The 213,921-nt window shown below is 39.9% G+C and overlaps 1 protein-coding gene and 1 long non-coding RNA gene across 5 annotated transcripts; one reads left to right on the forward strand and one right to left on the reverse strand.

The window, feature by feature from the left end:
- Positions 1–56,536: 56,536 nt before the first annotated feature.
- LOC148132588 (uncharacterized) lies at positions 56,537–97,537 on the reverse strand. Its single transcript, XR_015748258.1, has 3 exons — positions 97,418–97,537; positions 66,142–66,217; positions 56,537–56,557 (listed from the first exon to the last, which is right to left on the reverse strand). It is a non-coding gene; the product is annotated as an uncharacterized LOC148132588 (long non-coding RNA).
- On the forward strand, positions 83,338–196,171 carry LIFR (LIF receptor subunit alpha). Of its 4 annotated transcripts, none has more exons than XM_087958497.1 (20): positions 83,338–83,479; positions 132,575–132,723; positions 141,983–142,106; positions 144,858–145,018; positions 147,321–147,484; positions 156,122–156,296; positions 158,768–159,055; positions 160,637–160,766; positions 160,960–161,120; positions 162,171–162,316; positions 164,029–164,194; positions 165,083–165,153; positions 166,133–166,346; positions 174,419–174,595; positions 175,667–175,768; positions 176,937–177,104; positions 188,683–188,826; positions 189,214–189,307; positions 190,087–190,162; positions 192,861–196,171. In XM_087958497.1, exons 2-20 carry the CDS (start codon positions 132,639–132,641, stop codon positions 193,491–193,493), a joined length of 3,279 nt encoding a protein of 1,092 aa, XP_087814623.1. In that variant the 5' UTR covers positions 83,338–83,479; positions 132,575–132,638; the 3' UTR covers positions 193,494–196,171. The 4 variants fall into 4 exon arrangements, with proteins under 4 accessions (XP_087814623.1, XP_087814621.1, XP_026522203.1 ...); XM_087958495.1 differs by lacking the exon at positions 83,338–83,479 and adding an exon at positions 91,261–91,410; XM_026666418.2 differs by lacking the exon at positions 83,338–83,479 and adding an exon at positions 91,404–91,952.
- Positions 196,172–213,921: the final 17,750 nt, after the last annotated feature.

Here is a 213,921-nt window from a genome sequence, read left to right on the forward strand (position 1 = left end):
CACCAAGCTGTACCCACAGAATTGGTAATCAGTTTTTTTTAACCCCACCACTGTAGTAAGTGCAGTGGGTAGATGCTTGTGGCAAATCTGTGGTGTTTCCACTCCTTTGATGCCAGAAAAGAGATTCTTTAGAAGTACCCTTACAATATGAACATGTTAAGAAGACCCAAACAGTAATCTTCATCTCCTCTGCACTGCAGAGAACCTTCCCTACTCGAACCTAACAAATGCGTAAACATTTGTTAATAATACAGGTAGTGCTTGACTTACAACAGTTCTTTTAGTGACCATTCAAAGTTCATTCAAACAGCACGGAAAAATGTGACTTATGACTGCTTTTCACAGTTATGACCTTTGCAGCAAAACTCAGGTGCTTGGCAATTGGTTCATACTTATGACCATCGCCCAAGGTTATGCGACCACCTCTTGCGACCTTCTTTCAAGCAAATTCAATGGGGAAGCCAGATTCACTTAACAACTGTGGAACGAAAAATCGTAAAATGGGTCAAAACTCACTTAACAAATGTCTCCAGAAACTTTGGGCTCAATTGTGGTCATAAGCTGAGGACTCCTGGTATATTTTTTTTCTGTGAATTCCATGATGCTGCTGTCATCATCATCTCAAGCCTGTGAGTGACATTTCAGTGAACTTATGGCTGGCATATTGACATGGCACTGAGAAACGGCCCCTAAACAAAATCCCTCTGAAACCAGAGTCTAAAGCAGGGGGGGTCAAATTCACGTTGTCACAGCGGCATCATGTGACATATTGGGACTTTTTTCACCCTTTGGTAAACCGTGTGGCCAACACGTGACGCATCCGGCCCGCAAGTCGGGAGTTTGACAACCCTGGTCTAAAGGAATCTGCCTTCAAGGAAGGGACTTCAGATGCCCAGGGCAAAAGCTTACCCCATTTAGGCCCAATGGAGTTAGAAAAGTAATAAACTGCATTCACGTACTATTTCAGTTGCCCTTTGGAGAAAGGTTTGAAATTGTCCTCTAAACCAGGGGTCCCCAACTACCGGGCCGTGGACCGGTACCGGTCCGTGGAACATTTCCTACCGGGCTGCCGGTTTGCTGGGCGCTGCCATCTTGTTTGACGAGAAAGTGCTTCCGGGTGAGCTTTTCCGGTTGGAAAGCGGCGTTTGGGTCCTGAAGGAATCCTCACGCCTTAGTTTCATCGAAGGGGGGGGGGGCTTCGAACGAAACTAAGGTACGAGGATTCTTTCAGCACCCAAGGCAAGGCGAGCCGAGTGACCGTCCCGAAGCCGTCCCGAAGCGAAGCCCATCGACAAAGGAGGAGTTGAAGGTGGCAGGGAGAAGTGGGGGACGGCTGGCTGGCCGGTCGCTAGGCTCGCCTTGCCTTGTTATGCGTGCTGATGCCGGTACCGGGCCGTGGATCATTTTGTGATGCCGGTACCGGGCCGCGGCACAAAAAAGGTTGGGGGCCACTGCTCTAAACCAGTGGCCCCAGACATGGCATTCATCCAGTTCTGACAGGTTCTGGAGAACCGGTAGCGGAAATTTTTAGTAGTTCAGAGAACTAGTAAATACCACCTCTAGTTGGCCCCGCCCCCACCTATTCTCTGCCTCCCAAGTCCCAGCTGATAGGCTGGGTTTTCTTTTGTTGCCCTGTACAGGAGAACAGTGCTGGAAAGCAGGTTAGTGGGGTGGGGAGGGAATGGGATTTTGCAGTATCCTTTTCCTGGAGTGGGGTGGAAATGGAGATTTTACAGTAACCTTCCCCTGCCATGCCCGCCACACCACGCCACACCCACCAAGCTAAGGCCACAGAACTGGTAGCAAAAAAAATTGAATGCCACCCCAATTTTTGAATCTCAGGAACTGCTTCCATGGAAAGAGGTTTTTCTACTGACCGGAGAGGGCATGTTTTCGTGTGCTGCCTATATGGAGCTTTGCTTGTTTGCACTGCCCAGTTTCTGGCATGCTGCAGATTGGCGCCGATCCATGGATCAGGGTTGGGAACCCCTGCTCTAAACCTAGGGGTACCAATCTCATTAGCAGCAGCAATAATTTAAACTAAAACTTATAGATATACCACCAGGCATTCCAAAAATCTTCCTAGGCCTGTCATGGGCTACAGCTGCTGTTTTAGGCATGGAGAAACAAGAATAGACTTCCTAAGTAGTCAGGGTCATGGAGTGCAACCACACCAACCTTTGCCAAGATAATCCTTTAATTGGGATAGCTTTTACCACAGCTCTTCCTCCTCCAGACCATCATGGCACCACATAGCTCCAGTTATAGTTACAGATGGCATTGGCCCAGATATAGCAAGATCCCATTACAATATTCCTATGTGAAACTTTCTCTGAAGTATGTGGTTCCCATGGGCTGAATCCAAAATGTTTCATATCTTGGCTTTTAGAGAACTGGCCATTTCAATGTCACTCCCACGTTAAGAATGGGTGATGGATTTTTATGAAACAGCCACGCCAACTTCCTTATAAAATTAAAGCATAGGTCTATGAAAGTGTGCTATAGAGCAGTGTTTCTCAACCTTAGGACTTTAAGACAAGTGGACTTCAACTCCCAGAATTCCCCACTGGCTGGGGAATTCTGGGAGTTGAAATCCAGTTGTTTTAAAGTCCCTAAGGTTGAGAAACACTGCTATAGAATAAAGACATTTTTTTTCAAAGGTCCTTTTCCCCAGAATGCCAAATCTCATCCTGAGTTATCAAACATTTTCCCAATCAGCATGATTTTTGAAAACCCTTTATTACAACATCTGAATCTGTAAATATTTATACCTCACAACATTTCAGGCTCCCACAAACACTGCATTGCATATTTTAGTAATGAATGTAACTCCCCAGTCTCGAAGGATCTGTTCTGAGATAACATTTTGGCACCAGTAGGAATAGATTTTGGCAAAGGAATGAGAGAAATTCCTTCCCAGAATAGCAAAGAAAGCATCTTACTCATCAATTATCGAGAACAAATTGATCATGATAATCCAGACGTGGAAAAAGTCAACATTTGATTGTTGTTTATAATGATTTACAGTTTTGTCTGAAGGCCAAGTGCTTTCCAGGGATTTGTATTTTGTTATCCTGTTTTCTCTTTCTTACTTCCTTCTGCCCAAACCTATTTCACCTGGAGACATCAAGCAAAACATTCTTTTCCTCTCCTTTGTCACTGCCATCTTGGGCCCTGGCGAGCTGCTGCCACAACCTGCTTCCAAAGCGATAGCAGTGTAGCTCAATCAAAAACACATATTAAACATGCATGACACCACAGGTACTATCTCTGGCAGTCCTAGTTGAAAGAATTACAAGGAAGGTTATCATGTTGTCAGAACATGTCAAGAATATTGCAAAAGCCAGTTTGCCCTAACTAGTGCCATCCAGATGTATTAGATTTCAGCTCCCACAATTCCTAACTTTCATAGTTAGAATCTGTTTGATGTCAGAACATGTAGAGAAAATTATAAAAGAGTTTTCCATATCTGGTGCCATCTAGATGTATTAGATTTCAGCTCCCATACTTCTCTTTTTTTAAAAATAAATAAATTTTATTAAACATTTTTCAACAATTTAAAAACATATTTACATACCAACCCTACCCATACTTCTCAGATAGGAATCTGCTAGCTGTAGTCAGAACTTGTAGAACATGTTGCAAAAAAACTAGTTTTGCCAATCTGATGCCATCCAGATTTATTAGATCTCAGCTCCCATAATTCCCAACCTTCAGAGTTGGAAGATTCTCCTAGCATTCTGAGCCATATGTGGGCAAGGAAAACAGCAAAAGTGGTGATGATGATTGTGATGATAATGAAAAGAACCTTTATAAAGAAGTGTGATATTCATGAACTATATTTTCTGCACTCTAAGTTAGCATACTATCATTGAAGTCAATAATTGGCCTTTGAGAGATTACAAAATGTCATATTTGACCTTTGTCAACAAATCAAAACAAGAACTGAGCATATTTAATTGTATTAATTTCTAGAGTATTTCTTCTGTCAACTTGAGTTCAAGACATGAATATGTCTTGATAGATATATCAGGGGTTGCATATGGTTGGATAAAGAATAAACTGGGACAGTGACTCAAACGTGGATAAGTCCAAACAGGAATAATTCTTGTTCTTAAAATCCATTAATTTTTTTGAAAATGGATTGCATCATCACCTTCCTCCTTAACTAGCCTTAAAGAAACTAATTATTATCAATGGGTTTGACTGAATTAAATGAAATGGTTGTGGGAACCAAAAACCTTGAGGGTCTGCATGTGGTCCTTGGGTTGCAAATTGTGTGCTCATATTACACGGGAGTCATCTATGTTCAACTCACTGGGTTCACATCAAAATAAAAATTTAGAAACGTGCTGTGAAGCACAGAGATTTTTTATTTGTCTTAGAAAAAAATTATCATGCAAAATGTGAATTTGTATGTCAGATAAACATTACCCTAATTATTATTTGGATAGCAAATAGAGAAATCTAGTCAATCAAAATCAAAAGTATCTTTTAGATAATGTATTCAATTTACGATTGAAGTAGTATGAAGTATTATAACCAAAAAAGAACATAGAATAAACACAAATGAACATAGGATTCCAATGAAATGTATTAATAATGTAGTGAGAAGGGGAAGGGGAAGGGGAAGGGGAAGGAGAAGGAGAAGGAGGAAAAGAATTATTGTTAACTCCTTCATCCAGCTACCCTAAGCAGAAAGTTTTGTGATACAAGATGTTGTATTTTGGAATTAGCAGGTTCAAAACAAACTCCATATGGTTTAGTAATTTTAAGATAACTATAGGCTGAGCCATTCTTCCATTTTAGAACTTTGAGAGGAAAATAGAAGCTGTCATAAAAAGTAGCATTTGAAGAAAGCAATTGAAATTTCCTGAAATTAATATGGCGGGGGGGGGGAACTATTCTACAGATATTTTCAGACTTCTGATAAATTCTGGAAGAGTAGAAAGGACAGTAGATATGACAGAACAGACTTGTTCCTGATGAGATTCATTCTTTCATATAACCAGTCTGCTCCACAAAGACAATCATAATTTGAAAAGCTGATTTATCAGCACAGACCTTGACCATAAGCAGTAGCTACCAACCAAGATTAGTATAATTTATTCCTAGTGTGACAAAAATGTTAGGTGGAATTCTTAATGTATTTTGGATTGGATAAAGAAATACAAAGCATTTATTTATTTCAATATAGAACCTGCTCCCCAAGTTCAAAGCTGACTTTAAGTCGCTTTCAATTAATGTAATAAGCAATAAAAGCATAGTACAAAACAAAAACAAGATGGATCCAGTCAATTAATACAAAACCATAGGCCCAACAAGGCCCTTTATTCATCTCAAACTAAGGGATAACAGAACAATCAAGTCTTCATAGCCTATTATAGTGATGGCGAACCTGTTCGGCACCGAGTGCTGAAAAGGTAGCACAGAAACACGCGCATGCACACTCGTCAGGGCCGCACTCCGGAAAAGCCAAACTTCCAGGTTCTAGTGTGCATGCGTGCACGATGATCAGCTGGCCAGCACCCATGCACAGGCCAGTTTTCAGCACTGCTGCAAGCATGAAGGACAGCTGATCGTCATGCACACATGTGCGCCAGAAACCCAGAAGACAAACAGTGCATGCCACTTTGGGCCATAGGCTCACCATCATGGGCCTATTAGAACACCATCACAATGGGAGACAGTCAGATTTCAGGTGGATCCAGAGGGCAGACATTGTGACTAAGAAAGTATGCTCTTAATAGAAGGCACTGTTAATTGAAGAAACCCAAAGCATGCCCAACTCTTCTAGAGGGTACCCACTGGTCAGAAACTGTGATGACCCGGGGTGTGGCACAAAGGCAACACAGTCAGATAATCAGTAGGAGTCCCTTTATTAGCTCCAACTTTGCCCCCAATGTCCTGGTTACCTTCTGGCTGAGAAAAACTCTCCCAGGAACAGCCTTTGGTTGCAGAGAATTAAGCCCAAAACGTGGTCAACAAAAACTGTAACTATAAGTCCAGTCAAGGCAAGACAAGGTTATTAGTCCAACAGGGCAAGAGATGGAATTCCAGACATGAAGGCACAGCAGTAATTCAACCTAGTTGGGAGGATGCCAGGAACGCAGATAACCAAAGTCAACACAAGATAAACTCATGTTTGTTCTCCAGCAACCGTCACTGTCAGCTTGCATCTCTTTTAAACTCTCTTCCCAGGTATGCCTAAGGAAGGGCATCAGGGCCCTTTCCTCCCCTGTAAGCCACACAACCCATGTTGCTCTCTTCTCCGTCCCTCCCTACGTGCCCTAGGATGAAGAGGGGATGGGCCTGGGTCTTCCTCTGAACTCCCTCTTCCTTGTTCTACCTCTTCCCTGCTCTGCCCAGCCGGACTTTGCCCTTCCCCAGTTTCCTCCACAGTCAATGGAGCCACACTCCCGCTCCCTGTCCGCTGTTCATCTTCCTCCTCAGATTCAGACTCCAACAGGGGCATGACAGAAACCATGTGAAATAGAGCAGGCCCCCACCCCCCCCCCCCCCCCGGCCCCCCCCCAGGGGAAACCCCCCCCCCGGCCGGTGGGTGGCCCCCCCCCCCCTGGTAAAATTATCGGTGAAAAGTTTCCCCGCCAACCCCCCCCCCACCCTTAAAAAAAAAAAAGCCAACCCCAAAAGCCCCCCCCCCAAAAAAACCCCCCCCCAAAAACCCCCCCCCCCCCAAAACCCCCCCCCCCCCCCCCCCAACACCCAAAAAACACACCCCAACCAAAAACCACCCCCCCCCCCCAACCCCACCCCACCCAACACCCCCCCCCCCCCCCCAAAAGTGAAATAGAGGATTCCCCCAAATAACTTAGCCCTATGCTACGTATGGTTTTATAGGTAATAACTATCACCTTAAATCACACACTCATAACTGATATGCAGTGCAACTCACAAAGCAGAGGCATCACCCCACTGATGTATTCTGGATCAGTGGAAGTTTCCAAGTGGTTTTCAAAGATAGCTTTAAATAGAGTGCATTGGAATAGTTGAGCTGTGAGGTTTCTAGGACATGAGTGATGGTCTAAAGCAAGGGTGGGATCCTACCGGCATAACAACTGGTTCGGTGAGTGGGTGGATCTGGGAGTTCAGAGAACCCCCAAATCCCACTCCTGGCTAGTCCCACCCACTCCACCCCACCCTTCCCAGGAGTCCTCACGTGGCCCGTTGTGGATGCAGGTAACTGCAGGGAGGCTCGGGGAGGGTGAAAAACAAGCCTCCCGGAAGTTCAGGAAGGCCGGAAATGGGCCCGTTTCCAGCTTCCAGAGAGCCTCTGAAGCCTGGGGAGGCCGTTTTTGCCCTCCCAGAGGCTCGAGGAAAGCCTCTGGAGCCCAGGGAGGGCAAAAAGCCCGCCCCCCCATGGTGCAGAAGGCTGACTAGGCCAAGACCACCATGGCCATGCCTATCCAGCCACTGGGCAGAGAACTTGTTGCTAAAGTTTTTGAAACCTATCCCTGAATAAACCTCAAACTGGCCGGGCTTGTTGTTGATCCTGTGTGTGTTTATCATGTGAATGCAGGAAACTAGTGTGGGTGAGCATATTGTCCAAATGCAGTTTTTGAAATTTCAGATCCATATTTGTAATTTCTCAACAGTGACTTGGTGACCCAGTCTGGTCTGGAAGTTAAAATGTTAGATTAGTTCTGTGAAGAATCAGATTTAAACCCCTATTAATGCATGAAACAAGTTCATGGTTTGATGCGCTTCTCAAGGCTGTATTGGGCAAGATTATTTCATAAATAAGTCATACAAGAAAAATACTCCAGGATGAATTGAGATGATAACCCTAACTTTACACTCTGAATTCTTTTACTAACCACAAATAAGCAGATAGATGTCTCCATAAGGAACACTCCTGCTTTAGCAAATGTTTTCTAATCATTTATCTATTATTATTCTTTTATTGCTTAAAAAACACAACCTTACTGCCCAACTTGGCTGCTTGAAAACTGACATTAAGCAAGTCATTTCCCAGCAGTAATAATTTCATTTACTGTAAATTAATTTATGTGCAATACTGTAGAGACCTACTAATGCATTCATATCATAAAAGGCCACTTTATCTCGAAAGCTGAAGGACCACAATCAATACATTTTTCTATTTTTTTAAGGTAAAGGCTATTGAATAAGAGAATGATGCTTTGAAACAAAAAAGCAAGAAAAGAAATTCCAATGAGAAGATATTCAGTTAGGATTAGGGTTAGGTCTTTATGAATTAGAAGAAAAAAATGGATGTCATCAGTGGATTTGGAGTGCATTGAAATGGTTAATATGCAACTGACATTTCGAGCCTGCCTTGTCTACATTTTGGAGTTTGATACTTAATTCCAAAAAGCATTCCCACATGAAGCCATTACAACATACTGTATTTTTTTACAAATCTACCAAAAGCAGTGATTCTAAGAGATAATGCAGTGTACGAGCAAAAAAAAAAAACAACCACACACAATGCGAATATTGAATATTGTGTGAGAAATTACAACAAATAAAGCAGTATATTGACTTTAGAATAATCATACCAAATCATAATAAACACGTCATCAGTTACTTGGTCTTCTTTGTGATAATTAATTGCAGTTTCTCTCTGAGATTACTGCTACGATGAAAAAAGGAAAATCACTTTGCTTTCTAAGGGGACCTTTCAAACAATTCTAATCAATGTTATAGCTGACAATTATAAGTCCTGACCTTCAGATTTCCATGCACAGCAATGGTGAGATCATTGTACCTCTGCCTCTTGATCTATAGATGAGAATTGCATCATTTATGAGGAACCACACAAACAGAAGGGTGAGCCAAAATAGACCCAATGATGGAAACGATGCTGTCTAGAATATTTATAAAAGAGGATATGGACCAAAATAAACACAATGGTGGAAACCATGCTGTCCGGACTATCTTTAAGAGTGGATCCCAATTCCTTACAGCTATTGCTTTTCTGTGTTGCATATACCGTGATCTAATACAAACCCCAGCATTATTTCTAGAGGTGTAGTTTTTGTGTAGAGTGTATCCTTCCATTGGTCATGCAAATCACATTCTGCAAGGTAACCCATGCCTTCTTCAGCACATGGCCCACTCTTGGATTGAAGGGCCTGTCTTAGCTATTTGCATCAGACTCTTTCTCTACATTGTCCTATTAATTTCCATGTTTTGCTATTTATCTATACTGCAAATCATTAGCTGAAGACAGCAGTGAAGAAGAATGTTGTATTCTTTTCCCATTTATCATTTTCCTGCTGTTCCTTTGACCCATCTAAATACCTTTCATTGCATCAGAGGATTCAGATACATAGAAGAAGCTAATTGCAACCGAAGGAAAAACCCAGGACAGGGTATAGAAAATAATTGTGAAAGGGGAAAACAGAGGGCAAAGGACAGTTAAATGGTCGTTCTTCAGTCCATCATTTCTCCCCTTCCAAATCTTGTTTTAAGCAGAGATCTATCAATAAATGCAAATTGGCTGAGTAATGCACTGGACTAATTAGCTCAGTATGTTTTCCGGAGATTAGATATTCATAAACAATCCAACTCTTCTCCTAATACAAGGAGTTTTTATAAAATCCTGGGAAAAATCCCCATATGTGCCTATTTTTAAAGGGACTTTTCTTTCTCGAAAACATTGCATTTAGCTCGTGATGTTCTGCAGCTTTGACCCTCATTTTCCAGTAACATTTCTGCTCTTTCCAGATGTGGTGTTTTGGAATAAGCCAACTCATTTACTACTACAGAAGGTCATTGCTTGTGTGACCTGGCACTTTCAAGAAGGAAAAGCAAATTAATGAGTTCCTTCACATTGCTGATTAACATGAAAATCATTTTAATTTCCTCCTCTACTAGAAGTCATGATTTTTACAGTTTACAATAGCTGATTGCTGCTCATTATTTTTATCAAAGAGGAAAGAAAAAACTTAAATCTGATATATGTCTACAGTACTCAAAATCCTATTAAATTCAATAGGTTATGCATAGACTTCAATCTGAGATGTAGAGAATGAGTGAGAGACAAAATCTTGGATGACCCCCAATCAGGACAAAATGGAACTGGAAGTTTCAATTCCAAAATAGCAATCCAGGCAAGTATGACAAGACCAAGAAAGAAAACAAAACATGTGGCAGATAAACAGGAAGAATTGAAGGACGTTTCCCAGTGGTGGCATTCAAAGTTTTTGGCTACCAATTCTCTGGGTGTGGCTTGGTGGGTGTGGTGTTGTTTGGTGGGTATGGTATGGCTTGGTGGGCATGGCAGGGGAAGGATACTGTAAAATCCCCATTCCCATCCCACCCACCTAACCTGCTTTCCAGCTCCATTCTCCTGTGTAGGGCAACAAGAGAAGACCCAGCTGACCAGCTGGGACTCGGGAGGCAGAGAATAGATGGGAGAGGGGCCAGTCAGAGGTGGTATTTGCCGGTTCTCCAAACTACTCAACATTTCTGCTACCGGTTCTCCAGAACCTGTCAGAACTGGCTGAATACTACCTCCGAGGTTCCCTAGCCAAGAAGTAAAGCAGCAAGACTCAGAGAGGAGAAAAGTGAAATGGTCAAATCAAGAGACACTTCTACTCTTAGACAAAGTGGCTGTGTAAGGTAATCCTTGACTTATCACGGGTCACTTTTGGGGTGCCCAGCAACTGGCCTGCCTCTATAGCCATTTGCAGTATCTTACAGTCATATGACTATGATTTTGGTTTTTTGCTGAAAACCAATGTTTACTTTTGGTTTCTGGACAAAAAGCCCATTGCAAACAATTGCAAATAATGGCTTCATGTGGGAATGGTGTTATATGCAAAAAAGTTCATAAATTGGGCATAGTCATATAGTGACCAGCTTAATGATTGACATGACTTACAACCACAATTCTGGGCTCAAATATGGTTAAGTTGAGGATTACCTGCATTCTATTTAACACAACCCTCTATTTTGGTGTTTCTTAATCAACGATATATATAGGCTGGTAATACATGAATGGTTCCTCAAATCCATGCAGAGAAGATACAGAAGACAGTGTGCCCAGTGCAGTTTTCAGTTGGGTACACTGAGCAGGTTGATCGTGTTGCAGTAAATAATGACAATAATAAGCTATTAAATTTATATGCTGCCCGACTCCCAGTAACTCTGAACAGGATAAACAGAACCAGTGTTTCCCTATTGAAGAAAATGACTCAACTCAATATCTCTTCCTGGAGAGTTCTGGAGAGAGGTGAGAATTGGTGGGCAAAGACTGCTCTCCACCAGATAGAAAAAAAAATGATGCTTGCCAAGAACATCACTCCATGGTTTGGTCATTTTAGGATCAGGGTACAGAGAGTTTTAGCTGAGATAAATGCAAACTGTACTACGGAGTCCTTGGTCTTCTATTGCAGACCTTCTCTTGGCAAAGGCAACTATGATCTTATAGACAACGATCTCTCATCCCTTGACTGGCAATCTCTATTCACTGGATGCAATACTGTTGAAGACCATTACGACATATTTTTACTTGAAGTCAAAAGAGTCATCAAATTATATGTACCAACAACAACTCCCAAAACAAAACAAAAAACCAACAGATTACCCATAACAATAAGGAAACTTCAATCCAAAAAGAGATCACTCTGGCAGAAAAACAAATCTGGTCATGTTGCCAATTTCAAAAGCCGATACAAAAATTTATGCCACCAGATAAAGACTGAATGCGCCAATTATCACATTAAACAAGAGGAAAACCTTCTATGCACCAATTCCACCAACACTTTCTACAATTTTGTAAACAACAAACTAAAAGACTCAAGGTCCATCCCACCCCTGATAGGACCTAATGGTAAAGACTGCAACGACGACACCATTAAAGCCAACATCTTTAACACATTCTTCGGCTCAGTATTTGTAAACAGCAATGGATCATGCCCAGTATTTCCTAGCTGAACCACAGACAACTACAATGATCTAATAGATATCGATTTTATAGAAGACAATGTTGAAAAAGCACTACGCAATCTAAAACCATCTCTATCTATTGGACCGGATGGAATATGTGCCTACTTCTTAAAAAAGCTATCCACTGCCATAGCCGAACCTCTAAGCATAATCTTTGAAAAATCTTTCAGGACCAGCTCCTTGCCAAAACTATGGTCACAAGCCACGGTCATCCCCATCTTCAAAAAGGGACACCCCAGCCTAGTTGAAAATTACAGACCAATCTCCTTATGCTGCGTCACCTGTAAAGTCATGGAATCAATTATTAACCAATCCATTATCCTCCACTGAGAGACAAACAACCTACTCTCCAATAAACAATTTGGTTTCAGGAAAAAACTATCCTGCAATCTGCAACTCTTACACTGCAAAAACATATGGACTACACAACTCGATCAGGGCAAAGCAATAGACGCAATCTACATAGACTTCTGTAAAGCCTTCAATTCAGTGGTACACGACAAACTACTCTTAAAACTAAAATCTTATGGTATCTCTGGACAACTGCATAACTGGATAGAAGCATTCCTGTCAAACAGACAACAAATGGTCAAAATTGGGAGTGTCCTATCAAATTCTGTACCTGTCAATAGTGGTGTCCCCCAAGGCAGTGTTCTAGGACCAACTCTTTTCATACTCTACATAAATGACCTCTGTGATCATATTAAGAGCAACTGCATTCTTTTCGCTGATGATGTAAAGCTGTTCAATACCACAGAAAATACTGCTACCCTTCAAAAAGATCTTGACTATGTATCAGAATGGCCAAACAAATGGCAACTTCAAATCTCAACAAATAAATGCTCTGTCTTACATATTGGCAAAAAAAATCAGAAAATAAAATACAACCTGAATAGTCAAGACCTTGTTGATGATCCAAGCTCTGTAAAGGACCTTGGAATACTCATCTCTGGTTATCTAAGTGCTAGAGCCCACTGTAACTACATAGCCAAAAAGGCATTAAGAGTTGTTAACCTAATCCTACGTAGCTTTTTCTCTGGTAATATCACACTACTAACTAGAGCATACAAAACATTTGCTAGACCAATACTCGAATACAGCTCACCAGTCTGGAACCCACATTACATATCTGATATTAGCACAGTTGAGAAAGTGCAGAAATATTTCACAAGAAGAATTCTCCACTCCTCTACTCACTGCAGAATACCTTATGCCACCAGACTTGAAATTCTAGACCTAGAAAACCTTGAATTACACCGTCTTCGGTCTGATCTAAGTATGGTATATAAAATCATACACTGCAATGTCCTATCTGTCAATGAATACTTCAGCTTCAACCATAACAACAAAAGAGCACACAATAGATACAAACTCAAGGTTAACCGCACCAAACTTGATTGCAGGAAATACGACTTCAGCAACAGAGTGGTCAATGTCTGGAATATTCTACCTGACTCTGTGGTTTCTTCCCCAAACCCCAAAAACTTTAACCTTAGACTGTCTACTATTGACCTCACCCCTTTCCCAAGAGGTCTGTAGGGGGCGTGCATAAGCACACCAACGTGCCTACCGTCCCTGTCCCATTATTTCTTTTATTTTTCTTATATGTATCCATTTCATGTATTCATAACTATGTTTATACTTATACCTATTATCTTGTAAGCGATTGACAAATCAAATAAATAAAAATAAATAAAATAAAAATAAATAAAATAGAGTCTGTCTTTTATTTTGGACACGCATGAAATGCTTCTCCTCCTTTGGAAACACATGAAATTTTTCTCTTGAACTAGACACATATGAAGTCCTTGGACACACATTAAGTTCTTCACCTCCATTGGACACATGTGAAGGGTTTTCTTCTAGTGGACATACTGTATTGTACAATATTATTCTAATACAGAAGAAAATTGTTTTGAGACAAACACTTCATCATGTTGTGTTATTCCAAATTAAAGTAAGAATTGATTTTCCTTCACTGCAGATTTCATTTGCATTGCATTACTCCAGTGTAAAGAGAAACTTGATTTTCTTTTGCTTCTGACAAATTTCCAGTTAGTTTGTTTTACTCTAGTGAAAGAATTCATTTCATTTTCTTTTGCTACAAATAGTATAAGGAACTGTGTTGTTCCAATGTGAGGAGCTATTTGATTATCTTTTGACCAATATGCTATTCACTGAAATGCAGCCACAGGCTTCTCACAAATAACACAGATTTACTATCATTTCCTTCCTGGTGATGAAATTACCTTATCTTCCTATTTTACAAATAGAGCAGTAAAATGATTATCAGCAGTTTTGCTCCATTTTTATAACTGAAAACCTTAAGGTAATCAGTAAATATAAAAAAGAAAGGATGTAAAATAATTAATTTCCTTCTTGGATACAAAATAGGTCTTTGGTTTCTACTTTGGTAGACTGATCCAGGGAACTAAAGATGCTGAAATTAAAAACCATAGCTCTATTTCTCTGCTGTAGATAATTGAACATATTATTTACAAAAAATTGTTGAGCACAAAATTTAGCCTAGGAGATTTGGCTAAATTTTACTTCATCTTCCCCATTCAAATAATTGCTCATTGTGGGATGTTGGGCCAAGTACTAATCCTCAGGCCAGAAGTATTTAAGCAATTATTCCATGTCATGTCATTTAATAACTTTGGTTAATAGTTTCTGAAGAACAATCACCTTGCAGATGATTTAAATAATCATCTAATTGGAAAATTGTATGGTGGATATAATATAATGGAAAAGAGGGAGATTCCAGAAGATGAGGAGCATGGTGATTTCCAAATAATTTAAAAGCCTTCAAATGTTTCCTTTGGAACTAACTGATACCTTTCCAAGTTTTATTTTCCTTTCATTGTTCTGTGACATGATTTGTATTTGAGCATTCTGAGGAAGAGCGTAAATCCCAAAGTACATAAGAAGTTATCAGTGTTTTGAAAAGATTCTTGCCCATCTACATTAAAAAACACAAGCAGAATGTATGTAAATTTAATATAAACAGGTTCTGACCACCAGTCAGAAGGACTATCATTTTAAAGCTATTTAACCAATCAATCTATTAAAAACTTCTAATTAACTAAAATGATATTCCCATATAATCAATACATAATAAATACAGCTATGTTGATGATTTTACATTTTGATAGTTTGAGTTTACGATTTATAGATTTATTCATTTGTAGGGATGTTTTTTTTAGAGGAAAAAAGAAATAAACAATCTCTTGTTATATTTTCAGAAAAGCTCTGCTGTTTATAAATTACCTGTGAAATAAATGGTAACTGCAGAAACAAGGATCTTCCACCAGAGCCCTAACTTTGATTTATAGTCAAGTGGAGCCAGGATGGCTGTACAATCAGCTGAGAAAATGAACCTGTAGACTTCAGTCTGGGTCACCACAGACATTTATTCCAATCTGAATTATCAAGAATTGTCTGTTCATTCCACAGTATCTGTTGGCCACCATACTCATACCAAGTGACCGGCCCCACTGAGGAGGGGCCTCAATACCTTTTAAGCATTCATTCTTCTCGTGCGGGATGGGAACAAAATGTTGAGGGAAGCAAAACAGACAATGAGATTCCATTTTTGGAGTGGAGCAAAACACGCAATCAAGGCTATCTGAAATACCTTTTCGTTTTACCTCTTATTTATTTCAGTCTGAGATTCTTTTAAAAGAACAATAATGTTTGGATGAAAACATGTATTATTGTCTTTATATCTCCTATTATGCATATCTGAAAGCCAATTTTTCTAATACTGTAGGTTTGTACATGATTTATATGAGCATGTGAAAATACCACCTTCCTTCCTACCTCCTTCCCTTCCTTCTTTCTTTCCTTCCCTTCTCGCTTGATCCCTTCTTCCCTTTTGGCTTTTACTCCTTCTGTCTTTTTCTACCCTTCATTCCTACCTTCCCTTGTCAAGCATGTCTCCCTTGAGAAACATAAGAAGTACAAATTTATGGGATTAATTTCCTAACCCGTTTTAAAAGTTGATTGCAGCCTTACTCATTTTAGATTACCTTGATGTATATTTCTTCTCTGCAGTGATTTAATTACAGAAAGACAATTTATCAACATGCCCTTCACTGAGACACTGAGTAGATATTTCACCCTCATTTCAAAGTGATGTAAACTACTTTGAAGAGATGTAAACATGATTCAGGACATTTTATCTACAAACATTGCAGATCCAGTGCTGTATCCCTGCTTCTTTCATCTACAATAAAGTTGAGAGATGAAAGGAGGAGGCAAATTCAAGAAAGATTCAGCTCAGTTACTTGTACAACTGTCTTCCTGGGATAGTTCAGAATACTTATATGATGCAAAGAATCTTTGTGTACTATCTTGTCAATACAAGTAGTCCACAACTTACAGCCACAATTGAGTCCCAAACTTATGTTCTTAAGTAAATGTGTACCAAAAGTACACATATAGACAGGGTGAAACCATAGCAGTAACTGTGAGAGGGATCTTGGAATCTTAATGGACAACCAGCTAAATATGAGCCAGCAATGTGTAGCAGCAGCCAAAAAAAAGCTAATGCAATCCTAAATTGCATTAACAGAGGAATGTAATCAAGATCAAGTGAAGTACTAATACCACTCTATAAAGCCTTAGTAAGACCACACCTAGAGTACTGCATCCAGTTTTGGTCACCACACTATAAAACAGATGTTGAGACTCTAGAAAAAGTCAGAGAAGAGCAACCAGGATGATTAGGGGACTGGAGACTCAAACTTATGAAAAACGGTTACAGGAACTGGGCATGGCTAGTCTAGTGAAGAGAAGGACCAGAGGAGACATGATAGCGGTCTTCTAATATTTGAGGGGCTGCCACAGAGAGGAAGAAAAGGCACCTGAAGGCCAGACAAAGGAATAATGGATGGATACTGAACAAGGAGAGATTTAACCTGGAAATAAGGAGAAAGCTTCTGGCAGTGAGAACAATCAACCAGCTTGCTCTCGGAAGTTGTGGGAGTGCCATCACTTGAGACTTTCAAGAAGAGATTGGACTCCCATCTGTCAAAAATGGTGTAGGGTCTCCTGCTTGAGTGGGGGGTTGGACTAGATGACCTACCAGGTACCTTCCGACTCAGACTGTCTGTTATCTGTTATCTGAGAAATTTGTTAAGTGAGTTTTGCCCCATTTTACAAAATGGAGTTTTACCCATTTCTTGCCACAGTTGTTAAGTGAACCACTGCAGTTATAAAGTTAGTAACATGGTTATTAAGTGAATCTGGCTTCCCAATTGACTTGTCAGAAGTTTGGAAAATAGGGGTGGCAATGACCTCGGGACACGGTAACCAGTTGTCAAGCATCCCAATGTAAATCACGTGACCATGGGATGCTGTGACGGTCCTAAGTATGAAAAATGGTTCTAAGTCCCATTTTTCAGTATGTAGTAACTTCGAACAGTCACTAAACAAGCTGTTGTAAGTCAAGGACTACTTGTACTTGGGGAACTCAGTGCAAGAGGGAGGGAGAAGGATTCTTACCATACTACCAATTTACCAGTTCTTGTTCTGCTTGCTCATCTGGGAGACTGACTCTCCTTCTACAGTAAACATAGCACATGAGGTTTACTAGGCATGAGGTTCACTGTTTATGACTCTGCCATGTTCAGTCAGTCTAGCCTTTGCTTTCTTTATGGTGTCAATACTGGTAATTAAAGTCTCAGTCTGAGTGCTGTCATAACATGTAAAACTAACTGATTAATGGGCCTTGATAAGAGACAAGTAATCTCTGTCCAAGTATTTTTTTTTTTAAGACAGTGAGATGAGAAAACAGGAGTATAAATCTTTATAATCCTGTTCCACTGCTTCCCACATGTTTTACTGCTAGTCTCACCACATTTCAATGTTATGTTGAGCATAACAACACAAATGACCTTGGTTTTACTCTTAGTCAATGAAGTTCAGGAAGACGAAATTACAGGAAAAGAAAGATGTGTGCAAATGGATTCTGCAAATTGATTGTGTAATGGTCTTGTTTCTGTCTAGGAAGTTCAAATGGGAACAAAGATAGGAGTGGAATGGACCATGACGTTGCTAGAATGGTGGGCTAATCCATCAGTCAAAACTTGAGCACAAATATTTTTTGCAGATGCATTTGAAGGGATCCTAACCAGTGGTGGGATTCAAAAAATTTTTACTACCAGTTCTGTGGGCGTGGCTTGGTGGGCCTGGCAGGGGAAGGTTACTGCAAAATCCCATTCCCTCCCCACACCACTAACCTCCATTCCAGCTCCTTTCTCCTGTGCAGGGCAACAAAAGAAGACCCAGCCGATCAGCTGGGACTCAATGAGAGGCAGAGAGTAGATGGGTGTGTCAGCCAGTCAGAGGTCAGAACCTGCTGAATACCAGCTCTGATCCTAACTAGTCCAGCAGTTCTGGAATAGCAGTAGTATAATAATAATTTTAAAAAATCTCATCATGAACATTTCTTGTAAAGATCTTCACTATTTGTAACATTAAATAAAAAGATACCAATATAATTATAGAAATGCTTTACTGTTATATAAAAACATATATAGTTAAAAAGAAAATTAATCTTATGTTAAACTACCTTAAGAAGAAGTAAAAATGAAAAGAAGAAAGGAAAAAAGAAATATGACAAGGGGAAAAAAACCTATAGGCATTTAAACAAAACTAAAAAAAAACATTCATTCATTCTATAAATCTATCTATCCATTCATTTACCAAATATATCCATCCATTTACCAAATATAATGAATTAAACCTAGACCATATGAAATAATAATTGCCTGGTCTTGGCCGATTCAAAAGCTGGGACTTGACAGATTTACTCAAACCAATATTTAGAGTCTGGAACACAGGCATTCTTCTTTAAGCACATGTCCTGCTTTTGTGCAATGCTCAGAGATGCCTCGAACCATGAGGTAAGCAGCACATAAATTTAAAAATAAATAAACTCAATATATCCAAGGGTCTTCAAAAATTAAAAGATGGTGCCCAAATGAATGGGGAAGGGGCTGAAAGGTGATGAGGCTTCAAAGACATCTCCTCGGAGGCAAGGATGAGATGCACACACCATCATGAAGACACATCCTTTAGGAAGAGTAAGTGAGGCACTTCCTGTCATAAAGGGATGTAAGAATTCTAACAGTCCTCTTTATGATTGCACATGATAGCTTCCTACCATTTTGTAATGGAAAACAGACACAGAAAGAAAGTGCAGCATAAATCCTAGGATCGGTATATCACAGAGAAAATTTTACCAAGTTTATCAGTAAAACTTGGAGAAAAACTAAATAAATACTTCCTATTCAGAGCTTTCAATTATGGTAGCTTTTTTCCTTGGCTCTATCATCATCATCTTCATTTAACCATCCCATAATCCCTTGCGGGGTGGAGTACCTCTACCACTCCTTTTCTCCTTGGCTCTATGATATGATTTTATTGGTATGTGAAGTGGTCTGAAAGCAACTTTTACTACAAATCAAGCATGTTAAAATCTTTAAATCCTATTGTTTTGTTTTGTTTTTTTAAAAAAAGGCTTGAAGTGAAACAGCATCACTAGATAATTGTACAGCTGGCTTTTCCTAGCAATTTCTATTTCAGAGAAGACCATTTTAACCTCACCTCTCTGAATCATGTATCTGCATATTTGTGGCATAAAAGACTTAAAGTCACATTTCTCTTGGAGACTCATCTAAACAAGCAAAACCAGATGACTTTTTAACATCTGTGAGTAGTAACAAAATCTATGCAAGACATGACACTTCCCTCCTGATACAAATGAGCCATTAACCCTCCATGAGGTGGAGTGAAAATGTTGATGGCTGTTAAAGGGAATGGAAAACATCTATTTACATTAGATAGATTTATATCTCTTCTTTTGTCTAGGAGCTCAAAAGAGTTAACCCAGAGAGCTTTATTTTATTTTCATAACCACCACCCTGGACAGTGGGGGAGGGGAATTGCTTCAAAGTCATTCTGTGAATTTTTATGGGCAATAAAAGACGTGACACTGTTTCTCTCCAAACCAGTCATTGATTGATATAAAAATTAACAGCTCAGTTCACTATGACGAATGGACAATTGGTGCTAAGATCGAGACCACCAATGATGGGGAAGAAGACCAGAAAGCAAAGGGAGCTGCATCATTCACATGGTTGAGTTTGCAAGCTTCGTTTTTTTCTCTGTAATATACTGATTCTAGGATTTAGACACTTTCTTTCTGTGTCTGTTTTCCATTCAAAATGGTAAGAACCTATTATGTGCAATCATAAAGAGAACTCAGAATTGCAAAAAGGAAAGTCAGCGATGGCAAGCAGGCCTGGTTTCATGTCCCTGTCAGAATCCGAGGAGGAAGATGAACAGTTGACAGGGAGTGGAAGTGTGGCTCTGTTGGCTGTGGAGGAGGCTGGGGAAGGGCAAAGTCTGGCTGGGCAAAGCAGGGAAGAAATAGAACAAGGGAGAGGGAGTTCAGAGGAAGACTCATGCTAACTCCCTCTTCATCCTAGGGCATGCAGAGCGGAATGGAGAAGAGAGCAACATGGGTTGCATGGCTTACAGGGGAGGAAAGAGCCCTGATTCCCTTCATTAGACACACCTGGGAATGAAAGTTTAAAAGAACTGAATGCGGACTGCGGCAGCTGCTGGGGGCAAACATGACTTTATCCTGTGTTGTCTTTGCTTATCTGTGTTCCTGGCATCTTCCTAACCATGTGAGTTTTGCCGTGCCTTCACGTCTGGAATTCTTGCTCCTGCCCTGCCAAATTAATTAGCTCAGTTTGACTTGATTGGATTTATAGTTACAGTTTGTGTTGACCATGTTTTGGATTTAATTCTCTGCAGTCAAAGGCTGTTCCTGGGAGAGTTTTTCTCCAGCCAGAAGGTAACCTGGACATTGGGGGCAAAGTTGGAGCTAATAAAGGGACTCTTGTTGATTATCTGACTGTGTTACCTTTGTGCAATGGCCCAGGTCATCGCACCTGGGGTATGCAGCCTACTTCTGTTTTATAGCATGCTAACTGGGGGTGATGGTTCTGGGAACTGAAATCATCCCATCTTAAAATTGCTGAGCTTTAGAGCATTTCCAAGTTTGGCGGCAGAAGATTTTAGTGAGCTGCCTCCTCCACTTCCAATACTCCTGTTATCACTCTGCAGCCCCTCTACTATTCCTGTTTCCTGACCTAAAAAAGGCCCAGGGGAGAAGTTCCCTCTTGATGACTTCCTGTGGAATTTAATTGGAACTCAGAAAATCAAGGCGATTGCTGGTTGCTGCTGAAGAAATGGTTCTGGAGTGAAAAACAGGATGTCCATGTTTATCCTTTTGCCTCTTACAAGGGAAATGCAGAAATCATGCACCTCACCCTGGAGAATTTCAACAAAGTGTGTTTTTTCTTAGGAAAAAAAAGTAGCAATTTATTTTCAATTAGGTGGTATGGAAACAAGGGCATACATATTAATAAGGTCAGAGAATCATTGTTTCGGTCCCTTTGTCCCAACCAGACTCTTCTGAGATGGCGAGCTACTATTCCTTATGCTTTTCAATGTGAGCTCTATGTATTCTTCAATATGGGAATAACGGTATTGCTTGGAAGGCTGATTGATCTACATATATGGGAATTTCTTTGATGTCTTTCAATGCTACCAACACTTCTTTCCGCTTGACCAAAAAGATACCTAGTTAGAATTTCTTAGTCATCTTTATATTTTATTTTTTGTTTAATAAATTTATATAGCCATCCGATTCACATATAGTGAAAATTATGTCAATCAGCTCAGTGGTGGGATTTTTACTACTGGTTCTGTGGGCGTTGCTTATTTGGTGGGCATGGTTTGGTGGTCATGTGACTGTGGGTGTGACTTGGTGGTCATATGACTGAGTGGGTGTGGCCAACTTAATATCACTCACATTGAGGGCTGCCTCACCTGGCCCCTCCCTTCCCAACCATTCCTTGTCACACCCAGCCTCAACTTAACTATAGTTCTGTAAAAATGTTGTTCACCTTTTTTTGACTTTATTATCTACATACTATAGATGTACTTTCATGGACCACTGAAAGGAGGAAATGGCTCACATGCTTTGCCCAAGAGTGCGATAGGCAACAGGCTTTTAAGGGGATGCCAGAAAGAAAGGGGGGGGCAATGTATTTTCCAAAGCACCAGAAGGCAAACAAGAAGCAATGGATAGAAACTGAACAGAGAGAGAAGCAACCGAAAACTAAGGAGAAACTTTCTGACAGTGAGAACAATTCATCAGTGAACCTGCTTGTCCCCAGAAGTTCTGGGTGATCAATCACTGGAAATTTTTAAAAGACTGGACAGCCATTTCTCTGAAATGGTATAGGGTTCCCACTAAAGTCCCTTCTAAGTGTTATTCTGACACCTTTCCCAGGACCTCTACTCAGAGTTTGGCATCCTCAGATTTCCTGCCTGAGCAGGGGCTTGGACTAGAGGACCTCCAAAGTCCCTTTCAACTCTGTTAAACACACATGTATTTATGCTCTGGACTATAGACATTGAATGCATGTAAACCCTGAAAAATATGTGGTAGCCTTGGGCAAAAGAAAGGCAGTAGAATCACTCTAGATGTAGGGACAGTGTAAAATATTAACACATGATAAATAATGGAACAATTGAAAATAATAGCACAGAGTTTTCTCTCTCTCTTCCTTCCTATTTCTTTTTCTTTCTTTGTTTTTCTTTGTCTCTTTCTGTCTTTCTCTCCCTTCCTTTCTTTCTCTCTCTCTCACACACACACACCACACACACACTCTCTCTCTCCCTATTTCTTTTTCTTTCTTTCTTTCTCTTTCTTCCTCTTTCTTTCTCTTTCTTCCTCTTTCTTTCTCTTTCTTCCTCTTTCTTTCTCTCCCTTCCTCTTTCTTTCTTGTTTTCTTGTTTTCTTGTTTTCTTGTTTTCTTTCTTTCTTTCTTTCTTTCTTTCTTTCTTTCTTTCTTTCTTTCTTTCTTTCTTTCTTTCTTTCTTTCTTTCTTTCTTTCTTTCTTTCTTTCTTTCTTTCTTTCTCTCTCTCTCTGTCTCTCTCACTCTCTCTCACACACACCCCTGTCAGCCTTCATTCCCTCTCACTCCAGGCACCTTATTCACAAGGGGGAGTGAATCCAGCATTGGAGAAGTCCTGCAGGTTAACGGACTTGCATTTGCAGCTCCTGCAAACTTCCCCATGGCTGGATTTCCCCCCACCTCCCCCATCGTTCTTTCCCTCTCGCTCCAGGCACTTTATCACAAGGGGAAGCGATACTTCTAGTGTCCATGAAGAATCCAGCCTTGGAACAGTTTTGCAGGTTAACAGACCGCTGCTCTGCCCACAGGCATGTGTTTTCAAGTGGCTGCTTGAAAATGCATGGCTAGGGCGGGGGAGTAGTCCTCCTTTAAACTGGGGCAAGTGAGTGAGCGGAAACCAGGTGACCGGGTTGCGGGTGTGGCCAGCTAGATGTTGTAGACCCACGCCAAATTCTTGCTACCGGTTCGCCTGAGTAGGTGCGAACCGGCTGAATACCACCTCTGAATCAGCCACAATGGTAGTATAAGAAAGTTGGCAACTTTCAATTTAAGGCAGAATAAATAGCAACTTGGCTTAAAGTGATGCAGAGTCACACCGAATTTCAATAAATGATAGCTTTTATTTCTGTTCCAATGTATTTTTGTTTTAATTTCATTGGCTGGCTGCAGAATGCCTTGTTCTAGAATGGCACTTCTCAACCTTGGCAACTTTAAAATATCTGGAATTCAACAGACAGAATTCCCCAGCAAGTTTGGGAGTTGAAGTTCGCATAACTTCAAGTTATTAAGGCTGAAAAACATTGTTCTAGATCAGGGGTGGAGAATGCTGGCTCAGGAATTCTGGGAGTTGAGTCACAAGTCATAAAGGGGGCCATCATTCCCCACCTCTGTTCTAAAGCACGAGAGTGAGTCAAATGGGCCTATACAAGAGCACAATTGCTCTTCAAAAGGTAAACTCAGGAAAATATTATATGGTACAGGTAGTCCTCAATTTACAACAATTTGTTTAGTGATATAAGTTACAACAGGACTGAAAAAAGTGACTCATGACCATTTTTTACACTTATGACCATTGCAGCATTTCTGTGATCACGTGATCGAAATTTGGACAGTTGGCAACTGACTCATATCTTGAGGTCATTGTGATCACTTGTTGTGATCTTCTGACAAACAAAGTCAAGGGGAAGCCAGATTCACTTAACAACTATGCTACTAACTTAGCAACTGCAGTGATTCACTTAACAACTGAGGCAAGAAAGATTGTGAAACAGGGCAAAACTCACTTAACCGCTGTCTTACTGAGCAACAGAAATTTGGGGGCTCAATTGTATCCATAAATCAAGGCCTACCTGTAAATGGTATAGGCCAGGGGTTGCCAACCTTTTGGACCTCAGGGACCATCAAATTCATAATTTTAAATCCCATGGACCAGAGACCCTGGGAAAAAACCCCAAAAAGTCTGCAGGAAATTTCCCCACCCCGTTTTCCTACTGATTGATTATTCTTTATTTGGGAGTGCAGGATACCATCTCCAGCTCCGTTCTCAGGGCGAGAGACAGAGAGAGCGAGACTTTTGGCTTCATGCAAGGAAAGCAGCAGAAGTAGCAGAAGTCTTTCTTTCTCTGCCCCAAACTCCACCAGAAATGAGTCTTTGTGAGACTTGTTGCACTGGCACAGCCTCTTGGAGCAGGATGCCTTGCAGGGTCCCAAAGACTCATTTCTGGAGGAGTTTGGGGGAGAGAAAGAAAGACTTTTGCTGCTTTCCTTGCGTGCAGCCAAAAGTAGAAGAAGAAAGAAGTGGAAAGAAGCAGTCCAGTGGCCATGCCAGGCATGTGGGGCGAGTAGGGAAAATTCCCCTCCCTCTGCCCTTTCCCCCCTCCTCTCACTACTTCGTGTTGTTCGCAATGTACGCGACACAAGCCTTGTATTCCTGTGGGCCATGTGGGCGGTGCAGCCTTGTGTTCCTGCACAGCCTGGATTAATTGCTTTGGGGGGTGTTTTGGGGTGACATTTTTCTGTGGACCACCAAAATTTTCTCACGGGCCACTAGTGGTCCCCGGCCCACTGGTTGGTGGCCACTGATATAGGCAGCAACAAAAGAAAAACTTAAGTTGAGTAAGTGCTTCCATACAAAGGAGGCCATATTAAAATAATAATAATCACAACTGAAATGGAAATCCAAAAGCTGAAGGTGTGTATGTGTTTGCATCTGTATGTGTTTGTGTCTATCGGTGTGTATTTTTGTACCTGTGGTGAAATTTGCAGCTAAAGTGGTAAGTGGAGTTAAGAGACTGGATAGGCTGAAATCTCTGCAGAGCAAGAAGCAATGGAGACGTCACCTGACCCCTCGCCCTCCACCCTGAACCCCAAATCCCTGGAATGCTTATCTGATTGTTTTTAAGAGAGTTCATTTCGTCGGGAGAGATTCTTGTCAATAGGCAAGTAGCAATAAATAAACTTTTTATATCAACTCTCAGAGTCATTCTGGTTCCTTGTATCGAACAGTATCCTGTGCAAACAAAGTGACCAACATTAATGAGTTCCAAATTTAGTGACTGGGCAACAGACTATTGGTATCATGACTACAAAATGCAAACTGTTGTGACAAGTTCACATCTATCCTAGTTATGCAATATTTGCAGAGTGCACAGAACTTTATTACCACATGCCTTTCAAACACCAGCTTTTTCCCGCCTTCCTCAAAATGCCGTGAAGTTATTATTCAACTACAAAGGACTTTGCTTCAATACTCAGATCCAGGCATGCACACCCATGTTTTCTCAAACCTCATTTATGCAAATATAGCATTTAATTGGGTATGTGTGTCTGTCAACAACAGACTAGTTGTTTTCTCTGCTCACAGGACGGTTGAACAATGCTTTGCTTTGAATCGGTGAAAGACAAGTGGCTTTTTAAAAACACCAGAATCTTAAAATGGAGAGAAAAGATTAGTGGTGAAAGAAACGCCATTGTAAAGATCCTGGTGGTTTGTTTGGGATCGGTCGGCTTTAGTTCTCTGCTACCTTCCTTTGTTTCTAATGAGAGGGAATCTATTATGCCTATTGCCTTAGTTTCTGGATCTGTTTGGGGAAATGAGGAATTGTGAAGAACTTCAGTCAGCCTCAGCAGTTCACAAACCATGCCAGGAACAACAAACATCACTTCAGTTGTAGTGGCAGAAAGGTTTATCACTCTCTATGGAGCATTTCATTGACTAGAATTCCTTTCTTGTTTTCTAACCCCCCGCCATACAAGATATTCTCAAAAAATCTCAAGATATTCTCTATGGCACATAGCCAGGTTATCTGTAGGACTGCTTCTCCTTAAGAACATCTACCTGTCAGAACAAATAGTCTCTTGCCTTAGGTATTGCCATCCAATGAGAGGTGGTATTCAGCAGGTTCTGACCAGTTCTGGAGAAATGGTAGCGGAAATTTTGAGTAGTTCAGAGGATCGGAAAATACCACCTCTGACTGGCCCTGCCCCCATCTATTCTCTGCCTCCCAGCTGATCGGCTGGGTCTTCTTTTGTTTCCCTACACAGGAGAATGGAGCTAGAAAGCAGGTTAGTGGAGTGGGGAGGGAATGGGGATTTTGAAGTATCCTTCCCCTGGAGTCGGGAGGGAATGGGGATTTTGCAGTATTCTTCCCCTGCCATGCCCACCAAGCCACACCACACCGACCAAGCCACGCCCACAGAACTGATAGTAAAAATTTTGAATCCCACCACTGCATCCGATGGGATCTACTGGAGGAATTGTGCCTTTTCCATGGGAGTTCCTGCCTTCTGGTACACTCTTTCCCTTGAAGTTTGGCAGGTCTCTATCCTCCTAGTCTTTCAAAAAGCACTTAAGACCTCACTTTTCCCCTCAAGTGCTGGGATAAGATGAGGTGGACAAGAAGATTTAATGATGGACTGCATGCTTAATTTTAGTGCCAGGTTTTTGACATTTATGGTAGACAGACAGACAGTTTTATTATTATTATTGACATTGCTTTGATTCAGGGGTGTCAAACTCACGATGACACATTCTCGTCATGTGATGTAGTGCAACTTTCCCCCCCTTTGCTAAAACGGGGGGTGGACATGGCCAGTACACGATTCATCTGGCCCTTCGGCCATGAGTTTGATACCCCTGCCATAAACCATTGTATCTCCTTCAAAGTAGGCAGTGCTTTTTTCCCCATCACATCAGTGGCGGTTCTGCCTGGTTCTGGAGACCCAGTAGGAGCAATGAGCAGCAGAGACCGTTCTGCTCTACTGGCTCAGCGGATGGGCCCACCCGCCCACCTGGGCTCCCATACTCACTTTTATCCGCTGAATTTGAAGCGCAGCTGCTTTTCGTGGCACAGAATAGCACCGCGCAGCAGCTGTTGACGCGACTGGGATCGTGCCCACCAAGCCACGCCCACTGAACTGGTGGCAACAATATTTGAATCCCACCACTGCATCACATGTACATGATTGGTGCCATGTACTGTACTTGAAATTGTTTTTTTCTTGGAGCCTGGCAATTGCTACTGCTTGTGCCTCTCAGTTTATAGGCCATGTGCAGTAATCCTCAGTCAAGGAGGACCCTGATTGGGTCTAACTTTTCAAGATGTTTAACTCTTTATATAGAGGAATTAGTAGATACATAGTTCTAAAGCATGCCGGGCTGCCATGTATAGCTACTGGAAAAATATAAACTACCATTAGATGGCAGGAAAGAGACACAGAAACCTAAAACTGTTGCTGTCAAACGCCTGGAGATCTGGATTTTGCCCCTCAAAACTCATAATCCTAAACCCATCCATTCCAAATATGTGGAGAATAAGAAAAAGCAACACCAGAACCTTGGTTGTTTTGGGGTTGTTTTTTTGTAGACACAAAGGGATTAGTTCTCATGGTTATTTCAGGGGTTTGCCTAAAACTACAAAATATTTATCTTAATTTTTGCTGGTTTTTAAACCAACTGCTCCCAATGCAATTCGCAATGATGCACAAATCAAAGCAATACAGAACTGCAGATCAAATCCTAATGAAAGGATAGGATAATAAGATGCTTTTTTAAAAAAAGTTGCAGAGGTTTAAAAAAAATAGCCAAGAGATGCAAGCTTGTTTCATTTAGAGGTAAACACTTGCTGTTCTGTTAGCAATCCAGGATTTGAAAGTTCATTTCATAGTGCCATGAAAAGGGGACAAATGAAAATTAAGGTTACTCCTTACCCTAATTAATTACTCATAGTTGATAATAAAAAAAACTTATGTTGGATAATTTGCACAATGAACCGTTCCACACAAGTGAGGTTTCTAATATTGCTTCTCAATAGCCATCTGGAATGTTTGTCTTCTGGTGACCCTTTATTCATTAAATTCAGGATTTTCTCTCTCCCTTTACTCATAATCAGAAGAATAACAGGCAATCAGAATTCAGCTAACTACTGATCAAAGACCAAAAATATTAACATGATTGAGACATTAAAATAACACATTAAAACAGCTGCTGTGAAAGAAAGTCAGAGCACTGGGTGCCAAATAGGATCATCATGAAAACATTCCAATGTTTCACTGAGTTAGAAGATTTCTTGTTTACTGAATTCCAGGAACAGTTTAATGCAGAGGAAAAAATACAGTAAATAAATGTTGGTAATGAAATCTCATGAACTCAAGCATATTTATTCCAAGGACTAGTCTAATGATCCATCATGCTTTGCAGAGACAGGATTTTTCTCCCTCCTCTTTTTTCTTCTTCAATAGGTTCTGAAGGTTAAAGGAGATGGACGGAAGCTTTTTAAGTTACAATGTACAGTATTAAGGTTTAAAAGAAAAGGCTCATAGCTGGAATGCAAGAGTTTGCCATTTGTTTTTTTTATTTTTAAAATCATACCCAATGCAACAATGCTCCTTGAGGTAAAACTTTAGCCCTGAACTGATACTGGGAAGAAATAAGAAAAGGCAAAAATTGAAATGCAAAGTTAATAAAGATAAACACTTCCTTTAATCAAGCTCATATTCTGAAGATACAGTATGGACCATTGTTGTATTTGAGGGGGGAAACCCCACTGATCTAAATATTCCAAGTATAAGAGAAATTGACTCTCCTAATGTTTTTATATATTGCATGTTCTTTGTATATTTTTAATTGTTTAGTTAATATTTCTGCCTAACATTAAGCTCAATTGTAAATGTCCTTTGAGAGAGATTATCTTAAATCATATTGTCTTCCTTAGGAATGGGAGCTAGGCCAACTCTTCAAGATGGACGCCTTTTTGCCGCTAAGAGGCCTTCCATTGTTTCAATGGCCATCATTAGGCATTCTTCAGGATAGGACTGAATTAACTGGATTTCACTGGAATTTTCTTCACAGTTTTGTTTCCCATGATTTCCTTTTATTCCATTCCCCTCAGAAAGATTTAGCTGATTATTGCAAGGAAATGATTCCAGAGTCTAAATTCAGAATAACCCTGATTGAAACCACATGAGCTGCATTTGATTATAAGATGGGTGTACAGATTTGGTCATGGGAGAGCTTTGGATGACTATTCATGTACGGTAAAAACAAAAACCTGTTTGGTGCTGATTGGAAATAAATGCCCTTTCTCAGGCCATTGTCCCAACAACTTCCCTATTCTCCTTCAATCTGCTGCTATCCACATGTGCCTGGATTTCAACCCCCACAAATTTCTAACTATCATGGCTTCTAAGCAGCAATGTTAGCTTGCCACTATCTTAAACAGTGTCTGTCCTTACCTAACAGCATTCTACAAATAAAGCCTTAGGGGGAAATCCCTGAAGAAATGAATGGGCACAGAATCATCCTCATTCACACATTCTAGTGGACATTAGACAACCCATAACCCATTGGGCCATCATTTCAGATATAATACCTTGTCTAAAATGAGAAACAGAATGAGCATGGATGGGCAAAAAGCAATGGGATTGGAAGGATTTCTGACTTCCTGCCAGCTTCTTTAAGTTCACCTATTTGATCACCTTGTTGATTCAAAAATTGCTGTCCTATGATGCACCATTTTGCACAACTGAAAGCTACAAAGAGACAAAAGGGACTGTTATAGATTGTATATGCACACTTGCTGTTATTGGGAAGGAGAAACATCTGAGAAGACAGAAGTCGTCTGGTGGGTGGTGCAATGGAAGGTATCAATAGGTAATTATTTCAAGACAAACATTAGAAATCTACTGCTGTAGTTGTTCTTTCTTCCATCTTAAAGAAAGGAAAAGGAAAGGACATTCTACCAACAGGAAACATACTCTCCAGGTTAATTATATTAATCAGCTGCATGTTGAATGATGGAAAATTACATGTTGGACTTACATAAAATGATGTAGGGGCAGTTGGTCTCTGAACAGCACAATGATCGTTTCACTTATTTATCTCTACAATTATATATAACTGAGCTCAACTCTCCTGAACTGTCCAATTCGCTTGAGAAGTCGGTAATTGATCTTGAGATGAGATCTTGTGGGTTTGTTACATGAGAACATGAAAGTTTGCATGTACTTCCTTGAAATCTCCTGGGACTTCATATAAGAGTTGAAAAAGCCCATAAGGTTTAGGAAGCTCATAAAATTTGGCTATTTCTAATTTCTAAACTTGATATTGCTGCTTTTTCAGTCTCACCTTACTTAATTGGCAGTACCTGAGAGGAATCTGTAGATTGTCAGCCACTTTAAGAACAGACCAATTTCTTGGATAAGGTTAGGTAATATAAAACCAATTTGCTCCATGATTCTATTGTTTGGATGCTTAACCGAAAAGCAAACATTCCTCCTCCTTCTTCCCACCCGCCTGCTCTGCTTCTTGAGGGTAAGCTAGGACAGATTTTTTTTCCCCCAGGAGTGTTATTTGGAAATCAGTTCAGAATACGAAGGTCAAAGGTTGGAATCCAAGTCTGAATTTTATTACCAGGAATTATATTCTATAAAACAGAATGAAGGAAGGCAGATCTTCCTTCCTCCTGGAAGCTCCTCTATCCTCAAGGAGTAGCTTTTGAGGGGAGAGAAAGAAAACAAAACAAAAATGGGTTTTCAAAAAAGTTTTGTTTGGAACTTTTTATTTTTTAGTGCTAGTTCTTCTTTATCTTTTATTTCCATCTTGTGCTTTGTTAAATTCATTTTGTTTTGTATATCCTTTTTTTGCGAGTACCTTTGAAGTTCCTTCTCCAACTTTTTATATTCTTCTTCTAGTATCTTTTGTGCCTGTCTTTTCTTTCTGTTTCTCTTTCCCGTATATGTTGTTGTTAGTCCTCTTATATAAGCTTTTGCTGTATCCCATACTTTTGTAATGAAGTTTCCTCTTTTCTATTTTTCTCAAAGAAGAATTTCAATTCTTTTTCCATATATTTAATATACTCCTTTTCTTTCAGTATTTGGTTGTTCATCGTCCATCTTGACCTCTTCTTTTGTCCCTTCCATGTTACTTTAATTGGATTGTGATCTACCCAAGTGTTTGTTTGAATACTTATTTCTTGTATGTTAGTAATTAACTCTGTTATAATTGTTAGCACAAGACATATGTACCCAGTCGATGCACGGTTGAAATGAAAGATGGAATTATTGTAAATTTTAAAAAATCATTAAAAAAGGCATTATGAATGTAATTGGCATCAAGAAATATTCCATTCAGATTTGCACACCCTAGGAAAGAGAGTGTTGGTTTATTCTCCATAGCACCTGAGGATAGGACAAAAAGCAATGTGTGGAAGCTCATCGGAAGGAAACCCAACCTGGAAATAAAGAGGAATTTCTTGCGGGTAACAACTAATCAGCAGTGGAACAGCACGCTTCTTAGAGTTGTGAGTGTTCCATTGCTGGAGGTTTTCAAGAAAAGATTGCACAACATTTTGTCCAAATTGGTATGACGACTCTTGCCTTGGGCAGGTTGGTTGGACTAGAAGATCTCCAGAGTCCCTTCTAACCCTATCATTCTAGGAACCTAGATTATGACTTGCATATGGGTCTTGATGAAAAAACAGACAAATCCCGGTTCTTTCCAAAATAGAATGGAATTCTTTATTGGCCAAGTGTGATTGGACACACAAGGAATTTGTCTTGGTGCAAATGCTCTCTGTATATATAAAAGAAAAAATACGTTCATCAAGAATAATAAGATACAACACTTAATGATAGTCATAGGGTACAATAAGCAATCAAATCATACTAGGAAACAGTCAATATATAGCTCATAAATTGATTATAAGCAGCTCACTTTCCAGCAATTATGAGAATTTTAGTTCCATTGATATTTTTAGACACAGCTATTGCAAACCTACAATAATAAGCAACTGATTTTGCCGCAAACATTTGGTTTAAACAGCCATGTAACAGTGCAGGAAATGTCCTTGGAACATTATAAGTACTTTACTGGCCTTGAGAAAAGCATGAGAGAAACACACTGTGGTGCCATGTTGTCTGCAGGCATTAAAATTTTTACTCTGTGTGTAATGGGATCTTCTCTCCTATTGGGTCATAGCTAGAACTTTCTCTTTTTTTATTTTGGACAGCGGATTTGATTGTACAGTCAGAGCTGTCACTGTGATGGTTTTGACCGCCTCTCTGGAGGGCTCAGTGTGGCAGAGCTGCCTGTCTGTTGGGAACAGATACAACATAATTAATCAGGAAAGGACAATACCCCCCATACTACACAAAGCACAATCAGTGTCTTAGAGAGGTCTATGCATGTGTTTGCAATATAATCCCCTTTATTTCTTCCTTTCCCCTTTTATTTCCTTCCTGTCTCTAAATCAGTGTTTCTTAACCTCAGCAACTTTCTGATCTATGAACTTCAACTCCCAGAATTCCCCAGTTGTGGGGAGGAGAAGTGAAGAAGGGAGGTGTGGGCCAGTGGTGGGATTCAATTTTTTTTACTACCGGTTCTGTGGGCGTGGCTTGGTGGGCGTGGCAGGGGAAGGATACTGTAAAATCACCAGTCAGAGGTGATATTTGCCAATTCTCTGAACTACTCAAAATTTTCGCTACCGGTTCTCCAGAACTGATCAGAACCTACTGAATACCACCTCTGGTGTGGGCATGATAGAACTGTTAGTGATGTCTACACTGTGTAAAGCCATGGAAGAGATTATTTGTTAGTATTTGGAAAGGAATGTAACAATTAACAAATACCAGTATGGGTTTGTTACAAACAGGAATGCCAGACTACCCTTATACACTTTTTCAGTGTCAGTGGTGGGATTCAAATTTTTTTACTATCGGATCTGTGGGCATGGCTTGGTGGGTGTGGCAGGGGAAGGTTACTGCAAAATTTCCATTCCCTCCCCACTCCAGGGAAAGGATACTGTGAAATCTCCATTCCCTCCCCACTCCTCTGGGATGGTTACTGCAAAATCCCATTCTCTCCCCACCCCACTAACCTGCTTTCCAGCTCCATTCTCCTGTGCAGAGCAACAAAAGAAGACCCAGCTGATCAGCTGGGACTGGGGAGGCAGAGAATAGATGTGAGGGACCCCAGTCAGAGGTGGTAGTTGCCAATTCTCTGAATTACTTCAAATTACTCAAAATTTCTGCTACCAGTTCTCCAGAACTGGTTAGAACCTGCTGAATACCACTCTGCTGGTTTGTTAAATCATAATAGTGTACCTTACTTTCAGCAGAGCATTCAACATATTATCTCCATGAGTAGATTCATTAAATATGAAGTAGATGGTACAACCATTAAATGCATTCTCAATGACCTTCCAGTACTCATAAATGGCTTCACATGGGTTAGGAGATCAGGGTTTTGTCACAGAATTCTGTCTTGGTGCTGAGCTGCTTAACAGGAATGGTTATTAGTTTCAAAAAGGAAGATCTGTGTCTAGGGAGAAAAAAAATGAAAGTACAAGGGGGTGATATAACTTGGGAATGTATGTTTGCTGGTCATTGACTTAATAAATTAAATATTGATTGATTGATTAGTACATATGAAAAAGAATCAGACTGCTTTTATAGACTAGAAGTTTTGAACATAAGCCAACATTGTGATCTTGCTGCTAAAAAGGCTATTTTGTAATACACTAATACAGTAAGTCCAGATGTTAATTATGCTGTTCTACTCTGCCTTGTGTCAGGCCCACTCAGAATACTGTGTCCAGGATATAAACCAACTGAACTAAGTTTTGAGGAAGACTACCAAGATGGTAAAAAGATTGGAAACCAAGTCCACAGTTGAAAGAACTGGGTAGGCTTAGCTGGCAGCAGATAAGACTGAAGGATGATATGATAGCATAGTTATGTTCTGTGTTCCCCCTGATGTAAGAACCAAGGAACCAAAAGTTCAAGGAAGTAGGTTTGGATTTGATAGCATCTTTTCTGATGGTAGAAAGAAATGTTGCCTAGTTATGTGGCCTGTTCTTTTTCATTGCTCGTCTTCAAGCAGAGGCTGGATAGTCATCTAAAGTGCTTTGGCAAGGGACTGATCTGGGCAATGAGATCAAATGTACCTTTGTATTAAAAGATTCTACATCACAGTATATTATATGAACATAAACATACAGTACCATTTCTGGGCTACAAAAATGTTAAAATGGTATCCAGGATGATGTAGTTGAAACTCCCTCTCTTTTTAGGTGTATGTAAGTGATGCACATAAAATGCATGGAGCTTCAAGTGGCCACCATCTTGACTTTTTGATCATACCAGAGGTGGTATTCAGCAGGTTCTGACCAGTTCTGGAGAACTAGTACCAGAAATTTTGAGTAGTTTGGAGAACCGACAAATACCACCCCTGACTGCCCCCCCCCCAATCTATTTTCTGCCTCCCGAGTCCCAGCTGATCGGCTGGGTCTTCTTTGGTTGCCCTGCACAGGAGAACAGAGCTGGAAAGCAGGTTAGTGGGGTGGAGAGGGAATGGAGATTTTATAGTATCCTTCCCCTGTCACGCCCACCAAGTCACTCCCACCAAGCCACACCTTGCTCACCAAGCCACACCCATAGAACTGGTAGTAAAAAAAAATTGAATCCCACCACTGGATCATACCCTGCTGCCACTGCAGGGAAGGCAATGATTAAGGCTGCAATTGGGAAGTTCAAGTGGTCTCAAAGAAAGAAAGTGGGACAGAATGTATTCTTTTTCTGACTGAAACATAAGGAAGGCTGTTACAGAGGGAGGGGGAAAGACACAAGGCCCAATTCCAGCAAAATAAATAAGTTTATTTTGCACAGGCATGTCCCTGCAACACCCAAAATATATCTTTCTTAGGAAAAGAAAACAACACCTGATTTGCTTTTACTTTTGTTTTCTTCTCAGTTGCAGTACAAACTTGCATCTGTAATTATTTTTGTGACTGTGGGCTTTTGGAATTTAAAAAAAGACAAGGAGTCTTATTAACTGAAGTGATTCTATTGGGGAATTTTACCTGCTTGAGGCTAACTTGCACTTGAACCAATTACATGACCAATCCAAGACAGGCTTAGCTTTTCAAAGTTTGCAGGGCTGCTGTAAACATTCTGGTTTTGTTTTTTTTAACAAATAAAAAAAATAACTGATGTATTTTAAAAAGGAGATGCAACGCTATTGCTTATCATCCAGAATCTGTTCATTTATTTGCAGAAGTAATCAGACTTTTTAAGCTACTTACAGCAACTGTCAAGACAAGACTATGAATTTATCACTCCGCCGACAATTTAAAGAACTAATGGAAGAACGTCCTTTATGCAAGGAAATTGTCTTAAGATTTAACTGTAGGATTATGCTACGTTGCCAGCATGTTTTCTCTTCTGTGGTTTTACCACAATTTTTTTTGCAAATATTCCTTTGCATGGAAGAGTTTTCCTTCAGAATACAGCTGGAAGAAACCTTGGAGGTCTTCTGCTTCAACCCCCTGCTCAAGTAGGTGCTTTGGGAAATGACCCCTCTTCTTTGTGGCAGTCCCTCAAATATTGGAACACTGCAGAGGTGGGTATTCAGCAGGTTCTGACCAATTCTGGAGAACCGGTAGTGGAAAATTTGAGTAGTTCAGAGAACTGGCAAATACCACCTCTGGCCCACCCCCATCTATTCTCTGCCTCCCAAGTCTCAGCTGATTGGCTGGATCTTCTTTTGTTGCCCTGCACAGGAGAACAGAGCTGGAAAGCAGGTTAGTGGAGTGGGGAGGGAATGGGATTTTGCAGTAACCTTCCCCTGCCATGCCCACCAAGCCATGCTCACAGAACCGATAGTAAAAAAAATTTAATCCAACCACTGGAACACTGCTATCATGTCACCCCTAGTCCTAGTCCTTCTCTAGACAGGCTGTCCCCAATTCCTGCAGCTGTTCTTCATAAGTTTTAGTTTCCAGGTCCTTAGTCATCTTAGCTGCTCTTTTCTAGCACAGTCCTACAAATTTGTATTTAGAAATCTCTTTGAACCCATAAGTGTTTAATGCTCATAAAATGCTTGTGAGATTGGTTATCACAGCACCGGATTGCTCTTTGATGCACTTTGGGAAATGAGCACCCCTGCATTATAAACCTATAGACAGCTTCCCACAAGAGCGTGTCTGAAAGCTTTTGTAAATGCTGAGATGCCACAGGAAGGGAACACTCAGATCCCTCTTGCTTTCATTAGCAGCTAGAATGATACGACACGATAAGCAAGGGAACTTTCAGTATTGCAGATGAAACCAGATGAAAGCGAACAGAGAGAATGGGTGCACACGCCTAGTGCACTGTAATTGGACCTGCAAGTACACAGCCTCAGGCACAAATAAATGCATGAATCCCCGTGGGAATTGCTTCAGCATCTGGCAAAAGGAGCAGTTGGCAATTGCAGAGGGATACCGTGGGTAGAAGGATTGGCTGGTTTCCAAGCTTTCAGTTCTTTTCTTCTGCTTCTTTAAATAGCTTCCCTGGGTCAGACTTCTGGACTGCATCTCTATTTGAATTGCCTATCTAGGTATCTTCCCCAGGTACCTAAACTTTGTTTACCAGAATAGGGCCTATAGTTAAATAAATAATGGTTTTCATTCAATCAACCACGAGACTGAGATCAGAGGTGCCCAATCTAAGCCCCGGGATGGTGTAATGATGGAAATATCCAATAACTGTTACAAAGACAAAAGAGACGGAAACATTTCTTTTCTTTTTTTTGAAGTCCTGACAATGAGATGATATGCGTAAAGAAATTCAGGCAGGTATCTCCCTTATTTACTGCAGTATAAGAAGGAGGAGGAGGTACAGCATAATCAGATAAACATAATTCTGTTGTTATAACTCATCTCAATACAAGAAAATATTGTTGAATTGATTTTTTGGTCTGGTGGTGCTGAGCCTGACAGATTCATGTTCTTCTCTTTGCAACAACATGGAAGTGGTTTGTAATTATCATCTTCTTCTTCTTTTTTTTAATAAAGTTTTATTTGGGTTTTCACACGTACAAAATTCAAGTAAAACATCTTTTTTTGAAAATAGCATGGTCCCGGGTTGAACTTCTTTATGCAGAAACAAAACTCAATTTCATGCTCCTTTTTGTGTTCTATTCCATATCTTATACTATTCTACATTTTTATATAGTTTTTTCCCTCTTTTAATTTTCTCAATTTTATTTTGATTATCTCATCTCAATTCAAATCATTATATTTATACTTTTGTCTGTTCTGTTTCAATTTCATATTATCTTTTCTCATTAAACAAATTTTCTTCTGGAGTTACTAATTGGAGTATGACACCTTTATATCTTTTAATTACATCCATTCAACTCTTATTTAAACTTCAATATATACCTTAAGGTTATGACCTTCAATATAATACATAACACATAACTTCCAATCGAATTCTGCTTGGTACATTCTTATAATACACGCTATATTCTTTTAAAAAAAAGATTATAAATATATGTAATTATAAACCCTCATTCCATTCCAATTCCAATTAAATGATATTTAATTGAAAAAGTGAAGATGTTAGATTTTAATGATTATTAATTCAGTTCTATCATAATCATTAAAATCTTAACATCTTTAACACTTCTTTTCAATTAAATATCATACTTTCTTAAAAACACAAATAATCTCCATAATTAATTTTTCCTTTATTTTTCTTCACATATGTTTTGTAAATCATTAAATATTCATTTTGTTACATTTGTTTATTAACAAGCATTCCACTGAATTACAATAACTATTTTATCAAACATTTTAATCATACATTGTTTCATATTTTCTAAAATTATTTCTGTTTCTAATATAACAATACTATCTTATGTACCTTTGCAGAATCCCCTTTTCCATTAAATTTTCACCCATTATCTCTAAATAGGCCCTGTTTCTCTATATTTTGTTTCTGTCCTTTATAACTTCTTTTCCTTTCTTTCTTCCCTCTCATCTTCTCCCTCCCCTTTTTAACCCCTTGTCTCTCTACTTCTAATTCTCTCTTCTGCATTTCCCTCTTCTGTTGCTTTCTGATTTTATACTTATTTTTCACTCTATTTTTTTTTTTTTTGGAGTTATTTTTCCCAATCTTGAATTTTCCCATTCTCTTTCCCCCTTTTCCTTTTTTCCCCCCACCTAAGATTACTTGTTCATTAAAGATGGCTTCTTCTTTGATGCAATCTTCTTGTTCTGCAGGCATTTCTTATTGTTTCTCATAGTTCCAAATCTCCATTTCTAAAAACTGAAATACGAAGCCAAAAGAACCTCTCCCTTCTTGTGCATCTTCTTTGTACTTTTTAAGTTCCATTTTCAGTTCTTCTAAAAGTGGAGCCATTTTAAACAGTTTTAAACAACCACGCAATTGATTTTAGTCATTCAAATACAATAACCCAAAATCCAGAAATCATCAAGTAATCCAAATAGTCCCAAGTTATTTCTTCTTATTTATTTTTCCACTTTCTCTTCCTGGGGTTTTTGTTGTGATATTTCAGTTAAAATGTATCTTTTGGAAGTCTTGTTGAGATTTTGCTGTAAGTTCTTTTTAATTCCAGGCAGTCTCCTCCCTTCCAGATCCTGCCCTTTTATTCTTTTTCTCTCCTTTCCTGTCTTCAAAAGCTTTTGATTATCCAGAAATCTTTATTATCCCTTTGACTTTTTATTTTCAGCATTAAATGCCTATTAATGTCAAAGTGGATTTTTTTTCCAATTTCTTGCTTAAGTCTCTTAGCTGTCAGTATAGGAAAAGGAGAAAAAAAAAACAAATCTTTTCCCTTTTCTCTCTCCTTCGCAGCTTAAAAATCTTCTTAGGGAAAAATGTTATTGTTTTTTTATTAATAGTTTCAATTCCAGGGTACCTTATTTGTTGCTTTTGCTGTTTGACCCGATTAACCAAAACTTTCTCTTCTTATCTTCCTCCTGCACATTCTTTTCTGGTCGAGTTCTTCTTTGTGGTGGCCATTTCTGACCACCGCTACAACCGCCTTCGGGAAAGGGAAAGGGAGTAATGGCCAGTTGGAGAAGAGAGATGCGGCTCTCCTCAACCCTGCAGGCAGTCTCCCCCTTCTTCACCAGCTCTACGGGGTGGCTTAGCCCCGAAACCAGCCGGCCCGGGGCGCTCCAGCGGCGAACACGGATCGAAGCCTCGTAGAGATGAGGTTTTGGTCTGTCGCCGAAGAAGCTCAAATCGGAAGTCCGTCATTTTCATCTTCTAAGATGTGTTTTTAGCTTCTCAATCTACCCTCAGTGTTAGTTTGGTTTCCTGGTTGCCTCCCAGCCAAATACAACAGATTTGGACAGATTTCTCAAGATCCATAAAGTTGACTAGGTGCTGCCACAGCACAGTTATGATTAACCACCCACTATGTTAAGAATGGGAGCGCGATGGCTCCTCGGTTAAAGATGCTACGCTTGTCAGCCTGGAAAGTTAACAACATGGGTTCGAGACCTGAGTGCTGCACCATGGGGTAAAATCCCATTACTTGCTCCAGCTCCTGTTCTTGTGGCCATTTTGAAAGCATGCAAATGAGAGTAAATAAAAAGATATCACTTCACTGGAAGGTAACAGCGTTCTGTGTGCCTTGGTGTCTAGTCGTGCTGGCCACATGAGCATAGAAATGTCTTCAGATAACATTGGCTCCCTTATCTAAGAAACAAAGATGAGCCCCATCCTCTAAATTCAGACACAGCTGGCTAGGGGAAGCCTTTATCGGTGGTGCAGTGGTTAGAGTGCAGTACTGCAGGCTACTTCTGCTGACTGTTACCTGCCTGCAATTTGACAGTTCAAATCCCAGCAGGCTCAAGGTTGACTCGGCCTTCTATCCTTCTGAGGTCAGTAAAATGAGGACCCAGGTTGTTGGGGGCCATATGCTGATTCTGTAAACCGCTTAGAGAGGGCTGTAAGGTATTGTGAAGTGGTATATAAGTCTAAGTGCTATTGCTATTGCTATCTGTATATTAAGAAATTCTTCAAGTAAAGCTTCACTCTGATGATTATGTGGACCCAATCATTTAGGTTCCTTGGCTACAGTACAGTTTGGTTACTATTTTCTGCTTTGTTGTTGTTGTTTTTTTTAAAAAAACTTCCCATTCTAGCTTAAACTCAGGATGTATCTGACTTAGATCAGCTAAGTTCTCCAGTTTGCTACGATTGACCAGTGACTCATCAAATTATCTTTCTCCTCTCTTGTTCTCCAAGGACAATGTCAGCCAGTGTTTCTCCACCTTGGCAGCCTGAAGACACGTGGATTTCAGATCCTAGAATTCCTCAGTCAGTAGGCGGCATTCAGAGAAAAAGAAAATGTAAGTTACCTAAGAGAGAAACAGAAATCTGCAACTCTTACACTGCAAAAACATATGGACGACACAACTCGACCAGGGCAAAGCAATAGACGCAATCTACATAGACTTCTGTAAAGCCTTTGATTCAGTGGTACACGACAAACTACTCCTAAAAATAAAATCCTATGGTATCTCTGGACAACTGAATAACTGGATAGAAGCATTCCTGTCAAACAGATAACAAATGGTCAAAATCGGGAGCGTCCTATCAAATCCAGTACCTGTCAATAGTGGTGTCCCCCAGGGCAGTGTTCTAGGACCAACTCTCTTCATACTCTACATAAACGACCTCTGTGATCATATTAAGAGCAATTGCGTTCTCTTCGCTGATGATGTAAAGCTGTTCAATACCACAGACAATACTGCTACCCTACAAAAGATCTTGACTATGTATCTGAATGGTCAAACAAATGGCAACTTCAAATCTCAACAAATAAATGCTCTGTCTTACATATTGGCAAAAAAATCAGAAAATAAAATACAAGCTGAATAGTCAAGATCTTGTTGATGACCCAAGCTCTGTAAAGGACCTTGGAATACTCACCTCTAATGATCTAAGTCAGGGGTGGGCAACTACGGCCCGCGGGCCACATCCGGCCCGTTGGTCTGTCCAATCCGCCCGCCCCTGAAAAAAATCGCTGCCATTGGTCTGTCCAATCCGCCCGCCCCTGAAAAAAATCGCTGGGCGTGGCGTATTGCCCTGTGCCACGTGGCCCCAAAGCTGCAAAACAGTGCGGAGCGATCTAGGGGTAGGAAAGAAAAGAAATTTGCAAAGGCCTCGGCTGGGAGTTCAAATCACCTTTGAGTGCGACCTCTCCGAAGGTGAGTCCCGCCGATCCCCTTTTTTTTTCCGGGGCTTCCAGGCTTAAACTTTGCAAAGGCAAAGCTTGCAGGCTGGAGCGTCTTCCTGCCGAGGAGCGTCTTCCACCCGGCGGCGGGCGGGCTGCTTGGAGCCACCTAAAGCTAGGCCGCTGCTGGTGGAGCCTTGCCCTGCCTTGGTGCTCCGTTTCCCGGCTCGGCGGTCCTGCTTGGGCGGCAATTTAAAAGCCTGCTCCCAGCACCCGAGCAACTTCCCAGCAACTTTCCGCTTCATTTTAACTCGCGGGCGCTCGCACCTGGCCCCGAGCCGCGCGGCGGAGGGGAAGCCCGGCGGGCGGGCGGGTAGGCGGGCTGCTTGGAGGAGGCGACCGCGCGCGCTCCGGGCTTCCCCTTCGCCGTGCGGCTCAGGGCGAGCGCCCGCGAGTTAAAACGAAGCCAAAGTTGCTGGGAAGTTGCTCGGTTTTCCGGGCTTCAGGGCTTTGCAAAGGCAAAGTTTGCAGGCTGGAGCATCTTCCCGCCGAGGAGCGGGAAGGGTTCCGCCCGGCGGGTGGGGCGGGCTGCTTAAACTTTGCTCGGGCGGCACTTTAAAAGCCTGCTCCCAGCACCCGAGCAACTTCCCAGCAACTTTCGGCTTCCTTTTAACTCGCGGGCGCCGCGCCTGGCCCCGAGCTGTGCGGCAGAGGGAAGCCCGGCGGGCGGGCGGGCTGCTGGAGGAGGCGACCCGGCGGTGCTCCGGCAGCAGCAACAGGCAGTTCCGCCCGGGCTCCGCTCAGGTGTCCGGCTGGGGCTGTCAGGAGCTACCGCGGCGCAGCTCCGCGCGGCTCCAGTCCTGCGTTGCCTTGGGAAGGAAAAGGCAAAACCAGGAGCCGCTGAGCCTGAGCCTCGGTGCCGCTGCTCCCGTTGCAAAGCACCGCCACGGCTCTTCCTTTTTGCCTTTCCCTTCCCGAGGCAACGTGGGACTGGAGCCGCGCGGAGCGCGCCGGGCGGTAGCAACTATTGACTCAGGGGGCCTCCGAGGGGAGGGAAAGGGGGAGAAGAGGGGGAAGGGTGGGGGCGATTCCCAAAAATCTTTTGCTGACCCGCCCGTCTGTCAAATTTTAAAAGTCAATGCGCCCCCGAGCCAAAAAGTTTGCCCACCCTGATCTAAGTGCTAGAGCCCACTGCAACTACATAGCCAAAAGGCATTAAGAGTTGTTAACCTAATCCTACGTAGTTTTTCACTGGTAATATCACACTACTAACCAGAGCATACAAAACATTTGCTAGACCAATACTCGAATACAGTTCATCAGTCTGGAACCCTCATTACGTATCTGATATTAGCACAATTGAGAAAGTCCAGAAATATTTCACAAGAAGAGTTCTCCACTCTTCTACTAGTTGTAGAATACCTTATGCCACCAGACTTGAAATTCTAGAACTAGAAAACCTTGAATTACGCCTGCCTTCGGTCTGACTTAAGCATGGTATATAAAATCATACATTGCAATGCCCTACCTGTCAATGAATACTTCAGCTTCAACCATAACAACACAAGAGCACACAATAGATACAAATTCAAAGTAAACCGCACCAAACTTGATTGCAGGAAATACGATTTCAGCAATAGAGTGGTCAATGTCTGGAATACTCTACCCGACTCTGTAGTCTCTTCCCAAACCCCAAAAACTTTAACCTTAGACTGTCTACTATTGACCTCACCCCTTTCCTAAGAGGTCTGTAGGGGCGTGCATAAGCGCACCAACGTGCCTACCGTCCCTGTCCTATTGTTTCTCTTATTCTTTTATTTTTTTTCTTATATGTACCCATTTCATGTATTCACAACCATGTATATACTTATACTTATTATCTTGTAAACAATTGGCAAATCAAATAAATAAAATAAATAAATAAATAAATAAATAAATAAATAAATAAATAAATCTTTTCACACTCACATCTGTCCTGTTGCCTGCCAATGGGAAGTCTTCCAAAATTGAATTCCTGCTTCAGTCCCCACACAGCTGTAAAGTTCATTGCCCTGAGCATAGTTTCATGTAATATATCAGTAATAAAAAGCACATTCTACAATTTGAATACTCATGTAAATGATATTTATATGACATAAACCAATCTAAATATTCTTTAGTTTGCATGGCTTATTCTATATTGACACTTTTTAAATTATTATTATTTTACTGGACATGTTATTCAGGGAGAGGACCACAGATTTCCTATCCTGAGCTCTGGAAATATCACAGGTATTTGCACGTTGATAGCACTTCATTAACTTTATGCGTTATTGATGAGTATTTTCAAGCACAAGCCTTTAACTGTATTGGCTGGGAATGGCTGAATTAAAACAACAACAATGAAATTACATTCCTGCTTCTATAGAACTGCAATTTCCTCTTGGCTTGAGGCCCACAAAGATATAACTGCACTTTGTGTGCTTATAGTGCTAGGATCAGGAAGGCCTTTGATTTACTTGCCATTTAGGTTTGATTATTTTGCTCTGGCTTCTTGGATGCCTTTTCTTCCTTTTTGTTTGTTGATGTATTTCTGATGTGGGTTGTGGGCAGGGGTGGGAATCAATTTTTTTAACAACCAGTTCTGTGGGTGTGGCTTAGTTGGTGGGCATGGCTTGGTGGTCATGTGACTGGCTGGGCGTGGCCAACTCAACATCACTCACATCGAGGCATGCATCTCCCCGCCTGGCCTCTCATGACTGTGTGGATGCTGCAACAGTCGTAAGTGTGAAACACGGTCCTAAGTCACTTTTTTTCAGTGCCATTGTAACTTTGAATGGTCACTCCACACAAGAAAAGTACCAGCAAAGGAAGGGAAAAAACCTCCAGAGAAGTTCCAGAGACAGGAAGTCTAGTCCTGCCAAGAATGTAATAAGGGTTAATGCAGTTTCTGTAAGCAACATCAGAATGTTTCCTTCCTGCCTTCCTTACAGGATTAGGCCAGTAATTTCTTCTAACAACTGGTTCTCCAAACTGCTTAGAATGTTAACAACCGGTTCTAGTGAATAGGTGCGAACCTGTAGAATCCCACCCCTGGTTGTGGGCCTTTGAGTCAATCTTGGAGACTACATGAATCACTCCTTGCAATTTTCTCTGCAACGGATTCAGAAGTGGTTTGCCATTGCCTTCTTCTTCCTGGGGCTGAGACGGAGGGACTGGCCCAGGATCACCCACCTAGCTTTGTGCTTAAGGCAGGACTAGAACTCCGGTTTCCTGGCTCCTAAGCCAGCCTTCATTGTAGTCCTTGACTTATAACCACAACTGATCCCAACGTTTCTGTTGCTAAGCAAGACAGATGCTAAGTGAATTTTGGCCCATTCTGTGACCTTTCTTGTCACGGTTGTTAAGTGAATCTGGCTTCCCCATGTTTTTGATTTTCAGAAGGTCATAAAAAGTGATCACATTACCACAGGACATTGCAAATAAAATAAATCAAATGACAAGCATCAGTGGACAAGGAGAGATTCAACCTGGAAATGAGGAGAAATTTTCTAACAGTGAGAGCAATCAACCAGCTTGCCTTCAGAAGTTGTGGGAGCTTCATCACTGGAAGCTTTCAAGAAGAGACTGGACTGCCATCTGTCAAAAATGGTCTGCTGCTTGGGTGGAGGGTTGGACTAGATGACCTATAAGATCCCTTCCAACTCTGTTAATTAGATCTGTCTGAATTTTGATCATTTGACTATGGGGATTCTGCAACAGTCATAAATGTGAAAACTGGTCATAAGTCACTTTTTTCAGTGTTGTTGTAACTTCGAATGGTCATAAATGAACTGTTGGAACTCAAGGACTATCTGCTGTAGACCAAACTACTGGTTCTCCATTTACAACTTGCTGTTTGCTTTACCTTGCTTGAAAAGGACTTTTGCAGTTTGTACATAATGAACTGTTCTTTAGAACAGAGTCGCCAACCTTTTGGACCTCAGGGACCACCAAACTCATAATTTTAGATCCCAGGGACCACTAACCGGTTCTGTGGGTGTGGCCTAATTTGTGGGTGTGGCTTGGTGGTTATGTGACTGGCTGGGCATGGCTTGTATGTAAATATTATAAATATTTATATAAATATTGATTTTTTTAATAAAAAAAATAGCAACTTTTACCCAAAATCAGGCAAAGCTGGCAGATTGAGTTGCTCACAGAATCACATATTCATTCAGAGATCTATCTTTCTGCCATTGGCTAGCTCAGTTTGTCACATAAAACTAGCTTGCCAGCAAACTCATAAAATTTGCTAGCAAGCAAACTCACAAAATTAACTCACAACACACCATGCATGTAAATATTGAATTTTTTATTTAAAAAAAGAGCAACTTTTACCCAAAATCAGGCAAAGCAGGCAGATTGAGTTGCTCACAGAATCATTCAGTGATCTATCTATCTGCCATCAGCTAGCTCAGTCTCTCAAATTTGCTTGCCGTGAGTCTGCACTGAATTTGCTTGCAAGCAAACCTTCAGTCCTAAGGGAGGTTCGGCTGTGCTGAGCCGAAGATCTAAAGACAAGCTAGAAAGCAAGAAATCCAACCATTTCCTGCTTCCTAGCTTATCTAAATCTCCCAGCACAGCAGAACAGCTGATGGTCAGAAAAAGGAAAAAATAGCAATTTAGCAGGCAAGTTTACTGGGTAAGGAGTGAGTGGGCGGATAGGGTTCCCATGGGCCATGTGGGCGGCGCAACCTTGTGTTTCTGCACAGTCTGGATTAATTGCTTTGTAGGGGGGGTGCTCTGGGGGTAGATTTCTCTGCGGCCCACCAAAATTTTCTCACAGCCCACCAGTGGACCACGGCTCACCGGTTGGTGACTGCTGCTTTAGAAAGCTGAAGCAACGTCATTTTAATATGTCCTCTCTTAACCACAGGAAGTTTAATGACTGTTCAAAGTTACAATGAATTCCCCAAAAGATACTTTGGGCAGCAGCAGCATCCCCCTCCACACACAAGAAGACCCCATTAAGGGGACTTGGCAACTGGCTGACTTTTATGGTCAGTTGCACTGTTGCATGGTCACATAATGTCATCTACAACAGTGGTTACCAACTGGTGGGCTGGAGACCACTGGTGGGCCACAAGAACATTTTGGTGGTCCGCAGAGAAATGTCCTCCCCCAAGCACTCCCCCCAAAGCAATTAATCCAGGCTGCATAGGAACACAAGGCTGCGCCAGCCACATGGCCCGCTCACCCGCTGGCCCCCTTCAGCTGAGCACAAACCTTATCTTGAGTAGAGCCACAGGAACTGGAATATAAGACCAATGGCGAGGGAGGGAAATCTGCCCTGGGGTGGGCTTGCTGACGTTGGTGGAAAAGTCGGTTCCATATTCCAGAGCTGCAGTAGTCACAGGACTGGCCCTTTGGTCATCCCAGAGCAGCTCCTCCAGTCCATGGCAGGCCGGTGCACCCGGGTGGAGGAGCAGCTGCTCCAGGATGACCAAAGTGCCAGTCCTGTGACTACTGCAGCTCTAGAATATGAGACCGACTTTCTCACCAACGTCAGCAAGCCACCGTCAGTCAAAATTCATATTAGTGGTCCGCGGGATTTAAAATTATGAGTTTGGTGGTCCCTGTGGTCCAAAAGGTTGGTGACCCCTGATCTACAATGTTGTTTGCTGTAAATTGGCCTTTTCAACAGATTTCTGCATGGTGGGATTCTACCAGTTCAGACCAGTTCGGGCAAACTGGATGTTAAAGTTACATCAGGTTCACTGAACCTGTATTTCAACCAACCGGGTCCACGCAGAGGCTCTGAGAGGGGGAAAAATGGCCCTTCTGGAAGTCCAGAAATGGACCTGTTTCCAGCTTCCAGAGGGCCTCCAGAACTCAGTGGAGGCCTCCGGACCCTTGGGAGGCAAAAAATGACCCTCCCGAAAGTACCAGAAGTCCAGAAATGTGCCTGTTTCCAGCTTCTGGTGGGCCTCCAGAACCTGGGGGAGGCTGTTTTTGCCCTCCCAGAGGTCCGGTGGAAGCCTTCGGACCCTTGGGAGTGCGAAAACGGCCTCTCCTAGGCTCTGGAGGCCCACTGGAAGCCAGAAGCAGGAAGTTTCAGTAGGCCACACCCACCATGGCCATGCCCACCCAGCAACCGGGCAGTGAACCAGTTGCTGGAATTTTTGAATCCCACCCCTGGATTTCTGGCAAACAATGCCCATAGGAATGCATTGGCCTACTTAATAGCAATAGCACTTAGATTAATATACAGCTTCCCAGTGCTTTGCAGCCCTCTCTAAGCTGTTTACAGAGTCTGCATATTGCCCCCAACAATCTGGGTCCTCATTTTACTGACCTCGGAAGGATAGAACTGTCAGGGTAATGATTTAAGAGCTGACCAGCTGCTATGATGATGTAATGCTAGGGATGAGTCAGCAAGGTTTTTGGGCTGATATCACCTTAAGAGCCTGTAATAAGAAGAGGCCCTGCTGGGGAATATCTCTCTCCCCGTATGTGCTTCTGTGCTGTAATTGCTGATTGCTGTTTGTTTGAGGTCTGACTAAAGCACATGTATGTATATGTTCTTTGTAGATAAAAACCACTATTTCAATACAAGCTTCTGTTTACTGTATTTGCTCCTGGGTTGTCTCACATAGTCACACTGTGCACACTCTAACAGGAAGGCTGAGTCAACCTTCAGCCCGATGATACAGATTCAAACTGCCGAACTGCTGGCAGACAGCAGTCAGCAGAAGTAGCCTGCAGTACTGCATTCTAATCACTGCTCATAACCATGGCATTTGCTTCATTTAATTACTGCAGTGTTCATTTAATGATCACTGTTAGGAATAACATAGCTTACCTAACGTAGTTTGGGTAAAATAATATATATAAACTATGATAGTGAGTTTATGTGTGTGTCACTTTAACTGCAAAGCATGTAATTTTGGGTGCGGTTGTAAAATCGCCATAAGAGGGAGCAAGAGAACCTGATTGATTGCTGGCTTACTGGATTGCTTGCTGACGATGATGGATTGATGATGTGTTAACTGCTTGTTTTCTGCTGTTGCTGAAGGAAGAAAAGAGGTTTGACTTCTTCATATCTCTACTGCGAAGAGATATATTACTGGACTGATATTTGTAAGTTTAATGACCTCTTATTCGACACTGGACTTTGCAACTGATTAATCCCGGACGGACTGAACTAGTGTATGATATATGGACTGTTTTGACTATGCTACAAATCTATTACTGGAATAAACTATTTAACTAGCACAGTGTATCTGTTTTACTGAGTGTAAGCTACAAAACGTTTGTCTCACATATTTGCCTGCCTGCCTGACTGCCGTGCAGGTTCTGCTAGGTTGTATATCCCTAACAATCACTGCAAAAAAGATTATCAAATCAAATCAGCCACATGGGTGCCTAGGCTTATGACCATTATGACAATGGAAATTCCAGGCTCCATTATAGTTGAAAGTTAAGGACTAAGTAAATAAAATGTAAGATAGTAAAACAGCATAAAAAGTGTTTTTTTTTTTAAAAAATTATTTGGTCCTGACTCTGAACTTCCAAGGGGATGCAGTAGATCAGAGGTGGTATTCAGCAGGTTGTGACCGGAAAATTTGAGTAGTTCAGAGAACCGGCAAATACCACCTCTGACTGGAGATTGTACAGTATCCTTCCCCTGCCACGCACACCAAGCCACGCCCACAGAACGGGTAGTAAAAAAAACTTGAATCTCACCACTGCAGTAGATGGTTAATCAATCTGACCAGAGTCAGAGGAAATGGGTGACTCGGTGAGGCTGCTTTGATTTAACACATTCCAGATCTTTCCTTCTTGTTTCTGAATTTGCATAAAATGCAAATGATCTGAGGCGTTTCAAACCTACATTTAACTGTTTCAGATTGTCAGCGATACATTTGTGCCAGAATGAAACATAATCCTCACCTCTGTACCTTCTGCTGTAATTTTTACCACCTGAAATGAACAGTTAATCGCATTATAGATAATCCTGTTTACTTTAGTTGCATAATGTTCTTGTTATGACCCCTTTTCTCCATGCTGTTTATTTCTTGAATACAGTATTTTTTATGAGAGGTCAGTGACCCAGACTAATTCAAACCTACATGAATATGATCTTCTGTAGATCAGCACTGTTTTGATTCTGTCATTTCTCACAGCATCATAATTCTGTCTGTTTTTCCCCCCTCAGCTTTGGTGTTTTGGCTTCTCCGTGTTCTTTATCTTGTTGTAATTCCTCCTATTCTCTCTTTCATTTCGGTTTGCTTACTGTAGTGCCAGCTGTTAAAAAAAAAAAAGAACAACAGCAAAACCTCAAATTACCTTTTGAGAAGACAGAAATATGGCCTCTAAAATGGTAAAAACATGCCTGTCCAAATATCCCTTCTTATTTTGAATGGTCCAATGTGAAGGGGAAAGGCAAGATTTATTTATTTATTTGTTAAGGAAAAAAAAGTAGACTTTTCTTTCTGATGAGTTCCAACTTATCCCCAACCCAAAACACATTATCAGCTTTGTGGAATAGCATAGCTGCCAGATCTGTTATATTACTACCCCCAACATCCTTGGCCAGTGGGAATAAGGCAATCATTCAGGGGGAATAGTTTTCAGCAAATCTAAGCCAAAGATTCCTTGGGTTGTTCTAAATCAGTGTTTCTCAGCCTTGTCATCTTTAAATGTGTGAACCTCACCTCCCCAAATCCCCCAGCCGGCATACTGGCTAGGGAATCCTGGGAGCTGAAGTCCACACATGCTGGCTAAAGTATTCTGGGAGCAGAAGTCCTCACATCTGAATATTGACAAGGTTGAGAAATGCTCTCCTGGATGAACTTTCTATCTGAGGGGGTGTCTGCTTCATAAGACAATCTGAGACAATTCAGGTACACCAAAGAAACGTAGAATATAGACTAACAGGGATTGGAAGGGACCTTGGAGGTCTTCTAGCCCAGGGGGTCCCCAACCTGTGATCTGTGGCCCACTAGTGAGCTGTGAGGGGTGTGCAACTGGGCTGAGGAAACGGCTGGTGAGTGCACACATGCATGCACATCGTCACCTGTGCGAGCAGCAGGCGTGTGTGTATGCTCCATATGTGTGAGCAGCAGGCACGCATGCACACCACTTGTGGAAATGGAGCTGCGTGTGCGCACATGCGCATTTGCCAGCTGCTTGCATGAACCATCACTTCCCCCCCATCCCCCATGCTGGTCTGCAAAGCCACAAATGTTGGGGAACTCTGTTCTAGTCCCCTGTTCAAGCAGGAGACCAATCTCATTGGCCGATGAATATCACCTTTGCCTCTGGGCCAAAAAGAGTGTAAATACCACAGATTGTTATATATTTCATGCAGCTTTAGGAACAATCCAAATATGACCTTTTTTCTCCTGATAATTTATTTTATTTATTTTTATTTATTTATTTTATTTTGTCAAGCGATTATTAGATAATAGGTATAAGTATAAATATGGTTATGAATACATGAAGTGGATACATATAAGAAAAATAAAAAGAAACAATAGGACAGGGACAGTAGGCACGTTGGTGCGCTTATGCACGTCCCCTATAGACCTCTTAGGAAAGGGGTGAGGTCAATAATAGACAGTCTAACGTTAAAGTTTTTGGGGTTTGGGGAAGAAACCACAGAGTCAGGTAGAGTATTCCAGACATTGACCACTCTGTTGCTGAAATCGTATTTCCTGCAATCAAGTTTGGTGCGGTTTATTTTTAATGAAAAACATCAACATGATAAAGAATGGTCCATTCTCAAGTCCAAGATGTCAAATGATACAGATTCCTCTACATCAGGGGTCCCCAACCTTGGATCATTTTGTACCGGGCCGCAAAGAATGAAAGTAGGGCCTACTTTGCTTGGGTGCCACCATCTTGTTTCGACGGCGCTTGAGAAAGTGCTTCCAGGTGAGCTTGTCGGTCGTCGGTTGGAAAGCGGCGTTTGGGTGCTGAAGGAATCCTCGCACCTTAGTTTCATCGAAGAGGGGGGGGCGGCTTCGAACGAAGAGCTGTCCCGATGGCGGTGGAGTCTCATGTTACTCAGGAGGAGATTAAGAAAGAGCCCAAAAAGCCCATCGACCGCGAGAAGGTACAAAGGAGGAGTTGAAGGTGGCGGGGAGAAGCGGGAAACGGCTGGCTGGCCGGTCGCTCGGCTCGCCTTGCCTTGGTCGTGCGTGCTGATGCCGGTACCGGTCCGTGGATCATTTTGTACCGGGCCACAAAGAATGAATAATCGTGAAACTGGTCCCTGGTACAAAAAAGGTTGGGGACCACTGCTCTACATTAAATTATAACCGTTAATTTAATTCATTTAAAGTTATGTAAGCTGCTGGGTTGTGTTTACTTATTTATTATAGCATTTTTCTGCCTCTCCTTCTACTCTATCATTTTAAACATCTCTTTGATGTGGCCTCACCCCATTTGAAGTGGGGCCTCCAATGTTAAACTTTGAGCAGGCCTCCCAGGCAACTCCCTTCCATAAAAACGGGTTGTGTTTGCCTTCCCCTTAGGTTTCCCTTTTCACGGAGTAATGCAACAGCAAGACAGAAATATGATTCACACCAGTGGTGGGATTCACAATTTTTTTTGCTACTGGTTCTGTGGGCGTTGCTTAGTAGGCATGGTGTGCTGTGGCTTGGTGGGCGTGGCTTGGTGGGCATGGCAGGGGAAGGTTACTGCAAAATCCCCATTCCCTCCCACCCCACTAACCTGCTTTCCAGCTCCATTCTCCTGGGTAGGGTAACAAAAGAAGACCCAGCCGATCAGCTGGGACTCGGGAGGCAGAGCATAGATGGGGATGGGGCCAGTCAAAGGTGGTATTTGCCGGTTCTCCAAACTACTCAAAATTTCCACTAGCGGTTCTCCAAAACTGGTCAGAACCTGCTGAATACCATCTCTGAGTCACACACCTTGGATACATTTTTTCCTGCATCTTCTTTTTATTACAAGGTGCAGAGAACCTTCTTAAAAATCTGAGCTTCAGTCAATAAACACGAAAATCCTATTTCATGCAGGAATGCCACAAATGGTTGCCTTTTTTTTTTTCCAATTTTCTTTAGAGGTTAATCTGGTTTATTTTGGAGATTGATAACTCCAACCCATCCTTTAAAGGTCTATCCTCTTTCCTTGCTGATTTTCCTTTATAAAGTTATAGCCCAGGGATGCCCAACTCAATGCTGTCTGGGGAATTCTGGCAGTTGAAGTCCACAAGTCTTAAAATTGCCAAGGTTTGTGTGCATGTATTGCTTTTCTATTCTTGGGAAACAGACACATACATTTTATCTTGGTCTGATTTTTTTTTACATCTCAAAAAACTGGCATTTTATCAGGGTATGTAGACTTTTTATATTCATTGTACGATAGACTGATAAATATATAAATAGCTCTAGATAGTAACTAAACTTTATGCTTTATCTGCAGAAGTTTATGCTGTTGGCTTACTTTAAATGTAAAGAGCAAAGGTTAACTCGGCTACCAGCCAAACAGCCACTCCACTCTTAAAATAGTAGGTTTGTGTGCCTCATTTTTAGCTCTGTAAAATGTTCAAGGATATTTCCCTGGTGTTTTCTGTAATTCAGAGATGGGCCTCGTTGGTACAGTTTCCAGCTTGGAAGCAGGCAGCCCTGAAGGCTGTTTGCTCTCTGGGTTAACTTTTCTTTGCCTAAATACATAATTGTTTGAAGAGAGAACTGCTCTTTTTGGTCTTTTTTTATTGATTGCCCAAATCAATGTCCATCAGCGCTATTTGTGGGAATGGGAGCAACATGGGATGAAGAGTTAAATATATAGGTAGTCTTCTACTTAAGGGACCAGAGCTTCTATGGATAAACAAGGCAATTGTTAAGTGAGCCGTGGCCAATTTTATGACCTTTATGCCATGGTTAAGTGAATCAGTGAAGTTGTTAAGTAAATCATGCAATAATTTGGCTCCCACCACTGACTTTCCTAGTTGCTTGCAAATTGTGACCATGTTCCCCTGAGATGCTAATTGTAGCTGTGATAAATATATGCCAGTTGTCTAATTTTGTCCATGTGACCATGGAGATTCTGCAATGTTTGTACCGTAAGTGTGAGGGCTAGTTGTAAGTAACTTCTTACAGAGCCAATGGTTGCTAAATGAATGATTATAAAGCAAGGACTCCCTATATTGGCTTCGGTTTTCTGATCAAGATGCCTCCACCAAAGAAGAACTTCCCTTTGCTTCCTTCTCATAAAATCATAGTTTTGGGGCTGAAATAGTTACAGGGTGGGGAGAAGGCAAGACTATTTTCTTCTGTGAGATTTCCTGCCCTAGTTTGGCGTCTGAACTACTACTCTCTGCCAATAAAAGGTGGGGGGGTTGTGTGGTAGGACAGCAAGTTAATCACACACTTCAGTGTGGTTGATCTTCTTGAACCATTTGGCAAAACAGAAATGGAACAAAGTGGGAAATTTGTCCTTGCTGCAGAGTGCACAGTGTTGCCAACTGATCTACAGTTGCGTTGCCCAATTCTCAGATTCCTGATTCATCTGGAGGGCATCTGGATTCCTGATTCATCTGGAGGTTAGTGGAGGTATATCTACAAGGAAACCCACTGGAGCCATTGGGCATGTCAAATACATTAGAAAAATCATTCACCCTGGTAAGCTTGGAGCCAACCTTCTCCAGAATTTAATGACTCAGACATCAGCAAAGGTATGTGGTGGGTAGAAATTGCACATCCCAGCTTAGATAATTTTCGTGCTTAGATTCTTACAATATAACTAGGCAACTGGCAGCACCTGGCCAACTTCACCTAGGTTTTGAAACTAAACAGGGTTTGCCCTGGTTTACTCTTGGATGGGAACCAATGGCACTAACCAACGACCAGAGTGCTCATATATTTAAAGAAGGAGGCAATGTTTAACCACTTCCATTGCATCACCCCAAAAATTGCATGGCATATTTACATAGATACCATCGTAGATTCGCATGGAAGAAGACAGATAACAAGACAGCGTGTCACAACATTACAGTACAAACTCCATTTCAAGTGTGGGCACGTTTGAAAGGTACAATGACCTCATAATACATTTCATTATTTTGATGCCTTCATGGTTCAGTTCAGTTCAAATGAGTATAAAGTTTTATTGAAGGCTCGAGCTCTCTGCAAGAATCTGAGCTACTAATGGTCAAGAGAAATTAGGTGAGTTAAGAAAGAATTCAAGCTGGATTGGACTTAGATCTCTTGCAGGCATGCAGTGATTCGTAGAGCTCTATTTTCACTGCCCAAGTGGGACAGAGTAGGCACCACAGGCCAGTCCTTCGCTGTTTCCAGGGCGGCTCTTTGGGCCAGATCTAAGCACCCCTTGGGCCCCTGGGCCTTGAGTTGGATACCCTGGTGTAGGGTCTCCTGCTTGTGCAGAGGGGTTGAACTAGGAGACCTACAAGATCCTTTCCAACTCTGTTAATCTGTTAATCTCTTACTTTTATGCCCGTGTGCATTGGATACAATACATTTCAAGCCAATCTCAGTTGCTAAATAGCATGTCTAATTTTAAGTTGGCCAGTTAATATGAAAAAATATCAATGCACACACATTTTAATAAACCATGGTTTGCTTTAACAAATCAAACACATTCACAGAGGCTCATAAAATCAAGCTGGTAGACTTGACTGCATAATCAAAGCCTCATCCTTTTTTTTAAAGAGGTAGTCCTCGATGATTCATTTAATGACCATTCAAATATGCAACAAAAAAAGTGACTTATGGCCTGTTTTTACACTTATGACTGTTGCAGCATCCCCACAGTCACCTGATCAAACTTTGGGTGCTTGGCACTGGCATGTATTTACAATAGTTGCAGCATCCCAAGGTCCTGGAATTGTCTTTACAACCTTCTTAGGGAGTTTATGACAAGCAAAGTCAAGGGAGGACAACCAGGGGTGGGATTCAAATTTTTTAACAACCGGTTCTGTGGGTGTGGCTTAGGTGGTGGGTGTTGGTTGGTGGTCATGTGACTGGCTGAACGTGGCTTGGTGGTCATGTTATTGGCTGGGCATGGCCAACTTAATGTCACTCACATCAAGGCACAAATCTTCTTGCCTGGCCTCATGACTGTGGGGATGCTGCAACAGTTGTAAGTGTGAAAAATGGTCATAAATCACTTTTTTCAGTGCCATTGTAACTTCGAATGGTCACACCACACAAGCAAAGTACCAGCAAAGGAGCAGAAAAAAAACTCCAGAGAAGTTCTAGAGACAGGAAGTCTAGTACTGCCAAGAAAGTAATAAGGGTTAACGGAGAGGTAGTTTCTGTAAGCAACACTAGAATGTTTCCTTCCTGTCTTCCTTACAGGATTAGGCCAGTAATTTCTTCTAACAATTGGTTCTCTGAACTGCTTAGAATGTGAACAAGCGGTTCTAGCGAAAAGGTGAGAACTGGTAGAATCCCACCCCTGAGGACAACTCTAGTGATTTGCTTAACAGCCATGGCCAAAAAGGTCATAAAATGAAGCACAACTCACTTAACATCTGTCTTGCTTAGCAACAGAAATGTTGGGTTCTCTTGTGGTTGTACATTAAGGAGTACATGTATGTGACAAAAATAGGGTCTCCTACTTGGGCAGGGGGTTGGACTAGATGACCTACAACAGTGGTGGCTAACCTCTTTGGGTTCCTGCGCCAAAAATTGTGTATGCTTTTGCACGCTCGCACTCATGTGCCAACACCCAGAAGACAATGCGCGCCCTCCCATGCTGCTAAGTATGCACGCGTAATCCCCCACCCCACCCCCACTTCCCCCTTATCTGCACTGTGCCTCACAGATGATTTTTGGCCATTTTGAGGCCTTTTTCGGCCTTCCAAAGGCTTGTGGAAGGATTCTGTAGGCTTTGCAGGCCGAAAACTAGCCTTGTTTCGTCACTTCCAGTATTTTCAGAAAAACAGGAAGTGATGAAACGGAGCTAGTTTTCGGCCTGCAAAGCCTTCAGAAGCCTTCCACAAGCCTTTGGGAGGCCGAAAAAGGCCTCAAACCGGCCAAAAATCAGCTGTGAGGCACACACATGTCCAGTGAAGTAAGTTTGCCTGCAGCTCGTGTGCTGGCACAAATGGTTCTTCGTGCCACCTGTGGCACGCGTGCCATAAGTTTGCCATCCCAGACCTACAAGGTCCCTTCCAACTCTGTTAATCTGTTAATAAAGGAGACAGACATTTGTACAGTGGTAGCTACAATTTTGAGTTTTTTGACGTGCATACATCCCTGCCATCATTAAATAAGGGCAATGAGCTGTAAAGGTTAATAGCCAATTCTCAGTAGATGAATCTGCACGGGATACTAATAAAGTCAAAGTCAAAGAAAGCGCTTAGCGTCATGTGTGAATCTAACCAAGAATAATGTTGATGCTGAATTCCAGAAGCTGAACGTAAATGATACTCATGCAGTTGTGTACATGTGGCCTTCCCATAAAGACAGAACAAACCATCTATTCTTTTGTCTCATTCCTATCCTGTAATTTAGCAAAGTAAACTTGAACTGGCAACGTTAAACTGTATTTCTGGTCTTTAAACACACCCACACCCACCCACACATATGCACTTGGGAGTGAGTCACTAGTCCTGAGCACAAGATACAAAGATGACCACAAGGTTGATGCAGCATCGACCCAGCATTTTTAACACTGCTACTCAAGCCCTTTCATTTGCTATTCCTTCTGCCAAGGAAAGTTTTCACAAGAGCTCCTCGGATGAGCATTAACAACTTTGGGGCTGATGCAGTATTCAAATTTTTTTTTTTTTTACTAGTGGTTCTGTTGGCGTGGCTTGGTGGGCGTGGTGTGGCTTGGTGGGCGTAGCAGGAGAAGGATACTGTAAAATCCCCATTTCAAGGGAAGAATATACTGCAAAATCTCTATTCCCTCCCCAACCCACTAACCTGCTTTCTAGCTCCTTTCTCCTGTGCAGGGCAACAAAAGAAGACCCAGCCGATCAGCTGGGACTTGGGAGGCAGAGAATAGATGGGGGCAGGGCCAACCAGAGGTAATATGTTCACGGCACTTAGTAAACCGGTGTTGGAGGTTATCACATGAGGGAAGGCCGCCATAATGGTTCACTCCAGCAAGGGTCAAAGAAGAAGCAATACCATTTCCTTCTACTATCCTTGACAAAGTGAAGGTTTCTCTCCTCTCATTGGTCAAACAAAGGAAATCCCTTTACATCAAAACTTCACTTATAATTACTGAAGTGTTCAAAGTAGCCCTTTCTAAACTGTCTCCTTCAAACTTTTTGGCTAGTGGTGGTAGTCTAGCTTAACCTCCCACAACACCATCAAAGCCCAATCATAAGGTTCGATGATGAACATACTCTGAAAGGCTATAGTCTAACCACAGCATCTCCAACCTGAATCCACACTTTTGTTAGAGTGTTTGCAGCATGACTACTATTGTGAGACAACCCAGGAGCACAACACAGCATACATAGACTTTGTCTTTTAACAGTGGTTTATATACAAGACTGCTATATAGATACATACATGTGTTAGGCAAACACTTGGCAAGCAATTAATCTTCATTACTCTGCACGGAGAACTACAATGGAGATAGAACACGAGGAGAGAGAGATATGCCCTCTCAATAGTAGTAGACAGTCTAAGGTTAAAGTTTTTGGGGTTTGGGGAAAAAAACCACAGAGTCAGGTAAAGCATTCCAGACATTGACCACTCTGTTGCTGAAGTCCTATTTCCTGCAATCTAGTTTGGTGCAATTAACCTTGAGTTTGTATCTATTGTTTGCTCTTGTGTTGTTATGGTTGAAGCTGAAGCATTCATTGACAGGTAGGACATTGCAATGTATGATTTTATATACTATACTTAGATCGGACCAAAGGCTAGAATTTCGAGTCTGGTGGCATAAGGTATTCTGCAACGAGTAGAGGAGTGGAGAACTCTTCTTGTGAAATATTTCTAAACTTTCTTAACTGTGTTAATATCAGACACGTAATGTGGGTTCCAGACTGATGACCTGTATTCGAGTATTGGTCTAGCAAATGATTTGTATGCTCTAATTATTAGTGTTATATTACCAGAGAAAAAGCAACGTAAGATTAGGTTAATAACTCTTAACACCTTTTTGGCTATGTAGTTACAGTGGGCTCTAGCACGTAGGTCATTTGAGATGAGGACTCCAAGATCCTTGACAGAGTTTGGATCATCAACAAAATCTTGACGATTCAGCCTTATTTTATTTTCTGATTTTTTTTTCCAATATGAAGGACAGAGCATTTATTTGTTGAGATTTGAAGTTGCCATTTGTTTGACCATTCTGATACATAGTCAAGGTCTTTTTGAAGGGTAGCAGTATTGTCTGTGGTGTTGAATAGCTTTACATCATCAGCGAAGAAAATGCAGTTGCTCTTGATATGATCACAGAGGTCATTTATGTAGAGTATGAAAAGAGTTGGTCCTAGAACACTGCCTTGGGGGACACCATTATTGACAGGTACAGAATTTGATAGGACACTCCCAATTTTGACCATTTGTTGTCTGTTTGACAGGAATGCTTCTATCCAGTTATGCAGGTGTCCAGAGATACCGTAAGATTTTAGTTTTAGGAGTAGTTTGTTGTGTACCACTGAATCAAAGGCTTTACAGAAGTCTATGTAGATTGCATCTATTGCTTTGCCATGATCGAGTTGTGTAGTCCATATGTTTTTGCAGTGTTAGAGTTGCAGATTACAGGATAGTTTTTTTCCTGAAACCAAATTGTTTATTAGAGAGTAGGTTGTTTGTTTCTAAGTGGAGGATGATGGATTGGTTAATAATTGATTCCATGACTTTACAGGTGATGCAGCATAAAGAGATTGGTCTGTAATTTTCAACTAGGCTGGGGTCTCCCTTTTTGAAGATGGGGATGACCGTGGCTTGTGACCATAGTTTTGGCAAGGAGCTGGTCCTGAAAGATTTTTCAAAGGTTATGCTTAGAGGTTCGGCTATGGATAGCTTTTTTAAGAAGTAGGCACATATTCCGTCCGGTCCAATAGATAGAGATGGTTTAATATTGTGTAGTGCTTTTTCAACATTGTCTTCTGTAAAATCGATATGTATTAGGTCATTGTAGTTGTCTGTGGTTCGACTAGGAACTATTGGGCATGATCCATTGCTGTTTACAAATACTGAGCCAAAGAATGTGTTAAAGAGGTTGGCTTTAATAGGGTTGTCGTTGCAGTCTTTACCATTAGGTCCTTTTAGGGGTGGGATGTATCTTGAGTCTTTTAGTTTGTTGTTTACAAAATTGTAGAAAGTGCAGGTGGAATTGTCGCGAAGAAGGTTTTCTTCTTGTTTAATGTGATAATTGGTGCATTCAGTTTTTATTTGGTGGCATAAATTTTTGTATCGGCTTTTGAAGTTGGCAACGTGACCAGATTTGTTTTTCCGCCAAAGTGATTTCTTTTTGGATTGAAGCTTCCTTATTGTTTGGGGTAATTTGTTTTTTTCTGGTTTTGGGAGTTGTTAATGGTACATATAGTTTGATGACTCTTTTGACTTCAAGTAAAAATATGTTGTAATGGTCTTCTACAGTATTACATCCAGAGAATAGAAATTGCCAATCAAGGGATGAGAGATTGTTGTTTATAAAATCATAGTTGCCTTTTTTGAAGTTATAATTGGGGATTCCATCGTTGTGATTATTTTTGTGTGGACGTATGTTGAGACAAAAGTCAATCATGTTGTGGTCACTGTTGGAAAAGGGTTCTTTAATTTGTATTCCATAAATTGAATTGAAACTATTGCAGAAGATGAGATCGAGGCAGATGTTAAGTCTAATGTTGTTGGTTACTCGTTGTTCTAGTCCCAGATTTGTTACTGCATTGTAGAAGGTTGCATGTGTGGGTTCAGTTGTACATTTGTTAGGGGTCCAGTTAATATGAGGTAGATTGAAGTCACCAAGAAAGATAAAAGAATGTGGACAGGATGCTGCCCATGTTAGTAGTGTATTTAGCTTGTTTGCATGTTCGATGTCATAATCAGGGGCTCTGTAACATAGTAAGAACTGAAATGTGATATTTAAGGATAGTGCACAGACGATGGTCTCAGGAATAGCAAGCTCCTGGGTAACTTGGATGTTTTTTAGATGTAAGGACTTTTTATAGAAGATAGCAACACCACCTCCTCTACGAATTTCATGATCTAATTGGTAAACATGATAGTCTCTTACTGTGGTAATGAAGTCAGGGAGAGATGTGTTGAGCCATGTTTCACAGACAAATATGATGTCAAATTTAGCCATATTTAGTAAGAGGAGAAATTCAGGTATTTTATTCACAAGGCTTCTTGCATTGAGTAGCTTGCATATAAGGCCAGCTGTAGTTGGAATTGAGGTAGTTAGGGGCGTGCGTGCCTAGTTTTGGGTGATGGTGGATTGGTTGAAGTACGGTTGTGGTTGAAGGTTAAAGCTGAGTTGCGGGTTGTGTGACTTACTTTTAATACAGTCAGCATGGTAGTCAATGTACAGGTCCTTCTCTCCATTGTCTAGGTGTTTTTTAAGTTCTGTGCAGAGTACACGGGAGCTGGACGTTGCTGTATGGTTAGGTCAGAGTGAGAACGGAGGTTCTTATGGTTGGTGTTGCTTTTGGCAAGTGAATTTATAATATAAATGAATTTACATTTGCTTGATTCATTTTTGCAAATGACCCTGCAGAAGCGTGGAGCCACAGAGCCGTCTCTGTTTTTGAGCTCTTGGCCAATGCGGGAAATGTCAAGTATTTCATGAGGGGAGATGGTTGATGCTTGATAATCACTGATGATGTTTCGGACAGTTGTGATGTCATCATTGTCATTGATGTCCTCTAGACCAAATAAGATGGTGTTTGGACGTTTCCGTTCGCACTCAACAGCTTCTCTGATGAGGATTGGGATATCATTATTTGTCTGATTTATGTTTTTTTGTGGATTGGGTTGTGGATTGGGTTGTGGTTGTTGGGTAGAGATGTGGTTTGTAGCTATTGGATGTTCAGGTTTTTGCATTGTGTCTTTTTTTTCAAGGTTGGATAATCTTTCTTTTAAAGCATCCAAGGATGCTACTATGGTGTCAAGGGATGTTATTCGTGTTTCTATGGTATCAACTCTTTCAAACAGATCCAGTTGGGTACTATTACTATTAATCTCATCACTCCTTATCACCCATCCCCTCCCACTTGTGACTGTATGACTGTAACTTTGTCACTTGTATCCTTACGATTTTTTTTTTAAAGACAAATTTTATTAGTTTTACAAAGCAATACACAAACAAACAAGGCATAATAACATAAAAGATCTTTTCTGAAAAAACCAATAGAACATACAAAATAGTTCCAAATTGTAATATATATATTTACGTTATCTGTTCAACTTCGTATCTTATCCCAAGTTCTCCTTTTCATTCTATTATCCAAATTATATTTCTTACTAATTAAAATTTTATTGCTTTTCAAAAACAATACACAAACAAACAAACATAGAACATAAAAACATAAAACATCTTTTCTGAAAGTTGCTTGATCCCGGGTTAAAACTCTTCGCACAGACACAAATTCAAAAATCATATTCACTTTATATACCATTCCATATCTTATTACCATTTTCAATTTTCTATATAGCTTCTTCCCTCTTTTATCTTTCTTAATTTAATTTTATTTATCTCATCTCAGTTCGATTCATAATACTTATCATTCTTTGTCTGTTCTATTTCCAGCTATCCATTCATCTTTTCTCTTTAAACAAATTTCTCCTGTACACTTATTGGAGTGACGCCTTTAACTCTTTCCCCTAGCTTAATAATACTTAATATAACACTTAACTTATATTGGGATTCTGTTTAGTACATTCTAAAATTACACAATGAGTTTTATGAGAAAGGAAAAAACACAACAATAACAAAGAAAAAGCATATAAAACCACTATCAATGCCATTAAGAAACTAATCATACATATTAATACTCCTTTATATCTTAAGCATTTTATTCTAAATACACATATAAAAGCACAATCTTATGTACCTTACAACAGTGATCCCCAACCTTTTTATGCCGCGCCCGGTACCGCATCAGCTGGGCGCGCGCCCGGTACCGGCATGCTGGCGCCGCCATCTTTTTGATGAAAAGTGCTTCCGTGACCTCACCGGAAGCACTTTTTCATCAAAAAGATGCTACGCTTCGTGTTTTCCGGTAGAAATGGCTTTCACCCGGAAAAGTTCACCGAAGCACTTTTCATCAAAAAGATGGCGGCGCCAGCAACCAGCGGACGTAGGACTTGTTCCGACGGGACCGGTCTGCGCCCGGTGGTTGGGGACCCTGCCTTACAGAATCCCTTTTTCAATTAAATTTACCCATTGTCTCTAAATAAGTTTTGTTTCTTTAAATCTTGCTTCCCACCATTAAGGCTTCTCATCCCTCCTTTCTCTCTTGCTTATTCTTCTCCTTGCCCTTTTACCCCTTTGTCTCTCCTCCTCCCTTTTCTTCTTCTGCTTTCCCCCTTTCTGTTGTTTTCTAACCTTGTATCCACCTTTCACCTCATTTTTCTCTTTTTTGGTTGTTTTTTCAAGCCTTAAAATCCCCTTTTTCTTTTCCTCTTTCTCCTCCTCCCCAAATAGAACCATTTGTTCATCAAAGATGGCTTCTTCTTTGTCCCAATCGTCCTGCTGCGCAGTCAATTTTTCATAAGTGCATACCGCCATTTCTAGAAATTGAAAAAGAGTGCCCAAAGTATCTTTTCCATCTTGTTCTTCTTTTTTATATTTTTTATATTCAATTTTTAGTTCATCCACAAGCAAAGCCATCGTGAAGAGAAAAGTTTTTTCCAAGTGTTTTTAATCAAGAATAATTCCCAAAAGTTCCAAAGTCACCAAAGAATCCAAATAAACTATTTCTTTTTTTATTTCTCTATTTCTTTTTTTCTTTCTTCCATTTCTCTTTCTGGGGTTGCTGTTTGATCAAAGAGTTCCAATTAAGATATATCTTTTAGAAGCTGTATTAATATTCAAAGCTCTTTAAAATTCTAGGCAATCTCCTCCTTTTTCAAATTCTGCTCCAATTTTTTTTCCTCTCCCTTCCCACTTACAGCAACAATTTTCCTTTGAATGTTCAGAAATCCATACCTCCAATGCGGGTTTTCCGATTTCTTTTAAGATTCTATCGCTGTCACGTTCGGAAGGAGAGTGAAAAGAAGAAGAAAAAAGCTTTTCCTTTAATTTACATTCGCCGCTTGACACATTCTGGAAACGATGTTTCTTTAGCAAGTTTCAAATTCCAGGATACTTTCACTGTTACTTGTCCCGGTCAGCAAAGATCACTTTCAATTCTTCACAGCTCCTCCTGCACTTTCTTTTTCCGGCTGAGCTCTTCTATGTGGCGGCCATTGCTGACCGCCGCTCAGCTGCCTTTGGAAAAGGGGGTTTCGCTGGCTAGGGAAGAGAGGTGCGATATCTCTCGACCCTGCCAGACCCCCCTGTCTTCGCCACCTTCTACGGAGGTGGCTTAGCCCCGAAGCCAAATGGCTCGGGGCACTCGGGCAGTGAACACAGGCAGAAACCGCGCACAGTTGTGGATTCCTGCCTGCTCCGAAGCGCTGCAGACCGGAAATCGTATCCTTACGATTTTTATTGACTGTTTCCCAGTATGATTTTATTGTTTATTGTACCCTATGACTATTATTAAGTGTGGTACCTGATGATTCTTGACTCTTGATGAATGTATCTTTTCTTTTTATGTACCCTGAGAGCATTTGCACCAAGACCTAGTGTGCAAATTTCTTGTGTGTCCAATCACACTTGGCCAATAAAGAATTCTATTCTATTCTATTCTATTCTAAAATAAATCCTGATTTATTTATTATTTTTCAACCTGATGAGCAAGAATTTGCGTAGAGAAATCTTTCAAAAAAGAACTTCAGAGACATTCCCAGGTATGTGCACCAGTTTGGTGTAGAGCTTAAGATACTGGCCTAAAAAGCAGGAGACATTGAGTTCTAGTCCTGCCTTAGGCATGAAAGCCATCTGGGTGATAAGGGAAGTCACCCCTCCTAGAAGAATGAAATATTTTGGGAAATATTAAAAAACGCAGAATATCACGGGTAACTCTACTTCAGTGTTTCTCAACCATGGCAACTTTAAGATCTGTGATCTTCTAATCCCTGGATTATCCAGCAAGGTGGCTGGGGAATTCTAGGAATTGACATCCGTATCTCTTAAAGTTGCTAAGGTTGAGCAACATTGCTCTGGATGTTGGTTTCCAATTACTAGACTTAGGTAGAATAACTTTATTGTTACCTTAAATGTTCACTAGTCAGCATACATTAAAATGAAATTTCATTGCATACAGCTCTCAAAGGATCGCCACCTCTGATATACACTACATAAACATGACCAAAAAAAGATATGCAGATACCCATATACCCACATATACTGTATGACACAGAGAAACAACACAATCTAGTTTGGATGTATACATGTATATGGTGAGAAAAATGAATCTTGCAAGTTTACCAGACGGATGGCATACTATAATTCACTGTCAATGTAATCAAGTCAAAGAAGATGGACACTAGAATCTAAGAACTGGAGATTGCTCCATGATGAAATTACTGAATTTTTGTTTCCCCGAAAATATGGCCTTCCCTAAAAGTAAGTCCTAGCTTGATTTTTACATATAAGCCCTACCCCCCGAAAAATAAGCCCTAATTAAGATCCCACCCACTGCAGAGTGCACAGGTAAAACCTAAGCTAGGGTGGGGATGTGGGTTGGAGCTGCCCTATTATTGACCTGTGGACAGTTGTAGCCAGGCCTTCACACACCCCGACACCTGCCTTGCCGGCCCATTTCATCTGCAGTCGGGAAGGCTTTCCTGAAGGCCTCTGTAGCTGAAAACAAAGCTCCAGATCGACCAGAGCTCTGTTATCAGCTGCAGAGGCCTTCAGAAAAGCCTTGCCGGCTGTGGAAGAAAACGTTCTTGAAGGCCTCCGACAGCGAAAAGGAGGATGTGGGTGACGCATGTAAGTGAGGTTAGTCAGTGGATGACATCCCCTGAAAATAAGACCTGGTGCCTTTCTTTGGTGGCAAATATATATATATATATATATATGAGAGAGTCTTATTTTTGGGAAAACATGGTAATTTAAACACCAAACAAACATCCAAAATGCAACAACAACACCCAACACTAGAAAAATGTTTTTTAAAGAATGCCACACCAAGATTTTTTTTAAAAGGCCAAGACATTTTTGTGGGAATTCCAGAATTGGCACCAAGTCAGTCTGTCTAGGAAACAACACCCAAATGGATATCTCAAAATCAACTACATGCTCCTTATCAATTATTACCTCGCCTGTTACAGCAGCTTGAAGCATACAGTGATTCTGATATAGTTGTGGACTAAGTAATTCACAATGCAATCTTATGCCTGTCTGCCAAGAAATAAAATTTATTGAATTCAATACAATATAAGCTTCAGACAAGTATCTGCAGGATGCACATAAATCAAAACTGAGGGGTTCTTAGTAGTCTCTGAGCTTGGTGGTTTTCTGGCAGATATTTGATTACCCAAATTAGAGAACATCATCAGCACTGATAATGTTTCCTAGTTTGAGCAATGAAATGTCTGCCAGAAAACCACCAAGCTCAGAGACTACCAAGAACCCTTCATTTCACCTCCAGGCTACAAATATTTTCCTTTATTGGTAAATCAAAATTGCAATATTTAACTCCTCCTAATTTTCCAACAATGTAATTTTGTTATGTTTTGGCTTACCTTGATATGTGTGTATCCACCCAGTCCCTGTGATTTGCCCACCATAGTCAGCCAATTATAGCAAATATAAACCGCCCTGTAATGTCAAAAAAGGGAATTCTACCTTCTGTTTTATTCATCCAGATAAATGATTGTTCCCCTTATTAGGCTGTCATATATGTCCTGATTCCTAGAGAGAAAAATTTCAGCTGTTTCACAAAGATAGAAATGTGCACAACAAAACAAAAACCACTGGCTGATTATTATGTTTAGAAATACATTTAAAAATAGTTTCCATAATTTCCATTGCGAACTGTATTTCAGTACTGCACTCTTCCAGAGGTGAGAGATTGATTAGTTTCTTTCTTGAGAAATTAGAACCTCAGTTCAGCAAGAATTACATCACAAATTGACCTTCATTTAGCAAAAGTTAAGTCCCCCCATGAATCTGTTTGAGCTTCCAAGTTACGTAGTATCAGGTTTCGCTGACACAAGGAAACTGGCAAGGGTAGGTTGAAAAAGTGGGATTGGGATTGAAGCTCTACTTATGTACACTACTATGTCCATGAAAAGGGTGGGACTTTGACTGACTTTTTTGCCAGAGGTGGTATTCAGCCGGTTCACACCTACTCGGGCGAACCGGTAGCAAGAATTTGGTGTGGGTGGCTGAACTGGTAGCAACATCGAGCTGGCCATGCCCCCAACCTGGTCGCCCAGTTTCCGCTCACTTGCTTGCCCTGCCCACCCGATGCTCGCTCGCTCTAGTTTAAAGGAGGACTACTCCCCTGCCTTAGCCATGCATTTTCAAGCAGCCACTTGAAAACACATGCCTGTGAGCAGAGCAGCGGTCTGTTAACCTGCAAAACTGTTCCAAGGCTGGATTCTTCATGGACACTAGAAGCATCGCTTCACCTTGTGAGTAAAGTGCCTGGAGTGAGAGGGAAAGAACGCTGGGGGAGAGGGGGGAAAATCCAGCCATGGGGAAGTTTGCAGGAGCTGCAAATGCAAGTCTGTTAACCTGCAGAACTTCTCCAATGCTGGATTCACTTCCCCTTGTGAGTAAAGTGTCTGGAGTGAGAGGGATTGAAGGCTGACAGGTATGTGTGTGTGTGAGAGAGAGAGGGGGGAGAGGGAGGGGGGGAGGGAGGAGAGGGAGAGAGAGAGAGAGAGAGAGAGAGAGAGAGAGAGAGAGAAGAAGAAAGAAAGAAAGAAAGAAAGAAAGAAAGAAAGAAAGAAAGAAAGAAAGAAAGAAAGAAAGAAAGAAAGAAAGAAAGAAAGAAAGAAAGAAAGAGGAAGGGAGAGAAAGAAAGAGGAAGAAAGAGAAAGAAAGAGAAAGAGGAAGGGAGAGAAAGAAAGAGGAAGAAAGAGAAAGAAAGAAAGAAAGAAAGAAAGAAAGAAAGAAAGAAAGAAAGAAAGAAAGAAAGAAAGAAAGAAAGAAAGAAAGAGTGTGTGGTGTGTGTGAGAGAGAGAGAGAAAGAAAGGGGGAGAATGACAGAAAGAGACAAAGAAAGAGAAAGAAAGAAAAAGAAATAGGAAGGAAGGGGGAGAGAGAGAGAGAGAGAACTCTGTGCTATTATTTTTAATTGTTCCATTATTTATCATGTGTTAATATTTTACACTGTCCCTACACCTAGAGTGATTCTACTGCCTTTCTTTTGCCCAGGGCTACCACATATTTTTCAGGGTTTACATGCATTCAATGTCTATAGTCCAGAGCATAAACACATGTGTGTTTAACAGAGTTGAAAGGGACTTTGGAGGTCTTCTAGTCCAAGCCCCTGCTCAGGCAGGAAAACTGAGGATGCCAAACTCTGAGTAGAGGTCCTGGGAAAGGTGTCAGAATAACACTTAGAAGGGACTTTAGAGGGAACCCTATACCATTTCAGAGAAATAGATGTCCAGTCTTTTAAAAATTTCCAGTGATTGATCACCCAGAACTTCTGGGGACAAGCAGGTTCACTGATTAATTGTTCTTACTGTCAGAAAGTTTCTCCTTAGTTTTCGGTTGCTTCTCTCTTTGTTCAGTTTCCATCCATTGCTTCTTGTTTGACTCCTGGTGCTTTGGAAAATACATTGCCCCTCCCTTTCTTTCTGGCATCCCCTTAAAAGCCTGTTGCCTATCGCACTCTTGGGCAAAGCATGTGAGCCATTTTCTCCTTTCAGTGGTCCATAAAAGTACATCTATAGTATGTAGATAATAAAGTCAAAAAAAGATGAACAACATTTTTACAGAACTATAGATAAGTTGAGGCTGGGTGTAACAAGGAATGGCTGGGAAGGGAAGGGCCAGGTGAAGCAGCCTTCAAATGAGTTACATTAAGTTGGCCACACCCACTCAGTAACATGACCACCAAGCCACGCCCACCAAATAAGCCATGCCCACAGAACCGGAAGTAAAAAAATTGAATCCCACCACTGTTTTTTGCTCTCTCTTTGGATATTCCTAAAGTAACAACATCCTGGAAGAAAGCAATGGCAACTATTTCAAGGTCAACCTTAATTTGGGGGTCATCTTTTGCTTTTACCCAAAGGAAGAGTCATACTAAAATAAAAACACCAAATATTTCAGTTTCGTATGCTTAGTGTTCAAGACAGCACAGAGTAAAACAGTGTTTTTCAAACTTGGCAACTTTAAGATATGGATTTCAACTCCCAGAACTGAAGTCAGGTTGGCCTGGTATTTCTGGAAGGAATTAGTTTGGAGGATTCTAGTAGAGTAGATGAGATGAAGCACTCAACATTCCCAATTCAATCATGGGGCTGTCTGGTTATGGCTTAGTGTGTGGAATGAAACCAGCCACTGCAATTTGTCAGTCCAGATTTATAGTATAGCACAGTGTTTCTTAACCAACCTTGGCAATTTGAAGATCAATGGACTCATGCTGGCTGTGGAATTCTGGGAGTTGAAGTCCACATATCTCTAAGCTGATATGGTTAGATACAGGGGGTGGGCAACTATGGCTCTTTTGCAACTTATGGACTTTAATTCCCAGAAGTTGAAGTCCACAAATCATAAAGGGGCCAGAGTTGCCCACCTCTGGTATAGCATAATGTAAGAACCCAGTCAGGTTTGGTATATTCAGTAAATAGTCAAACAAAACTTGGCTTAGTGTGATGTGCATGGTAGTTCATAGAATTGTTCAGTGGTGGGATTCAAACATTTTTTACTACCGGTTCTCTGGGCGTGGCTTGGTGGGCGTGGCAGGGGAAGGATACGGCAAAATCTCCATTCCTCCCCCACCCCCACTAACCTGCTTTCCAGCTCCGTTCTCCTGTGCAGGGCAACAAAAGAAGACCCAGCCAATCAGCTGGGACTCGGGAGGCAGAGAATAGATGGAGGCGGGGCCAGTCAGAGGTGGGATTTGCCGGCTCTCTGAACTACTCAAAATATCCGCTGCCAGTTCTCCAGAACCGGCTGAATACCACCTCTGGAATTGTTATGCAGCACATAGGAGTGTTGAAATCAGTATGTCTAGGTTTTAGAATAATTGAGAAATGCAACATTTTTATTGTCTTTATCTCTACCATGGGGGAAACAAGAATGAGAAAGTTGCTCCATAATAACCTCTGGTATCAACGTAAGCAGTGTTTGGATTTTTTTTTAATGTCCAAAATATAGAGGAGAGGAGGATTGAAAATGACAGTCATGTCTAAAAATCATATGCAGAAGATATCTTCTGTAGGGAATCAGCCACTCTTCGTCATCCTGCTTTTGCACATATTTCAATATATTTTAATTTCCTAAACCTGGGACCCAATAAAGCCATAATACTATCATGTGCACAGGTAATCCTCTACTATTACAGTTGAGCCAGGAAGTACAGTCATAAGTCAATACTGACCATTAAGTGGATCATCATGAAACCGACCCAATTTAAGGACATTGTTGTGGCCATTGTAAAATGAATATGGCTGTTGTAAAGCAAACATAATAGTTATTAAGCAAACTGTCCACAACAGGCTTTTTTTTTTGCAGGAAACTGGAAATAAACATCATAATTTGAGGTCACACGAACACTAAATGAATTGTAAATGAGGTCTGATTGCCAGATGCCAAAATGTGATGACATAACCATGAGGGAGGGGCCTGTCAGAACTTTGAAACTGGATCATAAGTACCTTTTTGGGGGTCCATCATAACTTTGAACAGTCACCAAGCACCTGGTCATTAAGCGAGGACTACCTGATCATGGTAGCACTGTAAAATTAATGTAAAACAATATGAAGTCATGATGAACGTGATGTCACTTGTCTCTGGCCTGTACCCAGATCTACCTATCCGTCAGTTACAGCTGTTATTCTACCCTGAGATAAGAGGGAATATTCTTCTGGTTTATGAATCTCTCAAAAACCTGTTCCACAGGGACTCTTGCAGGGAACCCATGGGTGCAACTTAAAGAAGCATTGGGGCATGATACAGCCCTGAGTTAATTGGCTATTGGAGCTGCGGTGGTGCAGTGGTTAGAGTGCAGTATTGCAGGCTAACTCTACTCACTGCCAGGAGTTTGAACCTGACCGGCTCAAGGTTCAGTCAGCTTTCCATCCTTCCAAGGTAAGCAAAATGAGGATCCAGATTGCTGGGGGCAATATGCTAACATTGTAAACCACTCAGAGAATGCAATAAAGTGGAATATAAATTGAAGTGCTATTGCTATTGGTATTAGAAGGGGATTTTAGCAAGCTAAACCTGCCTTTTCCTAATTAGACAGAGGGAGATAGTGATTTTTTTTTTAAAAAAAAATGTTTAGATTAGATTAACAGATGTGGAAGGGACCTTGTAGATCATCTAGTCCAACCCCCACCCCCACCCAAGCAGGAGGCCCTACACCATTTCTGCATGCAACCGGTCCAGCCACACACCGAATCTGATTAGAATGAAAGCACAAGTATAGCCCCATAAAGCTCTGAAAAGATTCTCAAGAAGAAAGGAAAATATTTTCCCTGCCTTTTGCTGCTTTTTTTTAAAAAAGGGTATTAGTGACTGTGGGTGTATGTGTGAGTAAGTAAGTAAGAGAGAGAGAGAATGAGCAAACAAGTGAGTGAGTGAGAACAAATTTAATTTACTGCAAAACATTCTTTCTGGAATATGCCTTTCCCTCTGGGTCATTTCTTCATTAATCCCAAATCAACAAAACATTGCTTATGGTAACATTTATTTTTTTACTGGGATTTTTGAACCCATTTCATTGTTGAGGAGTTTGGGGGTTTTTTTGCAATTATTCTGTGGTCCATTTAATCTTCCAACACTTTCATCACTGTCATTTTGTTTACAGTTGCACTAGTGCTAGACAACTCTTCCAAACGTTATTGAAAATGTTTCCTTTATATCATCAAATACATGTCAAAGAAATATCACCAGTCAGTTATCCATTGGGGCACATCAAACAGTTTGGGGATGTAACATGGCAACAAAAGTTGTGATTTGGATAGAAATCTTTATTCTTTTTATTAATCTGTTAATTATTCCTCATTGCCACTCAGAAACTACCCACAAATATCATTTCCACACGCTGTTCCGCATAATTTCTGGTGTTTTATTTATTTATTTTATTTATATCTTGCCTTTATTCTTTTTTTTATAAATAACTCATGGTGTCAAACATACCTAATACTCCTTCTTCCTCCTATTTTACCCATAACAACAACTCTAGAGATGAACTCTAGGCTGAGGGAGAGTGACTGGCCCAAGATCATCCTTAGGCTTTCATGCCAAAGGTGGGACTAGAACTCGCAGACTCCTGGTTTCTAGCATGCCTTAATCACTAGGCCAAACTAGCTTTTCCTGCCTGGTGTATTATGACTGTCACATCACGTGGCATCACCTCAAAAACTAGCATTGGATGTAGTTAGGAGTTGAATGGGAGACCATGAAGAAATTTCTGGGCAATAGGCTATACAGGAAAATCAAAAACACAGCCCAGAAGAAAGCAATAATAAACTTATTTTTGAATTATTCCCCCCAAAAATAGAGTATTTGTTCATTTGGTCACAAGGAGTTGGACACGAGTTGATGGATATTTTATTTTACTTTATATCAGGGTTCAACCTGTTGTTTTTTTCATGCTGAACACCTCTGAACCGTAGTAATAAAAATCTCAGTTAAGGGGATTATTGCCAAGTGACAGTCATCATAGGGAACTATTGCTACCTCAAACTCTTGCTGGTGCCTTATTGATCCATGACATTATTAGCCACAAAAAGAAAAGTAGCTCATTTTGATGATACAGAACATGATAGACCGAGTTAATGTATCGTTCAGTGGGAGACTGTTTCAGAAAGTAAGGAGACAAAATGTTCAAGTTTAGGCTTAACTGGGAACTTTTCTAACTAAAGTCAATTAACTATCAACAGACAAAAACGTATTTAAGGAAGATGTTGTCCCATCTTATCTGCAGATTGTCCTACAGTGATGTTAAATAAGACCAAAAGACAGGTTATCAGGTAGATATTTTGCACTCATGCAAGTTAAAAATTACCTGAAAAAATGCTTGGAGGCCTGTAATTATTAATACACTTTTCCAAGCACAAAAATATCTTATCTGTTGTAATCAAGTGTTCTTTAATTCTGAAAGGCATTAGGTTACATATTGGTAGGGAGGAAGACAGAGAAAAAAATAGCAGCTTGCCAAGGGTTTTTTTTTTAAAAAAAAAATGTGCAAAAATGGGACACATTCAAAGGGGCCCAACACATATTAAAACTATGGCAGAATTTTTAATCATATTATGATAGCTGCCATCTTGGTCTCCACCACTATCTCATATTCACCTTTGGTTCCGCAAATATTTAGGCTGAAGAGGAACGAACACATAAACTTTAAAGAGGGAGTCAGCAAATTTCCTTTTTGTGGGATGGTGGGAGATAAAGTTTTTCAAATAAACTGAACTGGGAATAATTTGCTAAGGCCCATATTCCAAGAATTATCTTGATACTAACATTGTTGGTGATAGTGAAATTAATACTTGTCCCAAGGAGCATCTACCTCCTCACCACTGTATCACTGCAGTTATAGAAAAGAGAAAGAATTTACATATGCAAATTATAATCAATATGTAACTATATCTGCTGCTCCAAACAAAAACAAAACAACCCAGACGCTTCTGGCCCTTAAAAATGTTTATGGCACAAGGTTTTGTGAACTATGCCCCACAAAAAATAAATCAGTACTCAGGCCAGCGAATGAATGTAAAATATCTCACAATTTCATTTGCAGAAGGCTTACAGAGAGGGCAAAGTTGGCACAGACTTTTGCCCTTTCATTTTCCAGTGCTGTCGCTGAATGTTCCTGCTTTTGTTCTGCTTATCTTTCAGTATATAAAAAGAAATCCACAATGTGTCTTTTTTAATAAAAAAAAAACAGGATGAAAGGTAAGTACAGGGCCAATTCACACTTTCTTTTTTTTGCCTATCGCCATTGCAGGCCATTCACTGCTTCCTGTGTATAGGAATGGAGGGCGTTGCCTTCTTCCAACCATAAATGCACTCACTCCTTGACTATGTGTTTCCAGCTTGGATTCAAAACTGCGGTTTTCTAGCTTGAGACATGGGAAGCCCTCCAGAGTACTCTAGAACAGTGGTCCCCAACCTTTTTTGTACCAGGGACCAGTTTCACGATTATTCATTCTTTGCGGCCTGGTTCAAAATGATCCACGGACTGGTACCGGCATCAGCACGCACGACCAAGGCAAGGCGAGCCAAGCGACCGGTCAGCCAGCCATCCCCCGCTTCTCCCCGCCACCTTCAACTCCTCCTTTGTACCTTCTCACGGTCGATGGGCTTTTCGGGCTCTTTCTTAATCTCCTCCTGAGTAACGCGAGACTCCACCGCCCTCAGGACGGCTCTTCGTTCAAAGCCGCCCCCCCCCCTTCGACAAAACTAAGGCGTGAGGATTCCTTCAGCACCCAAACGCCACTTTCCAACCGACGACTGACAAGCTCACCTGGAAGCACTTTCTCAAGCGCTGTCGAAACAAGATGGCGGCGCCCAAGCAAAGTAGGCCCTACTTTCATTCTTTGCGGCCCGGTACAAAATGATCCACGGCCCGGTACCGGTCTGCAGCCCGGTGGTTGGGGACCCCTGCTCTAGAATCTTCCGTTCTAGCCATGGCTTCTAAGGCCTAGTTCCATCTGGCTATATCGGCAGGTCCTTTCCCCACTGGGCTGGGAATTGTTCTGGGGACCCTTTTGCTCTAAGCTCCTGGTTGCTATCTTCTCTGCTGGTTGAAACTTGCTGTTTTTTTTTTAAATAATCATGAGGTTTTTCCAATGATAGACAGTTACATCAATAAATCATCTTCACGAGAGCCAGTTTGGAGTAGCGATAATGGTTTTGAGAATCAGCAGAATCTGATTCTGATTCTGCTTATAAAGAAAAAAAAAATGGGTCCACAAAGATCCCAGTCAATTACATTTGCCTACTCTGCATGGACAGGAAGGGCAAGAAGGAAGGGGATGATTTTTGCAATGGCAAATCAGAATAGACCTGGAAGATTCCTTGGAGGTCTTCTAATCCAACCCTATACCATTTCAGACAGGTGACTATCCAGTCTTTTCTTAAAAGCCTCCAGCAATGAAGCACCTACAACTTCTGAAGGCAAAGCTGTTCCACTGGTTGATTGTCCTCACTGTTAGGAAGTGTTTCTCCTTAATTCCAGGTTGCTTCTCTCCTTGATTAGTTTCTTGTCTTGCCTTCTGGTGCTTTGGAAAATAAATTGACAACCCCCCCTCCTTCTTTGTGGCAACTCTCAAATACTGGAATACTGTTATCACATCACCCCTAGTCCTTCTTTTCCCTAGACTTGCCATACCCAGTTCCTGCAAATGTTCTTCATATGTTTTTGTCTCCAGGTCTTTAACCATCCTAGTTGCTTTTCTCTGCACTTTTTCTCAACATATTTTTTTTAATGTGGTGACCAAACTGGATGCAGTAGTCCAGGTGTGGCCTTATTAAATTCTAGTCCAGATTGAACACCCTTTGCCAACCCATTGCACTCTGGACTAGAACTTCTGAGCTTGTCTTAAGAAACAGATGGGAGCAGCATGGCACACACACACACACACACACACACACACACACACACACACACACACACACACCACAGAGACAAATATACTCCACCAAGTGCCTAGGAATATTCCAAGAATGCTCTGCTCTCCGCTCCCAACTTTTTCTGGGCCAAAAGCCCCCATCCAGAATTTGGGAGCTATGAAAAAGATCAACCCCAACCCTCAATAGGCAGCTGGTGGGACCAGGATGAAAACATAATTTTATGCTATTAAATTTATATTAGAATTAACTATATTAGCAAGGTTGCTGTGCAATTGTACATTTCATAAGGCAAACATGGAGCTGGAGAGAGAGAAATAAAGCACATCCAACAAGATTATTTTCAGCATTTTTACATTTCAGTTGAAGAAATAATTACTTTCTTAAATTCTGATCATCTGACATTTCCATTAAAAGGCCTACTGAAATGAATGTGTATCCCAATGAAGGATACTGCTACTCTGGTAAATGATAATAAATGTAAACCCATGCACTAATATCAGGGCTAATGACTGCCTTAAAAGAAAGTTAATTACTAAATGCATTGTCTCTGCTTACCATAGAAGCTTTTGCTCTGGATCCAATTATCTGGATTAATTGTTTCTGCAAGACAGGATGGGAAAGGCTCAGTTGTAAACTAATCAGAATTCATAAAAGGGCATAATCCTATTTTTTCCCCCTAAAGCAAATCCTTAAATCTTACCCCCATGGATTTTTTTTTGACTAAATAGCCAGTCTGAAAACCTTCCTTCACTTTATCCAATTCCAATTAATTACTAATTAGTAGCTTTCCCAATTCTGTAAAACCCATGCAAGCTTTCATCACCTCCAAACTGCTAGAATCTGCAGCCACTTGATTTACTCCAATAATTGCACATTATACAATTCCATAGGCCAGAATCAGCATCCTGTCCTCCCCAGCCTCCTTTTCTATGTCCTTTCTAGAAACTACAGAGTTTGCATGGCTAAATTCAGCACCAAATCACCAAAGCAAGATCGGCCACCAATTTTATCTAAACATAAATTTTAAAAAGATTCACAAGCTTCTTGAGTAAATCTTTGCACATCCAAAACAGAAAATGAACACACACAAATATCCAGTTGCTATGATGCCATCGTATTACTGTCTACCAACTGCAGTTCCAGAATTTTTTTTAAAAATGTCCTTATCCATTCATTGCAATCTACTTTTCCAAATGAGCTTTCCTGCCAGCCACGAATGGTGTACACCAGATGTTTGTCCTCCTTTAAGAAATATATGAATGTGAGAAAGAAACTTCATTGCAAGTCTGTTGATTTGGAGAATCCCTATGATGCAATGAATAGGCTTGAATTATGGAACATTTTACATAAATATGGAAATGGACATTGATTGCCAAATTCAGTAAGAAAGCTACATTGGGCAAGTATTTGTTATCATGTTTTCATTGTTTGTATTATATTTTGGTTTTTATATTTTCCCAGATTAAAAAAATAAATAAACTGAAAACAGTGAAAAGTGTTTCTTTTTAAAATCATTGGGATAATTATTTTTTTGTATGGGATCTGTGTGCTTTCTGATTCAGTAAAGTGATTTAATTTTATCTGTCTGTTCGCAACAACAGTGCTGCTTGGAGACAAGTACTTATTGTCTACAGCAAAAAATATCTCTAGAAAAATAATTAGATTTCAAAGTAATTCTGCCATCACTGCTTTTTTCAATCACTGGGCTGAATGGATCATATGAACCACTCAGCAGCATTCAGAAGGATTATAAACCGTTTCATCTCCCCTTAATTTTATAGTATCTATATCACCTTGATAGTAACTATATCAACTTTTGGGATAATGAAAGTCACAAGTTCAGGATTCATTCATGTTTCTGGATGGCTTTATAAATCCATCCTCTGAGATAAAAAGAAACAGAACGAAGCTTCACAATGGACTCACTTGTATATCTGTTTGACCACGGTGCAATTATAAATATGTTAAAAATAAAAGTCCTATTTTAAATCAGGGAAGCCATATCTTGGAGTAAGGCGTACAGTTTTTGCAGAATAAAAGCTGAGGATAACATGGGGGAGGTAATCCAGAGATAAAAGAAGATAAAGTCCCAGAGGCAAAAGGAAAAAAAAAAAAGCTTTTATGAACTGTTTGCAGTCCTAACTATGTCAGTCTAATCAAGATCTTTGCCAGAGATTGTAGATTTTTAAAAGTATTAAATCATCAATGTGCTACAAGAGGTCTCTGAAACAATGGCTCCACTGCTCCTTTAGATTTCTTGTCCCTGCTTTTCTGGCTTTGTTTTTATAGGATGCTTTTGATGTTCTTGGTGCCAAACACGCAAGTTGTTTCTCTACTTGAGTACTCTGAAGGAAAGGGTGGGTTAGAAAAATAACAAACACAACTTGCTCTTCCGTTAAACTTCTGTCCCACTAGAATAATATGGCACTTCCTTCTCTTCAGTAGACACCATAATGGGGTTTTTTTTTTTTTTTTTTGTGGGCATTAAAATGTCTAATTCTTTTAAATAAAAGGAAGTAACTGAAAAGCTGCATTTGCTCCTCTGAGATCAAGGCCCCGATTCACTCAGTTTTCTTGAGAACTACAGCCTGTCCCTTCCATCCAGCTTGCTCCAAACCTAACTTACGGAGGCGGGATAGAAACAGTTACTTATGGAGTTGCTTGCACGTCAACCGCAGTCCTAATGAACGTTCACTTGGGGACAAGTGAGGAAGAAAAGTAGTCCTAAGTGGGGCTGGCAAACTGACAGAAAACACTGGAGACAATAAAGGACAGAACAGATACGCTGGGTGAGGCAGAGCTATAAAGAAAGGTGAAGGTTTGATAATAAATCATTCAGTGCCTTTTTCTTCAACCACTTGGCCAAGGAAAATGTTATGCTGATTGCAACAAATGTGCAATGCAAGTTTTTTCTGTTCCTGAAATAGACTTAACCATTTTTCTCACTAGACAAAAGACTTTGGTCCTATAGATACAAATCAGTGCTTAATATCATTTACTAAAAATAAATTGTGTACTGTGTTCCATGTGTAGTCTCACTTATCCTCCAGGTTTCCAGGTCCTCCTCCAAGAAGTCTTGAACCTGGCAGAAGCTTCTCAGGCATTTAATAGCAACAGCAATAGCACTTAAACTTATATACTGCTTTACAATGCTTTACAGGCATCTCTAAGCTGTTTACAGAGTCAGCCGATTTCCCTCAACAATCTGGGTCCTCATTTTACCCACCCCATAAGCATGGAAGGCCGAGTCAACCTTGAGCCTGGTGAGAATTGAACTGCCAAATTGCAGGCAGCCAGCAATCATCAGAAGTAGCCTACAGTACTACACTCTAACCACTGTGCCACAATGGCTCAACTTTACAGATTACAGATAAACAGAGTTGGAAGAGACTTTGTAGATCATCTAGTCCAACCCTCTCATCCAAGCGGGAGACCCTACACCATTTCTGACAAATGGCAGTCCAATCTCTTCTCTTTTTTTAACAAATTTTATTCAATTTTTCACATTAAAAACAAAAATCTCTTTTTAGTGGACAACATATTTCCGGGTCATCACCTTTACATACAAATATGACAGCAATTATACATTCATATATGCATACTTAATTCTATTATTACCTTTTCCATTCTAAATTTTCAGTAAGGAGAGAAACAAACACATTAATTCTAGCCTCTTTCATTAATCTCAGTTGAAACATCTTTTTGTTTCATTTCAATTATTTCAAATATAATCCTTTAATATTTATTTTAAAAATAAAGATAAGCAATATGTGTTTGCATAATAATAATAATAATAATAACAACAACAATAATAATAAAGATTACCAATGTCTCTCCTTGCTTTTAATAGTCTATATTAACTTATTAATTTAGTTGGTTCTTTAGTCTGTCATATTTCCTTTCCATTACACATTCTTTTTATAAATTCTAGATTAATACAAATTTTAACACTAAAGAAAAAAAACCAAGTATAGGTTTCCCCCCTTTTACTGCTTTGAGTGTGACACCTCAATGATTAAAATATACCTTTATTCCCTCATCTTGATTCCCAATAAACCATTATTTTTAAGAAGTTACAATAATAATCATTACATCTTTTCACTTGGATTCCACAGCATATTTTCCCCCCTTAATTTTTAATAAAAATTATCAGTATCTATATTACCCTATTTTCTAAATATTTTTAATTGCAGAAATATTCTTATTACCCCTTGTCACCCTGCAGAATCCCCTTTTTAATTCATCAACCATTATCTCTGAAAAAACAATTTCTTTTCAACGTTTTACTATTTCCATATTTCTTTATTTCATGTACCTGTTTCTTCCTGCTTCTCCTCCCTCTCTTTTCCCCATATCTTTTCTCATTCCAGTTTATATCCCTCTCTTTCTTAATATCTTCCTTTCCCCTTTTCTACTGGGTCTTTCTGCCTTTCCCGACTTCACAGGTATTCCCTCTTTTGATTGCCTTCTTAAATCTTAACTTTTTAACCTTCCTTCTTTCCCCACTTCTTTGTAGTGTTCTTTGTGTTAATTGTCTATTTAAGATGTCTTCCCCCTTGAGTCGACTCCTCCTCCTCTGAAGCTCTTTCTTCTTGTTCTTCAATTGCCATTGCCATTTTTTTCTAACACAAAGCAAAGTGAGCTGCTTCTTTCCTGTAGTAATTCTCTCATATTTTTAAGTTCCATTTTTAATTCCTGAAGAGATATCATCATTACACACTCTTGTATTTTATGATCGTTAAAGTCCACAAAAAAACCCACTTTTACTTTCCTTCTTTCTTCTTTAAATTTTCTAAAGTTCTCAATTATTCCAGCCCCGGGTCTATACCAAAAACATCAATCAATCCCACAGTCAGTCTTTCCTTGCTTTTTTCTTTATTCTGGTTCCGCTTTCACTTTCTAAGATTCTTACTTTGTTTCAATATTTCTTTAGTGTTATATCCACACAAGTTCATTCAGAAACAGGATGCTTTCCCTTTTGTTTGAGCTCAAGTTTTTGTCAAAAGGTGGCACTCTCCATTATACAAAGTCTTCACCTTTTCCCCCTATATTTTTGTTTAGGGTTCTTTGAACCTCAATATTCCAGCACAGTCCAGTCTCCAATTTGTAAACTTTATTATTATTATTTTTTGACAATCTTAAGTCCAGCTTTATTTTATGCCTGTTTATTGCCAAAACATTTTAGTCCAATTTCGTTAAATCTTTAGTTCCGGCTTCTTCCTTTCCCGGTTCGAAGCCCCGCTTAACTGTCAAAAATATTTTCTTATTTTTTTTCCTGTCCCTTTGTAATTTGGCTGCTCACTTTTCTTTTCTTAAAAATTCCATGTTACCTTAATCCCAGGGTACTTTTGTTTAGTTGTATTGCCCAGTTGTCCCGGTTCAGATGTTATCTACCTCTTTCTTCCCTCCTGCACAAATCTTAATCCAGCTGAGTCCTCCTCTCGGGGTGGCCATTTTAAACCACCGCTGCATTTGTCTTCGGGGGGGAAAGACCAAGCCCAGGAGGGGAGATGCGGCTCCCCTCAACTTGGCTTGCGGCTTCCCCTTACTCCGCCGCCCCTCCAAGGCAGCTTCAGCCCCTAATCGTAATGATCGGGGCTCTCCAACGAAAGAGCACAGACCATATTCGCAGAGAGTCGCGATCTGTGGTCTGTCAGCGAGGAGGCTCCGCCTTCTTCCCGGCAGTCCAATCTCTTCTTGAAAGCCTCCAGTGATGAAGGTCCCACAACTTTCAAAGGCCAGCTGTTCCATTGGTTGATTGTTCTCACTGGTTTATTTCTAGGATCTACTGGTTTATTTCCAGGATTACAGCAACAGTGAATAAGAAGTGTAGCAGTATCATAGATCCATACTATTAGTAAGGACCCAAAGTTCATCTCTAACTTCAATGTCCAGAGTCACTGGTTTGAGATAAGCAGCTATAGAAAATAAATAATTAAAGGAGATCCAATAATAGAGCATCATCTACAGTGCAATTAATAGGAATAATGTATAGGGCACAATATGGATACTCCTTGACTTATTACCATAACTGAGGCCAGAATTACAGACTTAAGTCATTGTGACCATAGCTGGAGACATCATGTGAATGGACCTAAAAAAATTTTTGGACATTTTTGCCATGATTGTTAAGCAAACACCACTTCTGGCAAATGAACATTGCAGTTGTTATACAAGTTCATTTTCCCCAATCAACATTTGGGAGTGGGGGAAGGAAGGGGGGACAGAAACTGCAAGTAAACCCCAGAAACCAGCAAAAAAAAGTTGCAAATTGCAGTCACATGATTGCAGGACACTGCAAATGGTCATAAAGATGAGCTGATTGCCAAGTGCCCAAACCCCCCACAGGGGTTTGCTGCCATCATAACTTCAAAAATGGGTCAGACTAGGGGTGGCCTTTAAAATTTTTAGCAAAGGGTTCTCTGCTGGGTGGGTGTGGCCATGGTGGGTGTGGCCTAGTTGGCCTCCTGCACCACATCAGAAGGGGCATTTTTGCCCTCCCCAGGCTCCTGAGGCTTTCCTTGAGCCTCTGGGAGGGCGAAAACAGCCTCCTGGGGCTCCGGAGGCTCTCTGGAAGCTGGAAACAGGCCCATTTCCATCCTTCCCAAACTTCTGGGAGGCCTGTTTGTCACCCACTCCAAGCCTCCACACGCGCCCTGCACTTACCTGCATCCAAAACGGGCTGCGTGGGGACTCCTGGGAGGGGGTGGGCGGGGTGGGCAGGGCCAGCCAGGAGTGGAATTTGGGGGTTTTCCTAACTGCATAGAATCTTAGCTAGGGGCTCTCCCAAATCCCTGTGAACCTCTAGCAGCCCAGCCAGGTCAGTCATAGCTTCTGGGGAGGTCCATCATAACCTTGTTGTTATGGGCACGTATTTGTGAGAATGGAAGAATAGCCTAGAATGGAAATACACTCAAAATGGTACAAAGGCAAAGCAATGTAAGAAATTCTAATCCAATAACAGGTAGCCCTCAATTAACAACTGGTTCCTTAGCGACTGTTCAAAGTTACAACAGATCTCCCCCCCCCACACAAAAAATACTTACAACCTGGATTCAAAGTTCTGACAGCAATCTCCCTCCCACGTTACATGGTTGCATTTTGGATGCTCAACAACTGGCCTGCATTTATGGTTGTTTGCAGTCATGAGACCACAATTGATAACATTATTTGTGGAAATTAGCACTTTTGGTTTTCAGCAAAAAAAAAAAAAAAATCCCTTGCAGACAATGAGTTCATTTAACGATCATATTGTTTGCTTTACAACTTCCATGTTTCCTTTAAGACCATCACCAAAAAAAAAAAAAAAGGAAAATTGGGTGGGTCCCCTAGGTCAGAGGTCTCCAACCTTGGCAACTTTAAGACTTGTGGACTTCAACTCCCAGAATTCTCCAGCCAGCTCTGCTGGCTAGAGAATTCTGGGAGTTGAAGTCCACAAGTCTTAAAGTTGCCAAGGTTGGAGACCTCTGCCCTAGGTGCCTTGGCTTACAACTATCATAACATATGATGGAAATTCCAGGCTCTAATACAGTCATAAGCTGAGGGCTACCTGTAATTAACCCCTGACATTAATTGAGCTCTCTGCCTTCTTCTCCAACTAAGGAGACCATCAGCCCCAATTGATTTTCAGAAGAAGCAGGTTAGTGAAGCAGACATTTTCTCCTCCAGCCGAAATGATTGGGATGGATACATCAGTGTAGATAGCAGAGGGAATGGCCTTGAAGGACAGGAGGAAGGGTTGCTACCTGAGCCCAAATCAAGAAAGCAGTAAACATCTCAGACAAATGCCTCCCTAGTTCACATGAAGATAAAAGGAGGGAGGAGGGGAAGGTATTAATATATTGCAAAATGTATTAATATAGCTTTACAATAATGGCATTGGTTTCCTAATCTAGTATATCTTGAAGGGGGTCACAATAAGAGATCTGTGCTTGCCTCTCAGATCTACCCTATTTCTAATTCAAATTCTTTGAATACAGACATCTAATTCCAAAGGAAGTGTGTTTATTTACTTAATTATTGTCCAGAGAGGAAATTCTGGGGGTGGAACAGGGACTTTAAATTCTCTTGAAAAACTGGTGATCCTATCTCTGCCTTTGGCAGCCCACGGTGACAGCTGATGAACAAATTGTTCTATGTCGTTTAAAAAGGTTCACATTAATGTTAGAATTCTCTTGAGTAGCTGCAGTCTCAAGGAGCTGCAGCACAACAACACTTCTTGTTTCCAACACACTTCTGCACCCCTTGGGCAAAGCTGTTTCCTTGTGAATGAAACATAACACATGCACCATCCAGGATCAGATTTGCTGAACTGTAAGTCTCTTTTCAAATGGTAGTTTAAACAGCAATTTTTTTAAAAAAAAGGATGTATTAAAAATTAAAGAATTTATCATATTGCCAATACCAGCTAATACTTTCCTTTTCTAGACTTGAATAAGTACCTTGAGTAAGTACCTGTGAGCATCCAGATGCCCAAGTTAATATATATATATTATATATGTAACATTACTCCAAGAAGCACAAAGCCAAAGACACAAGCCTGAAGATGATGAATGAGACTTCATCGAAACGTCGCCTAGATACTTCCAATTTTACGCGGGAGAAAACCCGAATAACCAAAGATCCACATACAAATACCCGCGAAAACTTAAGAATATATGTATGTATGTATGTTAAGTTTTCGCGGGTACGTACATGTATGGTATTCAGCTTTGTTCGGGTATTTTCCCACGTCATTATAGTTGTGCTTTTAAAGTTGTAGCAACGTTTTGGCAGAATCTCATCTGCCATCATCAGGCTTCTGTATTGTGTTCGTCTGTGAGTCAGACTTTTAATATATATATAATATATATATATATATATATATATATATATATATATATATATATATATATATATATATATATATATATATATATATATATATTTCAAAATATGTTTTGCTTGCAGAAAAGTTCTGATAAGAACTTTAATTTTAGAAATATATTGATATCAGATTTCCTTAATCTTATTTTGAATAACCAGGAAGGTTTTTTTTTTTACATTTGAGAACATTTGAGTTTTCATTTTAAAAGGAAGGTGTTAATGAATAATTAAAAGGGGAAAGAAAGGAGATTTATTATCTTCTTCTGTAAATATTATATTTGTTCCATTTAAATTCTACTTTCCCTCTAGAGGTTCAAGAAAGCATCATAGCAATTCTGTCATCACAATAACACACAACCACAAGGTAAGTTAGTTTAAGAGATAGTGAATGATCCAAAGTGAGCCCACAGAGCTTCAGGGCTGGGTAGAGTTTCAAACTACAGAACACTTGGTTGACCTTATTTGTGCTTATAAAATAGGACTAGTCCTGTTACTACTTTGTTGGTTCACTCCACAGAATAGCAAATTAACCATTTCCACACTGGTAGGGAAAACACTACAGGTAATCCTTGACTTACAACAGTTCATTTAGTGACCATTCAAAGTTACAACGGGAATGAAAAATGTGACTTATAACCGTTTTTCACAGTTACAACCTTTGTAGCATCCCCATGGTCATGTGATTTACATTCAGATGATTGACAACTGACTCACATTTATGGTGGTTGCAATGTTTCAAGGCCATGTGATAATCTTTTGCAATCTTCTGTCAAACAAAGCCAATGAAGAAATCAGATTCACTGAACAATCAGGTTATTAACTTATCAACGGTGGTGATTCACTTAGCAACTGTGGCAAGAAAGATCATAAAATGGGGCAAAATTCACTTAACAACATAAATGTTGGGCTCAATTGTGGTCATAGATTGAGGACTACTTACATATGTAATTGTCTAGGCAGTCACCAGAATTTCAACTTTTGAACTTTTCTTATCTCCTGGGTCCTCCTTTAACACTTTAACACGTCCTCTCCATCACTTGATTCAAAATAAGTCAGTGCAGCACCTCAGTTGGCCCAGGTCTATCACTAGAAAGCTCTGAATGAAAGCATGTTCAGGAGCATCAGAGTATCAGATTTCATAAGCCAATCACAATAAGTTTCATGAATTTTATTAATCGGTATTATTTTTCTCAGAGAAAAGGTTACGGTACTAATGAATGTTCAAAGGTCATGTGTCAGACAAGTAAGGAAGCACTTAGGGGAAAAAATGGCCACCAAACTGAACATATAATTTATACAATAAATTGTCAGGGGGCCCTGACTTTTGGTATACCCTGTGTACATAGAATTACTCTAAAATATTTCTTTTTCCTTCTTTTTGGGTTTTTAAAAATTGATATTTTATTTTAAATCATAATAAGGAGAAGATTTAGATTTGGGGACGAGTCCAGAGACAAAATTAGGTGGAGAAGCTCAGGAAGGACTGTTCTATAATCTGTATGGCAGATATCTTTGGATCTTCCATTGCATTGTTTTTCCCTGTGAAATCCCTATAAAAACTAAGTTTCCTTCAGAATCTAAGGATTGGGAGAAAATGTCCAGGAGTGCCACTTAGCAGACTGAGCAGGAGGATAAATGTGGTAGAAATCTTGTTATATATTCTGAAAAAAAGCGAAGTGTGTTACTTCAAGGTGAAAGGGGCATTGATTAGACCCCCTTTTTTAACACTATGGACTCCTGACTCCAAAACTGCCAAATTGCACTCTTAGTGGCAAGGACTGAGTGGGTTTGTAGCTCCAATTTGTTTCCATAGGACTTGAGGGCAGAAAAACTTTCTAGAGCAGGGGTCTCCAACCTTGGCCAGTTTAAGCCGGGCGGACTTCAACTCCCAGAATCCTGGGAATTCTTGGAGACCCCTGTTCTAGAGCAGGGGTAATTTTAAGACTAGTGGACTTCAATTCCCAGAATTCCTCATCCAGCTTTGCTGGGAATTGAAGTCCACCAGTCTTAAAGTTGCCAAGGTTGGAGACCCCTGTTCTAGAGCTTAAAGTCCTTTGTGTCTTTAAAATGCTTACAGGAAACACGGGAGCAAGGCTAGGGCAGGGATTGTTACTGAAGAATAGGTTTCCTATATTATCTCAAGGAAAGCAGCTTTCAAATAAAGACTACGGAAGTGGGGTACAATTATGGAGCGGAAAGGTTCCACACCAGGAAGGCATCCGCTCCTTCCACACTACCTCCCCCATTGCTCATCAATCATCCAGGCTCATTCTTTGATTAAAGCCAAGGCAAAATATCTCCAGGAAAATCTTGAAATGCAAAACATTCTTTCTTTCTTTCTTTCTTTCTTTCTTTCTTTCTTTCTTTCTTTCTTTCTTTCTTTCTTTCTTTCTTTCTTTCTTATTTCTTTCTTTCTTTCTTTCTCTTTCTTTCTTTTTCTTTCTTCTTTCTTTCTTTCTTTCTTTCTTTTTTTCTTTTTTCTTTTCTTTCTTTCTTTCTTTCTTTCTTTCTTTCTTTCTTTCTTTCTTTCTTTCTTTCTTTCTTTCTTTCTTTCTTTCTTCTGTGTGGTTCACTGAAATTTTTTTCCTCTCATTTACTACAGTAGTGTTTCTTAACTTTCAGAACTTTAAAATGGGTGGACTTCAACTCCCAGAATTCCCCAGGCAGCATGCCGACGGGGGAATTCTGGGAGTTGAAGTCCACCCATTTTAAAGTTTCCAAGATTGAGAAATCCTGAATTATAGCAGTTGCTCTTCTCCTTTTCTAAGTCAGGATGATTTCCTTTCAGCTACAATGTAGAAAAAGAAGTCCATCGGATAGTCTCATTTTTACATCACAATTTACTACCTGTCATGGATGGAGGGCAGATTTCCTTTTTCTTTGAGCTGCTTAATGAAAGAGACCATTTCTTGGTGTCACTCCTGAGTAACCAAATGCATATTCATTTCATGGTTATTTTAACGCCAACTCCAATTGACTCTGGGTCAGAGGTGGTATTCAGCAGGTTCTGACCAGTTCTGGAGAACCGGTAGCGGAAATTTTGAGTAGTTCAGAGAACCGGCAAATACCACCTCTGACTAGCCCTGCCCCCATCTATTTTCTGCCTCCCAAGTCCCAGCTGATCAGCTGGGTCTTCTTTTGTTGCCCTGCACAGGAGAATGGAGTTGGAAAGCAGATTAGTGGGGTGGGGTGGGAATGGAGATTTTGCAGTAACCTTCCCCAGGAGTGGGGAGGGAATGGGGATTTTACTCAGCCATGCCCACCAAGCCACGCCACACCACGCCACGCCATGCCCACCAAGCCACAACCACAAAACTGGTAGTAATTTTTTTTGAATCCCACCACTTGTCCATAACTTGCTGTCACTGCAGGGAAGGCAATTATTAAGGCTGCAATTGGGAAGTTCAAGTGGTCTCAAAGAAAGAAAGTGGGACAGAATGTATTCTTTCTCTGACTGAAACATAGGGAAGGCTGTTACGGGGTGGGGTGGAGGGGTGGGGAGACACAAGGCCCAATTCCAGCAAAATAAATAAGTTTGGAGTTTGCAGAGGCTTGTCCCTACAGCACCCAAAATATATCTTTCTTAGGAAAAGAAAACAACACCTGATTTGCTTTTACTTTTGTTTTCTTCTCAGTTACAGTACAAACTTGCATCCGTAATTATTTTTGTGACTGTTGGTTTTTGGAATTTAAAAAGACAAGGAGTCTTATTAACTGAAGTGATTCTATTGGGGAATTTTACCTGTTTGAGGCTAATTTGCAGATGGACCAATTACATGATCAATCCAAGACAGGCTTAACTTTTCCAAGTTTGCTATAAACATTTATTTTATTTATTTGTTTGGTTATTTGTTTGGGGAGGGAATGGGATTTTGCAGTATCCTTTCTCTGCCATGCCCACCAAGCCATGCCCACCAAGCCACACCACACCCACTAAGCCACGCCCACAGAACCAGTAGAAAAAATATTTGAATCCCACCAGTGGTGTCATTCCTGAGTAACCAGATGCATATTCATTTTATGGTTATTTTAATGCCAACTCCAATTGACTCTGGATGGTTCGCAAAATAAAGAACATTAAAAAACCAAGTAAATAAAAAGAAAAATTAATTGCAAAATAATTACAAGGTAGCGATCAAACTCAGTTTCAAATATCATGGGTGTAGATAGATCACTGACTGGGGATATTGAGAGCATACACAACTTTCTAAAAATCTGTCATGTGTGGGGTGGGAGATCTGTTGCTTTAGTCCAATGTAGTCCTCTGTACTATTTATTAGAGACACATGAGTGATAAAGAGATAAAACTGCCTTTCCAATGTAAGGTTGGAAGGCTGTAAGGTTCCCCCTTGGGAATTATGTTTAAAAGATTAACAAATCATCAATCTGCTCCCACAATGTTTAAAAGATTAACAAATCATCAATCTGCTCCCACAATGTATATATCACATCAAAGTACCACCTTGACAATCATCCCAAAGGTGGTTTTTGAAGAGGCAACTGGACTTTCTGGTTTTTCTTTGAAGACATTTCACTTCTCATCCAAAAAGCTTCTTCAGCTCTTCTTCTCATCCAAGGAGCTGAAGAAGCTTCTTGGATGAGAAGCAAAACGTCTTCAAAGAAAAACCAGAAAGTCCAGTTGCTTCTTGAAAAAGCACCTGGATGACTGAGAATCTCCGTAGACATCTTGACAAACAATTTCCCATTAACAAGCACAGTCAGTGTACGCAGTTTCCAATATTGCCTTAAACCATAGTTTGTTTTAGTCATGATTTTCCAAGTTGATGACCCCACTCATCCTGTGACATGTATGGAAGTCTGAATGTTTAAAAGTGTTTTGCGAACCTGGAGAAACTCTCCTAAACTTATTTCACTGTAAGATTAAAAGTTGTTCATCCAGTCATGACTGGGAGTTCTCCTATATAATTAAGTCTCCAAGAAGTGCAAAAGAGCCCTAGTCATCATTTCAAACTTGGGCAGAAGCTCAGCCAGGATCTTCCAAGAAGGAGACATTTCTGCAGGTTTTAACTGTGTTGTGAATAAAATTGCAAATAGTAAAGGCATCAGTCATGTCTTGTAATATGAGAAAATAAAAGAATAGAATAAGATAGGGAGATGGTTCTGTTTATGCTTCCTTACTTGGGAGCAGCCTACTGAACTCAGACCATAAGAGTGTAATTAGATCTCAGAAATTAATTTCTAAAAAATAATATTTATTTAAATTAAATTTAAATTCATGAGAATTTCAATAAATTTGTGACGTTATAAGGAAGTGAAAGTTCTGTTTGTGTTAAGGCCTTTGTCCATATTCATTTTGTTCCTTATTTTTACATTATAAACACCTTGTCTGGTAATCTGTCCATGTTGCATACATAGATTATGATCCGGTTCAGTGAACACACAACTACAGCTATAATGTGATTTCTTGGGTTTTGGAAGGAATGTTTAATGAATCTAGCCAACTGTCAGTTATATTATAGCATATTGAGTGAGCCCAGTCAATCATGATTTATTCAGTAAACCAGTGTTAATTAAACAATCATTTAGCATGTTGCATGAATGGTATTAGATTCTGGTGACATTGTCTGGGTAGAATTCAGTTGAAAATAAATGCTTTGTATGACTAGCCTGCATCTTAGAACAATTAGCTCAAAACCGAGATCCATGAAATTTAAATCATGGGAGATTGCTCCAGGAAACTGAACAGGCTTGACACTTTAATGATGACTTGATGCTTAAAACTAGTGAGTCATATAGCTGGCCTTGAAACAGCCTCCTGAGAAAGAGCAACGATAATAATCAGAATTACCTTGATCTGTTCTCTCATGGTTCTCTTTCAAAGCGATGTAAGAAAAATTTGCATTTGTGTTATCTCTGGAAGCACAAAGGATCTCTAATGAAATTCTCATGGATGGAGCAAGGTGCTTTTGCTTTAGTGCAAGGAGGAGGGGCAAGAAATATTTTTCATCCTCCTGCTTTTTCATCCTCCTGCTGTCTTTATGGAACTTCTGGAGCCATCAGCTTGACTTCCAAAGCTGTCATTAAATCTCAAAGAAGACATCATTATGAGGGCCTCCTGCCCTGTGAGCCTTTTTCAGATTGGGAAGAATGAATTGCCAGGCAGACATCAGAAGAGAGATACCACAGAAAGGTCCATGAAAAAAACAACAGTCAAGCTGATGTTCAGAACAGTGCAACCAAGGCTCTCCCTCTTTTTTTTTTTTTTTACATGTGCCCATGGTTGACACACATCTCAAAAAGACAAGTTCATTGTTGGCCCCCCTGCCACCTTGATTCCTTCTCTTTGAAGAGATAGTAGCAGAATCCTTGGTAAGACCACACTTGGAATACACTGCATCCAGTTTTGGTCGCCATGATGTAAAAAAGACATTGAGTACAGAGAAGAGCAACAAAGATGATTAGGGGGACTGGAGGTTCAAACATATGAAGAACGGTTGCTGGAACTGGGTTTAATCTAGTTTAATGAAAAGAAGGACTAGGGGTGATATGATAGCAGTGTTCCAATATCTGAGGGGCTGCCACAAAGAAGTGAGAGTCAAGATATTCTCCAAAGCAGGGGTCCCCAACCACCGGTCCGGGACCGGCACCGGTCCGTGGAACAAGTCCTACCGGGGCAAGTTTGCGGGCCGCTATCTTGTTTTGATGAAACAGTGCTTCCGTGAGCTTTTCCGGTAGAAAGCTCACCGGAAGCACTTTTTCATCAAACAAGATGGCGCGCGCCCAGCTGATGCCGGTACCGGGCCGCGCCATAAAAAAGGTTGGGGATACCGGGCCGCGGCATAAAAAGGTTGGGGATCACTGCTCCAAAGGACCTGAGAGCAGGACAAGAAGCAACGGGTGGAAATGAATCAAGGAGAGAAGCAACCTAGAACTGAGGAGAAATGTCCTAATTAAAACAATTAATCAGTGTAACAACTTGCCTCCAGAAGTTGTGGGTGCTCTAACACTGGAAGTTTTCAAGACGAGACTGGACAGCCATTATGTCTGAAATGGATTTCCTGCCTGAGCAGGAGGTTGGACTAGAAGACCTCCAAGGTCCCTTCCAACTCTGTTATTCTGTCACATCCCCTCTTAAAAAAAAAACCGAATCAAAATTCTCAAGCGCCCCTCCCCCATAAGGCAAGGAGACAAGGGGGTCTCCTCTCTTTTTGGAGGATACAAAAAGCGCTGGGGAATCTCAAGAACAGCCTTGAGGTCCGCGTTGGAGAGAGGTGGAGCTTCCCCACTTGGAGATCTTGGCAGCTCCCTGAAAGCCCCCGCTGCGCTTTCAGCCACGTCCAAGATCAGCCCGAGAAAGGAGGTCGGGAGCGATGCCCCGGCGGGGACCGAAGCCGTCTCGGGAAGCCACTTCGGAGCAGGTAAGGTGCTCCTGCTGAGGGGTAAAATGCTGCGGGGTAGCCCGATTTGGAAATCCAGCAGGCCAAAAAGCGCCGGGCACGGGCTGCCTCCGGACGCCCGCAAGCTTTTTCCACTGTTGCCTGTCGGCTCGCGGCTCCTCCTCCCCGGGGCTGTAGTCAGAAGTCAATCCCTTTCCATAGGCTGCTGCAGCCGCCGCCGCCGCCGCTCCTCTCCTTGACTGCGCCTTTGCTCGCCACAGCTGCCAGGCCTCTCGGAGCTCGGGGTGGCCCCGCCGGAGTGGCTCATTTCTCGGAGCCCGCCCGCGGGCACGGTCGGTGGAGTCCCCAGGCTAGTTTGGCTTTTTAGGAACAAGGATTCCCGATCCTTGCACACTTCTCTTCCCCACTTCCACCCCACCCCACCCCCCGAGCTTCTTCCCAGGCTTCCTGTTGGGGCTACGTAATCCCGCCACCCGCAGCAAAGCACAGGCCGGCCGGCCTGGCATTTGCGTTGCGTTATGGACATGCACGGCGGGAGGATCAAGCAGAAGCGGCGTTATAAGGTGAAGGGGGGGAGAGATCTGGGGTTCAGAAGGGGAAGGGCTGGGGGTCTCGAGAGGGTTGAAAGGGAACCGAGATTTGGGGGGTGGGGTGGAAAAGCCTGGGATCGCCTGGCTGTTGGCTTGTTTGTTTGTACTACACTCCTTTTGCAGTAGATTCCACCGGTTCCTCCCCGGAGTAAAAGCCTCAATTAAGACTATTGGACCTGATGGAGGAGCGCTTCGCTCCAAATCGCCTTCGGTCCACTCCACCCCGTTGGAAACATCCCTGGGATCCAGGGGAAGCTTGGTGGGGATTCCATTGATTCGGACGGATCCCCATTTGGAAGAAAGTGGGCAATCCGGACGGTGTCCTTCTCCCCCAATCCCCCCTCCTTTTCTTGACGGGACCCCGGAGGTCAAACTTTTTCTTCGTTCCTAGGGAGGTTTCTCTGGCCACCTTGGACCCTCGGAGCGCCCTCACCCCCCTGTCCATCTGCGCCTGTTTTCTTAGAAGAGAAAGTGACTCCCACGCGATCCCCAAATATTGTCCCAGCTGAGGCGCGATCCCTCGCTTTTCCTAAACGTCGCACCGCCTGGGATATCTCTAAGACTGGAGAAGGGCTTATAGTACGCAGCGCCCTTCAGACTCCTTTAAAAAAAAACACACACACACACACACAAACAGCATTTCAGCTGATTTTTTTGTGGTGTGGTGGATTCCTTTAAGCGCGCTCGGGTCCCCCTTGGAGGGGAAAGTGAGAGCCGAGCCGGGGAAAAAAGTGGGGAAGAAGCGGAGCGGAGGGTGGCGGATCTGGTTGGTTTCGAGACCGAGTTTGCATGCTTTCGAGGTAACCCGGTCAAGGAGCAGAGGAATCGTTTCTCGCTAGGCTGCGTGGTTTTATGTCGGTGGAAGGATTTATTTTTTAATTTTTTTAGGATCTGGGGCATATGGGAACGCTGCGTCTTTTTTTTTGGGCGGGGGGGGGTGAGGTCGCGGGGCGAGCGTGGGACTGCGGGACACTACAGAAAGTGGGAGGAAGGGAAGAGTGACTCAGATGGTTCGTTTGTCCTTTCCCTTGGGCTCCCCCACCCCACACACCATTTTGATATTGGCAGGACTTGTGGTGAAAGTTATTTGTCTGCGTTCACTGACTGTAGCAAAAGCTGGGGCACTGGATTCCGAAATAGTTTTAAAAGTTCTCTCTCCCCCTCTCTCTCTGAAACATATATTTAGTTATTTTTAAAGGGTGCTGAAAATTCTGGCGGATCACAGCATCAAACCAAATCCTTACTTTGCACACACCTTCCTGGTGTACAAACATAAATAAAGATTTATAGGACAAGGCTGTAACAATCTGAAGGGCTAGAGTCGTGCTTTACTCCCGATTTATTGAGTAAATTGCAACTAGCTAAGTTCGTGCATTTGAGATTGTAAAGTGTGGCTTACAGAAGAAAACAGCTAAATTCATATAAGAAACTAAGCCGAAGGCACAATAGGCTACCATTATTATTACATAGTAGAGGGCAGAGAATTTAAATTGATTGCACTCACAGTACACTCCTTGTTCCTGGATAAAAAAATAAATAAATCCAGGCTTAATGAAAATAGCCAGTGTTTGAAATTGGCTTAAAGATAAACTAATGATTAACTTTAGAATGGCCCTCTGATCAATAATTCATTAAGCTGCAATGAGTGTAGAAGGTTCTCTTTGACATATATAAACAACTAGCCTGGATGCCTTCTCATTTTCTTGAATGTATTTATTATGATGTTATATTTATATATATAAATAACCAGAGCTGCAAAGAAACTCCATCTTGGCCTTGGACAATCAACACATTTAACAGAAACTCTAATTAGAATGATAATGTGAAACAGCTAGCAGTAATTTTTAAAAGCTTGCACTGAAGTTACACCATTCGGTGTCTGTTTGGAAGCAGGTGGAAAAAAAAAGGGAGCAGGTTACAACTGCCCAGAGAAGAAATCTCTTTCAAAGTCTTCCTTGTTCCTAAAGAACAGAGGACCTCTCAGAGCCTGAACTGAAAGAGGAACTTGGAAAGCGAACCATAGTTGCAGGAACATTTATATCTAACAGGTAATTCCCACAAAACTTTGATTTGAGACCTGCTAAAACGGGAGCAGTCCATCCCCTGTCCTGTAACACATATGGATATATTCATTGGTATTTGTTACTGGTAGGTTGTTTGCTCCACTTGGCTCTTAGGGTGCTTTAATTATTATTTTTAATTAAAGATGAAAAGCTGTCATTCAAGCACTGACTCTTAATTTCTAGCAATGCCCCTGGGCCCTGTTGGGATGTTTAGAAAATAGATTTGGTGGGGGGAGGGAAATATACTAAAATAAGAACCAGTAGCATTTATTGGAAGCTCCTTAAAATAGCTGCAGCTTTTTTTGAGGGGGGGCATATGTAGGTTTGTGGCATAATCCTGGGAAAACCTAGATTAAGGGAAAGGTGTTCCTGACAACATATATCCCCATATGCATTGTAAAACATTTTTTTTTAAAATTTTGAATCAGTCTTTTTACTTGATCCTAATTGAGCTTTGTAACTTGGGGCACTAAGGAACACTCTAGAAGGCTAAATATTGAATATTTTGTGGCTGGCCATGCCTAACCATTTTGTAAGAATGTCTGCAATATTCAGAAATTTCTTGTGGATTGAACATTTGGCTTTGCATTAGGAAAATGTGGATTGGGAGCACTGTGACCTTTTAAACCATAGTGTATGCTGCATGAAATCTTGAATATATTTTTTCTGAATTATCAAAAACATTTCCTTTTTAAAAAAAATCAAATTTTCTTCTCAGAAAATAAGCAATTGCTTAGAATTGATTGGACGATACTGTATTCTACTCTCCCAAATTAATGTTTGAAGTTAAATGCCTCATAGCCACGCTATATAGGTGGAAAGGGTCCTTCTATAATCATCTGAAGACATTTTTATTAAAATCATGTTGAAAATTTTATATGACTTTCTTGTTTGCTTGCTAGAGAGATTTAGGATTCTGATTCTTTAACAAGCTTGTTTAAGTCAGATTTCCATATGCAGAGCAGTGGATTATGTCACATAAGATTACTGGTAAATCTTATCTGAATCCTATTCAATATAATTCTTTTCAATATCTTGAAATATATTAAGATAATAGTTACATTTTTTCTTGTTCATTTTTTCTGAAATAACAGGGAAATTAAAAATATGGCATCCTGGGAAGATTTCCATCCCCAAAATACTATTGATTTTCACCTCTTTTTTTTTTTAGAATAATGCTTTATATAACTTCATCTGCATTGATATACTTTTAGTTGTCTTCTCACTTCTGTCTCCAAATACAAGATTGAAAATATCTGCAAACACCATCGTAATTCTCAGCAAAGACTAACGCAGTAGAGATGTTATAGAACTCGTAGGAATTATCTTAAATGTAGGTTGTCTCAATGTTAAACTTGACTCTTAATAACATCATGGGATGTCCATATGGTCTTCTTGACAGCAGTAGGTGGAAAGGGTTAACACTTTCCTTTTTAAAGCACATTGGTATCAATATCTAATAATTGTAAAATATAGCAGAAAGGTGGAATAAATTCAGATCTAAAATGTTATGAGGCACTGGTGAGGGATGGACAAAGCAGAAAATTAACAGGCATCTAGAAATAAAAATTAAAGCTGGAAAAATCTATTCCGCATGCTGCACCCTTTCCTTTAATCGTGCCTGGTGTCCTCATTACCCTAAAGTTCCAATAGCATTGGCTGATGTTTCTTATTGATTTTTCAAGAGAAAAATCTCTGTTTGGATCCTTTCTTTAAACATGCTGGGACTTTTAAATATACATTTCCTCAGCTTTGTTTTGATTTTAATTTTACAGGAAATTCTGTGTTCTCTCGCACGTTTAATGGTTGCTTGCAGACTTGTTAAGATATCCATATGTTCCTTAGCAGTTCCACCATATGTAGCAAACTATTTTGGACCAAGCCACTCATCTATTTAGTTCAGTATTTTTCACATTAACTGGTAGAATCTGACGCAGATGATTAAACCTGAGAGCTTTTGTAAAGCATGTGCCACTGCTTAGTCATCCTCTAGGTATAAATCTTAAGAACACTTATTTGGTGAATTACACAGCATCTATAACACTACTTTTCTATGCCTGGTAATTTATAAAAGCATACAGTATAGACCAAAAAGGCATTAAGAGTTGTTAACCTAATCCTCTGTAGCTTTTTCTCTGGTAATATCACACTACTAACCAGAGCATACAAAACATTTGCTAGACCAATACTTGAATACAGCTCATCAGTCTGGAACCCACATTACATATCTGATATTAGCACAGTTGAGAAAGTCCAGAAATATTTCACAAGAAGAATTCTCCACTCCTCTACTCGTTGTAGAATACCTTATGCCACCAGACTTGAAATTCTAGACCTAGAAAACCTTGAATTACACCGTCTTCGGTCTGATCTAAGTATGGTATATAAAATCATACATTGCAATGTCCTACCTGTCAATGAATACTTCAGCTTCAACCATAACAACACAAGAGCACACAATAGATACAAACTCAAGGTTAACCGCACCAAACTTGATTGCAGGAAATACGACTTCAGCAACAGAGTGGTCAATGTCTGGAATACTCTACCTGACTCTGTAGTTTCTTCCCCAAACCCCAAAAACTTTAACCTTAGACTTTCTACTATTGACCTCACCCCTTTCCTAAGAGGTCTGTAGGGGGCGTGCATAAGTGCACCAACGTGCCTACCGTCCCTGTCCTATTGTTTCTTTTATTTTTCTTATATGTACCCATTTCATGTATTCATAACTATGTATATACTTATACCTATTATCTTGTAAGCAATTGACAAATCAAATTAAAAAAGGCAGTTATTTTAAAGAATAGCTCTTGATTTTGTTTTTAAATCATTTTCCCATTTAATCTATTGATTTCTATAATGTATATCATGCTGGCATTTTTAATATTCTCTTGCACTCTGTAGAATTGGAATGACATTGAAAATTAAACAGAAACAGGATGTAGAATATTATCAAACATGGAATTTATTTGACCAATGGTTGGAAAAAAGTGGTGGAGATTAAGAATGTAATTTGTATTGTTAAGCAAATTAAATTCCCAGACAACACGATGTTTATTAAGCACTAAGAAATGTATTTAATAGAAAATTAATTACAAGAAGAAGAATTGGAATGTTAGTAAGTCCTGCAGCTTTTACTCATTCCTCTCATGGCCTCTACACTATTGTTAAGCTTCTACTAACAATTCTTTTTGTACAAAACTACTCTGTGTCATTTGCAGAGCAATACACAGCAAAACATTTTTTATGAATTCCATATTCTCTTTCCTTCCAGCAACCTTTCCGTGAACCTTGTAACTCTCTTACTAATCTGTACAGTGCAAATAATACTTTTAGTACTAAGGAGGTAAAGTGTATTGAACTTACAATTTGTACCGACTGCAGAATGGCCTGGTGTTGGGGTGTGTGTGTGTCATTTGTTTTTCCCCTCTAATAAGCCTAACCCTAGTGATTTGCTCCAACTGGATTTTAAATTTCCTGTTTCATCTATCCTGGTGTTCTTTGGATGTGTTGGATTTCATCTGGGAATAAATGGCCAATACATCTGGAGCGTACTAGCTTCGTTTGAGAAATGCTGAATTTGGTTCTCTGCCCGGTGAAACTTAATCCACGGTGAAATGGGCAGCCTTGACAGCCCTGTGATTCAGATACCCTTTTCAGTTAATATTAACATTTGTTCTTTCCAGTGAAGAGCAGTGAAGACAAAACAATGTAATTGGAACAGAAACTGTAACAATGACTTTGTCAAAGGATTCAGTTCAGCAGGCCAAGGCGTATGCTGTCTTGGCCCTAATATGGGAATCCTTTTCAAAGAGGTTCAGAAGTTCCATAAGAGTGTGGAGGTGGGAAAGAAGGGGTTCAAATGTGATAAGTCAAGTACTACCTGTACTTTGTCTTGCAAGATTCTGTTAATGTAATCTTATTACAGTAGGGATCTTGAAGTTTTTCTAGCCAAGCAGGGCACTCTGTACCATTGCCTTATTTCTATGTTATGTATCATGAGTTGTTTCCATGGTCCTTATCTATCCCAGTGTGACTATGCGGCTTCACAAAGTACTCTTGTACTCTCTGTTCTGTTTACAGGCTACCATCTCTTTCCCGTCCCCCCTCCACAACATATAAATATGGTTAGAGCTTCTTGTCTGGACTCTGTTTGAAGGGCTAACACATCCCTTGAAAACTGGTCCCCCATAAAAGTCGCAAAATAATTGCCCGTTTGCATTTTATTTGGAGTTCAAACATTGCAAAAAAAAAAAAAAGCTATATATTTTTTACAGAGAAGCCCTCTGATATTATTAAAGGTTATTTTGTATGTATGCCTTTAAATCAGTATTGACTTCTGGTTGACTACCTGGATTAAGTCTTTGCAGTTTCCTTGCCAAGATTTCAGAAGAGATTTGCCATTGCATCCTTCCTAAAATTGGAGGGGAAAAAGGGATTGGCCTAAGGTTTCTTTGTGCCCAAGGTAGGATTAGAACTCATGGCCTCCCTTTTAATAGCCTGGTGCCTTAACCGCTGTACACCACAGTAACTCTCAAAGGTGAAATACCTGTCTAAAAAAAGTCTTCACTATGTACCTAACCTACTGGAGCACTTGATTTTTGTAGTGGCTTAATGTGATTACTCTTAACCTAATGTGTTTACATTACACTGATGTGTTTCCCTCTTTATTTTTTTTTAACACACATATACACCATAAATTAAACATGGATTTAAGTTGCACAAGGGGTCAGTATAACTATGAATGGCTAAGGTTTTGTTTCAGAAGCACTCTGTGGAACCCATCCAGTGGACCAAGTTTTGAGTTGATTGCTTTGGGAAATGGCTTAAGGACCAAAGTCTTTAGCAGCATTGTTGATCTTGCTTGGGATTGTGGGACAGAAGCAACTTATTAGTGCAAGATGGAAGAATTGAGAACAGATGTGTTGACAATAAGCATGGACACACATGCTTAAGTTATGTTTAAAAACTGGTATAGTAGAATTCCATATTTCAGCTCTTGATAATAGCAGGTGGTGAATTTTCTTTTCTTAATGCTGGAAGTAGTGAAAAAGACCAATATACTGGATCAAAAATGAATCTGGTTTAAATAACTTGCTAATCCATCCTTTTCTTAACCCATCATTTTGAAATAAACTGCAAGGGATTGGGCCAAGCTAGCCCAAGCAAAATTAGTGTTCATGGGAACCAAACTGCTGGGGTTAGAAAACCATGGTTTTGAGCAAACAACCACAAAATAAATGTTTTCTACATCTTTCTGCTACTGTCTAGTGGTTTTCTGTATTTGTTTTTCAGACCAGATCTGGTAGCCTTACTTTTGGTGCAATCACATCCTACAAATTGCAGTATAAATCAACATTTCTCAACCTTAGCTTTTAAGATGTGGCTGCATGTTAGCTGGAGAATTTTGGGAGTTGAAGTCTACTTTTCCTACAGTCGCTAAGGTTGAGAAATTCTGATGTAAAGTACATTCAGGAGGAATATTTTTCCAAAGTAAATGATATTAGAATTGCAGCTTGTTCAAAAGAAGTCACTTATCTAATTCTCTATTTTTTCAAAATTCTTTAATTCTCAAAGTTTGCCTCTTATTGGGGTTACTATTACTGGAAAGTACAATTTATTTTACTAGAATCACTCTGCTAATTCTCCTTAGCCTGGAGCTACAGCCCCATTATATAACATATTTTTCCTCTAGCAGACAGAAAGTTGGCTGCTGTTGATAGTTGGATTAAAAATAACTTGAGGGGCGGGGGAGAAGAGAAAACACTGATACCCAAATTAAGATATAGTAGCCCGTTTTAAGAAAAAGAAAGCATTGAAAACTGTGGAACAAGCATACATGTTTTCTAACCACACATGATTTATTTTAAACATTTTACCACAAAAAGCCAGCTATATTGTATCTTTTTGTTTATGTGAATTGCAGTAGTGAAGGACAACCTCTGGGGACTGTGGGTAAAACTTTAGTTGTAGGATAGGGGGAACAGGATAATGAGTACTTTTGTCTTGAGTAGCCTGGGAATTTTTCCTTTCAAAGCCAGTGCTGTGATATTTTGGGAGTATTTGGTAGAGGAGTGGCATAATAATGCAGTGGTGTGAATACTGAATGCAATGCTTCCCCCTGGAAGGGTGTTTTATCCTCCTCTGTTGCCAAGTTTTCAATAATGACAAAAGTCAGTGGGAAGCAGCAAGTAGGTGATTATTCATCTCATTTAAAAATAGCTCAACTTATTAAAAGGGACCTCTATTTTAATAAAAGTACCACTTCCTCCCATCACTTCCTTGTTAAGCACCGAATAATAGATTTGCAATAACGTACGCATGTTATTGTATATTAATGTACTGAATGTATATAAAACGAAGATATCTATCTACAAATGGATCCAGATTTGGAGTCCTTTTATATGCTTATTTGATAGTGAGTTATTCTGAGCTGAATGGCACGTACCACCTGGCAAGTCTAATTTCCAAAATCTAACATAGCCTCTGCAGCCATAGATTTTAGCAGGATGGAACTAGAGCAGTCTTGGCCCCAAGGCAAACATTTAGAAGAGGTCACCAAGTCCAACATTAGTCATCATTTAAAGAGCTAGGTGTGAGAGAACAGACCTGTTCCGTTGTCTGGAGCTTGGACACATGTGCTACTCTGAGGGATGAGTGGCATCTGCAGGGGGACTCAGGGTTGTTGGGGTCTTTTTGGTGGGGGAGCCATGTTGGCAAGTTGCTACCAGATCCAGTGGCAGATTAAGGCTCGCTGGTGCCCTAAGCACTGACAAATCTTGGTGGCCCCCTCCTTTGTACATACTGTACAAACGAAGCCATATTCTCAATTTCCCCCCCTTTGGGCTGGGTGCCCGAAGCACGTGCTTAGTCTGCTTAATGGTAAATATATCACTGACCAGATCTTGGTTGCAGGAATCTGAACCACCGTTAGATGTAGCAGAGTTAGAATTTTCTGTACGTCTTTGTTGGCATCAGAGTGCACTGCTGATTAGAAAAGGTAGACTATGGAAAGTAGGAAATGAAATTTTGTTGTAATTTTAGAGAGGGTAAGATATCAATGTACTTAAACCCGCTGTTAGGATCTGAAGCATTTTTCCTTTATTATTTTTCTTGACTTCCTTTTTGTTTTAAAATGTGAAGTGTTTTATTTTTTCAAAAGTTTCTTTAATATCCTTTTTTTAAAAAAAGATGCACATTGCTTATATTCTCACTCACAGCCCAGGTCTACTAAATCTAAACAAAGATTTAGGTTCCTCTCTGAGTCCCACAAACAAGCTTATTTTAATGACTGAAGCCCCAGCTGGGTTTCTCTTTGTCTGCAAACCCCAGGGTAGCCACCACTCCTTGGTTACATTTCTGACACTGGATTTGGAATATATGCATGCACACATCTAATACGCACACACACTGAGGCATTTTATTTTGTGTTTTTTATATTCATTGGTTGGTTTTATGTTATGATCCCTTGGCTATTGATCATTTATAATAAGACTAAATCTTATACATTTTGAAGTTTCTTTCTCACCCCCTAAAATAAGAGACTAGGTTTACTGAAAGTTTAGATTAGGTAATTGAGTTTTGAAAAGTTTGTTCCCTTACACCACCACAAGTGGCAATGTACACTTTTCATTGGGCTTGTCTGTTTTTTTGTTAGCTTTTTAAAATAACTCTAAACCAGGATATATGTGGAAGATTTGACTGTGAACAACTCTACCTTACAAAAGATACACAGAAGTACTGTAGAGAGATGCAGAATTAAGGAAATAACACTACATAATTATTATTTTGCATTTTCAATGCTACTTAACTTTTTGCCTTTCTGCCATCGTGTTAGTAAATCTGTTTAAAAACAGTGTGATGAAATGGTTACAACACCCCTTTTGAAAGATGTTGGCCTAGTTAGAGAATAGCAAAATACAGTATAAGAACAAGAAGGAATCTATAGCAATTCCCGTATGTATATCATCAAACAGTAATGTGTGGGTATAGCTGTTAAATCACCTTAAGAGACGGCAAGGTTGAAACTAGACCAACAATGGAGAAAAATTGTTCTCTTTAAAGAGCAATTCATTTGGCTATAGCAATTCATTTAGCTTGTAGCAGAATGAGTCATATCTTATTGCTTCCACAGTTATGACTTTTGGATCTGCTGGGTACACAATGACTGTCCTGAAAGTTATCATTTGGGAACACCTATCTGCACATATTCTCCCATTTGAGCATAGGACATCTCAAAGAAGTAGTGCAAGATCAGAGGGTGTGGAGAAATCTGGCTGATAGAATCACCAAGAGTCAGACATGACTGAATGGATGATTAACAATAGATTTAGTCTTATATATCGCATCATAGCGCTTTACAGCCCTCTCTAAGCAGTTTACAGAGTCAGCATATTGCCCCCAACAATCTGGGTCCTCATTTTACCAACCTCAGAAGGACGGAAGGCTGAGTCAACCTTGAGCCAATGAGATTCGAACTGTCAAACTGCTGGCAGCCGGCAGTCAGCAGAAGTAGCCTGCAGTATTGCATTCTAACCACTGCACCACCTTGGCTCTGATGATGATGATATGATGATAACATTATCATTATCATTTGCATTCTTCCCGGTGTGGCATCTTCCAGATGCTTGACTGCATCTTCTATTATTTCTAATCAATATCACTAATTCACCATATTGGTTATTGTCCAGCACAGGGTTCTCCAACCTTGGCCACTTTAAGCCTGGACGACTTCAAGTCCCAGAATTCCCAAGCCAGCTGGCTGGGGAATTCTGGAAGTTGAAGTCTTCCAGGCTTAAAGTGGCCAAGGTTGGAGACCCCTGGTCCAGCACATCCAGAATGGGAATGTGGAGAATAGAAATATCAGACTAAAAAGAAAAGTTTCAAATAAATGATGGATTGTACTAGGATTGTCAGAACAATGCTTTCATGATAGAACAATTGTTGGGAAATCTCAAATGATTGTAGACATTTGAATTAAAATGTCAATCCAGTGGAAGAAAATACCTGTACCTCAGGGTTTTACTGTGAAGTCCTTGGTGTTCTCTGAGCTTAGTTGTTTGCTTGTGGATATTTCAATACCCAGCTAGGTACCGGTAATATCAGCGCTAGAGAGTGTGGAGTTTACTGGGGCAAGGGGGTTCTACCATAGCTTGCTCTGACAGTGTTGGTGGGGATGTGGTTTTCTCTATGGTAGTTTCTTGATTAGAGTATTGTTTTCTGTTTGATTTGTTTGTCTAGTGTTAATCCCTGCTGATCAGGTTGTTGGATATTGCAGATGTGTTCTGTTCTTTTGTATGTTTCTTAGCTTGTTTTATTGTCTCATTTGAATGGTGTGTACATGTGTTTATTTCTATATGTCTATTGATGGCTTATTTGTCTTGAGTTTCAAGCTTCCAGGAATTTCCTAGTGGATAAACAGAGAGACAAACACACACACACACACACACACACATAGCTGAAGATCAAAGAGCACTCCCACGCTGTGAACCTGCTCTTTCAGAGCAAAGCAGTACAATTGTCCAAAAGAAACGGCATTTACAGTCAAGACAGACAAAGCATTCCAAAATGGAGTACAGTATTTGGATAAAAACAGAAATTCCTGTTGCAGATCCTGTTGGGTTAATTTGGGAATGCCCTCAATAGATTTGTTGAAGCAGAACACTATCTCTTACATAAATGGAAGCTGGGGGAAAACAACTAAGGATAATGATATCAGGCTTGTACTGGTATTGTTTTGAATGAAACTCTTCTGAAAGGATTGATAAGTTTTTTGGGGAATAAGGTGAAGGTTGACTATAAAGTGTTACTGATATGAAGGGTATGTATAGAACTTAGTCTTCTTTCAAGAAGATAAATCATTTATCCAGTTGAAATATCAGTAGTGAGGGAGGCCATTGCCTCACAGATTGGTTTATTGAATTTCAGATAGACATCTGGAATGACTTCTCTTTGTCCTCTCCTATCAGCACACCCCAGGCAAAGTTTTCTAAACTTTTATTGACTTTTTAAAGCTAAAATGGTGTTCCTCATCCTTATGTCTTCTCAATTTGTTGATTGTCCCATGTTGGCTGAAGATAATGGCAAGTTTAGTTAAATAACTTGTTTTTAGGAGAATTCTAGGTCACCGAATTGAGAGGTGTGTTTGAAAATATTTCTTTATCTGGTGTTTCTGATTAAAGCAAAGGGGAGAAAGGTATTTCTTGACTGTAATTGCTAGTATAGTTTTGAGCTTTTTCTTAAGTACATTTCTGATTTTTTTTTAAAAAAGGTATGTTTGTATGCATTATGCAGCTGGACTGTAGAAAGAAACAAATATCTGAACTGATCAGAAATTTGGCAGTCTTCCGCCAGCTTCTCTCAAACTGGAATTCTTTGCATAGTTCACATGCTGGATAAAATTATATACAGTCAGATTCCCAAAACAACTTCCATAGCTCCTTCAAGCATTTTATTCAACAATTTATTTAAATCATAATTATGGTTGAATAATTAGAATAACAGAATTGGAAGGGACCTTGGAGGTCTTCTAGTCCAACCCCCTGCCTAGGCAGGAAACCCTATACCACTTCAGACAAATGGTTATCCAACATCTTTTTTAAAACTTCCAGTGTTGGAGCATTCACAACTTCTGGAGACAAGTTGTTCTACTGATTAATTGTTCTATCAGGAAATTTCTCCTTAGTTCTAGGTTGCTTTTCTCCTTGATTAGTTTCCACCCATTGCTTCTTGTCCTGCCCTCAGGTGCTTTGGAGAATAGTTTGACTCCCTCTTCTTTGTGGCAGCTCCTGAGATATTGGAACACTGCTACCATGTCACCTGTAGTCCTTCTTTTCATCAAACTAGACATACCCAATTCCTGCAACCACTCTTCATATGTTTTTGTAGCAGAAAATTTGGCTTTTAGGTGTACATGTGATTGTATCAAGGTGATACGGATAACAAAATCCTTAAAAACAACGCTGGATTTCTGACTCTTAGAAGATTAGCACATTAAGGGGAAGTTGATGACAGCAGGTTTGAAATGTCGGTCTGCTCTTTGCAGGTGTTTCTTGATAGGTGAGCTTCAAGCAAACATTTGTTGACTGAATCAGAAGTAAACAATAAGATTGATGTTCTGCAAAGCATGTGCTTTGGCCCTTAAAGCTATTCTCTTGGGGATAAGATGAACATGTTTTCTTCCTAGTGGTATTGAAATATATCCTTTGACCACAGGGACAAATAAATTTTTCTCCAACTTCCAAAGTTGCTGATTATTGTCAAAAATCATTGGAATAGGATCCCACTGTTATCAAACAACGAGCACCTGAGAATTATAATGCAAATCCGAAAATAAGATTAGAATGGATCAAGGACATCAGAAAAAAAATCCATGCCACACTGGCAAATCAGATACAGCTGTATCCAATTTACACTGATGCCTTCAACTGCTATAAGACTGGCTATTCATGCCCTGTCCCAGCTCTGTGTATGATTTAAGATAATCTGACAGGATAAAACTACAAACCAAAACATTGTACTGTACAATGTTGATATATTTTAGGGAACTATTTTTTTTGCTGTTAAGTGATTCCAGAGGTTATATTTTTGTAAGCTGACTGGAGAAACTTGGGAGCAAACTATACATAAATAGCAATAGCACTTAGATTTATATACCACTTCACAGTGCTTTACAGCCCTCTCTATGCGGTTTACAGAGTCAGCATATTGCCCCCAACAATCTGGGTCCTCATTTTACCAACCTCAGAAGGATGGAAGGCTGAGTCAACCTTGAGCCTGGTGAGATTTGAACTGCCAAATTGCAGGCAGTTGGCAGTCAACAGAAATAGCCTGCAGTACTGCACTCTAACCACTGTGCCACCGTGGCTCATTATAAATGAAATAATTGAAACTGAAACTCGGGAGAATTCATGATGCTGATTCTTGTTCAATAACTATATGCACTTCACTTCCAAAGTATGGCAAGCTGCACATTCCTAAGTCGTGGTACCTCTCCACTTCTCTTCCTATTCCAGCAGGAACTGAAGATCACTTGGCGAGATGGACAGCACTGTCTCTATCATAGCTATTCATTTTTTATGCCTTTTCATGCCATCCTGCATAGGAATTCTGGAAGTCAAAGTCCAAAACATCTGGATAGATAATAGTCTAGGTTCTAAGAAGGGAGAAAGAAGGGGGCAAGGAGAAGTTGAAAGAGAAGCAGAGGCATGGGAATTGTCCTATGGTCCTAGTGAAGAATGGAATGGAACGGAACGGAACAGAATGGAATTCTTTATTGGCCAAGTGTGATTGGACACACAAGGAATTTGTCTTGGTGCAAATGCTCTCAGTGTACATAAAAGAAAAGATACATTCATCAAGAGTTAAGAATCATGAGGTACAACACTTAATAATAGACTTAGTAAATAGTTTGACAGTGTTGAGGGAATTATTTGTATAGCAGAGTGATGGCGTTTGGGGAAAAACTGTCCTTGTGTCTAGTTGTTCTGGTGTGCAGTGCTCTATAGCGTCATTTTGAGGGAAGGAGTTGAAACAGTTTATGTCCAGGATGTGAGGGGTAAATATTTTCACAGCCCTTTTTTTGACTCCTGCAGTATACAGGTCCTCGATTGAAGGCAGGTTAGTAGTAATTTTTTTCCTGCAGTCCTAAATACTCTCTGAAGTCTGTGTCTGTCCTGTTGGGTTGCAGATCCAAACCAGACAGTTATAGAAATGTAGATGACAGACTCAATAATTCCTCTGTAGAACTGTATCAGTAGCTCCTTGGGCAGCTTGAATTTTCTGAGTTGACCAGAAAGAACATTCTTTGTTGTGCTTTTTTGATGATGTTTTTGATGTTAGGTGTCCATTTGAGGTCTTGTGGGGCTTCAAACTTGACAGCTTTAAGACTTGTGGACTTCAACTCCCAGAATTCCTCCTCCAGTCATGTTAGCTCAGGAATTCTGGGAGTTGAAGTCCACAAGTCTTAAATTTGCCAAGTTTGAAGACCTTTGTGATAGAACCTAGAAATTTAAAGGTCTCTACTGTTGATACTGTGTTGTTGATACTGTGTATGGATGAACCTTCATCTTTCTGCAAACACTACTTTCATGGCAAACACTACTTTTATGGATTACTGATTTACAACAAAGAATCATAGTTGACATCTGTGTTAAACTGGCAAGCCAGTACATTCACCCTATTATCTCAGTAGAGGCTTCATTTACTTCTACTCTGCTTTTGTAGGTGTGCCATATCCACCCAGACAACTCTTAACTTATGCTGCCCTTTAGTATGCATTTGAATTTTTGTGGCCCAGATATAGCAACCATCATTGAGAGGACAGTTCCTATATTGTACTAAGTTGTGGTTTGTTTTAATTATAGTTTGAAGTACAATATAGTCCTTTATTGTTGTAGAGTTAGGTGACCTCTAAATAGTTAATTAAATTAAATTAAACCCGAGAAGCTTGATGTTCACAATGAAGTAAAAACAAACTCCAAACCTTGCATTACAGATTAAGGTAAATTGTAAATGAATATAATCCCTTTCTCATTTCTCCAGATTTTTTCCTTTGTTCTGTCAATTGTAACATAACTCCATATTATCTACGCCAGTCAGTCACTAAATCATAGAGATAACATCTTTAGCGGTAATATGTGCAAATGGAGCATTTAACAAGAATAAAACAGTGTAGAATATTAGCTCCATGGTTTAAATTGTCTCTTGCTCTGGCAGTGAATCAGAATACTACTGATATTCCAGATTTTTAAAGACTTTCTTGTTTTTAAATAGACAGAACATACATGCAATAATGTTTTGTGAATGGGAGATTATGGCCATGAAATACCCAGTTAGTTGAAAGCAGCTTTTAAGTTGAAACCATGGGAGTCATTTACGGGAACTAAATTGATTTCCTAGTCTTTTACAGATTCCTGAAAGCACAAATCTATACATTCCCCTTAAATTATGCTTAAAATCAGCAACGTCTCCTAAACTTTGACAGTGATGTTTACTGACTCTTGTCTTGAAGGCCTGGATCAATTGCCCTAAACAATAATTTCCATGTAACTTTATTGGGTATGTCAGTAATGCAGTGGTTTCAAAATATAGTGTTGTCCTTCCCAGGAATTGGAGAGAATTTACAGGATAGGAGGGGAAGAAGAAATAAAGTTCAGGATAGGAGGGGAAGAAGAAATAAAGTTCCAGGAAATGAGAACTTCTTTTGTCTCAATGGAGAAATGATATAGCATTAACTTAATTGCTTGGCTGTCCATTGGCCTGTACAAAGGCAGAGAATGTTCTCGGACTTCTGACCGCAGTATGTCTTTTTTCCACCTGCCTCCTTTTATTCACTTTACCCCTGACCTTTGGCACATGTTCCTTCTTTCTTTTGCCCTGGCACCTCTCTGTGCATCAACTTTGCACAGGCTAAACCATGATCAATTGTTGCGATTTGCTTTAGCGTGTTGTGATTATTATACATGTACCCTATTGATTTAGTGAACACACATCATAAAGCAAGTTTGAATGATGGGATGTTCTGCACAAGTATAGAGTTGAAGTTTGGTTGCCGGTAATGAGAAAAGTGACATATGATAGGAGTTGAAGGGCTGAAGTTAAGGCCCAAGCCTTGGCGGTGCCACTATTCTAGTGGCCTAGAATGGGGCAAGATAGAGAAGTGCTGGTGATATGCCAGCCAAGTCAAGTTAGTCATTTTCCAAATTTTTGACATGCCAATCCCAGATGTTTCATCATCACTGGTATAGACCAGAGGTGGTATTCAGCAGGTTCTGACCAGTTCTGGAGAACTGGTAGTGGAAAGTGTGAGTAGTTCAGAGAACCGTCAAATACCAACTCTGACTGGTCCTACCTCCATCTATTCTCTGCCTCCCGAGTTCCAGCTGATCAGCGGGCTCTTCTTTTGTTGCCTTGCACAGGAGAATGGAGCTGGAAAGCAGGTTAGTGGGCTGGGGAGGGAATAGGATTTTGCAGTATCCTTCCCCTGCCACGCCCACCAAGCCATGCCATGCCCACCAAGCCACGCCCACAGAACTGGTAGTAAAAAAAATTGAATCCCACCACTGGTATAGACCATATGGACTATAGAAGTATACCAGTAGGTAGTATGCTTTAAGTTTAGCTTGAATGCAAAGTGGCCAGTTGAGAAAGAGCTATGTCGAGGTAGTTTGATTATATGACCCAGGATCAAATTGCAGTATGAATATATGAAGGAAGAGTGAGGACAGGTCCTGAGGAAAGGCAAAACTGAGAAAATTGTGTTTGGATGGAATTAGACAGATTCTCAAAAAAAGAGAAAAATCAGGAGATGAAATAACAAATACATGAACTGATAGTTGGACATTATGAAAACATGGATGGTTCACAAATATAAATATATGCATATGTATATGTATGAATGTTGCTGTTGTAAACTAATCTTACCTATGATTCCTTTTTCTTATCCCGTGCCCTTAATTATTCTGTCTAATTATTTCCTACTCCATTTCTGCGCTTTGCATAACTGGTTACAATAAATGAGAACAGTGTAATGGATATTTAACATACATACGCTAATTTACCTGGTAGTTCTTTTGGTAGATTAGAAGCTAAGCATGTGTGTGTGTGTGTGTGTGTGTGTGTGTTCAGGATTGCAGATGAATTGCAGTGGGAATGGCTTTTGGATTCCTATGCTGATATTTCAGTCAAGGTTCATAGAATTCAAGGAGATTCACTTTTAGCAAGTGCATGGGTACAATTGCACTCTGAAATAACACACTTGGCAAATGGATAATTTGCCAGAGTATTCAATGCACTCCTCATAAGCTGCTTGCAAATGGTACTTCAGTCTGATATGTTTTTTTCTGGTGGTAAATGTATTTCGGAAGCGTGGCTCCATTTTGGTCTTTGAGATATATTAGCATTTATTCTTCTACTACACCATGTTCTTATAACAGGTGCATTTATTATTCAGGAGTCAGGGCAGAAAAAAATGTGTTGACTGTTAAGTGCTGCTCAAGGACAATATTCACAACAGAAAACACGCCCTAAGAATTGCATTAGCCATTAAGAACATAGTATTGCTTTCTTTTGCCATTTTAAACAAAATCTGGAGGGCTTGACTTTAAATGCCAACTGCGAATCTCTTTTTTAAATAGTGAATCTTTAGAAACTTTGTTTTAGAGCTATGGCATACAATTCTAGCTATGTTTCCTTGGAATAAGCCTGAATTTAGTAGGAATCTCTGAACAGCTTTCATTTGTTGCTGGATCTAAGTACAGGAAAACCATACCTGTGAAGGTATTAGGTTTACCAGTATTACTATTCTGAGGTTCCTTGTTTGGGCAAAATTTCATTCTTTTTGCTGATGTGATACCTTGGTCCCTGCCTCTTAATTCTGTTTTTTTTCTAAAAAGAGGATTTTCTTTTCTTTTGACCCACTAGTTACATTGCCTGCATATGAAGGATGGACAATGGACTAGAAATATGTCCATAAAAAAGCAACTACGAGCCACCTCTTCATAGCGCAGGATTGGGGAACAGGCAAAAACAGATGACAATTGTTAGAGAGCTAACTTTCAGGTATTCTACAACATGCTCTTGTAGAGTCTTTTCCTCCTTGTAGTTGGTGGTGTTTGGAATTGTAATCTAACACACATCTGAAGAGAGGATGTCAGGGAAGGTTAATTTTGAAATGATCTACTAATGATTCTGGTTCAGTTCATAGCTGGTATTTAATATGTTGATAGGAAAGAACCACTTCACAGTTTGCCAAGTGTAGTCTATAAACCAGAGATTTGTATTGATTTCTTTGAACAAATCTGTGTTAACCATGGTATAAAATAACATAACATGAACCAAGCCATCACAAAAATGTATTCAGATTAAATTTGAATTTCTTCTAAGTGCCTATGGCAAAATTAGCAAGTTTTATATAATGAAATGCAGAAATCTGTTTCAATTTTCATTTGCATTTTTTATGAGGAAGGGCCAAATTAGTTAACAGATAACAGATAATCAGAGTTGGAAGGGACCTTGTAGGCCATCTAGTCCAACCCCCTGCCCAAGCGGAAGACCCTATACCATTTCTGACAAATGGCAGTCCAATCTCTTCTTGAAAGCCTTAAGTGATGGTGCTCCCACAACTTCCGAGGACAGGCTGTTCCCTTGGTTGATTGTTCTCACTGTCAGAAAGTTTCTCCTTATTTCCAGGTTAAATCTCTCCTTGTCAGTTTCCATCCATTATTCCTTGTTTGGCCTACAGGCACTTTAGAAAAGTTAGAGATGAAACATTAGAAGGATAAGAGGTATTGATATGGTATTTTCCCCCTTTTGCATTTCTGAGAGGATTTTGTGGGACTTTTAAAACTGGGCTATCCTGTTTTAGGATCTCCGCTACGTATTTTAAGTCTTTCCCATTTTAAAATAACCGGAAACCACATTTCAACAGAGTGGTTCTGAAAGCTGTAATAGCCCTAGCTTAGAACTTAAGACAAAGTGCAAACTCTGCCAGTTTGTGGGTTTATTCCAGCAGCCATAGTTGGGTTTTTATATATGTTGCTTTTCACAGGGATGAATAACAGATCAGTTACCCTAATCCTTTAAAGTAGCCAGAGAGCTATTTTTATTGCAATATGAACAAACCCACAACTATTTCAGTCTTCTCGGTTGTGAGATTTCCTTTTCTTGCTCTAAAATTTCACAAAAGAAATATTTGTTTAGCTGAATTTTAGTTTTTCTTTACTTAGAAATGACTTGGTTTCTGTGAGTGGATATGCCTATCCATATCTGGATTTTAAAAAACGAACCTAAATATTCTTAGATCTTTGTTTGATGTGACTGTTTGAAGAGGCTGTTTGAAGAGGCTGTTTGAAGAGGCTGAATCCAACAAACCATAACTTATCCTGAGATATGAACCTTGTCACCAAACATGTTCATAAGTAATTTGCCTGCTGCTCTCAAGTTTTTTTTTTAATGGAAAATCCCTCATCTTTCTTTTCCTCAGGAATAACAATGCCATGATACATTCTAAAGAAACAGTGAGGAACACCACAACATAGAAGTGGATGGGGAAAACAGGCAAAAGCAGATATGGCAGCACCATTTATGACAGATTGCTTGATTTAGAAACAAAAAGTGTAATATACAGTAATAATTAGAGTTTTGGATTAGGATTGTGAAAATTCAAGTTGCTATCCACTCAGAGTATTCTTTACCAGAGTTCCTCTTTCTCAGTTCAAGAAGACTAAAGTCTAAGGAAGACTTCTTCAACTCCTGGAAGAAAGTGGGATATTAATCTAATAAATAAATATAGCAAATTTTTCTGAAATCTTCCTTCTAATAACTTTTCAAGTTTCTTTACATCTTATTCAGACTTAACTCTTTAACCTTCGCTAAATTTGTATCTTTTTCTTTGTGTAGCAAAAAACCTGGCCTACATCTTCATTGCCACCGCCATTTTGTCCTGGCAATGAGTCTGTGAAATGGTCAAAACTGAGAATGCTAATTCTACCTCTATTGTACGGTACTTAAAAAAAAATCACTGCAAGAAATAAGCCATGAGATTTCAGAGTGGTTGCAACTATATTGTTGGGGAGGGCATTTTTTTTTAAAAAAGGAAAATGCTAATGTAAATTGAACAGTGTCATCTTGGACATAAATTCTAATGGGATTGTCACCCTATGCGCTTGTAACTGGTGTAACCAAAGGACTTTTGCTGCCTTTATCTGTACATTGTTTTGGCAAATAAATCTTCCAATGTCCAGTGATTTTACATTTTTAGTGCATAAAATGTTCATACTCATGCCTCCCTGTTATTCATTACACTCTGGGCTGCTTTCCAGCCATTGGCAATGTTCTGAAAACACAGACAAGTTTAAAAATCCTAATTGCAAATCAGTAATGTAAGGCCAAATTACAAGCTGGGTTTTATCTCAAGCTCATCTAGAATATCCATTTTGGATTTTCCAAAAATTGTTATTCCTTAAAAAAAAAGTAAAAAAAAGTAAAGCATATTTTATATAAATTGTAGAATGGTCTGCATATCTTATATGCATTTAAATTGTATTGGGATTCCATCTTCCAGACAACATCATCTGGGAGTATTAAGAAAAGAGGAGTAAATTAATTATAATTGTATTCCATCCCTTGAGGGTTTGCCTTCAGTAATATCTAAGATTGTTACTTTAGCACCAATTAGAATTTAGAGGATAAATTTAGGCCATAATTTTGTGCGGCTTATTTTTCAAAGTGGGCCACCCTTCTATTTTTTATTTTTAATGTCGTATTTTCATGGCTGTTTTGCTTAATATCTGAAAGTTGATTATAAAGAAAATTAACTTTCACTCTTACTAATTACTTGGCGGGGCTGCAATTGAAAACTCTTCCTGGCAGTAGAAACTATAAGCACTGGAAGTGTCCCAATCTTGCAAAATTTATAGAGCTGGACTCAAGCAGCTTTTCAAAATTAATTTCTTTGAAATATTCCTAAAGTAATGTCTCATTCCTCAGATTGTTGGGAATTTTTTCTAGTCCTTCCTTAGAATTATGACAGTCTCCAGGTACGATAGTTTCATTTGGGTAAGAGTGAAAAGACATGTTTAGTTCTGTGAGTAATAAGTTGGAAATGGCATTAATTATCATTCTGATTTGTTGCTATTTTCTAAAGGAAAGCATTTATGGCAAAAAAAAATATGTGTGTATGTGTACATGAGTCAGTATTGACTCTTGATGATTGCATGGACAAATCCTGCACTTTTCTTGGCAACATTTTGGAATTGGTTGCCATTGCCTCCTTCCTATGGCCCAGAGAGAATGACTAATCCAAAGTCACTCAGTTGGTTTTATGCCTAAGGCAGAACTAGAATTCACCGTCTCCCATTTTTAGTTTGGTACCTTAACCACTACCTCAAACTGACTCTCTCAAGAAAGTGATTACTAGAGCTAGTACTTTAGTTACTGGAGCATATCAGAACCTTTCAAAAGCAGGATTGAATCAGCTCCAAAAAGAACTAGGGGACACTTGCTTGCCAGGAATGTGATAGCTTTGATTGCCTGAATCAATGATCTTGGAATTCATCTTGAAACTCATGTAATGTGCCCAGAAAATTAAGAAAGTTTGGAAGAAGAAATAAAGAAACTCTAAAGAAACTCTGTATTTATATGCAGGAATTTAGTACAGTCTTACCCTTGACTCTTCTGCTTGGACTAGAAGTCATCAAGTAACTGTCAACTGAGATCTAATGCATCTGGAAGTTATGAGATAAGGGAAATTTCACTGCTTTCTGGAATATATAAGTGTCCTTGTACAGTACAGCAGCTAAAAAGCACTAGTCTGGGGAAGGTGAAGAAATTCAATGGCTGAATCAAAATACTGTATTATTAATAATTGTAAAGTTAATTAAGTATCAGCCTGTTCAGAAAGGCTCACTAATATTTCCAACCAGGCTATACATTTTTCCCCCAGAATTTTTTTCTTTTCTCAGCAGAGATTTAGTAAATGTTTTGTCCAGGGGTGGGATTCTACCAGTTCGCACCTATTCGCTAGAACCGGATGTTAACATTCTGAGCAGTTCGGAGAACTGGTTGTTAGAAGAAATTACTGGCCTAATCCTGTAAGGAAGGCAGGAAAGAAACATTCTGGTGTTGCTTACAGAAACTGCTTCTCTGTTAACCCTTATTACATTCTTGGCAGGACTAGACTTCCTGTCTCTGCAACTTCTCTGGAGTTTTTTTTCCCTCTCCTTTGCTGGTACTTTGCTTGTGTGGGGTGACCATTCAAAGTTACAATGGCACTGAAAAAAGTGACTTATGACCATTTTTCACACTTAACGACTGTTGCAGCATCCCCACAGTCATGAGAAGCCAGGCGAGGAGATGCGTGCCTCTATGTGAGTGATATTGAGTTGGCCACACCCAGCCAATAACATGACCACCAAGCCATGTCCACCCAGTCCCATGACCACCAACCAACACCCACCACCTAAGCCACGCCCACAGAACCGGTTGTTAAAAATTTTGAATCCCACCCCTGGTTTTGTCCCCAAGTTTTGGTTCAAGAAAAGATCTTCAGGGTGTTAGGAGTTGTGATGGGAATACAGTATAGGGTGACACAGGACATGTCTTAAGCTATTGACAAAGCTATGCTTTGTCCTATTGCCAAATCCTTCTGTTTGTTTCATCTTTGTGACCCACTTGTATTATTAGATAGAGAAACAGAGTCTAGAATTGCCCCACAATTATGAATGTCTTACCGAAATAAGCCAAGCACAAGGACTGTGAACCATCTGCTATCTCGTTTCTGTCTCTTCCCCAATCTTAGTAGCTGTTGTTTGCATATCTGTCCCTCTGCCCCCAGGGATTGTAGATTGATTTCCTATCATTGCTATGATTAGTTCTTATCAATTCTTTGTCGGATACAAATCCTATGACGCGGATTAGTTATCTCAGTATATAGGAAGTCAGATGGAAGATAAAGAAGACTGGTCAAACAAGAAATTCCTGAGTAAAATATTAAATCGGAGTTAACTTTAAAAATAAAAGGTAAAATTATTGCTATTATTTTGTTTTGTTTGGGTGCAAATTTTGTTTGTTCAACCTCTAGGGAACCATTTTAGTTAAGTTTACCTCTTAAAGCTTTAAATGTATCAACTGGGTGAATTTTCTTTTATTAAAAAAAAATAGAATCACAGAATGCATGCCTGAAAGAGTTTATAGTTTCTCTAATCCAGAGGTGGGGAAGTATGGCTTGGGAATTCTGGGATTTGAAGTCCACCAATCATAAAAGAACCATATTTTCCCATCCCTGTCAGTCCCTCGTTCACTGCAGGAATCCATTAAACATTCTCAAATGGTGGGTATCCTGCCCATTAAAAAAAAAACCAAAGAGAGAAAAATGATTCCTTGATGTCTCATATTATGGCAAATTTTTGCATTGGCAGAGCAGTATTCTAAGTGTCTGCTTTTATATTTGACTTATAAAATGTCAACAATGAAGTCAGCATTCCTCAACAGCTTTTTTGCATTAAATAACCGTGATAGAGTTTGTCTGGGTTGCTTTAACACAATGTAGAAAGCAAGCCAATTTGGTTTATAAGTTGTGATTTATGGCTGGTATTAATGTGTGAAACCAAACATTTATTTTTAGCGATCTAAACTTAAGAATTTTTAAGAGTGGTTAACAGAAATGTTTCAGTGTGTGGTTGCTTTTAGCATTTGATTTTGGTTTGGTCTAACTGATAACCACTTAAATAAGAGCCAGCAGTATGCTGCAGCTGCCAAAAAAGCCAATGCAATCCAAGGCTGCATTAACAAAGGGATACCCAAAGGGCAGGGGTGGAATTCCACCGGTATAACAACTGGTTCAGTGCTGGGAAGTGTGCTTAATTAGAGAATGTTTGCATTGTAAATGGAAGAGTCAAAATACAGGTAGTCCTCAATTTACAACCACAACTGAGCCCAAAATTTATGTTGCTGAGTGAGATATGTGTTAAAGGGAGTTTTGCACCATTTTAAGACTTTTCTTGCCACATTTGTTAAATGAATCACTGCAGTTGTTAAGTTAGTAACACAGTTGTTAATTGAATCTGGCTTCCTCATTGACTTTGCTTGTCAGAAGATCACATGACTCTGGGACACTGCAACCGCCATAAATATGATTCAGTTGTCAAGCATCCTATTATAAATCACATGACCATGGGGATGCTGCAATGGTCATAAATGTGAAAAATGGTCATAAGTCACTATTTTCAGTGCTGTTAGTAACTTCGAATGGTCACTAAGCAAACAGTTGTAAGTTGAGGAGTACCGGTATATTTAGGGAAACTTCGATGGTAAATGTTAAAATGTTAAAAAAACTGGAATGACAATTATGGTTATGTGCATGTGTCTTATTTAGTTTCCTAGTATGATTTGATTGCTTATTTAGTATCCCATGACTATCACTAAGTGTTGTATCTTATGTTTCTTGATGAATGTATTTTTTATGTACACTGAGAGCTTATACACCAAAGACAAATTCCTTGTGTGTCCAATGACACTTGGCCAATGAAGAATTCTGTTCTATTCTATGTATAAGGAATATGGCTCCACCCTGGCATTGCCTACTTTTGAAGGGTTAACCTAAAGCAGTGATTTTCAACATTGGTAACTTTAAGATGGGTAGCTTTCAAAGCCCAGAATCCCCAAGCAGCAGAATTCCAGAAATTGAGGTGCACCCATCTTAAAATTGCCAAAGTTTAGAAACACACTGGCCAGGGGTGGGATTCTACCAGTTCACACCTATTCTCTAGAACCGGATGTTAACATTCTAAGCAGTTCGGAGAACTGGTTGTTAGAAGAAATTACTGGCCTAATCCTGTAAGGAAGGCAGGAAGGAAACATTCTGGTGTTGCTTACAGAAACTGTATTTCCATTAACTGTTATTACGTTCTTGGCAGGACTAGACTTCCTGTCTCTGGAACTTCTCTGGAGTTTTTTTTCCTCCTTTGCTGGTACTTTGCTTGTATGGAGTGACCATTCAAAGTTACAATGGCACTGAAAAAAGTTACTTATGACCATTTTTCACACTTACGACTGTTGCAGCATCTCCACAGTCATGAGAGGCCAGGCGAGGAGATGTGTGCCTCGATATAAATGATATTGAGTTGGCTACGCCCAGCCAAAAACATGACCAACAAGCCACACCCACCACCTAAGCCACGCCCACAGAACCGGTTGTTAAAAAATTTGAATCCCACCCCTGACACTGGCCTAAAGTAAATTCCATTTGGAATATTTCCTCACATTTTTAAGACATTGCAATGCAGTTTTAACTTTTTCTCCTTGCATTTTTTGTTCAAAATGTAAGCTTAAATTGGTCAAACGAATAAACAGACAGTTTTAGAAAACGGTATAGATTAAGCTTGTAGTAAAGAATGGAAGCCGAAGGCTGTGAACACAGGATTGGCAGGGTTTGCGCATAAGAAAACAAGCCCATTTTCTATTTATGAATCTTTAGCGTTACTGTCAGTCAAATTGGCAATTTGCTTTGCTTTCCCAGAAATATGTAGTACTTCTGGCGTGAACTTGTAATTAAGGGGAAAATTTGGAAGCTTTTTATGCTGGCAATAATAACAGGATGTGTAATATGAGACAGGCATCTGCTTGAGCACTGCTTTCCTTTTGCTTCTGAAAGAGAGTAATTATTTTATTTATTTATTTTTATTTGTCAATTGCTTGCAAGATAATAGGTATAAGTAAAAACATAGTTACGAATACATGGATACATATAAGAAAAATAAGAAAAATAAAAGAAATAATAGGACAGGGACGGTAGGCACGTTGGTGCGCTTATGCACGCCCCCTACAGGCCTCTTAGGAAAGGGGTGAGGTCAATAGTAGACAGTCTAAGGTTAAAGTTTTTGGGGTTTGGGGAAAAAAACCACAGAGTCAGGTAGAGTATTCCAGACATTGACCACTCTGTTGCTGAAGTCATATTTCCTGCAATCAAGTTTGGTGCAGTTAACTTTGAGTTTGTATCTATTGTGTGCTCTAGTGTTGTTATGGTTGAAGCTGAAATATTCATTGACAGGTAAGACATTGCAATCTATGATTTTATATACTATACTTCGGACCGAAGGCGGCGTAGTTCTAGGTTTTCTAGGTCTAGAATTTTGAGTCTGGTGGCATAAGGTATTCTGCAATGAGTAGAGGAGTGGAAAACTCTTCTTGTGAAATATTTCTGGACTTTCTCAACTATGTTAATATCAGATACGTAATGTTGTGAATCAATAAAAGTTACTAGCATAAATGCAAATCAGGGTTTGGGAACCTGCATACCTGATTGGCCCTTATACAACAACTAGGGATTGGTCCATAGGTAGTCCCTGATTGGCCACTATTTGGACACTTCTCATTGGTTATAAGTTTAAACTTATTGCACATGTCATTGGTTAACAAGGTAGCAGATAACCCTATAAAAGGGTTGCTGTTGCCCATAGCCTTGCTCTGTTCTATTCTATTTACAATTATTAAAGAGTTGAAGTCACTGGTCAGATGTCTGGTCTCCATTATTTCCCAAACTTAACACGTAATGTGGGTTCCAGTACCGTTTATGTATATAATTTACACTATATAAGGATGATCAATGTCCCAAAGAATCCTTCAAGAGAGTATTTAGCTGTTTTTAATGTAAATACGAAACACTACATTTATCTTTCCTTAACAGGAATTTAGAGCTGATCCTAACATTGCTGTGAAAAATAATGCTTATTAACTTCAGGATCAGACTTTTGTTTTTAATTCCAAAATAAAATAAATTTGGTTTACTGAGTTAGGTTTGTCTTGTTCCATACAAGTAGCCAACATTTTTAAACCCACATAGTATTCAGGATACTAGCTGTCAAGTTGAAAAAATCAGCTTCAATTTCATTCTGTTGAGATTTAATTGTGAAAAATCTTTTTATAATGTCACCTAATACTTTCTAATAAGATAGAAAAGATATCCTATTCTAATGGACCAGTCTTAGTTGTACCCATGCAGCGTTCACTGTAACAAGAAGGACAAACGGCAGTCATTTTTAGCACATTTTGGCCATGCTAGGAGATCATCCAAAATCCTGTTTTACATCAGTCTGTCCTATGCAAGCTGGGATCTGTAATATAGAGTAGCCAACAGTGGTGTGTTTCAAAAATTGTTACTACTGGTTCGGTCGGCGTGGTTTGGTGGGCACACTTTGCGCGTGCACACCCACCTTGTGTGCACATGCGTGCCAAACGCATACTTTGCACAGGTGCAGAGGCATTTTGACTCACCTCCTGCAATCCTGCACTCTCCCTGTCACTTCACTTCACTTCAATTGCTGTGCCGCGCAAAGTAGCTGCGCTTCAAAAGCAGGACATAAAGGTTAGTATGGGAGCCCGGGCCGGTGGGTGGATCCAAAACAGAGTGCCAGAGAGAGTGTTAGATGAGCAGTCTTTGCTGCTCATCGCTGCTACTGGCTCGGCAGAACTGGGCCGAACCAGTAGAATACCACCACTGGTAGCCAACCTTTTAGGCGCTAGGGATCTGTTCTGCGGAGACATTTTCCCACGAACTGGGGAGGTGTGATTTTGCCCGCTGCCTGGGTCCTGCACTTTGTGCGGATGAGGCTTTACTTGCTTCTGCAACCTGGTTCCTGCCTGGACATGGACTGCCACCAGTCTGCAGCCCAGCACATTGCACCACCAGCCTTGCAAACCAGCACATTGTAGCTTGCATCTTAATACCTAAAAATTACATACACAATATTGACATGTACTTAGGAGGCAGTAATGTTTTAATGAAGAATAAAAGGCACTGTAGGAAGCAGCATATAGCACTACTGTAGTAAAGGTAAAAGTTCCCCTTGCACATACGTGCTAGTCATTTCCAGCTCTAGGGGGCAGTGCTCATCTCCGTTACAAAGCCAAAGAACCAGCGCTGTCCAAAGACGTCTGCGTGGTCATGTGGCCGGCATGACTAAATGCCGAAGGCGCACCAAACGCTGTTACCTTCCCACCAAAGTGGTCCCTATTTTTCTACTTGCATTTTTTACGTGCTTTCAAACTGCTAGGTTGGCAGAAGCTGGGACAAGTAATGGGAGCTCACTCCATTACGCGGCGCTAGGGATTTGAACCGCTGAACTGCCAATCTTTCTGATTGACAAGCTCAGCATCTTAGGCACTGAGCCACTGCGTCCCCCTAGTATGTGTGTATTAGAAGCACAAATGGGTAGAAATATTTGGGGAGCTTTTGGGATATAATTATCCACTGGGTGCATTTTCATGAAGACTGATCCCTCTAATTTAGGTGTCGGCAGTGAATTTTCCCATGGGGGGGGTGTCACACGAGAAACTGGGACTGTTGTGGAGGGTCGAACCAATAGTGTTTGGAAGGGTTAGGGTTTATGCACATATATAAATTGGGAAAAAATAGTCACTTTTAAAATAAAAGCAATTGACGCAGGGCAGCCAAAGGATCAGACGTGGTCGGATGGGAGGACATAAAATGCCCAGGTCTGCTATAACTAATATACACACATAACACATTAAATTTTTGCCAATGGCAGGGCCAGTGCTAGACATTTTGGCACCCTAGGTAAATTCATAGTTTTTCTCATCTTCTGATTTTGTTAGAAATTTTTAAAAAGGGCCCCCTCTTATTTCTTTGAGTTTTTGAGCTTTATGCTTAGGATTTTCAGCCGGGGACAATTTTCCCCCTTTCCTCTGTCATTGTCATCCCATTAAAATGCTAAATGAATATTTATGAATATTTAATGCTTGACGGTTGCTGCGTTTTTTGTTTTTGTTTTTGCTTTTACTGCGACTTTTCTAGCATACGTAATCATTAAATATTAAAAAGAATTTCCATGAACTGATCTGTGAATCTATATCTTCCAGCCTTTGAGTTCAAGGAACAGTGTTGGTGACTACTGACATTCCAGAATGGATGGTACTATTAGTAGTTAATACGCTGAACTAGAGAATTCAAGGATCTGACTTGACATAAGGTAGCTTCTGGTGTTCCCATCGTTTTCTACTTAAAGAAAAAAAATCTTTTCATATTCTATTAGTTCCCAATCAGATCTTGGGACCGACAATTTTTATTGGACATTTATCCAGAGGGAATAACTTGGAGCCAGGTTATTTGAAGGGCCATCTTGTCCCAATTAGATTATTTATTTGTTTATTTCCTGCCTTTAATACTTTTATAAATAACTCAACTCATACCTAATATTTCTTCCTCAGTGACTAGCTTTCACGGCTATGGCAGGGCTAGAACTCACAGTCTTATGCTTTCTAGCCTAATGCCTTAACCACTAGGCCAAGATGGCTGTTAGATTAAATTAGAGCGAGAAGGTAAAGTACAGTATGTTATGGATCTCCTCTATTAAAGAGGTCCATCTCATGGGATCAGGAAGAAGAACTCCCTGACTGTGCAACATCATCTCCACAGAGATAAGACTGGCCCCCCACCTTTCAAAAGTCCATGAAGACCTGGTTTTACCATTTGGACTGAGGATCCCAGGGTGATATGGAATGGGGTGGGATTCTACTTGGTTGGACTGGTTCTATAGAACTGGTTGTTACAATTCTGTGCAGTTCGGCGAACCGGCAAATTGTGCCACTGGCTGGCCCCTCCCTGCCCTGTCCACCCACTCCTTATTTGGCATGTGTGCCATCAAACTTGCCTGCAATTGCTATTTTTCCTTCCCACCTCCGACCATCAGCTGTTCTGTGCCGGGAAATTTAGATTAGCTAGAAAGCAGGAAATCATTGGATTTCTTGCTTTCTAGCTAATCTAAAAGCAGAGCTGAACCTTCCTTAGGACTGAAGCTTCTATTTTTCATTGCGGACTTGGGCAGCAGTTTGCAGAAAGATAGATCTCTGAGTGAATCTGTGATTCTGTGAGCAACTCAATCTGCCTGTCTGCTTTGCCTGATTTTGGGTAAAAGTTGCTCTTTTTTAAAAATAAAAAATTCAATATTTACATAAAAAATTATAATATCTACATGCAAGCCACGCCCAGCCAGTCACATGACCACCAAGCCATGCCCAGTCAGCAAGCCACACCTACCCAGTCATATGACCATCAAGCCACACCCACAAATTAGACCACATCCACAGAACAGGTTGTTAAGAAATTTGAATCCCACCCCATCATATGGCTTGTTTGATTGTTGCTACCAGGGGGATGAGGGTATTACTTCTGTAAGCTGTCCAGAGCAACTAGGAATAAATTGGTGGCATATAAATTTTCTTAATCAATCATTGCTTCACCTCCGTTTGGCTGAGGTATGTAAAAGACAGCTGCCCACCACATTCTTAACCATCGGCCATGCAAACCTGAACTGCTAGATATTGGAATTCAGTAACATCTAGAGCAGGGGTGTCAAACTCAAGACCCATGGACTGGATCCAGCCCACGGGGTGCTTAGATCTGGCCCACAGGGCTGACCTGGAAACAGCAAAGCACTGGCCCATGGTGCCTATGCCAGCAAAAATGGAGCTCAGGAAGGCCGTGTTTTCGCTGATAGAAGGTTGCAGGAAGCTGTCACAGAAAAAAATGGAGCATGAGAACATGTTTCCGCCAGCAGAGTGCTCAGGCTACCGCAAGCGCCCTGGACACAAGTGATGACACTCTGGCCACGCCCACCCTGACCAAGATCAAACACAATTGTAATGCGGCCCTCAGTGAAATCAAGTTTGACACCCCTGATCTAGAGAGTCACAAGTTAATAGAACTATTTTAGTCTAGTTCAGATTTTTACCAGTTTCAACTGGAATGATTTGAAGTTGGCCAGCTTTAACTGAACTAGTTAGAGATGTGAAATCCTGTTTCTCATGATTCACAAAATGTGATGCTTCCAAAGTTTTCTTACAACATTTGTTGCATGTGGAAGCTGTCATTTGTAAAAATGAGAGATGATGGTTGTCTTTGATTGTGGCAACAACAAACATTTTTTGATTAAACAAGGAGGCAGGGCTATTTATGTAGAGCTGACTTTGAGTCTAGTAAGTTCATTCCATTTTTGTAAACTTACATGCCAACATGGTCTTATATAAATATGATTATGTACAACCCTTTAATTATCTGCCTGGAGAATGCCCTGTGTTTGTAGAGATGAGGATACTTTGTTAAAAATGGATTTTTTTTTTCTAAGTTGGCCTCATTCACCTTTGGTTAATCAAAACTAAACAAAAGTTCTTGTGAGCACAAAACTGGCTGAGAAAGTTTACAAATTTGGAAGCCTCCAGTGTTCTCCTTTAACAACACATGTAACCTTTGGAAAGTCCACAACTGTCAGCTTGGATTGAGAATTAGGCAAGCATTCTTTGATTCCAACCAAATGCTCATTTCCAGTGCGGGGGAATTTGTGGCTCTCCAGATGTTGATAAGGTACAAATTGCAGTATCTCTAGCCCAGGGGTGTCAAACTTGTGTCATCATGGCGATGTCACGTGACGTATTGGGACTTTCCCCCCCTTCGCTAAACTGGGCGGGGGCAGCACATGACACATCCAGCCATGAGTTTGACACCCCTGCTCTAGCCTATGGCAGTGTTTCTCAGGGAATTATGGGAGTTGACGTCCACATATCTTCAAGCTTCCAAGGTTAAGAAATGCTGGTCTATTTGAGGGATGCTTGGAGTTATAGTTCAGAAGCATCTGGAAGGTAGTAGATTCTTCTGTCTTACCACTAACTGGCCAGGCCACTTAAATGCCCAGGAGGATCTCAGTCAGTCAGTCAGTCAGTCAGTCAATCAATCAGAATAGAGCTAGAAGGTCTTCTAATCCAACCCCTGCTCAAGTAGATATGGAGTCAGGTAGGAGTTAGGTGGTTGGAAGAGCATTTTAAGTTTCTGAGTAGAAGGATTAATTTTATTTTCACTCAGAAAATAAACTGAGGTACATGTTCTGGTCTTGAAGGAAGTGACTCAGCAGTAAACTTATTTGGCTTATTTCTGAGCCAAAGCCAATATGAGCCATGGGAACGGATTGTCCACATCTTGTGGAACACAACATCAGTCTCTTTATATCCTGTAGAACTTTGATTATTATTGCTTGTTATTTCTTATCCTCCCTCCCCCCCTCCTACACACACCATTCTGCATGTTAATTTCTTTGTTAACATGCAGAATTAAAAGGAAATTGCTATGATTTCCCCCTTCATATCTGCTGTCATGACTGAGTCAGCACTGGGATGAGGTGGGGTTACAATGCTACATGCTTAAAATAAAATTTATGTAATTCATCATCTTAGCTGTTTTTCCTTTTCAGGTTTAACTCATTAAAGGCTATTGGCTGTGATTACAGGTTGCCATATGCAATAAGAATACAGATTCTGTTCAAATAAAATAGGAAAAGGCTCTTCCCCCCTACTTTTCCCCTGAAATCTGGATAGAATTTTAAAATGCTAGAAAGCATTACTGCCCGCTTCACCGCCTGTCTGGTGAAATATTTCTCTAAAAATGCAGTGGGGCAAGGTGCCTAAATATTGTTATTCTTTATTATTCCAGAAAGATCACCAATAATTTGTATGCTGAGAATCAACATGGGAAAATTAAAAGAAGCTTGTCTTTGAGTGGGCAAGCCATAATTTTCAGAACTAAAAATCTATTAAGAGTGTAAAAATGAAAGTCTCAACCTTATAAGAAGTAGAAAATGCTGCTAGCCTGATTGCTCAGAAATTAAGACTGAGTAGACAATGTCAAATGGGAATTTTTTCATGCAATGCTTGTTATTTCCTGTTTTCCTTGGTTCTTTTTCTAAAAAATGTGAACAGATAGAGGAGTGTAAGGTCAGAAGACAATGCTGTTTTATTATCATGTTGGTGGTTTCTTCCACCTTTAACTTTCTTCCCTGAAATTTTTTAAATCTTGAAAATATTGAGAAACTAGGTTTCTAAAAGCTTTGCATCCTACAGTTCCATTTTAACAAAAACATTAAAAGAATGTTAAGTAAATTCAATTAATAAACAAATTGAAACTTAAATTGTAACTAAAGTCAAACCCAACTAAAACTAAGTTATTGCTTTCAATTCAGTAAATATATTACTTGATGCATTGATGAGCAAATCAGGATATACGTAATTCATTTTCTTGAAATAGCAAAGTGAACTTAGAATGATATAAAATGAATATTCCACACATTTCAATTCTCTGCAGTCTTTTCTTTTTCCTCCATGGTTCTGTACTTCTCCAAAATTACCTTCTATGAGTTTCCGCAGTGTAACTATGAAGATAGTTCATTTTTTCTTTTGCCATTTTCTCTTAACATCTCAAAATTAAAATGTACACATTTCCTCTTAACCTTTCTTGTTGTCCTTGCAGTGATCTTATGAGATAGGTAGAGGGTTGAGGTGGGGCTCAGTAGCACTTCATGTTCAAAGAGAAAAGATGCTTTGGAATGTGATTTAAGGACCTGTTTTGTTGACAGTCTGTCAACCTGAAGCTGACCAGGTGGAAGCCATATTGGAGCTTCAGTGTTGCCATACTGGAGATGAGGGAAAGGAGGGGGGGATTAGAGATAGCTGTGGCCAAAACAAAATATTTTCTCTTGGGAACCAAGGACATTCTCACACCTGGTCAGAGGAATGAGGATGTGATGTCACCAAGCAACCAGACGGCACCTTGATTGGACCATGTGACTGATTGTTTGAGGTGGATGAAAAACATATACTTTTAATTAGGTAAAGACTGCTGGAACCTGGAGTCAGTTTTCACCAGAACTGTGCCAATATGATATGCCCAAATGAAACTATTCCTTGAGGGATCTACCTGCCTTGGAGTTTTGTTCGCTATGGGTATATTACTTGGAACTCTGACACAGTCACTTGTTGGTGCTGTTGAATTGATGGCAAAGTGTCATCAACTAAGTACTCAAATCAATACAGCCAAATAACATTTTCAAATTGACGAAAGCCTATGGCCCTGCTTTGGTCATTTATGTCTCCAACATGCCCTTCAGCTGATGAGCAAATCCATCCAAACTTATCTCGAATTGCAAATAAAATGAAAACTGGTGCCTAACCTGGCTTCAGAGAATAGATGCCTCCTACCTGTCCCCATGGACCTTTTACTGCTTTGGTATCACTGCTATTATCCAGATTGTTTCTACTGCAAAATTGGTAAAAGCAGTGTGTTTGCTTCACTCCATGCAGAGGTTTCAATCTCAGACTGACTTTTTCCCTTCACCCCCCATTATTCAATAATCTTTTGAGTGCTCTGGATTTGATTCCAAAAGGGCTCTTTGGACAGCTGCATGTTTCTCCTAGTATTGTACTCCCACTACGCACCTGGCCATGACTTTTGGGATCAGGGCTATGTTTGATTTTTCCAGGTATATCAAAGTACCTTTTGGGGACTGACTCTTAAGTATTTTACCACCTGCCTTAGAAACATATAAATATGGATAAGTATTTAGTTGTTGCTAATGCTGATGTTTAACATGTCCCCATTACCCTGCAGTCTGGTGGAGAACAGGTATGATACCCCAACTTCCAGGTCAAAAGTCTATGACAGGAACAAATAACTCTCTTGTTCCTTCTCTTGTGAATATAAATGTCCTTCTAGAGAAGGAAGAAATACATTTTCTTCTTTTCTCTTGAATGTTTTATTGCATAGTTGGTCTTCTTTGAGTAGGGATTATAAATATCTATTACATATAAGTCTTCCTATTACATAGATTTTAAAAATGGTAATGTTATTTATTTAGACCAGGGGTCCCCAAACTTGGCCACTTTAGGACTTCAACTCCCAGAATTCTCCAGCCAGCATAGCTAAACTAAATCAATTTGGGGACTAAATCAATTTGGGGGAGTTGTATTTTTCCCATTTTCCCCCAATGTTTTCAAATTATTAGTCAAATTTCTAAATTTAATTTTGGTAAATACTGAATATTATAAATATTTCTTCAAAAAAAAAAGAGTCACAAGGAATTTAATTTGGCCAGCTTGTTCCTAATGGAGCAGTGAGCTTGTTTCAACATGCTGAGATCAAACCTAAATATTAGAAATATTCCCAGTCTAGTTTCTCTTTCTGCTATTCAAGTAAGCCACAAAATATGTGGCTTGAAGGATCATGTAGTGTAGTTAAATGCTCTTAGTCATGGAGAAGAGAAGTAATGGACTTGAACTTGTATGTTTTTTCTCCTCGGGTGGCTAAAGACATTACATAATTTATAAAACACCCACATGATTTATGTTGCCTCTTTGTCTTCTGACAACATGTATACATTTCAACTTTAAAAAGCTGAGCCTGTAGCCAAAAACATAGTCTGTTAGAAATGCTGGGAAACCCCAGGTGCCTAAAAAAAATTCATGATGCTCAGTGGTGTCTGGGGATGAATGTCCAAAAAAAAAGAAAGAAAGAAAGAAAGAAAGAAAGAAAAAAGAAAAGAAAAAATCAAGTTTGATCATGTATAAGCCAAGTGTCCTAAGAAAAGTACTTCTTGTAAAGCTTAAACTTGTTGAGCTTAAAACTATTCCACAAGATCTTACTGTACAGGAAGTCCTCGAGTTATGACCACAATTGAGCCCAAAATTTCTGTTGCTAAGTGAGATAATGGTTAAGTGAATTTTGCTCCATTTTACGACTTTCCTTGCCACAGTTGTTAAGTGAATCTTCACCGTTGGTAGGTTAGTCACATGGTTGTTAAGTAGAATCTGGCTTCCCTGTTGATTTTGCTTGTTGGAAGGTCACAAAAGGGGAATCACATGACCCTGGAACACTGCAGCCATCATAAATATGAGTCAGTTGCCAAAGTTCTGAATTTTGATCCCGTGACCATGGGGATGCTGCAATGATCGTGTGAAAAATGGTCATAAGTTAAATTTTTCAGTGCTGTTGTAACTTCGAATGGTTACTAAATGAATTGTTGTATGTTGAGGACTACCTATACTATCTTTTTCTCCTCCACGAGGTCCTGTTGTCTATTTTGCAACATCTCCATCCTTTGTAATTCTTATTTTGCTAAAATTTGTCCTCCAAATTTTTCCAGGGAAGGAGAGATCTATTTTTCTATTTATGTTCAACTTGCTTCAGATCTTTCCCCCCTGCTATTTTGAGCTTGCCTATTCTTTGCAGTTTCAATGATGCCTTTGTACAGATTTAATCCTCTCATCCATCCCCTCCCATTTGTGACTGTATGACTGTAACCTTGTCGCTTGTATCCTAACGATTTTTATTGACTGTTTGTATGATTTGATTGCTTATTGTACCCTATGACTATTATTAAGTGTTGTACCTTCTTGACTCTTGACGAATGTATCTTTTCTTTTATGTATACTGAGAGCATTTGCACCAAGACAAATTCCTTGTGTGTCCAACCACACTTGGCCAATAAAGAATTCTATTCTATTCTATTCTATTCTATTCTATTCTATTCTATTCTATTCTATTCTATTCTATTCTATTCTATTCTTATTCCTATTCCTATTCCTATTCCTATTCCTATTCTATTCTATTCTATTCTATTCTATTCTATTCTATTCTATTCTATTCTATTCTATTCTATTCTATTCTACTCTACTCTACTCTACTCTACTCTACTCTACTCTACTCTACTTTACTCTCTTCTATGTACACTGAGAGCATTTGCACCAGGACAAATTCCTTGTGTGTCCAACCACACTTGGCCAATAAAGAATTTCTATCCTGTTCTGTTCTATTCTATTCTATTCTATTCTATTCCTATTCTATTCTATTCTATATCTATTCCTATTCCTATTCTATTCCTATTCCTATTCCTATTAATATTCCTATTCCTATTCTATTCTATTCTATTCTATTCTATTCTATTCTATTCTATTCTATTCTATTCTATGTACACTGAGAGCATTTGCACCAGGACAAATTCCTTGTGTGTCCAACCACACTTGGCCAATAAAGAATTTCTATTCTATTCTATTCTATTCTATTCTATTCTATTCTATTCTATTCTATTCTATTCTATTCTATTCTATTCTATTCTATGTACACTGAGAGCATTTGCACCAGGACAAATTCCTTGTGTGTCCAACCACACTTGGCCAATAAAGAATTTCTATTCTATTCTATTCCTATTCTATTCTATTCTATTCTATTCTATTCTATTCTATTCTATTCTATTCTATTCCATTCCATTCCATTCCATTCCATTCCATTCCATTCCATTCCATTCCACTCCACTCCACTCCACTCCACTCTATTTAACTTGCATGTTTTTGCATCATTATTTAGCCTTCCTGGCCTACCCACTCCTTCAACTGAAAAAGCTGCAGGAGAGGAAGATGATTAAGATTTAATTTAGACTCGAGAAGTCAGGGAATCTATGATGAGTGGAAAGATGGGTATTTGCCCATTGTTCTTGGCTACCTTGTAATAAGATAAGTGCCAGGGTGTTGCATCCCAACCATGGAAACAATTTTTCTTCTTAAATAGACACTTTTCCATTAATTGAAAGAGGAGTCCCTTTTGATTTAAGGCAGAAGCAGCACCTAATCTATTTTGGGTCAGTGACACAGTCCAACTTCCCCATCTGCCAGGGATATCATCTGGCTTAATTTTTGCTTGGTTCTGAGGGTTAAAGTGGTTAAGGGTAAAGATGGGAGTGTTTTGCTTTCAAATAGTTTTCTGCTTCCATTTCATCCTTAAAAATTCTCAAACCCTCAACTTGAGCAAAATATACCCCTTTGAAAGTTGGTTAGTTTGCTGCCAGGTTTTTGTGTTGCTTTCTTGGGATATTTTGGGTGTGGTAGAGGAGATGCCGTGGAGACAACAGACCACTGCCGTATGTCAACATTAAGAGAAGACTAAAATGCAGTTCAGTTTCACCAACAAAATTGTGGGTTTGACGCTGCCAAAATGCTAGCTCACTTTTCCAACAATTTACAGCAATTACAGTTAGGATTCTGCTAATATCTTGCATTTATCCCACTCAGTGTCTGTTGTAGAAGAAATGGAAATGTGCAAAATTGATGTTCACTTGGAATTACTAAGTGATACAAGCCAAATATGCAAAGAGGTCTAATTAAATCTGACTAAAAGTCTTCAATACAGATAAGTGCCTGTTCTGTACTCCTCTGTATATGTAGCGGGTCAAATTTTTCAACTTTCAAACATTTAAGGTAAAGGTAAAGGTTCCACTCGCACATACATGCTAGTCATTTGTGCCTCTAGGGGGCAATGCTCATCTCTGTTACAAAGCCAAAAAGCCATCACTGTCCGAAGACGTCTCCGTGGTCATGTGGCTGGCATGACTAAACGCTGAAGCGTGCATGGAACACTGTTACCTTCCCACAAAAGTGGTACCTATTTTTCTACTTGCATTTTTTACATGCTTTCGAACTGCTAGGTTGGCAGAAGCTGGGATAAGTAATGAGATCTCACTCCATTACATGGCGCTAGGGATCAAACGTTTAGGGGTGCTCAAAAGTTGTGACATGCCTTGGGATTGTAAAGATATTTGGGTTACTTTACTATAATTTAGATGTGCTTGGTAAATAACTACATACATATCATTTGACTTACAAGAAGGTGGTTCACACCATTTCAGTGAAAAAAAAAATCCATTATCATGAAAATGGAGGAAGAATAGCAATTATAAGGCACAACATCAAATGATTGTGCCAAATTTACAACTACAGTTCTGATAGTTCTTGCTGTTAGGTGAATCCTGCATGGTTGCAGCCTCCCTCTGTCACATAATCACTATTTGCAACCTCCTGTTTGCTTCCCATTGACTCTGAATGTGGGAAGTCAGCAGTGAAGGTTGCAAATGGTGATCCGCATTGTTGTAATTACAAGCTAGTCACTGAGCACTCCAATAGTGATCATGTGACCATGGGGACTCCATAAGAGTTGGAACTACATGGACCCATCATAACTATTACCCAGTCAACATTATCATGTATTACTATTATTATTCTCATCTTTCCTATTAGCTATCTCCCTTTCTACTTATGACTATACCTTTGTTGCTTGTATATTTACGATTTATATTGTTTTATTTAGTTTTCTAGTATGATTTATATTGATTGCTTATTTAGTATCCTATGACTATCACTAAGTGTTGTATCTTATGATGAATGTATTTTTATGATGACTATGATCATGATTTATCAGTTATAGCACTTTATGTATACTGACAGTTTACACACCAAAGACAAATTCCTTGTGTGTCCAATCTCACTTGGCCAATAAAGAATTCTATTCTGTTCTGTTCTGTTCTGCTCTGCTCTATTCTATTCTATTCTATTCTATTCTATTCTATTCTATTCTATTCTATTCCATTCCATTCCATTCCATTCCATTCCATTCCATTCCATTCCATTCTATTCTATTCTATTCCATTCCATTCCATTCTGTGGCGCAGTGGTTAGAGTGCAGTATTGCAAGCTACTTCTGCAGCCAGCTGCCTACCATTTGGCAGTTCAAATCCCACAATGCTCAAGGTTGACTCATCCTTCCATCCTTCCGAGGTGGGTAAAATGAGGACCCAAATTGGTGAGGGCAATATGCTGACTCTGTAAACTGCTTAGAGAGGGCTGTAAACCACTATAAGCACTGTAAAGTGGTATATAAGTCTAAGTGCTATTGCTATTACTATTGCTATTCCATTCCACTCACTCTACTCTACTCTACTCTACCCTACCCTACCCTACTCCACTCTTTGAAGGGTCATTAAACAAGTAGACATCATTGAACAAGTAGACATTACAGACAAAGACTGTCAGTAATCAGGCTTCTCTCCTTCCCTCTCACTTTGCCATTACTAGCTGTTGATATTTTTCACCTGAATTAGGCACAGTCTCACACTGTATCATTTTAATTATAATTTTTCATGCATCTGCTCTACAAAATAAATATTTGAAATGATACATTTCTTTTGTGCCGACAGTACGATCCAGGTTTTTCCAAAGTTGTTTCATTCTACAACTAAGGTTAATGAAATCGAGCAATGCAGTGTACAACATCTAACACTTTCTATTCTCCATAATGCCCAGATATTCAATTAAACATATCTTATTTGGAAGATAAGCAATAATGATATTAAAATATTTCTTTTTTGTTATTAGAACTTGCCTGCATGAAAGACAGACCTCTTGAAGTGACCTGTTTTCCGTAGTGAATTGCAAAAGAATGTGGATTAACCAAATTCCTTGCTACCTACTGATGGTAGCACATTTATGTATTCTGAACCGGTTTGTCTACAGCCAAAAAGAAGGTTGGTGTGATTCAATGTTTCTTTGCTCTTTACATGCTATCTATTGTGACTTCTCAACAAGTTCTCTATCTCAATTGAGGAATATATGGCCTCCAAATCTTACTAAAATACAACTCTCAGTATCTTTTATCAATGATGGGAATTGTAATCCAACCACATCTGGTTGCAATGTTGCAACTACTGTAAATATTTTCATTTGCTTTATTTTACTGGCAATGTGCTTGGGCTTGAGAAGAGATGTTTGTTCTAGGTTAATCCTAGTCTATTTTAAGTTTTTATTGCAAACTGTCATGTGTGTCTTGAACATGTGGAAAAGTAGAGGCACAAGAGCCCACATAGGTTGATAAGTTGCAGAATTGGAAGGTGATGCAAATAGGTTTAAAGTAAACTTGAAGAGGGATCACGGCAGGTGTCATTTTGCTTCCTGAAGCAGTTTGATGTGATTTAAGGCAGGTAGTCCTTAACTTATGACCACAATTGAGCCCAAAATTTATGTTGCTAAGTGAGACATTTGTTAAGTGAATGTTGCCCAATGCCATTCTATAACCTTTCTTGCCCCATTTGCTAAGTGAACCATTGCAGTTGTTAAATTAGTAACACGGCTGTTACATCTGGCTTCCTCCATTGACTTTGTTTGTCAGAAGGTCGCAAAAGGGGATCATATGACCCCGGGACACGGCAACTGTCATAAAGATGAGTCTGTTGTCAAGCATCCAAACTTTAATCGCATGACCACGGGATTTCTGCAACAGTCATGAGTGTGGAAAATGGTCATAAGTCACTTTTTTCAGTGCCGTTGTAACTTTGAATGGTCACTAAATGAACTGTTGTACATGTATGCCTCTGTTTATGCAGAGGTCTCCAAACTTGGCAAGTTTAAGACTTGTGGACTTCAACTCCCAGAATTCCTCCTCCAGTCATGTTAGCTCAGGAATTCTGGGAGTTGAAGTCCACAAGTCTTAAACTTGCCAAGATTGAAGACCCTTGGTTTATGCAAATATATGTTTTATGAGGGTGTTCTGAACACAGGTTTACAGCTGTGCACCGCTAGCATGTGTGGTCCATTCTACACAAGGGATATTTGAATCCCCTGAGCAAATGCACACCCGGAACACTCTGGCACAACATCATGAATTGATCAGGTCTCTGCTGAAAATTTGACCAGGCTGCATTGTCTGCCTCAAAGTCACTGAGCCTTACTCTTAATTGACAGTGATTCGTTGTGGTGGCCCAGATTAGATCTCTAGTGATGCGGTCAGGCATAAGTTAGAGGAAACATTTTAATAGCTTCCTTTTAAACTTTTATACTGAGATATAATCCACGGTTTGGGGGAAATCCATACGATGAAATGTTTGGCTAAAGCCAGTATCTGCGTTCCAACATAATTCTGGAACGCCTCGAGCAATTTCAACCAAACATGGTAGACAGATGACTTACCCTCTGGAAGAAAAATAGTCTGGGGGTAAGACCCCCTAACACCCCTTGGTGTGTGTGTGTGTGTGTGTGTGTGTGTGTGTTTTCCAGCATAATTCTGGAATGCCCGGGCTGCTGAAATGAAAAGGAATGAATTATATCTATAGTGTCAAATCACAGTACTTTTGACTGATAGTGTGCATTGGATTCAAGTTCTGTTAAGATACAGCCTTAAAATGGCTTCTACTGTACACCACAGTGGGGTTGCCATGGTAATGGCTTCAGAGTACTCCACAAGCGGGCTCCCTCTGGTAAGGGGGATTGGTTCTCAGAAGAAGAAAAAAGCACCCTAGGCCCTCAGCTTCAAACAAAGAGGGCAGGTTTTCTGGGGAGGTGCCTGCTAATGCAGATAATCACCTCAAAGGCTGTAGCCTGTAGAATTTTTCCAATCCTACCTAATACAGGATTGGGATAAATAAATACATGGGCAACGCCGGGTTATCAGCTAGTAGTAAATAAATTCAGTATCCTGTTATACATAGGTTCTGATATAATATTCATCATGCTTTACTGTGATCTTCTTAACTTAGCAGCTTCTAGGAACTGGAACTCCCAGAATTCCTAGCTAATGGCCATAGTGTTTAAATCAGAAATATCCAGTCTTGGCAACTTTAAGACCTATGAACTTTAACTTTCAGAATCTCCCAGCCAGCCATGCTGAGGAATTGAAGTCCACAAGTCTTAAAGTTGCTAAGATTGGACACCTCTGGTTTAGATTCAAAGTCTAAATACTTGAATCAAGTAGGGGCAGGTCACTGTTAAGAGAATTAAGAGACCTTCTTCTCCTTTCCCACAGTCACAATGAAGCATTTCAAAGCTTTTCCTTCTATTTTGCTTGTAGCACATCTTATGGCATGTGTCCAAATCTGTATAAGCCCGTGATAGGTGGCACGCGGAGCCATTTGTGCGGGCATGTGAGCCCCAGCCAAACTTACCTGCACTGAGCATGCACGTACCTCCCAACTGATTTTCAGCCCATTTGAGGCCTTTTTTGGCCTCCCTCAGGCTCGAGGGAAGCCTCTGCAGCCTTTGGAGGCCGAAAAATGGGCCTGTTTCCAAAGGCTGCAGAGGCTTCCCTCGAGTCTCAGGGAGGCCAAAAAGGCCTCAAATGGGCTGAAAATCAGCTGGGAGGCATGCGTATGCTCAGTGCAGGTAAGGGGCCGCGGGGTGATGGTGTTGCATGCGTGGGGGGGCAGGGCGCATTGCGTTCTGGGTGCTGGCATGCGAGCAGGGGTGGGATTCAAATTTTTTAACAACTGGTTCTGTGGGCCTGGCTTAGGTGGTGGGTGTGGCTTGGTGGTCATGTGACTGGGTGGACGTGGCTTGGTTATGTTATTGGCTGGGCGTGGCCAACTCAACATCACTCACATCGAGGCACGCATCTCCTCACCTCATGACTGTGGGGATGCTGAAATAGTCGTAAGTGTGAAAAATGGTCATAAGTCACTTTTTTCAGTGCCATTGTAACTCTGAATGGTCACTCCACACAAGCAAAGTACCAGCAAAGGAGGGGGAAAAAACTCCAGAGAAGTTCCTGAGACAGGAAGTGTAGTCCTGCCAAGAATGTAATAAGGGTTAACAGAGAAGCAGTTTCTGTAAGCAACACCAGAATATTTCCTTCCTGCCTTCCTTACAGGATTAGGCCAGTAATTTCTTCTAACAACCAGTTCTCCGAACTGCTTAGAATGTTAACAGTTCTACCGAATAGGTGCAAACTGGTAGAATCCCACCCCTGCACGCGAGCGTACAATTTTCGGCACATGAGCCCAAAAAGGATAGTTACCACTGGTATAATCTGTGGCTTTATCTACAGCTGCTGCAGGAATAAACAGTTTTTGAGGGATTGGAAGCACATTTTGAAAATTAGAGAGCAATTGTGAGTACTTTTTTTTAGCATGGTGCATTACCATGCAGTGATCATAGTTCAGTGAAACAAGGCAAATTGCTGAAGGCCGAATACAATCCTTCCCTGTTACTCAAGTGGATAGCCAGACTAAGTGGTGATAAACCTCTTCTTTGCTTCGCTTTTTGCTTTCAGACCTAAAACTCAGAAATCTTCTGCATCCAGAATGTAATAATGATTGAGTTTAGAGTAGACGGTGTGCTAGCTAGACTTCGCTGACAAACAGGTAGTCCTCAACTTACAACATTTCATTTAGCAACTGTTCAAAATCACAGTGGCACTAAAAACAGTGGTTTGTGATCGTTTTTCCTACTTATGACCATTGCAGAATCCCCACAGTCACATGATCAAAATTCAGGTGCTTGGCAACTGGCATGTATTCATGACAATTGCACTCTCCCAGGCATTCAATGGGACAAGCAAAATCCATGGGGGAAGCCAGATTCCCTTAATGCCCGCATGATTCACTTAGCAACTGCAGTGTTTTAGAATAGAATTAACAGAGTTGGAAGGGACTTTGTAGGTCATCTAGTCCAGCTTCCTGTGTAAGCAGGAGACTCTACTACACCCTTTCTGACAGATGGCAATCCAGTCTCTTTTTGAAATTTTCCAGTGATGAAGCTCCCTCAACTTCTGAAGGCAAGGCACTGGTTGATTGTTCTCACTGTCAGAAAATTTCTCCTTGTTTCTAGGTTGTATCTCCTCTTGATCAGTTTCCATCCATGATTCCTTGTCTGGCCTTCAGGTGCTTTGGCAAATAGGTTGACCCTTCTTCCTCTCTGTGGCAGCCCCTCAAGTATTGGGACACTGCTATCATGTCTCCCCTGGTCTTCTTTGCTAGACTAGCCATGCCCAGTTCCTGTAACTGTTCTTCCTATGTTTTAGCCTCCAGTCTCCTAATCATCTTGGTTGCCACAGTTATTCTGCTTAACTGCAAGAGCTGAATTGGGTGCAATTCAACATGCTGGTTGTCACCTTTAAAGCCCTTCGTGGCTTGGGACCAGGTTATCTGAGGGACTTATCTCTTGCTGGTCACATCTACCCCTCCCATCAGAGTGGGGAGGCAGGGAATGTTGCGGGTCCCGTTCCTGAGGGAGATACACCTGTGGGACTCAGAAGGCCTTCTCCATGGTGGCTCCCTCTCTCTGGAACATCTTCCCCCAGAGATTAGAATGGCCCCCACTCTAACACTCTTCTGGAAGGCGCTGGAGACCTGGTTCTGCCAGCGGGCCTGGGGAACCCAGAGCGGGATGGAGCCCATTAAATGGCTCGTGTGAGGTGCTGTCACCAGGGCGGGGGATGGGGGTGATTTTATTATATTAGTTTGTTATATGCCTCTTATTAGTTTTATTGTTTTTATATGAGGTTTTATATTCTATAAGTGTTGTGGTTAGCCAGCAGCAGGTGCAGACGGCTGAGGAGAGCGAGGACTCAGATGAGGGGCCAGGACCATTAGGGAGTGGACTGCTGCCTTCAGAGAGTGTGGGGGCTGGCAGCAGTGATGAGGAGGTTCCTGAGGAGCCTGTGCCAAGTGCGCATGCGTGCAGGATTGCTCGCAGGAAAGAGCAGCTGCAACAGCACGGGCGACTCAGGAGTAAGGCTGCAAGGTAATGGCCCCTCCTTCAAGAAGTTAAAAGGCAGCTGTGAATCAGATGTTCTTTGCAGGAAGCAAAGACGTTTTGAAACTCAGCCTTGTGGACATTACAGTATCTTAAGTTGGTATTTGAAGACTCTTGTGTTGTGAAATATTTCTTATCTGTGATTCTTGGCAGTCTTGCACAGTTTTGGCAAGGTTTGTGCTTATCAAAGTTAATTAGTTTGCAGCAGCCTTTTAACAGGGGATTTGTAAGACTCATTAAAAGGTTTCTGTTCCCTTTGATTATTGTTTGTCTTATTGGAAAAGGGCTTGGGTCAGAACAATAAGCCGCCTTGAGTTGCCATATGCGAATAAATAAAATATCAACTGTAGCAAAAGTCATGACATGGGGCAAAACTCACTTAACAGCTGCCTTGCTTAACAGTGGAAATTTTGGGCTCCATTGTGGTTGTTGAGGACTACCAGTACAATTAATTGAATTCTTGCAAGGAAAAATTCACAGCTCAATGCTTTTCCTGAACTGTGCTTTGAATACCGATTGTTTATCACTGTAATAAATTGTGTGAGATTGGCTGATTTCTCATTCTTTCTCCCCCTTTGTCTTTTCTAAATAAAACAAATGCAATAGCTTCTCTGGCTCACTCCCTGCTTTGTTTGGCATTTGGATGTTGCCCTGCCTTCCAGAGAGTAATGCCTAGCCACAGAATAAATTAGTACTTTGTGTTGGCTGCACACTCCTCAAGCAATAACATTAGGAGGCTCTCTCCATCCATGCTTTGCATAGACCAGAACTCAATTAGTGGATCCTGAGATACACAAGGTAACTTTACTGTGCTTTGCCATCTCATTTAGAACAGGAAAAGGAAAACACCCCTGGCTGCTAAGCAATCCTATGTCCACATTTGTTACGGGATTTGGAATCTAACAGCACCTGGACTGGAAGCCCAAGTGTTAACTCAACAGCTAGCAAGCCAGTTTTGCTCTTACTGTTCCTTCAGATCAGGGGTGGGCTTCAAATTTTTTTTTAGCAAAGAGCTCTCTGCCTGGTTGCTGGGCATGGCCCTGGTGGGCGTGGCCTAGGTGGCCTCCTGCACCATGGTGGGGCAGGGAGCATTTTTGTCCTACCTGGGCTCCGGAGGCTTTCCTCGAGCCTCTGGGAGGGCGAAAATAGCTTCCCCGGGCTCTGGAGGCTCTCTTGAAACTGGAAACAGACCCATTTCCGGCCTTCCTGAACTTCTGGGAGACCCGTTTTTTGCCTCCTGGTCTCCTGGGCGGGGCGGGGTGAGATGGGTGGGGCCAGCCAGGAGTGAGATTTGGGGGGGCCCCGCGAACCCCCCCGCAGCCCACCCCTTCTTGAGATACACAAAACATAATATTTTTCCAGCCTTCTTATGTACTTTTCATAGAAGTCTGAAATGGCTGATGACCTCTTGGTGCATTAAAGTCAGGAGCGTCACTCAGTGAAATGCCAAATTTTGAGCAGTTGATCCATTACATTGATTTTTTCCTCGGACTTAATTCTAAGAATTGTGAAGGAAAAATAATGTTATTTTTGGCTTGTTCTTGGAACTGGAAGAGACATCCACACCCCTCTCCCAAGTGAATTTCCTGCTTGAATACAGCTTTTCTTAGCCTAGTTGATTTTGTTTTTGCATCAGTTTCTTCTTCGTGTTTTAAAAATAAAGTTAAAGGGAAGAGGAGAGCATGGAGATTTGCGGGGTGTGGGTGGGCGGGAAGAGTAATCGAGTGTTACATGAGGGCTAATGGTTAAGCACATGATGTCCTCCTATATTTTAAAATGAAAGTTTCCTTTGAGCTGAGCTTGAGTTCAGAAGATATTTTGTGAAACATCTATGTAGCTTTCTTGGCAACAATATGGGAATGGTTTGATATTGCCTATTGCTACCGTGTCCTTTATGCTTTGGTTTTCTTGATCTTCCAACTGTAACATGAGTTACAGGCTGTCAAATTGCAGCAAGTTTTGTATGACTTCCCAATTCAATAAACAGAGTAACATACAAGAGTCAACCAGAACTAAAAACCCCACTGCCCCAAATGAAAAGAAACACGATACTTTAAAAATCAATAGTGCAACTAATAATTTAGACTCCACTCATGTGGAACCAGACCTGGGGAAACAGCCCCGTCTTAACCGCCTTTCTACTTGCCTTTATTAAAATGAAATGTGCAGGAGTTTCTGACATTCAGAGAGTTCACATAAAGTTGATTATAAAAGACTTCCTGTGTTTTACTTTTATGTAACTGTGTGTGGTTTATGATTCAGTGGCTTGTGGCTTGTGCCGCAGCAACATAATCAGCCAGAGTGTTGGCTTTTTAGTGATAGCATGTTTTGATTCTTCTATTTTTGTTTTTATGGTTTTATTTTATATTGCTTAGACTATTGTATCTTCTTTAGATCTAATTTCACAGTAGGCTTTCCATCTGTGAACTTATTCCCTCCTTTCCCCTAAGAGTGCAAGGTTACTTCTTTATTTTATCCCTAGACCAGGGGTGTCAAACTCAATTTCATTGAGGGCTGCATCAGGGTTGTGTTTGACCTTGAGGGGCCAGGGGCCGTGGCCAGATCAACATCACTCATTTGGGGGTACTTGCAGGCAGGACTGGGGAGATCCTCATGCAGTCCTCTGCCAGCAGAGCTTGGGAGGGCCACATGCAGCCCCCTCCCTGAGCCTTTTTCTCTGGCAGAGGCACCGTGGGCCAGTCCTTTGCTGTTTCCAGGGTGGCCCCACGGGCCAGATCTAAGTACCCCGTGGGCTGATCTGGCCCGTGGGCCTTGAGTTTGAGTTGCTCTTAAGTTTGCCAGGCTGAAAATAGACTTGAATTTGAGTCCCCTAATCCAACCACAAAACCACATCGGCTGTCCATAGTGTGGCAATTGATTGCATTCCTGGTTTTAATAATTTGATCAATTAATAAGTGGTGTAGCTGTTAAAATGTTGAACTAGGCCTATGTTGAAGTGTTGGACCAGGAGTCAGTCCAGATTCTAGGTCTATCTAAAGGTTCTCTGGGTACTATTGATCAAATTGGTAAAGGTACCTCAACCTATGTGTCTATTTCAAAAACTATATGATTCCACCTTGATCTGCTATGGAAAAGAGAGAATATACATGCAGTAAATAAAGAAAATGATTTTATCAGCAAAAGTCAGTAGGGTAATATGGAACTATTAGCATGGTAGCATCTACCTGTATTGCTGAATTTATGAAGGAATCCTGTTTGGTTCACAATGCAACCAACCTAAGGGAAATGTGGATTGAATTCAATGAAAAACTCTTGACCATTCAGTTATATACTTCACTTCAGTAGAGTGTTTTTTTAGGAAACTTAAAATAAAAGACTTTTCTCATTATTGAGGGTCCCCCCCCTCTCTTATTAGTATTTTTCCTGCAAGTTCAGGGATTGCTTATTTTTTCAGGTAAACCATATGTTCATATATTGGGAATTAGGAATTGACCTAATTGTCAATTCATGACCAATTATCATGGCTTGAGAGAGAATGGCTGGCCTAACATCACCTTTGATGCCAAGGCAGACTAGAATTTACAGTCTCTTGGTTTCTAGCCTGGTGCTTTAGCCACTAGATCAAACTGACTGTCTATCAATGTTGAAGTAGCTCATTCTGTTTTAAAAATTGAAGGTTAATTTTCTAAAAAGCTGATTTATTTACAGTCTAAAAATGAATCTATTTTTTTTAATCTTCATGATTCCAGACACAGAAATAATACATAAGCAGTTTTATATTAGCTTGCTTATTATGGCTTCCTTCAAACTGACTTGGGAAAATAAATGTTGAGGGCAGTATTTTGCATTAAAGATCACTTGATCCTTATCAAAGAATTACATCTTTGAAAGTTAAATAGAAGATAATATCTGTAGCTCAGGATTGATTGAAAGACTTCACATCATTGAAAGTTCTCTGGGAAAAGGAATTATTATTAATCTATTGTAAAATATGTTTGAAATGTGAGATAGTTTGTATAGTTGCACCATTGTATAGCTCCAAATATATTCACTGGGCATTTATTTGATTGATTGATTTTTATCGTCCCTTTCTTATGTTTATAAATAACTCAAGGTGGCAAACATACATAATGCTCTTTCTTCCTCCTATTTTCCTCACAACAACAAACTTGTGAGGTGGGTTGGGCTGAGAAGAGTGACTGGCTCACAATCACCCATTATTGGTATCTTTTCAGTTTTCATAGTTTTCAGAGCATAGATTCTTGTAGTAGATGTTCATGAACATTTTTATTATGGTTCCAGGTTCTTCATATTCGGCTCAGAACTTGACATGTATAACACACAATCTTGGTAACGTTACCTGCACTTGGACTATGGATGCTGAAGATGATTCAAAACTTACTTATAAATTCTGTTACAATGTCAGGTAACAATATTGATAACTTGTGCAAAATCTTTCCCAAAATGGTTTACTGTGCTGTACTAAATTTGTATCTGGAGTTGGTTTAAGAAAGAACTCTTTAGAGATAGAGCACCAATGGAATCTATAGAACTAAAAGTTTGCTTTGGCCTTGTAAATAAACTTAACTCATTCATGTTTGGCCTCTGCCAATGGTCACTACATATTTCTCAGGTATGATAGTGAAGTAGAAAGGACCACATTCTTCACATAGTATTACCACTGGTATTTTCATTCACAACAACACTTGCAAATGTTCTTCCTCAACTGAATCAGAAAACAAACAAGGGATTTGTTTTAGTTAAATTTTCCTTGCATTTCAAGATCTGAACTATCTTCAAGGACCACACAACAGTATAGTTCTAATACATATAATTAATCCAGAAGTTACTAATGCATGGTTTATTGAAGGAAGTCTCCAGGAATGAAGGAGAAGATATAAGTAAAGTTCCCATACTCTAGCTTGCTCCAGATGTCTAGACCTCAGATTCTGTAATTCTCTAAAGTTATCTTGGAAGATAGTTGGTCCAACATAACCAGAAATCTTTAATTTTGGGAAGCTGATGTAGTAGAAAATGCAATAGGTTAAGTTGGAAACAGAATAGTGTGACTTAGAAATTTAGAACAAATGTCAACTTGAGGAAGTTCTTAATGAGATGGGTCTACAAACAAAAGAGAGCTTTTGGTACATTGCTTGCTTGCCATTTTAACAATCAAATCAGTTGCACCTTTGTCTTTTTAAAACTGTATTGTATCAGCCTTCATTCAGGCAAAATAATTCACACTATAGTGCAGGACTTCCATGTTGTTGAATAAGAATTTTGACAAAAATGAAAGGAATAATATCAGCTGGCATATCCTTGGGAATTTCATGGAACATCTCAAGCATAGGGAACTGATTGCCTGTTGTCAAGAAATACAGAGAATTGTTGTTTGTTGTTAAAATAAATAAAATTTAGGGGGGAAAAAGAAATATAAAGAAGACACTTGGTAATAATCTGAGATCTGAACAAACTATCATTAAGCAAATATGTCCATACTCTGGCTTCTTTAAAATCATAGCAAGATCTTTGTGTCAACAACAAAGAATGATGATTCATAGGTAAAAGGTGTTCTGCTTTTTCCAAGAATCCCGTGATAGACATCAGCAGACTGAAGCATTTGATATTCTTCCAAGAGACCATGATCAGTCTGAATACTCCTGTCAAAGGGCACCTGCTATAACACATAGAACATTTTGTTCTGTGAAAGGTTTCTCAATATATAACAGGAAGTTGCCATGCAGCAAACATTGTTATATTCTTTAATAAAAATACTTGGTGCCTGGAAAATCCATTGTACATCTTTGGACAGACACAGTAGAGAAGAAATGTTATTACACTGAGAGAATATGCACCAAGACAAAATCACACTTGGCCAATAAAGAATTCATTCATTCATTCATTCATTTGTCAAAATTTGCCCAAAGTTCTTTTTTTTTCTTGCTAATATCCCAAATATTTGATTGTCTGTTACTTGGTATTAAATCACCGTTAGGCCTTCAAAAAGATTTCCTTAGGTCTTGCTGCTAAGCAGTTTTCAGCAAGAGAAAACTTGCTTCTAATTTGGCCAATTTGAGGGTTAAGACAACATGTTATCTTTCTCAAAGAGCATGAATCATAAATCACTTTTTCTGTTTTTCTTTCAATTGTGGTTTTTTTTCTTATGCAAATTATTAGAATTTTAATCAAGATGGAGCTTGTCACATTTTTTTCTAAGAAGGAAGAAAAAAACGAAGTCACTCATTCACTCTATTTTTTTAAAAAGATAATTTTTGTAAAGCATTATGAAGCAATATATAAGTCTAACTGCTATTGCTATTGCTACTTTGTTGTTGATGTTTCGCTTCTCATTCAAGAAGCTTCTTCAGAGCTGAAGAAGCTTCTTGGATGAGAAGTGAAATGTCTTCAAAGAAAAACTAGAAAGTCCAGTTGCCTCTTGAAAAAACACCTTTGGGTCCCCAAAGAGATAGCAACAGCAAGAACACTGAGACTTACTTACCACTTCAACAGTGCTCTACAGCCCTTTCTAAGCCGTTTACAGAGTTAGCATATTGCCCCCAACAATGTAGGTCCTCGTTTTACCAACCTGGGAAGGATGGAAAGCCGATTCAACCTTGAACCGGTGAGATTGACAATGCCAAACTGCTGGCAATCGGCAGTCAACTGCATTCTAACCATGGCACCACCAAGGAATAGTTTAACTTTTTAACTGAACTTAAAAAAAAATTGTTGAGTATTATAGAAATGCATCCAGCCATTTATATGGTAGGGTTGAAGTTGCAGTTTGGTTCAGGTTTTCATTCCCCCCATTTCAGTCCATTTCTACTCCAGGTTCCTGTTACACATTATTAAACATGCCATGCATTTGGAGTAATTTAATAGCCAGTAAGTGTTTTGCATGTAAAATAGAGGGAGTTGTTTTGTATAACTTTGGTCTTCTTGTTATACATGTGTTTGAGGAGCACCAAAACAGAAAAAAATGTCCTGCTTTCTCTGGAGATCTTCAGAGCTTTTTAGCCTAGGGTATGAATTTACACCGGTAAATTCCATTTATTATTTAATTTGACGTTAGACCGAGGTTTCAGTCTTCAATCAAGATATTGTGAATTCCTCTGACCCTTGTCATTTAAAATGATATCCAATGGCTAAACTGAACTGTCTCTTTCTCTTTCTGCAGTTCTTCCAAACCACAATGTTCATTAACCAAGGAAAAAAAGGCAACATTTGCATTAATTATCTTTGACCCCGTGCAGATTGAGATAACCACCTTCAATTCAGCTGAGGAAGGGGAAAATCCTCTAGCTAAAAACACATTTGTGCTTCCTGAAAAAGACATTGGTAAGTATACCATTTCTATATTCAGGAATAGAATGTTTGGAAATTAGTGGCTGAATTTGAAGTAATGCTAAGAATCAAGTCCAGGTGGGCGACAGGCTTACATTGAACTCCGTGTGCAGTCTAAAATAAAGCACTACCTTTCATTCTCCATGCATTTCCTTTTCTAGATCAAAGTACATTTTATGCAATCCATAATGTGCAGCTTGTCCTGAAATTGATAATAAATACAGAGAAAATGTACTTGTTCAATTTGAGATTATTGTGTTTTAAACTTCTATTGGAGGGATGTCAAACTCGATTTCACTGAGAGCCGCATCAGGATTCTGTTTGACCTTGGGGGGCTGGGATGGGCGTGGCCAGCTCGACATCACTCATGTCGGGGGCGCCTGTGGTAGCCCGAGTACTCTGCCAGTGAAAACAGGCTCCCAAGCTCTGTTTTAGCTGGCAGAGGTGAAAGACCGTGGGCTGGTTTTTCACTGTTTCCGGGTTGGCCCTGCAGGCCACATCTAAGCACTCTGTGGGCTGGATCCAGCCCCTGGGTCTTGAGTTTGACTCCCCTGGGCCTTGAGTTTGATGCTCCAGTGGTGGGATTCAAACATTTTTACTACCGGTTCTGTGGGCATGATTTGGTGGGCGTGGCGTGGCTTGGTGGATATGGCTTGGTTGGCATGGTAGGGGAAGGATACTGTAAAATCCCCATTCCCTCCCCACTCCTGGGGGAAGGTTACTGCAAAATCCCATTCCCTCCCCACCCCACTAACCTGCTTTCCAGCTCTGTTCTCCTGTGCAGGGCAACAAAGGAAGACCCAGCCGATCAGTTGGGACTCAGGAGGCAGAGAATAGGTGGGGGCGGAGCCAGTCAGAGGCAGTATTTGCCGGTTCTCCGAACTACTCAAAATTTCCACTACCGGTTCTCCAGAATTGGTCAGAACCTGCTGAATACCACCTCTGCCCTGCTATATTGCAACAATTCATCTATTTTTTTTTTCTTTTCTTTCTGCTCCACATTAATAAAAGGGAGGGGGGGGGAAGCATTTCCAGTGAAGTTAATTGCTTTTAAAAAAACTTTGAAGTGAAATAAGAAAGAGAATCTAAAATAGTTGGAAAGAGAAAATAATGACTTTCTAATCCAAAAGGTCTGGATTCTGTTTGAGATTTACTATGCTTTCTGCACTGATGATCAGTGCAGCTGAATACCAGGTGTAACGTGTTATGACTCCTTTATGCTATTTCCAGAGGTTCAGGACACGAGATGAGACTTCTTTTTTGTCCAATAATAAAATATCTATTTCTCATCAACTGGTTCTTTCTGTGTGTTCTGTGTGTTATATACAACTAAGGTGATGCATGAGGGAAATTATTTCATATAATTTCAACATATTAACATAACATGTCTCATGATTTCTGTGTGTACATGTATACTGATATTTCTCAGAATACATATATCCTGTGCTTTGATTTTTAGTATAAATTCTGCTTGTTTTTCCTGTTTATAAAATGGAAAGGGAGTTTTCTCCATTTTGAGAATGCAGTGGTAGAGGGTAGATTAGAGTTGATGTTCTATTTTGGAATTCAGCCAGACAGTAATTTCCCACAGTATTTCATAATAATTGGGCTGTTTATGACTTGGGAAACCTTCCAATTTAATGAGAAATTCCCCTGCAGTTTAAAATAGTAAAATTTGATGTACAGTTTTTGCACGATGGCCTGACTCCTGAATTAAAGTATTTGTTGTGAAGCCCTGACTACAGTTATGACGTTTGAGTGCAATCTAATTAAAGTTAAAAATAAAAGTACATATAAGATTGTGGCTAAATATTATTATCTTGTTTTCTTTTTAGCCTGTGGTTAAAGAATACACTGGTAAATTCAATTTCCAGTATTTACATTAATTTCCAGCCCTCTCTAAGCAGTTTACAGAGTCAGCATATTACCCCCAACAATCTGGGCCCTCAATTTACCGATCCTTGGAAGGATGGAAGGCTGAGTCAAACTTGAGCCAGTGAGACTCGAACTGCAGTGAGTTGGCAGTCAGCAGAAGCAGCCTGTAGTACTGCATTCTAACCACTGCTCCACCATGGCTCATAACAATATTATCAGTTGTACTTTTCATGTTATAAATTCACCTTTTATGAAATCAGTACTGTAAAAGAAAGTTTGGTAGAATAGTTATTTTCATTGGATTTTAAAAAATTCCTTGCTGTAGGAGAAAAAGCAGATTAGTGACAACATCATATCTGTTCAAAACATTTATTGACATTCAGTAATTCTGAGTCTTGTTAATCTTCTTTCTTCCACCCAGTACTTGTTCCTCTGACGCCTCATATTCATAAACTGACTTCAGATTATATAGCTGACACATCGATTCTGGAATGGTATGATGGCGGATCAGTCTTTCAATACCAAATTGATTCTAGTTGGCAAATTCAGATTCTGCGTAAAGATCCAATGGAGGAAATAGCACTGGTAAGTTGTCTCTCTTGACACCTCTCTCTTTGCTTTTGTTTATATATATATATAATTTTTTTTTATTTTTATATATAAACATTCCATTTTCCATTAAAGTGTCTTGTCTGGTTACAACTATCTTTGTGCAATAACCACCAAAATTTACAACAATATACCGTATATACTCGAGTATAAGCCGAGTTTTTCAGCCCATTTTTTGTGCTGAAAAAACCCCCCTCGGCTTATACTCGAGTCAGATTCCCTCTGAAAAAAAATGGTGTGGAGCTCTGGAGCTGGGCAGCCGCTTCCTGCTTCCGTGTTTCCTTTGCAACTTGTAAGCATGGGGGTAATCGGAAGCAGAAAAGTTCTTGCATGAGGATATATTGTTTTTTCTTTTTTTAACTGTTTTTAGGGGCGGGAGAAGACCCACCATCATGTGAGAATGCTCAGACACGAAATCTATCCTCCCGAAAATAAGTGTGTGTGTGTGGGGGGATTTTAACAGAGGGAAGACGTAGGGAGAAGGCAAAAGCAACGGAAGATCCTTCTGGGGAAACTGAGGGGGAGACTCACCCTTGGTCCAGATGAGCCCCCTTCCCTGCCCCTAAGGAAGCAGAGGCAGCCAGCAAGGGCAGGCAAGCCCCACTTCGCGGACTCCATCCGTCCTCGCTCCCACCCAAAGCCACAAAGTCCCCAATCGCGCAGCCCAGATTCGCCCTCCCTCAGGGGGCAGCAACGACGCCCGGTGTTTCCCGAGACAAGAAGCTCCGCCGTGCAATGAAAGCGCCCTGGCTCTAGGCTCAGAAAACAACGCGAGCCAAGGTGGTTTGAGCTCCGCTTGGCTTCGTTTCCTCAGCCCCAGCTGCTTTCAGTCCACTCGGGAGGAGGAGGAGATGGTGGTGGGTCGCGTTGTTTTCTGAGCTCTAGGCTCTAGGCTCGCAGGCTCAGAAAACAACGCGAGCCGCCGCCGCTGCCACCACCTCCTCCTCCTCCTCCTCCTTCTCCCGAGTGGACTGAAAGCAGCTGGGGCTGAGGAAACAAAGCCAAGCGGAGCCGAGAGCACCTCGGCTCGCATTGTTTTATGAGCCTGCGAGCCTAGAGCTCAGAAAACAACGCGAGCCGCCACCACCACCACCACCACCTCCTCCTCCTCCCGAGCGGACTGAAGGCAGCTGGGGCTGAGGAAAACCAAGCGGAGCCGAAGCCACCTCGGCTCGCGTTGTTTTCTTAGCCCACGAGCCTAGAGCCAGGGCGCTTTCATTGCACGGTGGAGCTTCTCGGGAAACGCCGGGCGTCGTTGCTGCCCCCTGAGGGAGGGCTATTCTGGGCTGTGCGATTGGGGGACTTCGTGGCTTTGGGTGCATGGATGGGTGGGAGCGAGGACGTTGACTTTAAGCGCTGCCGACCGAGTGTTTCACAAATACCAGTGGGACCTCCGTCCACCACCACCCTCCCTCTTTTGCCTCCTTCCTTCTGATCAATCAGGTTTTCCCAGTATTTGCTCACAGCTGCGTTTTCTCTTCTGCCATGCTAGGCGTTGAACGCGGGATTTCTGATTCCCCTTACATGCGCGTGGATATGCCGCGGGCGTTTTCTTCCAAACGCCCCACTGGCAGAGAACACTGACTTTCATAGTGCGATCGTTTTCCAAATTAATTGATTCACTTATGATCTCTCTTTCCCGGAATAGTCAAGCCCTTTCCAGCACGCATCTGCCGCCGCCCTTTGCACCTTGCAAATGCAAAATCCCGGGGTTTTGCATTTGCAAGGTGCAAAAGGGCGGCGGCGGATCGCGCCTGCTGGAAAGGGCTTGACTATTCCGGGAGAGAGAGAGAGAGATCATAAGAACGGCTCTTGCTTTTTCTTGCAAGGAGAGAGTGACTCCTGCCTACCACTGTCATCATCATCATCTTCTTTTTGGGTTAGTGAATCAATTAAAGCTTTCATGATAGTGAGATCGTTTCCCAAATTAATTGATTCACTAACCCAAAAGAAGAAGAAGATCATGACAAAAGCAAGAGCCGTTCTTATGATCTCTCTCTCTCTCTCCCCTGGAATACAGTCAAGCCCTTTCCAGCACGTGCGTGCTGATCCGCCCCGCCGCTTTGCACCTTGCAAATGCAAAACCCCGGATTTTGCATTTGCAAGGTGCAAAGGGGCGGTGGTTGACGCGCGCTGGATAGGGCTTGACTTTATTCCAGGGAGAGAGAGAGAGATATCATAAGAACGGCTCTTGCTTTTTCTTGCAAGGGAGAGAGTGACTCCTGCCTACCACTGTCATCATCATCATCTTCTTTGGGTTAGTGAATCAATTAAACCTTTCATGATAGTGAGGTCGTTTCCAAAATTTCCCTTAAATCAGGAAGAAATCAGAAACAAACCTTTGGACTGAGAATAAGCCTGTTCCTATGATGACATTTTTGTTCACTGCAGTGTGAAAAGTGTGAAAAACACACTTCTTTTTCTTCATCTTCTTGTTCCCTATTTACTGGTCTTTTTCAAAGAGGAAATTGTGAACATCAAACTTATTCTCAACTGTCCTAGTGAAAGTTTTAATTAGATAATAATTCCCTCCGGTGGCATTTTTTAATGCCAAGAGTGAATGAAGTTAACTTGCAATTGAGTATGCCATGTTAATTCATGCCATCTTGACACTAATGAAAGCAACATGCCTTTTTAGTTATATTTCATAGAAGTATCTATTTTTCATAGAGGTATCTATTTTTATTTTTGAAATTTACCAGTAGCTGCTGCATTTCCCACCCTCGGCTTATACTCGAGTCAATAAGTTTTCCCAGTTTTTTGTGGTAAAATTAGGTGCCTCGGCTTATATTCGGTCGACTTATACTCGAGTATATACGGTACATTACTTTGATATTGACTTTCTAATTTTACAATTGTAATATTGTATATAATAAAACTTCCCATTCCTTCCTCTTAACATATCTTCTGGTTTAAATATAGTGATAATATTAAACATGATAAGCTTCATAGTCATATCAATTATAATCATCATATTGTTTACATCTCTATCTTAACATATTTTCAACATTTATCTATTTGTGTGTGTGTGTGTGTATAGAATAGAATAGAATACTTTATTGGCCAAGTGTGATTGGACACACAAGAAATTTGTCTTGGTAAAAATACTCTCAGTATACATAAAGAAAAGATACATTCGTTAAGAATCAAGAATCATAACATACAATGTGTGTGTTTGTGTAACCTGATGGTCTCTAGCAATAGAGAATGATTGATCCCATTCTCAACTGACAGTTGTAATCAAAGACGCTGATCTTGAGCAAGACAATCATTACAATCATCAATAAATTTAATCATTAAAGCTGATGATAAATAGCAAAGAGGTTAAGAAGAAAATTGCAAGGCAATTTCTGTGATCCGCTATAGCCAGCAAACCAGTGAAATGGAATTAGAGCAGCTTTGAAATATTGGAAAATTATAGTGAGACACACAGCACAATGATTGCAGCAGCCTTCTGCAGCCTTGAGCCCTTCAGAGGTTATGCTTTCTGCCATCATCAGGCAGAGATCAGTGGAGGTTCCCAGTTCATCCAGATCATGATTCTCCCCAAAGTGCTTCCCCCCCCCAAAAAAAAAAAATTGGACTTGTTTTTTTCCTTGAAGACATTTCACTTCTCATCCAAGAAGCTTCTTCAGTTCTCCAGAAGAGGTTAAGAAGGAAATTGCAGAAGGCTGAAAAAGCTTCTTGGATGAGGAATGAAATGTCTTTAAAGAAAAAGTCCAGCTGCCTTTGGGGGGGGCGGGGGGGACACTTTTGGGAGATCAACCAGAAGCTTTCATCATACTACTATGGGATGTGAAAATTATAATCTAGCATATTTGCATGTCAGCAGTTTGGGCTAAAGTGCTGTTTAACTGGGACTATCTGAGTTCACATATATGGTGAGACATAACTGGTTTTAGATTTAAACCAATGGACGAAACAATCAGTATTCTTTATTAACCAAGACATACTGCTTAATATTATATGTGAACCATGTTACTCTAGTAAAACAAGCCACAGTAAAACAAGCCATGGCTTAGCATGATGTGTCAGAATAAAGAACCTCTTTAAAAGAGTCTCCTTACCTTTTAGCTTAACTTGCAGCACAGAAACCTGCAAGAATAAAAAGGATGAAGGAATATGTTTGTATATGGTAGCCATCTTGAAATGAGAGTGTCAGCTCTGAAGCTGACCAGGCTGAAGCCATTTTCCTCTTGCCTCACAGTTACCACAAACTTTGAAAGGGGGAAGTGGGGGACGGGAGAAGCAGATAGATCGGCTACGCATCAAAACAAAAAGTTTTCCTGTGGGAATCATGATCATCCCAGCAGATAGCCAGAGGAGTGACCAAGCAGCCTCCCAATTACCTTCATTGGACAATGTGACCAGTGACACATGGGGAGGGAATATGGGCTATTTTAATTAGGCGGAAAACCACAGGAACCTTTAGAATTGGTTTTCACTAACTGTGCCGATATGGTGTGTCCAATAAACATGTTCTTTGAAGAATATACCTGCCTCGGAGTTCTGCTTTGGGCGGATGCACTACTTGGAACCCCGACAGAGTGGTTCAGCAGTGAGGGGCAGGGTATTTTTTAAAAAAACTATTTAATTTTATTTACAAATTACATAAAAACCAAATATACTAGCCTCCCAGATAATTACCCTTCTTCCAATTAAACTTAAAACAACAATGACACATAAACACCCACAAAAAAAAAAAAGGATTAGGGGAAATTGTCAAACTAAAAAAGAGAGAGAAGGGAAAGAATATCTTATGTATTATACTTATCAGTAGTCACTGGTTTACTAAGAATTATTACATTCTTCTATAAAATGGTTAGCCCAAAATATTATTGTAAAACATCACAAAATCTCTGCATAATAATATATATTTCTTCATCCTTTGAGTAGCAGAAAATGCTACCTTTCCCAAATCAGATGGATCACACATTTCCAAAAATTGTTTCTAAACATCTGGAATGATATCAGTATTCTAATTAAATATGATTCTATTAATCACCCCTTCCCAATAAAATTGGGGTGGGAAAGGATGGGGAAATCTACATGAATACAATGAGCATGAATACATTTTTCTTTTGTCTAAATTCTGGTCTTGCACTGGTTTGGTAAATATAAATTTGGAACAAATCTTGCATTTTCAGGAGACCTATAACACATCAGTTGGCAGCAAAAAATACTCTCCTTCGTTGGGAATGGACATCAGATTTGCCTTTTAATTGCACCACTCACTACTTTAGGATTCGCTGTTTCCTTTAATGAGAAAAATTTTGCTGGAAGGAAGATGTGGAGTGAATGGAGCCCACTTGTAAACATTTCAAGTAAGATGACGGATTGAGTCCAGCTTTTGGAATTAGAAGAGTCTCTTAACAAATGTGCCACTATTGATGGCTATCAAAGTATTAGATGAATGACTAGCTGATTCATTTTTTTCATCTTACCATTTAATACCAAGAGTTTCTGTACATGGGTGGCTGTTTTCTAAGTGGATAAAAGACTGAATTTTAACCAGCCATCCAGCATTTTTTGCTATTACTAGAAATAGAAAAGTATGGGAGAACTATGGATGTTTTGCTTTGTAATCTTGTACCAAAAGTAAAGGTGCTTCCAGAACAATTTAGATTCTGGTTTAGATTCTATTCTTATTTTTACTAGAAGGCACTAATAACATGGAATATAACTAGGTATACATGGCATGTTATACTGAGAGTCCTCAACTTATGACTGTAATGGAGTCTGCTCATTACCGTAAGTCGGAATGATTTTAAAGTGGTAATGGACCCAATTTTACAATCTAGAATAACAGAATAGAAATAGAAATAGAATAATAACTTTATTGTCACTTTAAATGTACAATAATCGACATACATTAAAATGAAATTTCGTTGCATACAGCTCTCAAAGGGTTACCACTCCAATATACACTACATGAACATGACTAAATAAATATTAATTTTACTAGTTGTAAAGAAGGGGACTAGAAGAAATTACATCAGGCATGATATAGATCAAGGATAGGAAGATGGTTTTCCTACTCCTCTCACAGCGTAGAAATATTTCATTGAAACTGAATGGAAGAGATTCATGCAGCACTTTGAACATCTTTGAACATTATCCACCCACTGCTGAGTCAATATAAAAATGGCTCCATTACTGCTCACCAATGGTTGGATGATTATAAAAAAGATGTTGAGAGTCTAGGAAAAGTACAGGGAAGAGCAACCAGGATGATTAGGGTTCTGTTTAGGTTGAAAAATGAGCAGTGTTTTTCTATAATGCCTGGAGCCTCCTTTAGGTGTTTACAAGATGTATTAATAGCAGGTGGCACAATCAGCAGCTGTTTCTGTTGCCTTGTTGAATAGCTGAGCCTGGATCCCAGTATGGTACCTTTGGGTTCCCTTGGTGCCTATCAAGTTTACATCTCTATTTTCTTAACATATTTTCAACATTTGACCTCGGGGGCGGGGCATTTGTGTGTGTGTGTGTGTATATAGAATAGAATAGAATACTTTATTGGCCAAGTGTGATTGGACACACAAGAAATTTGTCTTGATAAAAATACTCTCAGTATACATAAAGAAAAGATACATTCGTTAAGAATCAAGAATCATAACATACAATGTGTGTGTTTGTGTAACCTGATGGTCTCTAGCAATAGAGAATGATTGATCCCATTCTCAACTGACAGTTGTAATCAAAGACACTGATCTTGAGCAAGACAATCATTACAATCATCAATAAATTTAATCATTAAAGCTGATGATAAATAGCAAAGAGGTTAAGAAGAAAATTGCAAGGCAATTTCTGTGATCCGCTATAAGCCAGCAAACCAGTGAAATGGAATTAGAGCAGCTTTGAAATATTGGAAAATTATAGTGAGAGACACAGCACAATGATTGCAGCAGCCTTCTGCAGCCTTGAGCCCTTCAGAGGTTATGCTTTCTGCCATCATCAGGCAGAGATCAGTGGAGGTTCCCAGTTCATCCAGATCATGATTCTCCCCAAAGTGCTTTTTTCACCCCCAAAAAAACAATTGGACTTGTTTTTTTCCTTGAAGACATTTCACTTCTCATCCAAGAAGCTTCTTCAATTCTCCAGAAGAGGTTAAGGAGGAAATTGCAGAAGGCTGAAAAAGCTTCTTGGATGAGGAATGAAATGTCTTTAAAGAAAAAAAGTCCAGTTGCCTTTTTTTTGGGGGGGGGGGACACTTTTGGGAGATCAACCAGAAGCTTTCATCATACTACTATGGGATGTGAAAATTATAATCTAGCATATTTGCATGTCAGCAGTTTGGGCTAAAGTGCTGTTTAACTGAGACTATCTGAGTTCACATATATGGTGAGACATAACTAGTTTTAGATTTAAACCAATGGACGAAACAATCAGTATTCTTTATTAACCAAGACATACTGCTTAATATTATATGTGAACCATGTTACTCTAGTAAAACAAGCCACAGTAAAACAAGCCATGGCTTAGCATGATGTGTCAGAATAAAGAACCTCTTTAAAAGAGTCTCCTTACCTTTTAGCTTAACTTGCAGCACAGAAACCTGCAAGAATAAAAAGGATGAAGGACTATGTTTGTATATGGTAGCCATCTTGAAATGAGAGTGTCAGCTCTGAAGCTGACCAGGCTGAAGCCATTTTCCTCTTGCCTCACAGTTACCACAAACTTTGAAAGGGGGAAGTGGGGGACGGGAGAAGCAGATAGATCGGCTACGCATCAAAACAAAAAGTTTTCCTGTGGGAATCATGATCATCCCAGCAGATGGCCAGAGGAGTGACCAAGCAGCCTCCCAATTACCTTCATTGGACAATGTGACCAGTGACACATGGGGAGGGAATATGGGCTATTTTAATTAGGCGGAAAACCACAGGAACCTTTAGAATTGGTTTTCACTAACTGTGCCGATATGGTGTGTCCAATAAACATGTTCTTTGAAGAATATACCTGCCTCGGAGTTCTGCTTTGGGTGGATGCACTACTTGGAACCCCGACAGAGTGGTTCAGCAGTGAGGGGCAGGGTATTTTTAAAAAAAAACTATTTAATTTTATTTACAAATTACATAAAAACCAAATATACTAGCCTCCCCAGATAATTACCCTTCTTCCAATTAAACTTAAAACAACAATGACACATAAACACCCACAAAAAGAAAAAAAGGATTAGGGGGGAAATTGTCAAACTAAAAAAGAGAGAGAAGGGAAAGAATATCTTATGTATTATACTTATCAGTAGTCACTGGTTTACTAAGAATTATTACATTCTTCTATAAAATGGTTAGCCCAAAATATTATTGTAAAACATCACAAAATCTCTGCATAATAATATATATTTCTTCATCCTTTGAGTAGCAGAAAATGCTACCTTTCCCAAATCAGATGGATCACACATTTCCAAAAATTGTTTCTAAACATCTGGAATGATATCAGTATTCTAATTAAATATGATTCTATTAATCACCCCTTCCCAATAAAATTGGGGTGGGAAAGGATGGGGAAATCTACATGAATACAATGAGCATGAATACATTTTTCTTTTTGTCTAAATTCTGGTCTTGCACTGGTTTGGTAAATATAAATTTGGAACAAATCTTGCATTTTCAGGAGACCTATAACACATCAGTTGGCAGCAAAAATACTCTCCTTCGTTGGGAATGGACATCAGATTTGCCTTTTAATTGCACCACTCACTACTTTAGGATTCGCTGTTTCCTTAATGAGAAAAATTTTGCTGGAAGGAAGATGTGGAGTGAATGGAGCCCACTTGTAAACATTTCAAGTAAGATGACGGGATTGAGTCCAGCTTTTGGAATTAGAAGAGTCTCTTAACAAATGTGCCACTATTGATGGCTATCAAAGTATTAGATGAATGACTAGCTGATTCATTTTCTTCTTACCATTTAATACCAAGAGTTTCTGTACATGGGTGGCTGTTTTCTAAGTGACTGAATTTTCTAAAAGACTGAATTTTAACCAGCCATCCAGCATTTTTTGCTATTACTAGAAATAGAAAAGTATGGGAGAACTATGGATGTTTTGCTTTGTAATCTTGTACCAAAAGTAAAGGTGCTTCCAGAACAATTTAGATTCTGGTTTAGATTCTATTCTTATTTTTACTAGAAGGCACTAATAACATGGAATATAACTAGGTATACATGGCATGTTATACTGAGAGTCCTCAACTTATGACTGTAATGGAGTCTGCTCATTACCGTAAGTCGGAATGATTTTAAAGTGGTAATGGACCCAATTTTACAATCTAGAATAACAGAATAGAAATAGAAATAGAATAATAACTTTATTGTCACTTTAAATGTACAATAATCGACATACATTAAAATGAAATTTCGTTGCATACAGCTCTCAAAGGGTTACCACTCCAATATACACTACATGAACATGACTAAATAAATATTAATTTTACTAGTTGTAAAGAAGGGGACTAGAAGAAATTACATCAGGCATGATATAGATCAAGGATAGGAAGATGGTTTTCCTACTCCTCTCACAGCGTAGAAATATTTCATTGAAACTGAATGGAAGAGATTCATGCAGCACTTTGAACATCTTTGAACATTATCCACCCACTGCTGAGTCAATATAAAAATGGCTCCATTACTGCTCACCAATGGTTGGATGATTATAAAAAAGATGTTGAGAGTCTAGGAAAAGTACAGGGAAGAGCAACCAGGATGATTAGGGTTCTGTTTAGGTTGAAAAATGAGCAGTGTTTTTCTATAATGCCTGGAGCCTCCTTTAGGTGTTTACAAGATGTATTAATAGCAGGTGGCACAATCAGCAGCTGTTTCTGTTGCCTTGTTGAATAGCTGAGCCTGGATCCCAGTATGGTACCTTTGGGTTCCCTTGGTGCCTATCAAGTCAATGCTCCATCTGATTTTATTTTGGGTTGTTGTTTTAAATTATTTTAATTTAGAGCAGGGGTGTCAAACTCGATTTCATTGAGGACCGGATCAGGGTTGTGTTTGACCTCGGGGGGGGCGGGGGCGGGGGGGAGGGCAGAGTGAGCGTGGTCAGGGTGGGCATGGCCAGCTTAATGTCACTCAAGTCGGGGGCATCTGTGGTGGCCTGAGCACTCTGCGAGAGAAAATGAGCTCCCAAATTCCGTTTTCAGCTGCAATGGCTCCTGCAAACCTCTGCCAGCAAAATCGGAGCTCCTCTGTTTTTGCTGGCAGAGGCACCATGGGCCATTCCTTCACTGTTTCCAGGGTGGCCCCACAGGCCAGATCTAAGCACCCACGGGCCAGATCCAACCATCTGACCTTGAGTTTGACACCCCTAATTTAGAAGGACGAAGGGAGAGAGAGATGGACAATGAATGGAGAGGGACCAGACTCAAGCATCTTTTCTGTTTCCAAGAGTTCTAATGGCCCCCACACTTACCTAGAGACATTCCAAGAAGATAAGAATGATAAGAGACTTGTCAGCTTAGAAATAGGCCCATCTGCCAGAAACAATTCAACTGTAAGGTGAAGAAGTGGAGAGCATCTTGAGAGGTTAAAGGGAATGATGGATATGATTTCATGTGTTTTGTCTTCTGGCATTTTGTGAGATAGCTGTTGTCAAAATTTGGGTCCGTGGGATGTTGGAATCTTTAGAGCAGGGGTCCCCAAACTTGGCAACTTTAAGACTTGTGAACTTCAGTGTAGCTAGCTGGAGAATTCTGGGAGCTGAAGTTCACGTGTCTTAAAGTGGCTAAGTTTGGAGACCTCTGCTTTAGAGTAAAAGAATATAACAGAATAACAGAGTTGGAAGGGACCCTGGAGGTCTTCTAATCCAATCCTCTCCTCAAGTAGGAGATCCTATACAATTTCAAATAAATGGTTGTCCAGTCTCTTCTTAAATACCTCCATGTTGGAGCACCCACAACTTTTGGAGTCAAGTTGTTCCACTGATTAGTTGTTATCACTGACAGGAAATTTTCCTTAGTTCCAGAGTTAAATTTTGTGAGTTTAGTTTGTTTTCACATCCAGAATCGGTATCTCTATTTTTCTAAAGTCTGAGGTTTTTTTTCAGGACAAGTAATTTTAATTAATACTTTTAGTTTAAGTGTACCTTCTCAAAGGCACCTGTGTTCTGTTGTGCTTCCCGTTCATTGTGATGGAGATTATAGCTCAGTGGCTCTAATTCTCCAGAGGCTGGGCCTGTAAATGGATTGTTGTGTGCAGCTGTTCTGCTGAATAATCAATGTTGCCAATTCTTTCCTTTCTCAATATTGCCTTTCTGTTGCAGGAAGCACTGGCAAAGTCCCCAAAATGTACCCTTTAGATAAAGTGGTGACCGTAGGCTCCAATGTGACTTTCTGCTGTGTATATGAACCTGGGTACATTTTCAGCAGTATTAATTATGCTTCGTGCAAAACTCTGAAGTGTGAGATTGCCCCTCTCACCAACTGGAGCAAGACAATCTCTGTGCAAAATGTTATTTCTGGTCCTAGTGCTGATATTAATGGCTGGTGTGAAGTACGAAAGGAAGGAGCATCCAAAAACACCATTACTGGAACAGTTTTATTTGTGGGCTGTAAGTGTTAATTTCTTCCTTCTATTTTATGGTTTACCTATTCTTTGTAGGTCCATGAATGGGCAAACAATTTGGGTGAATGACAAAGTTTTTTTAAAAAGTTGCTGAAAATAATAAAAGGAGAAATGAAATAAATAAAATGAAATAAACTATGTAAAAGGTATTTTCTATGTATGAGTGTTACTGTCAAATGCAGAAACTAAGAATCCAGGCAGTTCAAATTAATATATTGGTTTATTGTATGCTAAAGCTCTCTACAAGAATCTGAACTACTAACAGTCAAAGTGAGTTAGAGGTAGATATGAGTCAATGGAATTCAAGATGGGCTGGACTTAGATCTCTTGTGGGCGTAAAAGGATTTGAAATTGATGATGTATTTGACCCCTCCCTCGGGCTCAACATGGTCTTCTCCCTACACTGCTGGCAGCTGGTTATCAGCAGAAGTGGCCTGCAGTAATACATTCTAACTACTGCGCCACCGCGGCTCATATAAATGGTAGCACAGGTTCTTTGCTCTACAGACTGAACTGAAAATGGTGCAAATAATTTCTGTGTAACTGCCACACTTCCTTAGATATTTTGATTGCCTGCTTATTCAGGCCCTGAATGTCTGATACAGATTCTAATGCATGTTATTTGCTTCTTCCTAAGCTTTAAAGCCTATGTTTGACTGGAATAAATCCAGAGCCATTTTTCTTCCTAACCGTTACTACATATTTGTTGAGACTTAATTTCAGTTATGAAATTGGTTGGTAATTCTGTAAGTTGTAGTTCAAGCACATCTAAAAAAAAGCAAACTCTGAATCTCTACCCCAGTAGAATGGACAGGGCTGTGGAACAGCCTCTTTTGATGGGGTCAGTTCTATTAGAAAGTATGGTAATCATTTTTCACATTTTTCACATGAGCTGAATTGTGCGTGGTAACAATGGATCATGAAAGAATGATTTTTTAATATTAATTGTGTTGAGGTAATTCCCCGTTAGGAGAATGAGCGCATACAGGGAGACGTATTTGAGAGGAGTGTTTGAATAATACACAAACAGCACACAGATACACTGTACAGTAAATGTAGGTTTTTACTTCCAGAAACGTTAAGCAAAGTCCAAAATAGGCAGTCCAAAGTCATTCACGGGTAAAATCAGTCAGTTTTCATCCAGGGATAATCCAAATATTATTTCCAGTGTCAAATAATCCAAATTCCAGTGTCAAAAACAGTTCAGTATCAGACTTCCATTAAATGCAGTAATATCAGTCAATTAGAAGAAATGGAGCAGCAATACTTTCCAACAGAAGGAAACAGAGATACACTCACACTCTCTTCTGAGACTCAGACTAAAACAAACCAGGTTTCTGGCTCCATATTATAGTTGTTTGAGAAACCACACCCAATTGCATGCTCTTGCATTCCCTTAAAGAGACAGTATTAAAATGTCTATCCTGGTTTATATATTTCTAACCCAAATACATGTTAGGTGACTTATATTCCTAACAAATTTCCTTACTGAGTTATTGTTGAAATGGTAGGTTCAACTGATATGTACATATAGATAACACTTCTTCTTTCCTATTTGTTACTATAGATCCTCCAAGTGTCCCCCAAAATTTAAGTTGTGAAATACAGAATTTTAAGGAAATAGCATGCCACTGGGAGGAGGAAAGGTTCACCTTATTATGTGGCTCAAGAAAAACCCATTATGCCTTATTTGAAGGGTATGTTTTCATGTACTTTTAAAAAACCAGTGCATTTAAATCTGTGTCCTGCAGTTTCGGGGGGGCTTCTCTTGTGGAGGGTTTTATATGTGTGTGCGTTTGTGTGCATATAGATAGATTGATACAGTATGTGTGTGTGTTTCTATGAGATGTTTTCTCCATTTTTAATCATAGTTTCTCTTTAATTTTTCAGAAACTCTGGGAAAAATATCTCGTGTGCAACTCCACGTTGTAAATATTATCACTGTAATTTTAAATTACTGGAGGACCAAACAGAATACAACTTCACACTACATGCTTCCAATCATCTTGGCCAAACAGAAGCTTCCCTCTCAATTGATATTAGGCATAGAGGTGAGATTTTTCCTTTGTGCTCTGATGAAGAACTTTTAATCAATCAAAATTTGAAGTTTTATTTATCTGCCATGGAAAATATGTGATTCATTTAAAGGGGTTCTTCCTCCTCTTCTTCCTCCTCCTCCTCCTCCTCCTCTGCCTCTTCCCCCTCCCCTTCTCTGCCTCCTTCCCCTCCCCTTCACCCTCCCCCTCCTCCTCTATGTGTATGTGTATGTGTTTGTATGTGATTTAATGGACAAGCTGTTCAGTGTAGAAACAGGGAGAGCCAACTTTGAGTCCATCCTCAGCTGTGGAAGCTCATTGGGTGATTGTGAGACACTCATTGCTTCTCATTCCACCTATGTCAATGGTTGTTGTTGTTGGGGAAAAGTAGAAGAAGACAGCACTGTGAATTATTCTTGAGCTCCTGAATAAAAGGCAGGATCTAGATAAGATCTAGATAAGATAAGAAATCTAACAAATGTCTTATATATTTTAGTATCATTCCTTTTTCCCTATCACATTCAGATTGCCCCTATTTTCTCCACTGCAACAGCCCAGGGCTAGTTAAGACTGAGAAAGAATGTGATGGAATGTATGGATGACCTTTGTATGGATGGCCTTGGAGAAAGAGGGTAAGAAAAGCTGATTGGAGACAATCAAGCAAGAGAGGAGAGGAGCTCCCAGTGGCTTAATAATCAGCAGAAGAAACTTTAAAAGGACTTTCCCTAATGGATCAAGCAGTTAAAAGTGGTGGTGGGAAGTTTTCTACTTTCGGATCAGGTTATTGCAGGAACAACTGAGAAATAATAGGGGTGTGTTTGTGTATGTATATGTATAGAGAAGGATAAATGCTAGCCAGACTTCATTCTAGACAGAATTTATGGGTCATCATGGATCAGTAAAAAATTCAGATTTATTCCCAGCAAGGATTTTGGTGGAATGTAAAAACAAAATCCTTACTGGTTGTATGCTAATCTCTTAGTTTACCATTTTGTGCTGCCTTGGTTTGCCAGCAAATAAACACGTTAGGATTTCTTTTAATGAAATATATTTTTCCTTTTCCAGTTTACCCGCATACTCCTACGGACTTAAGAGTGAGCAGTGTAACTTCAGCCAGCTTCAGACTGTCATTTGCTTTGCCTGGCAATTTCAAAGAAACCAAACTGCAATGTCAGGTTCAAATTTCTAACGGCACTTCCCAAGAAGAAAGGGTAGGCATCCTATGACATTTATATAATGTATTATTGCCATGTCGACATGGCAAAATTATAAGCATCCTTTGGGGCCTCTTCTTAGACATGCCTTGACTCAGTCTTTATACTTATATTATACATGTAGTTTAGTTTGTGGTCCCTTCCTCTGTCTTCCTCTTGTAAAGAACTATTATTTATTGTTCCTTTTCTTAATTTATATGTTTCCATCTGAAGAAAATTAATGTCCTGTACACAAGCTACTAAGCACTGCAGCATTTTTAAAAGACCTCCTGTAGATCCCACCAGTTTGTAGTAAGAAGGATAGTCCCTCAAAAGCCAGATCCCAAGCATTTAATAGGAATGGGATCTTCTACACCGGGATGTCAAACAAGTTTATTTCATTGAGGGCTGCATCAGGGTTCTGCTTGACTTTGGGGGGCTGGGGTGGGTATGGCAAGGGTGAATATGGCCAGCTTGATGTCACTCATGTTGGGGGCGCCTGTCAGGAGCTCCTGAGCTCTGTTTTCACCTGCAGTACTGCAGGCTACTTCTGCTGACTGCCAGCTGCCTGTAATTTGGCAGTTCAAATCTCACCAGGGGTTGACTCAGCCTTCCATCCTTCCAAGGTGGGTAAAATGAGAACCCAAATTGTTGGGGGCAAAAGGCTGATTCTGTAAACTGCTTAGGGAGGGCTGTAAAGCCCTGCAAAGCAATGTATAAATCTAAGTGCTACTGCTATATCTGCTCTGGCAGAAGAAGTATCCAGAAGAACCTTTCCTACCAAGGCACCAACTTCTGGAGCATCCTGCCCTGGGGTGGGATTCAAATTTTTTAACAACCGGTTCTGTGGGCGTGGCTTAGGTGGCGGGCGTGGCTTGGTGGTCATGTGACTGGGTGGACATGGCTTGGTGGTCATGTTATTGGCTGGATGTGGCCAACTCAATATCACTCACATCGAGGCACGCATCTCCTCGCCTGGCCTCTCATGACTGTGGGGATGCTGCGACAGTCGTAAGTATGAAAAACGGTCATAAGTCACTTTTTTCAGTGCCATTGTAACTTTGAATGGTCACTCCTCACAAGCAAAGTACCAGCAAAGGAGGGGGAAAAAACTCCAGAGAAGTTCCAGAGACAGGAAGTCTAGTCCTGCCAAGAATAGAATAAGGGTTAACAGAGAGGCAGTTTCTGTAAGCAACACCAGAATGTTTCCTTCCTGCCTTCCTTACAGGATTAGGCCAGAAATTTCTTTTAACAACTGGTTCTCTGAACTACTTAGAATGTTAACAACTGGTTCTACCGAATAGGTGCAAACTGGTAGAATCCCACCCCTGATCCTGCCCTCGAGCAAGATCTGTATCCCCCCTTTCTGGACTTCCAAAAGGGCTTGAAGACCTGGATCTTCTAGCTGGCTGGAGGACCCAATAGGGGAGTGGTGTCTTGAATTTAATGGATTAATTAGATGTCACCTGTTCCCTGGGCACACTCTGCTCTTTTCCTTTCCATCTTGGTTAATTTGAATTTTAACTGAATTTTAAATGTGTGATTCTTGTTTATTGTTGTCATGCTTTATATGGTATTTTAATTGTATGACTGTAAGTTGTCTACAGTCGCCTAGTGAAGTAGGTGGCACAGAATTGTAATAATAAAATAAATAAAATCTGGACCATGCAACGATAATTCTAACCATCAGCTCTTTGACCTAAATATATGTTTCTGTTTCCTTCTTTAAGAATGTGCTGCTGAATGATCCAGGAAATTCACGTTACACAATCTTAGTGGACAAATTGCATCCATTCACAAAATACAATTTCCGAGTTCGCTGTGCCACCCCAAAGCCTTTCTTTTGGAAATGGAGTGATTGGAGCACGAAAAAAACCCATACAACTCAGCAAGCACGTAAGTGTGTTGAATTTTGGATGGCTGTGAACGAAAGTTGAAATTAAACATGAGTCCCCATGATTTTCTATGATTATGAGATTCACGTGAAAGCACCATCAGACATCTCTAAGCACCAAGTGCATCCTAATAACTATAGATCTGACCATTTTTGGCTTTGCCATAGCACAAAAACGCCCATTTTGCATGATTTTCACATGGGATCAACATGAAAGTACTGTAAAATTGCAGAACATGATTAACTGCCCACAGTCACAACAAGAATCATGAAACTGAGAAGTGAATCATTAATAATCATATTGTGTCTTATAGGTCATAACCACCAAAATAAATTGTATAAAGCACCAGAAACTCTTCCAAATCAGAGATTTTCTGTACTGTTGTGTGAACACTGATCTATTGTTTGATAGATTCAGACAGATTCTATGTTAAAAAAAAGTTCACAAACAGAAACAGAAGTAGTGGTCGATCATTTAAAAAACTGGTCCTCACAAAACTTTATCTTACCTCTTTGTGGGTCAAACTTTAATACATAAATGAAAACATTCAAATGCGCAGCTCAAAACTTCACAATTTTTAGACCATCTGATATGTTAATTTGTGCAACTAATACGTTACACCTACTTTGCAATTAATTAATTGAAATGTTAATAGTAAGTAACATTTAGTGTATCCAGTATATCTTTAAGCTAAATGGTATAAGAAAACTCAATGTCTCTGTAACATTTTTTCCAAAGAATGAAAAATTGTACAGGTTGTACAATTCCTGATGAATAAAAGGTGGACAATACTTAAACAAAGTCTAACATCTTAAAGAAAATGTAACTGTTATATATGCTGATTAACAATTAATACTTCTATTAATGCAATTAACTGTTCTTCTCCTAGAACCAGCAAGAGAGCTTGATATCTGGAGAGAAAAAGATGCTAATGAAGATACAGTTACCCTCTTTTGGAAGGTATATATTGAGCTGTGTTTTGAATATCAATTTTTAAATTTTATTGATTAGATTTTTAAAAATCCTGCCTTTATTACTTTATTAGTAACGCCTCACATAGCTAATACTCCTTCTTCCTATTTTACCCACAACCACCACCCTGGGAAGTGGATTGAGAACTGAGAGAGAATGATTGGCCCAGTGTCACCCTGAGTGTCACCCAGTGTCATCCAGCTTTCATGGCTAAGGAGGAACTAGAATTCACGGTCTCCTGGTTTTTACCTTGGTGCCTTAACCATTAGACCAAACTGGATCAATATTTAACTGACTGAAGATTGAACTTTCCTTGAACTTTCACATAACCCTTTCAAAGGCATATGAGCACCACTGGGAAGATTTATCCTCTCAACAGTCCCAGGAGGAATGGTTTTGTAAAAACATCTTCAACACGGTCAGAAATATACATATATATTGACCTCACCCCTTTCCTAAGAGGTCTGTAGGGGCGTGCATAAGCGCACCAACGTGCCTACCGTCCCTGTCCTATTGTTTCTCTTATTCTTCTTTTATTTTTCTTATATGTACCCATTTCATGTATTCACAACTATGTATACACTTATACTTATTATCTTGTAAACAATTGGCAAATCAAATAAATAAATAAATAAATATACAAGGATGGTCAACCACGGTTGTGATTTTGGCATGCGTAGAACATCTCTTCACGCAAGACATGCTTCAGGCTCCTTTAGCCATCTTGTGTACCCCATGCCAAGACTCCTTTGACCTGTCCTGTAAAATGTTGTCTTCTGGCCCATTTGTATGTCTTTGTGCAATAAGGACAGTTATATAGAAATAGTTTGTCCAGTGCTTTGTAAATAGAGGATAATGAAGAATATTTATGACAGACTTTTTAAAGGCATTTGTTTATTCTTTCACTTCCTTTCTCCTTTTCCTTGGAATAATTATCTGTTTATGTTTACAATCTTTTTCTGGATAGCCACTCCCTATTCTTGAAAGCAATGGAGTGATAGAGACTTATGAGGTATATTGGACCCTTCCGGATAAATCCACAAAGAATGAATCAGTTCCTGCATCCCACAACTCCACCAAAATATATCTTGGGAACAATGATTACATATTTACCGTGAAGGCAAAGAATAAGGCAGGTGTTTCTCCCCCTTCTTCAATCAATAGTGCTGAGCTTCCAGCGGGTAAGTAAAAGGGGAAATTGACATTGTTTATAAGTTGTGGGAGGAATGAGCAGAAAAGGTCCAGTGAAAGTTTGTGTTTAAAAACAACAATATTACCTTCTCATGTTTTTTATTAAAAAAAGCATGCTGATTAAAAAAAGGTGATATTTGCAGTATTTCAATTTCCATTAAAAGTCCTATAAACAGAAGATTGGTGCAAACATTAGATGTTCTACGCACTCTGAGAGCATGGGAAAATTTAGATGATCCTTCATTGCTTTTATGAGCTGAATTTGGCACAAGGTTTTTTGGCAGCATATGGTTCTTCTCTTCTTGAAGCAAGTAAACAAGAAGTTTTCCGTTAATTTCACTTCCACTGAGTTTCTAGTGAGCCGGGATATGACAGATAACAGCTTTCAAACAAGTCACAATGAGGAGCAATGTTTATGAATTATGAACTTATTGCCTTGTTAATGGGGCCAGATTGAATCTTGCTTGCCCAAATATGGAAGTTTTAGTGTCAGCATCCACTTGAATTTCAGTGTGTGTCCACCTTTTTCAGTATCCTATGACTATCACTAAGTGTTGTATCTTATGATTCTTGATGAATGTGTTTTTTTATGTACACTGAGAGCTTATGCCCCTAAGACAAATTCCTTGTGTGTCCAATCACACTTGTCCAATAAAGATTTCTATTGTTCCTGAAATCTTTATTTGTTACTGTACAGTTTACTTATACACTCATGTTTGGTGTATCTATTGAACTGTGAAAGTATGATTTAGTCATATAATAATTTCCATAATTGTATTTAAAACTTTTCCTAATTTTTGTTACAATTTTTCAATAAGATGTGGGAGTTTAAAAAAAACCTAGGATCCCTTAATTTGTCAATCCGATAACTAGGTAAGAACATAAATTGAAGAAACTAAAAACATCTACATGATATTTACACCAAGACCAAGTCAAGAGCAGATGCACACACCTGAAGATTAAAAAAAAAAAAACAACCAGCCCCACAAGCAAATTGACAATGAATCTTTTTTTCTTCCACTTCTGGGGGAAATTGCTGTGGTGGCTAGGACTAGCCACGATGTTAGTGATTTTACAGGACAATCTCCCTCAAAGTTCTGGGACTATAGTATTCTGAAACTCTTCCTTACTTTCCCTGAAGCCCATGGTTGAAAGAAGGGGAAAGAGGACAAGCAGTCTTCCTGTGCTACAGTGATATGAGTAAAGGGTATCTGAGATTTTTATGAAGGAAAAGTCAACTACACTGAGATATGATATTCTCACATGTGGACTGTAACTTGCTTCTTTCAATGTTCTTCTCTGTTGTCCTTCAATTCTTATTCCTATAGACCAGGGATGTCAAACTCAAGGTCCGTGGGCCAAATACAGCATGCAGGGTGCTTAGATCTGGCCTGTGGGACCCTGGAAACAGTGAAGGACCAGCCCGCAGTGCCTCTGCCAGCGAAAACGGAGCTCATTTTTACTGGCAAAGGGTTGCAGGAGGCTGTTGCAGACAGAAACAGAGCTCAGGAGCTTGTTTTCATTGGCAGAGTTCTCAGGCTATCACTGGCACCCCCGACATGACTGACGTCAAGCTGACCATGCCTACCCTGGCCACGCCCACCCCGGCCTCCCAAGGTCAAATACAACCATGATTCAGCCCTCAATGAAATAGAGTTTGACACCCCTGCTATAAACCCAGAGTTGGATGGAGTATTCTGAGACTTAAAATCACCCATCTTAAAATTTGCCAAATTTGAAAAACACTACTATAGATTATGGTGAAATCCTTTATTCTGGAAAAATACAAGTGTGGTGGAGACATTAGCTTGGCAGCTCTCTGGCCACTCTGAATGGAAGTGCAATTTTAATTTGCAAATCAAATAAATACAGAATGAAATCCAAGTGTGGTCATTGAACCCCGAGAAGTCATTTTTCTCCTATAGGTCATGACACAATGTCTTTGCAGCGGCATCTTTGGGTAGCTTTCAGTTGGCAACTCTTCTACTTCCTCTGTGGTGGCTGCCATGATACAAAGTTTTTTTTTTTTTTTTTGCAATGCCAGATGGAGAAATAAACAAAATATTTTTGCTCTACTTCAGCTGTGTTTTATATGCAAACTAAGTCATAGAACACAATCATCTTCATTTTTGACTGTAGGTTACTATTTGATATTGTCTTTGAGAAACACTTCTTGTGATGTTGCTTATCCCGAAAGCAAAATAGTTTTGTGTGTAGTCTCCCTAAATGTCTTTTAGGTTTCCGATTCTCATTTTTCCTTGCATCTCTTTTGAGATTCCAAAGGTATATTTCATTAAAAACAAAAGCAAAAATGCATCTGGCAACATTAAAGACGACTGCACATATTATGGTATGCGCTGTTTTTGGACCAGAGTCTCATCCCAACAACAATTGGCTGATGTAATACATTCATCGTCCTAGCTTTGGCATACCAATACTTGGAATCAATGAGAAAAATTATTAATCTAGATTCTTATTAAGATGGATTAATAATGATTTTTGGGGTTATATTGATATTTATTATCATAATTTTTGCTTGCTTGTTATAGATATATATTTATTTTTGTATTATATTTGTACTTAGTTTTAATTGATTTCATGATTGTTAACTATCCAGAGGAATTTATTTGAGATTGGCAGCTATAGAAATTTAAAAATAAATCAAAATGTACCATGAGATAGCTAAGAAGAATCAAACTTGGAAATTCCAAGACTGTAAATTACAGTGATTTTTTAAAAAGGAAAGAATTGGAAGAAGCAAACACCAATAATTCATGTGCTGTTGTTGAGGAAAAAACAACCTGAACCTAGCTATGTAGTTATTAGGGGAAATCTTGGTGCAAGAATTTTTCTTTTGTAAAAAAAAAAAAAAAAAAGAATGATAGTTCTTATTATTTAGAGTGGTGATTCTCAGATTTTTTTTCCTGTTCTGTATTATAATTTTGAAGCTTAACATACAAACATTTTCAAAATTAAGTGTGCTGATACTTAAAGCTTGTGAATCAACAAATTTTAGGGATATACAGTATATGGTAATCTATCTGTATCATCTCCCTTCCTTCATCCTAGATTGACACACATCCTTGCCCAAATCTATCCATTGTTCTTTGTTCTATTTACCTGTGTTTCCTATGCCAGGAGAATGAACTTTAAAAGAAAAAGGCTTTCTTCGGAAAATCTTGTAGCCATGGAAATAGCCATGTTTTTGTAGTTTTTGTAGAGAAGTATTGAAAGTAAGAATTATACTAGTGGACATACTGTATATTCAGCATTCATTAGGTCTTCAGAAATCCAGCCTAGCCCGAATTATTTATTAGAACTTCAAACTACTATTGAGGATTCACTAAAATGGGAAAGAGGAGGAGGAGGAGGAGGGGGAGGAGGGGGGAGGGGGACGAGGAATCCAACATAACTTGTATGCCTGAAATGGCCATGTGCTGTGAGCATGCATCTGAGAATGTTTAAAAACTTGCACACATTTTATGATCAAAACTTACCAGCTGAAGCAGTTGATTTATTAGCATTGATTTATATGTACTTCACAAAGAACCAGTCTGGCAAGTCGCTCCCTCAATGGATTTATTTAACCAAGAAGGAAACAACAGACAAAGAGATGGTGAGAGGAGTGGTAGTTAAGGGGAGGAATTTTCTATTTTTATATTCTAATATTATGGGATCAGGTGAGCTAGAATGACATATACCTGAATATAAACTAATATCCTTGAAGTAGGTTTTGTACTAATCAAAACTCAGGATTTTGCTTCTTTTTAATGATAAACTTTTCTTGAAGAGACTGGTACCATTTCTAAAGTTATGGAATTTCTTTGTAAATTATACTGGGGATTTTTTTTTTCTGTGAACCATTAGCTACAATTCCAGGTTCTGTAATCTGTAGCTCTGACTGATATGAGCAGCTTACAGTCCTTATGCCTCATCTGATGTTCCTTACAAAGGAACATTTTTGGATGACTGTCTCTGCATTATTCCTAACGTAACCGAGAGGCACCATGAGTCATGGATCCCCATCACAGAGGCTGACTCATCTAAAAAGCAGCAATGAGGAATACGCTGGTTGTTGCTTCAGACTGGACTTTCTGCTTTTTTGCAAATATTACTGATGCTTATGGAAGACAATGCTTCATTTGTGTGTATTTGTATGTGTCTTGCTTGAGATACGCTTGTGTGTTTTTTTTAATGAGGGAATTTAGAAAGGAATGCCGTCAGCACAGTTGGCAGTACAAAGGCTGGAGGAGCTGAGCAATAGTTAAGGACTTAAAATATCTCTCTCTGCTACAAAAGTCCAGAATAAGATGAAGCATATATATATGGAAGCACTGTTCATGTAACAAGATGGGGGAGGTTGTGTAACCCCTTGCCTAGTTGGCTCATGGCCAAAGGCCCATCTGTTTAAGGTATGAAGATCACAACAGAAAAGGGTTCTTCTATCATGCTTTGATTCTGCTTTGCTTTCAGAAAAGAAGAGATGGGTTTATTCTTTTCTGTGTGTGCCCCTGCCATTTTAGTTATTACTTTGCCATGCTAAGGGGTTCTTGTTAACTTGAGTCCACTGTCAACCGAAGTAATGCCCTAAACTCATTTAGGCAGTAAATGTAAGGTGTACAAGGCAGCAACTCCAAATATACTAAACCTTCTGAGTGGACCACTAAACAACTTAAAAAATGATCTAGTAAAAAGAAAGTCAACCAAAAGAGCAACATGCAAACAAAAACAAATAAAACACCCCCAGGAAAAGTTTAATTAGTGTGTATTGTTTAATGGACTGCTCAATTGGCCATGACCACCCAGTCACATGACCACCTAGCCACACCCATCCAGCCGGTCTGGCCCCCCAACAGTCTGAGGGACCATGAATTGGCCCCGTTTATGAAATTTGAGGGCCCCTGATATAGAGAATGTTCTCAAAATCACCGACGCTACCACCAACACAAAACTCAAGCTTGCAGTCTAATGGGGTTACCTTGAAGAGACGCCATGATTCCTTGAAGCAAAATTGGATTTCTTCTGAAATAACTGAAATAAAATCTGGCAATTGTCACAGATTTGCTTCTTGTGAAATTTGAAAATTGTGTTGCTTCCATGGCTTCTGTTTGCTTCTCTTTTACCTTCTACCTTCAACATGCTGTGGATAGCAAAAACACATGCTTTTGCATTTAAACCCCACTGCTGAGGAGCAACAGAATTAACCAAGTTAGAAAGGATCATCTAGTCCAACCCTTAGCCCAAGCAGGAGACCTTACACCATTTTTGACAGATGGCAGTCCAGTCTCTTCTTGAAAGCTTCTAGTGATGAAGCTCCCACAGCTCTCAACTATTCTAGATCATGTAAGACAGCATCCACTTTGGGATGCCCTGAAGCAAATCTTTCAAAATTCTGTCTCTGATATAACAGGATACAGAAAGTAAGGGGTCCTGCAACATGAAGATGTTTCTGTTAACCACCAAATACCTTTGTTTGGCAGCTTGGTCAATCTCTTGGTGATTGGAAGGGACCTTGTAGGTCATCTACTCCAACCCTCCTCCCAAGTAGGAGACCCTACACCATTCCTGACAAATGGCAGTCCAATCTCTTCTTGAAAGCCTCCAGTGATGAAGCTCCCACAACTTCTGAAAGGAAGCTGTTCCATTGGTTGATTGTTCTCACTGTCAGAAAGTTTCTCCTTATTTCCAGGTTGAATCTCTTCTTGTTCAGTTTCCATCCATTATTCCTTGTCTGGCCTTCAGGTGCTTTAGAAAAAAGCTTGACCCCTTCCTCTCTGTGGCATCTTCTCAAATATTGGAAGACTGCTATCATGTCTCCCCTGGTCCTTCTCTTCACTAGACTAGCCATGCCCAGTTCCTGCAATTGTTCTTATAGTTTAACCTCTAGTCCCTTGGAGGCTAAACTCCCCATCTTTGTTGATTTCCTCTGCACTCTTTCTAGAATGTCAATATCTTTTTTTATAATGTGATGACCAAAACTAGATGCAGTATTCTAGGTGTGATCTTATTAAGGCTTTATAGAATGATATTAGTACCTACATGGTCTTGTTTGAATCTCTCTGCTAATGTAACTTAGGATTGTCCTGTTGTAGCATGCCAGTTCAAGTCCACATTTCCTATTTCATGCTAAGTGGCTTAGCAATCTAGTACAGTGTTTTTCAAACTTGGCAACTTTAACTTCAACTTCCAGAATTCCCCAGCCAGCCTCCTGCTAGAGAATTCTAGGAATTGAAGTCCATGCATTTAATATTGTGAAGATTGAGAACACCAGTCTAAGATATTCCATTACTTAGAGCCAAATTATACAAGGAAAAGAAAAGTATTTTTATAAAGTTTAACAATGTATTTCCATTTTTTAACCTAGAATGTCACTGATTCTTATTATGGTAATGTCTTGATCCAGTTTTCTGTTTTGAGTTGTCCTGAGCAGAAAAATTATACTGAAGCTAGGGTAATAATAATAATAATAATAATAATAATAATAATAATAATAATAATAATAATAATAATAATAATAATAATAATAATAATAATAATAGAAGTTAAACAGGCAAGCGTTTGCCACATAATACCCCAGACTTAACAACTGTTGATAAGAAAGGCAAAAAAAATCTGGATAGCAGGCATGGCAATACCTGAAGACAACAGAATAAAAGAACTGAATAAAATCACAAAGACTGAATAAAATACAAAGACAATGGCTGTGGCAAAAGAAAGCAAAAAGAGTACCAATAGTAATAAGGTGCCCTGGTGCAATCCCAAAACATTTGGAACATCACTTGAACATCATTGGCATTGACAAAATCGCTACGAATCAATTGCAAAAGGCAGCTTTACTTGGGACAGCTTACATTCTGTGACTGAAACCTTTAACCACATCAAACAACACCACCTGCCAAAAGCATCGAAACATCTGGCAGACGGTGTGATGAAACATAATACCAGCATTCACAGCAAACTGTAATATTGCCAGCATGATGAAATATGCATCGTGCTGTCATAATGCAAACAACATCATTATATACATAACATAGCCAAAAAGGCATTAATCTTACATAGCTTTTTCTCTGGTAATATTACATTACTAACTAGAGCATACAAAATATTTGCTAGACCAATACTCGAATACAGCTTATCAGTCTGGAACCCACACATTACGTATCTGATATTAACACAGTTGAGAAAGTCCAGAAATATTTCACAAGAAGAGTTCTCCACTCCTCTACTCGTTGTAGAATACCTTATGCCACCAGACTCGAAATTCTAGACCTAGAAAACCTAGAACTAAGCCACCTTCGGTCCGATCTAAGTATGGTATATAAAATCATACATTGCAATGTCCTACCTGTCAATAAATATTTCAGCTTCAACCATAACAATACAAGAGCAAACAATAGATACAAACTCAAGGTTAATCACACCAGACTTGATTGCAGGAAATACGACTTCAGCAACAGAGTGGTCAATGCCTGGAATACTCTACTTGACTCTGTGGTTTCTTCCCCAAACCCCAAAAACTTTAACATTAGACTGTCTACTATTGACCTCACCCCTTTTCTAAGAGGTCTGTAGAGGGCGTGCATATGCGCCCAACGTGCCTACTGTCCCTGTCCTATTGTTTCTTTTATTTTTCTTATATGTATCCATGTATTCATAACTATGTTTTTACTTATACCTATTATCTTGTAAGCAATTGACAAACCAAATAAAATAAAAAAACATCTTATCCAAGTACTTTAGTCGCCACATCGGTGTCATGACATCATCATGCCCATTTTGTCCTAAGCTCCCTCTACAGATACTCACAAGTAATGGTGTGTGTGGCCCTTTAAAATCCAAGTTGCATGAATCCTCCTGCGTAAGGAACTTAAGAATTGTGTGGTCACCCAAAAGGATCTTGTGTATTTTTTGTGTTCATTGAGATCAAAGTGACATTTGAGAATGTAGAGGGGGCAACCCACAGGATATTTTGTATGGGCCATATCTGCGTTAGAGTTATAATGAGCATACTATATTAGTGCATAGTTTCAAGGATTAATCTTTGATTTTACTTTTTTAACAGGTGATATTTACATAGAAAAGGGAATTGGAAAAGTCGATAGTATTTCTCTTGCTTGGCACCCTGACTCCAATGTGACTTGTGGCTACGTAGTGAGGTGGTGTTATGATCCTGAACCATGTACAGCTGTTAACTGGGAAAAGTTTTCTTCAAGTGTGACTAATGCTGATATCAAATCGGGTAAGACAGTGATGAGATTCAAATTTTTTTACTACTGATTCGGAGGGTGTGGCTTGGTGAACGTGGCTTGGTGGGCATGGCAGGAGAAGGATACTGTAAAATCTCCATTCCCTCCCCACTCCAGAGGGAAGGATACTACAAAATCCCCATTCCCTCCCCACCCCACTAACCTGCTTTCCAGCTCCGTTCTCCTGTGCCGGGCAACAAAAGAAGACCCAGCTGATCAGCTGGGGCTTAGGAGGCAGAGAATAGATGGGGGCAGGCCCAGTCAGAGGTGGTATTTGCCGGTTCTCCATACTACTCAAAATTTCCAGTACCGGTTCTCCAGAACTGGTCAGAACCTGCTGAATAGCATCTCTGAGGTAAGAGTGGCGCTTCAGTTTTCTTTCTGAAATTGAGGCTAAGTGGGCAAAGAACAGCAGAAATCTTTTTGCAATTTAAGTGTTATAAGAAGCCAACTGGCAACCAACAAGGCAATGCTGTCTATGCTTAAGGAGCTAGTTTAAAGCACATAGCTCTCTATCCCTAGCACATGCAACTTTGGACCGCTGGCTCTTGCTGCCTGCTGATAGGTCACAATAGCACAGGGGTGTCAAACTCACATCATCACAGGGGCATCATGTGACTTATCAGGACTCCCCCCCCCCTTCACTAAACCAGGCATGGGTGTGGCCAGTGCATGTCGCATCCAGCCTGTGGGCCGGGAGTTTGACAGCCCTGCAATAGCACATGTTAAGTAATGACATGTAGACATGCAAGCCCTTTTCAGGACTAACCAGAAAAAAAGTCATGTAACAATAACAAATAATAAAATTAAAAAAGGAAAGATTCCAAGGAAGCCGCCAGATTTATTTTGAGGAAGATTATTATTACAGCTTATTTATGCTCAACATCTTATTTTGAAAGATCCCAATTGTTAGGTAAGTTGTCATTTTCTCAATGTCTATTGTAAAAAAAACCACATTTCTCTAATTCAAAAGGTTGTTTTCTACCTGCTTGATATGAAAATATACCTTTAAAAAAGTTATAGCACCATAATGAAAATTTATGAATGATGTTTTTGTGTTGCAGACGTCTTCCAGCCTGGAGTTCGATATACATTTTCTGTCTTTGGCTGCAAAGAAAATGGATATCAGATACTGGGATATATCAAGGGCTACATACAAGAATTGAGTAAGCATATGTTATTATTTTTTTATTAAAAGTTGTTGGCAGAAAAGTGTTCATTAATAGAACTGGAGATTATTGAACAAAAGCCAGGATATGAAATAAGAGCCAGCTGATATTAGCTTTGCACTTGCATTTAAGTATGTTTATACAGCTGGTTGGCTCAGATCTTTTATTTTCAAATGATAGGATACAATTAGAAGAATTATAGCTCTCTCTTGAAAATAAATGGGAAAAGAAGATAGTGTATAAACAGGATCCGGCCATTTGAGAAAACACTGCAGTGATCTAAATCATTAAATCCAGTCCTTAATGTTAAATATTACTTAAATGTCTATAGGTCAAGCTAGGAATAAAGACAGCTCCAGAAAGGAAACGTGTCTCAAAGCACAACTCTTGGACTTTTTCTCCCATGTTGAAAATTATCCAAAGAATACTTGAGTGAAGAGCTGCTCTAGACTACTTTTCTTGCAAAACAGAATTCTGCTAAACTTAAGTCATAATCCTTCTTTTAAGATAGGTGGAGCTCATTAGAATTCAGGAGGTTGAGATAATAGACAATGAAATGCCCTCAATAATTGTATTATTTCTTAGAAAATGAATATAACAAGATGGGTATCCAAAAGATACTTTTTCAAAAGGCAACTGGACTTTTTTTTGTTTTGGCTTGAAAATGTTTTGCTTCTCATCCAAAAAGCTTCTTCTGAAGAAGTTCAGAACTGAAAAATCTTCTTGGATGAGAAGCAAAATGTCTTCAAGCAAAAACAAAGAAAGTCCAGTTGCCTTTTGAAAAAGCACCTTTGGGACAACCATGACCTGCATGACTGAGAATCTCCATAGACAACAAAACGGGTGATTTTGTTTCAGGATTTAACCACTTCTAAATGTTCCTCACCTTGCACTCAAAAGCTAACTAGCTACCTAGAATTGCCTTCTGTTTGCAAAAGGCATGTTTTACTTCACTATAGCCCAATGATTCTCAGTCTTGGTAACTTTAAGATGGGTGGACTTCAACTCCCAGAATTCCCCAGCCAGTATGGTGAATAGAAGACCATCCATCTTAAAATTGCTAAGGTTGTGAAATAGATGCTCCAATGAGGAGAGGAGGATATTCTGAGTGGGAGGGTATCTGTCCTCTCCACATTCAAGGAATATTTGGTTGTTTCCTACCCAGGTCCCAAAACGGCACCTGATTTTAGTGTGCAACATACCACCTCTGATTCCATCGTAATAAAATGGAAGAATATATCCGTTGAAGACAGCCGAGGCTTTTTACAAGGTTATTTGCTTAGATGTGCCAAAGGAGAGAAAGATGGCCTAACGCCAAAATATTTTAAACCAGGTAAAGAAATATCAATTGGATTATTTTAATTTTTGTTAAATGTGACCTTTTGTTTTAGGATTACCGCCAACATTGCAACCTAACCACAGGGACACTGTGGAAATGGTGAATTGAAACACATTTCTAAACACTCCTGCTCCACAGTAATTTTTATATGTGTGGCTTATTGAAAGGCGCAGTACTATCTGATTTTTAATCTTCATGGCCCTACCAGGTCCCATGCAGAACCTGGACAAAAATGCTTATTATATATGATAGTTGTACTGATAACAATCTTATTATGACTGTAAATATAAAATGAAGAACACATACAAGAATTTTGGAGGATGCAAACAGTGGTTGTAAATACTGTACTTTACTGTACTAATTCTCTGTATTCAGTATACAGTAATATTCTGTTATAAATACTGTATTGCACGATAATACAGTAACTCTCTGAAATGGTATAGGGTCTCCTGTTTGAGCAGGGGATTGGACCTCCAAGTTCTCTTCCAGCTCTATTCTGATTGAAAATGTTTATATACAGCACTGGTTAAGATATGTGGGCACTATACCTCTGTCATATTTTAAGCTATGATAAATAATGGTTTAGTCAACTTAGCTTTCATGCATTTGTATGGGGGGGGGAAACCTCTCAAAAAGGTTGGAAAAAAAAAATGGTTGCATAGCTAAAGAAACCTAACTCTAATATTTTGAGATGTCTCCTGCCCTCTTGCTGTCTGAATGGGAATTGATATGTCTTGTCTCTTCATCCGTCTTGCAAAGCTTGGTTAAGGCTTATGAAAAGTGTAAGAGGAACTACAGATACCCGATAAACAAACTTCATAGGTTGCTCCTAGAACAGCTTTACCAACAAGGCCATCTTTTAAGAAATACACCTGCACCAAAGCTATCTCTGACAATTGCCAGAAAGTACTTTCACTCTTTTAAAGGAAATATTTCCTGCACATTGCAAACTCCTTTTACAATTCAGCTACACCACTGTGATACAAACAGGCTTAAATATCTTAGTTTAAATCTATGTTGGAAAGTAACAAGCAGAGCGTAATATTTATTCTAACAATCAAACATGCAACAACTGTGGAACAACACAAACTTCTCCATATACTGGAGAATCATCCTTCCTTATTGGGACCATAACAGCATTGGTTGCACTCATGGATGATCATGGTCCTTGACCTCTCAGTGGCTTTCAATACCATCAACCATGGTATCTAACCCCAATTTAGGGATTTGGGGGTAGACAGCACAGTTTTGTGCAGTTACCTCCTTCCTCCAAGCCAGTCCCTAATAGGGAGTGAGAAGTCTAGTGCATGTCCCCCTTCTTTGTGGGGTACCAAAGAACTTGATGCTCTCTCCGCTCCTGGGTGAGATCATCGGTTTCTTTATATATCACCAATAAGCTGATGATACCCAGCTATATAGCTCTGTCCCGGATGAAATGAGAGATGCAATGGATGTCCTTTCATGGTGCCTGGAGGCTTTGGGGGTCTGGATGGGAAACAACAGACTTCAGCTGAACCCTGGTAAGATGGAGTGGCTGTGAGTGGGCTCCTCTGTATCCAGGCATTTACCATCTTTGGTCTTATTGGAGTTGCACTACCCTAGACACTCATGGATGATCACTGTCCTTGACCTCTCAATGGCTTTTAATACCATCAACCATGGACCCCATAACTTTTGGGTCCTCCTGGACACGACTCCTATTCGAAAAGGAGGTGGAAGACATGGCCAGAAGGGCCTTTCCCCAACTCCTCATTGTGCACCAGTTATGCTCCTTCATTGATAGGGAGGCTGTCCGTTCAGCCAGTCATGCCCTGGTTATGTCCCAAGTGGACTATTGCAACATGCTCTACATGGAGCTATCATTGAAAAGTATTTGGAAGCTTCATCTGGTACAGAATGTGGCCACGTGAGCCATACTTGGATGCCCAAAGATGGGCACATATAACACCTTTTTCTCCATGAACTACATTGGGTTCCAGTTTGCTTGTGGGACCAATTCAAAATTTTGGATATCACCTATACAGCCCTACATGGTATAGGGCCAAACTGCCTAAGGAATTCCCCTTTCGATCAGGCAGGGAAGGGATGCTGTGGATCCCATTAGTCAAAGAAGTTCAACTGGTGAGGTCTAGGAAGAGAGTTTCTTTGGCATTGCCCCCGCATTATGGAACATCTTGCCCCCAGAGGTGAGATGGACCTCCACTCTCCTAGCCTTCCTCAAAGGGGTCAAAACGTGGCTCTGCAGCCTTGCATGGGGGGCATAGAGGACCACGCAACCATAGGACTTGTTGGCCCCATGAGAACCCCTCCCCCACTTAATTAACTATTACTGAATGCCCATCTTGGATTATTTTTTTTACCTTTTTGACATTTTATAATGTTTTCCGATTTAAATTTTTTAAAATCTTAAATCAATTTTAATACTAAATATAAATAATATATATATAGTGATAACATCTTAATATATCTTAATAATGTATTAATATACATATAGCCCAGAATCTCTCTCTGAGGGAGATGAGCGGTTAAGAAATAGGCAATTTTGTTCAGAGTATTGCAGCGCAAATTCAGTGCCAGAAAAGTAAACACAGATTGCTGAGGCTTCATTTAACTTCTTTATAAAAATATAAAGTAAATTTTGCAATACCAGTTGTAGATTTCTCCAACATGGAGCAAACTCAAACAGAAGCTGACATGTTACAGGTTCAGAGCAGAACAGCTACTCAGCTTTTCAGAAACAAACATCAGTTTCACATTAGTTCAGCAGGCAAGCAAGACACAGCAGAGGAGAGAAGCAGTTTCATTTTCAATAGATAGACTCAGAGCTTAACATAACTTCAGAGCTGCAGAGCTTAATCTAGGCTACTTCTAGTTTCAGTTTCCAAACAGTCCTCATTGTTGCTATGCCTATTCATTGGCTGACCTTGTTACCATGCTCTATTCCAGTTCATGAATATACTCTGACAAATTTAAATAAATAAATAAATATTTTCAGAATCTCATTCAGCTTCCATGGAGGAACAAGAAAAATGAAGAACCAAAAGGAACCTTTGCTCTTGAATTGGATTTTGAGTCCTACCTGAGAAGAGAATATTGTTGATGTGGACTCATTGGAGATGACTGATATTACCGTGTGCCTTTAGAGTGCTCAAAAAAACATATAAATGAATCATTCATTGCTCCTGAATCTGTTATATACGTATAAGGATTGATTCTTTGCAATCCATGGCTCTGTAGACTTTGTAAACCATTTGAAAAGAAAAATTGAAGCGAGGGGGAGACAAAAGAATGGCTTTCTATCTTTCCTCTGCCTAGAGCAGGGGTGTCAAACTAAAGACCCATGGGCTGGATCCAGCCCACGGGTACTTAAATCTGGCCTACAGGGCTGGCCTGGAAATATCAAAGGACCGGCCCGTGGTGCCTCCGCTGGCCAAAACAAGCTGCGCAGGGCTCCCCATTTTTGGCCTCCTCGGCCTCCGTGAGGCCTGTTTTTGGCCAGCAGAGGCTGGAGGCTGGGGAGGCTGAAAATGGGCTTCGCAGGGGCCTTTTGGGGCCTCCTTGTGGCCCATTTTTGGCCAAAAAAGTGCTGCTGGAGGCTGGGGAGGCCGAAAACAGGCCATACGGGAGCCGCGCGGCCCATTTCCCATCTCTCCCCCACTCTCTCCCCTCCCCCACCATCCCATGGAGGAAAACTACAATGCTGATCCGGCCCTCGAAGAAATCCACTTTGACACCCCTGGCCTAGAGGAACCCATTTTCTGTTTCTCTTTTTTCCCCCTTGTTGTCTTCGAAGAGCCTTCTTTACAACTCTCTGTGCAGTAGACAGCAAGAAGGCACTACTCCATGTTCTGTGTCCAAAAGACAAGTCAAGGAGAGCTTTTGGGAAAGAGACAAAGTCAACATCCTGATCTTCACAGGACATAAGCTGAGTCTGGTGGATTTTATAGAGTCCAGGTGTCCAAGAGACTTATCCTCAAAATATACAGTAATTAATTTCTTTGAGGAGCAACATAAGAAATGAAATGTGAATTCTGCTAAACAAAGCCTTATGTCTTTAAATGTCCCAATTTTATACTGCCAAGTTTTCCAGATCAAGGTACTATATATATTTCACTAGTAAAGCAACATAGCCTCTCTATTGAAGGCTTGCAATTCTGACATCTCTCTGCCTTTGGTACCATTATTTCCATGAATGGGGAAATTCTGTCACAGGCCTGTAAATCACCTTTGATAGCTTTGCCTCTATGCTTTCTGTTGGAGGGACTTTTGCCTCATCCTGCTTCTCATTTCCTTTGTGATTACCCAGTTCATTCCTTCACTTCCCCAATTTCCTCATTGTGGCAATATACTGGTGTGGTGGGAAAGGCATGCAGAATTGCTGGCATTATTATTTGCAAGGCTTTGGAAGGCCTCCAAGATTTGCTGCCAGGTTTTTAGAGTTTTAATATATTTTTTCTTTAGCTGATCCTCCCTTAGACAGATGGCCTTCTAACCAGGGGTAGGCTTCAAAAATTTTAGCAATGGGTTAACCCTCTGTCCCATTGTCGGGTGGGCGTAGCCATGGTGGGTGTGCCCTAATCGGCCTCCTGCACCATGGCAAGGAGGGCCGTTTTTGCCCTCCCTGGGTTCCAGAGGCTTTCCTCGAGCCTCTGGGAGGGTGAAAACGGCCTCCCCAAGCTCCGGAGGCTCTCTGGAAGATGGAAACAGGCCCATTTCCAGCCTTCCTGAACTTCCAGGAGGCCTGTTTTTGCCCTCCCTAAGCCTCTGTGCGCGCCCTGCACTTAACTTGCATCCAAAACTGGCTGCTTGGAGACTCCTGGGAGGGGAGCGGAGGGGAGGGGGTGGGCAGAGCTAGCCAGGAGTTGGATTTGGGGGTTCTCCGAACTGTGCAGAATCTTAGCTAGGGGATCTTCCGAACCCCTGCGAAACTCCAGCAGCCCACCCCAATCCTAACTGCCTCTGTTCCCTCCCCCCTCGCCAAAAAAATAATAATGGCAAATGTTCCTATATACCTGGATAGGAATAGTTGGAGTGTATGAGGTGATGATTGCTGATAGTTTATTTTCTGTTAAACTCATAACATACAGAAATAATCATAGGCATCTAAATACAGATAGTCCTTATCTTATGACCACAATTGAGCCCCACATTTCTGACACTAAGCAAGTGAATTTGTCCCATTTTACGATCTTTCTCACCACGGTTGTTCAGTGAATCACTGCAGTTTTTAAGTTAGTATCCAATCGTTAAATAAATCTGGCTTCCCCCTTGACTTTGCTTGTCAGAAGGTTGCAAAAAGGTGATCAAATGACCCTGGGACACTGCAGTCGTCATAAATATGAACCAGTTGCGTCCAAATTTTGATCACGTGACCATGGGAATGCTGCAACGGTTGTAAGTGTGAAAAATGGCCGCATGTCACCATTTTCAGTGCTGTTGTAACTTCGAACGATCATTAAATGAACTGTTGTAACTTGGGGACTACCTGTACATTTGAATTAATCTTCAAACAGTCAAAGCTGCTTAGACCAATTTTAAGTTCACATCAGGAACATCCATGAAAGTTGAGAAAACCATCTCTTTAATTCTATACACAAATCTAACATTATTGAGAACAGATATGAAGAAATTCTTCATTGACAAAATCTGCCCCATAAATCTATACAAATCTACACATCTGTTTCTCCTTTCTCCTTTTTGGGTTAACTAACTATTGGCTGATCTTTTCTTGACCCTGAATCTTTCCGCCATCGATTTTTGTTTACTAAACTGCTTTCTCTGGTGTGAGAACCGAGGGCAGCTTCAATCTTTACAATAATAACTTTCTGACCCTTACCTTTGTCCAGAAAATAAAATCTATTTTTGAGAGAGAGGGGGAGGGGGAGAGAGAGAACAGCTGTGAGCAATTAATCATACTATCTTCAAAGCAGTAAACAATAGCAACAAATTCAAATTCATTTCTGTAAAAATTACCCCTAATTTAATAGAAAATAAAATAAAATGCTACTGTTCATCCATTGCTACTTTCATCAGTCTACCTAAGCTGCTGAAATGGTTATTCTACTAAAGATAGAATCCGGTGGGACAGAATTGGTATGATATTGTTTTTGCCAATTTATTTAATACTCCCAGCATCATAGGCCTATTAAAACATTAATAGTGTCAATAAAGTAAAAGTTAAATTAAAGCCCATAAGGAATTTACAAGCAGATGGGTTAACCAGGAAGCAATGTCCATTCATAAAACTAAACATTGTTGTGAAAATGATGATTCGATTTCTTCTACTCCTCCATGCATTCCCTCTTCCAATTGAGTATCCCCTTAGAAATATTTTATGAGTTGACAAGAACATTTCATTTGTGAAGATATTGGCATAGCATAGCATGCCACGCTGCAATATATGATGTTTAGGAAATTGGATGAGGTGAAGACTTCCATTGGCCAAGTTGACTCTAATCCTTGGCTACTTATCTCAAAAGTTAGGATAAAACTAACTAAATTCCACAAGCTGCAAAAACTTTGTGGACGTGATCTATATACTCAACAAGCTGGATATGAAGGATGTGAATCAAATCTATGAATGAGGAAAAGTGATCCAAGGTTTCCAAGATGTACCAGCAGCACAAAGTCATGAAATGTTGTGGTCAGCCATTCAATTCTCTACGATAAATCAGTTGCCAGAAAGAAAACAGTTGTTACTGTAATAGAACCAGACTGTTTCTTATAGGACTTTCAGAGATCTAAAGTCAAGGTATAGAATCCTGTGCATCTTCATGAATGATGCAAAGATCTAGCAGCAATTAAAAGCTGTGATACAATATTGGAAAGAAAGAACATAAATGTTCATCTGGAAAAATGTCCCAGCCTTCCTAGTTCAAGTACTGGGGAAGAGATTCTAACTTCAGAAAAAAAAAAACAATTTTCATCAAGCTTCTACTGTCAAAAATGCTAATTTCAGGAAATTACTTCCATGTGGCCATACTCCAGATTTCCCAAAGTTCCTGTTACATCTAGGCTGCACCATGAATATCCAGTTTTATGCATAATTCTGTTAACAGCATAGGCATTCATGTTTGTTCAAATGCCACAAAATTACTGCATTTTCTGCATTCACCATTAAATATCCTTAAACAACAAATGTTTGTATTTTTGTTGTTGTTGTATTAATAATTGGTACAGATCAGAGACAACATCTGAAAGTGCTAGTACACAGGAAGTAATTATTGGTGTCAACTTCCATGGTGATCAGAAATGATACAAAAGATGGTGTTCCAGGGATCAAATACATTGAAGGAAAAAGTTGTTTTTTACACAGCCTGCAATAAGGAATTTGGGATCTAAACCAAAGTTTGGAAACAAACATGGGATAGCAATTACTCAGATTCGGTGAGAAGATTTTCCTTGAGCCATTGCTAGAAGATGAATTGAACAACGGCAAAGTTTCCCAACCTTAAGACTTTCAGCAAATTTTATGAGATTGTTGAGGGTTGAAGTTAAGCTTTGGAATGTGGAATCTGTTGGACCTGAAAGATTGGGAAGAAAATTTTATGAAATGTAATGGTGGAAGACCTATGGTCTACCTATCTAGGAATAGAGAATGGGAAAAATGTGGTTTGGTCAATGTTGCAAATCACTGTGCTTTTCAAAGGAAAATATTGAATAAACCGCCTGTCTTCAGCCAAGCAGAGAACAATTAAATTAGTTGAAAGATTAAGGCCCTGTCAATCCTTGGTTATCATAAGGGAGAGGGATCTGGGATCCTAGTGGAAGATCACTTGAATATGAGCCAGCAGTGTGCTGCAGCTGCCAAAAAAGCCAATGCAGTCCTAGGCTGTATTAATAGAGGCATGGAATCAAGATCACATCAAGTGTTAATATCACGTTATAATGACTTGGTAAGACCACACTTGGAATATTGCATCCATTTTTGGTTGCCATGATATAAAAAGATGTTAAGACTCTAGAAAAAGTGCAGAGAAGATCAACCAAGATGATTAGGGGACTGAAGGCCCCTAATATGAAGAACGGTTGCTGGAATTGGGTATGTCTAGTTTCATGAAAAGGACCAAGGTGACATGATAGCAGTAATCCAATATCTCAGGGGTTGCCACAAAGAAGAGGGGGTCAACCTATTCTCCAAAGCGCCTGAGGGCAGGACAAGAAATAATGGTCTCTGGTCTATGACTGTAATAAACTGAATCCATTGAGAAACAACGGATGGAAACTAATCAAGGAGAAAAGCAATTTGGAACTAAGGAGAAATTTCCTGACAGTTAGAACAATTAATCAGTAGAATGACCTGCCTCCAGAAGGTGTGGATGATCCAACACAATGGGTTGTTCAGAAGAGATTGGACAACCATTTGACTGAAATGATATAAGGTTTCCTGTTTGAGCAGGGGGTTGGGCTGGAAAACCTCCAAGGTCCCTTCTAACTCTGTTGTTCTGTAATAAAACATTCAAGGTGCGAAAATACATGTGTATGGTTGGGAGAGAACAAACTAATATAAGCGAAAGTAATATAATAATCTAAAAGAATAAAACATTTTTAAAGATGATCAAAATATTGATGGATCTCTGTTTCTGATTTATAACCCCCCAATAATTAAAAAATAGCTTCATAGTCTTTCTTCATGAAATTTATTTCTATTTTATTTGCCCATGGGAAGTCTTCCTAATGCCTGATTTGAAAGAGTTTTCACTTCCCGTATAATGCTGCCTACCTCACAGCAATGGTCAGCTATAGCTTTGTGGGAATAGCCAAATTCTGCTTAAGGACAAAGCTCTGTGCCATGGTGCTTTCATCATAGTTGTAATGTGGGGTGAATTCAGGAAAGTGATGGATGGATTTCTCTGATTTTGTTTCCTTTACTTTCAAGTGTCCCCAGCTGATGGGAGAAACAAGCACCAATTGGTCTCCTTTCCATGTGATGTGTTAGGGTTAGGCAAGTATAGGTGGGTGCCTAGATGGGATTCAGCCCTCTTGATGCCATGAAACAGCACTAAAAAAAAGATTACTGGAACATGGTCATGGCATAGATAGGGAAATGGAAGGAGGAGTTTTATGATCTGCTGTTTATGGTATCACATCCACAATCTGTTGCAATGGGGTTTGGTTTCCTCCAACTAACACAGTTTCTGCATTCTTCACAACTCAATTAAGCAGAAAAGGCCCTTAGCATTATTAATTAAACTTGTGAAGCAAAAAATCTTCACTAGTTGAATTAATAATGCTAAGGGACCTTTCCCCATCCTTTCATTATTTCCTGAATATTTTTGTCCTAAAATTAACCAGGAGAATTTTATGTTCTGGTGATAATGCATTTATTTATTTTTATTGTAAACTGGCTGCTGGTCGACATTTGACTGGAAATATCGAGCTTGTAGAAAACTGCAAAGTTGTCAGAAGTTTTAGAAATCATTCTAGTCAAAAGTCTTACAGGATTTCCAAACAGTCTATTGAAAATTGAACATCGTGATTAGTTGTGGAATGCTGACCAATGAAGAAGAAAGAGTTGAAAACCAAGGCTGAAGAGTTTGAAATATATGATTAGTGGTGTCCTTGGTGTTCTCTGAGCTTGATGGGGTTTTTTTTGAACACATCTCATTATCCAAACTGCATAACATCTTCAGTGTTAGTAGGAAGTGGGGTTTTCTCTCAATTTATATTCTAGTGGTTTAGAATTATATTCTAGTGGAATAAATATTCTCCTTTATCGAATATATGATTGAAAAGGAGTTTTCTCCTGAGACATTATATTACACATCTGTCAACATCCAGTTGGTGAATCCAGAAAAAGAAATTCCTGGGACGTTATTTTTATTTATTTATTTTTATTTATTTATTTGATTTACCAATTGTTTACAAGATAGTAAGTATAAGTGTATACATAGTTGTGGATACATGAAATGGGTACATATAAGAAAAATAAAAGAATAAGAGAAACAATAGGACAGGGACGGTAGGCACGTTGGTGCGCTTATGCACGCCCCTACAGACCTCTTAGGAAAGGGTGAGGTCAATAGTAGACAGTCTAAGGTTAAAGTTTTTGGGGTTTGGGGAAGAGACTACAGAGTCGGGTAGAGTATTCCAGACATTGACCACTCTATTGCTGAAGTCGTATTTCCTGCAATCAAGTTTGGTGCGGTTTACTTTGAGTTTGTATCTATTGTGTGCTCTTGTGTTGTTATGGTTGAAGCTGAAGTATTCATTGACGGGTAGGACATTGCAATGTATGATTTTATATACCATGCTTAAGTCAGACCGAAGGCGGCGTAATTCAAGGTTTTCTAGTTCAAGAATTTCAAGTCTTACCAAGAGTGTAAACTTTACTGAATAAACCACATTGGCACAGAAGAAGCAAAACCAGTTCTGGGCTTCCCATGCAAAAGCAAGCATAATTTATTCCCCCTTTCCCCACTGACCATCCACAGTCCCTTATGTCCATCAATCACTTCTGTTCATTTTGTTATGGGAATCAGCCAACCATGCTGGGACATCTGTTCAGAGTGTCATTGAGAACCAACAATGCTTGGATGCCATTCCCTCCATCTTTGCACCCCATTCCACCCCCATCGCCCCTATTCTTTGTCAAGTTGTGAGCGAAGCAGAATATAGGGGAAAGTGTGTATCAGTCTGACAACAGCCCTTATTTCTACTAGTTCCCAAATCAGATCATTTAATTTGCTCAGCTTTCATTTCTTTGCCATTTCTTTGCATTCCCTGGCATGCTACTAATGTCTTCATGAAAAGGCAAGCAAACTTGGATGTCATTATGCGTGATTCCTTAAAGATCGTTTTTGTATTATGTGTGCATTAACTACAGTATGTGGATGCAGCTTGATCTGCAGTTAAAATGGAGAGTAGGCCATTCAGTAATTCTCTTTCAGGAGTCACAGGATTTGAAAACCAGTCTAGACAAAATTTTCAGTTGAATTCAGATGAATTTATATCTTGTGTAACCCACAATTAGGCTCCAATTTTTAGTATATTTCTACAGGTATCCTTTATGTATTTATGGAACAGATTTTTTGTAGTGCAGGATTGAATTGTGGGGGTCTTTGGTAATCTATGAACTTGGTTTTCTTGCAGACAGTTCATTAGCCAACTAGCTAATATCAGTGCATGATGATGGTGATTGATAGTTATGATGTAATGATGTTTGTTTATTTATTTGAAAAATTTATATTGCAGCCTACTTGCTCTTGGTGACTCAAGGCAGCTTACAGGAAATAAAAACACAATATAAAAGAAATAAAATAATAGACACCCTCCCCAACCCAGCAACAACACACAATAATACCAGCCATTTAATAGGCTCCATTCTGCTCTAGGTTGTTATCTAGTTGTGTAATGAAACTTCTACAAGAAAACAACCAAGCTCAGAGAGCACCAAGGACCCCACGTTGTGTATATATTTATAAAAAAAATTATGGGCACCCATCTGATGAAATAAAAATTTGAGCAGTTCACAACACAGACCTGTTTTTATAAATGCCTTTTGTTGGTTTGTGACATTCCCTTTCTAATTCTTTTTCTTCTCCCCCTTTTCTCTTGCAATGATGCCACACAGAAATTAACGTTACCGATCTAAATCAAGATGTCTTGACAGTATCAGGCCTTCAAGGGAAAACCAGTTACCACCTGACTTTTAGAGCCTATACAGCTGCAGGATCTGGACCTGTTAATACCTTGAATGTGGTTACAAAGGAAAATGGTAAGTAATGAGAAAATTCAAAATTTGTTCTGCACTTAGGCATTGTCATGAGTTGTTAGAACAAATTGTATGTAGTCCGTAGCAAGCATTAGACTGAGTTTCAATATTTGTTAAAGACAGGGGTGGGCTTCAAAAATTTTAGCAACGGATTCTCTGCCCGGTTGCTGGGTGGGCGTGGCCATGGTGGGCATGGCCTATTTGGCCTCCTGCACCACGGCAGGGTGGGAGTCATTTTTGCCTTCCCCGGGCTCCGGAGGCTTTCCTTGAGCCTCCGGAGGGTGAAAACGGCTTCCCTTGCTCTAGGAAATTGTCCCATAGGCTTGATGGAAGTTGTTGACTAACTGAAATATTGCTGTCTTATTGGCGTTTCTCTCTTGTACTTTTCAGCTTTGGGATTGATCATTGCCATAATTATCCCGGTGTCTGTGGTTCTTGTGTTGGCAGTTGTAACCGGGATTCTCTGCTACCGGAAGAGAGAATGGTAACTTTGGCATCCAGCCATCTTAATTTTCTTTTTCTTCTACAAAGAGAAACAGATTCTGGCATATGTTCTTGCATTAATCTATTTGATATACTCCAGATGGTATATAAGCTTTATGTTCCATATAGGTGAAGATTTATTGATAAAGCATAGCAGTCTCCGGGCACACACTAAATCTCTTGGGCTCCTAGAATTGCATTTCACTGGGCAAGATTTTGGGAGATGTCACTGGAATTTGTGTAGCAACTTTGTTGAGGATGTTGATATAGCCAGACTCAGAATGGCCAGTTGGCTGATGCTAGAATAAATCTCTCTTAAGTATTCTTTTGGAAGGGCAGCCACTCCTGAAGTTCATTCAAAGCTTCTTTGAATTTAAGGTTTGAGAATATGAAGAAAAACCCCCGTTCTATCAATAAAGGAGAATGTTTGTAGCTCAGGGATGAAATGAGGGGTGATTTCTGAGTTGTTTTCTTGCAGATGTTTGATTGTGTAATCAACCATGTAACGTAAGTGCTGCACTGATGAAATAATCAACCATGTAACGTAAGTGCTGCACTGATGAAATTACCTAGTTTGGGTAATGAAACATCTGCAAGAAAACAACCAAGTTTAGGGAGTAACAAGGATCCTTCAAAAATCTCTATAAATGCCCACTGCTCAAGACCCATCTTTGGAAATCTTGAGTTTCTCCCAGCCCTACATGAAAAAACAGGAGGGGGAAAACATGTCTCATTTTGATGGCAGTTCATAATTTAACATTGCTACCTTTATTTTGAAAGGATTAAAGAAGTCTTCTATCCTGACATTCCAAATCCAGAGCACTCAAAAGCTTTGGATTTCCCAAGAGATTCAGAGGTAATGTGTTCCATTTTTTCATCCAAATAATATCATAAGAATGCTGATGGATGGGGATGAGGTTGGGGAAGGGCAAGATAGAGAAAATCTTTCACTTTCAGATTGGGCATGAATGCAAGGACTGAAAAAAGTGTCTTCAGCTTTTGAAGAAATGAGTTGGTGGCAGGAGTAACTTCAGGATTTATGGGCATCCATAGGAGGGCAAGGGGCAATGATGGTACATAGGCCAAGGCTTCAGAAGGGACAGACATGATGTAACTTGCATATTTTCATAATGACTTCATGTACATCAGTGTTTCTCAACTTCAGCAATTTTAAAATGTGTGGACTACCAGGATTCCCCAGCAGCTGAAGTCCATACATCTTAAAATTGCTGAGGCTTAAAAATACTAAAGTATGTCACGTCATTGTGGCTTCTGACACAGTAGTCGCCAGGGACCACTGGTAGTCCGCAAAAAAATTTTGGTGGTCCTCAGAGAAATTCCGCCCCCCAAAGCAATTAATCCAGGCTGAATGGGAACACAAGGCTGTGCTGCCCACATGGCCTGACCACCTGCTGGCCCTCACCCTTCGGCCGAGCACAAACCTTACCTTGAGTAGAGCCACGCGAGCTGGAACTGGAAGGTAAGACCAATGGTGGGGGAGGGAAATCTGCCCAGGGGTGGCTTGCTGACATTGGTGGAAAAGTCGGTCCCATATTCCAAAGCTGCAGTAGTCACAGGGCTGGCCCTTTGTTCCTCCCAGAGCAGTTCCTCTAGTCCATGGCAGGCCGGTGCACCCGGGTGGAGGAGCACCTCCTCTGGGATAACCAAAGGGCCAGTCCTGTGACTACTGCAGCTCTGGAATATGGGACAGACTTTCCCACCAACGTGAGCAAGCCACCATCAGTCAAAATTCATATTAGTGGTCTGCAGGATTTAAAATTATGAGTTTGGTGGTCCCTGAGGTCCAAAAGGTTGGTGACCCCTGTTCTAACAGATAGCTGTGGAATGACAATAAATGTTTAGCTAATTTTTAAATCCTCTAATTATCAACTGCTTTTTTCAGCCCACTAAGTGCCTAGATGGAATGCACAGGTTTTAATCAAGTAGTTTTACTAGTATGAATAAGCCCATCCACAAATAAACTAGTCCTTGGATTTTTAACTAAAATACCATTAAAATGTGCTACCGGTGGATCCTTGAAATTTTTGTATGTTTTTTCCCAATATATACTGAAGGACTTCATTTGTTGCATGTTTTGTATCAATGAATGTTCTTTTCCAGAACAAATATCATTTTCAATTTTCACAACTGACATCTACAGATATATAAGGGTATTTTAAAAGAGTATTACCATATATACTTGTGGATAAGCCCATCCATGTATAAGGCAAACCCAGTTTTGGGGTTGTATTGTGAGTCTAAAATTCTTGGCTTATCCATGAATATATATGATAAATAGTTTACATTTTTTATTAGTTAAGTTAGATCTTATTTGCAGTGAATGCCCAAGTTTGTGAAAGTCTGAGCAGCATTCTTAATTAAATAGGATGTCATTGCTTTTGGAGTTTATTGTGTAAAGGAGCCTTCTGCTTTTGAACCAGTTAGCTGGCTTGCAGCAAAATAAAATAAAATAAAAAGGTTTGATGGAAGATGGAAGTGGTGGGACTCATCTCCAGGCGGGATGAGTCTGCCTACCGAGATGAGGTGGACCGGTTGCTTTTGTGGTGTGGAGACAATAACTTGGTCTTCAACACCAGTAAGACCAAGAAGCTTATAGTGGACTATAGAAGGAACAGATCAGATATCTAGCCCTTGCTTATCAATGGAGACCGAGTGGAGCAAGTGACACTAAGTTTCTGGGTGTTGCCATAAAAAAGGACCTGACATGGGGTGCTCACATTGCAGCACTGGTCAAAAGGGTCCAGCAGAGATCTACCCAAGACTTCTCAGGAAACAACAACTGAATTAAAAATTGCTGGTGACCTTAAACGCTGCACCATAGAGAATATCTTAAGTTATTGCACCTGTGTATGCTTTGCCAATTGCACAGTGGCAGATAGGACAGCAGTCCAGAGGGTTAACATCATTGCCCAGAGGATCATTGGTTGCCCTCTCCCCTCTTTGGAACAGCTTTATAGCTCCCGCTGCCTTAAGAAAGTTCAAAACATTCTTAAAGATCCATCTCATCCTGGGCACCCTTTTTTTGAACTATTACCATCTGGCAGACAGTACAGGATAATAAAAACAAGGACAAATAGATTGAAAAACAGCTTCTATCCTAGGGCAGTTAACTCTACTGAATTCTACTGTATAATGGAATATTAATGCGATACCAGGGATTTTTCAATTCAATAAGTGGAGTGTGAGGGATGTGTTTTTGTGTTTATTTTCATAGTCATAAATTGTACACTGAAGATGGTATTTAATTTCACTGTATGAGGTTCAATGACAATAAAGTAAAGTAAAGATGATGTAAAATTTGCAATATTTAGTCAGCATTGAACAAAAATCTGGAACATTTCTAGAATCTCTTTCTAGCCCCAGAAGCTAAAATAAAATATTCATGTAATAAACATTTTTTTTTAAAAAAGAAAGAAAGACAAATCAGCAATAAAAGAAAAGTGATGTAATTTTCCTTCCACTCCAAAATAATCCAGTTTATTTACATTTGCAAGGGCTGGGTATACCAAGCTTATTTTATTTTCTGATTGTAGGGGAACTCTAATTCTAAAACCCTGGAGATGAATCCATGTACTCCCAACAACATCGAAGTGGTTGAAACCCAGTCTCAGGGTCTGAAGATTGAAGACACGGCCATTACATCACCTGTTATGGAAGACCCTCCTGAAGATGGCTTGGAGTCTGAATCAGGAAGCCACGTTGTGGTTTCCTATTGTCCACCCATCATTGAGGAAGTCATATCTAATCCACCAGAGGATGAATCTACGGTGTCTTCCCAGGTTGTTTATATTGATGTCCAGTCAATGTATTCAGCTCCAGTGAAACCAAATGAAGAATTAGAAGCTGATTGTGTGGTTTCAGCAGGTTATAAACCACAAATGCAACTCGCAATTAATAATTTCAGACAATTGGAGGAAACATCAGTGACAGAAGAGGACTCAGACAAGGGTGCAGGCTATAGACCACAAGTGAATGCATCCTCCTGGAATACAGGCGGTCCAGATTCTCCAGAATCCACAGAAAATGTCTCATTTGGGAGCCCTTGTTCAATTAATTCTCGGCAGTTTTTGATTCCTCCGAAAGATGATGACGATGATGATTCTCCCAAAGCTATTAACTCAGGATGGTCTTTTGCTAACATATTTCACACCAAATCAAATGAGTAAGACATGGTTGCCCTGGAAATAGCTGTTTGCTTGGAACAGTTTTGGAAGTACTATCTCAGAGCGTTGATTGTTTTATTTCGGCTAAGTTGAAAGATACAGTGGACATTTTATAACTGGTAGAGATGCTAATTCACAACATTTCAGGGAAGGTAGTTCTAACACCAAAGAGCAGCAACTGGTCTGCAACTACCTTTCAACAGTCTTCCTTTTACCCCACCCTGGCCCAATGCTGACAGTCAGATTCAATGTTCCTTATTTGTGACTATATTTATGACTTCCTATTCTGAGTATGCCAGAGGAAACATAAGCAAATAGAAGCAAAATTTATTTCTGCAGGTATCCATATGTCTATTAAGCCTCAAAGGGATACATATATGCAGGGGTGTTCAGGGTTAGGACTTCGTTGTCTAATCAAGAATATGCTTAAATTTCAAGAAAGTATATTTAGGTCAGCCTTTGTGACAGGATCTTATTGCTTAAAAATGCAGCAGATGGATGTTAAAGGAGCCAAACACTACAGGACCCATACACTACAAGTTCCATCCAGACGCTGAAAGTCCCAGTCACCAAAACGTTATGAGATCACAAGAAAATGCTACAGCATCCAACACTACAGTAATGAGTTGTGCGGTGGCCTAGAGGTGGAACTCTCGCCTCACAATCAGGAGGCTGTGAGTTCAATCCTAGGTAGAGGCAGATATTTCTCTCTTTGGGCGCACTGAGAATATATCTGCTGAAAAAAAAAACACCTCTGCATTGGCAACAGGAAAGGCATCCGGCTTGTAAACACTCAGCTTCGTTCAGTTGCCCAGACTCCATCCCGCAAGGGATTATGGGATCATGAAAAGATGATGATGACAAAACATTATAGTAGTGCTGCTGACGGTTTTATGGCATTAGATTTCCAGCTGCTTTGGAGAGCCATTGTTTAAGGCAGTTGGTTCCTTTTTAATTCCAGTAGAGCTTGCCAATCAAAGCTTGCAGTGTTATGTTTATGAGCCTGCTATATGCATGTATATACAATAATTTTGACTCAGGATACCACACAAGTGTAACACTGATTTTAAAGCTTAGTCAGGTATAGATAAATGTTGGACTTCTAGCATATTTTTTCAATAAATTTTATTTTTCCATACTTAAAAAAAAAAAAAATAGAATACAATGTGTGCTATGTCCTCACCTTAAACCAGAGAGATTATTAACTGTCTTCCTGACATCCCACTTCCTAGCACTGATGTGGATCTAGGCATCCTACTGGATATTTGGTTTTTAGGAACACCCAACGGCCCAACTATGTCTCTTTCAGAAAGAGATGGATGAACGAGACTGTGCCGCAGAGATGTGCAAAATGTTCCATACGCACATTATTCTATATGCGGGAGAGCTCATTTTGTGAGATTTGTGTCCCAACTGAAAACATGCACGTTTTGAATGCATGGACTTAAGCAAATGTTTGTTTTGTTTTTGAGCAAAAAACAGTTGGAGGACACAGGGAAAAAGCCACGACATCAGCATGTCATGGGAGAAAGAAAAGGACATAGGCCCACTGGTGGCAGCAGTGGCTGAGAGAAGGGAGAAAAAGTCATTGGGAAGATAGGGATTAGTTGCATTCACAGAGAGATACAATCAAGATCAAGTGAGGTATACTAATACCACACTATAAAGCCTTAGTAAGACCACACCTAGAGTACTGCATCCAGTTTTGGTCACCACACTATAAAAAAGGTGTTGAGACTCTAGAAAAAAGTACAGAGAAGAGCAACCAGGATGATTAGGGGACTGGAGACTAAAACATATGAAGAACGATTACAGGAACTGGGCATGGCTAGTCTAGGGAAGAGAAGGACCAGGGGAGACATGATAGCAGTGTTTCAATATTTGAGGGGCTGCCACCGAGAGGAAGGGGTCAAGCTATTTTCTAAAGCACCCCAAGGACAGACAATGGATGGAAACTGAACAAGGATAGATTCAACCTGGAAATAAGGAGAAACTTTCTGACAGTGAAAACAATCAACCCACAGAACAGCTTGCCCTCAGAAGTTGTGGGAGCGCCATTTGAGACTTTCAAGAAGAGATTGGACTCCCATCTGTCAGAAATGGTGTAGGGTCTCCTGCTTGGGCAGGGGGTTGGACTAGATGACCTACAAGGTCCCTTCCAACTCTGATTACCTGTTATCTGTATGTGTCATATTGGGACTTTGGTGATTTCTGAGAGGCTGGAAAGGAAAAGGAAATTGCAAGGAAAGAGGACAGTGAAGAAAGATATACCATGTCAGAAACTGTAGAGAGAGCAGAATGTTTTCCCTATGTCATCCATACTCTTATGTTACAGTCTTCCAAAATCATAGGGTGCTTAAATACTATTTGGAATCAGCTTTCCAACAGCTTCTCTTCATCATCTCTGGGGAAAACCCATTTGGTTTGGGGAATGGCCAACTACAATACTCAGTTGCCTCCAACTCTGAATTTCCCTGCAAACTTTTTACAGGGGAAAACAGTAGAGAGCCAAATGTGCTTTGGGAATCTGATAAATACTACCAAGCAATTTAAAATTAAGTCCTTTGGGATACGGTGAGGTGGAGTAGTTTTAATACAAATCGTAGCACTTAGAGTGTATTTCTCGCACATGTAAGACTGCAATTTCACACAACTCATTAAATTGATATTTATGCACACTTCTTTGAGGTGCTTAACAAATTTAGCTTTTGTAATTGGCAATTCAATACTTTCTGTGCAGCATGTATTTCAAAAATCAAGTCAAAGGATACTGTTTGGTTTCTTTTCTGGACTATTGAAATCAATATATCAGAAGATTTCTTGAAAAATGTGGAATGGTCCCATTTTTCCCAGATTATCTTCAACTTAGTTATATTCAAGTTTACTAAATTTGGATAGTAATTTTAAGTCATTTTAAGATAAATGATTAAAAATGGATGGAAGTTTGATTTAATCTTGAGTTTTCAGAAAATGGTCAAATTTATAGTGTGCCTTTAATGTATGGGGCTTTTGTTTAATGCTTTGATTCCTCTACTCAGTTTCCACATTTATCATCTTTAAAAAGATGTTAATCGTATTTGTCCTCAACTATTATACTTTCGTAAGCCTTTTGAAATCTCTGTTTTTTGAGATAGCAGTTGAGGTATCTGCATTGATAGTAACAACAAATATTTCCAGTCCAAAGATGAGTTGTTGCTTTTACAATTAACACAGTGGCCTTCGTTTTCTTAAACTACTTTTGCAGATTTCCAGAGTTTGACAGAATTAGATTTTTTTTTTCTACCCAAAGTAACTGACCATGCTAAGCGCTGCACGTTTTCGATACTTTAATAAAGATGAAATGTGTGTGTGATTAAATGAATGTAGGTATCCAGGCAGTAAGACATTAATATGTGTATGTCTTTAGTGCAACGCTGGTGTCTTGGAAATAAAGCACCTTTAAGTCCTTTTTCAAGAGAATGGTCCATCCCAACATATCTGAAATGTGCAAAAATTCCCAAATCTGTAAATGTTTTCCATAAATACATTTCCCCAACCAGGGCACCTTTCAAGATTTCAACACTCAGAATTCCTTGGTTAACATGTTAGTTAGCATGTTAAGAATTCTGGGTGTTGAAATCTATTAGACTGGGAAGGGTTGCTCTGTATGGTATTTAATCTTGATATCTTGGAAAAGAGGAGAAGGGAAAAGTAAAGGGGACCTCCATTTATTTATATTGCTCCAGGTTATTTTTATAATACTGCTTAATTTTGTAAGCATCTCTAGAACTTCAGGTGCCAGACTCTGTACTACACATATTGCCTTAATTTGCATGATTTTCTTTATTATTTAGACATAAGCCCAGATCGTTCTCTTGTTTCTGAGAAGTGTGTTGGAAAATCAAACAAAAATCTATATAAAGAACACTATCCATATTATACCTCACATAAAGGACATAATTGAAATTCTTACCTTTTCTGAGAGATTTTGAGAACCTTGTATCTAAAATGTCAAAGTTTGGGAAGGGAGATATATTTTAACATTCTTTTGGGTTTATTTTTTATTTTTTAATGGGAATGCTGCTCAGTTGGTTCCGGAGAACCTTTCAGCATTGAGCCATGTGTTTCATGTAGGCGGGAGGGGAGTAATTTTGCTGTTTTTAAAAGAATTTATTTTTTGAAGGACATAATTACATTTAATTCATTATATGTTTGTTGCTATGTATTGACCTATGAGGGAAAGGACTGTGAATTTTATTTTAGTTGGACTTCTTTTTTTAAAAAAAATGGAATTGCATTTTTGAAGAATTAGAGTATTCATTTTTAGTAATCCTTTGATATACCTCATAAAAGTGATTTATCAGAAAGAGTAAGCTACACTAATCTTTGCAAAACAGCATTTTCTTATTCATGTGAAGACAGAGATTTACTGGGGAGTGATCTGCTGAACATTGGTTCTATGCTTTGGAGATAGAATAGACTGGTAGTTAGTTTTTAAATAAATATATTGTACATAAAACCATTGGACTGCCCTTACTAATTAAGAAGCAGGGATTACTACACCAGTGTGCATTATATCTTGGATTTGAGTGCCCATTATTATATTGTAGCATGCATCATCAAAAGATTTCAAAGAGGATTTTACTCGAATGCTTGATGTTAACTTTTAAGGGCAGTTCATTCCACTCCTGGCCCTGACACTCAGTTAGATGGGCCAGTAAGATGAACCAAATGGCACAGCACAAGGTGTCGGTTCACACAGCAAACTTCTAGGTATTCTCTTAACTGGGATGGCACATCTGAGGGGAAAGAATTGCCTGCCTTTCTTTCTGACAATTCATATAAATTAAGATGACCATCCAAGTGCTAAATTAAGGATGTGGAAGCCGCCATTACAGCCATATCCTGATATCTTTGCAAGATTTTTCTTGAAAAAGAAAAGATAGAGAAAGAGGCACCTGACTTCTGTTAGAAAATGGCTTTTTGAAAGTTTTGATCTTTCTCAAAAGCATTCTTCTATGCAATGTCCTTCCTTTCACTAGGGCTTGAGGGATGTTGATGGATATTTTGCTTCAAGCCCTTAATGATCACGGACACTCGAGGATTCTGGCTGTGACAGTGGAATTCAGTAAACTATTCTCCATGGAATCCTTGTGTTTCTATACTTGGTATTGGAAAAAAGGCTTCAGGTTAACTGGACTCCAAATCATTGGCATGTTCAGATGTAAAGTTTTTTTGTTTTTTTTCCTGGAGCAGCTTTAGAATGATGATATCTTGGTTAAATGAACAGCTGTTGCACTTTTCTGGAAATGTGCATGTGGAAAGTAGCATTGTGTGATCCGTTAAGAGTCAACTTCCTGTTCGCTGGGCGGGGATACCGAACAGTTCTGTGCTTTTTAAGAACTGTGAGAGCCACCGCGAAATGGTACACGCTTCCCTTCCAGATCAGACAGATCTTGTTGGGTCAGCAGATCTGTCCTTGTGGAATGGTTGGTTGAATGTTTGCAAACTTATCACCTGATACCAGTTTTGGTGTCTGGGTGAGTGGTTTGTGTACTCTATAGTAGCATGCATAGATTTTTGTTATTTCTTGCTGTTTTTTCCATGAAGTCATATGGTCTTGATTGAGGGCCTTCATTGCGAATGTGAAATCTCCTGCAGTGAGATGAAATAAGAGAGAAGAAGGATTTGTAGAGGGGGAACTCTACTGGGCAAGTGCTGAAGTGGGGGTGGGGTGTGGTTTGGGGAACATTCTTCAGAAGTTAATTGTAGATAAAGAAATAATGTTTGTATCATATATAATTGTTTTATAGCTCAATACAATCTGAAGGTTTTTATTCAAAAACTTGCAGCATATTAAATGTATAATACATAATAAATGTGAAGTTAATCTCAGTGCTTATTGGAATATTAAATAACCAGTGTAATATTGAATCAACTGGAAGACTCAATGTTGCTTAACTTTCTTATATTTTCCTCCTCAAGCAATTTTATTTCTTTTTTTTTGCTTCTAGTCTGTATAAAATGGGCTACTGATTCTGGCCTGTTGATGCCAGACAGCTCAGGTATGTTAAAATGTAGGTTAAATCATTCTACTCTTCTTAATTCTACTGTACATATTTAACTGGCAAAACTGCATTTCCGAAATTCTTTTTCCATTTCACCTTGTTCACTCACAGATTAACAGTTGATTGCTGAAAGACACGATCACCTTGCAGTTTAGGAAAATTCATGTTAAGTCTTTAGGACAAACTTAAATACCTGAATATGAGTTGCTTCCAACTCTTTGTTAAAGCAATGCATCTTAAAACCAAAAGGGTTCGATAGGACTTTCCCATTTCCTGTGTTTGCTGTGCTAAACCCCTCTGAGTAGATGTGTGCAACATATCTATGGACTGAGGCCAGTGTTGTGTAGACATCAATATGAGCAAAACAACGATGTAGCAGCTATATGATTCCTAGTGAAGCTATCCAAGCAGATCTGTCGAGTAATAACTTTAGGGATAAATAAGGAGGAAAAGAGGAGGGAACATTAAACTATACAAGTAATGTAGCACTAATGCACTATTTTGGAATGATTATGAAGCTAATATGCTACTATATAGCCCAACAGTGCTTATCCCTATAATATGCATGTATTAAGAATATTTGCCAGAAATACTGTCATGAAGTTTAATAAATGTATTTTCTTACCCTTTGAAAGTGTGTGAATATATATATATATATATATTTCTCATCCATTTGATTTGGTTTGGTTTCTGCCTCTGTAATCTTGCAGTTCTTACTCAATAAAAGCATATTGTGGGATACCAGGCTTTCAGTCACGTTGTGGCACTAATTGCTTTCTAGTTGTACCCTGCATTTCTTCTTCAAGTAAACTAGCTCTAATCCAGACATTTCAATGATTTCCAAGTAAATGTTTTGCTTGCCATGACTACAAAGCCATTATGATCATCATCAGTGATGGACATCTTCAGAAGGGCTTCCTGACCTTACACAAAGCCAGAACCACTCTTAGAAGAGCTGGTCAAGAGAAATGAGACGACCCAAGGCGACATCTACTTAATTCTTAGGATAGGGATGGTTGTTTTGTAAGGCACTTGTGAGAGATGTGTTAATTAAGCCTTCAAGAAAGTGAAGCGATCCTGGTATCCAGGACTTCTCTTCAAAAAACATAGATGGGAGTGTGAGAAGCCAGATATGCCGGTGCAATGGAATGTTCACTCAAACCTTGGCCATCTCAGGCATAAAATCTCTTACTTAACCTATTTATTTACTTCTTCTTAAATAAACTTGAAATTTGTTTTCTTTTTAACTGAATAAAAATTGGTGGGAAAATATAGGTTAATTTTTCTGCATGGAACTACTTTCAAGGGAAGTACCTAGGAAGATTACAATTGCATGCCTGCCGACTAGGCAATTTTTGAGGTTTGTGATTGATTTTGCATTTGTGACAATCACAAAAGTTCAGAAATTGCATAACTTCTCTTCTAAAGGCAGACAATTTGACGGACCCTAAAATGATATGGGATTGTTAATTCTAAGTGAGCGATGACTTGAGCAAAAAGTACATTTAAGAAGTATAAATTCCTGGTGCAGAGTAAGGGAAATATTCTCCAATGTGTAATCAATTTACTAAGAGAAGCTACATTAAGATTTGTGTAAATTGAAATGATTTTACCATATGTTCTGCCAGTTTTATGCCTGAATAATTAATTAAATATTCAGTTAAAATTGATTTAATTAAAAAATATCTGTAGCTAAAGGTTGAAGTGTGGAGTTCTTGGTGCCCCCCAAGCTTGGTTGTTTGCTTGCAGATATTTCATTACCCAATGACAGCTACAAGCAACCAGATCCGCTCATGAAAAGTCCAGTCAGCAACTGTATTGTGTTCTGCTTATATTACAAGAATCTTCCCAGACTACTTGCTTTCTCAGGTAACAACTAAATAAGATTTAATGGAACTTAGGGGGCACTCAGACTTATGCTTCTTGTGGCTGTGCAAGGACTCAAGGCTAGTTCCCTGCTTGGACCCTCCTTCCTGTCTAGCTGGGAGTTTCCCATGCTCCAACTAGGTAACGTCATCAAGGCACATCAGAGATCATCAAGAGCTCCACAACATTCTGGTTTGAGAAGAGAGTACTTCTGAAAATCTTTAGGTTCATCTCTGCATTTTTATATTTAAAGAGCAAAAAAATCCTGAATGCTCCTAACACTTCTAAAAGGATTGTCAACTCGTAAAGAATTCCTATGCCTGTTTTCGAGTTGCCATAAGCGGGGGGGGGGTGGGAACAGAAGTACATTCCATGCATATCTTACAAAGATTGTAGCTAGGCTACCAGATCTTCTGCCCATGAAAATCCTTCATTGGAGAATGTGATTGATGATGCCCAGTCTGATTGAAGACACAACCAGGAGGGAGTGGGGAAACAGGGTCACAGGTTAGGGTTAGGATGTGTCAGAGTTAGCTTCAACTGGGATAATGCCAGCATATTGCTCCTAATCTTTTGGATTCTTTTGAAGCTTGGCTCGAGGCTCATATTTAATTAGGACAATCGCCGGAACCCTGACAAGGACCATATAAAGGCTGCATTGTCAAGTCACTGTTTCAGGGAAGACTACAAAGGAACAGTAGTCTCAGTGAAGATTCCCACACTCCTTTGAGTGTACAAAGCTTTTTCCATGGGGTGTGAGGAGGGGCAGAGAAACTAAGAATCAGCAACCACTTCATATTCTTCAAATGTTTACTTTTTTCCTTGGGAAAAAATGGACCATCCTATTCATCCATGGGACCAAAAATCCAATCATGAATTTTTTAAACCATTTCTAAGAACTGGCCAAATGTATAGTTCAAATCAGCGAAGCAGAAACAATGATTTCTTTGGTGTTTCAAATTTCTTCAAGACCTCTTTATAAATTACAGTGAAATAGACCTGGAATTTAAGCACCCTAGCAAGATTGGCAGCAGGGCAAAAAAAGCCAGGACATTTGAACTTTTCTTCCCCACTAATTTACAAAATCCCAATTGTCTAAATAAAAAACTAGTAAATTAGATAGACCGTTGGAGAGTTTTAGGGGTTATTCAATCTATTGTACCAAACAGTCTATCTCCCTGCAAGATAGAAGTCATGGATCAATGATTTGGTTCACTGAGTTCATGGTTTTCAAGAAGCAAGTTCATTCGAGGCTGAATTGGAGAAGCTGAGAAAGTAAAAGAGGTTAGAAAAGAGGCCTCCAAGGATGAAACAATTGCATCTACTCCAACTGTAATACCTTAGCAGTCGAGGATTAAATCCTACTGTAGAAGGTCACATCAGGTAGCTTTCTCATAGAAATGCCAGTAGCATACCAATTAGATAGAACCGAGTAGTATTAATCTCTGCATTGAGACAATGGTGCTAAGGGGGTTCAATTGTTAGTATCAATGTTTCAAAACGGTCAACTCTGTTCAGAGAACAGACTGTACTTGAACTGTAATCTAACAAATGAGGAGCCAGTCAAGAAACAGGATCCTAAGGGTGAAGCCATAAAGCTCAGAAAATTAAAGGGTGTTATGCACAAATATTTCATAATGGGAATGCTTCATAGATTTGTCCTGTTTTAGCTTCATAAATGGAGCCAATTATTCCACTGAATATCTAGGGTGTCAACTCATAAAATATTTCTATGGTCGTTTTAGAGTTGCCAACAGAAAGGGAGGAGGGAAAGGGGTTTGAAAGAGCAGTGCAGCAGCTTGGAAATCGAAAGTGCATTCCATAAATAGTTTTTGAAGGATAGTAACTAGGTGACTTAATTTTCTGCCACACAAAATTCTAACTGGAGAACATGATTGATGACTCTTGGCTATGGATGTGTCTCATTGGAGAATATGAATTATGATACACCGAGGGGATGGGGGAGAAAACCAGGGTCAAGGGTGACAATGAATTATGTGTCTCAGAGTCGGCTACACCCAGGCAATGCCGGACATGTTAATTCTTAATAAATCCTTTGAAGTTTTGGAAGTTTGGCTCGAGACTCATGATTTAATTGGGGTAATTGCTGGAACCCTGACATAGGGGTGTCCATATTAATTTCTTCAGACAAATTACTTCTGTGGTCATACTATACCCTGCCAACCCCATCCAAGAAATCAAAGCTGACTTTACAAACAGAACACTAACTTAGAAAAGCATATGGAAAATAAATATTCTAATAGGAATGGACAATTTCAACCAGGCTCAGGGAAAATATGGCAACAAGACTGTTTCTAGATATCCTAAATTATTAGAGCCCTGGAACAGCTTATCAGAGTCCATTGAACTTAAGCCTCATAGTGCCTGGAATTTATTTCAAAATCAAACTGACAAATCAGAATGCTGTATTTTTCAACAAAAGGTGAGTTCCTTCTTTAACTTTTTTTCCAGAAGCAACTGAAAAATGGCTCTTTCAGGTGTTTAAGGTATCATGCTCCAATTTTTATTATTTTTCTAGGTTAATAAAAATGGCTATTTATTTATGTAAATTGTGGACAGCCTCATAAGACTTTTGTGGGGTATTTCTGCATGATTGCATCTGACTAGATACCCCCCTTTCAAAAGTTTAATTTGACTTTTAAAAGAACAAATTTCCAAACAACGAAAAGCTTTATGAAAATACCTTGCCTCTTCTAACCTTTCAGATTTTTCTTTGAGGGTCAACCATGTAAACAAGAGTAACCCAACAGAGATCTTATGCATAGATTTTTAAAAACAGAGCTCTCAAAGAAAACAGAGTAAATCGGTCCATATTTCTCAATGTCAGCAACTTTAAGATTTGTGGACTTCAACTCCCAGAATTCCACAACTAGAAGGGACATTCCCTATTTTCTTGGACCTGTAAACAGGAAGGAGGAATGATGTACATTCAGAACTGCAAGAGTCTGTTACAGTAAAGTAGAGCTAGTATTTATGAGCATGCTTCTTGTCTGGATTTCCTCCCCAGACTGATACCTATATATTAATGGGATCTGAGTGGACAATGACTTTAAATCTACACTATAGTAGACAGTCAGATGAAAAATACCAATCCAGAATGCAGCTGCTATAAAGGACAACAAAATTACATGTTTGCAATTGGAATGAAATTGAAAATGGAATGGGAAAATAATATAATAGTGCTCTATAAATCTGTGCTGAGACCAGGCTATTGTGTGTAGTTCGGGTTGCATCTTCTTAAAAAGACATTTTCTACTTACACAAGAAGAAAATAGGCAAATAAATAAATAAATAAATAAATAGGAGGGACTGAAATGAATAGGGGAGAGCTGCAGCAATATCCCATTCAGAAGACAGATATAATTGAGGTGCTTTAGCTGGGAATGAGAAAGGAAAATGTCTTAGAAGTATATAAACTATGTGTGGTATAATGTAGATGTCAATTCCACCCCATCCCATCCTCTAACATAGGGGTGTCAATTTCATTGAGGAACGCATTAGGGGTGTGTTTGACCTTAGGGGGCTGGGTGGGTGTGGCTGGGGTGGACTTGGTCAGCTCAATGTCACTTGTGTCGGAGGTGCCAGGGGTGGCCTGAGCACTGCCAGTGAAAATGGGCTCCTGAGTTCTGTTTTCAGCTGCGACGGCCTCCTGCAATCCTCTGCCAGCGAAAACTGAGCCCATGGTCCTCGCGAGCTCCTTTTTCACTGGCAGAGGCACCGTGGGCTGGTCCTTCTCTGTTTCCAGGGTGGGCCCACAGGCCAGATCTAAGCACCCCATGGGCTGGATTTGGCTCACGCACCTTGAGTTTAGCACCCCTGCTCTAACACCTATCAAGCAGTTTGCACAAGGTCATTCTTGAAAAGTAAACACAAGGAGGTTTGGGAGGACCAGCAGGGCAGAACATTTTCACACCACACATACTGTGGAATTCACTATCATAACTTTGGTTGTGTCAGCCAATCTGGAATGTGGACAGGTTCCTAGATGATCAGGCACTCAGTGGCTGCTAATATTGATGTCAGTTTACCGCTTCTTGAATCATAATTGAAACACTGCAGAGAAGACACAATGGACAGAGATCAGCTCAGATTTCTGAGATTCCCAAATGTATCACATTAGCCATTGTGTGAGAAGAAATAGTAGAGCACCTGGACCTGCAGCTCATCCAGGAGATTTTTTTTTTTTTTGATGTACTTAGGCTTATAAAGAGAATGGAAGTAACAGCAATAGAATACTTCAACCACAACAATATATAGGCAAACAATCGATACAAACTCAAGGTAAACCACTCCAAACTCGATTGCAGAAAATACAACTTCAGCAACAGAGTGGTGAACACCTGGAATGCTGTACCCAAATCTGTTGTTACAGCCAGGGGTGGGATTCTACAGGTTTGCACCTATTCTCTAGAACCAGTTGTTAACATTCTAAGCAGTTCGGAGAACCGGTTGTTAGAAGAAATTACTGGCCTAATCCTGTAAGGAAGGCAGGAAGGAAACATTCTGGCGTTGCTTACAGAAACTGCTAACCCTTATTCCATTCTTGGCAGGACTAGACTTCCTGTCTCTGGAACTTCTCTGGAGTTTTCCCCCCCTCCTTTGCTGGCACTTTGCTTGTGTGGAGTGACCATTCAAAGTTACAATGGCACTGAAAAAAGTGACTTATGACCATTTTTCCCACTTACGACTGTTGCAGCATCCCCACAGTCATGAGAGGCCAGGCGAGGAGATGCGTGCCTTGATGTGAGTGATGTTGAGTTGGCCACGCCCAGCCAGTCACATGACCACCAAGCCATGCCCACCAGCTAAGCCATACCCACAGAACTGGTTGTTAAAAAAATTGCATCCCACCCCTGGTTACAGCTTCAAACCCCCACAGCTTCAACCTCAAACTGTCTACCATGGACCTCACCCCATTCCTAAGAGGTCCTTAAATGGGGCGTGCATAAGCGCACCAGCGTGCCTACCAGTCGTGAAATGCTACCGGTTCGGCCTGGTTCAGCCAAACTGGTAGTAAAAAAAGCTCCAATGATCAGGTGAGAGGAGAAAGAAGAGAAAAGCACAGATTGGCCCTCCCACCTGCCCCTTTTCTGTTCTTTATTCTCTCAGGTGATTGGCCTGACAGAGCCTTAGCGGGTGTTTGGAAAGCTGTGCATGCATGTGTTAGGTGCATGCGCACATGCATGTATGAAGTGCACAATCACCGAACTGGTAGAATCCCACCATTGGTGCCTACTCTCCCTGTTTTACTGTCCCCATTTATTTGTATTTACTTCCTTTGTTCATGTTTGTGTTCATACTTATACCAGCTATTTTGTACATGTTTGACAAACAAATAAATAAATTTAAAAAAATAGTTTAAGAGATTGAAACACTTTCCAAGCCAAGAAAATATCATTTAATGTATATTTCCAGCTCTTTATGTATACCCTAAAGTCTTCAAAATAAATTGTAAGACAATTACATTTCACACTTTCTGAAATTACAGAAAATACAAAATCTTTGCTTCTCCCTAGTAGCATCCTCCCCTCTCCACTCTTTTGGTGTAAACAGGTAAAACATGTTTGCAAAATTATCCAGCTGATCAATGCCATAACTGTTACTATATAAAAATATACAAATACAAAAGTAGTGCTATAAAATGTGATGGTTGATTTTTCATTGCTTGTCCTAAAAAAAAGGATTTTCTTTCAAAGAGTAGGAAGATTGTCCTCTTCGGCAAAGAGTACAATTAGGGAAAATTGTTATGTTGTGAATATTTACATTGGAAGGTAAGGGACTCCCAAAATAAGTTTCTTTGTAAATATCGTTTCTTGGAATACTAACAGGAGTGTCCACAGGATAGCTGTAAAAGAAGTCAAGATCAGGGGTGGGATTCTACAGGTTCGCACCCAGTTGCTAGAACCTGTTGTAAACATTCTAAGCAGTTCAGAGAACCCGTTGTTAGAAGAAATTACTGGCCTAATCCTGTAAGGAAGGCAGGTAGGAAACATTCTGGTGTTGCTTACAGAAACTGCCTCTCCATTAACTCTTATTACATTCTTGGCAGGACTAGACTTGCTGTCTCAGGAACTTCTCTGGAGTTTTTTTTTTCCCTCCTTTGCTGGTACTTTGCTTGTGTGGAGTGACCATTCATAGTTACAATGGCACTGAAAAAAGTGACTTATGACCATTTTTCACACTTATGACTGTTGCAGCATCCGCACAGTCATGAGAGGCCAGGCGAGGAGATGCGTGCCTCGATGTGAGTGATATTGAGTTGGCCGTGCACAGCCAGTCACATGACCACCAAGCCATGTCCACCAACTAAGCCACGCCCACAGAACCAGTTGTTAAAAAATTTGAATCCCACCCCTGGTCAAGATGGAGCTGCAATGGTGCAATTTGAAGTTCTGCCTGTTATGTGCCATCAATTGCACCATCATCTTGATGTGCAATTGATGGCACATAAATTGCACCATCAACTACATGCTGTGGACTCATCTGAATACCATGAAATGCCCAGTTCTTTAGCAAGTTTTGACATTGTGTTCTGTAAACAACCTTTGCTGTTAGCCAGCATGGTCTCCCTTTTTTGGTAGATCATTTTACCTTTTTGTGGTTGTTAGGAGAATTGCAATATAATGCCCACACAATTAATTTCTTTGATTCATTTGATATATAGATGACAGTTAAAGATGCAGAAACAGACAGACAGAAACAAAATGTTCACCCATTCATATTAGCAAGTTTTTCTTGATGCAATATAATCATATGTATCCTGCTTTCCATCTCCATTTCTCTTTTCTTCTAACACTTCCTGGAATGCCTTAGCTGTTGAATGCATACACGTTTGCATTTCATACTTGATGTGCATTGTTTTTAAACAACTGAAATTCCAAAATTTCTAAAGGTAAATATTCAGTGCCCTTTGACAAATCCTCCGACCTAACAGCAGTACGGTATTCCTAAATGTAGCTGTTTTTGCAAAACATATGTTTTTATGGCAGGAAGATGTCAGTTGAGGCAGATGAATAATCAGGGAATGATTCTAGAGAGAAATGAGTGGCAATCATTGCCTGCATTTCTGCATTCTCCTCAGAATAAGTGATTTTTTTTGTCTTTTAATGACCCCGTAATCCCTTACATTGGGGTGGAGTCGAGGCAACTGAATGGAGCTGAGTTTCTACTGGCCGGATGCCCTTCCTGTCACCAATGCAGAGCTATATTCAGTAGATATATTCTCATCCTGCCCAGAGAGAGAAACATCTGCCGCTCCCTAGGGTCGAACTCACAGCCACCTCTAGGCCACTGTACCACCCCTTCAGAATAAGTGATATCCTAGGAATATTCACTCGCTCGCTCACTTATTCACAGATACATGTGACAACTTACATTTGGAGATACATTTTTTTCTATATGGAAAAAAATGAAAATCTCCTTAAGCTACCGCCATATGCTTTAAGAATGGAGTGGTTTTTTGCCCATCTCCTGCTACAATTTGAAATCAAAACAGTGACTTTATTTCCTCCATAGTTCTGACATTCTGCAGAGCATGTGACTGATTTGTCTATCATTAGTTGCAGCTTTGGCCTCATCCCGGTTCCTGGATTCAAAGAAATCTCTGGAGAACCTCAGCATCCTATACATTTACAAGGTATTTTCCTCTGTGCATCACTAAAATATTACACGAGACTAAAATTAGACATACCAGTCAGTGTTTATGTGTTATATATAATACTGTTTTCATTAAAATGAATTAGCTGTAAGAACCTATAATAAAATATGAACTTTTTCCTGCATTAAATATTACATTAAATTATGTCAGATGCGATTTTTAGTATGTCTAATCTCCAGGGTTCAGACTTATTCTATCTCACTCTCTGTTAGTTATTGAAAAATTCTGGGTCTTTTTCCTGCATTTTTTCCCTAAAAAAACCAGCAAATATATCTTTTATACCCTTTTAACTTGAAGATTTGGATGGATGGCAAATCTTGTTTGATGGTTATTCTAATTTCTTGTTGTAGGGTTTTTTTTGTACTTCAACCACTGAATGCTATGTTATTTTTAATTGTGCTTTTTAAAAAAAACTCTATTAGCTGCCCAGTCATGATTTTGAGATAGGTGGATGTATAAACTGAATGAATGAATGAATGAATGAATGAATGAATGAATGAATGGACAGAGCAGCATAATTGGAAGCCCTTAAGAAATATAACTGTTTCAGGGTGCTATTCCTTAGCTCATCACTGCTCAGAGGCTGTTAAATGCAGCACAGGAAAAGTAGCTTTGCAGATTTTGCAACTTGATCTCTTAATATCTTCCCATAATTTCAGGCAAATAAAGACACATATGTGGCGAAAATATGGATGGGAAGAAACTGTTGTGTGTGGATCTGCTTTCTGTGTGTAATGTAGGCAAGAAAAGTTTATGAACTAGGAAAGAGAGTGCCGGTTGTTAGAATACCAGACTGATTGCAAGCAGAAGGGAAAGAGAGAGGGGGGGGAGGGAGGGAGGGAGGGAGGGAGGGAGGGAGGGAGAGAGAGAGAGAGAGAGAGAGAGAGAGAGAGAGAGAGAGAGAGAGAGAGAATTAATTGAGTTTAAGGAAGGGGAACAATCATAGAGAGTCCTCCCTTATAGAACTCCTGGAAATCTTCTGCAAATCAGAGGCTGGTTAAATGTCTTCTGAATGACATAAGAGAATAGAAATAAACATCAATTTTCTTCTGAGGACCCAAAGAGCACTCTCTATCCCAAAGTACGATAAAGCAGTGTCAAGGGTGTTATTTTCTGGAGAAGTCATTGACAGAAAGCTGCTGATGCATATTCATCATATGTGCACAGTGATGCTCAAGTGAGAACTTTGCAAATCTCCTCCACTGGAAAACTGCTCAAGTCACAATCTTTCTAGCTAAATGTGCCATTCACTGATGATCCTTTTTTTCCCCCTTCCAAGTCTCCATAGGTCTCCATTATATGCTCTTTCAGATCCCCTCATACCTTTTCTGCTCTGAATTTGACGAAGCCTTCAGACTGCCAAAAAATTTCTGCAGACCTATTAAAGCTAAAACAGCATGCCCTAAAACAATTCAACTGACTTTATGGCAATTCTCCTTATGATGAGGGAGATTAAAACAAAAAGGAGAATAATGACATTTCCAGCAAAAAGGGGAACTAATCTTTGTAATAAAGGTTAGATCAGATTGAAGCATGACCTGATCCTTATGGAAAATACCTAATTTGGTCTCAGATGAAACAAAAGTTTGTTCTGAAATACATTTGGCCAAGAAAATACCTTAACTATGAGCAATCTTAAAGTAGATGTAACCAAAAGCTGAACAGACAAAACACAAATGCAATTAACACTCAATTTATATTCCAGAGTTGAAACTGCAAATTGAAGGAAGGTTAACTGAGCTCAGCCTTACTAAAAACAAAAGCAAACAACTATTCTTTCCCCTGAAGGACAAAAAAAAAACCTACTAAAAGCAAAGGCCTGATGGTTAACTGTATTGAAAATGAAACTTTTGTCCAAAGTTTTGTGGAGGAATTTTGAAGTAACATGGAGCTTCTCAAAGGAATATAACTTGTTCTGTTTTTGTACACTGACGACAGCTCTTTAAATTGTACTGTAGGATGGGCATTTTTTGTAGAAGCAGGCTTTTAAAAGACTGTACCTGAACACCTTAATTATTTTAAATGTAATTATTCCAACTTTCAGTTTGTCTGTTGGAAGGTGATGGACATTGGGTTCCTGAAAGAGTTCCCTTCTAGGGGGGGGGGGGGGCTTTGCCAAGTCCATCAAATCAGAAAGCAGCTGGACTTTAACTACTCTGCTTACTACTTGGAGACAATATGGGAACAGCATATGAAGCATCCACATCATCATCACTGTCTTTTAACGACCCCATAATCTCTTGCGGAGTGGAATCTGAGCATCTGTATGGAGCTAGCAGTATTTTATGTCATGCCCCTGTTGGAATCTGATTCGGAGGGGGGGGGGGCGAACAGCTGACAGGGAGTGGGAGTGTGGCTCCATTGGCTGTGGAAGAAACTGGGGAAGGGTAAAGGCTGGCTGGGCAGAGCAGGGGAGAAGTAGAGCAAGGGAGATGGAATTTGGAGGAAGACCCACACCCACCCACTCTTCATCCTAGGGCATGCAGGGAGGAACGGAGAAGGGAGCAATGTGAGTTGCGTGGCTTACGGGGAAGGAAAGGGCCCTGATTCCCTTCATTAGCTGCAGCTGGGAACATAGTGTTTAAAAAGGGAGCAAATCGTGAATTATCTGGTATCGTTGAGGCTTATCTGGGTTCCTGGCGTCTTCCCAACTGTGTGTGTTTCAAGTCTGCAATTCCTTCTTCTACCTGTCAAGTTAATTACTGTAACATGGTTTGTGTGGATTTTTATTTACAGTTTGTATGTACTTTGCATTCAGATTGAATTTCTTCCACTTAAAGACTGTTCTTGGGATGTTTTTTCTCCAGCCGAAGGTAACCTGGACATTGGGGGGAAAGTTGGAGGTATTAAAGGGACACTTCTTGCTTATTTGACTGTCCTGCCTTTGTGCCACATTCTGGGTCATCACAATACCCTTCCTGCCACCTATGTTCAGCAGATATATTCTCAGTGTGCCCAGAGAGAGAAATATCTGCCTCTACCTAGGATTGAACTCACAGCCTCCTGATGGTAAGGCAAGTGCTCCACTTGTAGGCCACCATACCACTATATGAAGCATCCACATGCCTGCTTAAAACTAATGTGTTCAGGAAGTGAATGAGAAAAGTCAATAAGCATCAACTCTTCCCTTAAAAGTCTACAGGAGTAAATATGAAACTTTCAGAGTTATGGAGAATAATATATTTCATATAATTTTTTAGCTCAGCAAATGCACCCCCATTCAGAGGGAGGGGGGTAGATGAAATTGTGAAAAGATAGTTTGTTTATGCCTAAAGCAAGAGGGTGAGACCATTTCTGACTCATGAAGTTCTCACAACATGTTATCAACATACGTTAAAACATCTGACTGGAAGAAGTTCGTGTTTGCAGAATATACTTTCGTCCTCTGTAGGGTGTCCAAAAAATCAGTACGGCGATGACAACATTTGATTGAAAACCCACACCCTTTTGTGTCACATGTACTGTACAAAAGGCAGAGTTTCATTCCCACATCTTGATTATTTTTTGACACACACTCCTCACCTCTGTCGATTTCCCTTATCTCCTCTGGCAAGTTGATGTTTTGAATGTTCGGTTAAAGGGCTAAGGAAAAGCTTTCTTAGCTTTCTTTAATGCAGAAAAAATAAGCAATTCACAAGTTTAATGTGGCCCCTCCCTTACAGTATAGTTTCATCTAGAAGAGAGGCACTGAATGAATGAGCAGTAATCCCATTTGAACCACCACATGAAAATGGTTCAGTCCTTTTAATTCAAGAGAAGGGTTTTATCTAGTTTTATTTCTATTTGGAAACCAATTTTGGATATTTTTTGCTCGAAACTGAAAGAAAGTGAAACTTTTAGTATTTTTTATTTGTTATTATAGAAATGGCTTGATATGTTGTGAAATGTAAAGCAAAAGATTGAGGTTGGGGTGGGTTTTTTTATTTATTTAAATGAATTGAGAAAAAGTCAGAATTTATCACTTTTCTCTCTCTCTCTCTCTCCCTCTGTGCGCTTTTCCTTATTTGTTTTCTAATTTTGTCCCCTTGTACTTTTATTTTATAATGAAACTTAATTAAAAAATTAAAAAGGAAAATACTATAGTCATTCTTTTTAGTATCTTATAACTATAGTCTTAGGGCACTAACGTGCCTACCATCCCTGTCCTATTGTTGTTTTTTCTTATATGTATTCATTTCATGTATTCATAACTATGTTTATACTTATACCTGTTATCTTATAATCACTTGACAAAATAAAACAAAACAAATAAATAAAAAGGGTGTTTAGACTGTTCCGAGTCTGAACAAAACAGAAGCTTTTCTTACAATTTGCCAAACCAGCAGACATACAGGAAAAGGGTTTTTTTCATCAGTATTTTAAAAAGTGGTCAACCTTGAAACCAACTGACCTGTTCTAATTATTTTGTTTCAAGGTAGGTTGAATTAATATTGTTCAGAGTGGGAGCACCATCACTTGAGACTTTCAAGAAGAGATTGGACTGCCATTTGTCAGAAATGGTGTAGGGTCTCCCGCTTGGGTGGGGGGTTGGACTAGATGGCCTACAAGGACCCTTCCAACTCTGATTATCTGTTATCTGTTAAAAGAGTGATACAGATTTTTCTATTTTTTAAGCAGCTTCAATCTGAGTGTCTTGAGCCCTCTGAAAGGGCTGTGTGCTCCTTGTAGCACACAATTTTTCAAATTTTCCTCCAGACTAGCCAGTACAGAAGCAGCAGAGACCAGTGAAGCTCCTGCTGTTATAAATTTAGCAGGAGTGCAGGATTATGGAAATGAGAGGTGAGCAGAAGAAAGCAAAGAAGCACACGGCCAGACAGAAGATTTCCAAAAGTTGTATGTG

The sequence above is a fragment of the Notechis scutatus genome, chromosome 2 (assembly GCF_049901735.1).
Source record: "Notechis scutatus isolate UNSWTSFEM ecotype Mainland chromosome 2, rNotScu1.2, whole genome shotgun sequence".
In the NCBI taxonomy this organism is placed as follows: Eukaryota; Metazoa; Chordata; class Lepidosauria; order Squamata; family Elapidae; genus Notechis; species Notechis scutatus.

What these genes read in the sequence shown, in the direction of transcription:
- LIFR (XM_087958497.1), top strand. Translation starts at nt 132,639, where the DNA reads ATGTGGATTAACCAAATTCCTTGCTACCTACTGATGGTAGCACATTTA. An exon ending in GCACTTCCCAAGAAGAAAGG is followed by an intron (nt 162,317 to 164,028) that starts GTAGGCATCCTA and finishes TCCTTCTTTAAG; the next exon opens with AATGTGCTGCTGAATGATCC. An exon ending in TAATGCTGATATCAAATCGG is followed by an intron (nt 174,596 to 175,666) that starts GTAAGACAGTGA and finishes TTTGTGTTGCAG; the next exon opens with ACGTCTTCCAGCCTGGAGTT.